Genomic DNA, 288,358 nt, shown 5'->3' on the forward strand with positions numbered 1-288,358 from the left:
GAATGTCTCCTACCTTGAGTTTTTAAATATTTTCTTAGAGCTCAAAAGCTTTAAGATCATTCTCAAAATGACCTCTTATGGGATGCCTGGATGGCTCAAGTCGGTTAAGTGTCCGACTTCAGCTCAGGTCATGATCTCAGAGTTTGTGAGTTTGAGCCCTGCATCAGGCTCTTTGCTTTCAGAACAGAACCCACTTCGGATCCTCTGTCTCCCTCTCTCTCTGCCCTTCCCCCAGTCTCATTCACACGCGCTCTCTCTCTCTCTCTCAAAATGACCTCTTATAGTGTCCAGTCAGCATAATTAATGATGACAGTAATAAGCAACATTTATAAGTGTTATGTGTATGACACTGTGATAGGCAACTCATTGCAACGTCTAATTTAACTATCATATACATCTGTGAAGTAAGTACTAGTATTTCCTCCACCTTGCATGTGAGAGAGTCACTGAGGTTGTGAAGGGTATAGAACGAGTGTCTGCAGGTAAGTGAAAATATTAAGATTAAATTTTTTAAAATACTTTTATTTATTTTTGAGAGAGAGAGAGAGAGAGAGAGAGAGAGAGAGAGAGAGAGAGAGACCGAGTGTGAGCAGGGGAAGGGCAGAGAGAGAGGGAGACACAAAATCCAAAGCAGGCTCCAGGCTCCGAGCTGTCAGCACAGCGCCCGACACAGAGCTCGAACTCATGAACCACAAGATCATAACCTGAGATGAAGTCAGACGCTTAACAGCTTAACCGACTGAGCCACCCAGGCGCCCCTGAAAACAGTAAGATTTAAAAGCAAATCTCTAGGGGCACCTGGGTGGCTCAGTCGGTTGAGCGTCAGACTTCGGTTCAGGTCATGATCTCGCGGTCTGTGAGTTCGAGCCCCGCATCGGGCTCTGTGCTGACAGCTCAGAGCCTGGAGCCTGTTTCGGATTCTAGTGTCTCCCTCACTCTGACCCTCCCGCATTCATGCTCTGTCTCTGTCTCAAAAATAAATAAACCTTAAAAAAATTTTTTTAAAAAGCAGATCTCTAAATGCAGGCTCTTAACCCAAATGCTCTGCTGCCTTCAGGTCACAGATCCCCAAATCTTTTTCAGAATGTCCATCCTGACATTTAGTGCCTTCTACTGTGACACTGGGACATTTCCAGTATTCTTATGATCGCTTCAGGTATGTGCACTAAATACAATGGTTTTACAAAATCTAGGTTCCATAAAGTTTCCAAGATTCGGCAACTCTTTGCAAGTCATGAGACCAGACTGTTTATTTGAAAGTCAAATGATTTGTTTCACCGAGTGGCTCAGCTCCATTGAATTTCACTTCCTCCAGCACTGTCTCTCGAGTGGCATTATCTTCTGCCATGGTTGAAATGCACACTCCTGTACGTGAAGTGTTTTACTTGTGTATATTTGCCTTGGGTAGTTCTTACTACATCAACAACAGCCTAAGCTGAAATTTATACTAAATTCTTTACGGCCTGGTCATTCTTCAAGGATACCATATTAGATTAGCCTTGCAAATAAGGAGGTAGGCAAGGAGAGAGCTTAAAAGTGATGTGTGCTTTGTATTAGGGTGAAATGTTGTTGGCTAATTTCTTCATTACAAAATTACAATCCACACGATGCTCATTAGAAATACTCAGCAAGGATGAGGCAAGCCAGTAGAACCAGGAGAAAAGATTGCTCTCTAATAAATTTAAAATGTGAAAAAAAAATCTATCCGTTTGCTTAACTTCATAAAAATACACAGGTGGTACAGTCCTTTTCATTCTCCTGCTGATTTGGAATAAGTCGTTACTTAGGTAAGCAACTGTTTTAGTAAGTAACCTAAAAACAATTCTGTTCCTCCAAATGTGGGAATAAAAGACTTCTTATTGTACAAACTTTTAATAAAAACTATCCATGACTCAAAGTAAAGGCATACTGAAAACAAACTGGATTTTACATTTGATGAAGGCAATATTTTGAAGGCCCTTTTGAAAATGTAAGCTATTTATTTAGATTCATTTATCACTGTCTGTATTAAATAGTATTTATTACACTTCCTCACACACAAGACTGCACCAGTCTCCACAAGTCATACTAGAATCACACACATACTGCAATAGGAAATATGCCCAGAGTGGGATATAAATACCCAACTGGACCATCTTAAGGCATGACATGTGGATAATTACTGATTATCATGTATCTAGACCTTACTGTCTTGGTATCTGATGGATGACTAGCGACCATACTGTCATCAAGACTTCAGAGGGAGTTACCACTTACACTTTGTTCCCATTTATGTATTTATTTATTTAAAAAAAATTTTTTTTAATGTTTATTTATTTTTGAGAGAGACAGAGACAGAATGCGAGTGGGCCAGGGGCAGAGAGAGAGGGAGACAGAGAATCCGAAGCAGTCTGAGCTGTCAGCACAGAGCCCGACGTGGGGCTCGAACCCGCGAGCGGTGAGATCACGACCTGAGCTGAAGTCGGACGCTCAGCCGACTGAGCCACCCAGGCGCCCCGCTTTGTTCCCATTTAAATCTAGACAAAGCTTTACGGGCAAAAGGCATTTTCAGGAAGATCCCAAGTATCAATGGAGGAAGCTAGGCACAGAGTGAAGAAAAAATACACAGAATTAGTTGAGAGAAACCTTAAAAAGGGTCTCATCTCCTATATGCGAGGTCGGTCTCTACGCTTGCTTACTTGGCCTTTCCGCTCAGGTGCCTAAGAGTTCCCTCAACTGGGCATGTTCAAAATAAGTCTTGATCCCCGCCCTCGTCTGTTACTGTTACTCCCCCAGGGATCCCCTCAGCAAATGGCACCACCATCCAACCACACGAAACTTCTCTGAAATCTGACTCCAAAACAGGTCCAGATCCACTCACTTTCTGTACTCTCACCGCCTGTGGTTGCCACCATCGTCTCGGGCCCAGACTGCTTCAATAGCCTGTCATCAGCCTGTAGTCTCTCGGTAGTCATTACATTTTCCAAATTAACTCAGGATCATAGCACATCTCTACTTAAAATACTCCAATAGCTTTTCATTTCCACTGAAGTAGAACTCAAAACTCCTGAACGAGGCTTCAAGGACTGACACAGTCCGGTTCCTGACTATTTCTTCCACCTCATTTTCTCTTACTCTCCACTTAAAATCCTGCCTCGAAAGCCCTATTTCTTTTTTCACTCCAATTTTTCTTGCTTTAAACTCTTGGCACATAGAGATTTTCTACACCTAGATTCTCTCTCTTGATCTTCACTTGGCTTCCTCCTTTTGTTCATTCGCATGTCACTTTTTCTCGGTATCACTTCCTCTGTGCAACCTTCTCTGACCATCCAATCTAAAGTAGACCCTCCCCATCCCCCCAAGTCCCCTTCTGCAACATCAGCTCATTTTATTTTTTCCCTGGTACTTAATGCTATCCGAAATCACTGTATTTATTTATAACTTGGTAAGTTCATTGTCTGCCCTCACATTATAAGCCACCACAGGGGAGGGTTCTTGAGCCACTGGTTCATGTCTGTAGGACTTGTACACCAAATGGTCCCTAACCCTTGATGGAGCATCAATAAATGGTTGTCTAACACATAAAAGTGCAAGTCATAGAGTCAATGACTTTCCAAGAGTGAACAAAGAAAAAGAAGCTTGCAAAACTTGCTGTTCAATGGTGTGCAGTCTTAAAACATGAAAGAAACATCTGAGACCGTCTGTGCATCCACTGGGGTAAGCGTCCATACTCACTCACTGCCCAGCTTCAATTTACAACCGTCAAAGGAATGCACATAACCAAATGTGTTCTCAATAACATTAATAAAGTGCTAGACATTCTATTTTGCAGAGTAAGGACAAGCAAGAATTCTTGCTTGGATGCTTCTGTTTTCTCGTATAATTTATGAAAGCAGGTAAGGCTGGAGGGTGGCCTGCTACTTAGCCAGGGGACAAACTTATCATTAATTCCTCACTTAAGCAGTGTCTCAAGTCCCATTGTCTTTGCAATTACTTCCGAGATGAGAGATGAGAGCACAAGAATAAACTGTTCAAGTAAGCCAACTACAGCTGGAGACCATTAACAGCAAAATTGGGTGTGCAGAAAAGAGCAGTGGGAGGCTGAAGTTATCTCAACTGGAGAAGCCACATGGAGGTTAAAAAATTGCACTGAATCCTGATCCACAAAGAATACCAACAATGCTTTTGGATGCTAGTCTTTCTGCCTCCAAGCGTCACGTGGTTTTCTGTTTATTATTTCATTTATTCTAACAGTTGTGGGTGTGTGTGTTTGTGTGTAAAGTGGAAAACATTAGGCACAAGAGTGAAGGCCCTTTGAATTGGACACAAGATTTTAAGATACCTCTAAAACCAAAGCCAATGAACTTCAACACGCAGTGGCAAAGATGAGCCTTAGGCAAAGCAACGCAGGGGCTCAGAGGGGGTTTGTGTATGCTTTGCTGGTAGGATGAAGGCATCTCCAACACTTTATCAACACTGGAAGGTTTTGCAATTTCCCTCTAGGAAACACTAAGCGAAAATAAGATGCAACCGAACCCATGTAATGGCTAGCACGAAGATATTTTACGACAGCAACTTTCTGCATGACGTGGCGGGATGGGAGGAAATGAACACATGGGACTAGGTCAGTTTTCCTCTGAAATGGACAGCGACCACGTTACCAGCAGCCAGTCTCACCAGCACACCCTGCCTCCCACAGTACTTGTCTTTTTCTGACTTCTCTCTCTTAGCATCCTATGCTCAAGGTCCATCTGCATTTTCTCAGATGGCAGGATAGCCTTCTTCCACAGGGAAATCACATTATAATACACAAATGCATCAACTCCACATGTTGTACACCTTAAATGTATGCAATGCTATATATCAAATATGGCTCAATTAAATGGAGCTCAAATATGGCTCTTGTGCTGCCCACAAGAGGCAAGCAGGTACACCTACTTCTTAGATGTTAGGGACTAAAATCCTATTCCCTAAAAACAGAGAACTCTATTCCAGTCACTACTACTTGAGATATTCATTTAGGACACACCTTTGATAAAATTACAAGAAGAATGACAATAAAATTCCAAAAAATCTCTGGGGGTTTCAGTGATTTATATTTAATCATGTGTTCCTTTAACAAAACACTAAAACCCTGGACAAAACCATCCATCTCTCCCGTTCTTGGAGAAGACCCACTGACCTTGCTCCTCCTCGGGTGAGTACACCCACAAAACAAAACCCTGAAATGCTGAGTTATGTCAGATTTTTATATCTCCCCCCACACACTTAGAAAACCCAGCTTTCTTGTCACCAGAGGTAACTGAGAACTGAAAATTTTGTTATCGGGTTACAAATCTATCCTTTCCAAGGGTGCTTGGGTGGCTCAGTCAGTAAAGCATCTGACTCTTGGTTTCAGCTCAGGTCATGATCTCATGGTTCGTGAGTCTGAGCCCCTGTCCGGCTCTGTGCTGGCAACACAGAGCCCGCCTGAGATTCTCTCCCTCCCTCTCTCTCTGTCCCACTCTTTCTGCCTCTCAAAATAAACTTAAAAAAAAAAATTTTTTTTTAAAAATCTGTCCTTTCCAAAAAGAATGGCATTAAGAAACGAAAATATAACTGATGTTTTACATGGTCTCATAATAGATAAGTATTATCCAAGTTGGGTAATACTTTACTTATTTCAGTAAAGATTAGAAGAGTTTTTTTCATCAGTAATAACTTCAGCAAAGGAACTTATACTGTTTGGAATTTGGGATGGGGTCTTAGTAAATCAATCACTCCTAGCATCACTTCTTTTTTTTTGCTGTTTTATTTCTTTATTTAAAATTTTTTTAATATAATTTATTGTCAAGTTGGTTAACATACAGTATATATAGTGTGCTCTTGGTTTTGGGGGTAGATTCCCGTGATTCATCACTTACATACAACACCCAGTGCTCCTCCCAACACCCACCACCCATTTTCTCCTCTCCCTTGTCCCTGCATGTTACCCCCATCAACCCCCAGTTTGTTCTCTGTGGTTAACACCTACTGTGCTAGCCTGGGTTGTCTAAAAAGCAGCAGAGCTGGGTACAGCTTTCTAATAAGCTGTTTGCTGTTTTTCCAAGACAAATTCAGGGAGTGGGAGGTTAGCGTTCATTGGAACAATCCTGTCTGTAGAGGTGGAACAGTCAAGAGAGAATTTTTCAGACTGTTCCCTCCTGTCTCCTACTAGCAATCCTTCATTTCCCCTATTTTGATTTCTCATGTTGTTTCTTTTCTTATTGCTGGTCCCATCTTGCCAAAATGTCTGTTTTAATGATATTTTGAAGTCTAGCTTTGGGTTCAGCTGATTACCTCCTCTGTTGCTTTCCTTATAAATGAAGAAAATAGGATCTGTTCAGAGTTTGATTATTTCCCTTCTTGTTCTTTCTTTGGCCTTAGGTTGCTTGTTGTTGGTCCTCATCTTAACCTCTTTGTACGATGCTTAGCTGGCTAATAGTCAATCTTTCTTATTTCCCAAAATATGCATTTATAGTAGGACTTTCACTTCTGCCATCCCCACCATGATATCATTATATGTAACTTAGACTCAACCTCTGCAGAAAGACTCGCCCTTATAATAAAATCATTAGACCATAATGACAGATGAAAACGAGAAAGCTGGAGGAGGAAACAGGTGTTTGAAAGACATTTATGTAGCTCCGTGGAAAGGCCGGTGGCAGCTGCTGTGTTACTAGTAGCTAGAAGATCTTATTATGCCACAAGTTTAATACCTGCCGATATTCTCTTCTACGTGCACCGGAGCGACGTGGGGAAGTAGCCCCTGGCAAGACGAGGGAGTAGGTCCACCTGAAAGGCTGTGTGTGTATTTAGTGGCGTGTGTGTGTACGTATGTGTCTATCTGTCTGCCTGTTTGTGAATAAGTGCTTCTAGCTGAGACCAAGAGGACTCCAAAGCCTGATGGCTGCATGGCCATTAGGCTATATGTTTTATGAGCTGCAGCATTAGCGAACACAGGACATGTATTTTAGTTCCTATCCAGTTGTGTCATTTAGGCTTTAAATCATTTCCTTTACATTTTTATTTGAAAGAAGAGGAGCCTAAGAATAATAATGCATCAATGACTTCACCATGAGACCTCGGGGATTTGGCAGCCATAATGCCCTGTGCCTTTTTCAAATAGCGAAATTATTTGGTTTCTTTTTACTTTGGTAGCTCCATCCAACTGGGGCTGCTTCACTGAAAAGGATTCATTTGTTTTGTTTTGTTTTTAAGAAACATTACTGAGGGACATAAGAATAACACAGTGTGTGGCTGATTTCCCCTAAAGACAGAATGGCAATGAAATGAAAAAGAAACAGGGGTGATGGGGTGTCTAATCCTTCCCGAGAATGAAAAGCTCAAGTTAAAAGGGCAAAACTAGCCCATGCTTCTTAAGAGGCAAGGAGTGGAAAGAGGATTGTTATTTTGACCTAATGGCAACCGCAAAGGGAATAATGAGGTTACCTGACCCCACGCTAGTTTGTAAATGACTACTTTCTCAGTGAACAATTCTATTTCAGCAGCTGCCTACCCAACTGCATTCTCAAAACACACACACACACACACACACACACACACACACACACACACACACGATGGGGGCTGCGTCTCTTCCTTTCTAAATCCCAAAATACTTCATTTCCACCTCAAGTGCTGTTGCAGTGACTTTAGGACACGTTAATTCAAAGTAATCCTATGTTATTCAGCCAGAGGTTTTGCCTTTCCCTTTAATTACGCTTGTGCGAGCTCTTTTTTTTAGGCATGCTTAATATAGGCATTTGTCTTTCCTTTGTGGCTTTATGCAAATTTTTAAAAGACATTTGGGTACTGGAACTGGAGCCTCTACGTGTCTCTTTGGGGACCCACTTGGGGAGAGATGAAGATTGTTCACACATTACGAGCACCCGCCGACACCGATTTTAACTATGCATTCCCTGTCGGAGAGCCCTTCTACTTTTGCAAAGTAAATAGCTTTCTGTCTTGCCTGTCACTGTTTGATCAATGTCTTTATGATAACACAATAGCGTTATAAAAACAGTAGAAGGAAATATGAAGATGATTAACACAAACGAGAGCTCTGGAACCCAAAATAGGCCTGGCAAGCGGGGGAGGGGGGCAGCAGAATGGAGGGGGAAGGAGTAAGACAGGAAACCCAATGGCTGTTACTCCATATGGGCTTTGATTGGCTTTATTGATTCCTTCACCCTCTCATCACTTCTACCTCCAAAACAGGCAGCCAACTCCAGACTTAATTATTTTCTTTCTAAGAAAAAGAGAGCGCAAGAGCAAGAGAAAAGCCAGAATCTGTTCATATAAGGGAAGCAGTCATCACTGCTCATTTTTTTTAAAGCACTTAAGGGTCATTAGTCTAACACTGCAGCAAATGTATTATTCATTTTGCCTTAGCCCAATTTCTCGGCTAAGACTTTTGCAAGAAAACGATACACAGTTCAGTAGGGAGGTGATTGATCAAGCCAGAAGGAACAGAATTTGGGCATCCTGATAAAAATTTTTCTCAGGCTTCTCCGTTAGCATAAATCAATTTTATTTATGTAGTAACACTTGAATACTAACTACCCAATGCCATCCGTCAGAGCAAAATTGATGACTATACCTTTAGGTTAATATTACTTGAACATTTCATTCTGAATAATTTATACACATTTCTGTCTGACTGTCAATTCGAGATTGTTTATTTGGTTTCAGCAAGTGCAGCTGAACCAAGGCTTTTATTAGGAAAAGGTTCTCATCTCTGTTTATTTTGAGCGTTAAGGGTGCTTGTCCTCTTTGGGGGCCTTGCTATTATTCCACAGGAATGGAAACACGGAACCACGGGGTACTCAGTCTAGGGTGGGTTAGGGTATTTTTAAGGGCCTTTTCTCTAAATGCTCTGTATTCTTCTGTGGCAAAAACAACCAGAACTATTTGTGACCAGATAAAAAGGTGGCCAAGTAGAAGTGAGCAGGTACTTAATAACAACACTTCGATGTTGTTTGTGGAGAGGATGTGAATGTATTTCATTAGCAGTCTCGAGTGTCGTGCTCACTCTTCGGCAAATAATCTAATCTGTCCGCCAAGACTTGTGCTAACATTACCCTCTCCTTTGGGGTGACTTTCCATGTGATGACTAATCTTCACCTTATAAAGAACGTGATATATTTCATAATCACTCCATCTGCCTCTTTTTCAGTTTTACGGTAATCCCCTTCCTCTGGGCACATGACATGAAAATATGTGCGTGTTCAGACTCTGTGTCTGAAGTGAGTGGTCAAGTATGAAAGGCTGTTAAGTTTCACAGAGTGAAAAAACAGAAAGGTTTTTTTTTTTTTTTTTTTTTCCAAATCAACTTAATTATTTATGATCTTGACCTAAGTCATCCCTGCGTCAGACTTCGTTTCTTCTTGTCAGAAATGCACCCACGGTATCAGCCAAGGGTGTCTGTAGCTGAGAGGTTTTACCTGTGTATTTTTACACCGAGGAAGAGAGTCTTCCATTTAATTGGAGAAATTCTGTCTCCTAGATAAGATTCTCTCTTCCTCTCCACCCTCTCCCCACTCTCTCTTAGAAACACATTGCTCTACTTTTGGGAAACTTCTTCTCCAACAGTCTGCAGAACTCAGTCTCATGAGAATGTCTGACAACCAATAGGAGGAAACAGCAGCTTATACAAGGTGATGCTTTACACATCAGAGGAAAGACTCAAAACAAGGCATCAATTCCAAATAAATCACTCTCCGGTTGGATTTATAGAAACATTTCTTCTGTGTTCAGAGTCCTCATTAGCAGAAACCAGCAGAGGAGCTGGATTTTATAGAATGTGCAGACATACCATAATTCACTCCCTCTCCCTCTCTCCCTCCCTCCCTCTCTCTCTCTCTCCCTCTCTCTCTCTCCCTCTCTCTCTCTCACACACACACATACACACACACACACAATTGGAAATGAGTCAGGGCTACCATTAGAAAGCATGCCTTCAGATTTGCCTCAGAGGTAATTATGATGTTAAAGGAAGAAAGATAAAATCTACCCATGAAAGACACATGTATTTAGGCACTGATTACAAAGTAGCCTGTACTTACCTCTGCCTTGACCATCACATATACAGCTTCATCTCTTAAAGACTTTGAATTGTTTATTCAACTCAAGAGATATTCATTGAACTCCAATTATTTGGAAGACACTGTTCTATTTTTCTTAAATGTTTTATTTATTTTTGAGAGAGGCAGAGAGACAGAGTGCAAGCTGGGGAGGGGCACAGAGAGGGAGACACAGAATCCGAAGCAGGCTCCAGGCTCTGAGCGGTCAGCACAGAGCCCGACGCGGGGCTCAAACTCACAAACCGTGAGATCATGACCTGAGCCGAAGTCGGACGCTTAACTGACTGAGCCACCCAGAAGCCCCCTTTTTCTTTTTTTAATGTTTTATTTATTTTTGAGAGAGAGACAGAGAGACAGAGTGCAAGCTGGGAGGGGCACAGAGAGGGAAACACAGAATCCGAAGCAGAGAAGACACTGTTCTAGAAACCACAGAGATGCCCAGCTGAGTAAGTCATAATCCTTAAATAACCTTATGGTTAAAAGAGGTTGAGAATACAAGCCATAGAGTAAATATGTTACTATGTACCTATACATACATATGTATAAACAAAGGCAAATTTCATAAAAGCAGCATAAAAATACTTTTGCATTACTAGAGCATGATATATTTTATCGGAGGCATTTACTGTGGTTGTGTTATACCCATTATGTGTTGATTAAAGTTTACATGACAAGGGGTGCCTGCATGGCTCAGTCGGTTGAGCGTCCGACTTCGGCTCAGGTCACGATCTCGTGGTTTGTGGGTTCGAGCTCCGCGTCGGGCTCTGTGCCGACAGCTCAGAGCCTGGAACCTGCTTCCATTCTGTGTCTCCCTCTCTCTCTGCCCCTCCCCTGCTTGTGCTCTGTATCTAAAATAAATAAACATTAAATAAATTTTTTTTAAGTTTACATGACAAGATTTTCATTAGATTTTAATTAAGAATTTTTTTAAGTACTCTGCATGTTGTGCATTGTTACACAAGGATTAGCAGGGAGTTGCATTACAAGAGCCTACTGGCCAAAAGAAGAAAGGTGCTGTGCATTTTTAAGGCTCAACTGTGAGTTCAGACTCCTAAAGCATTATGTTAGAATGGGACCAGCTGTAGGTTACACCCAGTAAGTTTAAACACCCTGATATTATTGTTATAAAGGCCAATCTCATTACTCTGCAGCAAATCCCAAATTATGTAATCATGACATATATAGCTCAAATCTCATCAATATCACAACAGCATGTAACAGTGCATGTCTATTGTCAAAGCAGGAATACCGCTCCATTACATGAATTTGCCTTTAACTTATTAAATATGCCTAAAAACATGCAACTGTTATAAATTAATAGAAATTTAATTATGTATTTATTGCTTGGCTAATTCCACTTTCTTAAGAAATAGCTCCATATATATTACTTAATAAAATTCAATAACCATTCCTAATAATCAATGCTGTTGAAGCAATGTTTAGAGCCCTTGACCATTGAAGTCTCAATTAAATACTCATTTTAGATACTCTGTCTGTGCTACTCATCCACAAGACTTCTGAAATCATTCTAATTCACAATTATTTCTTTCCTCATCTTAAGATTTAGCTTGGGACATATTTTAAAAGCCTATCCAGATGGATCAAAACAACTTGATGAATAATTTTTTTTTTAATGACTTAGGAGACAGAAGGAAATGTGAGAAGTGTTATACCAAGAGAATGCCTGCATTCTTGCCCTTGATGAAACCTTTCTCTTCAAGCTTCCGAGACTTTTTCATTGAGCTAAAGTAATAGGAGTTTATTGAGTTTCTCAGAACTAAAATCTGCTCATACGTCCTTCATGTTTTCAAATGAATCTCAATACTGCAGAGATACATGGGTTTGTTTGTAGGCTGGTGGGCACAGAGATAAACTTATGATACAACCAGTTCAGGCTAATCTTTCCCATGATTATGAGCTGGGGGTGGGCTTGGTGTGGGTCTACGGGAGGGGTGTTTGGCCACTTTGTGTTCTTACAGCCAAAGGAGTGCCAAGAACAAAAGCAATGGGGCGCCTGGGTGGCTCAGTGGGTTAAGCTTCCGACTTTGGCTCAGGTCATGATCTCACGGCTCCTGGGTTCGAGCCCCGCTCTGGGCTTCGTGCTGACAGTTCACCGCCTGGAGCCTGCTTTGGATTCTGTGTCCCCCTCTTTCTCTGCCCCTCCCCCATTCGCCCTCTGTCTCGCTCTCTCTGCCTGTCTCTCCCTCTCTCTCAAAAATAAATAAACAAACAAACAAACAAATAAAACAAGAGCAAAGATCTTAAAAACTAAACTCATGGACCAAGGATCTTTAAAACTCCTTGGGGTTATGTAAATCCTCACAGTAATCCTAGGAGATAATGTGTTACCATCTACCATTATAGGACAGGAAGCTAAAGCTCAGAAGCCATGTACATAGTAAGAGGTAAACCTTGAACAAGAATCTAGAGCACTCAGGGTGCCTGGGTGGCTCAGTCAGTTAAGCGTCCGACTTGAGCTCAGGTCATGATCTCAAGGTTCGTGCGTTCGATCCCTGCGTTGGGCTCTGTGCTTGACCGTTCAGAGCCTGGAGCCTGCTTCAGATTCTGTGTCTCCCTCTCTCTCTGCCCCTCCCCTGCTCACACTCTGTCTCTGTCTCTCAAAAATAAATAAATGTAAAAAAAAATTTTTTTTTAAGAGAATCTAGAGCACTCCAAATGACAGAACTGTTGGTCTATCTGCTACGGAGAGCTTCGCCCTCGCTGAGCAAACAATCCAGGGTTTTTAGGTGGGAGTCTAAGTTCATGACTGTTTCTCTCTCGGCCTATGAGTAGAATGAATCCCCAAAAACCATTCCTAGGGGGCAAAAATATCCGATTTAAAAAAAGCATTCTATGCAGATTTGAATCTAAGAAGCAGTAATTAGCCAACTAGTGATACTATCCATTAAGGGAAGCGGTCACGTGGCCATAAAATGTTAAAGCAGAAGTGATGAGGGATACAAGTAAACTCACCCCCTTTTCAAAATGTTTCCCACGGGTATCTTGAAATAAAACTTAGACATCAGGTTTCTTTGCTTTTCTCCTGCTTCCCTTTGCCAGGGCCAACATAAGTAAGGAAAATACTGTCTTGTTAAATTTTTCAAATGAATAAGAAAACAGACAAACAGAAAATATCTGGTATATTAATCTGGGAGACATTCATAGTGTTAAAATGTGAAATCTACGAAGCATAAAGTAACCCAACAGCTAATTTGGAAGGTATCACAGTTCCTGGCAGTGAGGAGTATTGCCCACCTGGGCTCTTGACTCGAGGTGTGAGGTTTGCTTAACACTTCTCCCTTTGACACACCTGAGTGAAGAAGCAATCTTTAACAATACCTGGAGGGCTTCTTTACATGTGATTTTGAAAGACAATAAGTATGGAATCAACTGTACACAGCTCACCTAACATCGTAAACTATGTCCATTGTTATATATGAGCTAATATGTATGTTTATACACTTACATTCTGCAAATCCATTTTTTAAGGTTCCATTATCCACCTCTCCTCATTTACTCAATTTTTCACTAACATGTATCCAATAAGTATTTGTTGTGCAGCTAGCAGGCACTGGTGGAGATATAGGGTGAATAAGACATCTGATCTGAATTTATTAAAAGTCTACTATCGCAGAGTTTTCGGAATAAGCAGCACCACCAGGTAAAATCTTGAGACTGTTGGAAATACCTCAGACCATAGAACGGGATCACAATTCCTAAGTAAAACATACCTAAGCAATCCTCCCTTGCTAAGAGCTAAGTTGCATCTCTGCAACAGGGAAAACCCTCAAATACCTGAAAAATAGCCCGTATGTGTAGACATCCATGCTTGATATTTTGCTGTGCAAGTCTCTATAACTCAACTGGGCAGAAAACTTCTACTTGGTAACCAATAAGGCAAAAGAAAGTTATCAATGGATGCCAATACAAATTCAGAATTCTGCCCCCAGGGAGTACGCAGAAACATGCAACCTTCAGGGCACCTGGGTGGCTCAGCCGGGGTTGAGCATCCGACTTCAGCTGAGGTCATGATTTCACCATTCCTGAGTTCGAGCCCACATCGGGCTCTGTGCTGATAGCTCAGAACCTGGAGGCTATTGCAGATTCTGTGTCTCCCTCTCTGTCTCTGCCCCTCCCCCACTTGTGCAAGCGCGCGCGCGCGCGCGCGCTCTCTCTCTCTCTCTCTCAAAAATAAACAACCATTAAAAAAAGTTTTAAAAATAAAAATAAAGAAACACACAACCTTCTCCCCCTCCCTCCCTCCACCACCCTGCTGGAAAGGTCTTAGCTTGACTACAGGCTATGGGAAAAATTGGTTTTATGGTAGCTCTAAAGTATAAAGGGCTTTATGAAAAACATTTAGAAAGTTATATAAGGAATAAGTTACAGAAATACCCTCTCACCATGAAAGTTTTGAACATGGAAGCCCCCTCCACACCTCTGCCCATCAAAATGCTGCTTTCAGTTGGCTCCTCTTTTTAGAAGTTTCTTTTGGACAAAATCATTAGGATTTGAAAAAAAAAAAAAAGCTTAAAGAGAATCATGCTGTAGACATTTTCTCAATTAAATTTTAAGGCCTCAGATGTCTTTTCACATCAGCACATAAAGATCAATCTCATTATTTTAATGATGGAGTATTATTTCAAATACAGAAATATAAGAAGGCATTTAATCCCTATTGATGTATTTTTACAGTTTTTCTAATTCTTTGCCAGTCCTTCCTAAGCGATGGTTCTGAAAAGACGAATGATATCATCTGAATAGCTCTGGGAATACATTTATAGGGCGTGGTTTTCCACAGAAGAGCTTGCTAGGAGAATTGTGAGTCACAGCCTCCAACTGTTGACAGACGCTGCTCTGACTTTCTGCAGAATGGCTTTGCCTACCGTATCAATGGTGTTGTAGGGTTGTCTTTTTGTAGTTGGTATTTCTGGAGTTCTATCATATTCCATAACTTAATCCAGGGTCTGTGAACTATGTGGACGTTATTTCTCTCTCCATCTCTCACTTGCCTTTTAGGTTGATGACAGCAGTTTCGGTGAAGAAATTTCGTATTTCTGTCAGGTCAAATCTATCATATTTTCTGATTTTCTGCCTTACTTAGGAAGTTTTTTTTTACCATCTTTTATCAACTCAAGATGATATACATCTCAATATGGTATTTTTTTAATCCTAGTCTTTTATGTTATTTTTTTCATACTTTTCACGCTTTGGTCTTCTATTCATCAGATATTTGCTTGTGTGAAGAGGAAACTAAAGGCCTAATTTTACTATCCACTTGCCATAAATTATGTATTGAGTATTTTATTTGGTCCCCATTGATATGAAATGCTACATTTTTCAAAAATATTATTTCAACACAATCTGCTTCCAGGCTGTTTATTCCATTTACGATCTATATATTTATTCATGTACCAAGATCACACTGTTGTAATTACTCTAATTTTAAAGTATGTTTTGATAGTCGCAAGGACAATTCCTCTACTTTGTATTTTTCTAAATATCATGGACTGTAGGGGGTGGATGAAATGGGCAAAGGTGGTCAAAAGGTACAAAGTTCCACTAATAAGTCACGCGATAGAACGTACAACATGGTGACTATAGTTAATAATGCTGTATATTTGAAAGCTGCTTAGAGAGTCAACCTTAAAATTTTTAATCACAAGAAAAATAATTTGTACTATGAATAGTGATGAAAGTTAACTAGACTACTGTGGTGATCATTCTGCAATAGATACTAACACTGATCATTATACTGTATACCTAAAACTAAGGTTATGTGACAACTGTATCTGAATCTAAAAATGTATCACTGACTGTGTATATTTTCTCTAACATACAAACTCATCAATTTGCCAATATTCATTATCAAAAGTGTTGGGACTTGGATTAGGTTTGCATTACATATACAGAAGTTTATGGGGATTAATATTTAAAAGGAAAAATGTTTCAATCTGTTCAAGTTTTCTTTTAGGCCTTACATTATCATCAGTTCCTGATACTATCCATCAATACAAAGAAGTATAATTTTCCTCACATGTTACACCTTGCTTGTTAGGTTTATTTTCAGATATTTTGTGGGGTTTTTTTGGCTTATTATAAATAGGCTTGTTTTGCAGCACATTTTTAAAGTGACTATTTTTAACAAGCAGGAAAACTGTTGTTTTTGTATATGCATCTTATATCCAGCAACTTACTGACTTCTCTTCCTATCTCTAATGTACTTGTTTCAACCTTATGGATTTTCTAGGTCCAAAATTAATGTCTGCAAATAGTGAGAGTTTATTTTCTTCCTTTCCAACATCATTACCTCAACACTTCTTTCTTATTACAGTGGCTAGGACCTTGAGTACAGTGTTGAAACCAAGGGGGTGATAATAGGTATTTTTCTGTACATCTTGACTTTAGTGGGAAAGCTACTAATGATTTACCATCAAATATTTTTCTTACTATAGGTTTCTAGTAGATACTTGTTGCTACACTTTGGTAATGTGTTTGATTTCCTCCTTAGTAAATATTTTTTAATTAAAAAATGAGAACTAAATTTTATCAAATCAAGTTATTTAGGAATCTATTTCATCAAATGGGTGTTTCCAGTTAATATTCTATTTAATCTATTAATTGATGAATTGCATTTATAGGTTGTCTGATGTTAATCCATTCTTACATTCCTCAAAAACACTTCATTATGAAGTGATTCTTCAATTTGTTAATAATTTATTCAAGTATTTGTATCTTTGTTCTTCAGTGAGATTGGCCTAGAGTGTGTGTGCATGTAATAGTACCCTTACAGAAAGGGTTGAGAAGCTTTTCCTGCAGCTTCCATGCCATGGAAGGTTTTATGTAACAGAGAAACATTCAGAGACTTGACTATTAAATATAACTTGCCTATAACCATTTGAGTTTCATATTTTTTCCTACTGTTGACATCTATATAACCATGGTATATTTGCTGAAGCTAAGAAATTAACTATAAACTAACGCACAGACTTCTTTAATCCATATGTTGAAACAAAATTTACAAATAGCTAGCATTGCTCATATTTATATTATTTCCCCCCCACCTCATTTCAACCACATTTCTTTAGTCCAAGCTAGCCTTCTTCCTAACACACCGCTGCAAAAACTGCAACATAAAGGCAACCCAAATCACTAGTTCTACCTCTCTACTTCTCGGGAAGGACCTCTTCAACCTGAGTGTGCTGTGTGCAGACTCTCTCTCTCTCTGCACTGGGTACTCTCTGTTCTGAAAAGCCAGGAAGTGGTTTGGAGGAGGAAGTAAGAGATAAAAGGAAAAGAATGATTCCAAATCAACCACACTAAATGCAATGTGGGATCCTGGATTGGATCCAGGAATAGAAAAAGGACAGTAGTGGAAAAACAGCTGAAATCCAAATGAAATCCATAGTTTAGTCCACAGCATTGTACCAATATTAACTTCTTCGTCTTAAAAAAATATACTCTGGTTATATAAATGTCAATACTGGGGCAAATGGGTGAAGAATATAAGAGAACTCTTTGTACTATTTCTGCGAGTGTCCCATAAACTAAAATTTTTCCAAAATAAAGTATTTACATAGTTTCAGCCGTAGATTTTGGCGAGAAAACAGCAGCTTTTAAGCTTAATAGAACTGGAAAGAGTTCTAGGGCATAGCAGTCAGTCACTGACGTTGTCAACTTCTCTCTCATCCACCATTCCACATCTTTCCCCACCAAGAGCACAACGCTGTATTATTGACTTCTTTTGTGCCTACGAGGCACGAGTTTTCCACGTTCATGGAAGAGGTTGTGTGTACGTGTGCATTCATATATACATGTATGACTGGTTCTGCAGATACTTGTTGAGAGACAAAGTTGCAGAAATGAGAGTGATGATAAAAGAAGAGAACCAGCTGCCACATACTCTGTATTATTCTCAAGTTCAATGCTGAGAACTTTACATGTATTATCTCATGTCATGCTCACAACTACCCTCTAAGTTGGATTTAGTGGCTTTCTTTAAAAGTGAGGAACCAGGCACAGGAAAATAGGTCATGTACCCAAATTCACAGGGCCAGTAACCTCCACAGTTCAGTGATCTCTCTTTCTGACTTCAGATATCATGTGCTAAAATGCCACTCAATTATATACTTCCTTATGACAACAACAATGTGGTTGAAACTTAATTTTCAAAAACAGAAAAGACCAATGCTCGATTTAATAATCTGGCTATTTCGGGTCATAAAATTCCCATGCCACCATTAACTCACCATAGGACCCTAGGACAGCCACAATTCCTCTACAGCTTTCTTTTTTTTTTTTTTCCCCCCAGATGTAAATAGGCGTAATACCTACAATTTTACAGAATGGTGGGGAAGATTAACTAAGACAATGTAAGTGACTTCAGAGCAGTATCTGCTACATGGCAGGTACTCAACAAACATCAGTTTCTTTCCCATAAATCCATGTTATCATTGCTTTACTGGTATGTCTAGAAAGAGGGGAATTTTCCCATCCTTATATTTGTTTTTAGTTACACTTTAGTAGCTAAGAGAACCTTATATTTCACAGTAACAACAACAACAACAACAACAAAGACTTACATAATACTGATAGAGCACTACACAGTAATATAGAGGCATATAGATAAACATACACATATATGAACACATGTACAATATATGTAAACATTTAACGTGTACTGTCATATAATATATAATATACAGCAAATGTATATAACAATATATATATGTATATATGTGTATATATATTTTTTTTCAGATGATTCTCAGACTAGTTGGATGAGGTAGGTATTTTTTTTTTTTTTTTTTTTTTTTGAGACAGAGAGAGACAGAGCATGAGCAGGGGAGGGGCAGAGAGAGAGGGAGACACAGAATCTGAAGCAGGCTCCAGGACCTGAGCTGTCAGCACAGAGCCCGACACGGGGCTCGAACCCACGGACTGTGAGATCGTGACCTGAGCTGAAGTCGGATGCTTAAGTGACTGAGCCACCCAGGCGCCCCAGATGAGGCAGGTATCATTATCCAATTTTACAAATAAGGAGTCCAGGTACAGAGAATTAAATACCAGGCTCCCAATCAAAAGCTGGGAAGGAGTAGGCCCAGGATTTGAACTCAGTCAGGTTGGCTGCTGAGTCCACGTTAGCAGCTACTACTCACTGGTTTTAAATCTGCTGTCTGATGATAATATTTGGTATGGATTTTAAAAGCCACAGCGTTGCTGCTCCTAAGATACTGCAATATCATGTGACAGAAAAGGAAGTCAGAAACGTAAGCACCAAAATCTTTCAAGCTACATTTCCAGTGAGATGTGTACAGCTTTCTGTTCACCTCAAGCTGAATAACACCTTATTACTTTAAAAACCTGGGACATATTCTTTAATTGATGTGATTAATGTAGGAAGTATTTATGCATGTCTCATAGCTAAACTCTCTGTGTCCTTCTTGACAGAATGCCAATGTAAGTCATTACCGGCTAAAGGAGGGGTAACACTGAGTGATGGTTACAAGACCACATGATGTACCCTAGCCTTGCACTTGATTGAAATGACAGATGTTAAAATGACATTATTCTGATCGTTCTGGGACATGCATCTGAAAGAGGTCGGAAGTGTAGACAATTTTACCTTAAGGTCATCATTAATTCAGGTTCAAAGAGATAGTTCAGACATAATCGAAAGAATCAACATTCTTTAACACTGCCTGAGTTCCCTCAACTTTCTATTATATTCACTTTTTGGGAGGGGGCCTTCTGGCACAAGGGAGGAAAGACAGTGGGGGACAGGAATGGGAAATACGCTCCCAAATTCAGGTATAAAATACTTTATATTTTAGCTAAATCTTTAGCTTGCGAAGTGGCAACCTGCTCTTTGTGGAGTCCAATGTCAGCCCTTGACCCAGACTGTGCTCTAACCATTTTACAGGTTTATCTTTCTAATTTAAGTGCACAGAATGGGTAATTATCATTCCTGATATATTCTTATTGTCCAGCTGGGTACCTGGTTTGTACTTACTTAGTTGATGATTTATTTTAAATCAAAGAAGCACCTGTAACTCCATCATTCAAGGAAAAAAAAACAAAAGCTAAGTTCTTGACAAGCACCAAATACTAGCTATGGGATTTCCCCATCCCATGCCCCTAGCTCCATGAAATGAAAGTAAACGTCACCTTGAATTCCTTGATCACGAGCCCCTCATTCTCCCTTGATAGGATTTTATTCAATATTTATACCTAAAAACAACATTTTCATATTATTGTTTTTCACGTTATGAGACGGTACGGAATTTGTTTCTACTTATTCCATTGCTAAGAAAAGCCTGCATTTTTTTGCATGACACAGCACTGCATTTATTTTGAGTTGCTATAGAGTTCTATATCCAAAGTTTGTTCATCTACTTTTCTTCTAAAGGCAGTGCATTGTTTCCAGGCTATTTTCATCCACTACTGTGAACAGCCATGCCACAAACATTATTTTGCTCTCTATATGCAAAGTTTTCACTGGAATATTGTTCCCAGGCGTGGAATTGCCAGGTCACAAGAAATGAGTGTTTGACTTTAGGAGAAATGCATTTTCCAGAGTGACTGTGCCAATCTTTGTATCCACCCCTAATGCATGAAAGATCCAGGTGTTCTAAACCTCCCCAACACTTGGGATTTGTCGGATACTTTAATTTTTCCAAATGAATGGGTAAAAACTGTCTTTTTCAAACTTAATTTTCCCCCGATTGTTATTAATGATGAACATCTATTCACAAAGGAAGAAGTCACTTCTAAGCGACAGGAGTACTGATTTTAGGAAGTTGATTTTTTTTTTTTTATCTATTTATGGACAGATCTTAGATTAATATGAATTAACCATAAAAGGAAATCTGGTGCCTGAGGCCGGGGTGGGGAGAGGGGAGGATGATTCCTACCTTATTAACAGATCAATCAGAAAATAACTGGAAGGTTCTTAGAAACTTCTCTGCTAGACAAAACTTTTCCTGTCCCTTCTCGTTAACTGGCAGCATAAAAGGTTAGTAGCCTTTTATTCATTTTTTATTTTTCTCTGTATCTAGATTTTACATGTCTTTATGTGAAGAATTCTGAGACAGGTTGAAAATCAGGGTCTCTACAGATGGGTCAAGTCCCCACGCACAGTTCCAAGGCTCTTACATTATTAGATCTGCTGAAGAAACACCACTGTCCTGGGAATTTTAATCTTAAAATGTTTATAAACCACATATTTTCTGGGGTACAGAAGTACTTCATTGTACCGTACTAACTTAGATTAAGGGCCAGCAAAATGTTCTGGAAAACAGTAAACATTTTAGGCTTTGCATACCAGACAGAATCTGTTACAACTCCCCAGCTCTTCCTTTCCACAAGAAAGCGGCCATAGGCAATATATAAATGAATGAATGTGGTGATGTTCCAATGAAACTTTATGAAAACAAGGGGTGGACCAGCTTTGGCCTATGGGCCATAGTTTGCTGACTCCTAGTTTAGTTCCCCAGAGATCTCCATTGCCCTGTAATCACAAGTAATGTTACTAGTCTATCTACTATCAGAGTGGCTAATCATTTAAAATCATCACTACGTATTGAACATACACTTTCTGCTATGATCTGTTACAATATGTCATGTTATTTATATATGTGTATATATATGTGTGTGTGTATATGTATACATTTATATAATTGCATATAATTACATACATATAATTGTAGTATAATATGCATTTACTTTTCAGGTGTTTCTCTTAAGCAAGAAAGTGACATCTCAACTTTTCTGATGCAACTCTGAGTCCCACAAATAAATCAAACCTTAGCAACAACTCAGCAGGGTAGATAAGGTTCTGTCCAATGCACAGGTCAAGGAACTGAGGTTCAGAGAATTTGAATAACTGCCTCACGGTCATACAGGGAATAAACAGCAAAGATTAGTACATGAACTTGGATTTTCCTTGTCCCAATTCTTGCACATTTTCAACTGAAGTGTGCCCCCAGTGTGTCCATATGGAATGAGAAATCAGTGTGGTCTTTATTTGTGGACCCAGACAGTCACCATCGTAGAGTCTACTGGAAGCTTTCTTTTGTTTTGTTTTTTAAATATACTGAACACTGGTCTAATCCCTTTGTGTGCAGTATCTCATGTTATACTTAGTAAAATCATTAATATTAAATTTTTAATATTGATGTTATACTATCCTGTTGTACACATGAAGACACTATGGTTTGGAGAAGTAAAAGAAGTTGCTTAGAGTCACACAGGTAGTAATCTGCTAAATCAAAAACCACACAGGAGCACCAAAGCTGATGCCCTTGGGCACCCAGCCTCACTACCTCCCAAATGACCACATAAACACACAGTTGGTGAGGAACTCTTTCAGGGAAAATGAATGCATTGCCTTAAAAATGCTGGCCATGTAGCTGCCTGGCTGTGAGGTATCATCATATACCTTATCACCATTCATGTTTTCTTACAATGAACACTTTTCCTCCAGAGCCATAAAATATCTCCTGCTCTCATGTCCTTGGTGTCCATAATGCAGGGTACCTCTTTCTCAGGAATATTGCTACTATTTCCGTCAAAGGGCAGAAAGAAGCTGCTTTCTGAGGGATTATAATTTCTGGCATGACTGTCAAAATATTGCTGAAAGGGCTCTACAAAAGTTTGATTTTAGAGGTGTGCTTATTTGCCTAAACGAAGAGACATTCATAACAACTACTTGCCTTCCTGCCTTCTTCTTTTGTCCTTCCTTCATTCCATCCTCCCTTCCTTTCTTCCACTCATCCATCTATCCATCCAGCCATCCACCTATCCCTAGCTCACTCAACCATTCACCATGTGGTTGTTCATACACGCAGTACTTACTGGGTGACAGCTATGTGTAAGGCATTGAACTCAGATTGTGCCATTGTCCTCAGCAATTATACAACAAAGAGAGGTATAAAAATAAGTGAATTAAGTAAAGCCTACTACCCAACATGCAGTTCACCTGGGAGCTTGTTAAAAATTCAGAATGGCAGGCCCCAGCCCAGACTTACTGAATCACAAGCTGCATTTAAGAAATGTGCACATGTGTGCACTTAAAAGCTGGAGAAGCCCTGCAAGACAGTACTGTCACAGATGTGTAGCCAGCCAGTAGTATCATGGGGGACGAGGGTAGCTGAAGAGACTTCTCCCCACTTGAAGTAGGTATTTTAGAAATGTTTCATAGGGGATAATGCCTGAGCTCAGTTCTATGCTAGGTACAGATGTTTGCCAGGGGGACAAGATAAGGTAATCTATGGGGAAGGGAAGCTTGAGCCCAGACCTCGTACAGTTCTGAAACAACTCAGCGCTCTTAGAAACCACACGGAAGTCAGGGTGGATGAGAGATATCCAAAGACGATACTGGAACGTGTGTGTGGGCGCTAGTCTGGCCAACCACTGAGTCGTTCGGGAACTGAGAATCTATTCTATAGGCCTGTGGTTTACTCCCGGCTGCAAATTAGAATCCCTTTGGGAACTTTAACAATACAGATACTGTCCTCGCAGATTGTGATTTAATTGGCCGGGGGTCAGATAATTTTTTTAAGTTCCTTGGATAATTCAGATGCACAGAGGAGGTTTAGACCACTGTTTAGGGAATTGGGAAGGCTGTGACAGGTGTTACGTAGGAGAGCGGGGTCATCTGATCATTCTGTTGGTTTTCAGAAATCACACAGGAGAGACGGAATGGGTGTTACCCAGGGGAAAGCTAAAGGGACTGGGTAGGTGGAGTAACCGCAGACAGTGGGCTGGGGTCACCACGCAAGGAGCGATAGGGCCAGTGGCAAGCAGAAAAGCACACACCAAGGTGAAGACACCTACACACAAATTTGAAACTAAACTTGTCTTTGAGCCAGAACTAGCCAGAGGATCACCAGGTTACAACCCCTGGCATCATAATACTCTAAGGATATTAAAAGGTTAAGGAGACATAATCCATAGACTTCAAAATTACTCTAGTGTAGCAAAGGAAAGAAGGGAAGTAAGTCACATGAATGGTGCTCCCATTCACAAAAACAGGGACCAAAACAAGGAGGGAAAAGTCTGTGGGGGGAGGGGACAATCCAGCTTGGTGAGTTTCAAGTGCTTGTGGGACTTGACAGAGACAGTTAAATATCCACCTTGTGCTGTGCTGGACATGTGGGGTTGGCATTAGAATGAGCAGTTGCCAATGTGCAAGTGTTGGCTGATGCCGTAAGAATGGCTGAGAATCTCTTGAAGGAGCACATACAATCAACAGAGGGAAATACCAGTATTTCAGAGGCCGAAAGAAGCACACCAAAGGCTGAAGGACAAAGGTCAGTGGGTTGCAGAGCAGCAAGGGGACTGTGATGGACGATGGGCCAAGAAGGAAGAGGGAGCCAGGGTCCACTTTACTCCACCTGTGCAAGGGCTTTGTTAGATCTTTTCTTAACATTATTCTTAATATGAGGGATACAGCCTAATAGTTGATTTTAATATCCTCCAATCTGGAATGTTCCAAAACCCTTAGAATTTTATAGTAGTGGAGACCAGAGATTAATCTACCTTGAACTTCTCCAATAGAGTCCCCACACTGATCCTTACAAGTGGACGTCAGATTTTAATTTAACATTGCTGATGACATTTTCCTTCCTTGTAAGAAAGCTCTCTTCTATGATATGAACATGAACACACCTAAAAACTTTCAGTTATTGAACACTAATGGAGATACTACACTAGACTCTGGATAACAGGGCTAGTTTATTTCAACATTTTTTTTTTAATTTTTTTTCAACGTTTTTTATTTATTTTTGGGAGAGAGACAGAGCATGAACGGGGGAGGGGCAGAGAGAGAGGGAGACACAGAATCGGAAACAGGCTCCAGGCTCCGAGCCATCAGCCCAGAGCCTGACGCGGGGCTCGAACTCACGGACCGCGAGATCGTGACCTGGCTGAAGTCGGACGCTTAACCGACTGCGCCACCCAGGCGCCCCTCAACATTTATTTATTAACTCCATGGGGGCATTAGGGATATCAAGAGGAGTGAATCTGGGGTCCAGGTCCTTAAAGAAGGCATAACCTGATGGTGGAGAGAGATGCATCAACCAAATGCCTTCTGTATAATATGTCAAGTGCAGTCAATAGCATGCACTTGTGTGATGAGAGATGCCTGGCCTGACCTGACCTGACCTCACTTGACCTGGCCTGGGTTTCTGGAAGTGGCAAACATCAAAAGCTTTGTGGAAGACATTACAACTGAGTTGAGTGATGAAGGGGAGTTAGAATTCGGCAAAGAAAAGAGGGTAAGAGTCTCCAGGCAGTGGGAATAAGATGAGCAAACTGCTTGACTTAGGGGCTGTGTGGAGAATGAAAGGCAGACTGGTATAATTGGGGGGCTCGGCTGGCCGACCAGAGATGGGAGAAACAGTCCACTGGACCATTTGATGTATCAGCCCAAGAAGCTGGGTTTATCAAATGCCTCGATCTTAGTACCCTTGTTCACACAAAAGCTAATGCAGAAAAACCACCAAGGGAAGCAAAGACAGAACTTTCGAGTAACTGCAATCCACAGTGGAATGTGGACTTCCAGGTTTGACTCAAGCAAATAAATATAATATGAAACACTGCCTAGAGAAACTTCTAAGTTAGTCAGCAAGACAAATGTGCATAGAAAGCATGAAAAGCCATGCACCCCAGGACGAGGGCGACAAGAGTGAGGAAGAGAATTATTTTCCTCCATGGACAAAACAGAAATACACGTGCATTGGCTCAGAAGAGCTGAATGAAAGCAAAAAAGAAAAAAATAACCTCTCACTCAGGGTTCCCTGGTTTTATTTTATAACCATGTAGTTTCAAACTCTACACACTAATGAAGAGGGCGAAATAGGTTCAAAATACTCAGACTGTTGGCTTGAAACTGTCTGTGCAAACTTTCATTTTGATTAATATAATTGAAGTGTTAAATGTGTAGCTGCTAAATTGCAATCAAATCAGTAAAATGTGATTCAATTTTTGAACGAACCTGTCGGAAGATCTACGGGTATGCTGCCCACAGTGAATTGGCTTTACACAGCTTACGTGCAAATACGACTATTTTATAAACAGGTAAACTGAGACATTGAAAATTCAATCTCCTGATGACAGAGAGTCAATAGTTGACTATCAAACAGACCACCAAGGTCCCTAATAAACCAAGCTGATGTTGTCCCCAGTGACTCCTTTGTAAAGTGGAACAGATTTAATTACATTCTAAATCAGCATATTGAGAGGCACCCAGGCAGGTAATAAAAAATTCACTACTTCATTCTATCCTAATTCACCACAAATGTAGATACAGACGCAAAAAATCTTGGGAGTCTCTATAGGGTTCATCTGCAGAATACAAAGTGTAGTTTCCAGCACGGTAAGTTAATTAATAAGGAATTTCTGCCCGTGACCCTATTTTTCTAAGCCAGACATGTCAGTAGTAAATGCCCCAAACCTTTCTCCAATTGTCCTTCCACCAGTTGTTCCTCCTCCCCATCCTATCCACATCTCGACCCCCTCTTCGCTTTCCTCGGCATCCAGTCTTAAAAATATCTGAAGACATGGGGCAGTTCTTTGAGCCCTTGGAGAAAATAGCATTTTAAGTAATTATTCAGCAAGAAACATCAATAAGGAGCCATTTAGTTTCTCCTCCACGGCCAGGAAGATGATGATGAAACATAAAGTCAGTCGGGACCCTCCCTTCATGGAGCTTAGAGCCTCATATGGAAAAACCAATCAGAGTAAATGTATTAAATGCCTTGAAAGGGGGAGTGCAGGCTCCCAGGAAAGCCAACAACAGAGGTGCCTGGCCCGGTCTCACTCGGAGAGGCGTGTGTTTGCAGGAAAAACTTCTGAAAAACAGAGGGTTCCTTCAATCAGGTGGAAAGCAAGAGACACAAAAGAGAATAAACAATCACAAACATATGTGGGAGTGGATTCTAACCCTGGCTGCACTCAAGAAACCTCCTGAAGAGTTTTACAATTTTCAAATGCCCTTTTAAAATGCCATTTCTATCAGAATCCCTGGGGATGAGGCCCAAGCATCACTGTTTTCCAGCAATTCTTTAGGTGATTCCACTGTGCAGCCAAGGTCGGCGTCTACTGATGCACAGACTGAGGCAAAGAAGGATTTCTAAATAAAGTATTGTTACTCACTCACCCTTGATATCAATTTTTCTCTTCAGAATGCTGCTAGAATTCCCTAGAACTTTCAAATCCTTTAGACATTTAGGGGTGCCTGAGCGGCTCAATTAAGCATCCGACCTCGGCTGAGGTCATGATCTCACCATTTCCAAGTTCAAACCCCACGTCAGGCTCTGTGCTGACAGCTCAGAGCCTGGAGCCTGCTTCAGATTCTGTGTCTCCCTCTCTCTCCGCCCCTCCCCTGCTTGTGCTCTCCCTCTCTCTCTCAAAAATAAATACACATTAAAAAAATAAATAAAAATAAATTATTAAAAAAATCCTTTAGACATTTAAAACGAATATACCAACACATAACATCTCTACAGAACACAGAGAGAGAGAACACAAGCCAAGGACTCTACCTTATGCTGATCAACAACTTTTTGTGCCGTTTTTTCATTTTTCAAAGACAGAGACAGAGCGCGAACGGAGGAGGGGAAGAAAGAGAGAGAGAGAGACACAGATGCTGAAGCAGGCTCCAGGTTCTGAGCTGTCAGCCCAGAGCCCGACGCGGGGCTCGAACTCAAAGACCACGAGATCATGACCTGAGCCGGAGTAGGACACTTACCCGATTGAGCCACCCAGGCGCCCGTGAACAACAATTTTAAAGTTCACAAAAAGCTGAATAAAATGGCACTGTTTTAATGAAACAACGCATCTTTTGTTCATTACTCATCCAAGGTTTTTACTCCACTGTCAAGATCAGTTTACATTCCCAGCGTAAGAGACAATGCTAACAAACCTAAAGATATTTTGCACAGATTTGAGGACACACCCCCAAGAGAGGTTTGGGGTTTTGTTGTATAATAACAATTATTATTATTTTAATTAAAGTCTCTTCACAAAAGAACCACAGCATTGGGTGTCAGGAAAGCTATGAAGGAGCTGGTTTGTTCCCTTGGGTGAGAGAAAAAAAAGAAACATCCAAGGAGCACCTACTACGTGTGAGGGCAATTTTTAAAGTGTTAGTGATTTCAGTCCTCACAGCTCTCTGAGGTATATATTATTAATCCCACTTATGGACAAAGAAACCAAGGCTCAGAGAGTAAAGTGACTTGCCCTGTGTCACACAGGAACTCGTTCCCAGGACTGCCAGTTGGCAAAGGCCTTACTACATACCCTGGCCCCAGGGAGCATGATATGGTGGGGTCTTTCTAGTCAGGGTGTTAGAAGGATTTCACACAGGTGGAATTAAGAATTTTTTTAAAGATTATTTCCTTTTGAGAGAGACAGAGAGAGAGAGACAGACAGAGCATGAGCAGGGGAGGGCTGAGAGAGAGGGAGACAGAATCTGAAGCAGGCTCCAGGCTCTGAGCTGTCAGCACAGAGCCCGACGCGGGGCTCGAACTCACGAACAGTAAGATCATGACCTGAGCCGACGTCGGACGCTTAACTGACTGAGCCACCCAGGCACCCCTCACATAGACGGAATTCAGACTAAATTACAACCTTCTCAAAAAACAACTGTGTTGCTGAATATAGTGACTTTTGCATAAGTTAATGTAACTTTTAACTGACAGCTTAAACGAGGTAACAAATGCCTAAAATTTGAAAATAATTATCATCTTGATTTAAGTTGTAGGTTTCTCATGGGGCGGTAAGTGGGGGGGTAAATGGGGGTAAGTGCGGGGGGGGGGAGTGATTACGTGAAAGTGATTCATTTATCAGACTTGCCAAAACCTCACAGAAATCTGATACAACAGACGTGAATGTCTGAATCACCTGAAAGGACACTGGAACAACAAATTTTAATTCAAGATGTTTAAAGCTCCTCCCCCATACTAGCATTAAATCATAAAAAAGTTTCAGCCAGGTGAAGATTACAGAGCTGGAAAATGTTCAGACAATACTGATGGCCAGTAGTTATCAGATACCTAGTAGTAAGGGAAAGGCAAACCAACTGCCCAGTCTATTTAAGAAACATCTATTACTAAAATCTTTAAATTTATTTTGGTAAGTTAATATGCATTTCACACTATGCTTTGTTCCACAAATGACTTGGCGAACTCATGGCTCACTCCTAGTAAATGTAGGATTTCTTGGGAAATCATTTGTGCACTCACTTCATTCCCGTGTACATTTTTCCTTAACCTCATTTTTCTTATTTAAAAATAATGTTATTTTTATGGAGTGTATGCATCCTCTCTGTCACAATGGGAGCATAAAGAAATAACTTTTATATGGATTATCTACCTGGGTGACACAGTAAAGAACACACGATAGCCAAATTTTCGGTAAATACTTTCTAACCAATCAATCCTCAAAAGCCAAATTATTTACTATTAGTGACATGGTAAGAGGGTAGAAGCAGGCTTGGAAAATGGCAGGAACTAAGGTAGCTGTGAAGGACCAAGAGGCAGCAGGCATTGAAATGATCTTTTTTTTTTTTAAGTTTATTTTAATTTTTTTAATGTTTATTTATTTTCGAGAGAGAGAGAGAGAGAGAAGTCAAGGGAGGGGCAGGGAGAGAAGGAGACACAGAATCCAAAGCAGGCTCCAGGCTCTGAGCTGTCAGCAAAGAGCCTGATGCGGGGCTCAAACTCACAAACCACAGATCATGACGTGAGCTAAAGTCTGAGACTTAGCCAACTGAGCCACCCAGGTAACCCCTAAGTTTAATTATTTTGAGAGAGAGAGAGAGAGAGAGAGAGAGCGAGAGAGAGAGCGCACGTGTATGTGTGGGTGTGCAAGCAGGAGGGGGGTGGGGAGAGAGAGGGGAAAAGAGAACCCCAAGCAGGCTCCACACTGTCAGCATAGAGCCCAACATGAAGCTTCATCTCAAGCACCGTAAGATCACAACTTGAGCCCGCAGCACGAGTCAGATGCTTAACCGACAGACCTACCCAGGAACCCCTGAAATGAGCTTTTCAACAAGAACAGTTTGGCCATGCAAACCGACATTGGACACGGTCGGGCGGCTGTAGGATACCAGCCGCTACTCGAGAGTGTCCCCCCGAACACTGACACTATTGCTTGTATGAATTTGAAGCAGCCCTGTGCCTATAATTCACTCAAAACAGAATCCAGCTGGCTGACCAAAGCCACGTATTCACTTTCCAGTTGCCTTAGGGGGGAGAGGTAGGGAGCCCCTGCCCTGAGACAAGACTCCCGCTGGTGAACACCTTGTCACCACCACGGTTTATTCTATCTGGGTGGTGCCAATGCCACATGAGTTGGTTAGCGTTTTGAATGTCAACCATGGAATCCCAGCTCCCTCCTGCTGGATGCAGACTCCTGAATGCCATCAAGACTTACACATGATGACACTGTCCCAAATAGGAAGATGCTAGGCAGCCAAAAAGTTGACAAATATTATAAGACTTGAATGAGATCAGCCAAAGAGTCCTCTCATCTCGTATGTATCTAAGCAGGACGGACAATTATAAACATTACTAGGGAAATATGACGTAATTTGGGGAATAAGAAACACACCTATCCCAGGGGCACCTGGGTGGCTCAGTCGGTTAGGCGGCCGACTTCGGCTCAGGTCATGATCTCACGGTTTGCGAGTTCGAGTCCCGCATCGGGCTCTGTGCTGACAGCGCAGAGCCTGGAGCCTGCTTTGCACGCTGCGTCTCCCTCTCTTTCTGCCCTTCCCCCACTCATGCTCTGTCTCTCTTTGTCTCTCAAAAATAAATAAATCTTAAAAAAAAAAAAAAAAAAAAAAAAGAAACACACCTACCCCAAATAGGAATCAAGGAGTTGGAGGGCCTGTGGCTGAAAATCCTATCAAATAGTTATTAACAGTCATCTCAAAGCTTGGACTAGATCTTTGTGTATTTGAAGGAGACGTCATTATAGTCGAAGTGGCTTAGCCACGGGCCCATTTCTTATACAGGGAATGCCTTTAGTTTAACAATCTGAAAGGAAAGGAAGGGAAGAAAGAGAAATAATTTTGCTGTCCATAATTATGTGAAGTACAGGGGCGCCTGGGTGGCTCAGTCGGTTAAGCATCCGACTTCGGCTCAGGTCATGATCTCGCGATCCGTGAGTTTGAGCCCCGCGTCGGGCTCTGTGCTGACCGCTCAGAGCCTGGAGCCTGTTTCAGATTCTGTGTCTCCCTCTCTCTCTGACCCTCCCCCATTCATGCTCTGTCTCTCTCTGTCTCAAAAATAAATAAATGTTAAAAAAAAAATTATGTGAAGGACCAACTCCACAGTAGGAAAAATCACTTTCACTAAAGGAGTTCAGACTGCAGTGTCTATGGGAATTCACTTTTGCCCTTGGGAGTTCCAGGTATGTATATGTGTGTTGAGTTTAACCGCCCTAATGGTGCCTGGTGTAACAAGAGCAGAGGTATCTAAGCAAGAGTATCTTGGAAAGTTCTGTCTCTTGCAGAGAGCTCTCTTGAACTCTTGTCATTTACCAAGGTATCGTCAACAAATGCACCCGTCATAAAAGGTTCCCATACAGGGACGTCACTGGCAGAAGTTTCCAGGAAACATAAAATATCTCCAGTAACAATCGCTCTAGTTGTGGGATGCCTAGGTGGCCCTGTCGGTTAAGCATCGGACTCTTGATTTCAGCCCAAGTCATAACTTCACAGTTCATGAGCTTAAGTCCCACATTGGGGTGATGGCATGGAGCCTGCTTGGGATTCTCTCTCTTTCTCTCTTGCTGCCCCTCCTCTGCTCTCTCCCTGTCTCTCTCTCAAAAGAAATAAACTTTAAGAAAAAAATTGGTAAGCAACCGTTCAAAGCCCTTCAGAACTCCCTTTTCCTTTGCCTTCCTCTATTGAGCAGGCTCGAGAACTGACATAATCACTTCCCCAGACTCCACCATAGCAAGGGGTGGCCATGAATCACAGCCTTGGCTGGTGTACCTGCAGAGCCCATGGGTGAATGTACCTTATCAAGTAAAATTTGTGCTCAATGACACCGTCTTTTCTCTCACTCGTTTTCTTTGTTCCTACCTGGAACAAGGACTTAATACCTTTAATTGCAGCAGGCATCTTGTATCTTTGGGAACAAAAGTCCCAAGCTGTGCTATGACAGAGTAGGAAGTTAGAAGTCTCATGCTCTGATTCTACTACCACTGACCCACTCCTGGGCTATTTACCCTCAGATGTTCCATGAAGCATATATTGATCCTGATATGTTTTAGCTGCTGAATAGGGGACTGTGTTACTTGCAACGAAATGCAATCCTAACTGTGCAGTGTCTCTAACTTGGGTGATTCTGGTGACAGTCAGGTCCCTGGCAACGCTCAAAAGCACTGTCTTTACAGATTCAATGATCTTGGTCTTATCATGAAAATGACACTCTAACTCACGCATTTAACAAATGCTGTGGGGTAAACTATAAAACACTTTCTTCTGGGGCACCTGGGTGTCTCAGTCGGTTAAGGGTCCGACTATGGCTCAGGTCATGATCTCACGGTTTGTGGGTTCGAGCCCCACGTCAGGCTCTGTGCTGACCGCTCAGAGCCTGGAGTCTGCTTCAGATGCTATGTGTCCCTCGCTCTCTGTCCCTCCCCCACGTGTGCTCACTCTCTCTCTCTCTCTTTCCCTCTCTCTCTCTCAAAAATAAGTTTTTAAAAAATTTTGTTTAATAATTTATTGTCAAGTTGACTAACATACAGTGTATACAGTGTGCTCTTGGTTTGGGGGGGTAGATTCCCGTGATTCATCGCTTACATACAACACCCAGTGCTCATCCCAAGTACCCTCCTCAATGCCCATCACCCATTTTCCCCGCCCCCATCAACCCTCAGTTTGTTCTCTGTATTTAAATGTGTCTTACGGTTTGCCTCCCTCTCTGTTTGTAACTTATTTTTCCTTCCCTTCCCCTATGGTCTGTTAAGTTTCTCATATTCCACATATGAATAAAAACATGTATCTGTCTTTTTCTGACTTATTTCACTTATAAAAAAAAATCTTAAAGCATTCTTCTGTAATGTGGAAGTAATTTGCATGTCTATGCTTCTTTTTCTTCCTAACCATTGGAACTGGTGTTGTGACAGAATCCCAGATTCCAGTACTGTTATTTAATTGTTGTCATTGTTATTTTGTTTTATTTGCCTATAAACTGGAAAACAAGGATTAAGAGAATAAGAGATAATGTTTTCTTTCATTTTTTTGTATTTATACAAATTATTTTTAATTATACAAGTTACACAATTACATGAAACACAGTGATAACTTTAGCTCCATTGATGGCAAACATCTTCCAAATTGTTTTTTTTTTTTTCAAATTGTTTCTCTTCTTAAAGTGAATCATACTCTTAGATTCCAACATATTACTATAAATCAACAAGTTCATTCTTTTCATATTCCACCCTCTTAAGGCCTCTTTTTCTCCCTGAACTTGGTCAAAGTTATGATCAACACTATTGCAGAAATCAGTTTTAACTTTAAAAACAGATTTTTCCCCCAATAGCAGGAAAGGCAGAAAATATAAATTAAGTCCTGTCATTTTGGGGAAAAATGAATACATTTTAGAAACATGTAAGTTTTTCAATTCCTACACTTCCAGCTTCTTTGAACAAAATGACTTCCCTTCTAACACCTTGTAGAGTTTTAATGTCTTCTCCTGTGAAACATGCTTGCGGTGGCTTTTAAATGGGTGAAGTCTGTAGTCTTAGAACCACAAAACACTTCGGGGTGTTGGTCTCAAGACCTAAGGGCAGACTGGCCTCTCTGTCAGAAGGCTGCTGTTCAATACTGAGTAATGGTATACTGGGAGAAAACGTTAAGGAAACGAACTGTCCTTGGCTTTCGTTCTGGTTTTTTTAATGATGTGATTATTTTAGAAGTTTGATTTCACAGAATGGTAAGTCACAGTGTATCATGTGCCTAAATTCGTTACAACTTATAAACAAGCAAGGCCAGATCCAACATACAGGTAGAGTAGTGGATATGTGTACTGGCATAGAAGTTGAACTCTCTTAGACACTCACTGCAAAGAAGACTGAAGCCTCTATTTGGAAGTTGAATTTGGCAGATACATCTGGTGACATTTACAATCAACAAAGGCCCACTGTTAAGTATTAAATTTAAATGGGTCATCCCGAATTTTTATCTCCAGCCGTGCTGATATATAAGCTATTCATTGAATTAGTGCCTTATTTGTTTCGTTGAGGAAAACAGAGAATACGAAATAAATTCCACTTTATATCATAGTGTAGGATTCAGGCGGAATTTCCAAAGTTTGCAAAATTAACTCCACATTATTAATGTCTCCTTCACCTTCTAGAACGCAGAGCTTTCTCACGCTTAGAACACATGGAGGCAACAAAGCAACACGTCTACGCGGAAGACATCCTATGAATAGGACAGATGCACCTCGTAGACCAAGGGCAACAAATATAGCTGCAAATCCTACTTAGGAATGTATTCCAAAAGTGACTTTTCAAATTCCAAAAATATATCTACTCTTAAATCTTCCAAGGTAGTTCACTTATAGAGATTCCATGAGAAAGAGATCCATTTTCCCAATTCTGAAACAGTAATGAGAAATGTCCAAATGTAGTTGGTATGGACTTTCTAGCTTCTCTACATACTTAGTATCCGTAATCAAAAATAAATTAAGAAAGGTCTATCATACAAAAAAAAATGAGAATATTCCTAAGGACAAGAATGGTAATAAAACAAGAAAATATCAAGAATAGAGGCCCAGAAGCAAGATTCCTGGACCCAAATTTAGCTGTAGTATAACGGTTCTAAACTATAGTCAAGATCAAGAGCTTGAGCAACACGAGGGAACATAATTAAAATATGAATTCTCAGGCCCAACCCCAAACCTACTTAATTGGAAACTCTAGGGATGGTGACTAGCCATCTGTTTTAAGAAATTCTTCAGGTGCTTCTGGAGCTTGCTAAGGTTTAAGAAGCACTCACCTAGAACTGGCCACCTATATGATTTGACCATGATAATAATTTTGTGCCTTGTTTTTCTCATTTATAAAACTGGGGGAAGGAGGTGGTGGATAACACTATCTCTCTCTTTCTCTCTGTCTCGAACATTAAGTGGTCAATTAATTTTAGCTCTAGGTAAGTCATTAGAGATTTAAAGATAACGTGTTTTCATTTTAAATGCCTATTTTTAATAGAGCACACAGGAGTGGGGCAGGGGGAGAGAGAGGGAGACAGAGGACCCAAAGTGGACCCTCCATGCTGACAGCAGTGAGCCCAGGGTAGGGCTTGAACTCAGAAACCGTAAGATCATGACCTCAGCCACAGGTGGACACTTAACTGCCTGAGCCACGCCGGATGCTCCAAAGATAACAATGTTTTCAAGTGATTACTTTGTGTAGTTTGGTGTGATAACATATTCCTTTTCTGTACACGAAGTGATTTCACATACGTTATGATTTTTTACCCTCATTTATGCCCCTAAGATGGGAGAGACAGGAATTATAGTCGTCTTTCCCCTTACACCCAAAAAATATGTATTAATTACCGAAGCCACCGTGTGCCCACCCCGGTGCTGGTGGCTGGAACAGAACGGAAACAAGATAAAGAAGGCCCTACCCTCCAAAAGCTAACATTCCGATTTGATTCAACTCAACCAATCAGACACAAAGTTCTGCATAAAATTTGTAACAGCAGTGAGAAGGCTTATTGAAAATACAGATTCTTTGGCTACACTTCCTAGGAATTAGATTCATTTGTATTAAGCTAGAGCCCTGGAATCTAAAGTACTGATAACTTTCCCAGATGATGCCGACACGTGTGGTCCAGGAAAAACATGGAAAAAAGCCAGCCAACCATATGGATCTACGTGTGTAAGAACAAATCCTTACAAAGAAGGATGAGTCTCATAATGGGGGGAACTCAGGATAATATGGAAGACCTTTCCTTGACCAAGGGATCTCAATTAGGCTGATCTCCAAGGACTATAATTCAAGCATTTAAGAACAAAGAAAGAAAGACAAAGTGCTTTTTGGCGTTGTTACTGAGGATTCCTGAGTTATGAAGCAGCCACCATCTTCAATGCTGCCAGCTGCTGTGACAAAAAGAAGAGAAAGTTCTGAGCACTTTGAACCAGCAATTAAAGATATGGGTAGGGAGTAAAGCTTGCCCCTTCCTTTCACAAATCACTATCCAGAATTGGACACGCGAGTCCTCTGACCTACACAGGGGCTAATAAAGGCAATCGTACCCAAAGAACTAGAGAAAAATCAGGAAATCCAGGAACAACAACAATCATCTTGAAATCATTTCAGCAATGATAAAACTGAACTTTAGCAATAAATAACTTCCTCAGAATAACACAGTCACTAAGTACCCCCAAGAAAGATTCATTCTCCAGTTTCTCCTATAGCATCGATTACAACCGAGACTAAAACTCCAGCCCATGTCCAAATACTCTCATAGGAGCCTGAATTAATTCAATACATTTGTTTTTTGTGAACTCTGTTCCAGTTGCAGAGGGTTCCAAGATGAGTAAGACATCAATCCTTTCTCCAAAAGACTCATACTCTACTGGAAGAGACAGTCACAGCACAATGAATATAGGACACCTCAGACTATAAGTAATGGATCAGAGGGATGAATATATGAACTAAGTGACATCCAACCACAACTGGGGAAATTAATTCTGCAGGTGATTAAGCAAAGGGTTACAGAAGATGCCATGTTTGAGGTGAATCTGAAAGAATAATCAAGAGTTTTGGGTTTTGGAAAGGAGAAGATCACTCCAGGCAGAGCTGACACAATGGACATACAGCTAAGGGCCTCATTTTAGGAATGGTGAGGAGCCCAGGCCAGTTTTTTTTCCATAGGGTTCCTAAGGTCAGGAATCAGAAACTTTCTAAGGAGTACTTTGGAATTCAAGAGTGAAGGATGTAGAATGGTATGCCAAGGAATTTTTCCTTTTCTTTTCCCAAGATGAGATACTGTTGAGAATTGTTAAGTAGCATAGAAATATTTGAGTTACAAAGAAAACTGAGGGAATAGGGAAAGAATGAAGCCAGAAAGAATTTAAAATGATGATTCAGGCTAGACCACATAATCACAGCAAAGATGGGGGCCCTGGATATCTGGACCAGTAATGCTAAAATCCTAAAGTCATGATTGATCTTCTGGTAAGGAAATTAGTATCAACCCAAATGGCCACAAACACGGTTGTAAACGACATAAAAGGTCAATCCAACTACCAGGTGCACAAATGTTAGAGGACTAAGGTGATTAGACATGCAGATAAAGGAGGGCATGTAGGATGCTCTCCAGTATCTGTGAGCCCATTAGAATGTTCCAAATAACCTCCATACTTCAGTATGTGAATTGGATAACATCCAGACTAAGGGTCTTTAGAGATCTTTCGAACAAAAACCCATGACGTGACAAAAATGCAAGAGTAGAAACGGTTGTATAAGGACCCCACACAGATTTTAGCAGGCTCCGTTCTAAAATCCAGATCCAACAGTAATTATATCATAAACTGGGTTTGCTTTATGTCAAGGTAAACACTCAAGTACTCTTTACAGCGATGGTTCTTTTTGCCTTTGACCTTCACCCATAAAGAGCTCCCTGTGACCAAAGACACTTTCCCTATTTGCTTCTGGAAAAAATAGTTTATAGGATTCGCATGGGAGCCTCACTTTCCTGTGAGTACGTGTACAGAAGAATGCACTTGTACTGAAAAGTTCAAAGACAGAGTTTTGATGAGTAATGATAAACAAAATCCTTAATATTTGCTTATACTTTCACCTCTTGATTGTCCTGTAATGGATTATCCAATGTTCGTATTATCCATGCTCTCTGTATCTGTTTTTAAAAAGGAGGTTTCTGGGGCGCCTGGGTGGCTCAGTCGGTTGAGTGCCCGACTTCGGCTCAGGTCACGATCTCACGGTTCGTGAGTTTGAGCCCCGCATCGGGCTCTGGGCTGATGGCTCAGAGCCTGGAGCCTGCTTCTGATTCTGTGTCTCCCTCTCTCTGCCCCTCCCCCATTCATGCTCTGTCTCTCTCTGTCTCAAAAATAAATTAAAAAAAATTTTTTTAAATAAATAAATAAAAAGGAGGTTTCAGCAGAGAGGAAAAGAGAAACTTTTTTTTTTTTACAGTCAATTATTCAATTTATTAGCCGCTGTCACATATGCCAGGATCCTGGTATATAACTCATGTCTAAAGTCTTCATTTATTTATTTAAAAAAAAATTTTTTTTTAATGTTTATTTATTTTTGAGACAGAGAGAGACAGAGTATGAACGGGGGAGGGGCAGAGAGAGAGGGAGACAGAGAATCTGAAACAGGCTCCAGGCTCTGAGCGGTCAGCACAGAGCCCGACGCGGGGCTCAAACTCACGGACCGTGAGATCATGACCTGAGCCGAAGTGGGACGCTTAACCAACTGAGCCACCCAGGCGCCCCTGAAGTCTTCATTTAAAGAAATCTAATAGCAGGGGTGGCTCAGGCGGTTAAGTATCCAACTCTTGACTTTGGCTCAGGTCATGATCTCATGGTTTGTGAGACTGAGTCCCATGTCAGGTTCGGTACTGAGCAGGAAGTCTGCTTAGGATTCTTTCTCTCCAGCTCTCTGCCCCTCCCCTCATCATTTTCTCTCACAAAATAAATAAATTAAAACAAATAATCTAATGGCAGCTATGGCATCTGTATGCTTCCTCTTGTTCACCGCAATGGGAGACCAAAGTATAAAAATGGATTTTGATAAAAAATATGAGCAATTTGATACTTTTCTTAAAATACCGATAGGGCATTAAGCTAGCATCATATGGCACCAGTAACTAGAGTAAATGTTAAAATTCAACATGGAAACGTGTCTAACCCATCCAACGACCAATACATTTAAATAGTACGGGTTAACACCTGTTGGTAGTAAACTCTAACAGAAGAATCTTCCTTATCACGCTAGTCTCTTTTCATAGGCAATTTTAGCCACACCACAGCAAGAATTATCACCAATTTATACTTGACTTAAAGTTTTATGCCTCTTTTAAACTTCAGACGTGATCTGCTTTTTGTGAGGAAAATCAGTCTAGATCTAGAATCTGAATCTAAATTAAGGGACACTGCCACCAGCCCTAAGTTCTACAACGACACCTCAGTTTCTTCCAAATGACTGGCTCTTTTCCATTAGGTAAAATCATCACTACCTCTGAACAATGCTTGAGGTAAGCAAGGAAAGACAAAGCGTCGTGTAAGTCAAGTTGAGAGTAGAAGTCTAATAAAAGCTCAGTAGGGAAGGCCAGGATGGGCTTGTACATTAACACACTTCCAAAGAGCTATTTGAAAGGGGAGCTGATATGCATTTGAAAGCATCTAAATTACTGGTCAAATCGTAAGGTTTTTGTCGATTGGAAAATTTTTATCAGCCCAGCAGGTCACATGATGCATAGCTCTGTGTGTTATTGGGACTAACACGCTTCATTATTTTCCAACTGCCCCCTTGGCATCTCTACTCGGATACTCCAGAGCTAGCTATCCATCACATACAAAACCAAAGTCCCGATCTTTCTTTGAAAGCCTATTTTTGCTTTTCTATTGTATCCCATAAAGACACCATAGTTAGAGCTAATCAACCAGAAATCTGAGCACTTTGCCCTGAGATCACACCCTCCTTCCTCCCCCTATTCAATCCATGACCCAGCCCCACCAATATACGTGCCTCCTTCCCAGCTCAGGCTTGAAATTCTTCTAGTACTGTCCCATTGCTGTTACCAGGCCGGTATAGACTCTGCAAGATCTGAACATTGCCTACTGCTCAGGCCTTATCTTTACCCACTCTATTTGAGACCCGTATTCCACAGGGCTTCCTTTTAGTTCTTTCAATATGCCACAGTACTTCCCTCCATGGTTTTTCCACACACGCGTTTGGAATACTTCTATCGAAAGATGGATCTTGCAACACCTAGAAGGAACCTCCAGCTCAGATCTTTATGGACACAGCATCATTAATTAACAGCGATTAGACTGTATCTTGAAAAGAGAGCTAACTGCATCAGTTAACAGACAGGCAATATAAGCATGAACATAGTATACAGCTGTCTAGGGCACAATCACCAATGACATGCAGTAAACTTCCATCCACCAAAAGTGTTACTAGTGGTGGTTTGGAGATCGTGCACTTTTACATTTTATACCAAAAAATTTTAAAGGTGCAGTTTGTCATCCTATTTGCAAACACATTAAAAGTGGTTTAGCCTGCACAGAATACAAAGCCTGAGGGAAGTCTGATAAAAAACAACAGTGTCATTAGTTCCTGAACAACTGAAGGCGAAAGGAAAAGCAAAGAAGACGCACGGGGCTCTGAAGCTGTTAAGTTTTGGAAGTGGACAACTTCCAGGACGTTATGTGTTTCTGTTTTTCCCTTCATCTGCTAACTCTCTAAGAGATCTTGATCTTATCAGGGTGATTCTGCCAACCTGAATACTTTGCAGGAATGTAACTTCTTGAATAGAAGTTATAGCTGAAGGAGCTGGGATACCTTTTCCAAATGTAAGAGCATGCTTTCAAAAACAAGTAACCAAACACAAATATACAGATGCGATATTAAGACTATGAGGAAGGGGCACCTGGGGGGCTCAGTCAGTTGGGAACCCAGCTCTTGATTTCCACTCAGGTCGTGATCCCAAGGTCATGGGATCGAGACCTGCATGGGGCTCTGTGCTGACAGCACAAAGCCTGTTTGGGATTCTCTCTCTCAAAATAAATAAATAAACATAAAAAGAGAGAGAGACTATGACGAAGAAAATATTACATGAAACAATGAAATATACCACTGAAAGCTCCCATCTAAAGGCAATCCAAAGGATGGAGTCTCTATTTATATGCTGGCTTCTCCACAAATATCAACCAACTGATACCGGCCCCTGGCCCCAAAAGCCCTGTCCCTCCATCTCTCCACTGTCCAGTCTGACTCCCCCTTATATTAAGACCAAACTAAGTATCTTCTCCGGTTGCCAAGAGACTTTGGTAACACTTTCTCATTATGGAAAAGACTCTTCCTGCTTTGACTACGGACTATAGGGCTTCTTCCGATTCATCCACTTATCATCAGATTCTGGCCCACACCATTTGCTTTCCATGTACACACTTCGCATTGGAAAGACTTTGACGACAAAGAATCCCCAGTCTCTCCAGGGGCAGTTGTTCTAAACTGACTCAAGGCCATGGTCTCAGGGACTATGCTTTTTAAGTTATGGCTCCTACACAGAATTCTGCAATGAGAGCACTTAAAAAGCTGAGTTTTCATTTATGCTCCTTAAAATTCAGGCTGTGACTCCATGACCTGGGAAATGTCCCTCTCTCTGGTTTGATGTGTTCTGGGCACAGGAGCTCTGAGTGGCACAGGATCCATAAGACAATTTTATATTAAATTCTGGCTTTTAGAGAGGAGTATTAGCTTCCTCGTTGTTTATCCTGAATAAAATGCCCCCAAATCCCAGAATTATGAATTTTGTAATGCTGTTTCCAGTATTTCCTTTTCTACTTACAGCCCCCAGTAACAACCTACAGTTTTAATTTTTTGTTTTTTTAATTACTCAAGCCAGACAGGAACACTGCCACAAATGTCACCGAAATAACTGGATTTCTACAAGGGCAAGTCTACCACTTGCCCTGAAGCCATGCTTCCACCTGTGGCCGTAAGAATCCATAACACATGGGGCGCCTGGGTGGCTCAGTCGGTTAAGCATCCGACTCCGGCTCAGGTCATGATCTCGCGGTCCGTGAGTTCGAGCCCCGCGTCGGTCTCTGTGCTGACAGCTCAGAGCCTGGAGCCTGTTTCCGATTCTGTGTCTCCCTCTCTCTCTGACCCTCCCCCGTCCATGCTCTGTCTCTCCCTGTCTCAAAAATAAATAAACGTTAAAAAAAAAAAAAAACATTAAAAAAAAAAAAAAAAGGATCCGTAACACAGCAGTGGTGAGCATCCCTGTCTCCTTATTTGCACAGATAGCTGAATAATCAGAAATTTCTGGGTAAAAAGTTAGTTTTGTGCTGTGAATTTTGTTTACCTATCCCAGCTCTGCTTCTTAGCATGGATTTCTAAAACCTAGCATCTTTTCTTGGTGGGAGATGTGAAAACTGACAAAGAAAGCAACTGGAGGGGCGCCTGGGTGGCTCAGCCAGTTAAGCGTCTGATTTCGGCTCAGGTCATGATCGAGTGGGTCGTGAGTTTGAGCCCCACACTGGGCTGTCTGCTGTGAGCACAGAGATTGCTCTGGATCCTCTGTCTCCTTCTCTCTCTGCCTCTCCTCTGCTCGTTCTGTCTCAAAAATAAATACATAAAATTAAAAAAAAAAAAACAGTGACAAGTGACTGCAAAAACATTCTTCGTGGCCATTCTCCCCCTAAAATCAATCATTCACATTAAAATTTAAGATGGACAATGCCACGTTAAAAGAAAGCAAGCCAGTTTGGGCCATAGGATTATAAAGATAGACTTAAAAAACTTCTTGCTGTTTAGCTATAATTGGCATTAGCAAATGGTTCCCCCTGTTTTTTTAAGCTTCTCAGATGAAACCCTGTGTGTAAGGAGGCTCCATGCCAACGTGAAGGGCCATTCCCAAAATAAAAATTAAAGCTTTATAACAGCAAGTCAGGAAGATTCCTAATAACAGCCCCAGGAGTTGCTCTGTGACAAATCTGGTCCCAGAAACTAAAAATCAACTTTGCCTCTGGAGTTATGACTGTGACTCACAACCAAGACTATTAGCCCAAGTCTCAGAATATCTTTAGGGGGATCCTAAGATGATGACCGAGTCAAAAGCTTGGGTCATTCTGCAGGAGGCCCTCTGTGTGTTTTCTTGGAATCACTAATACAAGTCAGGGGAAAAATAGACACTAGTACTTTAAGCCTTGTTTGGCCTGAACGGTCACAAAGGACTTTTTGTACTTGGTGTCTAATAGGCTTTGCTCTGAAAATCTTTGACCATGACTGTGCCAAATTCTGGCTCATGCCATATGTCATGCACAGCAATTACGTTAGGTAACAAACTCCACGTCCCCTTGATGTACCCTCCTCTATCCCCAGCTGGTGACACTGCCCTGAGAGAATGGTCTGGGCTCTCCTATTTGTAAAAAGACCCTCTGTTCAGAAAGCAGATGATTCATTTAATTGCAGTAACTCACTACTGCAGCTATATAAACACATGTCTGTGACTTTCCAAAGTAAGCATGGCCTACACTCACCACTTCTATTTTTCCAGGGTAGACAGAGCTGAATGCAAAAAAAGAAAAGGAAAAGGCTAATGACTTTATATGAGCAAATAAAGAGATCTAATAGAGTAAGCGAACATACACACACACATATATAATATATATACATATATTCAGCAATGTGTAAGAAGAAATGTTAGCCCTTCCCCTGTATTTTTTTTTTAAAGTTTATTTATTTGGAGACAGAGACAGCATGAACAGGTGAGGGGCAGAGAGAGAAAGAGGGAGGAGAAGACAGAATCCCAAGTAGGCTCCACACTGTCAGCACAGAGCCCGATGTGGGGCTCAATCTCACAAACCGTGAGATGATGACCTGAGCCGAAACCCAGAGTGGGACGCTAACCAACAGGCACCCAGGTGCCCCAGCCCTTCCGTTTATTTTTCTAAGTTTTTTTTAACGTTGGTTTATTTTTGAGAGAGACAGAATGTAAGCCGGGGGAGGGGCAGACAGAGAGGGAGACACAGAATCCGAAGCAGGCTCCATACTCTGAGCTGCCAGCACAGAGCCCGAGGCAGGGCTTGAACTCACGGACTGTGAGATCATGACCTGAGCTCAAGTCGCACGCTCAACCGATGGAGCCACTCAGGCGCCCCAGCCCTCCCCCTTTAGATGATGGCAATGTAAAATAAAGGAGTCAGAACTGAGTAAAAGTAACTGGGAAAGCTCAAGGGTGTGGAAAGCTCGTACACGAAGCTGCTGGTCCCAGGTGGCCACGCATCCACGGAAGTGAAGGTCCCGTCCACCCACACCAGGCATCTAGGGCTCCTGCATCACCCTCCCCGGCCCGAACGCAGCCTGCCAGGCAGCTCTCCCTGTGACCAACCAGCGCTGGCCTTGCTGCACACTGCAACGTGAAGTGTGCCTTGTGGGTTTTGTGATCCCCTGAGTTTATTCAGGTGTAAGTATAAAACTGATGGCAGTTGGAGAAGGTCAGCATTACATATTCATTTTATTTTAAATAATTGATGATGTTTCCTGTCTCTGCTTACATTAATTGCTCTCAGGTGTTGGAAAATGGCTCGGTGAGTTGCCTTTTAATGTGTTTCTTTAGAAAGACAGCGTGGCTGCTCTTTGGAATACTAAAAGCATCGTGTACTGCACAGGATTTTCTAACTGGAGGTTAATAAAGGGAACATAGGCACGGATGCTCTCTGCCACGTGGAGGAGAGGGATGTATTTAACTATACACCTAAGGATGTGAGCGCTTTCTCCACTATCAGAATAGGACTCCTGTTTACCCAGATTCTCCTGGTCAGATGCGGCAGTAGAAAACCACTCGGTATTCCGTATCTTTGCGAGGTAGTGACAATGACAATGGAGTATGAAATACAGAGTCATTTTTCACGATCCGTCCACAGGGGATGTTTCCTCTCAAGTACAACCCACAAGTATTTTTGCAAAGAGTGCTTAGCCTTCCGAAGGAATGCAATGTTATTTTTTTTAATCTGATCACACATACAAAGGAGTCGGGTTCTTGAAACAATAGTTCTTCTGCCACTTTCAAAAATACGAATCGTCTCACTTCTAGCCATATATAAAAAGGTCTGTTCTTTTTGTCTTAAATATTATTTTTAAGGAAAGGTTGGGCAGACACCACAACTGATTCCGAGGCTCTGCTCAACTTCTCCATTCTGCACTGATGCTTGGAGGAAGTAAATTTATAATGCCTATTAATTTACTGAGAGCAGACCAAGAAACTTAGTTTTAAAAGACTCTTCTGTGATGTGTGCTTCTAGGATGGAACACTAATCAAACCTATATTGAATTAACTCAGAGTCAAGCTGAGTCTCAGAAGCAGAACAGTTAGCTTTCGAGAAAGGGCAGGAGGCTTTGGGGATACCTTCAGGGGGCAGCAGGCTGGACTTGGGGTGACCTCACCCATTCTACGGATGAGCACTTACGAGTGTCCTCAGCAATGTCAGACCGCATCGTGAAGGGAGCACTGTGGGACCATGTGTCTTGCTCTTTGCTTCTCTTTTTGGTTGGGTACGTTACACAGAAAGAAAACCAAGACAGTTCTAATGGACATTCAAATTTAGGGTCTACGCTTCTTGAATGTTCCATCAAACAGCAACAGTAACCCAAAGAGCTCTGTTTTCAGTCCAAATTTTGGTTAAGAGGCAAGATCTTTTCTAACCACTGTGAACCATAACCTAACCGTTTGATTAACTGTGCCAAGTAAATACACAGTACTTTACATCGTATCGACCTACTCGCGCACAAAGTACGTGTGCAACATTCACAGATATCGCTCGGGGTGTGTGGGTGTGTGCGCATGTACACGCACGCTGACAGAGAGCAAGTCAATACAACAGCTGCTCAGCGTTATTTACAATATATTGGCATCACTGCTGACCTAAAGAGCTGAAGAAAATAACAGCCCATATTTTCAGCTTAATAAAATCCTGCAGGAGGGAGCCCTTTATGAACAATTACAAGCATTTGCTGGAAATACATTTGCTGATTTAACAAACTGGGAAGGACAAATGTTTAACATGCTGTCGTAATGATGTTCAGATGCTTTTCTTCGTATCCGTTGATCTGAGATAATGCGTTCTTGCCCAATCATGCTACAAAGAAGCTGCAGAAATAAATAAATAAATACATGTAATGTGATGCGCTCTCACAAGAGCGGAGCTGCTGACTGCCCCTGACAGATGGAAAAAAAAAAAAAAAAAAGTCAATATGATGTCTGAGACAGCCCAGGCTCAGCACCGCAGAATAAATTACATGATTCGCTGAATGCCTGGGCTTCGCTCAGACATACAAAAAAATTGGAAAGATAAAAGCTTGCATTGGCTTCAGATGATATTTACTGCTTGATGGATTTACTAGCAGCCCCAGTACAGTCATACTGTATTGAATTATTGGCCTCTATTTAGCTGTGTGTCCGTCGGAGTTTGAGTGTCCATTTAAGCGTAAGTGAGCTGGAGGCCCGCCAAGGCTCTTGGAGGCTCTGGGTACAGAGGAAGATGCGAGCTAATGGCCACCAGCTTGAAGAACAGGGAGCTTGAGGACACTGGGGTGGGGGGCAGCAACAAAGCCCAGCTACAAAGTACTTTCTTATCAATATTAATGCCAAAATAAATATTAATGGAGGCTGCCCAGCATACCATTTTTGAAGGTGCCTTGTTTTCTTTGTATTTTAACACAAATGGCTGGAAATGACTGTGTGATTTTTCTCTCTCTTTCTTCCGCACTTTCGTTCTTGCTCGGAATCTACGGGGGAATTTGGAAAAGACCATTAGCTTTACTGCTACCCGTTGTCACAGCAGCAGGGTTTCTATAAGGCAAAGGAGGCAAATGAAATGCTGGCTTTAAGACGTATATGGCTTCCAATAAAATATATGATTAGAATAGTAATGTAAAGTACAACCGCTATTGTTATGGATTCTTTATTGCATCGTGCTATGGCGGTGCAATTGAGAAGTAGCATTTCATGTACAATGAGGCCGTGAGCAAAGTTGCATTGTTACCTTAACTTCAAAAAAAGGTGGTATGTGGAGACAATGGGTAGGGGGGAACTCTGTACTTTTTGCTCAGTTTTGCTGTGAACCTAGAACTGCTCTTGAAAAATGAAGTTGATTAATTATATGAAGAGGCACATACACAAAGGAGGTGTGGGTGTGGTGGGGGAAACAAAGGGAACTTCCAGCAGAAGGCACTGGACTGACTGAGCCAGGGCCTCAAATGCGGGTGAACTGGGAACTTTGCACAACGTGTGTCTGACGGGGAACGGAGGGTGACCTGGGGCGATGGTGCAGTTGAAGAGATGGTCTGGCTCTGGCTATTCCAGGTTGATCGCTATTTATAGGAGGGATCAGGAAGATGACTGCAGGGCTCCAGGGTGAGAGCTCTAGGACATCTGTGCAAGGGTTTAGCTTCCATTAGCAGCACAGAGCAACCAAATGCTCTGGGAAGGTGCACATGGGGCATGCCAGAGGACTACACGTGCAAGGTCAGCATCAAGAAGATATCCCTGTTCCACAAGGACACATACCATCTTCAGGGTCAGAAAACGAGCTGCAGGCCAGGTATCCCTGCATTAACATGCACCGTAACCACAAACAAACTGCGCAATTTCTTTTAGTCTCCATTTCTGAGCCTGTGAAACAGATGATAGTATCATTTTACTACTTTACAAGATATTTAGAGGATCAGGTGGAAGAAGAACCATGGAAAGGGTTCACTGTTGCAGCAACATATATTTCACAACACAGCGATATGGGTCGCACGGTACCCATCCTACAGAGAAGAAAGCTGAGGCACAGTTACTTATGCAGGTCACACAACTCTATCACAGAAATGCTGAGACTGGAATCCATGCTCCCCTGGTTCTGGAATACTCTCTGGGCTATTAAGGTGAACAGTGGCTGGCATCCCCCTCTGCAGGTGGCAGGATTAGTTGCGATTGACCTTGTGGATCCAAAAGCACATCACAAACCTGAACTGGATAGCTGTGAAGCCTCTGATAGGGTCCCCAACACCCCTCACCCCTCATTCCAACACAGACCCACTTCTGGTGAGAAGGTGCTGGGGTATTTGAGCTGGGGGACCCTGACACCCGAAACCTCTGGGATGAAATCCCTTGGCTGGCTCTAGGCAGAGCAAGCTCCCAGGATGAAGGGGCGATGGGTGCTGTCGTGGGTCCTACCCATTTTCTGCAGGGTGCTGTACAACACACAAGCAGCAGCACCCCGCCCCCAAGTATCTCAACTTCTCCACATCTGCCAGTGGAACACTCAAATCCATTCTTTGTATAGCCTTTTAAGGACAAAAGGATCCATAAGGCAAATGGGAACAATCACTAGAGCTCAGACTTACACTAATGGAGAGTAATTGTTATTTTCATCTGGGTGCCTGACACACATCATCTCACTACTTTGTCGGAAGAGTGCGGCAAAGTGGCTGGCGGTGTTTCCAGTTTCCAACGAGAAGTAAGTTGAGGTTCCAGGAGGTTAAATCTTTGCTCAGGGTCATACAACTGGGAAGTCAGTAAGCTCAGGTTCAAAGCCCAGGTTCCCCTCTGTGGGTGTGATGCTTTCCCTGGGGGTGACCCTGAGAAGTCTCTGTTTAGGGATGGTATTCATACATTTCAGATCAACTTCTGTGAAATATTCTTTCTTCTTCTAATGACTCTTTTAAAAAGGAAGGAAATTTTACTTGTATTATTACTTGTACTATTATTAGTTGTAACTCATCTGTTCTCATAGGGATTTTTTTTTTTTAACGTTTGTTTATTTTTGAGGGCAAGAGAGAGACGGAGCATGAGTGGGGGAGGGGCAGAGAGAAAGAGGCAGACACAGAATCCAAAGCGGGCTCCAGACTCTAAGCTGTCAGCACAGAGCCTAATGTGGGTGGGGCTTGAACCCACGAACCACAAGATCACGACCTGAGCCGAAGTCAGATGCTCAACCCCCTGAGCCACGCAGGTGCCCCCAGAGGGATTTTTTTTCCTGAAAGCCCCACATGGTTTGGTGGAGTGTCAGATACCTAACACTTAAAATCAGACAGGCTGCAGTTCCAGGTCCAGCCCCAAGGAGGGCGAACTTTTGGACAAGTTATTAAGCCTTCCTGTGCCTCACTGTACTCAACTTCAAGTAAAAAGAATAACTATACTTTGCTGCCACTGCTGCTTATCATTATTAACGTAAGAGCAAACACTACTGACTTTATAGCAGTGTAACTGTAAGACCCTGGCCAACTAGTATCATAAAATGTGCAGATCAAGACACAGAGAGTGCTTTATTACTCCCTATAACTACCGAAATTGATCATGTTAGTAGCTAGAATAATCTGCAGACTATAAATAGGCCAGAGCCGCGCACAGGCACACACAGGGCAGGGATCTTCCTTTAAGATATGCTTCAGAAAGGATGGCAGGGGAGACTTTGAATTTGGCCATCTCTGGCATCTGTCTGAGGAGGTGGGGCTAAGAGACCCTTTGTTTCTTGGCCAAGGTGACACAGTTTGTGATTTGCATCTCTTATCACACTAGGACTCAGCAAGCAGGAGGCTCTCTGCAGGGAAACACTCAGCATTGCCATGACAGGAACCCAACTATGCTTTCCAGTGACAACATAATTTCATGTGACGGCAGAAATGTATATATTATCTCAGGAATTGATGAGGGAAATGCAATTTTAAATTTTTTTATTAACATACATATGTGGCTAGGCTACAGATTTGCATTACGAACAGTAGGGTGTGTGGCTTCTTAAAATGACAAATCGAACCACTTTAATAAACACTGGTAAAAAGTATTACATAGAAGTCCCACATTTTGACTTATCAAAAATAGCAACAACAAATGCTTTAATGCCATGTTCCTGTATCGCTATCATTCACACAGAGTTTTAATCCGTTACTTAAAACCTTCAGCTTTTTGTCAGTAGTCATATGAAAGCCGGCTGTGGATTAGCCCTCAGTATGTGTGACGTATGTCAAACCAAACATACTATCATCTGCCACCAGTCACTTATAGACAGGAGAGCTCAGTTGAAATGTACTAGTAATTAGACTTGACTTTAGTTGTTAATGGAACCCAAGTTAATGGATGTGCTAATTATTCTTCTCTGTAACAGACACTGGCACTTGTTTGGTTTCTACTTGGGACAAAGATAGATCAGTGAATGTGAGGGTAATGAAGTCATCAGTCTGACCCCTGCGTCATACATTATAGGCGTGGTTTCAGACTCTACAAGCCCTAAAAATTGTGGAAGGGTTTGGACAACTGTTCGTAAGAAACACTAACAACATAGGAAAAATAAACTGTTATGGTGTGAATACTGAAAACCTATATATAGAATGACGAGCCGTTAACAGGAGAACACAGAGTAAGGAGAGACGGGTAACTTTAAGACGGAAGTGATCAATAGGCAAGCTCCCTTGGGATCAATCAATACTAGGACTGCAATCCTCTGGTATATTTATTAACAACCTGGAAGATGGATGAGATGAAAAGTAGTTGAATTTGTCAATGACGAAATTGAAAGATTAAGGAAGACAGCGAACTACTATAGGAAAACGTCTAAGGAAACCCAGTATTAAACTACTAAAATGAGCAAGCAATCAAAGAAGAAGCCTGGATGCTCTGAAGTCCCTCAGGGGTGGGGGTGGGGGGGGGGAGATTAGAGAAGCTTCATTATTCAAGAATAAATTTCTTCTGAATATTCCAGAGAAGACTAAACTTGATTAAGGACTGAGATAATTACTGTGAATACTTTTGTTCATAAATAAGCAAAAACAAAACTAGTAGACATTCGTACTGTAGAAGACGCAAGTAAGTCAACTTCAGCCATGTTGTGACTGTTTTTTTAGTGTTTGGTCATCTCTAGTCTTTGAGAACTCTTTCTTAGCTTGCCTACCATGTCAGACTGTTATTTTCCCCCTCCAGCTTTCTTGTGTCCAAATATGATACCTAGAAGCAAACACAGCTAACAATCTTCTGAGGGGTGCCCCTCAGCTATGCAATTCACATGCAAGACACTCTGTAGAAATCTGGATCCAAGAGAACATACCCCATGCTTTCTGAATGATCAACACAGGAATGCATGCATGAAATATTTGGTACACTAGATGGGCCTCTACCTTGCATCTTGAAAATCTGCTTAGGAATCTGAAGTTGTGAATGAATATGGAGCCTCCTTAAATTGCTCATAATCCCAGCAGAATTTGCGAGCGGGGCGGAGTTCTTCCTTCCTTTAACTGTGGTGACCAGTGAGTCTGGAAGCCATCTTTCCTTCTTTGTCCCACTGCTGTCACTGGTAACCATGACCCCAGGGATGGCTCCTGACACAGCACTGTGGGCTCTAACAGCTCTCTTATACTTCTAAAGAATGTGTCAACATGACAAGAGAGACACCGTCATTCCGGAGTGAGTTAGACTCTCCCCAGGTAAACTTGTCCTGATTTGCAAAGAACTGTGGTGCCTCATCAAAGAGTCATTCAATTTTGCCCTACCTCCTTTGCTCCTTCCAATTTAGTGAGCTGGTGCTTCTTCCTCATGTGTTGATGCCCCAGACAGCCTGTTGAGGGAGGGTTTCAACATTTTCTGTAGATTTCTTTGGAAATCTCCTTTCTTTGGATGGGAGTCCAAAAGATTAAGGTCCAGTAAGAAGGAGTCAAAGGAGGATAGAATTTTAATACCTTCCACTACTCATCTTCTGGCAATTACAAATATTTATTTGTGTATGTGGGTGAGCACGTGCACATGTGTGCAGGGCATGAGACCATTCTGATGAGAAAAACCTAAGAAGCAAATTTCTATATATACACAGGATCATGTAAACTTGACTCCGCATGAAGTAAGACTTCTATAATTTAGTTCTACTAAATGTCACCATAGAAAGTAATTAGAGCTGGACTCTAAATTATTACAATAATAATTGGGCTTACAGGAATAATAATGAACCCTGGATGACAATATATAAAACCCATGGCCAAGTTTCAGCACTAAAGGCCATGTGGAAAAACCCTACTGTGCAAGATGTTCAGCTATGTCACCTAGGTGCCTACACTTCCACTAACCTATGTGATATTTTAAGAAAATAAAATGAAATTAACTATGTACTATTAGTCACGGACACCCACATGCTGTTAGGGAAAACAAAATAGACCACAGACCAAAATAGACTAGGAGACTCCCCCCAACTTCACAACATGGTGCCCACAGCCATAATATGCCTATGTGTGTCTACAATTTTTTTTAATTAAAAAATTTTTTTTAACGTGTATTCATTTTTTGAAGGAGAGAGAGAGAGAGAGAGACAGAGCATGAGCGGGGAGGGGCAGAGAGAGAGGGAGACACAGAATCTGAAGCAGGCTTCAAGCTCTGAGCTGTCAGCACAGAGCCTGATGCGGGGCTCAAACCCATGGACCGTGAGATGATGACTTGAGCTGAAGTCAGACGCTCAACCGACTGAGCCACCCTGGTGCCCCGAGTCTGCAATTTTCTTTTTTTAAGTGAGTATCTTCACACATCAGGTAGATGTTTCCTGATACGATCCTAACTGGTTGCCTCCCAATAAGGCAGATTTTTTGAAATTTTAAGTTTATTTATTGAGAGAGATAGAGAGTAAAAACATGAGTGGGGAGGGGCACAGACAGAGGGAGAGAGAGAATCCCAAGCAGGCTCTGCACTGCCAGCACACAGCTGGTGCGGGGCTCGAACTTAGAAACTGTGAGATCATGACCTGGGCAGAAGTCAGATGCTTCACCAACTGAGCCACCCAAGTGCCCCCAGATACAGGCAGATACTAATGCTGAACATTACCTAGGGTGGCTTCACCACCTAACAACTTCTTTGATGTAAGTTATCCAATGTAAATGAACTTGAAATTTCTACCTCTGTTAAATAAGAATTACTTCACAAGATTATCAGGAGACTAAAATGAGAACACACACACAGCAACACTTTGTAAATTCTAGTATCTGACACACACATACTAATGCTACATCTTTGTCAAAAATCTACGTTGCAACAGGGGAAATTCTGTATAAATGTTGCATCCTACTGTGGCAATTTTATCTGAGGAACTGAAGGGATTTCACTAGGAAAAAAAAAAAGTCCTGAGTGGAAGATCGCTATCTTTGAAGAATCTGAAGAGTAACACTAGAACCGTGAGGCTCCAATACAAGAGGGAGATCTCTGATCATGTGTAGGCATGCATATGTTTTAGATGGGATATTGTAAAGGGAGAAATCTCCCTCAGTAGAATCATTCATACTTAAGGAACTAATAAGATAATCTGCCAAAGATAATGAATCCATTAGCTGACAAAAGAAATCAAACTGGAAATCTATATCTTATATTTATACTGTTATACCTAAATATTGAATGAAATATGCACCCAAAAAATACCTCATCTTATCACCCATGTGTCCAACTGAACCATTTCCAAAGTAAATCAAAACTCTCACTGAAATTGTTTCTAGTGTTCATGATCTCACTGGGAAGAGAAAGGATTTTCTTCAATAGTCTGTTGTAATTCTGTCATTATGCTGGAGTGAGGTAATTTGCTAAAACAGCTGCCTCTAATGAGAAAACCTTTCCATCTGGCACATCCAATGGAGACACAAACAACCTCATCAGTTGAAAAAAAAAAAATAAGTAAAGAAGAACTCAACTTCACCAAGAAGAATTCTATTTTAAGAAGTGTCTCTCAGAGCCACACAAAAGCTAAAACGCATCTTGAGGGGATGGTACCTGTGTTTCTCTTGGTGGAACCATTCTATTCGTTCCCAGGTTAAGGGCATAGAAACTTGGCCCAGATTTTTGCCATGTTGATAATGGGTTGCCTTTGGAAGGATTGCAAAATAATTCAGTACATGTTTATAACAGAAATATCCAACCCACCCCCCCCCAACACACACACACACACAACACACAAAATGAGACAAAAGGAAAGGAATGCTGTTCTAACACGTTGACTCTGGACACTGGAATGAGTAGATAAACATGTTTTGTTTTGTTTTTTTTAAATATAACTATTTTGAAACTTCCTTTTTATTCTGAGGAATTGTTATTACGGTCTTAGCGTAACGTGTCATGGTCCATCCAGAATCCTGAACACTTCATGCTGCACTTTGACTAAGAGATATTCAAAGAAAGCTTTGTTATTTGAATAGCTAGCAGAAAACTGCTCATTATTTTGGGTGAGTTCCTATAAAATATTAACTATCTTTCCCTTTACCACGTATCTGTTACTGTTGTTCTGCAAATATCTGGGCTTAGACGTGAGGGTCCAAGTCGCCTATTTTACTTCATTTTGAACTACAGACATGTTGGCTGGTGAATCCATGCACCGCAGGGTGCTCCGTTTTTCTAGCTCATGCAGTTGATTTATTTAGTCTTCATCTTAGAAATCTGGTCATTGCGATTTCTCATTCTCCCAATATTATGATTCCTAGGTTAAAATTACACACCGACCTATGTCGAAGGGTATTAAAAGAAAAATCCTATAGTGTAGGTTACAATCTGATTCTATAGCTCTGATCTTACCGGAAATGTTTTTTTAACCAAAGACTACATAAATGCTCAATAAAATGGAAGCCAGAGAGGTGAATGTGTTCGGGATTTTCAGTCCAAGTGCTGGCATTCTGGTTAATACATCATTATATGATGGATGACACAAGCATCGTCTTGGCATGCCTGCGCCTCCTGCCAGGTTATCAGCCCTTTAGAGGAGCTAATAGCAGGAGCTTTAATTTTCCCCAACTCCTGGGTATAATATAAAATTAATGTGCACCATGTCAAGGTTATGGCAAGGCATTGTTATCTGGAAGAGAAACCGGTTTGCTCTCCACCCTCCGGACTCTCCCACATACGTGATAACACAGTATTCTAAAGCAAATTTCTTTGTCATTGTCAATAATGGCAAGCTGGTAAAGGATATTTTCCTGCACTAATTATGCAGCAGGAAGTTAGCTGACCTGTACAAGTCAGTCCAAAACCAGAGGAAATTATTCGTTCATGAAACAAAAATAGTTCCATCTTATCTAACCTTTATGTCATAAAAGAAAATCCAAACAAGAACATTTATTTGTTCACAACTGTCCTGTGCATACCATTGCTTCCTGTATTAAGGTGCTATAAGGAACAGTATAGAAAGAGCACCTGCCTTCTCAGAATCTGACTTTTATTTTTTTTTAATGTTTATTTATTTTGAGAGAGAGAGAGAGAGAAAGAGAGAGGAAATGACCACTAGCAGGGGCAAAGCAGATAGAGAGGGAGAGAGAGAATCCCAAACAGGCTCCATGCTGCCAGTGCAGAGGCTGATACAGGACTTGATCTCATAAACCATGAGCTCATGACCTGAGCCAAAATCAGGAGTCAGATACTTAACCAAATAAGCCACCCAGGGACCCCAGAATCTAAGTTTTAAATAAGTGCTTCTCGGGGCGCCTCGGTGGCTCAGTCGGTTAAGCGGCCGACTTTGGCTCAGGTCATGATCTCACGGTCCATGAGTTCGAGCCCCGCGTCGGGCTGTGCTGACAGCTCAGAGCCTGGAGCCTGTTTCAGATTCTGTGTCTCCCTCTCTCTGACCCTCCCCTGTTCATGCTCTGTCTCTCCCTGTCTCAAAAATAAATAAAACGTTAAAAAAATAAAATAAAATAAAATAAAATAAATCAGTGCTTCTTAAACTCATGTAACCCAGCAGGCTTCTGAATGGTCCAGAAATCTGTATTTTTATCAAGAACCTCCCAGACAATTTTATAATTAACAGTTGGTACAGAAATACAGTTCTACCTGAAAAAAAATGGGGAAAGCTTAACACCAATAACCTATCTCATATGCCATCAGTGTCCAGCTCTTCCAATAGATCTAGCCTTAGGTACAAACCCAAAGGTGGAGGGAAATCCTTGTATTTGATGGTAGAGTGATGTTTTCTTTTGGGAAGGAATACAGGGTTAACGTATTCCTACTATTAAGTTACGTAAAAAGGCATTTTACCCCCTAAAATAGAAAGAAGGAGCCAAAAGGAAATAATTTTGTGCTGAATAAATTTTAAAAGAACCAGAATTCGATGAAAGAAAGTGAGTTGTAGAGAAAAGGTTAAGGCAAAATAGGTGATACAAAATCATGACCAAACTAATATTTTCCTAGCAGAGATGACCACAAAAGGACTATATGCCTGTTTATCTGACTTAAAATGTTGAAAGGAGAATATGGATCCTTTTCCCTCCAACTTATCAAATGCAAACCCAAGGAGTCCTCCAAAGGTAAACTGATTTTAACTGTGTCCACATTTTCTCTATTTCTCTCTTCAGTAAGTAATAATGCATAGTATTACATGTGGGTCAGGCATAATACGAGAGCTTTGTGCAGAAGACACACCTCTAGGAATTTGACATGTAAAAGCCCGCCTGATGTTTATCTTTTTGGGAAAGCTAGAATAAAAGAAGGAGGTGTAAAATTGAGCTTAAAAAATAGGTACAATGTATTAATATGGAAAAGCCAGGGTAATTTTTTTTTATTCAAGTAGAAATAACATACAGTGTTATATTAGTTTCAGGTATACAACAGAGTGATTCACCAATTCTCTACATGACTCAGGGCTCATCATAAGAACTGTACTCTTAATCCCCTACACCTATTTCACCCATCCCCCCACCCAGGTCCCCTATGGTAACCAACCATCTGTTTGTTCTATATAGTTAAGAATCTGGTTTTTTGTTGGTCTCTTTGATCATTTGCTTCTTAAATCCCACATGTGAGTGAAATCATATGCTATTTGGCTTTCTCTGACTTAATTCACTTAGCATTATACCATCCAGGTGTGCATCTATGTTGCAAATGGCAAGATTTTGTTATTTTCTATGGCTGAGTAATTCCATTGTGTGTGTGTACATACATGTATATACATATATATATACGCTACACACACACGCACGCACGCACACACACACACACACACACATCTTCTTTACCCACTCACCTACGGATAGACACGGGGTGCTTCTGTATCTTGGTTATGGAAATAATGCTGCAACAAACATAAACATGCAAACTGCATATACCTCTCTGAATTAATATTTTCATTTTCTTTCGGTCAACAAACAATGGAATTACTGGACTATCTGATAATTTTATTTTTAATTTCTTAAGGAAGCTGCATGTTGTTATCCACAGTGGCTGCACTAGTTTATGGTCCTGTCACCAGTGCACAAGGGTCTCTTCTTCTCCACATCCTCACCAACATTTATTATTTCTTGTGTTTTTGATTTTAGCATTCTGACAGGTATGAGATGATAGCTCACTGTAGTTTTGATTTGCATTTCCCTGACGAATGATGTTGAGCATCTTTTCATGTGTTTGTTGGCCATCTGTATGTCTTCTTTGGAAAAGTGTCTACTCAGGCCCTCTACTTATTTTTAATTATATTAATAATAGTTACATTTATAATAATAATTATTATTACTATTATTTTGGTGTTGAGTTGGATGGTTAATAGTTTTCTAAGTCAAGGTAATTTTTAAGAGCTACCATAGCTTGCCACATTGATATATGATAGGTACTCAGTCTACAGATTTGGAGGGAGTTGCTTCCAGAGTCATTCTACCTTGCCTCCATATGGTACGAGGGTGTATTAATCTTCATAGGCTGCCATAACCAAAAACCACAAACTGGGTGACTTATATAGGCATTTATTTTCACAGTTTTGGATGTCAAAGTTCATGACCAAGGTACCAGCAAATTACATTTCAGGTAAGGACTTTTTTTCTGGTTTGTAGATGGCTACCTTCTTGCTGTATCCTCACATGGTCATTTGTGTGTGTGTGTGTGTGCTTGGAAAGGGAGCAAGCTCAGATGCCCCATCCTCAGGTTATAAGGGCCCCATCCTTATGGCCTCATTTAATCATTATTACACGTAAGGTCTTACATAAGACCCTGTCTCCAAAGGCAGTCACATTGCAGGTTGGAACTTCAACATATGAATTTTTGGAGGGATGTAATTCAGTTCCCAACACAGGGTTAGGAAACCCTTGGGGCAGGGTCACACATACCCCATAGGATACTTGTGCATGTACTAGAACAAGGCACCCATTCATTTCAGCAGATGTGGTCTCCTAATGCAGTACATCAGGGTGCACAGCCACAAGATTTGTGATGTGGGACACAGACTCAATCGTGGCCCCCAATTACCCTCTTAGTCATGAGTTCTCTGCACGACACAATGGAGACAAGCAAAATGGATATGAAGACTCTAAGGAAGAGCCTGGGACACCTTGGAACATGAGTTATAACAAACAGGGCCTTCAGCAAAGACAATCAGAGCCATCTTTTAACTATGGACACAGTGAAAACCCACCCTAAAATATTTACCTTCCATGTTAGACAACTACTAGATAATGTGGCATGCCAGACACAGAACTCTGATGACATCGGACTCAGGTTTAGATCAGAGTAGGTGCCCAAGCATCCTGATGTATACTTGAAGGAAATGCAAGAGCTTCCATTAATACAGGCAAAGAGTCTACCTGGGATCTGAGCTAAGTACAAAAGTGTCCTGAGATCATGGTGGCACACAGAGTGCCTCCTACTTTAAATTGGCTAGTCCCCAAGAAGCCCTTTGCCGTGAAGACTACTGAAAGTCAGGCTGGACTTCCTGGAGGGATGCTCCTCGAGGAGAGGCAGCAATGTACAATGGATAAGACCACGTATTCTGAGGGCAGGATATGGGATTTGAACCCATGCAGGCTTCATGACCTTGGGCAAGCTACTTAATTCCCTATGCTTCATTTCCCTCATCTGTAAAATGAGTCATTAGTATAATGCCTATTTCAAAGGTAGCCTGCGAGAAGTAAATGAGTTACTACACATATATAACATCTCCTTGCAAATTCTGAAACCAAATAGCTATAAACCTAAAAAAATTACAAACTTATTTGGCAGCAAATCTTGATCGAAACTTAAATTAGGCTATGTATAATCTTTATTTATCCTGAGTGCTAATGTTCATGTTTTTGCTACAGAAATATGAATGTATTTGATTACAGAGTGCTGCCTCAGACTCAATGTGGCAGATAAAGTTATATTTGGTACATACACCTTTTTAAAATAGAAAAATGTAGAATTGGCTCCTAAGAGTTGCATATGAGGGACGGTGGCCTTAGAACAGTAACCAGCACTTATCAAGTGTTGAAGAGTTAGTTTTTAAAAGTCTGTCCTATGATTGTTTGCACATATAAAAAGTGAGAGCAATGACTTTATCTACTCTATAGACTTGAACTCCAAACTACAGAATCATAGGATAAAAGAGCTAGAGGCAGGCTGAAAGATAATTCATTCCAGTCATACACTTTGCGGATGTCATAAACAGATATTGAGCTTCTGGCCATAAAGGAATAACAGGAACCACATTTACCCTCCCACCTGAAATAATGAAAAAAATATATAAAACAAGTTTTCACTAGGACATTAGTCAATGAAAAACAGTGATCCCACAGAGGTGGGGAAAAACAGAAGATGAGCCCTATGATTGCCACAGTTTATTGCCTTGAGAGGGTTTCCAGGCTGCAGTGTAGGGAGGGAAACCCCAGGGAGAACCCAGCAGAATCCCTCAACTGTGGATAGAGAACTGAGAGGTCAGAGAGACCCAGGTGGCTAGAGTTTCCAAGTCAGAGTACCAGACAAAAGAAAGGTACAGAGATATGGAACTCTGGAGAGCAAAAGAGGGTCCCTTGGAGTATTAAAGTGAGTACTATATATGCATCCATGTGAAGAAACTGCCCAAGGCCAGGGAAAGGAACACCCATAAGAGAAATTAGTACCCATCACTTACACAGGACTGGGAATGGTGCCTGTTCCCATGAGCCAGAATGAAAAAAAAAAAAAAATCAAGATTTATGGAGCACTGGGTACACAGATGGGTCTTTCTTCAACACTGGGGGATAATTAGCCTTAGAGTGAGCACCGTTCTGGTCGTGCTTAAAATATCTAAAAAGCAATATCTAAAAGCTGTTTGGATAAAACAGCTAAAGCAGTTTCCAAGTAACTTAAGTGAGTCCCAGAACAAAGTTCAAGAATATCTACAAGAACACAAAATATACAGCAACCAACAAGATGAAAACAGAGTCTGGCACCCAATAAAAAATTGCCAGGTACACACAGAAGCAGAAAAATGTGATCCATAATAATAAGAAAAAGCAATCAATCAAAACAGATGCAGACTTTTGCCTATTTCTCCTCCTGACTACAACTACAAACCCTGGACATTATATATAAAACAAACATAAAAAGACTCTGAAGGCCACAAATAAGACAGCAGACCAGGTGCACAACTTACGAACAATGTAGTGGTAGGTTGCCTATGTTTTCTTTTTGCCTCATATATCCTAGACCTGTTGCTGAACAGTGACAAACCCAACACACCAACATGTGCAAACAAAAAACACTCCTCAACAGAAGTCTCCTCTTTCGAGCCAAAAGATCATGAAAGGGACAGCAGATCAAGACAAAAAACTTTAGACAACAACCTCTCAACTCCAGCCAGACAATACAGATAAAATCCACCAAATCCACACTAGCAAGGGGCCAGTGGAAAGCCTGAGTTTCCATCCTTGTGAGACACCCTTGTTGGGGTCGTATTAGAGAAGGCCAGGAAGAGAGTCAGGTCTTTCATTTCAACAACCAGTAACAAGTCTACCCCCCATGGTGTCACCAGAGACCAAGTGGGAAGCTAAAACAGAGAAAAGAACAAAATGTAAAACAGCTAACTTAAACCCTGACACATCAATAATTACATTAAACTTAAGTGGTATAAATTCATTATCTAAAAGACAGAGATTGACAGAGTAGATTTAAAAAAAAAAAATCAAGAAAATGTCTACAAGAAATCCACTCCAAATATAATGACATAGTCAGACTGATAATAAAAGGATATTAAAAATAAATCATGTAAACATTAATAAAAAGAATGGCTACCTTAACATCAAATAAAGTACCTTTCAAAGCAAAAAAAAATCACCAGCCCCAAGGAGGAATGTTATATAATGATAAAAAGGTCCAAGTACGAAGAAGACAAAGCCATCTCGAGGGTGTATGTGCCAAACAACAGAGCTGCAAAATATATGAAGTAAAACTGATAAAACTAAAAGAGTAGACAAATCCATAATGAATACTACAACACTGCACTCTGAACAACCGATAAAGCAGCTACACAGAAAATTAGCAAGATTACAGAGAAATGTAATGACACCAACAGGATGTAATCACTATTTATAGCCCACTGCACCTAACAAGAGCAGATTACACATGTTTTTTAAGCATCCATGAAATATATGCCAAGATAGACCATAGCCTGGCCCACAAATGTAAAAGAACTGAACTTATGCCAAGTGTATTATCCAACCACGAAGAGCCAAACTAGACATCCCCAACATAAAGATAAGAGAAAAATCTTCCAATGCCTATAAACTAAACAAACTGATTTCTATGTAATCTATGGGTCAAATAGGAAGACTCAAGGGAACTTTTAAAAACCTGGAAATGGACAGACTATATTTTCTTCTTATTTAAATCCTTGCAGCAGATAATCATTTAAACAAAAATAAAAACAATGTAGTGGGGTTTATAACATATGTAAAAGTAAGCTATATTACAAGAACAACCCAAGGGTTGGGATAAGAGAAACCCAAATATCCTCTCGCATACAAGTGATATATATACCAACATGGATGAATTTAGAAATAACTCTGCTGAATAACAGATGGTCAGACAAGGGGCAACTGGGTGCCTCAGTCAATTAAGCATCCAATTCTTGATTTCGGCTCAGGTCATGATTTTGTGATTCTCGAGGTGAAGCTCCACATTAGGCTCTGTGCTGACAGTGTGGGGATTCCCTCTCCCTCTCTCTCTGCCCCGCCCCTGTCTGCATTTGTTCTCTCAAAAATAAACGAACAATAAACAAAAATAGAAGTCAGATAAAAAAAGAGTACATGTTGTATGATTCCACTTACATAAAATTTTAGGTAGGAAATATAAAATATTGTGTAGAAACAGAAGATAAATTAGCAGTTATATGATGATAAACAGAGGACAGGGAGGAGGTGGAGAGATTACAAAAGGACACAAAGAAACTTAGGGAATGGAGGAGTATGTTCATTACTTTAACTGTAGTGGTAATGTCACAAATATACACCTATGCCAACCAACACTTACGCAATTACATACTTTAATTTTGAACAGTTTATTGTATGTCAATTACACAATAGAAAAACTTAAGGAAAATAACAATGAAATACAGGTATTTACATGTATTTGCTTACTCACTGCTTTTAAGTCTGAGTAATTCTAACTTTTGTTCACTTTAAAATATTTCGGTATGAGCAGGCAGAAATTTACACGTTTACGCTTCTCTATCATTAGACTGTAGCGTGTGGCTCCTCGAAGTATGTCCAAAGGATGCAGACATGATAATGGGCCCAGCCAAGACCGAACATAAACAAACAACGCCGCCAGAGAGCAACATTAGCAGCATGTTCTTTGGCTGTTATTTTTAAGCCAATAAAATTAACGGGAATATTGAAGTGTCTCTGTCTTTGAACGTGGATCTCCAATGTGGATGTGAAACATGTATCCAGTGCCAAATAATGAAGTGGAAACTGGCTTCCCAAAGTTGTTTTTACTTGTAAGATTTCAAGCAGATATACTTCCATGGTTGTTAAATATCAGTTTCTGGGCATTCTGCCATAATTTTAAGACTGCTGAGAAAAGTGATTCTTTAAGTGTGGTCCACGGCCTATTGGAAATATTCAAAGGGCTTCTGGTTGGTTCATAAAGTCAATGAAAGGACAAATCACAGGAAATTGTGGGCACTTAAGTGTTTTTCTCAATTGCAAATTTAGATCTGCTTTACAAGTCACAAAGTCAACACACTCTTCCCCTATGGCACTAATTTAATTAAAAAACTGAAATCGGGTAAAAAGGGGCTGATTAGTTACGAGTAGCCACTTTTGTATTTTTTCCTCAAAATATTCTGCAAACCAACTGCACCAAAACCATCTGATTAAGTTGCAAAAACCTAAAATGCAGATTCCTGCTCCCCACCCCAAAATCTACCATATTTGAAATGTTTGGGATGAGGCCAGGAATCTATGTGTTTAATAAACAGTCTACCGATTCTTATGTATACCAAGATTCAAATGCTATAGTTTTCCCCCTATGGATCACACTTGAGCCACAAAATATATTTCATGAAACTAAAAACATACTACTGCACTGTTTGTGGACTGTTTTCTTGACAATAACTTCCTTTATTCTTCTGTTTATCATTGTCAACGGTGAACTGAGCTCCAAGTAGAAGTGTATTTCTATTTAACCATCACCAAGATTTAAATTTAAACATCACCAAGAAAACCAAGAAACTTCTGAAGTATGAAGGATGACTGAGGAAGAATTGAAGAGTGTGTTTTGTCAGTTTTGATGAACCAAAGTATTATTTTTAGAAGGCAATAACAACATTCACTTCTGGTGGTAAAAATAATTATTGAAGGCATTACAGTGGGGGAAAATGGTCATGATTATAAGCCTGAACCCCCATATTTTGTCACCCAAAGTACTGTTTTTATAATGTAATGTTTATTGTGAGAAATTCATTAGCACAATTCTAACAGAACGGATGGTATGGAAAAGTTCTCAAAGAGTACTGAGCCTCTAGAGACTTAAAATGGTGAGGGTCCCAGGGCCAGGAGATGACAGTGACCAAAAGCAAAGGTTCTGGCTGTCACTTTCTAGAATTTACATCAATTTGGAAACCCAGAGTTTCTCATTCATAGCAAATTAAGTTCAGTTAGCACTGTAATAACCTAATGGGTGTTTACAGTTATAGGTTAAATATAAGTGTTGTGCTCCTTGGGCTAAATAAGAGATAATACAGATGCTACAAGCAGACAAAGGGCATGTTTACAAAACAGCTGAATTAAAATACCAATAAGACCTTGGTTTACAAGCATAATTCATTCTGGAAACATGCTTGTAATCCATAGCACTTGTATCAAAGGGAATTTCAAGAACCACTGGCTCAGGGCTGGTCATGTGACATTTGGTGCCACATACTCCTTGTATTGTAAGATGTCGCTTATTCATCAAGTTAAAACGTATTAGAAATGTTCCCTCATCTTCAGGAACACTCGCAGAACAAGTCCCTTGCCATCTAAGGTGTTACTGTACACTGTTATGAATGGAGCACATCCTCAACACATGGACAAAGTGGATAGGGTCCCAGTGGATTCCATGTCCAACACATCTTCATCTGGTGACTCACTAGCAAACCGCAGCCAGTGAGAGGAGGAGAGCTAGTGAATTTGAAGGAAATAATCCCAGATTTGGAAGTTGGGCTGTATCCAGCACAGGTCTCAATGTGTGAGGGTCTCAAGGTGTGAGACTCCAATTCTGGTCACTTCTGTGGTGCCAATAACTGAACTGAAAGTTGCCCTGCCTTGTTGAGTCATGTCTGCAAGAAATGGCAAGCCAGCCCCCGGTAGGAACAAAAGGCCTAATGTATGAGTTGCTAAGGGCAGAATGTTTCTGCATGACACTTAATAAGTGCCTCGCTGCTATTTTGTGTAAGAGAACAGGAGGTTTAGAGACATTAGTAAGCCAAGTAAAACAGAGTGTATTTACTGTGACTTAAAGAAGTCATGGAAAGAAGCCAAGCAGTAGATGTTGGGATTCAAGTCACATAAATAGAAGGTGCTGTTAGGGGAGCCTCCTATGTTAGTCTGGACTCTTACCAATCTGTACGCTACGTGCCCCTTCCTCATCCCCAAAAGGTTTCTGGGGTTCACATGAAAAGCGATCGCATTCATGGGATATCCTCACCACCACTTCTTCCTATGTCAAAATCGTCGTCTACATCAATGTTACTACTTCCTGGAGCCATCCTGCCTTCACTCAATCAGACAAATTACTCTCGCCTCTGCTTTGTTCCTAACAGATCTGGCACCTCTTGTATAGCACACACACATTTCATAATTAATTTATGCCTGTCTGCCCCCCCTTGAGTAAACTCCTAAAGATAAGACCTACGTTTGATGATTTTTGTACTGTCCACAGCACTAAGCACATTATCTTGTACAGAACTGGCCTTTTATTATGTTTACTCAACTGAATTTAAAGGAGTTATAAGATGATCATGGAATTTCCAGAGTAAATGAAGTTAGCCAGATGAAACCATGTGTTTTTAGTCTGGTTTTTTAAAGTCATAGAAATATCCCCAAAAGTAGATACAAGAGTTACCTCAACCTCAGCATGAATCTAGCTACATCAGAGCAGACTGCCGAGTGCTGCTGGTATATTTAAATGAGTTTGTTGGGGCTCCTGAGTGGCTCAGTCGGTTGAGCGACCAACTTTGGCTCAGGTCATGATCTCACGGTTTGTGAGTTCAAGCCCTGCGTCAGGCTCTGAGGAGCCTCCTTCCGATTCTGTGCCTCCCTGTCTCTCTGCCCCTCCCCCCACTCATGCTTTGTCTCAGAAAAAAATAAACATTTAAAAAAAATTTTTTAAATGGGTTTGCAAAGCACGGTTCAAGAGTATCATCCTCTCCACCCTGAGAGTTCAGAATATGTTACTTTATATTTATACACAGAGACCGTAATCTTTTTTACAATCACTGTCTTTTTTTTACTATTCTCCCATTTTGACTCATAGCTACAAAGTGATGGAATAATTTGAGTTTGGATGAACAGTCTTAAGTGATGTTTAATCTCCAAATGATCAGAGATCTATTCAAAGGCCTACTGTTCTGCCCTATTTTATAGTGGGAATGCAGAACCTCACATCTGTCCCTAAGCAGATGCACTAAGTAAACAAAATAGAAATACATATAAATATTTTGGAAACTTGATAAATCTCTATTTATACAAGGAAACATTTGAACAATACCATTAATGTCATCAACTTTACAATGGTCAAATCTTTTGATCCCTTCCAAGTTAGTTAAATACCTAGACCTACATTCAAATATATCCATATTTAGACAGGGTGGTTAGTTTCCATGCTACAGCCATCTGTATATTGTATGTCTATACACGTATATAAAGCACACCAGCCCTGCATATAATCTACCTCTGGGGAAGTCCTATTGATTATTTTTCTCAAATGTAAAGATCAGCTAGACAATTGAGAGGTTAAGAGTGAGCAGTTGGTAATTTAGGAATGATTAACAGTATCTTCAGCTATAATTTCAAACTCTGAAAACTGCTAGGATCTAGGGAGCAGTTTTATTGGCCATTAAAATGTTCCTAAGCTGCGGAATAACACAGAGTCTCCGAGCTGTTAGTGGTCAGCTTTATTTTAAGCAAATTTAAATATATTAATTTTTCCAACAAAGATTTAATTATGTATGCTAATGCCAGTACAGTAATTCTGCAGACTTGAGTTATCTTAAGGTCATCAAAGCCTCAGGGGAAGGGTGGAATTCTGAAGGTGGCTACTTCCCAAAACCGGGAGGTACAACTTACTTTTCATAACAGACAAGGCCTGTCTCTTGCTAGACAAGCCACAGGGTGAATTCAAAAATTTCAGTTCAGTTCAGCAAGTATTCACTAGGTACCTTCTACAAAAGGAGTTAGAGTAACACACTGGTTCACCCAACGGGCCTCAGGAGCTAAATGCCTGGTCAACTCCTCGCTTCACCGCTTTATACCTGGGTGACTGCCATTTGCTAAAGTTACTTCATAGCTCTGTGCCTTGGTTTCCGGACCTGTCAAATGAGGACAATACCCATCTCAAAGAACAAAATTAGTTTAAACAAACAAAAAAATGTGTGTTAAGTTCTTTAAAAGTCTTGATGCATCTGGGTGCCTCAGTCGGTTAAGCATCCGACTTTGGCTTAGGTCATGATCTCGCAGTTGGTGAGTTTGAGCCCCACATCAGGCTCTGTGCTGACACCTCGGAGCCTGGAGCCTGCTTCGGATTCTGCATCTCCCTCTCTCTCTGCCCCTCCCCTGCTTGCACTCTGTCTCTGTCTCCCAAAAATAAATAAAACATTAAATACATAAAGTTTTCATGCCAGAAGTGTTCAATTAATTGTATGGGAGGTCTCCAGAAAAACAGAACTAAAATGATATATACATTATATATAAAATATAATATATACACCCCTATTATAAATTATACAAAAGATATAGTACATATATATCTACATACATATCCACATTTACATGTATATACACATATATATGTAACCTACACATTTATACGTGTTAACATATATACATATTTTATAAATAATATGTATTTTCCTATATATGGTAATTTATGATGAAGAATCAGCTCACAGTATAATGGAGGCTAAGTCTCATTATCTGCCCTCTGCAAGATGGAGACCCAGTAAGCCAAGTGTAATTCAGTAATTCAGTACAAGTTCAAAGGCAGGAGAACCAGGGAAGCCAATGGTATAAATCCCAGGCTGAAGGTACGAGAAGGTAAGATGTCAAGGAGGCAGGCAGGAAAAAAAGGGGCAAATTCCTCCTCCTTCTGCTTTTTGTTTTATGGAGGCTCTCAAGAGACTGAACGATGCCCACACACACTGGGGAGGATAATCTACTTTACAAACTCCATGGATTCAAATGCTAATCTCATCCAGAAACATCTTCACAGACACACCCAGAAATCGCGTTTAATCTGGGCATCCTGTGGCTAGCCAAGTTGACGTATAAAATTAACCATCACGTGAACGTCAGATGTTGTGTGCAAGGAACTGTGTTTGGTGCTAGGATACAGTGTGAATACAACACAACTCTCTCCCATGAAACAAGGCAGCTCTGCAAAATTTGGGCAGGCAGCCATCATGTTGCCCTTTTCCATAATCCCAACTGGGAGTGCTCTATTGTGGACAACTAAGAGGTAACAATGAGAGATGTTCATTGTATACTTCCTACACAGCTCATCTGGATAGTGATAGAGTCATTTAAAAATAGGGAGAGTTTGGTCTCAAGATAGAGCGCATTTGAATGAAAGCCTAAGGAGAAATAATTTCCCTTCTGTCTGTCCCACTAGGTCTCCAGGAAGAGACTCATTCCCCAGGCACTGCCTTTTCTGGTCTGTTGATACAATTGGTTTCCAAGTGTTGTTGATCCCTCACCAGAAAGTGGCTGGAAAACACTAATTCTTTTCTAGTTTCTTTCCACTGGAGATAAAATTTAAATTTCTACATTGAAATTTACAAGACCAATACACAATTTCAGGCTACCATACTCTCTCATTTCAAAAAGGCTACTTTTAAGAAGCAGACAGCTTAGGTGAGTGGACTCTATCATTTCCAGAGGGCTAATGTAGATTTCAATATAGCCATGAGGAGTGGGGGCAGCTGGTGATGGCAGGTGAGGGTAGACGGGGATCATCCACGATTACTTGAGAACTTCTAGAAACTCTGCTTTTTCCCTCCATCACTCAGTAAAGTTTCTTCCCTCAGTAAAAGAAATCCAGGGGCGCCTGTGTGGCTCAGTCAATTAAGCATCCAACTTCAGCTCAGGTCATGATTTCATGGTTCATGAGTTCAAGTACCACATCAGGCTCTGGGCTGACAGCTCGGAGCCTGGAGCCTGCTTTGGATTCTGTGTCTCCCTCTCTCTCTCTGCCCCTCCTCCACTCATCACTCGGTCTCTCTCACTCTCAAAAATAAATATGGGGCGCCTGGGTGGCTCAGTCGGTTAAGCGTCGGACTTCAGCTCAGGTCATGATCTTGCGGTTTGTAAGTTCGAGCCCCGCGTCGGGCTCTGTGCTGACAGCTCGGAGCCTGGATCCTGCTTTGGAATCTGTGACTCCCCTTCTCTCTCTGTCCCCTCCCCAGCTCATGCTCTGTCTCTGTCTCTCAAAAAATAAATGTTAAAATAAAATTTTTTTCATAAACATTAAAAAAATTTAAGAACAGAAATCTAAATGTAGTTGGCTTGAGCAAACAAAAAGAACCTATTGTTTCTCATTAAAGCAAAAAACAAAAGCATCATGATATAAATCGAATTTATTAGAGGTATCCACACCAGAACTCAATAAATATCATTAGAGTTTCATCTTTGCATGTGATGGGCATGATACTCCCTATCAACCCAAGAGTCCCATCCTGCCAGCTATGCAGCCAATGCAGGGAGACAGCATGAGCCCTTCATCACCTGCAACCTCTCTGTCCTACTGGGCCACATGCCTTATCCTCTGAGTACAGAAGGCAGGGATACGGGTCATCTGTCCACATTGAGGGCAACACTGGGGTGTACGAGATAAGAGCACAAGCCTGGAGACACAGGACCCGGGTTTGGATGTCGGTCCCACCCATTGCTAATGTGACATCAGGTAAAGTGTTCAGCCAATCTTTGCCTCCGTTTCCTCATCCCAAGAATGGAGACAATAAATTATACCTAATAAATTATACCTATCTCATCTTTTTGTTGGAGTCACTGAGTTCATACAGGTAAGGCATTTAGAACAGTACCAGCTCCCTAGTAACTACTAGCTCAGCCAACATCAGCAGGGCGGCCTACTAGAAGGAAGAGAAGGACAAGGAAGTAGAAGAGTCGGCAACTGAGAGCCCCACCAGAAGCAGACAAAGGAGAGGAAGGACGGTCTGAAAAAAGAATCGGTTACTGGCAAAATGAAACAACAAAAAATCCCCCCCAAACTAGCAGGTGTCTGTCCCTGGCCCCCACATCAAGCTCTAGCCTCTGCTTTGTTCCCTAATAGACTCGCACATAGTTTGGGTGCTGGAAAGAGAACATGTGTTGTGAGTAAATCTCTATGAATGTCCTGCTTGGTGACATAAATATGAACGTGTTGCTTCTTCTATGCTTTTAAAAAGAAAGCACTCTGATATGGCAAAGGTACGGTTCAAGGCCCCACCAAGCATTTTTCCACTTGTAAATTTTGTGGCTAAGTGTCTGACTACAGCAATAACGCTACATTTGAGTGTGTCGTAGGGTGTGGGGGCGGGGGGGGGACAAGCCTATGTCAAACAGACCTTTTGAAAAATAATGTTACTCCCTAAAACTTCTTTCCTGCAGAAAATGGATCGCTCACGCGTTTGAGGGCAGGCAGCACGGAGGTGGAAGAGGCAAGGAAACGGGAAAGGAAGGGAGGCAGCAAAATAAACCCACTCCGGTGTGGAGGCCTGGAAAGGGCACTCCCCAAGACTTCCTGTTTGGCACAAAGTGCCGGCAGAGGCGGTGTGCGGGGCTGTGGGTGTACTCAGCTGTGCAGCGCTGATTACAGAAGATGAAAGGGCTTGGCAATTTATTTCATCTCACGCTGAAGCACTGCTGACAACCGAAAGTGAGGACAGAAGGATTCATTTGTTCAACTTCTGTTTTAAAAAGCAGACTTCAAATGATACCGCAGAGAAAAAGGAGGAAACGCCGAAGTGTAATAAAAAGACTATTTTTTTTTTTTTTAAATACGCTAGCTGCAGCATTTGTATTTTGTATCTGGGTGTGGAAGGCAAAGGGGTTGGCTTTTCGCGATTGTGATCAATTCCAGAGAACGCGATGTCGGCACGCAGGATCAATTACTCATCAGGTACACCAAACTCACCTCATCTTACCAAAGCGCACACATGCCTTCAACCCGGAGTCCAAAGATCAGTTTGGATGAAAACAAATCCAACCCTACAGTGTTTAAAAACTTCTCAGTACACGGAAAATGGGAAAGATTTCATGCAGGATCTTAACGCTAAAAGGGCATAAGTATACGCTCCGTGACAGAGAATATATTTTAAATTTCATGATCCCGGCCCTTTAAAATTTGAGCTCACAAATTTAGATTTCCTACATGTATCTCTATTACTGACTGCGTTTCAAGTTTTGGAAGAAAATGTTCTACTTCCTTTTAAATAAAATGTGGTATTATTTTTCATTAACATATTTAGTGTTGGAGAATGAGGAATATTTTTCATTTCAAAGACTCACATAAATTATTTTGAAATCCAATGTACCTAGCAAAGTGGTCTTATCCCAAAAGATTTAGAAAGATGGGTAATATCACATATTGGTAGCACATTAGCCATTAATGATTAAACACAAATACATACCCAAATATTAATGACAAAGATAAACAAATACATTCTTCCCATAATCATTAATATTAAACTCAAGTATCAGTAACAGGAGCACATCACTCTTAAGTAATTTGTTTCTTAAGCAATTCAGTTAAATCATTGATTCTTTTCTTTGCAATGTATATTTTCACTGTGTATTCAATGTAGGTTTTTTGTGTTTTTTTTTTTGTTTTGTTTTTTGTTTTTTTTGCAAGCAATCAGCACCGCGATAGAAATGGAAAAGATTACAGCCGAGGAAAATTCACTAGCTCCCTTAGCCTCCTGAAAGCAGAAACTCAAGAGTTTGTTTTTCAGCAAGTATTTCTGGAGCACCTGCTGGGGCCAGGCACTGTTTTAGGGACTAAGAATAACATCACTTAGCAAGAGTGCTGCCTGTTCTGCAGGGCCACGGTAGGGAGCTGTGTTGATTTATCTGACCCTCCTCTGGGGGGCACTGTTCACATAAACCGCAGTGCAAAAGGGCCTTCCCCCTGGATTTGTGAACCAGAACGCACAACCTTGCTTCCAGTTCAATAGAGGGAGACAGAAAATGGACAAGTAAGTAACAGACAAATCAGGTAAGAGTTAAGAGTTTGATGAACATAAAGATACAGGTAATAATACAGGGAACGTTATAAAGAATGACTGGAAATACATACAGGGGCCGCATCACATGGACATTTCAGAGAAGGGGGGGGGGGGTGGGGCCGGAAAGAAGATCCTGCTATTTGCAACAACACGGAAGGACCTGGAAGACATTATGCTAAGTGAAAGAAGCCAGACACAGAAAGGCAAATACTACATCATCTCACTTGTATGTGAAATCTGACCAAGACAAACTCCTAAAAGCGTAGAGTGGCATGGTGGTTGCCAGGGCCTGAGAGGTGGGGGACACAGGGAGTGATTGGTCAGAGTAGAATCTTTCAGTTAGGGAGGGTGAGTAAGTGCTGTGGACCTAACGTACAGCATGGTGACAACAGCTAACAATATTCTACTGTATCCTTGAAATTTGCTAAGAGAATAGATCATCAGTGTTTTCACCACACACACACAAAATGGTACCTACGTACGGTGATGGTTATATTAAATTACTTCGATTGTGGTGCTCATTTCCACAATGTATATGTATTTCCAAACATCGCATTGTACACCTTAAAATTGGTATGTTTTTCAGTTATACTTATATAAAGTGGAGGAAAAAATAAAAAGAAGAAACATTTAAGCTGAGATTCTCTGCAAAGAAAGATCCAGCCCTGTGGATAGGTTATCTGAGGAAGAATGACCTAGGTACCGGATCACAAGAATGAGTCTGTCAGTCCCTGGGGTCAGAGAGAATATCTGAGCAGCCAGACTGGTGAGCAAGGGGAGGCAGAAGCAAAGTCAAGGAACAGAAAGGCCATTCTTCAGAGGAGCTCATAGGCTAAGGAGTTTGAACTATGGAGAGTTCCTTCCATTCAAGACAGTGATGCTGGAGATCCCAGAACCATGAGACTGTCTCAACACATGGGGGTGGGGGTGGGGGGGTGCCCTGGTCCCATCGTGAATGATTCAGAGTGTCAGATGATGGAATTTTGAGCTAAGAAGAGCAGGTATGTTGATAAATGATCACTCAATGGGGATTATTGTACTGAAGTTCTAGCGGTAAAGTAATGATCCAAACCCTACAAGAAGCGAAACTCAAGCCAGGGGTGCTCTAGATCTGTCTGGCTGAGTAATTATTTTTCAAATACACTTGGACACTCAACTGTACATTTTTTGCTCTGTTGTAATGAATGGTATTTAAATGAAACGGAAGACTGAGCAGCATACTGTGAAAAGGGTCTGTTACAAGAGCTGGTCCACGCACCAGCAGGTTCTGATAAAGCCAATGGCCTTTGCTTAAGTTACATATAGCTTAACATTGAACCTAATATTGAGTGATATTAAATATTGTGTATATTCAGTAATATTCCAATACTGAATCCAACTTAATTATCTACAGCCTAACACAGAATCATGTACACCAAACCATATACAAAATATAATTACTTTGCTACTTAAGCTAGAATTTATTATTAGAAAGACCAAAGGTTTTGGGAGAAGGTAAAGCACGTAAAGTCTACTTACTCTAAAATAAAGGTGTTAATAAAGTCTGAATGAAAAAAAGGAATGTCCAAACTTCAATCGCCATTTAATAAAAATATGTATTTAATTGCAATTATCTGACTTGCAAGTTAGTCTGAATGTCTCATCATTTAATGAAATTTAAGTCTTCCTGATGTAAGGGATGCATGATGCTCTATCACATTTTACTGACAAAGAAAAACGTTCCAAAAATGACGCTTTAACCTTTGCAACTCCATTCTAATATATAATATATTGGACATTATCATACAGATACTCAGTTTAGGGCAAAGATTTCATCTCCATAGAGACAGTGTGGGAGGAGTAATGATTCGAGTGTTTTGATAAAGGCTGCCATAAAGTACACTTTTCTTACGTTTGCCTTCGCAAAAGAGTAAAATCACAGGAAAATGCTTTAAAAATATGTCCAGAGACACTACTTCCGGATAACCAGAAACATGAAAAATAAACCACTGACTCAAGCGCACAAGAATATCAAGAGATGAGGGTGACGATTCAGTCACCCTTCCCTGCTTTATTTTTCCCTTCCCTGCCTTTTTCCTTTTCCTGTCATACAAATTACACACGGTGAAGCGCATGTATCTTAAGAACAGTCGAACAGGTTCTGACAAACGTGTACACAATAAAAACAGCACCCACACCCCAGAAACTTGCTTCAAGGCCCTTCCCAATTAATGTCCTCATCCTCCTGCTAGAGGCAATCACTCTTACATCACTGTAGCTTAATTTTACCAGTTTGAGTAAATTCATTCAAGAGAATTCTATTACTTAGCGATGAAAAAGAACTGCTGATAGACAACAACACGGATCAAGCTCCAAAAAATTCTAAGAAGAAAAAGCAAACAGGGGCGTCTGGGGGGCTCAGCCCGTTGAGCGTCCGACTTCGGCTCTGGTCATGATCTCGCGGTTCGTGAGTTCGAGCCCCGCATCGGGCTCTGGGCTGACAGATCAGAGCCAGGAGTCTGCTTCAGATTCTGTGTCCCCCTCTCTCCACGCCTCCCCTGCTTGTGCTCTCTGTCTTTCAAAAATGAGTAAACATAAAAAAAAAATTTTTTTTTTGTAAAGAAAAAGCAAACAGAAAGAAGTACATACAATGTTATTTCATTTATGTGAAACTCTAGAAATGCCAACTCTGTCTTCATGACAGATCGCTGGTTGTCTGGAACAAGGGAGAGGGATCAGCAGGAGGAATTAAACGTGGGCAGAAGTCAGCTGAGGGGGGAGGGTATATTCACATGCCAAAACTCACTGAAATGTACACTGAAAATATGTTTACTTGTCTTGTTCAACTATATCTCAATAAAATTTAAAACCCACCGTCAAATGGTCAGTTTGCAAAGAAAAGTTCACCTTGCAAGTCATACTGAGCTTTGAGGTTCAATAAGCAACGAAGCTTTCCTAATTTATTTGGAAAATGTTTCAACATTTTTTTTCTCCAAATATTTTTCTCTAATGCAAAGTCCGCCCCCCTCTTTGATTCCAGTTCCACATATGTGTGATTTCTTGATATTGTCCTATAATAAACAGGTCAATGAGTCTTCTTTTTTATTATTATTATTTTCACTCTGGGCTTTGGTTTGGCTTATTTATATTGACTTATCTGCAAGTTCACTGATCTCTTCTCATTTTCCAATCTGTTTTTGCAAACTCCAGTGCATTTCTCATCTCAATTCTCAAATTTCCATTTGACCCTTTTGTAGTTCTCATTTCTCTCCTCTGGACCCCAATGTGTTCAAAGATTATACCCATCTTTACCTTCAATTTTTGAAAATATCTGTCATATTTTATTAAATCCATTGGGCTAGAAGGCTCAGGCTACATTTTCTTTTGGTTCAAATTCTAAGGCATTTGTGAATACGTGACATCTTCATCTCAGCAGATGACTGATTTAATGTTTTAGGCATTTTGATATAAACTCAAAGCATAAATACTGTACTCTTTTTTTTTTTAAATTTTTTTCAACGTTTATTTATTTTTGGGACAGAGAGAGACAGAGCATGAACGGGGGAGGGGCAGAGAGAGAGGGAGACACAGAATCGGAAACAGGCTCCAGGCTCCGAGCCATCAGCCCAGAGCCCGACGCGGGGCTCGAACTCCCGGACCGCGAGATCGTGACCTGGCTGAAGTCGGACGCCTAACCGACTGCGCCACCCAGGCGCCCCAATACTGTACTCTTTAAACCTAAACCCTCTCCGTCCCATTTATCCAGTAGTTTGGACACGTAACTAGGAGATGTGCATTGGAACTCAAGTTAGGAGTTTTGGGAAAACCACCATTATTGGAAGAAGAAATTCATAAATCCACTGAATTTTTCAATGGTTTCAACATGTTCACTTATATATTACAAAGTGACCCACTAAAATGACCTAAAGTCCAGCTCTACCTTTGGAATTATTATTCCCCCTTCCCCTCCCCTTCTTTTTTTTAAACAAGTGATAGGTACCTATTATCTTATTATAAAGAAACAAATACATTAATGTCTCAGTCCAGATTCATTTTTAAGTGATGCTGTACCTGTACACCTCCATTTAACTACCACCCACGTTAATATTTGGAACATTTTCATCACCCCCCAATGTCCCTCATCCTTAGTCTGCTTTCCCCTAGAGACAACCAGTTTCCAAGTTCTACTAACAGGAAATAGATGTGCCAAATCTTAGAACTCGTGAAAATGAAGCCACATATAAAATACTCTTGTGCATCCAGACTCATTTACAGAAATAATATTGTTGAGATTTAGCTGTACTGTGTCAGCAATCAAAAGAATATTCCTTTTTGTTTAGTAATATTCCATTATATAAATATACTGTAATTTCTTAATCCCTGTTTGTACTGATTCACCTTTGGACTGTTTTCATGTTTTGCCTACTATAAATAAAGTTTGCTATGAACATCGTATACATGTTCCTAGGGACACGTATTTCCTTTCTCTTGGCTTAATACCTAGAAATGGAATTGCTGTGTCATACGACAGGTTTCCATTTCACATTATCAACAGCTTACTTACACTTAGTATTTTTAAGGCACGTTTTTTTCTACTCTTAAATTCAACTTGTGTTTTTAGATATTACAGATGTATCTTGTATACAACATGCAAATGGGTCTGCTTTTTATCTACTCTTATAATTTCTTTCTAATGAAGTGCTTAATCCATTTATATCTAAAATCAGTATGGCTTTGTTCACATCACTTTAATTCTACTATCCTGCTATTTGTTTTCTATTTATAGCATCTGTTATTTGCTCCAACATTCATTTCTTGAAATTATCTTTTGAGCTTATAAAGTATTTTCTACTATACAATTGTATCTTCTTTCTGATTTTTAGCAATATTTCTTGGTGTGTGTGTGTGTGTGTGTGTGTGTGTGTGTTTTAGTGTTTCACCTGAAGATTGCAATATGCAATCTTTACTTATCACAGTCTCAATTCAAGTATTATACTACGTAAATAACCATATAATGGTATAATTCATTTAATCCCCACTCAATTCCTTGTATTGAACTCATATATTTTAGTTCAACATATTCGATAGACCCCACAATCCATTATTATTATTTTTGCTTCAAACAGGCAATGGTCTTTTAAAGCACTTCAGCAATCTCATGAGTCTAAAAGACTAAAACAGGAGTTCAGGGATCAAGGCTGCAAGGGCCTAAAACACAAAGATTTTAGATAAAAAATTCAAAGAATTCAGCTCAACAGTCTGATCTTCCTTGCCCTTTAAGTCATTTGCTAATGTAAGACAAGAAGGCCAAGAAGTAAAAAAAAAAAGTAGAGAAGAAAGTAACCGCTATGAGTCTGAGAAATTGGACAGGACTTTTATCAGTTTAAGGGTTTTGGGGACATAACAAATGGCATGAAAGGATCACCATTAGGTTAAGGTTCTGATAAAAACCCCAAGTATTCAATTGAACCCCAGAAGGGCTACACTCTAAGAGTGAGGTTAAACTAGACATAGTTCATCCTCATGTTCAACATCACTACTCATCAGGGAAATACCAATTAAAACCACAAGAATATACCACCTTACACCTTTTTAGAATGACCATCATCAAGAAGACAAAATATAACAAAAGCTGGAAGAGATGTGGAGAAAAGGAAACCCTTATACACTGATGGTGGGAATGTAAATTTGTGCAGCCACTATGGGAAACTATATAGAGGATATTCAAAAGGTTAGTAAGAACCACCATTGGTCTAGAAATTACACTTTTGGAAATATGTCCAAAGGAAATGAAACACTAACTCAAAAAGGTATCTTCACCCACATGTTCATAGCAGCATTATTTACAACAGCCAAGACAGTGAAACAACCTGAGTGTCCATCGATGGATGGATGGATAAGTAAGTTGTGATAGACACACACACACAGAATATTATTAACCCCCACACAAAAAAGAGAAATCCTACCGTTTATGACAACATGGACAGATCCTGAAGTCAATAGACTAAGTTAAATAAGTCAGACAGAAAAAGGCAAATATCGTATACGATCTTACTTATATAGAATCTTTAAAAAAAGGAAAAGAAAACTAACACAGAAAAACAGATCAGACTTGGCGTTACCAAAGATGGAGGGCAGGGGGGACTGACTGGAAGGTGGGAAGGTGATCAAAGGTACAAACTTCCAGTTATCAGACAAACAAGTACAATGGATGTAACATAAACATGATCAATGTAGCTAATACTATTGTACGCACGTAGGAAAGCTCTTAAGAGTAAATCTTAACAGCTCCTATCACAAGGAACTCTCTTTTCCTTTTATTGTATTTATAGGAGAAGATGAATATTAGCTGAACCTATTGTGCTAATCATTTCATAATATATGTAAATCAAACCATCAGCTGTATGCCTTAAATTTATGCGGCGATGTAGGTCAATTATTTCTCAATAAAGCTGGGGGGGTGTGCGGGGGGAGGGGAAAATACTAAAAAAAAAAAAAAAAGGAAAAAAGAAATCGACCAGCCTTACAAAGAATGAAACCCAGCTGTGAATCGGCTCAATCTGTTTGGATTAAAGTAATCCATGCCTACTCTAATTGCCTGCCAGAAGCTAAAGAAATCCTCTCTGGAGAAAGGTAACTTTTTTTTTTTTTTTTCCAGGAACCTCTATTATTTTTAAACTTAATTTCCATAATTCAATAAAAAAGTTCTCAGGTATACAAAATAAAAGCTCAGGAAACAAAACAAAAAGGAAACTGATGCACAGGTGATCCAGATACTGGTTTTCAGAAACAGATTTTAACTGTGATTAATGGATCACAAGGGATAACAAGATGGAACAATGAACCAGGAAACGGGACATTTCTATCAAAAGCATCAAATGGAAATTTTCAAACGCAGACTAAAAAACAACACTATCGGAAGTCAGGAATGCAAGAGAGGCCACTTCACACTGGCCAGAAGGGATCAAAGTAAAACTACTCACCGCAGGGGGTTGCTGTGCATTCTGCGGGGAGCTGCTGGCGGTGAACGTGAGGGGCGGCCCCAGGGGGCTGCAGGGTCTGGGTGCACTAGGTTCGCCGCCCGCCCGCCCTGCCGCCGCCGCCGCCACAAGTCCGGCTGTACCAAAGTCCCGGTGGCCTCTGGACTCCACCCGATGGCACCATGCGCTGGCGGGCGGAGGGGCCCAGCTCACGGACGCTCATCCTGCTGGACTCCGAAGGGGACAAACTACTGGACTGCATACTCAAGCCCAAGTTCACTGACTTCACCCTCCCCAGCCAGGAGCAAAGGTTCGAAGGGTCTGGAGGAGGCTGTGCGCGGGCGGGCAACCCCGACAGCAGCTTGGGAAGCACCGACGGCATCCTGCGTCACGGGGTCTGTGGATAACAGCGTAGCCAAACCTCGCCAGTTGCTCACCGAGTTGAACTTTGAATATGTAGATACCTGTGAGGCAAAGGGTCTCCCCGGGCTTGCGCGCAGTTTCTGCAAAATACACAGTACTGTTTGCCTGATTTACTGTAAGAGCAGCAAGAGGAGGGGCTGTAACCCATGTGTAAAAACGCCTCGCAGCCGCAATGTAAATCACTACCTGGGGGCGACTCGACACCAGGTTGGGCAACTCTGACAGACAGTTCTGGAATGTTCTAAGGGTGGCTTGCTCACCGTCTTCCCCCTCGGCTTCAATCCTGCCAGTGTCAACTGGGTCAAAGCGCTGCCGTCCGAACGGCCCAGTCGAAACAGTCTCAACTACACCATCCCGGACCGCTCGGAGCTGAGGCTTCCTGCGCTAACGAGGCAAGATCCCCTTTGAGCAGGAGTAGCTGTGGGCTGAGCACATCACCACCCTGCAGATCAATGCGCCGTGTGGAAGCGCTGGGGCAGGAAAATCCTTCCGCCACCTTGCAGACTTAGAGAAGCCAGGGTTGGGAGGAGCCAGAGAGCGTCGTCCGGCTATAGGAGGACGCCTACCACGACCGGATCCTAGCTGGTCCTCGCATCAAGGTGGAGGCCAACTATGATAAGAAACCGGAAAGAGTCCCAGTGTCAAGATAACATTATGGCAAGGCGGCACGTGGTCCTTAACGAGAACACAATTGCCTACTTTACTCTGCCTAAGACTGAGTATGAGTGCTCTGCTAATGAGGCTTCAGCCAGAATTTGTTTGGGATATGCAGCTTACCCAAGGGGACTAGATATGCCTGCGTACAAAGGAAATGGATTGGGCACCCCCTGTGCAAAGTGATCAGCCACGTCATCGAGATCCCTGTCAATTATGGTGATGAGATCACCACTGAGCTGCAGAGCAGTAATGAACGTGCCTGTGGAGGAAATCATCACTTCCAGGTGGATTTCAGGTGGAAGTCAACCTCGTTCCACAACACGCGGAGCACGCTGAAAATGTTTGCACTGGAGGAGACCTCCATATGGGGTTACATCAGCCACCAGCTGGAGGACATGATCGTCAGATGCCAGCTGCCCCAAAATTTCATGGCAGAAGGACTCCCCAACCTGAACCAGTCTTCAGGTTTACAGATAACGACTGTGCAGTAAAGACCAACAAGCCAGGATGCAGGAACTGTCAGGCACCGGGAAGATGGTCACCTTGGCCCCCATCAGTTACCACCTGGCCGGGGGAAGTGCGCCCCTATTTGTGCTCCAAGTAATATAGGCATCGATCAGCTAACGAGAAGATCCACCAGACAGGGCTGCAAGTCATGCTGTTCTGGATGAGGACTCAGTATCACTTCTGGCCCTGCACAACCAGGTCAAGAGCACGGATAGCCTGCCAAGTTCCAGAAGCTGCACCAACTGAAGGAAGAGACGGGGAGCTGTTATTGGCAGAAGAGAAGCCGCACCTGACCCTGAAGCTCGCCACGGAGAACGAGCTGCTTATGAGCACAGATGTAGGTATGGGTGTGGGCAACGGAGGCCCCTTTTAATTGATGCACGCTCCCATGCCACTGAGCTGGAGGGAATGCATGGTCCTGGGAGCCAAGTAGCTCATCTTCACGGGTGACCAATGCCTGAAGAGGTCCCTCTTCAGAAAGGCATTGCTGCAGCAGATCGTATGAAGAAGGGATTGGATTTCCAGTGACCCCCGACCGGATGTTCTAGGTGGCCCAGAGCCCAGAGGAGATTGCCAGCTGAAGCAGCTTCTGCCTGAATAGGAAGGAGACTGCAAACACGGAGTAGATCGTCCCAAAGCTGCTGAAGGAAGGTGCCAAGCCAGACCAGATCGGCATCATCAGGCCCTTATCCGGGGCTAGCATCCTACCTGATGCAACACGTGCAATTCAGAGGCTCCCTGCATCCCGGGAAGTAGAATTCACTCACATGGACACATTCCAGGGCCAGCAAAAGGACTTTATCTAACGCTCCTGCATATGGGCTACTGAGCAACAAGGCATTGGATTTTTAAACAAGCCCAGACAGCTTAACATGGCCCTGACCAAAGCATGATGTGAGATCCTTGTCATAGGCGACCCAAAGGTCCTGTCCTCACAGCAGCACTGGAAACACCTGCTGAGGCTCCTGAACTGTACCTGTAGTAAAGCTTCCTGCTGCTCAGGAAGCCCAGGGAGCCGGTCAACACCATCTATGCAGGGGTCAGATATGACCCCAGGAGGCTATGACCCCAGGGCCAGGCTATGATCAGAGCAGCCAGAGCTGGCCCTGGAACACGTACTTCCAGACCCATGACCCAGATGGGCATGATCCGTGCCAGGGCCAGCCACACGGCTGCCGTGGACATTCCCCATCCCCTTCAACCTGGTTGTGTGGCCCGTGCTGCCTCGGGGGTATTTTGGACAGGCCGACCCAGGGAATCCCAAAAGGCAAGGCCGATCCTGGAGGATGCTGGATGAACAGCTCTGAGCTTCCTGGGCCCAGCCACAGACACCTCCCTGCCCACCAGGCCAGTCAGGAGGTGGCATTACAGCCGTTCTCACTGGGCGCCCTGGCTCAGAGCTCTGTCTTCAGAAGCCGGCCCTCCAAGGTGAGCCAGGCCGAGCTGTCCCAGGACAGTTACCCTTGGCAATCAGTTTCAGTCACACATCGATTGAGGTGGCAATGTTGCAAGGCTCCTCGCGGAGGCACAGTGCAGTGGTGGGGCTGTCCCAGTACCAGAAGGGGTCTCAGTCCAGCAGCTCTTATTTTGAATAATAAAAAGTAAAATAAATCAATGGATACCTGTTTTCCACTGCTGAAACTGGAGGGCCACTGTTTGCCACAGGAGAGGAGCAACTGAGGGAGAGAAGATCCGAGACAGAACAAGCACCCACCGCTGGCCCACAGGACGAGGAGATGGAAGCCCTCTGCCAGCCCCTGGGCAGGGAGGCCCCATGCCAAAGCAGCCACACTGAGTACCCGGGGCGGAGGGAGGAAGCCCCTGATCTCAGAGTAGGCCTTTCGTCTGTTTGCTCTCTTCTCTTTTATAGAAAGGGGATGGTGTTTTAGAAAGAAGAAAACTTGGGGCGCCTGGGTGGCGCAGTTGGTTAAGCGTCCGACTTCAGCCAGGTCACGATCTCGCGGTCCGTGAGTTCGAGCCCCGCGTCAGGCTCTGGGCTGATGGCTCAGAGCCTGGAGCCTGTTTCCGACTCTGTGTCTCCCTCTCTCTCTGCCCCTCCCCCGTTCATGCTGTGTCTCTCTCTGTCCCAAAAATAAATAAACGTTGAAAAAAAAAAAAAAAAAAAAAAAAAAAAGAAAGAAGAAAACTTCGCCTTTGAGTGCCCCAGCAGGTCCCTGGCAGGTGGCTCCTTGCAGGCGGCCAGGTTCCACACTGGCCCCCTGTCTGTGTTCTCAGAGGGCTGTCATTGAAAGAAAAAAACAGTATTTGCGGGTTTTCTGCATTTTAAAGATTCTTTCAAAGGAGTACTGAAAACTATCTTCGCGCCGAGTTTGTCTCGCACGTGTTAGTGGTGGATGATGGAGATGGGAGATGGTTAGGATCCTCGAGTTTAGGATCAACACCTGTGACGAGATCCGGAGAAACAGTTCTGCTGTCAGTTTTAGCTGCCAATGGCTGTTCCCACATTGAGGGTGGTAAGGGGGCACCGTGCCAGGCCGGACAGCGCCCCGGTTCTCTGCTGCACTCTGAAAATCAAAGCGCTGACCATGTCTGGTGGCCTCGCCCCCTTACTCCAAGGGGTTCTGGCAAGACTGGCCGTGAGGCCAGAGAGCAGGAAGGTGGCTATTCTCAGGCTAATGGCTTCTTCCCAGAGTCCTTCCCAAGGATTTGGTGGAAGACAATGGCCAAGAAGGCCCATCTCCGTGGAGATGCCCACAGTCCCTGTGGCCTGTTAGACAACCTGAGCGCCCCACCCCTCTTTGTTCTCCGAACCACCCCCAGATTTAAAGACCCTCTACCTGTGGGCACAGGTTCAATGAGCAGGGGGTGGTATCAGAAATAAGTTGGTCCTGTGCCAGAGTTTGGAGGAGTCTGTCACATCAGCTAGTGAAGGAGGCATGTACCTGGATGGGGGTTGCAACTGAAAAACATACTGGAGCTTGGAGAACCACCCTTAGGTTCTTGCTCACCGTGGTGACCCCCCAGTGACCACCTAGTTGGGAACCGTGCCTTCCTAGGCAGTAGGGGCCCTGATCTCCCCTTGACACTGGCACTTTTTCGAAGCCTCCAGATTCCAGCTTGTGCACGGGAGAGACAGGGACACCCAGGCCACTTTCCTACTAGCCAGGGCTCTTTATTTATTACCGCTGCTATCGGGTTTCGGTTCCCCCCTTTTTTGGTGGGGTGCATAGACACACAGTATGTGTGAGGCATGACCCACTGTGTGACGCATCCCCTGGTGACTCCCGTGCCCACCAATCCCGTCCCACTGTTCCACTCATTGGAATGCCTTGCCGCCACTTAGTGCGATGTGCTTTGTTCTCTACCTTCCTAGCGGCAGTGATTCTGAGTTTTCCCAAACCAAGGAGCATCTGTACCAAGGCAACTTTGGATTTTTGGTCAATTTGTCTTAAGCTCTTTTAGCGCCAATAAAGTCTTAATGAGCACACAAACCAAAAACTACATACGACAGTAACCATGTTGTAAGGAACCGTGACAAAGTCGAGCAGCCAAAGTTGTTACACGTTGTTACATGGTATACAAAATAATACAAAATCTTTGGGAAAAGATGCGACAGTTTTTAATCAAAGTAAGTAATGTATTTTCCTTATGATCCAGCAATTTCTATGATCTTAGCATTCAAACTAAGACAAACGAGCATACCAAAAAAAAGACCCGAATGAGGGTATTTATAGCAGTTTTGTCATATCTCAAAACTAGAATGAGTTCAGTTGTCCATCTATAGAATAAATTAAAAATAATAGGGGCACCTGGGTGGCTCAGTTGGTTGAGCGTCCAACTTCAGCTCAGGTCATGATCTCCCAGTTTGTGAGTTCGAGCCCCATATGAGGCTCTGTGCTGACAGCTCGGGGCCTGGAGCCTGCTTTGGATTCTGTGTCTCCCTCTCTCTCTGCCCCTTCCCTGCTCATACTGTCTCTCTCTCAAAAATAAATAAACATTAAAAAAATTAAAAAATAAATAAATAAATAAATAAACTGTATAATATTCATACAATGGAATAGTATTCAGCAATAAAAGAGAATGAACTACCAGTATGGATTGAATTGTATCCTCCAAAAAAGAAAGATTGAAGCCTTTACTCCCAATACCTGAGGATTTGACCTTACTTGGAAATGGGATTTTTATAGAAGTAGTCAAGTTAAAATGAGGCTGATGACCAGTAAAACTGGTGTCTTTATAAAAGGGGGGGATTTGGATTCAAAGACTGAAACACAGAGGGAAGATGGTCTGAAGATTCAAAGGGAGAAGACAGTCACGTGACTATGGCGATGCATCTATAAGCCAAGGAATGCCAAAGGTGGCTGCCAGGTAGCAAATGCTAGAAGAAGCAAGGAAGAACTCTGCCCTAGAGCTATCAGAGGGACCACGGCCATTCTAGTGCCTTGATTTCAGACTTCTGGTCTCCAAACTTAGAAAATAAATGTCCATTGTTTGAAGCCGCTCAATTTTTGCTGTTTTTTATGCCCACCCTGGAAATGAATACAACTACTAAAAAAATTTATTCTCAGAAGATGATACAGGTGAATAGATAGATGAATCTCAAAAGCCCTATGTTTGAGTAAAAAAGCTTTATGTGAAAGATGCATACTGTATAATTCACTTTATACGAAGCTCTACGACAGGTAAATCTGTGGTGGAAAAAAATCACAACAGTGCTTGTTTATGAGCGTGGAATTTGGGGTTGATGGGAATGGGTTATGAGAAAATTTTCTGGGGTGATGATAATGTTCTATATCTTGATAAGGGGTTGGTTAACACAAGTGTCTGCGATTATTAAAACTCAGCAAATGAATGTTAGCAATTTGTACATTTCATTGTACGTAAATTCTACCTAAAACAAAACACACCCTATAAACAAATGCTGAACTCTACCTAATGGTGTCTGTGGCATTTGGAAAGGAGGGTACTGATGTCTGAAATTTAATTTCAAATGCATTAACGAGTGAGATGGATTGATGAATGGATACAAAGATGGGTAGGTAGATATGTGATAATGCAACTATAATATACTGTCAATGGTAGAATATAGTTGACGGCTATATGAGTGTTGAATGTAAACTTCTTTCTGTTCTTTTGCGTGTTTGAGTATTTTCATCATAAAATGTTAGAGAAAACAAAAGAGAGTAATGTAGGAGTTAATATCGGAGTTTAACATAGGAGTTTACCAAGAAATTAGACAAAGCTAAAGAGAGGTGTAGTCAGTCTGAAGAATTAAGAAAAGAACTGAAAATATAGAAGGGTGCATCAGTGATACTAGAATCAGTGATTTATAAATACTACATAAATAGAGCTGGAATTATAGAAGGGAAGGAGAAAGAGAATGGGATAGAAGCATTTTTTAAAACATACTAGCTCAGAAGTTTTCCAAGCAGATGAAAGACTTCAAGCCACATATTCAGTTAATGAAATGAGTTACAAGCATTTCCTTGGAGTACAAAGAAAACCACAGCTACATACGTCTAGTCACATTGTTGACAAAAACAGAAAGCTCTCCAGGCATTCAGAGGAGCAACATTCAGACTGAGAGCTCACTTCTCAATGCAATGATATCTTTAAAGTGAGGCACAATGGGGGTACCTGGGTGGCCCAGTCACTTGAGCATCCGACTTCAGCCAAGGTCATGATCAGCCCAGGTCATGAATGACCTAGGTGATAATCTCAGGGTTCGTGGGTCAAGCCCCACGTTGGGCTTTGCTCTGCCAGTGCGAAGCCTGCTTCCATCTCTCTGTCTCCCTCTCTCTCTGCCCCTCACTTGCTTGGGCCTTCTCTCTCCCAAAAATAAACATTAAAATAATTTAAAGTGAGGCACATGGACAGAGCTAGCATTCCTTAGCCTAACCGCTTCACAGACCTTATCCCATTTAATCCTCCTATCTCCCCAGCCCCCAAACTGGGCTGTATTAATGTCCCCATTGTAATAAAATGAAATTGAGGCCTGAAAAAGTTAATGATATACATAAATGTGGACAGCTCACCAGTGGTAAAGATTTCAATTTAGCTGCGACAGACTGCAAATATATTCATCTGATATATTATGCTTCCTCCTATATTATAAATGTTCTGCTTTTTTTCCCTCCCCATCCCTGTCCATCTGCCTAGGCTCTCGATCTTGATATCCGCTGATTCGGCAATCTCCTTGCCAAGTCTTGTAGCAGTTATAACAATATACTTGGGGTTAATAGTGAAAAAGGAGAGAGAGAAAGAGAAAGTGAATGTGCTTGAACACTAGTATCTAATATTGGATAACAAGGATACAGATCACATTATTGTATGGTGCCGGAGCACTGACTGTAGAGAGAATACATTTAATTGGCATCTTTTCTTTGAATACAGTGTATCTAGTCTCCATTTTGACACCCTAGTAGATGACTGAAATGCTACCTTGCATCTTGTTAACACCGGATTGTAAAGTGTATATTATTATAGAAAATTGACAGGGTGATGAGCTGTCACTTTAGCTAAGAGAATATCCTATTTTTAATGAATATTATTTCATAAAGAAATGTGCTGATGACAGCTTATTTCAGTGGAAACTGTTGATGCCTAACCTTTCTGCTAGACAACATCATATCAGTGGTGACTATACCTGAAAAAAATGATACCAGATCCTAGAAATGTGTGAGAATAATTGTTGATAAATGACTACCTAAGAGTAAGCAGGAGTATGTTTAGTATAGTGTGTTAGCATATATGTTATAGGAAGTTTTGGGGGGGATATATTTTTGATAAGATAGTGATGCAGATCCCAATAATATTGTTATTATATTTTTATTTAAGCCCGTGATGAGATGTAAACCTCTGTCTTCAGAATAAGTGTATGTGTGGAGGTGAACTCACAAACGTGCGTACACATCTATATATCTATATAGATATACATATGCATATAGATAAAATTCCAAAGTCAATACCTACATAAATGCATCCAATCTGGCACCTAAACTCCAATCTTCTACTGATCACCGGAATTAGGAGAACCAAGGTCAAGGCCTGGTTCTATACGTTTATTTAGTCATCTTGGGAAAGTCACTTCATCTCTTATTTAAGTTGATTTTACTTCTCAGTTAAAACGAAGACAATAATATTGCCCTACATGCTTCAGAAGGTGGCCAGGAGGCATTTCAAAGAGCTCATATGTATGAAATAAACTTGATATCGCAAAAAGATACCACCATTAGGTATATACTCGTATGTTATTATATTAGGTATTATATATTAAGTATAATTATGAATATAAATACAAATATTATGATACGGGCTAGGAGTCACCAAACTATGAGTTCAAATATGGGCCAATGGTTGTTAACAATAATAATCTAATTTCAACATTCCATTGCCCAGATGCTGATGAAGCCACCTCGAAATCGGACCCAGCTTGTTCTAGGAAACAAGGGGAAGCTTATGGAAGCTTGTGGAAGGTCTTCTCGTGTTCCTGGTTCTGCTCACTAATACTTCCATGAAGCCATCAGAGGTGCCCGTGCCACCTCGTCCCAGCCTACCCGTCCAAAGTGACATCTGCATCCAGATGCCACCTTCACACCCCCAAAGTGGTCGATGATCAAAGGGCCCAGAGTGCCGCTGTGCTCCTGTCCTGCACCCAGAGTGAGACAATGCCCATCACACTGGCACCATATCCAAGTCACTCTTTGTCGCACTGGCAAGAAGCGGTGTTTCTAAGCACCCTCTGTTTCCTCCTGCCACCCTCTCTGCCCACAGGACCCTGTCAGGAGTCCAGGCTTACAGCCCAAAGTCTTGGGCAGACAGTGCAGTTTCTCCCATTCCTTCCAGCCTCTTCCTTTCCTTTCTCCCTGTATGTGAAAACCCCTGGTCTCATTTTCTTCTAACCAGAAAGTATTTTATAAGTGGCATCCTGTCAGGCATATTTCACCAGTTTGGCAGACTTGGCTAGAAATGTCTGACCGAAATCGGATTGGGCACGCTTAGTGTTCAAGTTACTCGTGGCTGTGTAACATACTTTAGTGACCTCAGACAGTAGTGGTGTTTTGTTGTTCGCAATTCTCTACATTGACTGGATGGTTCTTTTGCTGGTCTTCCTGAGCTGGCTCATGGAGAGGAATTCAGTGGAGTTAACTGGCAGCTGGGCTCAGCTAAAACACTGGGATGGCTATGCCCCAAGTATATACCAAATAAAGACAGAAGCTGCCAGTCCTCTTAAAGCTCAGATTCTCAGATGCACAGCACTATTTGCATAGCCTTCTGTGGCTCAAAGGAAGCCACAAGGCCAGCCCAAGTTCAAGGAGATATGGCTTCTACTTCGTGATGGAAAAGGCGCACAAATAGGGAGATGATAGGAATTGCTGGAGTGGCATCTTTGAAGGCAAGCAAGCGACTAGAGCTGAGCCTCTGGAGGCCACAGCGCACAACCCTCGCACCTGCAGAATACACAGTCCCCGTCCCAAGACCCCCACATCTCATCCAATTACAGCATTAGCTCCAAGTCCTGGATTTTATCATTAAATCTGTTCCACATGTAGACAAGTCTCCCCAGATTCAGTTACTCAGATGCACCTGCTCAAGTGTAGCTCTCTTGATGTGTGAATGAAAATGACTGGTTAATCTGCCTCCCCCCTCGCCCCCCACATACATACAAGATGCAATAGAGAGAGGGGGGTGGGGCAGGAAAACTGTAACACGGATTCCTGTTCAAGGAAGGGGACTATGGAAGGTACACAGAGCTACTGCTCCATAGCAATTCTGAAACCTGGCCAGGGACATATTTTTAGGTCCCCTACTATGGGGACAGGGAATGTTACTTGATGAGGGACCAGCTCTGCCCTCTGGGAATAACTCTCCCGACTCGTCGTTCTCTTGGCTCCTGGCTTGTGCAGGAGGCTCTTGGCTCTGTTCTCAGTACAAATAAAGGAATAGCCACCATCGCATAATCAGTGTACCATTTTGGGTCTCTGACAACGCATTCGGCTTGCCAACAGCTGACCAGGATTTCTTAAAAATTCAACAGGGGCTGTGTAACCTTCCCATTCGTGTGAACACATTCAACTGTGCATGTGGCAACGCTCAAGTCACTTGTATAAACTCATCAGAATAATTATGCAACGAATACACGAATAATCTATATAAGTTATGTGCAAAGTTAAAATGTCTTCTACCACACTTAAGCTGTGAAGAAATATTTCTTGTGACCTAGGAACTGCAATAGTGTTTTCATGTCTCTTAAATGTGCTCTTTTTCTTAGTCCTAGAAAGGTAAGGAGGACGTAGCTTCCTCCAGACCCAGAAGTGAAACTCGGTGCTATCGCTGACTTCAGAAGTGCCTCAAAAGAAAAAAAAAAGCAACAAGAGATATTTGCCGGGATCTCTCTCTCTGTCTCCTGGATATCTGTGGTAAAGAAAAGAAACCTTCTAATTGGACACAGTATAGTACCCTTTGGGAATAATAATACTAACAATACTTCAGCTCCCAGGCTCTTCCGTGCTTCTGGGAAACTGTCTCATAAAAGTTTTAGGTGAGAAGTCCAGAATCTGAGAAACAGGTGCATATCAAAAATATTCCTGTGTACCCCAGTAGTCGACCCGCATTAAAATAGATTTCCAGTAGGGGCGCCTGGGTGGCTCAGTTGGTTGAGCGTCCAACTTCAGCTCAGGTCACGATCTCATGGTCCGTGAGTTCGAGCGGGCTCTGGGCTGATGGCTCAGAGCCTGGAGCCTGTTTCAGATTCTGTGTCTCCCTCTCTCTCTGCCCCTCCCCCGTTCATGCTCTGTCTCTCTCTGTCTCAAAAATAAATAAACATTAAAAAAAATTTTTTTAATAGATTTCCAATAATATAAATATTAATTGCAATATTATTGATCCTTTTCACCATCCTTCCTATAATTACTTATATAAGCAAATATATATATGGGGCTCCTGGGTGGCTCAGTCAGTTGAGCATCCAACTCTTGATTTTGACTCAGGTTGTGATCTCACAGTTTGTGGGTTCGAGCCCCACGTCAGACTCTGCCAGTTCAGAGTCTGCTTGGGTTTCTCTCTTTCTCTCTCTCTTTCTCTGCCCCTTCCCTGCTCATACATTCTGTCTCTCTCAAAAATAAATAAGTAAACTTAAAAAAAAAAAAGCATATATTCACTTCCAGACAGACTTGAAAGGGCAGATTATAAGATAAAGGAAGAAGGATTTCATGTTCTTTGGCATTTTTTTTTTTTTCCTGCTCGTCAGATCTAAACCACACAAGTCTTGGCAAAGAAAGGCTTGAAAAGCAGTGGAAGGTTTTGGTACTGTCCGTGTCGGACTGGAAACCCATTTGTCTTTAATATTGGATATATTTTTCGATGTTATATAATAGTGTCTTTCTCCCAGACACTATGCTGGGCACGTACTCTAATTTTTCCCTGGATCTTCCGAGCATCCCTTCAACATTATCATCACTTATAACTGAGCTCAGAGATATGAGATACCTCATGTGAAGTCTTATGCCTGAGCGTGCCATATCTGTCATACTCCAGTGCCATAACCCTGTTCCCCCCGCGTTCCTTACCTTACAGATTTACTACTTTCTCCTAGGGTGTATTTTACACCTTCCTCTACCATGTCCCCCGGCTGAAACCTACTACAAAGTTCTCGCTAAATAAAATGGCGAGTTCTTATCTGAAAGAAGCAAGATTCAGATAACTTGAAGGGGAAAGCTTGCTCGAGGATAACGTATTATTTTAAGGGCATCCCTCAGAGTTATAATGATAAATGAAATTATATTACATACCTCAATAAAGAGGAAACTATCTTCTCCAGAGCACATAAAATTAGTTCCAAAATTAAAAATTCAGAAGTGAGACGTAAATGAAGGCCATCAATTAATTTTTATAAAAGAGCTGGCACCATTTTGAAAAAGTTCAATTGTCTCCTCAATGAAAATTAGATAAATAACTTCATTTTATTGAGAAAAATTATTACGATCTGAGAGAGAGAACTGGAGGCTTTTCGCCTTCAATTAAAAATATCAATCCTCCAGCAGAGTCCCCCCAAATTATTCATCCGCAAATGAGCACACACTCAAAAGAGGATTTCACCTAGAGAGCAAAGGAGCAGGAGCTGACAGAGATGCTTCTTTTTATTTGTGATTCTATTTCATCAGGGATAATGAGATTTTTTTTTAAATACCCTAACAATGGTCGAATAAATACTTAAGTTGTTACAAGCCCCAGGTACTGTCTTATCAGCTGTAACCTACATTCCGAAGGGACCTTAAGACACTGAACGTATTTTCCAAGTACTTGAGGCTTCTCTAGGTTTCAGGGGCATCTTAGGGCCGCTTGAAAAAGTCACTGCCTGTTCGATCCCTGGTAAAGGGAATAAGGAATGGGAAGCTGAGCTCTCTATTACTATGTGGTTGGCAAGAGATCTAGAAAGAAGCTGTGTGGATTCTTTATCACTCAGAACGTGAGTGTCCGCCGCATGATGGGGAAAGACGCAAAACTGTGGCCCTTTATGGGGTGCCTGGGTGGCTCAGTCGGTTAAGCGTCCGACTTCAGCTCAGGTCACGATCTCGTCATCCGTGAGTTTGAGCACCGCGTCTGGCTCTGGGCTGATGGCTCAGAGCCTGGAGCCTGCTTCCGATTCTGTGTCTCCCTCTCTCTCTGTCCCTTCCCCATTCATGCTCTGTCTCTGTCTCAAAAATAAATAAGCCTTAAAAAAAAAATTAAAAAAAAACAAAAAAACAACTGTGTCCCTTTTTATGGCATTCCACATATGCCTCGCCTCCATGTTTCTCGACGTACATAGAAGGAAGAAAACAAGAAGGTATTTCTGTGTCCCTGGTCATCCTGTTTATTGACGCTGTTTTTTCACTACTGGAGAAGGATTTGTCAGCGGGCGCTCAACTAATTGAAGGAACCAGAAACATCTATGAACTCTGCAGAATGTTTCAGGATAGAGCTGTAAGTGACCAGCCCATTTGTTACAATCCTCTCAATGGCACAAATGGCCTGAATTCCAAATATCATAATGTAACTGAAACAAGATAAAATGGACTGTTTTCTGTGTCATACTGCTGTTTCTTTTCTTTTTCTAAAGGCATGGAAGCATTTGCCAAAATGTGATATCTGTCATAACAAGCCACAAGGAAAAGAAAAAAACAAAAAAAAAAAAAAAAAAAAAGCAAAACAGTGACGTATCCTATTACATGTAACCTATCCACACAAATTGGTCCCAGCAGTTTTCTCTTTAATTCGGGATTTATGGAAACATCTGAGATTATAAAATTAACCAAACAAAAACAGATGCTATAATTGTGAGGGGCCCAATTCTTGGATGAATCCCAGAGCTAAACATCAGTATATGGAGTAGAAACATTTTTACTTAAGTTCTTATATCTCAGTTTACAAGCTGATGTGAATATTCCGCATGAAAAGAACTATCTTAAACAGCTTGGAGAAATGAAATTATGTGTACATAAGTGGCCCATTTTTCTCCCTTTCAAAAGGAAGACGAGGGCTATTAAAATGATAATTTTCTCGAGTTTGTTAATTAATAATAAGATCTCCCACCTATATTTACAATTACGAGGGAAGACTGAGAGAGAAGCATGTCTTTGATATAGCTCCCAAATTATGCTTTTAGATTACCCTGGGGTGATATGTGATAACTCCAGTGCCCTCCAGTTTGCTTATTTACCGCAGAAGACCAATTTTGAGCAGTATTTTAGCATTTGGTCAGAGGTTGTATCAACCAAAAGGGAAAAGAACATCTTCACATTTAAATAAAAGTACCTGTGTAAAGGTCATAGAAAATACCCTTCTAGTCTAGGCTACACTTAGACGTTGTCAAAGACGTGGAAATTATCCTCAGGAAAAAAAGATATGAAAAGTGAAGTTTGCTCGTCATATTTCCGTGTAAGGGCTGAGGGTGGTTATAGCAATTGACTCCTTGTGGCTATGCTTTTGCCAAGACTGTTTTTAAGGTAAAAATACGAAGGAAATTAGAGACTTTGGACCAATCAAAAATGTGTTCTTTTTAGGAGTGAAGAGCCTTTAAGTGATCTAAGATACGTGTTCCGTAGTTTCTCTGAATTCAGGAACACTGGGCAAAAGCTATGGTTCTCAAACTGGGTAAAAGGGCTTTATAAACACACTCAGAGAAATGTCAGGATAATACCTCCAGGGGACCTTGGCCAAGATTTGTTGATTGGATTTACACAACTAAACCAATCATGATTAAATCGCCTCAGGGCCAAAGTTCAAAGGGATAACAATCAGAATGCATAAAGAGTAGAGCGACAACTGGCATGTATTAAAATAAATAAGATGTCGACATAAAGGGATGTGTCTTTCAGTGCTTTATAGTACTGCTCAGAGAAGGTCATTAGAAAAGGATTGGACCAGACCATGGCGAATAAAAAAAATCCCACAAACAAGGGCCTTCCACAGAAATCTAATTTCTTCTTGAGTTCTTTATGGATGAAATGTGGTAACTGTTAGCAAGAGCCCTCCGGCTGATTTATATTTCTATGAAGTTGAATAAGCAGTGTTTCCCACAATGTATTCCAGGAAACACAAAACCCATGGAATGTTCATTAGCTAACCATTCTCCTCTGCTACCAAGGTGAGTCATCTAGGAAACATGGGTTTAAATCTGGTTTACCAGATCATCTTCCTAGAATCCAGGTTTCCCAAATTTATTGGACGGCAGAATCCCTTTTGCTGAGGCAAATCTTGCAGGGAGAGTGTTCCTTTGGAATACGCTTTGGGGAACCCAAATCTGCATTAACTATTGTACAAGTTCCGTACATGGTTCAAGGTCCCAAGGTGAAGACAGCTGGTTGGTTGGTCCATTCTGACCTGAAGTCAGCCTTCCTTCACACTCAAGAGCTGCACCTTCATCTTCTCCATCAAATGATGATCTGATTCCCCTTAAACTAAGATAAAAATGCTTTCTAAGAGCCTGTTTTCTTCCACAAATTTTCACCCAGCAGAACTGAAATTGTGACGTGAAAGAACATCATACTTACTCAGATATTTTAGGCAAGCAAGTGAGAGCAATGTTTGGAAGACTCACGGAGGTCTTTACAGGCATCTTGAGACCGTATGCCATAGACAGATAGTCATACCAGACGGTAACCCAGCCCAAGCCACCAAGAGCTTGGAAACCCAAAGCACTTGTTTCTTAAGTTCCCTGCATCTGAGCAGTTAATTCCATGAGCGATCTGATAACAGAGTCACCGCAAGGTGATGCCCTCAACCTCATTTCACCACTGACCTTGGACTAGATATTCCCTACTAGAGAACCTGGCTCAAGAGCCACGTAGCTGGCTAGGGCTCAGCTGACAGTGGATTTGTCTTGGCATCAAGTGTCCTCCACTCTCCAGACCATGTTCACACAAGTTGTTAGCACCACAACTCCATGAAGTAGCAGTTCCCCAAGGTGTCCAGAAAGTCAACATTCAAAACTCCAGGCAGAAAGGCAGTGCGCATCTTGACTCATTTCCCATTACCGGGCTGATTCTTTCACTAAACTGTCACTGAGCCACGTGGTCCTAGGTACTGGAGACAGAATAAAGAACAAGACAAATAAGGCCCAAGAAATTATGTGTCTTACAGTTCAGTTGGGGAAGACAGCCAAGAAACCAACAAAGAAGAAAATATCAAGCAATGCTTAAGTACAACAAAGAAAATACCACTAAGTGACGTGAAGTACAGTCATGGAGCTATTGGACCAATGTTCAAAAAAAAGACTCTGATATCCAGAGGTAACAAAGACAGATGCAAGGCAGGATCTGAGAAGGCACCTGAGACATTGGAAGAAAGGTAGACATACATGTAGGACCTGAGGTATATGACCACAAGTGGGTGAGGGACTCAGGAAGTCAGGCCCAAGAACACGTAACAGAATGAGGGTGTGTAGAGGTACAACATGGCTGCCACTCTTTGAACATTACTGAGTGTGTGATGATTCTAATTCCAATTAAAACATTTAAAGGTCAATAGTGGGACAGCAAATGCCCTGTAAAGAGTAAAAAGAGTCAGCCAACCAAAGTTCTTGCTCCAAAGGGTCACTGTTTGATTTTCTGTTCCAATTACCATAGATCTTGGACCTGGGGTGAACATATCCCTACTGCGTGGGAAGATGAGTGAAGAGCAGGAACCAGATCCTGGCATTTTTACAATGAGCAAATCAAGTGACTTTATCCTAAAGATTCATATATGCAAGACCCGTAGGCCAGGGTGCCTGGGTGGCTCAGTCAGTTGAGTGTCTGACTCTTGATTTCGGCTCAGGTCGTGATTTTATGGGTTCATGGGATGGAGTCCCGCATCGGGCTCACACTGCCCACTTGGAATTCTCTCCCTTTCTCTCTGCCCCTCCTGTGCTTGTGTGCACATACTCTCTCTCTTTCTGAAAATAAATAAATGTAAAAGAGAGAGAGAGAGAGAGAAGAAAGAAAGAAAGAAAGAAAGAAAGAAAGAAAGAAAGAAAAAGACAGACCGACCTGTACTTCACTTGCTTATAGTGATAGCAGCCAGAACTCAGCTGAATTTTCTAACTGCAAATTCAAACCTGGCTTCACACATTTGATTCATTTCCTGGGCTGGTGTGATGGTTCATTTGATGTGTCAACTCAACTGGGCTAAGGGATGCTCAGAGAGCTGGTAAAGACATTTTTTTCTGAATGTGTCTGCAAGGGTATTTCTGGAAGAGGTTAACATTTAAATTGTAGACTGAGCTAAGAAGATCTGCCCTTGCCAACATGAATTGGCATCAGGCAACCCACCGAAGGCCCAAAGAAAACAGGCAGAGGAAGGGCAAATTTGCTCTCTCTGCTTGAGGTGGGACATCTATCTTGTCCTACTCTCAGATACTGTTGTTCCTGCTTCTCAGACATGTGGACTCAGGTACTGGAGTCCCCTCTTTCCCAGGCCCTCACCATTGGTTCCCCTCTTTCCCAGGCCCTCACCATTGGTTCCCCTCTTTCCCAGGACCTCACGTGTGACCTGGAGCCACATCAGCTTTCCTGGTTCTCTAGCTTGGGGGGGGGGGCAGATTAGGAGACTTCTTGGCCTCCGCAACCATATACGCCAACCCCTCATTATAAATCTCTTTATATATTTTCTTATGTATCCTGTTGGTTCTGCTTCTCTGCAGAATGCTACTACATCTGGTATAAGAAATGGTGATTCTCTACATCAGCTACAGAGAGTACCCATATGACCAGGTGGCTGGGCAGGTATTTGACATGACACGCACTCTCTTTAAATGCAAAATCCCTTACTGTTCAATCTGGTTAAGTTAGCAGTCACTGGTAATATTTGCATATAAGCTCTGGACTTCATATCTCCTGTAAAAAAAAAAACAAAAAAAAAACAGATGGTCAAAAATACATTTTCTACATAAAAAGATTTCATTAAAAAAAAAATTCAGTCTATTTATTTCTCTGCCTGGCCATGTAATAAAATGTGGTTCTGAAAATTTTGGGCGTCCTGCCTAAGAAACGGTTTTCAGGGTCAGCTTTTTCAATGTCCTAAAATGAAAGAGAGAGACAAAGAAAGAAAGAAAGAGAGAGAGAGAGACAGGGAGAGACAGACAGATGGGGGGCAGGGAGAAAAGCTACTTTTTTGCTAAATTATAGGAAAAAAATAGAAAACAGATTTGAACTTCACTTACCTAGAAAGTTGATTGAGTTTAATGCTTTACACCAAGAGTTAATGCTGTCGAACATTGATAATTTCAAAATCTGGTCACAGTTTTTCTATTTTTAACAAACATTAAGCAAAAGGCAGTACTTTCTGTTACATTCGGTGACGGGTAAAAAGACAAAACTCATTTCAGCTCTAGAAATGCCCTTTACACATGTTTTATAAGTTGCAAACCCTACAGTTCATACTTGGTGCTCCCAAAGGGTATCATAGGGGCACCTTTAACCTCTACATAACCTTCACTAATTCCAAAATCTGCACTGGAATTCTCAATGTAAGTTAGAGCAGTACGCTTGCTATGCAGTATAGTTTTAATACATTCCCTTCCCTTGCCTTCTCTTCCAGTTTGCTACTTTTAAGCCCCTCCCCGCAGAAATCCTATGCCGTCACACCGCCCCTGTACTGTATAATAGACGAAGAAAGATCAAGCCCTTGTGGGAAGAAAGGGCATGAGTAGAATGTAAGAAAACCTCAGAGAGGAAACGTGATTGAGTGTTACTTAATGGCTCTGTTCAAATCTCCCAAGCGGGGTGAGGGCAGGCCAAGTCCTACCACAGCAAAGGTCTGGTTGGACACTGAAAAGTAAGGGACAGTGTCAAGAAGGATCAGGAAGACCAGTATGACCCCAGGCATAGTGTGAGCCTGGGGGAAACCATTCACAGGTATGTGGTACGGAGCTGTGCTCCAGGGGACCCCCTGAAAGACCGGGGTACCTGGCTGGATAACAATATTGACTGTTCTCTCGGGGGTTTACATCTGAGAAGAACAAAATAAAATTCTTTCTGAATACAAAGTACTCTGTAAAGACTAAACAATGGCAAAGGGCTCTCTAGCTTGTATATATTGGTGAGTGCTTTCTCACTTTGGTATCTTTCCCGTAGGACTGTTCACAGGGACTTGTGAATGTGTGTCTTTTTCTAAGGCTTCATTTGTCTTTCTCTTTGTACCGTAATCAGCCCGTCTCCAGTTCTCACTTCCACTGATACCAGAAAAATGTCTTCCTTTCTGCAGATCTTTGCATCTCTGTTAGTCCATCTTATTTAATTTCAGGCTCTCTACAGCCCTTCCCTTATTCTGTCATAGATCTTACTTTGAAAAATAGATTGTGTTTTTGAGGTTCTCTCCTCAACCCTGCCCTGTCCACCTCTCTGACATCTCATTTCTTTCTCTGCTTTGCCATGTACCTCAGCCTGCCTTTATTTAATACTCTAGAAAGGGTGAAGCGGGAAAGAGCGAGCTTATAAATTACACAAAGAACCAATCTCTCTACTACTAAAATGGTGTTCTACTGATCTAATTTGTCAATAGATTGTTTAGTACCTCACAAAATCGGACATGCACAACTGGTAGTAAAAATTGACCACGTTGCTAGACGTAAATTCCCTCTGATTGCAGGGCCAAGAAGTGGAAATCCATACACGCAAGTAGAGAAATATTGACGCAGCTGCATTCGCTTCAGGGCTTGACACCCTATCACGGACATTTCAGGAAAGTGTTGGGTCCCAACTCCCCAGATGCACTTCGGAGGGCTGAGCAGTGTGAACGTAATGAGAAATGAAGCCTTTAAATATTCCTCCGTATGTGCTTGTCGTCGTGAGTATCTACAGAGTATCATGTGAGCGGGCGAGAGATCACAGACATTCACAAGGACAATATAAGCCAAAAGGATCACCACTTCACGTGCCACAGCACTTCCGACTGAAAAGGAGTATTTGTCAAAAAGACATAGGTGTGTTCCCCAGGAGGTGCTGACCGTACAGCTGCGATGGGTTTGCTGAATGTCTCTCACTGACGCCCCATCCTTCTGAAGAGGCAAATAAGGATCTTTCGCACGCAACATCTCTTAACGAGGGTTTGGGGATGGCAAATGCTTTAACCATAAAAAACAGATCGATGAGGCGTCCTGAAATGTTATGATCAGGAAAATTACCCTAGCTGTAACTTTCAAATAGCCGAATTTTCTTTCTTTCGTTCTTTCTTTCTTTCGTTCTTTCTTTCTTTCGTTCTTTTGTTCTTTCTTTCTTTCGTTCTTTCGTTCTTTCTTTTTTTTTTTTTTTTTTAGGCTTTGATAACCCATACAAACTGGTCTCACCATTTCAAATGACTTTGGGAGCTCTAAGTTATTTATAACCCGTGCCATGCCAACAAAAGCAAACTATTTTACGATGGCTTATGAGTACAGACCTAACCTGTATCTTTCTTCCAGGCTGTCCTTTCCTCCGTATTGCCTCTCTTTTATGTCCTTTCTTCCTCTCACTGTTTTACACCAAGTCTCTTGATAAACTTTAACTGCACGGACTTGATTTATTTGTCACCCAAATTTATAATTCTTAAAGTTTTCTCGGAAGACATTTCAGGGAATTGTGTAAAACAATTGTTTGTGTCTCTATAACACATGCTAATAGTATCTTCTGACTCTGTGTTTATACAAGCTTTCCTTCCATCCATTACAACCAATCAATGGCTTATCAGATGCAGCATGCTTGAAGCGTGAGCTTTCCTGTTTCCACTAAATGCTGAAATACATCCTTTGGAATGATGTCATTTGGTATGTCCCGAGCTACTCAAATTGCTGAAAACCAGAAAAGCCCTCACTATTCAGAAAGATAGGTAGATAAGTGGATGGATGGACGGATTGATGGATGGATAGGTACGTAGGTAGGTATGGAAAATAAACGAGTACTTCTTGGAAAAATGAAGAGACGCAAATATATCATAAAATAAAATATTCTCTCATGTGTTTACGTTGTGTGCGTGTGTAACTTCCTGAGCTTCTAAGCTCTTGAAGACTGAGAATATAAGAAAAAACTGCACGTCAGTAGAGCCAAAATGAAGTGAGGTCACTGGATATTCATGACCTCTGGGTATATTAAGAGCAATTTCTGGGTAAAATGAGGACTGTTATCAGATACAGATGCACATACACAGATAGGAGTATTTATGCAACTGACATAAATACCAATAGGATAGAATAATTTGAGTGGACATAGGAAAAATAAATCAAATTCACTCACACACACACACACATATATATCCACATACATACGTATATCTCACAGGGTGATTCTTAAACACCCTGACTTTTCCACTACTTGATTAAAAGACTAGACATTTCCCCTTGAGATTGGATCTGCCGCCTAATGTGCTGTAATTGCCACAGAGTGCTCGTATGGCACCAATGAGCACTATTCTGTAATAAATTTGGGTCACTGCAGAGTTCATCATGCAGTCCTTGGCAACGGGAGATAAAGCGCTGGTTAGTTCGTCTCTAGCTTTAAGCTGTGGCGTCACTGGTTGTCCGGCTTAATGATATTAATAGAGGTAAATGGACGCCAACTGTCCATGTCCTAGGGCTTTCTCTTCCCACTGCCTACGTAATCTTTCATCCCTAAGAGACGCTCCTCATCGCAGGAATGCAAATCAGAGTGCGCAAATGGGAGCTGCCAAGAAAAAGACAATTCCCCCTTTTCTTTTGCTCATTCTTTTCATTACCCTGTATGTCTTCAAATCAGCATTTTAAAAATCTTTTAGCTCATGTAAGTTGCCTCATCTATTTCTCTGGCAGAAAAACAAATAGAGCTTGGTGCAGGGTTTTCAGAGGTGCTGACTCCAATAGCTAAGTGGTCAAATGAGCTTAGTGAGTGCTTTTCTTTAGAGAAATGTTTTCTTCCCTTGCTTCATTACCCATCCACTTCAGAGATGGCTTATTTACAGATTGCTGACCGCAGGAATGAATTCCTGCCACCTCTAAACACATTTTACAAGACTGCCAGCCAGATTTAACCCTCCACTCCAGCCAGCACCATGTTCTAGTCTCTTTCCGGATTCTTCTACGTCCACACCCACAGCTCGCTCTCTTTCTCCTGCTCCCCCCTCCCCCCCCACCCCGCTCGCTCGCCATGCACTGAAAAATCTAACATCCATTAATTCTCAAATTTTCTTCTGTGAAACTTTCAGAACTCATTATTGTAATACAATACAAGGGGGATTCAATAAAAGGAATTAAAGCAACGGAGCAGAAATCACAACTCCAAGAATTAGAGAGACCACATGGCCACCTTTCAACACCAGCACACATATTTAAATCAGGGAGCCCCATGCAGTGGGCTTCAGAACGAGGGCTGAGACATGCGTTCGGCTTTTGAAGATCTTCGCCTTAAAACACGTTTGAAGCTTTTAATAAGTGAGTTAGGACTGTGTAAATCTTGTTAAAGCGAGGGAACATGAAGTGCACAGTCGAAAAGGCAGCCTGTTAGTGCTCGGAGGGAAATAAGCGTCCTCATTCTGCTCTTATATCAACATCAGTGGGGAAGCAAGAATGTGCCCTTTACCTCTCTTCCCATTGATGAAAATTCTCTCCCTTTTAAAGAGAGAAGAGGTTCTAGCATGAACAGGCACCCGTGCTTGTTTTACTTATCATTATTTATTTTCACGGGAACTTGTTTTTTTCTTCTAAAAAGATTTCTTTAATCCTATGTAAATGTAGGGTATAATCTTCCCCAGCTGTGACCGGTTACAGAGAAAATTCTCACAACTCAGATTTGTCCTGTAACAGTAAATCCCTCAAAATGAAGGAAGAGGCTCAAAAAGGCAAAAGACCACCCCCAAGGGCTTTGTCATCAACAGTAGGCAAGAAAAAAAAAACGTCCCAAGTGTGTGGGTACCCCAAGAAACCAAAGACTAAATGTCTGAGACATATGGAAGTTTTTGTGGGTACGAGAGAACCCAGTTCTCATATGTGCCACCAGATTTTCCCACAGGAAGGAAAAGAAAAAAGAAGAAACAAAGATTCACTTTGTCTTAATTCCCATTGACACGAAATATTCTTAAAGATGCACAAATAAGTAATAATTTTCTAAGGACATACAACCACAATTCTTAATAACCTACCCTAGGTTTTGCAGACAGGAAGTTCTTTTTTTTTTTTTTTTAAAGTTTTATTTATTTTGAGAGAGGGAGGGAGAGAGCAAGAAAGCAGGGGAGGGGCAGAGACAGGGACAGAGAGACAATCCCAGGCAGGCTGTGCACCATCAGGGCAGCAGGACTCGAACTCGCAAACCGTGAGATCATGACCTGAGCCAAAATCAAGAGTCGGACACTTAACCTCCTGAGCCACCCAGGCGCAACAAGAAACTTCTTATTTACAGGTGACCTTGAGCAGCTCACTAACCCTCTCCGGATCTCACTTTCTTCCCCTGGATTGTGGGACAAGGTCTATTCTCGCATGATTGCTGAAAAAATGGGAGGAGCTACTAAAATCCCTACACGTGACACAGGGTACCCACTTAACAAACTTCAAGTCCCTGCTATCCTTGCTCTGAAAGGCAAAAACCATGTCTTGTGATACAGAGAAAATATATTTTAATAATACCGGCAGTGGATTTAGAATTATATGAAAACATAGCCTATGTTCAACCCGCTATAGACTGTTGGGGTGTTTATTTCAGTGAATCTCATTGTGTTTTCTTTCTCATTTTTTTTTCCACCAAAAAGAACGCTGGAGTCATTTATTTCCTTGCAAGAGCACTGTGGACGTCTTTGTAAGTCTGATAGCATTATCTGACAAATAATCAATGTTTGGCTGTAACCCGAGGGCCTCCAAAGCGAGAGGACATTACTCAGCATGGTATCATGGGGAAGGAGGCAAAGCCAGCTCAATTGTTTTCCACATGGAAATTATCATGTGATTTTTGCCAGGGACTCTCCATCATACCACTTCCTATAGGACTGGATCTGGAGCTCGGAATTATTTTGATTATGCATCACGTCTACCTTTGTATCTAGACAACTTTTCTTTCACACGCCTGCTACAGCATGTCGTATGTTTACTGACACGTATTGGTGAAGCGACAGAAAAGCTGTATGTCTTTATGTTCTTCACTTTGCAGAGGTTAAACTGACCTTTTAACAGACCCACAATAAAATTGGAATCTGAAAAGAGTGTAGGGCCCAGGTATAAAACACCCCCCGATGCAACTGACATAAATACTAATAGGATGGAATAATTTGAGTGGACATAGGAAAAATAAATCAAATTCACTCACACTTAAATATAGAAAACTATGGTAGAGACACAGACCATGACTAAAGGTGTGATTTATTTCCGACAAAGCCCAGTAAAATTGAAATACCTAAAACCACATTCCCGACCACCTTGAGAAAAGCACGCATGTTCCGAAATTTTTTGCTTGCGCCCAAAATATGTTCTTTCTCTGTTATCTGCTAATGGAGAAGCATAAAGCATACAGACTGTTATGAAAAATTCCCCCAGGGTATGCTTTTGAACTGTGCGAGGAGCAAGCAAATAATTTCCACATAAGGTCTTGTGTCATAAATACATGATCCTCTCTTGTCTTAACTGCCTGATTTTATATAATATACCGTATAGTGAGATATGGAGTTAGGCAGAAAAATCTTTAAACTCGAACGTGAAAAGGGCATACATAAGCACCGCCTAATGAGTTTTTTAATACCTTGTATATACAAGCAGACAATTGGGAGAATCTGGGGTGTTGTGATGACTAGAGCTACTTTGGTCATGATTTTGCAGGATCGCCCCAAATCAGAGCCATTGCCAAAGTGAGGAGTGAAAAATACAATAGGACACCCCGACGGAGATACAATAGTTAGGGAAGAGCAGAAGAACGGGGACAGAAAAATCCAGGGCAGTCCTGAGAGCGCTGGAGACCCTTGAGACATTGGTAATTATTAAGAATAACCACATCAGGAACGACGGCTGCACTTACCAGAGTATCTCAGACAACAGGCTTTGGAATTTGAGACTTCGACCGACGACAGAGGTCTGTGAAGTGAGCTACCCTTGGAATATGAGCCATATAAACGAGGTTCTGAATTCCTACTCTCTCATTGCGGCCAACCATACAGAGCAGCTGAAGCCCTGAGCATCTGGGCACAGACGCCAGTCGGTAGACTATCACCACGGGGCCTGCATTCATGACTCAAAACAAAGGTGGTTCTCAGCCAGCTTACAGCACCTAAGCTTGGCATTTTAGGGGATGTTTGAAATGTTTTTTAACATTCAAAGTCTTACTGTTTGAACCTAAAAGAGCATTCTGCAGAATATGGCAAGAATGAAACGAGCCGCAGAGCAAATTCTAGGTAATATAAGAGGCTTTTCGAAATGTCTCAAATTCCAATGAGGACTCTCCAAAAAAAAAAAAAAAAAAAAAAAAAAAAAAACCTGCAAAAAAGGGAACATTCCCCTTTTTAATTTACATTTGGGGAAAGGCGAATAGGAAATGTACAAAATAAGTTACATAATATCTCTTAATTTGGGGAACAAATCAAAAAAGGTGATTATTTAACATAGAAGATGGAATTATAAATGACTTCTCTCAAAAAACTCATCTATCAGGGGCACCTGGGTGGCTGAGTCAGTTAAGTGTTCTATTCTGGATTCCCACTCAGGTCACGATCTCACGGCTCATGAGTTTGAGCCCCGAGTCAGCGCTCTGCGCTGACCGAATGGAACCCCTTGGGATTCTCTGCTGTCTCCCTCTCTCTCTCTCTCTCCCTCTCTGCCCTTCCCCAGCAAACATTGTTCTTGTAAGAATCAGCTCAATGGCAGATCAATGACTACATTCAAGAGGGTCTCCCACATGGCTCTTAATGTGAGGTGCATATTTGAATTCATTTTTGGTCTTCTCTATCCACAGCATCTTAGTATGTATTCCACGCCGTCTCTAAAGCAGGCACACAGGTCTTTCGCTGTGCAACTCAGTTCGGCCACTCTGAAAACGTGCCAGGCTGTGTGAGATCCTCCCAGAGGCTCCTGAAATAAGTTGTGCCACACAGCCTATACTTTAATTGGCCGTTCTAAATGTACCTTTCAAATTCAGGAAAACTCCATGTCATGGTTCCAAGTGTTCTATAGCAGGCAACAAAGAGAGAGGAGCTAATAAGTTTTTATATAAAGACCTCCCGTAAAGGGTCATCAGAGTTGACATCTGTTGGCTAGCATGTCTTTCTTCCAAATGCACACCAAAGGAAGGTCAGGAATGTTTTCACAGTGATTCCCGCATTCCTTGACCAGTTGGAAGAATAGGTATAGTATCAACCCAAATATTAGAATTAACTGGGCAATCCTATAAAAGCATAAAAGCCCAGATGCCTTCTCTGGAGATCTGGGCTCACTAGGTTTAGGGGTGAGACCAGGATAGCTGATTTTTTTGTCTATTCACTGGTAACAATGCTGCACAGCCAGGGCTGAGAAACACAGACGGAGAATTCTTAAATTCCATTTAAACTCATCATTCATAGTCCCATGCTGCGTGTGGGCGGGAATCACCGCCACCTAGACAGAAAAGCTTTGATGGAGGGCGGTGAAGAAGGAAAGCGAAGCACACAAAACCTGGAATTTGACCCCAAAGCAGCTGGGGTCCCCATGGGACTCGACAGCCGAGTTCCCTGGGTTTCAGAGGGGTACAAGGAAGTCAAAGCTGCCGTGGATGGACTTAAAAGACAAATCAAAATAAAAGGGTCTAGACGTAGAAGACTTGTCTGCCAATTAATTCTGAACACTCAGCCGTTCTGTTTAGTGCCTGGGTTGCTTACAGAACACTAACATACAGCAGAGCGAGGTTAAAGGCTGTGATGTGGTTGCCCCAAACTGAATCAGCTCTGAGGAAATACCATTCTGCTGCGAACCTTTAGAACATTTCACGTTCTTACGGAAACGACTAAGGACTCGGGAAGCTTCTTGGCAATGGCCATGCTGATTATTTGGCTGTTAGTCGCCACAAGGGCCATGTGTGTTCTGTGTTAAATAACACATAGGCTCAGAGAATGTGACCGCATCTTTCAGTGACAACACTGATGTCCAGGAGCATTTACACCCCACGAGCACACATCAACTTGATGGCAGAGTCAGCACTGGGCCACTGACATCGGGTCCCCATTGGCTGTCACCCAGGGACCACGACTCCATCAAGGTGTGGTAGGCACATTCTGGGGCCAACAATAGTTTCAGGGCCCATGAAGATGCATTAATTTCTTTTAAAATCAGAAAAAGTAATTAAGTCCAAGAAGATGTCAGTATATTCATCTTTATGCCAATGCAGTTGTATAATTTAATTTTTTACATTTTTACAGAGGAAAGGGCTCATAAAGGCAAGAGTGCCTAGGACCTGTGAAAGTCACAAGGCAGACCTGGTTATGTATGATCATGGCCAGCTACATAATTCGCAGGGTCCATATTCAAAACGAAAAACGGCAGGGCACCTGGGTGGGTTGGTCGTTTGAGCATCCGACTTTGGCTAAGTCATGAACTCGCCCTTCCCAAGTTCTAGTCCTGCATTGGGCTCTGTGCTGACAGCTCAGAGACCAGAGCCTGCTTCAGGTTCTGTGTCTCCCTCTCTCTCTCTCTCTCTCTCTCTCTCTCTCTCTCTCGCTCTCTCTCTGCCCCTTCCCCACTCACACTCTCTCTCTTTCTCAAAAATAAACATTAAAAACATTTTTTTTTAAAAATGGCAAGGGCCCATTGTTCAAAATACTGTGGATTTCAACAAAGCATTAATGTAAGCCAGAGTTCAACTGCCCTGGTAAGCTGCCCAAGGGCACTACGATACTGTTAGGAGCTACTATTTCCTGAGTTAAGACCAGAGTCTTCCGCTATGTTTCACCTTATCTTTCCACGTTTCCAATTCTCTTCTTCCTTCACTCGACTCCTTCCACCAGAGGTGGCCAATGAGAAGACGAGAGTGCTGAAGAACTTTACGGCTGCTCTGAGCACTGGGCTGAGAAATTTCCTTCTCTTCATGACTATCATTACTTTGATGATACCGTATGTTCCAGCCTGTCATTGGGCAAAGGCTCTTTTCCCCCTGCTCAACCACCAATGTAACATTTAGTGACCTTGAAAAATAAGCATTAAAGACACCGTACTTTATCTCAGCACATGTCACTGTCACCAGGTAAGGCCTTCCCCTTCCTTTTGCTTTGAAACATACCATGGCTGGGAAAGGAATCTCCGCTGTTAAACCTGCCTCAACACAAAGTCGGCATTATTTATTTATGATGTTACATGAATCATCTGGACTTTCCCTGATAAGCCCTGGGTTGTGTGTCTTTCATTTCAGCTGACATTTCGCTGCCATTTGCCAGGCTAAGTAACTACTGTGCAATCACTCTGAGCTGATGCATGGTCATTGTTTTGTACAAAATGGATTTTTAAGTCAGCTGAAAGGCTTTGCGAAGAATATAATTTGACAAAGTAAATTTTTGCCCATATAACAGAAATCAGCCAGGGCTGCACCAAATGTATTTTTTAAGATAGCTAAAAGGATTTCTGCACAGAGTTTGACAAAGTATTTTACTTTTGTGCACAAAGCAAAAATTGATTAGTTTTGAACAAAAAGGATTTCTCAGGGCGCTGAAAGGCTTTTCTCTGGAATTAAATATATTCTTCTGCTTGCGGGATAAGATATTTGAAAGCAGTGTCTTTGAGAAGACAAATAGCTGTCAGTGGCATTTTTTTTTTTTTTCAGGAACAAGTTAAAAGAATATACAGAAATGACATTTTCAACCACCTAAACCTGGTTTGGCTTCCGATGTCTTACTACTCAGAGAAAGATGACCCATTTTTCAGCGTATGAACCTTATTGCATGATTCATTGGCTTGTTTAATCCTGCCCCTAAATTGACAGAATCCCTGGGTAGACATTTCACTGAACACTTGTCCCCATTTCGTTTAACTACAGAAGACAAGAAATCTGAACAAAGTAGAAGGCATGAGTTTTCACTTAAATTGTTTAGCCGCGGGGAAATTTTGCTGACAACTGTCCCAAGATCCACAGTGCTTCTATCTGAGGAGGGGAGGGGATTTGGAAACGGGCGGCTTGCATAAAAATGGATTCAGTTTTTTCCAGTACCATCGGTCTGCTGTCATGGAGAATTTTCTAGCTGGGAGAGAAGTTCTACGACCTGCTTTTCCAATACACTGTGAGAGTTTTCTGCACATACACGTGTCTGTACATTTGTGTGTGTGTGTGTGTGTGTGTGTGTGCACGTGCGTGTTAGTGCAAATGGAGTAACAGGAAGGACACAGTGTGGCCAGGAAACCAATCAAATTTTTGAGTAGTGACTGTTTCTTAAATCCAAAGAATGTATTTTGGAGTACACCTAAAAGTAGTAATTTGGGGGGGATATACCTTGAATATCCTTTTTATGCTTTTATAATTCACTGGTGTAAATGTGGATCTTTTTTCCAGTTCAGTTTGTAGTCTCTGCATAAGATCACGAGAGGGCAGAGTCAAATTATCTCTGTTCCTCATTTCCCACTTATGCCATTCATATGGAAGCCAAAACTAAATTTTCTTCATTAAGAATGGGGGCACCTGGGTGGCTCTGTCAGTTGAGCGTGGGACTCTTGATTTGGGCTCAGGTCATGATCCCAGGGTCGTGGGATCAAGCCCCACCTTGGCTGAAACTGTTCGGGATTTTCTCTCTCTCTCCCTCTGCCCTTAGCCAGCTCACATGTGGGCGTTCTCTCACGCTCCCTCTCTCTAAAAATTAAAAAAAAAAAAATTTAATTCAAAAAAGAATAAATTGCTGACGCTTTAGAAATTATACCTATTATTATATATGTTATACCTACAAATTTAAGGACAGTTTATTTTCAACAGTTTCATTATTTAACAAGGCCATATCCATATTTATGAAACAGACGTTGATTTGTTTACATTGCCACCAAAGACTATAATATGTAATCCTATTTTTGTCCTCTTTTCTTATTTAAAATCAAGGTAACTTAAAGCAAATAGAATCTTCTTATCAACAAGATGTTCTTTATCATGTTTTCTGAAAGCTATGATATTAAAAAAAAAAAAGAAATGGGAATCAGGGGGTCAGCTTTTTTTTTTTTATTTTATTATTTGTCAAAAGGAGGACCACCCACCCACCCACATGCTCTCATACACGTAATGATGGCTAAATTACTATGAGGGCTAAAGCTTGACAATGAACAGCAAAAGAACAATTTCCTAATGGCCCAAATTATCTGACTTACTATCAAAACAAAACAAAGTATAGCAAACTTACAGGATTTTGACTACCAAACTATTTTTTTAAGTTTGTTTATTTAATTATCTTGAGAGAGAGAGCATGAGTGACGAAGGGGTAGAGACAGAGGGAGAGAGAGAGAGAGAGAGAGAGAGAGAGAGAATGCCAAACAGGCTCCAAACTCTGCACTGAACCCAATGAGGGGCTCACGATGGTGACATCGAGTCAGATGCTAAACCAACTGAGCTACCCAGGCACCCGGACTACCAACCTGTATTTTACAAAAAGACTAACACAACATGGCACATCATGTCCTGTCTTGACTAATGTCACACTGGGCCTTAACTATGTTGACGCACAATGAAGTCTGCAAGAGCAGTAGCTGTAGTCCGGGGCTCACCTTCACAAGGCCATTTCCCACGGACATGAAATCCAGGGTGGCCATTGATGAGTGATTCAGCTTGTAGGGTAACTTTCTTGGTATGTGGTTCCTGGGTGGGTGAGGGTTCGTGACCCTGGGGACAACCACAGAATGACTGTGACATAACCAGCAGGCATAACCAGTTCCCTGAGTTCTGTGGGAGAACTGGTGGGGTAAGCGTCTTGCAAAGCGATACCAAGCAGTTAAAGTTAAATGAGTATTTGACGCTATCCTAATTTTGAGAGGGAGCTGGTAATACTAACCCTTCAAACTGAAAAGGCAGAGAGATCACCAAGTATCTTTAGATGTTTCAGAAACAACAACCTAACAGCAACGTGAAAGTCAAATGAACTCATGAGAGTCAATAAGGAGCTGAACACGGAGAGAAACAGAGGAAAATCTAACTATCCAGGAGGGACTATGTCATGATGACAAATCATAGCATTTTCTTGGGAAATGGAGAATATAAAGCGTCTGAGTTGCCGAGGAATAAACAGTCATGGAAATGCTAGATCATAACCATTGCTCACTCAGAAGTGGCAACTAACGTTAAGACAGTCGTGCTTCCATGGAACCAGGGCCTTCCCCACTCAAACTCACCACCGTAAACCCCTTTAAAAAGTGCAGCTACTTTTAAAGATGCGTTTAGCGAGAGACTTTCTTTATAAGTCAGTCAAGTGAGGGGCGCCTGGGTGGCTCAGTCGGTTAAGCGTCCGACTTTGCTCAGGTCATGATCTCGCGGTCTGTGAGTTCAAGCCCCGCATCGGGCTCTGTGCTGACGGCTCAGAGCCTGGAGCCTGTTTCAGATTCTGTGCCTCCCTCTCTCTCTGCCCCTCCCCTGTTCGTGCTCTCTCTCTGTTTCAAAAATAAATAAACGCTTAAAAAAAAATTTATAAGTCAGTCAAGTGATTTTTCTTTTCAGGGACGATACACTCCAGAGGGAGTGTGCATCACCACCTTCCAAAAACACTGACATTAACTCAGGTTTGCTCAAAGAGAATAGCCCTGATAAGTCTACAAACTCTACATAGCAGGGATGACAGGAAATAAATTTTCTGCCATGTCATCAAAATAGGGGCTAGAATCCAATGTAGCTGGATTTTAGGGAAAAAAAAAAAGTAGTTGGATATTTCCAGCACCTGAGCATCGCTCATGTATACCTATCATACCTACATCTTTAGGTGCCAAGCCCTTGCTGGGCCCCCTGATGAAAAAACCGAGACCCTGAGAAGCTGGTCAGGTAACGTGGCAGAGCCAGGTTTCAACTCCAGGTCTGGCTAACGCCAAAGGCTCCGTTCCTGACGTCTGCATTATAACGTGGCAATCCCATTACTGACACCCATTAGCCGTGTACCCTTAGCCGAGTCATTTTTTTCTTCTCTCTTTTGTGTACACCTCTGTGTATTCATCTAGAAGATGGTAATATTAATTCCACCTACATGGGATTTTGACTTGGAGAATTAAATAAGAAAACGCATGTAAAATATTTAGCCTGGTGCCTCGCACCGTGGAGTGGTGCCTACCTCTTAATTACCCAATTGTCATTTCGTGTCAGGCCAGGGGTCCCTGACCTGGATCCATACGTGAGCGTCAGCATGGCAGAAAAACCCATGAAGCCCAAACGGTTAAGTTGTGTCGATGTACAAATACGCATGCTTACAGTACGGGGCTGGAGCAGGGGGGAGGGGGGAGTGGGGAGGGGGGCGGAGAGGACGGAGACTGACCAAGAAAATGAGAACCCACCCCCACCAGCAAAGGGTGTGATTTCACCGAGAAGAGAAGGCATGCACCCTTTGAGGAGGCCATGACAGTTAAAGAGACCCTCAGATCACTTTAAAACTCTGGTAACACCAAGAAGAACCTTCACAGAGCAACCATTGGTCAATTTCTTCACTTGAAAATCGGACCACTTCAGTTACGAATTAAAGAACCAATCACCTTCAAGACTAATACTTCACATTCCCTACATACAATATTGAGGCTCAGTTGGTGAGATGCTGGATGCCCATTAAGCTTTATGTCTTTCCCAAATGGCCATTTTATAAAACTCCAGTTTTAAAAGGGGAAAAAAATGTTTCAGGAAAACCTCCCGTGCTTTTTCAAAGTTCTAAGAATACTAAATAGAATTGAGCTGTTAGTGGCAGCTTAGGTCACTGATTTTTTTAATTAGTTTTTTTGAAGTTTATGTATTTATTTGAGAGAGAGAGAGAGAGAGAGAGAGAGCACGCGCACAAGGGAGGTGCAGAGAGAGAGGGAGACAGAATCCCGAAGAGGCTCAGCACTGTCAGTGCAGAGCCCGATAAGAGGCTCAAATCCACAAACCGTGAGATCATGATCTGAGCCAAAACTGAGAGTCAGACACTCAAGTGACACCCAGGAGCCCCTAGGCCACTGATTTTTATTGGGAAGTTGCAAAACTGTCACCTACCTTACTTTCCGCCCACACTGTGTTTTTAAAATCTGCAAATGGCACGGAAAACTCCAGATTTCTATCTTGCCTTCAAACACTTGAACATCTGCCAATATGCCAACAACGGGTGGCCCCTTGTCAAGTGGCATTAAACGGTGTGACCTTACTAGGGAGCATGCTTATCAATATATAGACCACAGTCCGCATCATTCTCTTACGGCCAACACTTTCTCATTTACGCCCACTTTCTCATTTACACGGCCTACGTGCCTTTGAGTTTGTGAACCCTAATGCAGAAACGGAGAAAGATTGCAAAAGCAGCCATGCTTTTCCGATGTTGGAGCGTGGTTCATCTATCTACTGCCTCACGAACTGGACTGTCATACACGGAGGTTTAGGTGGCGTTCTGTGGAGGTGATTTAGTGCCCACATCTTGCCAGATTGACAGTGCAGGAAATAAGGCGCAGGATCTATGCGGCAGAAGCAAGACAGGTTAGGGAAGTATTGACAAATGAATTGGTTTTTCCTAGAATCCCCCACCTGTTTACCTAACAGCAATGTAGATGATCATTAGGTAAACATTTCACCACTGACAGTAGAAAATAAATCTTGGACTTAGGTTTTATGTGCTTCCTTCCATAGAACGGGACTCTGATGGCACCGAAGACTGAGCCTTTTCTTCCCAGCTCGTTTATTCACTGAGCTCCCGTAAGTAAGAGGTACTGGTGAGAAAGTAGGAATAGAAAGTAGGAAGAGAAAGCTCGTGGAGCTTTCAGACTAGTGGAGGGGTCAAGGTGTGGTCCATTAGGCGCCTTTAGCCCTGATCAAGACCCCAGATACTACCCAAGCCACGGACATCACCGTTGTCCTTTAGCCCTGATCAAACCCCCAGATACTACCCGTGCCACAGACATCACCATTCTCCAATGTCCAACACCAATTCATGTTACTCACCATCCACGTTAAAAATAACCAGAGTTGTTTTTAAATATGATTTTTCTAAACCACTTTGTTTTTTAAGTCTTTTGTCACAGCCCAGAATGAATCATCCTATCTCGGCCTGAAATGTCCTTCTCTATGAGGCTTCCTAGGTAACCACATCCCCTCAGTCCAATTTGCCACTCCTCTTCTGTATTCTGAAAGCAGTTTGACATGCCAGTTTGCTAGCTTTTACTATACTGTGTACAGTTACTTACTTAAATGTCTCTCCTGCCAGCTGTGTCCAATGTATCTGGAATGTCGAAAGGTAGTGGATTGAATGATGCCTCCCCCTCCCCCCAAAAAAGATATGTCCACGCAGAACCTGTCCATGCGATCTTGTTGGGAGAAAGGGTCTTCGAAGATGCAATTAAGCGAATCTCCAGATGACATCATCCTGGATTACCTGAGGGGGCCCTGAATCAACCGATGTGTTCTTATAAGAGACAAAGGAAGAGAAGACCACGCGAAGATAGAAGAAGAGACTGGAGTGTCATCACCTACAACGCTGGAAGAGGCAAGGAGAGATTCCCCCCTACAGGCTTCAGAAAGTGTGGCTCTGTCCACATCCTCACGTCTCAACTCTGGCCTCCAGACCTGAAAGAGAATACATTTCTGGTGCTGTGAACTGCCCAGTTCGTGGCGATCTGTTATGGCAGCTCTAGGAAACTAACAGAAGGTGGTTCCAATACCTAGGCGCTTAAATCATTATTAATTTGATTAATAACTAATTTAGGGCTAAACTGTTCCCCAGTCCCGTGACTGCAAACCAAGAGAGAAAGCTACCAGCTCCTCAAAAATAAGGATGGCAGGGGCGCCTGGGTGGCTTAGTTGGTTGTGTCTGACTTCGGCTCAGGTCATGATCTTGCCATTCCCGAGTTGGAGCCCCGCATCAGGTTCTGTGCTGACAGCTCAGGGCCTGGAGCCTGCTTCGGATTCTGTGTCTCCCTCTCTCTGCCCCTGCCCCCACTCACGCTCTGCCTCTATCTCTCAAAAACAAATAAACAGTAAAAAAAATACAATAATAAGGATGGCAAAATCTAATGGCTTAACCACAAAATCATAGGCTGTCCCTGAAGTTATTAACAACTGGAATATTCCTTCCTCCAACACCTTACAGAGGTACGGAAATGGAAAGTTGAGTACAATGAAGGGGAGACTCCTGGATTGGCTCTGCCAGTTCTTGGGGTCACTGTGGATTGGCTGGTGCCCCAAAGTTGATCCTCAAACTAGCAGCTACCCCTAATCCCTGAGGGACCCAGGGAAGGTTCTCTTTACTTGCTTATGCCTAAGAAAAACCACACCTGCAGAAACCATAACTACACATTTTGCAATACCTTCTTCTCTGGCAAGGACCTCCTTTACCCCTCACCCCCCAACCCCCACCCTGATGATGAGTCTACCTACTGAAATTAACATCTGGGTTCCAAACACATTTTTCACAAATATGTCACTTAGGAGACTGTGGAATTATTTGGATATTAAGTTAAAGGGAAAAATAAGTTAAAATAGTGTATTCTTCTTAACACCACTTTTAAAAAGTTTAGGATAAAGGTTAGAGAGACATAAGCGATGATTGAAGGATAAAGGAACTGAAATCATAACCATAAATATTTCTAGGTAGTGAGAATGCTGGTTATACGTTTTTTAATGTTTTAATTTTTTTTTAAAGAGAGAGAGTGAAAGGAGGGGAGGGGCAGAGAGAAAGAGGGAGAAAAAGATATGAAGCAGGTTGTGTGCTGATAGCAGACAGCCTGATGTGGGGCTCGAACTCACAAACTCATGAGATTCATGACCTGTGTTGTGTCAAAGTTGGATGCTTTAACCGACTGAGCCACCTGGGTAGCCTACTTTTTTTTAACTGTTCCATTTTTGTACTTTTTTTTAAAATTTTTTAAATGTTTATTTATTTTTGAGAGAGAGAGACAGAATGCAGGTGGGTTAGGGACAGAGAGAGAGGGAGACACAGAATCTGAAGCAGGCTCCAGGCTCTGAGCTGTCAGCACAGAGCCTGACGCGGGGCTCGAACTCACGAGCTGTGAGATCACGACCTGAGCCGAAGTCGGACGCTCAACCAACTGAGCCACCCAGGCACCCCCATTTTTGTACTTTTTAACTGACCACATTTTCTTTATTAGATTTAAAAAAAAACATACACTAGAAAATAATAAAACTGTAATAAAGGTGCTATATCGAGGATAAAATATGTTGAGTATTCAGAAGCAGAGATGAGCACTAATCCAGGAGATTAACATTTGCATGCAGGTTGCCCAGATTTGGATACACAGATTTAGTACAGAGTGTAATATAGTATCAAGCCCATGAGGCAATGGACAGAAAAGGCGAGGCTATGGTTAGAAAATCAGGTTGTGGAAAGCAGACCTGAGCTAGACTTTGTGAAAATTCCCTAACCATTCCAATTAAGTAAGACAGTATACAAAAATCGCTTAGCACAACATCTGATACATCTGATACATAATAAGGGTCAAGGAAGTATCAATAGTCTGTCAATTATCATCATATAGGTTATCAGTAGTTTAGATTGTCATAAAAATTAATTTTCAATGGATATTCCTTCATAGAACTAATCATTCATTTCATACAAAGTTAAACAGAACACAATTGAGAAGCTAAATAATCTGAGGTTAAATATTCCCCTATTATTTCAGGGTAACTCACGCTGTGACTAACTTATATCCTTCAGTTCTTGCGAGTAAATATTTTCCAGCTGACCATATGATTACATGATATTATAATTAATTAATTTTCGTATTTATGAGGAGAGCCTCTGGTTAGTTCTCTTACAATATTTAGCAAAAATTAGAGTTTTTTCACATGTCACGTCCATAGGATTGTTTAGCAAGGGGGAACTTTTGAGACTTTTTAAGGTAATCCATTTTCTAATTATACAAAGGAAGAAATACGACCTGATGTCCCCATAGCCGCCCAGCTAGATAGTGGTATGGAAGTCAGGCCTTGTATTCCCTTGACCAGCGAGATCTTTCCTTGGGCCATTCTAGTTAATCTCTGGCACAGAGGCAATCAATGTATCCATTCTGCTTCCATAATACCAATAGGGTTGGGGAGCTGTCAAAGCAACTTCCTGGGACATGCTCGGACAAGGACATTACCTAAGTCAACCAAGTGAACAAGTGAATGGTGGGCAAGTGAATGGTGAATCCGCGAGAGGATTAGGTGAGTTTTTCTGATGCTTGATTTACTATCACTTGAGAGGATTAAGTGAGATTAAATTATGAAAAGCTTCATGATACCCCTTGCTTTATTTTCATAGCATTGACAAATATGTCCTCCTTAATCACTCACAATATCTCTCCTTTTTTACACCTACGCAGGACATGCTTGCCTATGGAATTTTGAAGATTTGTGAAATATGAATTACCCTGCAGCAATGATGGGGAGAATGGTGATACCATGATACTACCTTTAACCATCCTCCCTCTTCTCCTTAAAATTATTCTTCACAGGGTCAAACACCAAACCCTGGAAAAAAATGTGAAAACAATGGAACTTCATCAAAGGAATCATACCTTTCTAATTCCCAATATAGGTAAGAGAATGTTGGGAAGAATTTTTCCTATTGCCTCATTATCAGGGAGCTGAGACGAGAGCTGAGGTCAAGAGAGCATTAAGAACTCCACATTTTAAGCCTGTTTCTGATTCTGTGTCTCCCTCTCTCTCTGCCCCTCCCCCGTTCATGCTCTGTCTCTCTCTGTCCCAAAATAAATAAACGTTGAAAGAAAAAAAAATTAAAAAAAAAAAAAAAAAAAAAAAAAAAAAAAAAAAAGAACTCCACATTTTAAAGACAGGACCCCCAAAATGCTGCAAGGCAAGTTCTCCGAGGCTTACAAAGAAGGGAGAAAAAGTATTGTTAGTTCTAACAGCTATTACCCCAGTTCCTCACCTTACCTTCCTCTTCCTCAAAAGCTGAGGTGTGAGATGGCAAGATAATTACTGAAGCCTTCAGGGAGAAGGATTGGTGGTAATATCCTACTTTGCTCTTTCTTCCAAAAGGGAACTGTGTGTATATATATCGGAGGGGCGGGGGGGGGGGGCGGGGGGGAGAGGTGGCCTCCAAGGAACTCACTCAGAGAGACCAGGAATGCCAGGGAGAAAGAGAAACCAGCATATTATTCCCGGGTGGATCCCGGAGGAAATGCAAAATTTGCAGATTCACCCACAACCTGAGTAACAAATAGCAAAGTTCATGGATGTACCTGACTCACATCTATGGAATTGAGGCGGTGGGGGCGGGGAGGAAGGAGACCTCTAAGACATACACACGCTTGCTTCTCACTTGAAAATTTCTCAAAGGCAGAAATTGCCAGAGCTGTCTGAGCAGAGCTTGTGTAGAGACCATCCTACTGTGTCTAAGAAGAACATGGGGGAAGATGCCACCACACTAGGGTCCTACAACTCTTGAAGGGTACCATAAATGACCTCAGAGATTCTGGGAATGCCCCTAGATGTGTACATGAGATAAGATGCCATAAGGCTACCCAGGTGGTTTTCAGGTGAATCAGGTAAAGAAAAATAAAGTCCTGCTTGGAGAAAGGTGTGAGGTAGGGAGCACTTAGCAGGGCTAACGCAGTAGAAGGCTGCCTCTCTCTCTGTGAATTCTTGATACCTGAGGGGATCAGATAGAAAGCTGACCCTTTAAGGTAAACAAACACATCCTCGATGCAAAGTCTGCCTCGCCAGCGGAGGACTACTGCAGAGTTGGAACTGAACCAAACCAAATTATGACTGGTCAAACAGGCGACTGAGAGCAACCTCTGCTGCCGCCCTGGAAATGGCTCTCTTTAGAGAGTAGTAGGCAAATGTGTTTTCCAAACAGGAACAATCCAGAGATAACACATTCTAAAGGGAGACGCTTACACCGGAGGTTAGACACTTCCCCCTGATGCTTATTAAAGTTGTGGACCCCAGGCCTGGTGCTCACCACCCCGTGATCCAACTGACCACCTGCACTCCCTCCCCATACTACACAAGACTGAAGAGCAATCAGTCACCACTGAGGACCCCCCATTAAGTCACAAGTCTTACGGGAAGTACTGTGTTCACTTTGATATGCCATTTCTGCTGCGCTTTGCAGCCAAGAAACTGAGGAGGAGACTCCAAGAGTTACTCAGAGAGATTACGGGGACAAGAGGAAGAAGCGACATTCTACTCTTGATTATGTGCTCGGCAATCTAGCCCTTGCTCTATGGGATCACAGAAGACAACTACCGGAAAGAAATGACAGAATGGCGAAGAATTGTCCTATACACATGCCTTTTGCTGAAATGGCAAGAATTCATGTGTTTTCTGGAGCTTTAACTAGACTCTATAGAAGGGGGCTCACCTTTCAGCTTCCTGCCAAGACCCCATATGAGACCTGCCCACTGAGCAAGACACCACAAAAGCAAGAGTCTGCAGTATGGAGACGAGAGATAAAGGAAGGCGTTGTCCAAAGCTGGATCTCCAAGGTCAAGGACAATGCAATGGTGGCACCCCTGGACCCTCCATGGGGTTCATGCATGCACCCCATGAGAGAGCCAGCACTTGAAAGCCTAACAAGAAGAAAAGCAAACGGAGCAGAGAGCTGCAGCGTCAGCCACCGAGCACAGAGACAACTGTCTCCTTTCTCTCTCTGCTCTTTGCCCTGACCCACAAGAGGGGCTAGGCCTTCAAGAGGCAGGAAGGAAGGTGTCTCCACACAAGATCACCCACCTTCTCTCCCTCACCCTACCTATTCAAGACCTCCGGGTCCCACCCTGTGCCTGTTCTAGGGGGAAGACAGAAGAGATCTGTCTACAGTTTCAAGCTGCTCCAGACTTACTGTTCAGTTATGGAATATGACCTTGAGATTGGACACAGTAGTTGAACACAGCGAATGAAGAAAAGTGCTTCCTATTATATGATTCACGGGGTTCGCCTCTTCAGTATGTCACATTTTTCAAAGATAAACTTTATTTTTTAGGACAATCTGGGATTCATAGCAAAATTGAGTGGAAAGTACAGAGAGTTCCCATACACTCCTCCTCTTACCTATGCCCAGCCTCGCCCTATCAGCATCCCACACCAGACTGTACTTGCTAGTCTAAGAACCTGCATTGATGTGCTGTCATCACCCAGAGCTCATAATTTACACTAGGGTTCACTCTTGGTGCTGTATGCTGCATGGGACCTCACAAATGTATAATCTAATCACGTGTACGGACCATTAGAGTCTCATAGAGAACAGTTTTCACTGGCCCCTAAAAATACCCTGGGTTCCACCAATGACATCCGTTTTCTATATGGATTTTCTCTGGAGTAGTAATGGGCTCATTCAAGATGTTCATACCCCAACCTCTTCACAATGGTTAACAATAACCCTCTTTAAGAATATTCTTGGATGTTCGGACATCCGTGTGGCTCAGTCGGTTAAGCATCCTACTTCTGCTCAGGTCATGATCTCACAGCTCCTGAGTTCGAGCCCCGTATCAGGCTCTGTGCTCACATTTCAGGATCTGGAGCCTGATTCAGATTCTGTGTCTCCCTCTCTCGCTGCCCCTCCCCAGTGTGCACTCTGTCTCTCTCTCAAGAATAAACATTAAAAGAAAAAAAAAGAATATTCTTGGGTGTTGCCTAGGTGGCTCAGTCGGTTAGGCATCTGACTGTTGATTTTGGCTCAGGTCATGATCTCGTGATTCGCAGGATCAAGCTCCACGTTGGGCTCTGCACTGATAGCACAGAGCCTGCTTGAGATTCTCTCTCTCCCTCTCTCTCTCTGCCCCTCACCTGTTCACACACTCTCTCTCAAAATAAATATATATTTTTTTAAAGAATATTCTTGGCATTTGGTAGTTGATGAATAAGTGGTGTTTTGTGATTGTTTTTATGACTGTTTATTCTATTTTTTTGGTATGATGTTCCTGTTCCTAGAATACTCTAATATACACGAATGGACCCCATCCGTAACCATTAAAACAAAACCAGAAAGCGTTTGCACATCTTTCCACTGAGGCGTTTACTTACAACTCTGATGTGATCTATCCTGGGAAGAGGGTGACATTATCATCATTTTACAAATGAAGCAAAGAGAATTAACATACCCTGAGCCTTAAAGGCTCCACATTCAGCCAGTGGAAAAACTAAAATGAAGCAAATATAAGAGTCTCACTTAACACAAGTACTTCATCCCTACGAAACAAAGGGACGTTTTCCCTAAAAATGCTGATCAGGAGCCTACTTTCTTTTAATTTAAATGGAAAAGAAATATAATCCATCATACTTTAATACAAAGTCCTCCAGTGATTTCTTAAAAGGTAACTAAAATACAGCAAATTGCCTCCATACTAAGTAACAAATTACCATGTTAGCTTATAATGCACTTAAAATATTACTTCCTGATTACCAAACAATGACTACTGTTAACCAAGAGTTGTCGGTGCAAGGTCGGCATGCTTTCTAAATGCCCTACACGACACTGTGATGCCCTAATACTCAAATATGGAATGTAATTTGAGACTAGTCTAGCGTATCATTTAGTTCAAAATACTGTGCTAAGTTTTAGATCCATAAATATATACATATTTTTAACAAACAGGGGCTGAAATCTTGTTAAAAAACACATAAGTTCTGTGAAGTTTGGATAAAAACAATAAGGCAGAGTACCAGGCGATATGTCCAGACACATTCTGCAAGGTATGCCTGAATGTGCCTCGAAAGCCAAATCTAAAACAGCTCTGGGAAGGGGAAATTGACTTGGTGAACTACCAGGAAAAGCACTTAGAAAAATAACACGCACATTGGATTTCTAACTAAATGGCAATTCCAAGGGAACATATCGCTCTGTGTGCACTTAATTTTTAAGAGCACATCTACCAAGTATGGAAAAGTATATTTATTTTGAAGGCCTTTAAGGAAAGTTAAATGATCAGTTTCCCTACTTCCAGGGACTACTAGCCCTAATTTGGAAAAAGTAGGCAACTAATGTTTAAGAACTGGGGTGAGAAGGAGTCTTGATGACTTCTTTGGGCTTGGTCATGGCCTTGTGGCTATGTGGGGTAATATCCTTTTGATTAGGAAGTACATGTGTATGTATTTAGAGGTGAACTTTCATGATGTCTGCAATGTACAAACAGTTCAATGCAATATATATATATATATATATATATATATATACATACACATGTACACAAGTTCACCTCTAAATACATACCCAACATATACATGCAACACTATATATATATATAGTGTATATATATATATATATATATAGTGTTGCATGTATATGTTGGGTGTAGATACCGTAGAGAAACAGAAAGAGAAAGAAAAGGCAAATGTAGCAAAATAATTGCTAAAGTTATATCAAGAATGACTTGTCAGGGGCGCCTGGGTGGCGCAGTCGGTTAAGCGTCTGACTTCAGCCAGGTCACGATCTCGCGGTCCGTGAGTTCGAGCCCCGCGTCGGGCTCTGGGCTGATGGCTCAGAGCCTGGAGCCTGTTTCCGATTCTGTGTCTCCCTCTCCCTCTGCCCCTCCCCCGTTCATGCTCTGTCTCTCTCTGTCGCAAAAATAAATAAACGTTGAAAAAAAAAAAAAAAATTTAAAAAAAAAAAAAAAAAGAATGACTTGTCAGTGTAGTTTTTGTTCGAGTTCTCTACAGGGTTTGAATGTTTTCAAGCTACAAAATTGTGAAAAATATTTGTTGATGGCAATGCAGTCGAAAATAATGACAAAGAATATTTTTCGTTGTTAGCATTTCACTATTTTACCACAAATACATGGCATATTTGTCTATGCAATGATGAAATACAAAGAAAATAAATAGCTAGAAAATAATCACTTATCCCAAATATAATTTAATCCAAATAGACTCTTTGCCAGTCTTTTGGTTATAACAGTCCAGATTTTTTAAGTAGGTACATCTTTTAAAAAGTGAGATTTTACTCTTGGAGTCTTTTGTTTTCCACTACTTAATATATTAGGAAGCTATTCCATAAAAATAAACACCCATCTACATAATTTTAGTAGCTCTGTAGAAATCCATTATAAGGGTATATTACTATTTGTTTCATCAATACTTGATTTTAGAACATTTGGTCTGTCACCTGTCTTTTACTACTACAAAAAACTTGCAGGGAGCAATACATACAATGATCTATAGCATATTTTTACCATTCATAACACTGTTCTCTTAAAAATACCTCCGGTATTAATTACAATTGACCCTTGAACAATAGAGGTTAGAAGTGCTGACTTCCCTGGAGTTGAAAATCTGAATATGACCTTTGATTCCTCCAAGACTTAACGACTAATAGCCTACTGTTGACCAGCAGCTTTACCAATAACATTTGACTAATGCGTATTTCGTCCTTTATGTACTAGATATTGTATTCTTATAATAAAGTAAGCTAGAGGAAATAAAGGCTATTAAGAAAGACATAAGGAAAATATATTTACAATACTCTTTATTGAAAACAATCCACTTGAGCACTTCAAACCTGTGCTTTACGAGGGTCAAGAGTCTTAGCAAATTTTGCCATATTGCTTCTCAAAAAATCTGTACTTATATAGCAAAATTACCAACAAGGTATGGGAGGTTATTTTTCCCATTTTTTCCCATCTTTGTCAGCTGCATTTCTTGACTGCAGCAAGGTTGATCATTTTTATCATAAGCCGACTGAATAGCTCCTCTGGAATTTTGTCTTTAAAAAATTTTTTCAGTCCAGTTTTCCTTTAGGGGAAAACTTTCCTTTCTTAATTTGTGGGAACTTGTTATATATTAAGAATATCAACACTCTCTGGAATATACGTTGCCAATATTCTCCAAATTTCTTTTTAAACTGAACTGATAATTTTGAGTAGTTTTGGATACAAAACTTTTAAATTTATACATATGACATTTGCCTTTATGATTTCTGTCCTCGGGACAGCCCTTTCCTGCCAAGATTATAGAAATATTCACTGGAATATTTTATAGGTTTTTATAACATATTTTTTTTCTTTTTATATAGCTTATTGTCAAATTGGTTTCCATACAGCACCCAGTGCTCATCCCAACAGGTGCCCTCCTCAATGCCCATCACCTACTTTCCCCTCTCCCCCACCCCCCATCAACCCTCAGTTTGTTCTCAGTATTTAAGAGTCTTTTGTGGTTTGCCTCCTTCCCTCTGTAACTTTTCTTTTTCCCTTTCCTCTCCCCCATGGTCTTCTGTTAAGTTTCTCAGGATCCACGTATGAGTGAAAACATATGGTATCTGCTTTCTCTGCCTGACTTATTTCACTTAGCATAATACCTTCCAGTTGCATCCACTTTGCTACAAATGGCCAGATTTCATTCTTCTCATTGCCCAGTAGTATTGCATTTTGTATATATAAACCACATCTTCTTTATCCATTCATCCATGGATGGACATTTGGGCTCTTTCTATTATTTGGCTAGGGTTGAAAGTGCTGCTATAAACATGGGGGTACAAGTGCCCCTAGGCATCAGCACTCCTGTATCCCTTAGGTAAATTCCTAGCAGTGCTATTGCTGGGTCATAGGGTAGATCTATTTTTAATTTTTTAAGGAATCTCCACACTGTTTTCCAGAGCGGCTGCACCCGTTTGCATTCCCACCAACAGTGCAAGAGGGTTCCCGTTTCTCCACATCCTCTCGAGCATCTATAGTCTCCTGCTTTGTTCATTTTAGCCACTCTGACTGGTGTGAGGTGGTATCTGAGTGTGGCTGTGATTTGTATTTCCCTGATGAGGAGAGGCGTTGAGCATCTTTTCATGTGCCTGTTGGCCATCTGGATGTCTTCTTTAGAGAAGGGTCTATTCATGTCTTCTGCCCATTTCTTCACTGGATTATTTGTTTTTTGGGTGTGGAGTTTGGTGCGTTCTTTATAGATTTTGGATACTGGCCCTTTGTCTGATATGTTATTTGCAAATATTTTCTCCCATTTCGTCAGTTGCCTTTTAGTTTTGTTGATTGTTTCCTTTACAGTGCAGAAGCTTTTTATCTTCATGAGGTCCCAATAGTTCATTTTTGCTTTTAATTCCCTTGCCTTTGGAGATGTGTCAAGTAAGAAATTGCTGCAGCTGAGGTGAGAGAGGTTTTTTCCTGCTTTCGCCTCTAGGGTTTTGATGGTTTCTTGTCTCACCTTCAGGTCCTTTATCCATTTTGAGTTTATTTTTGTGAATGGTGTAAGAAAGTGGTCTAGTTTCATTCTTCTGCATGTTACTGTCCAGTTCTCCCAGCACCATTTGTTAAAGAGACTGTCTTTTTTCCATTGGATGTTCTTTCCTGCTTTGTCAAAGATTAGTTGGCCATACTTTTGTGGGTCTAATTCTGGAGTCTCTATTCTATTCCATTGGTCTATGTGTCTGTTTTGTGCCAATACCATATTTTAACATAAAAATTTTTAATCTAATACAAAATTATTTTGGTGTAAGTTATGAAGTAAGGATATTGAATGATAAATTTCCAAATGATGACTGAATCACCTGTTATTCTTCATTTTGGATAATCCCATTTTCCCTCACCTTATTTGAACCACCTTCCCTTCTTATGATTTGTTTGTTTCATTAGGTCTATTTTGGTATTAAAAAAAATTTTTTTTAACATTTATTCATTTTTTGAGAGAGAGAGAGACAGAGACAGAGCATGAGTGGGGGAGGGGCAGAGAGAGCAGAAGACACAGAATCAGAAGCAGGCTCCAGGCTCTGAACTGATAGCACAGAGCCCAATCTGGGGCTCGAACCAACGGACTGTGAGATCATGACCTGAGCCTAAGTTGGACACTTAACCAACTGAGCCACCCAGGCGCCCCCTATTTTGGGGTTTTTAAAATTTTGTATCATTGATCTAACTTACTATTGCCTGCAAAAGTGCCACCCTCTTCCGTAATTACTATGTCCTCACGATTTATTTATGCAGGTTTTCAAGTTAGCTGCGGTCACTTTCGGTCATTTATATTTTCTCAGGAAATCACTCACACAATTCAAAGATTTTAAGTTTATTGCCCATTGAAGCAGAATCATGGCATTTCCTTTATGTGTATGATTCTATGTATCTTAATGTTCCTCACTCCTTTCACCTTATTTCGTCCAGCCAACAGTTTGGTTCCAATATTAGGCTTTTCAAAGTTCCTCGATTTGCTTCCTAAATCTATCCTTTTCCTTCTTTCCTAATTAACTATTTTAATCTCTTTCTGTTTTCTGTTTACCAGAAATTTAAGTTCCCACAAATGTCATCTCTGTATTTCTACTTACTTTACTGTTCACCATCACTATTTACTCTTTTTCTTGCCTTTACTTATGCCTTTCTCTTGTTTTTGGCTTTAATCGGTGTTGCCGTCTGTCTTATTTCTTGAATCAGTGTCCTGTTGATTTACCTTCATTCCTGTTTAATAATAAAGGCCCTTAATGCTACGAATTTTCTTCTGAATGGAACTGTGGCTCTATCCCAGACTTATTTATGAGCAGTGCTTCAGATGTGTTTATTTATAAATAATCTATTTCAATTATGAGCCACTCTTTCACCTAAAAGTTGCTTAGGAAAGTACTGAATTATAATGAAGGGGGTGGGTTAACCTCTTGCAGATTATAGTAAGAGTTTACTTATGGCCTATCCTGTGGTCAGTCTTTATAACTCCTTCACGAGGGTTGGAAGAAAAAATTATATTCCTGATTTTTTGGATATCCAGTCTTAAAAATTGCTAAAGAAACGAGTTACATTACTTATACCACTTAAAGCTTCAATGTCTTTATTCCTTTTTGATGTCTCAAAGACCAAGAGTAATTTATCAAAGATTCCCCATACTATTATTATACTATTACTGTTACTTCTTCTTAAGAAGAACTTAAGAGATGAAGGTAAAAACAAGAGCAGAGAAAATTTAAAGTGCTAGAAAATATTACTGGAAAATATTTCTACAATTGTCATCAAGGAAATGTTTCACAATCAACACACCAAGTTCAAAGACCATTAAGAAGAGATTAACGTAGGGGTGCCTGGGTGGCACAGTTGGTTAAGCGTCCAACTTCAGCCAGGTCACGATCTCGCGGTCCGTGAGTTCGAGCCCCGCGTCAGGCTCTGGGCTGATGGCTCGGAGCCTGGAGCCTGTTTCCGATTCTGTGCCTCCCTCTCTCTCTGCCCCTCCCCCGTTCATGCTCTGTCTTTCTCTGTCCCAAAAATAAATAAAAAACGTTGAAAAAAAAAATTAAAAAAAAAAAAAAGAAGAGATTAACGCAGTTAAATGCAGAATTGTAACAACTTTTGGGTAAGGGACACCATCGCCAACATTTTTAAAGATCGCAAACATTTGCAACAAATAAGGCAACATTCCTAAGTTGTTGTTCTCTCTCATCGTCTTTTGAAAATTCAGAAGGGATAACATATAAAGAACCTAAAATGTTTCTAGAAATAAATATCAGCACCCTAAACTTCATTCTTCATCTCTTTTACCCGTGTTTATGAGTAGGCAGCCTGTAGAGCACTGAGACGGCCATGTCCTGAAGCCACTTCTGGGCTGGGTGATGAAAGGCTATTTCCTTCCATCGGCTTTCATTCCTTGTCTACTATCTCCTGCAATTCTCTCCACAACTCAGTGTAATAACAATCAATGTCTAATGCAAAAAGACCCCACAAAAAAAACAGCAAGAGTAGGCCAGTGAAGTAGTTCCACGTGAGAACTTTTCCCAGTAGATACTTCTTACACCCATTAGTGACTACTCGATCTGACTAGCCAACCCAATTCCCCTCTCTTAGGGGGTTAAAACTCAGATGTAAGAGACAGACAATCAACATTAGAGAAAAGCAAAAGACAAGAGCCACATGCAGAGAAGTCAGCAAGTAGAAACCAGTCGGTTGGAGAGGCCATAGATCAAAAGAAACCAGGAAGTGAGGAGGTGAGTGAAAAGAGACAGAAATGATAGGAGGAAGAAAAATGTAATACTGTTGCGGTAGAAGAGAGGGAGAGAGAACTCAGTAATGAGTACAGCCGAATAGATAAAGTAGGACACAGATGTCCTCTGAGATGACAAGAGCTCTTCTTTCCCCTGGACGGGACGAGTGAGGTTATACTTCTCAGGGGTCTGACTTTTCATCTGGAGAACAGGATCTCACGTTCCCTGTGTTTCAGGTGTCATTTGGACTGCATCAGTGGTATTGAGATAGCCTAAGCCATTTCTCCATCCTTGTAAGATCCTAACTAAAACAATTTCTCAGTATCCTTGCGGTTGGTGCCGTCCCCACCTCTTAGTACATTTCTCACGAATTATCTGAGCTTGTCGAGCATCTCTTCTCCACAGGCATACTCACCCTGCCACTGAATGTGCCAAATAATTGATGACTTCTTTATTCCAGAACTGTTAGCGTTCTCTGTAATCATCAGTATAAATACTTTATTAATAATTTGTATTTATAGAACATCTGCCTCCCAAAGAGCTCAGAGCTGTTGACAAACATCATCTCATTAATCCTGATAGCAGCCCCTTTATTTTTCATAAGGTAGAAATGTGTAACAGCTAATGGGTACTGTCACCTCCATTTGACTCATAGGAAAACTGAAATCCAGACAAGACTTACCTTTCCAAGTTCAACCAGAAATCGGAGAAATAGCCCAGCAATATAATCCAGAACTTCTGCCTTCTTATGCTCTATGTTCTCTCCTTAACACCTCACATTTCAGGTCACGCACATATTCGTTAGAATGTACTAGTATAAATTTTTAAAGACAGCTTCTTCCATGAAGGGTAAAAAAAAAATCCCATAAACTCAAGATGAAAACTTAGTGGACTTTGACTTGACTTTTCAAGAGGTTATCACTACAGCCAGACTCATGAAGAATGATTAAGTTCTAGAACTTAGTATTTTTACCAGCATTTTTAAGCTACCAAAATGGCTTCCAGATGTGATTTTCCTTCATCCTGGGAATAGGAGAAACAACTTCAGGATAACTAAAGTGAAAGTAATAAGGCTTTTTGAGAAGGACACAAGCAATGGCACCTCAAAAAAACATTATATATCGAATAAGGGCAGCATGCTAGATATATCCATGCCCTATGTCATTGCAACCCTGTGAAACTGGCATCGTTATCTTTATTTTATCGGTGAGGAAACTGAGGATCAATGCAGTAAAATAAGCTGAGCTTTAACCCCCTTGACTCTGCCTCTCTTAGAAGCAGAAAGACTCTGTGCTTTCAGCAAACACCACCCAACTACTACAAATAATGGTAATCGCTGTTGCTGCTACTTTTGTTGTTTTGAATAACAGAATCCTGGAATCAGAGAGCCAGCCGACTATAGCGTGGTACAGCCACCACAGTTGATGCTTTATGTCAGTTACAGGAAAAAAAAAATCTAAGGAAAGTAATTAAACAATACTTTTTGATGCTGGAAATCCTTCAACACGATTTGCAAGCGAGACCCTGAAATAAAATGTAGCCGCGTAAAAAAGCCCACCTCAAGACAACTCTGCACAAAGATGGGATGGTAGTAAAATCAGGACAAATTGGAAACTTTTTCATACTGATTCCTAATGGAGTACAATTGGGCCCAACGTTTCCCGTGAGCACACAGATCCAGAAGAAAATTCCACTAGACACCTAGGGCATGTTAACGGGCTGCATTTGTACAGACCTCTACAAAATTTTCCAACGGAGCAAGCTACCCACAGCTCAGACAGAGGAAGCAAATTAGCTCTGCCTCCACTTTTTCCTTCTCTTCAGCCTTCCTCACATAGGGCGATGCCCACCCACATTGCTGACGGCCATCTTTGCTAAGTCTACCAATTCAAGTGCTCATCTCTTTTGGAAACACCCTCACAAATACACCGCTAAATAATATTTCGCCATCTCTCTGGGCTCGCCTTAGCTCAGTGAAGTTGACACATCAAATTAACCACCACATTTAATTTTTTGAAGCACCACCAAACTTGGTTTTCCCAGCAGCTGTACCGCTGCACATTACTGCCAACAACACACAAGGGTTCCGTGTTCTCCGCATCTTCGCCAATGTTTCCGGTTTGGGTTTTTTATACCAACCCAGTTCGATCTGATTCATTCATTTTACCCACTGTACACCATTTCCTTCTACGAATATACCATAACTCATTATCCGTCCCCTAAGGGAAGCCTTTAGGTTGTTTCTGATTCGGTTGCTATTATAATCACCCTCAGCTTGAGCATTTCTAGGTATCTCTCTGCTTGCAGAGGTGAGAGTTTCTCTGGGCTACATACGTGGAGTGGAATTTCTGTATCACGGGCAGATATATTCAAACCTTAATATAATATTGCCAAAATTCTCTTCAAAGAGGTATTTTCACTATATTTATACTCCCACCAGCTGAATGTGAGGGTGCCTGTTACTCCATACCCTGGAAAATAATTGCTATTCTCATAATAGACATAGCATCTCCCAGAAGTTAGAACAAGAAGGATTTCCGTGTCTGCTCTGTCCACAAAGGTACAGATGTTCTGTTAGTGCTTTGTCGTCCTCATTTTCTCTCTTCCCTGCCCCACCTACACCCTATACCTGGAGATTCCCTTTTTCCCCTTCTAATGCCAAGTTTATTATGACACTAATCTTAGATCTTTTCCCCCACTTGTGAACCTGTCAGAAGCCCAGCCAATCATCTCCCTCTTTATCGGAACTATGAAGTGAAATGCCTTACAGACCTCGTGGAATTTTCCAGGTAGTGAACTAACACCCACATGCTTCCCAACCATCAGAATCAGCCTCTAAGCCATTCTTTGGCTAAATTCTGGGGGCATAACCCCACGGGTTGTGGGAGCAGAAAAAGAGTGCCCAGGTATGACTGGAAAAACCTTGCCCACACATTCAGAACTGGGACCAGGGTAAGGCGTGTGAGGCACTCAGGCACAAAACTCAAGGGACACAAAAAACTCAATGATCAAGAAAAATGGTACATTAATTAAATAGTTTTAAAAGGGAAATTAAAGGGGGGGGGGCACCTGGCTGTCTCAGTTGGTTAAGTATTTGACTCTTGATTTCAGCTCAGGTTGTGATCTCACTGTTGTACGATAAAGACCCACGTGGGGCTCCATGTTGGGCATGAAGCCTGCTTGGAATTCTCTCTCTCCCTCTCTCTCTGCCCTTCCCTCACTCATGCTCGTTCTCTCTGTCTCTCTCTATCTTCACAGAAAAAGGGGGGGAAAAAGGAAAATTGATGCAAAACTTCCATGATGAACAAAATGTCAAAATTATAAACACAGGATGAGTATTATTATTGCATCTCTATTGACTATAGCCTTTTCAGTCTAATCTAATAGATCCCATCTTTGTATTGAGTGCTTTCGACACTTAATACAAGTGTATTACCAGTTGTTAACAAGAATCAATTAAGGAAAAATAAAAGTCACTCATATGCCTCATTTAGAAAATTCAAAATGAAATAGCTTGATAAATTCTCTTGAATACAGGACTGTCAAAGAGAAAATTAGTTCATATTTTTAGCTTAAATGATAGAAAAGTGTATTTTCACACAGTTCAAAAGGCTAGAAGTACAAGAGCAAAGTGCCAGCCGAGTTGACTTCCTCTGAGACCCCTCTCTTGGGCTTGAACACGGCCATCCTCTTGCTGACCCTTTACATGGTCTTTCCACTGTGTGGGCACATCTTTAGTGTCTCTGTCCTTATAAGGACACCAGTCATACTGGATTAGTCTTTCAAGGACACCCTAATAGCCTCATTTTAATGGAATCACCTTTTCAAAGTCTCTGTCTCCAAATATGGTCACATTGTGAGTTCCGGGGGGGGGGGGGGGGGGGGGGTTAAGACTTCAATATGTGAACGGTGGGAGAGAACACAATTCAGCCAAAACAGAGAAACTAAGACACTCACCATTCATCTAAAATAGAAATCTCCTCAATTCTTCAAGCTATCCGGACGGCCTCACATAGCAGCACACTGTGGTTCAAAACGAACAGACTGAAGCCAGGAGAACTTCAAAGACCTTTGGAGCTACCCACTGTGACCTTCTCCAGTTCCTCAGGTAACCCATAAACCCTACCAAATAGCATTAAGGAGTAGGATACGATCACCGAGGGCAAATTCATACACATCCAGGCAGTCTACCAAACGCTACAGTGTTACTTAACATCACAACTCCGTTGCAAGTGAGAGGTTCAGCAGGGCATCCTATAGCTGGAGTGAAAGAATCCAGGCAAACATGGAACCAAAGCCTGGAGTGAGGCAGCCCGTTTGTAAATAGCCAGGGAAATCCGATACGTAACCGGAGATTTTGGCTTTCTACGTGAAAATTCTCCTTTTGAGTACAAGTGGCATGCTTGTGGTGAATCTAAGAGGTAGCATCGGAAATACTGGGGGACCTTTCATCTAGCCAACTGATCTAGGACCCAAAAGAGGGTGTATATCTTATTTAAACAGCATTGCCTGAAGGAAACAAAACAATACTGCAATTGCTTCCCAAACTCCCCAAATGTAACAGAACAAGTAGTTGTTTGAGGATTCCTTATTCCTGGGCTCTTCTCGAAGAAGCCATATAACCTTTATATTCTTGCGCCACCACACTTAAGTAAATAAGGAGTCAGACATCAGGGATAATGACGAAATGTGTGGGTGGACTGCTCTTTTGGAAACTTCTTGGATGCCTCAGAAGAAAAGGATTCTGTAAATCTCAAGTTATAGTTGTAACAGTTCCCTTTAAATGGTAATATGTCTTAGAAAGGCAATTGCAGAAGGTTCCTGTTAACAAAAGCCACCGTCCATTGTTATGTCTGCTTCCTGTAAGGTACTCGAATCCTGAAGTCCAAGTTTATGGGGCTTGAATGTAGTCTTTGGGGGAGGAGGATGTTGACTGATTGTTGTTCCTAAAATAATAATATTTCTCTTTTACGCAGCGGCTGGCATCTTAATAAATGTGAACATGGCTTAATCAGGCTGCAAATCCCTTCTAATGTCAGCATCTGGGGGATCGAAGTTACAGAAAACTGCTTTTCTTATGACCATTCCTGCTTAATGCTTGGGAAAAACAAAAAAACAAAACAAAACAAAGTCCCAAACCTGGCATAATACTCCCTACTCATCTCACCTACTTGTTAATCTGGAGTCAGTTAAAGGAAGCATATTGTGGAAAGCATATTGTAATGGGTGAATAGCTGTTTTAAAAAAAGAAAAAAAAAAAAAGAATCGGGGAAGAAAAGGCATGACATTAAACAGTGTACAAATGATCCAGGCTTTTGCTCTACCAAACCTCGGGGCAATGTCTTTTCAATGTCATTCTTTAGAAAACGTCTTTGAGACCATGCGTGTCTTTTTAAACAAGGCAGGCCAGGGGAAAAAAAGAAGAAGAAAAGAAAGAAAGAAAAAAAAAAAGGTAAGGAAAGAAAGAAAAAAATAGGGTAAAAAAAAAAAGCTTTTATTTTAAAAGCAAACAGCTAAGTGATTTGCTGCACACTTGCCATGAATAATAACGAGATTTGTAGTGTGTTCCTCTTTTTAATTAGCACGTTGCCTTCTGCAGCAGCACCCTGTCTTATTACAGAGCTCCTGGAGAGCCCCACTTGAAGTCTTGCACAAAACAAGATGGCCAGAGAGGCCCCAGTGAGCGGCGTTGGAGTAGATCTAGAAAACTTCCATTTTTTTTTTTTTTTCCCTCCCGGCCTCCGCAGCTTGGTGTCCTTTTTGTTGGTGGTGATGGTTTGTTTTGTGTTGTTTTGTTTTTTTCTGTTGAGAGGAAGTACTCACCAGCGTCTAACAGAGTCCTGGCTAGATTCTTCATTTTGTTCTGCATAGAAAACACCGCAGAAATGCACGACGCTTTCCTCCTTGGCTGATCTCTGAATTATGTCTTTGCCATTCAAGGCATAGAACTAAACCAGTTGTAATGGGGGCAAGATCAGAGATGGGCGTCAGGCTATCAAGATCACAGGTGGGGCAGAGCCAGCCACACCATCTGCACTCAATAAAACAGTGTTCAGATGTTAACACAGGCACTTGGGCACCCAAGCAACCGAGCTTATAAAGGCCCGTATACTGCACATCTATCTGGAAAAGATTCAGTGGTCTAAATTAGGCATCCAGGTACCAGTGGCAAGAAAGGAATTTGGCTACTTTGGACAACTTTATTTTTTAAAAAAAGACTTTTTTAAAATATTTATTTTTTTCAGAGACAGAGAGAGACAGAGCATGAATGGGGGAGGGGCAGAGAGAGAGGGAGTCACGGAATCCCAAGCAGGCTCCAAGCTCTGAGCTGTGGGCACAGAGCCCAAGGCTGGGTCCAAACACAGGAACTGTGAGATCATGACCTGAACCAAAGTCAGACGCTTAACCGACTGAGCCACCTACTTTGTGCCCCTACTTTGGACAACTATTTTATAATCTCTTACAAGGGGAAGTTCAAAGGCAATGTGTCGGGGCACAAAAAAGCACTCGGGAAAAGGCAAACCAATCTTACAGATCATACTTGTGTCCGTAATTAAAAAGCATTTAGCAACATCCCTGTCGGCAAGCCCTAAAACGCAAGTAAAAATACCAACCGGCGCAGGCGCAGCTGTAGGGTTCCGCGTGCACCCACACCTATCCGGTGCAGAATGTTAATTTGTTTTCCATCACCGGGAATGTTGAGCATGCTGACACAGCTAGGTGAGGCAATCTAAAATTGTTCCAGGATTTGATTTTCATGTGAATGCAGCCTACAGCTGCATTTGATAGTGCACCACATTGATATGACACCTTTTCTACAAGGTCTTTGGTGGAATACATCTGCTGAACAGAACTGAAACAAAATATGTGCCTTGACTCAAACTTGTGGCGGAGAGCTATCAAAGTGGAAACTTGCTCAAACCTATTTGCATAATATGCAGATGCAAATCTAATGAGAAAGGTATATTGACAGCCCTTGCCTTGTTATCTGGCAATGCTGTGCATAACAGTATGTGGTACCCAGACATAATCTCCTGTAATGTTATTTTGCAATTTAAATGTTTTCTTTTTTTTTTTTTTTTTTTTTTCCCTCCTGCAAAAGAAGACACGCGTCAATAAGTGTCAGGCATCAATAACCGACATTTGAGATCGAATAAACGGCACCGGCCCATTCAGACGGAACCTGCCCTGTTTATTTTGGGACACAGGTCTTCACACCGTGAGCTCGTTATTGGTGGAAGAACAGGGAAGAGGCGATAGTCCCAAACGAACACTGATGCCTCATTTTCACTTCTGTTCCAAAGGCTGCTCTTTCAGCCCTGGTGCCAGTTCTGAGTATATTTCAAGGAACATTACTGAGAACAAAATCGAAGGCCATCAATATTAATGATCTGAACCAGGAAGATAGCTTTTAGTGTGCAAATTAATTACCCTAATCACAGGGTTTTTTGTATCCATTTTAATGAAATAACTATTTATTTCATTGAATCCTGGGCTTTTCTTTTGCAAATAAGGCACATTTACATGATAAATACATGAAATTTAAAAGGATGACTAAATTAAATTGGGAAAAAAAAGACCTTTTTAAATACAATTTTCTTAGGAAAAACAGCTAGATTAATGGGTTGGTTAGCTGACTGGCATCTGTGATTAAATCTTTTTTAATGTACGTCAAATAGAATTTAATGGACCTTGAGAAATGTCTACACAGTCAGTAATATTCAGGGACTGGGGGAGATTCCAGTTGTCTCCTGTCATTTGTTGGTGAGCTCCTGAAGCCTTGGCCTTGGGATTCTGCTTGACACATGGAATTCGCACTTTGAGTCCCTGCTTTATCCCGGGGTTTTCCTCTTTGCTTGAGCGTATCCTCCTCTTTAGAGGAGGGGGGTCTTGAACAAGGTAACCAACACATTCGCTTAACAACAGTGTGCGCCCCAAATCACCATGCTATCAATGAAAGCATGAAAGGAGTTGAACTGGGTCTCATATTTAATCATCTAATTCACATTTGTTGCAAACTGAGCTGGCCTGGGTAACGAGAGAGGGAGAGCGATGGGGGCGGGGGAGGGGTAGGGGGAGAAAGGAAGGAGAGAGGCTGCTTAATTCAGAGGAATTTTCAATGAATCTTTCAGAGTCTATGGGTTTTGAAAACTTTATTTATTGTGGGTAAGCTTTGAAGCACATTCAACAGAAGAGAGATTTGAAACACGCTCCGGCTCGTTTTTTTTTTTGATAACAGACCCAAAGAACAGAGCATCTTTCTCTGCTAGCTTCCCCCACCCCCCTTGGTGGAGCCACCAGAGATGTCTCCCTCTGCCTTTGATTTGGAATGATCAATTACAGCTGTGGCAGCCGGGCAGGTGGCCCCAGGCATCCGGGACAGGAGCCCTCTCCCCGCACATTAGGATTTACATTTCAATGGCTGCCACCATTTTAAAGATAATTATAACCTTTTCCGATTAATAATTTTCGGTGGCTTCTCTAATATTGTAACAACGTAAATATTAATTTAGCCGGTTTAAAGGAAATCTCCCTCGCGCTCCCCTGGCTCCCCCCACCCACCCACCCCCTTCACTACCTCAGAAAATGTAGAACAAAGGGCTTCAACCCCCATCTGTCTGGGACAGAATGGAGTTGGGGAGGTAGGATGCTGAATCAACACACAGAGATTAAATACCCAGATCCTAACCTGCCCACCAGCACCCCCCCCACACACACCCCGATCTTAGCGTTTTGCAGCAACGCAAACACAGCAGGCAGACGGCAGGAGCAAGAGACAATGAGGCGACTTTCTGCCTGGGTAATATTTCTAAAGCCATGATTTGTAAGAAGTAAATTGTTTTTGGTTTTCGCCAACGCAGAAAGTCGACCCGCAAAAGCTGGCAGATGGGATTCACGTTCCTTCAGTCGTATTCCAAGCGTGGCGGGAGATCTCACAAGGATGAAACTGTCTTGATGAACTCAATATTCTTGAAGAGAACAAGGGAAATTGCCCACAAAAGATATTGAGACTATAAAGGGGCTTATATTTCACTGTTACGGCAAACTTCTTTTCTGCTTATTATCATTCCAACACTTTATGTCCCATCAGCTGATGCAGCTGGGAAAAACATCACATTGCACACACAGATGTAAGACTCACTCAGATTGCCTGACCATGCTCCGCGGACTGTGATCTATTTTTTGCCGCCCCACAAGTATTTGAGCATGTTAGAGGCACGAGGACAGGATTTTTTTTTTTTCTTTTTATCTTCATTAGGTTGCTACAAGTATCCTGTTTAGGGCCGGTTGCCTCACATCACTCAGAATCATTCCAATAATTTAAATCAGGCAAATAACCCAAGCAACATGTCTCCCACCTCCAGAGATAAAGAAGAGGAACCGAGGGGGGTGGGAGGGAGGGGAGGGTGGGCGATGGGCATCGAGGAGGGCACCTGTGGGGATGAGCACTGGGTGTTGTATGGAAACCAACTGGACAATAAATTTCATCTTAACCGCGTATATGAAGAAAATTGGTAATGGTGCTGGTCAGATGTTGCGGGCACCGCATTCAGCTGCTCCCCTTGATAAAGTGCAGAGCCACAATAATTGCTCTGAGATCTCTTTACGGACAAGACCTTTATTTCCTAGGCACCAAAGCCACGGGATTGAGCATTGCTTGAAAGTGACTTGGGGAATAAAAGTGCTCATGAAATATGCATGACTAACACATAGGCCTGCCAGGGGAACTTAGTGTATTATGTATGACCCTTCTGTAATTGTAAGGAAATGATATTCATTTAAGTGGATGTTTATCACAGTTAAAGGTGCACCTAATGAAACAAAGGTCGTAAGCCTAAAAACATAAGGTTATAACCCCTTTATTGTACCGTTTTTCTCTCTCTGTTTGAAAAGAGCTGGCCTTTATGAACAGCCGTTTTTTTTCCTAACACCTGTGTGCTCTGTTTATGCAGCCTTAAAGAGTTCCTGTCACCCATATTTAAATGCCAAAAGGACTATTACATTAAATGTTCTTCTAATATTATATCCACACATCTGGGACATATCCGACAGCAGGCTGCAATATATATCAATTCAGGCTAGAGTTTTTAGCTACTGACATTTGCTTGGCTGAGAGCATTTCTCCCCCCACCGTTTCTCTCTATGGGAAATGGCTACCAGTACGCTCAGGCAAGAACTGGGCTTTTATTCCGAGATCAGCACTGAGGCCAACCTCCTGGACTTGCCCTGGGTCTGACGCCAAGCTACAAAAGGCCACAGTTCAGAGCAGACAGATGGCAGGACTCTCAGGAGTAAAAGTCCCCAGACTGGAATCCAGCTCCGGTCCCCACGAGTCCTGTGACCTTGGGCAAGTGACTTCACTGCTCTGTGCTTCTGAACAAATTGTCGTCTATAAAATGAGACCCATAGCCCGTTGTGACCTCGCGGGATAAATGAGTTAATATTTCAAAAGCACTTAGAATAGTTGCTGGCGTGTAGTTAAGTCCTATGTGTTTGTTAAGTGAATAAGAGGGACGGTTGACAAAGTCGGTTTGTTCTGCTGTTTCCTTCCCCCAAACTGGCATTTTCTTTTGCACGTAATTCACTTCCTCAAGCCCGTGTTCACCTTTGGGTTTTTTTTGGATGGCCGTACCACACCTCAGCCGTCGAAGCTTCTAGCCGAGGCCAACCGTGTGCAATGGCAGGCCTTAGTGAGGGTGGCAATGAGCCATTTGGTGGAGGTTCACCAGCTTATAAACCATAAGCACCTTTGGACTTTACCTGTCTCACGGACATTTAGCGGGGAAGTGCAGAGAGCACTGGAGAGCAGGTGAAAAAAAAAATCACTCTAGAAAAACGTGCAGTGGAGAAAACCCCAAGAGTCTTCATGAGCCAGATCCAAATTAATAATGACTCTCCAAATTACCTTAATGTCATCTTGTTTTGCTTCAGGTTGTGAGGCACAAAAAGAAGAAAAAACAGAGATGCCACCTTATGTGAGGAAGCATGCATTAACTCGAAAGACTTTTAAGGGTTTCGTGATGCTTTCGTTATTTCCTTCTGATCTCAGAGTGGCCATTTGTGATGGACAGGGTGGTGCTCACCACGCCTGCAAGGTTTCCGCTAGTTTGCAATCCCCTGACTTCCCCTTCCAAGATGTAACTTCTTACGATGACCAAAGTGGTCTGACCTAAGATTAAATAGAAACCATCAAGTCCGTGAAGAGTATAGGATTTTTACATGGGCCAATAGAAGATAGCTGTAAAATAATAATAATAATAATCTGATAAATAAAATAATAAAAATGGTTTTCTGAGATTTTAGAGAAAAATCGCTGTCATCCGATCGCAAATAGCAAAAGGGTTCTGGAACTGGGCTATGTTTGAACCCCGGTGCTAGGCCTTACTGTGTGACCTAGGGGAAGTTACTTAACCTCTCTGTAAGTGGGCTAAGCAGGCCTCAGTTTCATCTCCTAAACAGGGATAATAGTAAAACCAGGCCGTCGGGGTGTTGTGCCTTATACACAAGAGAATGTCTATGAGGATCTGGAGTATAAGAACTCTGGTATTGTAAGTTACCGTAGTAGTATTATTTTTAGAATGAAACCAGCGTTTTACGAAGTTTTTGGCATCATCATACCGTTGCCAGTGTTTTACGCAGAGGGATTTGTTCACAACACCAGACGGGGTATCTAAATATGCCCACAAACTCTGTGACATTCCTACCTTTAAACAGGAAAACGTCTTTCTCCTCCCCGTGACTGCACCAGTGACTCACTTCTAATGATTGGAACGTAATTGAATTGACGGCAGGTGAATTCCAAAGCCAGCTCATAAAAGCCACTTCCATTCCTGCCATGTTTGCCCTCGGATTACTTGCTCTGGGAGGAGGTGCAGTGAGGATATTCAACCCCATGGAGAGCAGTGTAATGGGGAGCCCATGAGACTGAGCCATCTTGGAGGAAGGACGCCCTTCAGCTCTTAGGTGGTTTCAAACCTCAAGACTTGGAGTCTTCCAGATGAGGCCCGGGCATGTGGAGCAGACAGAAGCCATCCCTACCATGCCTTGTCTGAATTCCCAACCCAAAGGAAACCAGAAGAAATGATTGTTGTGGTTTGGGGGTCATCTGTTACGCAGTGATAGAGAACTAATACAGCATGCTTCAATATAACGAGGAAAGTTTCACTTGTTAGGCTGAGGAAGTGTTTATAGAGATGGGGAGCAGAGCAGTGTGGTAAATGAGGTCAGGCAGAGCCTACAAGGTACATTAGTCAACTGGTTTTTATATCTCAAATATATTACTTTGCTTTTACGTACCTATAACATGGGAATCTTTTGTTCAGAGGTAAATAATCCTATCCAATGTGTAGTTCTTATTTCTATGATAGCCAACCCCCCCCCCCCCGCAAAAAAAAACCCAAAGCCCAGTCGGTCTGGGACTCTTTTTGCAATAAAATTCCCATGTCCCAAGAAATCTCTCAGTTCTGGGTCAACCAAGGTCACTGGCCCCTACTTGTATCTTAGATTGAATGATTACCAATATCTCACCTGAGCTAGTCATAGGCATATAAGGGGTTCCCCATAGAAATTTTTGTGTTTTTAGAGTAAAGGAAATGCATCCCCAACAGCCCCCATCTTGCCATATTCCTCCATGTTTCTCCGTATTTCCAAACAATCTCTGAGTCCTTCTGTTGGGGAAGAATAGGTGGGAAAGGAAGATATCACTGGTCTCAGCTCACAACCCCTGAATGTGTCACGGGCTCTAGAGATGCAGGGTAGACAGTGTTGGTGGTTGTTGACAGATGAGAAGGTGCCACAGGAGCTAAAGTGGGGTTTTAGGAGAGTTCTGTGGCACTTAGCTCAAACTCTATTAACAGAACACGGAAGAAAATGCTCAACATCAATTTCCTTCCCCTCTGCCCTTCAGTTACTGTCTGCTTTGTTTTATGATAAGGGATGTTATTTTTTTTTTTATTTAATCAGAACTTTAAATCTGGAAAAGATGAAAAAATGTATTACTTAAAAGTAGACCCCAGAACCAAAGACTGAGCTGCAGCCCTACCCTTTTCCCTGCCTTGTCAATAACCAAAAATAGCACAGAAGCACAGATACTTCTTGCAAAAGTGTCATGTAAGCAGAGGAGAACCAGACAGAGTGCTTATTGTTCAGAGTCTATGATGCAGAGACTAGCCACACCCAGATTAACAAATTTCATCTACTTAATTCCATGGTGGACACAGAAGAACAGCTTTACTCTAAAATATTTGTTCAAACGGAAATTCACCTGGGTTATGACCATGGAAATTTACAGGCAAATTAAGTGTCAGTAAAGGAAATGTTAGCTTCCATAAATGAATGACATTTCCACCAAGCAATACGTGCATCAATCACAAATTGTTCTTATCCATTTGTTAATGCATTCTTTTCTCTGTGTCAGAAAGTCTATTCTCTAACATTAGAAGTAACAAGAAGTAACAATAATACTCATATGTAACAGTTAGTGAGCAGTTATTGCCTGACAAGTAAGCAAGAGCTAAACACCCGCTCACTGGATTTGTGCAACAAGCTTAATGAGGCAGAGGCTACCAGGTCCCTATTTTACAGATAAGGAAACTGAGGCACAGCGTGGCAGAATACCATCTCCAAAGTCACATCACAAAGAAATCCAAGGCAAAAGCTGAAAGCAGGAAGGTGAACCTTAAAGAGACAGGACAGAGTAATGGAGAAAGACAAGGGGAAGAGAGAAGAGAGAAGGAGAACGAAGGAAAGGAGGGCTGGCAGGGTCCAAGTGGAGAAAACGTATACACAAGCAAGCGTTCCCAGAGCAGATGTCCCCACTATTCCATACCTAGTAACTGATTCAAGTCTCAAATAAGGTCATGATTGAAGACTTTATAGTAAGATTTTTTTCCTTTAAAAAATTCATTGAAGGTGGGGAGGGGGGGGTTCCTGGGTGACTCAGTCAGCTGAGCAACCCAGTTCTCATTTCGGCTCAGGTCATGATCCCAGAGTTGTGGGATCAAGCCCTGGGTTGGGCTCTGGGCTGAACACGAGCCTGCTTGGGATTCTCTCTCCCTCTCTCCCTCTGCCCCACTCACTCATGTATGCTCTCTCTCTCTCAAAAAAAAAAAAAAAAAAAAAGTCATTAAAGGTAAAAGGGGAGGGTGTATAATTTGCACCAGAAGAAAAAAATTTTCCTGTTCCACGATTTTGTCTGAGGCAGGTCAAGCTTCTCCCAGCAGAAGGCAAGCCACAGGAAACAAGGAACGTCTACAAAGCACACAGCAACGCGGGGAGAGGCAGAAGGTATATTCCTGAGGAGATTCTACCAAAGTCATGGCTTTCCAAATAAATTTCAAGGAAATGTATTGCCATTACAGTTGTTAAGATAACGATGAAAATAAACACCGTGGTTTTGAACTCTGGTGATATCTTAGAATCTCTCTGGGGAGCCTACCCCTCATCCCCCCACCGCCAGTCTAATTATGGCAGAATTCTTAAAGGGGGGCCAAGTGTGGGGGAGGAGGGAGAGCTGGTTGGACGTTAGAATTTATCAACAATTCTCTAAGATAAGCCACTCCAAGAAATTCCAGGTTAAAGAAAGAGCAGCAAGTTATTTGTGGATATCAACAAACTGATCTAAAGTTGATAAGGAAAGGCAAACACCCAGAATAGGCAATAAAATAGTGAAGGAAAAGATCAAAGTTGGAGGAATGACATTACCTGATTTTAAGACTTACTGTAAAGTTACAATAATCAAGATAGTTCCCTGGGAAAACCCAGAGAACCTGCAGGGAGACCCCTGTGAATACAGTTAACTGATCTTCGATAAAAGGGCAAAGGCAATATAATGGAGGAAAGATAATCGTTTCAACAAATGATGATGGGACAACTGGACATCCACATGTCAAAAAAAAAAAATGGCTCTAGACATAAATCTTACACTCATCACAAAAATTAACTCAAAATGGATCACAGACCAAAAGGTCAAACGCAAAATTTTAAAATTCCTGGAACATAGCATAGGAGAAAGCCAAGATGATGTTGGGTGTAGAGAGTACTTTTTAGATAGGACACCAAAGACAATAATCGCTTAGCTGAATTTGATTCGAATTAAAAATTCCTGCTCTGAGCAAGGCATTGTCAAGAGAATAAGAACATCATCCACACAGTGGGAGAAAATACTGCAAAAAAAAGTAGCAGGGGGGTGCCTGGGTCACTCGGTTGTTTGAGTGTCCAGCTTCGGCTCAGGTCATGATCTCTCAGTCTGTGAGTTCGAGCCCTGCGTCGGGCTCTGTGCTGACAGCTCAGAGCCTGGAGCCTGCTTTGGATTCTCTCTCTCTCTCTCTCTCTCTCAATCTCTCTCTCTGCCCCTCCCCACTTGCACCTCTGTCTCTCTCTGTCTCTCTCTCTCTCTCTCTCAAAAATAAATAACCATTAAAAAACATTTTTTTTAAGTAGCAGGGATGAAAGAAGGATGGGAACATTTTGCAGTGAATTTCATTACAAATAAAATGCACTCCACTCCTAAGGTTATCTGGGCAGGAAGGTGTGGAGACGGGGATGGATGGGGGCGGGGGGTCTTCTGTTGTTTGGAGATGGCAATATTTTTTTTTTAAGCTTTATTTACTTTTGAGAGAGTGAGACAGAGAACATGAGTGGGGGAAGGGCAGAGAGCGAGAGGGAGACACAGAATCTGAAGCAGGCTCCAGGCTCTGAGCTGTGAGCACAGAGCCCGACCTGACCCGACCCGGGGCTTGAACTCACAAGCCACGAGATCATGACCTGAGCCAAAGTCGGATGCTTAACCAACTGAGCCACCCAGGGGCCCCAAGGGGATGGCAACATTTCATAGTTGCCGTCACTAGGTATTCTGGTTTCCTTCTCCGACGCTGAGTCTGAAGAGCCTCTCGATTCCTAACAGAACAGAACAGCACATCCGGTCAATGGATGTAGCGTGGGCATCTGAGTCACAGGTGCGGGCGTGGCTACAACTCCTTTGCTCTTCGTGTTGCTTTGGCTACTTTGGAGCTTGCTTGCAGTTTTCTGCAGGAAAGCTACTTAAGGGAACACTGCTCAAACTCCAGCACATTCCCCTCCTCACAGCCTCCCTGAAAAGCTCCTCAGCAGAAGCTCGGCTCCTATAAAAAAAAAAAAAAAAAAGCAAGTCCACCCCATCCACCCTGGTCATTTCCATTTTTCATACATCTGCTTTGGCGGGTGTGCCGCATGCAAGCGACGCCTCCGTGCAGTTGCCCCTCGTTTGCCCACTGCCATGGGCTACGGTGTGGAACAAAGTTCGCTTTCAAATTCAATCTCCCGCACAATGAAAAAGCAAGAAAGTCATGAAAGGGAAAGCTGGCCACAGCCATTAATATGGATCTGACTGCCAGATTCTTCTGGTTTATCCATCAAATGTGAGGCAGAGGAATCTGCTCCCGCGAGCAGCTGTTGAAGCTCTGACCCCAGTTATGAGGTGCCGTCAATCAGAGGACCGGCTCCTATGACAGCCCAGAGAGAGTTCTGGTGCCAGCTGCAGACGGCCAGACACGCTATTGAATAACGCCCTGAATGGCGCTGGACCCCTTTCTCTGATAACAGTAGCAGTCCCTGGAGCCTCTCAACAACATAGTGGATCCCTCCGAAATTTATTTCAGACACCAAGTTTAGGATTAGAGGACCAGAGGAAATGGCAGGGTTTCCAGAGGGAAAGGACGCATTTGCTTCAAAAAACAAAAAGCGTTTTACAACCCGCACTGCCTTCCTTCACATTTCTGCTTCAAACCAAGTGGCCAGCTCGCGATTCATTAAATACATCAGTGGGTCCTGCTGAATTATACATGCGGTTGGAATTAGAGAGGCCTGTGTCCTACAATTGGGTTTATTCCGACTTGCTGGGTTATCTTGGAGAAATCAGTAATTCCAACCCAAAATGGAATTGAGGTCTGGCCATGTGCACGCGCGCGCACACACACACACACACACACACACACGCCATGGGGCAAGGTTAAAGCTTCCCTGTAGGGAGGTGGAATAAAGAAGACATAAAACTGTCCCATAATTTTATCGCGAGTAGTCCTAGAATGAACTTGGTAGAAATCCTTCAGAGTGGACCCAGAAATGAGCCAGCACCGTTTCTAGAAAATCAGGCAACGGTGCACTTTATTAGTTCAACAACTTGCTCCCTCAGTTTGAAATGCTACGTGCTGGATATACTCAGAGAATGACTGAGCCTTCTAGATAGTGAAGAGTCCTAGTCTTCTATTTGTTTCCTACCGAAATTCTCTTTCCTTCCTGTCTGGGTAAGTGAATCGTAAGAGAGCAGGACAACGGTACCGCCTCTGATTTTGTGGACACGCATGATAGGTGCCAACGGGCAGCCTCTCTTCCAGGAATCCTACGTGATTGATCATCTTTAAATAAACCTGGCTAGCGAACAAATAGCTTTCCTTTGCCAGCATTTTCTCAATATGGTCTCCAGACTCTTTATGGTTTAAAAAAAAAAAATTACCAAATAAAATTCATGAAAAGGCAACAAGAAACATATCTCGCAAAATTTCTGTACGGAATTCAAACATTGTTCTCGTGCCAGAAACACACAGCTGTGGGCCTGACGCGGCAGAACCATCTGCTATACGCTCCACAGTGTCGCTGCTTCAAAGAGGGAGTGCTGGGTAGGTGCGTCCTTTGTTGGAAACACACGAACACCGTGGCTGTGGGGCTTTCCTGTTTCTCCCCCCCCCCTTCATTGCCGTCTGTCCATTTGGAAGGAGCTGTCACTAGAGTTCTATATATGCAGCCAATGTTGGCAAAATACAATTGCTTAAAGCAAACGGATATTTGTACCCTCGCGCCTTAGGATTCCTGATTTCAAGTGGGTATGGGATCATTATCCCTTCTCTGAACAAGGGAATGCTCAGAACAGGAGTTTGAGCCCATTGTTGGGCTCTGTGCTGAGAGGGTGCCAACTTGGTGAATGCTTAAGGCATCCCTGACTCAGAGCAGGTGTCATGAATGTCATTTCTATACATTTGTTTCCTCTAGGAATGCAATTATCAGCGTAATACTATTTTATATTAACAGGTTTTAATTTTCTAGAGGAATCTCATCAATCTGTCTTACCACCAAGGCGTATTAATAACGCTAAGACAGACGCCCAATGCGACAGGAAGAAGGGACTCCTTCCTTCAAATGCTGCTTGTAAGATTTGGGCCCCAGGCTGCCTGGAGGATGCCTGCCTCTGTCACCTCAAGGAAGACATACAGGAAGCTTGAAGAGTGTCCTCAGATGCGGTGGACTCCCATGCCCCTCAGACCAAGTGGGTTGTTTTATAATAAATCTGTTTTTTTTTATTTTTTAATTTTTATATTTTGAGGGGGGGGCAGAGCATGAGTAGGGAGTGGAGCAGAGAGAGAGAGGTAGACACAGAATACAAACAGGTTCCAGGCTCTGAGCTGTCAGCACAGAGCCCGATGCGGGGCTCGAACTCAAGAGCCATGAGATCATGACCTGAGCCGAAGTTGAATGCTTGACTGACCAAGCCACCCAGGCGCCCGCCAAGTGGGTTGTTTTAGACAGAATGTTCTTTCTGTGTCTAAGGTAGGGAATCTCAGCTGGAGAAGTCTGGGAACCCCTTCTCATCATAATGTGCTTATGTGCATAAGACAAAATTCAGAGGAATACAAAGGAAATCATGTATATTCAAAAATACTTATCAAAATGTCTAAACACATTCAGTGACAGACATTTGTGACATAATAATCCATGTGCTTAGTTACTAACTCATCAAATAACAGAACTGGGCAGAGGGTCAAATACACATCATCATTTTGAGGTAAGTGATCAGGATCAAGTTTTCTGCAGAAACTCTAACGTGATACAAAAGCATCCGTGAGTCTCACCGGTGACAAAGTCACAGGTGTCTATCATCCTAGTTACTACTGAGGTCTTGCCTACACTCATAATTGAAAGAAACATCCCCTTTAGTTACAGATTAGTCAAAATAAAGGATTTTTTTCCTCCATCCAAGTTCATGGGCCTCTGATTTCTAACCACAGATCATTTATGAATCCTGGGTTCAGATCCCTATTTTTGTTCTGCTTTGCCTTTCAGACAACCAAAGCTCGGGACAAGGTGAAAGAGATCTTACTGTCTAGGTGGTAAGCAAACATGTTAGATGACTATGGAAGATAATGTGCTTTCGGATTCGTGGATCTTGGGATTTTTTGGTCAAAGACAATCAGTATACTGCTGTTTAAACATCCCAGGGTTGGCCTTTTTAAAGTCGTTTGAGTTTGGGGCGCCTGGGTGGCTCAGTTGGTAGAGCATCCGACTCTTGATTTCGCCTCAGATCGCGAACCCAAGCTTCGTGAGTGTGAGCCCCACGTGAGGCTCCACGCTGACAGTGCAGAGCCTACTTGGGATTCTCTCAAAATAAATAAACTTAAAAAAAAAAGTCACTTGAGTTTCTCTTCCCTACTGAAGAGAAACTTCAGTTTCTTATTCCATCTTCTTCTGCCCCTGCCATTGTTCCATCCAGAGGTAATGTCTACCTCTGTGTGTCCTTCCTTATTTCATGCATCCTTGGATTTCTCTCCTGTCTGGCTTCTCCATCCACCCTAACTGCGTTCAGATCCTTTATCACCAACAAATACAGTGATCTCCATTATTTATCCAACAGTCGCATCATACTTCTCAGATGGTGGTCTAAGAACTTCTCAAGACCCCCTGCTCCCTGTTCTCAACCACAATCCCCCCAGCGCTCCTGAACCTACAGCCATGAGAATTCACCGGAGAACCCCCAGCAAACATCATTAACTGCTTTCCGAACATATTCTCAGGGAGATTAAAAAGCCTGCTCTTTCCTCTTGAGAGCTCTGGCAAACTGTAAATTATCAGAACCCTGCTCCCTTCTCATTAAATATAAGTGCTACATGCAGGAAGGGAATCAGGTACTAGGTGGGCAGTTGAATGAAATGACCTTGTGGGTCTTGCCTACCTTTGGAATTCTAAGATCCTTGGGGTAATTGCATCTGAGCAACTCAAAATTTCATACCCAGATCCTGTACATGCAAATTGATTCTGACTGATACCTTCCCAGACTTTACAATGACGTACGCATGAGAGATTAGGGAAACACTGACTATCCCTATTGTCGAGCGCATGAGTTTCATTTATAGTTGCTTGTCAGTGTCTTTTATATTCCTGCTTTATTGTGCTATGGAGAGGTAGGGTTAAGGTTCATCCAAATGACTGTCTGGTGTCTAAAAATGCCTCAGTCACCAATAATACACTTTGTAAATGCTTTCTGATTCTGCTGAAGAAGATGAAATTGCAAAGCTTCTCAATGAAAAACCAAGAGAAGACATCTTTTATCAAAATGAAGTTAGCTTTGCTTTCTCTTGCTACTAAATAGGAGATTTTCTCACTCTGAGAAATTTTTAAATTACACACACACACACACACACACACACACACACACACACACGAAAAAAAAGAAAAAGGTTTCCAGCTATACTGGCATATGATTGACATACAACATTGTATACATTTAAGGTATAGAGTGTAATCTGTGATAGATGTGTATATTGCAAAATCATTACCACAGTAAGGTTACTTAATGTATCTATCACCTCACCTAGTTATGACTGGGAAAAAAAAATTTTATTCACATAAAAATCTACCACCCAGAGATGACCAGAGTTAATTTATAAATAACCCTCTAGACATCTGTCTACACATATAAATATATATGGATATAAAAAGCTATAATTTTACCTAAGTGGAATAATTTTATACATGTTATTGTGTCATGAGCATCTTTCCAGGTCAATAAATACAGTGCTACATCATCCTTTCTAGCAGGCTCTTGGGAGTCCATTGAATAAAGGTACTAGAATTTATTTAGCCAGTTCTTCTGTTATTACTCATAATACACTTTCCGAAAAACCCAAGTTCATAGATGCAGAGAACAAACTGGTGGTTGTCAGGGGTGGGGGGTGATGGAGGGAGGTGAAATGGGTCCGGGGGATCAAAAGACACAAAGTTCCAGTTATAGGATAAATGTCATAGAGGGGCACCTGGGGGGCTCAATTGGTTGAGCATCTGACTCTTGATTTCAGCTCAGGTCATGACCCCTGGGTCATAAAATTGAGCCCCACGTTGGGCTCCAAGCTGAGCATGGAGACTGCTTGAGATTCTCTCTCTCTCTCTCTCTCTCTCTCTCTCTCTCTCTCTCTGCCCCTTCCCTACACTCATATTTTCTCTCTCTCAGAAAAAAAAAAAGAATAAATATCATGGGGATGTAATATACAGCATGACGACTATAGTTAATAATACTCTACTGCATATTTGACAATTGCTAAAGAGAGTAGATCTTAAAAGCCTTCATCACGGAAGAAAACATGTTCTATAACTCCGTAGGGTGACAGACGTTAACTAGATTTATTGTGGTGACCATTTTGCAACAGATACAAATGTCAAATCGTGCTGTATACCTGAACCTAACATAGTGTTAGTATGTCAATGGTACCTCAATTAAAAACAATTTCCTTTCAGAAGCTCATTTACTACTTAGTGGTAACTGCGATGCTACCTCGGCAGGCTCTGAGGTAATCCTGCCCTGCTTCACCCCAGACTATGTCAACATGGGCCTTGGAGTCACTCAATAAAAGAAGTAGATAGTTACCAGGCCACACTCTCACACACCACAGTCCACATATTAAAGACCAAACCAAATGCGCACAGAGAGCTGAAAAGAATCACAAAGGCAGGAGCGCCTGGGAGGCTTAGTCGGTTGAACCTCCCTGACTCTTGATTTCAGCTCAGGTCACGATCTCACAGTTCATGAGATTGAGCCCCGCATTGGGCTCTTTGCTGACAGTGCAGTGCCTGCTTGGGTTCCTCTCTCTCTCCCTCTCTCTCTGCCCCTTCCCTGTTCTCTCTCTCTCAAAATTAAATAAACTTAAAAAAAAAAAAAAGAATCACAAAGGCGTTAATCAAAGACGAAGCTCCCCTTTTAGACTTACTAAAGTCAACATACCTGTCCCCTTGTCCTTCCCCTGGGGGGAAGAGAACCTCTGACTGAACCAGCAGGCTGTGGGCTGGTAGCCCTGCTCAGTACCACAAGGAGAGGTGAGCCAGCCCTCAGGCACACATGGTCAGCGGCTGGCACATGGGGAAGGACAGACCCTCTTCCCAGATGGCACTTTCCATCCCTTCACGTGGCCAAAGCAGGAAGTGGTGATGTGGGCATTGGCAAGAACGTCAAGTGGTTGGCTCCGAGAACCAGAACAGTCTCAGAGTTGGAAGGTTTATCATTTTCACGTAATCGGTATCCCTTATATGGAAAAAGAAACCGGGACCACAGGTTGAGGAAACTAGGACACACAGTCTCACAGAATGTGCCCCAGAAGAAGGCTAGATAAGAACACCTCAAGTCCGTGAGGAAAAGATCTAAAACTTGGAGAGAGTCTGACTGGATACACAGGTGGAGTGAGAGAAAAGAAGCAACAAAAATTGCCGAGCTGACAGAGATCATTTCAGCCTTAGGAAAGCCTGAGGAGACACGTGGCTTTTGACACACCAAGAACAACACAATTCTACTCATATGCCTCTCTTTGAACTCTTGCTTCCGCTAAAAATTAATGAGTGCTCTGATGAAGGGAAAGACCAGCTTAGTGGGGAAGCTTCTGGAACCACTATGACTATGGGTGTGTCCCCGGAGCGCCCACATAGACTGAGATAAGAATAATGACCCTATCTCGTAAGACCGGTGTGAAAGTTAGTTCACTTTTGAAAGGGTTAAAAAGACATAAAAATGCAAATTTTTCCCTACTCCCTTTATGACAAACTTTGAGACGAAACTATTGCCCAGATAAGACCTGTGGGCAAATATGGCAGCCACCACCACCTACGAGAAATAACTTGCTCCAGATCACACACAGGTATGCACTTCAAAAAAAGGTCCACAAATCAGATACTCCCTTGAACATACCTATTCAAGCAGAGGTAAATATGGAGATTTCTTTGAACTCTGTCACCTCCCGAGAAATGGGAGATGCTGATTTAAATTGTCAAGAAACCCCAAATCATAAGGGCCTGGGGTATCATCTTTCCCTGACGGTGAACTCAACCCGACAGCCAGAGAGTCATGTCGAGTGAGGGTGTGGGGGGGAGGGAGGGGTGGCGGGCGGTATAAATTCAATTTTGCAGGGAGATAATGTTAGTTCTTAACAAGTGTCCCTTTAAATATCCACACGGACTAGAGAGGAATCTGATCTGTTTATTCCACTCTACGCAGACCCTGGCATCCTGTCGCCAAAACTACCCTCGCCTCCCCCCTCCTGCCTTCCTGGCATTGTCTGCAGGTGCCTTCGCCCTGAAAATGAAGTCCTCTGCACGAGGCTGGGACTGGCTCCCTGTGTTTGGCAGTGACTGTGGCTTGGCCCATTTTGCACATGCATTTGGGAGATTTCCAAACAGATGCATATGCATCTTCACTTTCTTGGCAGGAGGGCTGAGAATTAAAGAATTCTTGCGGGGAATTTACACCGCTCTGAAACCTTAACCCATCGTGGAAGCGACATAAAAGAGCGCCTATAAAAGACATGACCTTTTGCCTCCTTTTGGACTCTATTGCTTGGTCTCCCGTGTCTTTGTTGCCTTTCATGAAAGCTTTGGCGACTTTCTTTGTGAATGGGTGATTTTCACTGTCCTGAGCTCTCTAGGGTCTATTTTCTTTCCGACAATGATTTCCATTTCATCTGAATCTATTGTCGTGGCCAAAGATGTGTTTCTTTATTCAGAAAGTCCCATCAGTAGGGATGGAAAAAAAAAATGTCTCTTGAAAGCCATTTGGGGGCAATTAAAAAAAGAAAAACGGGGGCAGATACATTGGAGTAACCTATCATTTTATTATCTGGAGCTACATGCTAACGAGGGCAAAACCAGAAGTCCCAACAATAACTTGGGTGAACCTGAGGTGGATCGGTGGCCTGATTGGCAAATGCTCAACAATAACTCGTATTCCTCTGAGGCATTTAATCCCCAAATGATCAGAGAGAACAAAGGAAGCCCTGCAAATCAGGAAGATTTTATAATTTCATATCTGCCTGTATTTGTCTGGGCTAAATACAGCCAAGAGCTTTTTAATATTCTCCCCAAAGGATACTTTGAAAACTCACCAAACAGGAATTACCCTGTAAAAAGGCAGAAATACAATGCTCTGCAAACAATATTTTCTCAGGCTGCGTAAACTGCAAATAAAACAAACACACAGCGAAAATTAAACACTAGTTGAAAAGAATAAGAAAGTAACCCAGCCTCCTTTATTTGACATTGCGGATGATTTAAGTCCTGTTTTGCCCCAGCCTTCTTTGATACATACAGGGAGGGAATGAAGGGTTATTATGATTATTTTTTTTTTTTATGTCTGCCTAGATGTCCTGGGTCTTGTTTTAAATTTGCTCCGTGGGTTGTGAAGTGAGCCGCCGCACCCCGCTCCCCCTCTCCCCTCCCCCCGCCCCGCCCCGCAATTCCTTCCCATCTTTCCTCCCTCTTACCTGTGTGACCTGATTATACCCTGACACGGATACCTCCCAGGGCCGCCTCCCACCGCTCAGACACTGGGAGTACAGCGGCAGGCATTTATACATCTGCACTGACTCACTGAATCTATTCTTCCGCTCAGTAGGACGCCCTGAAGAAAGGTTCTCAAGCAGGGTCTAACAGGATCTTTATGAGCTGGGAGTTTATTTTCCCCTCTTCAGGGGAATCGCTTTGCTAGGAGATAACAGAGATGCCGAGACCCCGCATCAACCTCCCTCCCGGCACCCACCACTAGGGATTTCTGATCAGCCAGGACCGGGGAGCGCCCCCACCGAGGACAACGGCTCACGAGGCCTTGCAAAACAAAGGAAGTTTCTTCAAGCAGCTTATCTGCATTAGCGGCACTTGATTCTAGATAGGCTAGTGCACCAACAATTCCTCCTAGAAGAATAACAGTGGCTGAGGAGAACACACTTCCAACTGTGAAGCAATTAGAGAGCTGTTGAATGGCTGATTGCTTGCGTGTGGTCCCCTTAGTTCCCTGGTGGAGCGTGCTTAGAGTTCTGCAATTGGATAAAATGGATTGGAATGAGCGCTGTCATATAGAACTGCCAGCTGTTCTACTGTTAATAAAGACACTATTTAGCTATTAATACATCCCATTCTTCCATGTTGTGCCCATTCAGACAAAATATCTTTGTTTGTGGAGGGGGTGTGGCTGCACCTGTTCTCGATTCGGGAATCTGCGGCCCATGGAGGACCCCGTGGTACTCTGGGCACCAACTGTGGTTACCAGGCAGGGTCTGCTTATGAAAGAAACAGGGCGATCAGACAGTGGGACGAAAACAAGAAAAAAAGCAAAGCTCTGGGTTCAACGGAGCGGCCATTTCCTCAATAGTGGCTATGTAACAGACAACCTGGTTTGCCTCCCCCCCCCAAGTTAAAATCCACTTATAAGCAAATGCCATGTGACTCGCGATCCCCTCCCTTTTGTGGGGGACTTAATACGTTTTAAATATTCCTGGGTGTGAAGCAGGATTCTCAACAGTGATACGGGCAGGTGATGAATGCAGCCTATGGCAGAGGAACAGGAGATACCACTTCTCGGAGAGGCAAAACAGCAAAGCTCTTTGTCCCTACCAAGCACTATCCCAGGCTGTTAGGAGCCCAGGCTTCGAGGAATTGACAACGGGAACGGAGAGGTAAGACTTACACACCCAGGGAGAAGTGACTCACGGGACACAAGGTTCGTTGCTTCCGTTTCTATGTGGACAGACGGGGAACGCAAGAGGATGCCGAGGAGGATCTATCCAAAAACGGCAGTCAAGGCCCAAGGTAGTCCCGTTACCCACGCTCACTCAGAGCAAATTTCCCTGGGGTTCATGAAGACCTTGCTCTGGCACTGATACAACTACACCACCGCGGCTGTCACCACCCGAGTCCGTGTAAACAAAGGAGAAGAGAGAATGGAGAAGCAGGATTTAAAATAGTCACTACCAACCCGTGGGCATTATACATCTGTATGGGTATACATCATGTATACATATGTATACATTATACAGCTGTATGGGTCTCGAGCCACCGGAGCAAAATACCACAGACCGGGTGACTTCGACAACACAAATTTCTTGTTGAAATTCCTAGTGCTGAGCTGGGAGGTCCGAGATTAAGGTGCCAACAAGGTCGTCTCATTTTGAGGCCTTTTCTCTTGGCCTGTAGGTGGCTGCCATCTTGTTGACTGCTCACATGGCATTTCTCTGTGGGCATTGGGTAAGGAGGGAAGGAGTCTCTTCTTACAAGGACACTAACCCTATCATACTATCATATCAGGCCCCGCCCTTAAGACCTCATTTAACCTCATTCGCCTGCTTATAGGTCCTATTGCCAAATACAGTCACATTAGGGGTTGAGGCCTCAACATAGGAATATGGGGAAGGGGACACAATTCAGTCTATAGCATTAGGTGACGATTTTCCTTTTGTTCCTCGTGAGGGGTGAGAGGTGAAATGTACTGCTCAATCTTGCAAAAATAATGAGGGTGATTTCAAACAGGGGAGATAGTCTATGGAAGCCTCTGTCTCCCTGGGTGGACTTTACCTGGGGCACAGAACCCACAAGCTATCCGCTCTCCTCGGGGCTGCTTTCTAAGAGGGGAATGATGGGAAGGAGTTCGAAAAACAATCTGACGGTCTTCTGAAGCATAGGAAATGGACCTAGACGTAGAGACTGTGCCTTTTCTGGTCTAGAGACTTGGAAGGACTGGCTGGAAGGGTATAAAGGGGCCACAGGGTGAACGGCTATTAATCGTGTCATTTTTTTTTTTTTCAATTTTCTGTACTGTATGATGTTTTCACATCTTAAAAATCTTGCTGGCCAGGGAAAGACTACCCCTCTGAGAGCGAGCCGATTCTTAAAAGAGAGCAAAGGGCTAGGGCTAGGGCTAGGGCTGGGAACACAGCTTTCCTGTGTAAACTACCCAGTTCCAAGCCCCAAGTGCCAAACCACCTCATTTCTCTAACTCACACACCAAGCCAGTCTGTCTCCTGCTCTCAGTCAACCCACGGCCAAGGACCAGATGCCTAAGAATCTACCCAAGGCCGAAACTGCCAGCCCTATTCTGCCTTTTCTTTCCCACAGAAACACCAGTGAAGCGTCTTTCCCAGGTTTTCCCTTCACTTGGGCTTGTGCCTCGTGGTCAAGACCCATTAGGCCTGGCAAGGAATGGCGTACCCCCTTCTCTTAAGAAATAAAAGCAACAAATTCTTCTTTCAATGACACTGATCTCTCTGTTTCCACTCAGTCACCGATATCAACGGGAACCCTGCCGTTCTTTTCAAGACAGGGTGCCATAAAGCGCCTTTGCCACGCAGAGAAGAAGATCTCAGTGGTCCTTGTGGCTCCAGCCAAGGGATGGAGGAGGGCAAAAGGGAGTTGAGTCAGGAGGCCACAGAAGCTTAGCCGTGCCTCTCTGAGGTGCCTTTGGTGACTGGGGTGGCTGGATCTGAGCACGGCCCTAAGGCAACTGTATTCACATACTCAAGACCACAATTTCAGCAGAGGCTACCAAGAGCACCTGGGACTAGGTAAAATGAGAGATCTGCAAGCCAGGGGCACCTCTGGCCACGATGTTGTAACAGACCAGTAACAGAAGGCCATCTTTGCCTTGCCGGAGGAGGAAAGAGGAGCAGAAATGAGAGAGAAGGGAAGAGGGATGGATGTACCAGACCTATTTTTCCTCTTGTCTTCCTCATTCTGACTCCTTCTGACTTGGCATCCCAACTGTCCAGGAGATATTTAAGGCGGAGACTAGAGAATTAAACTTGCTGATAGGAGTTGGAATTTACAGAGTGGAGTTACAAACCGATTGGCCTATATTGTCATAACCAAAAGGATACGGAGGTTACAGAGTCCGTCCGATATAAAGAAGAGAATTGGATAGAGTTAAAAACAGGAGCAGGAAAGACCGGTTTAAACTTATGCAATCTTATATTTTACTTATCTTTATTAGCAGTCCTATTTCTTTATGACAGAGAAGGTGTATAACTAAACAACTTGGGAATGATTAAGAAACAAATTACCTAATAGAGTACCTACCACAAAATAGGCCCTCGATATAAATTTGTTGAACAATCACTAAAAGCTCCCTTTTTCTCTTCAGGAATTACTACAAAGGATCAGGGGAGTATGTGTCTTTATAGACTGTTCACCCACAAGTCCCAAACCACTAAATATACAGAAAAGATGGCAAAGCAAAGAATTTGATAGCAGGTCTTTAGAGCAATTCTCTAACATGACATCAGTTTACAGCATTTTGTCCGCTCTCAACCTTGCCATCTGATGCTCTGGCCCCATGGCAGTTTTCTTGTACAGATTAATTTTGGAGGACAACTGAGCACCTGACTTCTCCACAGAGGCACTTCCTTTCAGGTTTAACTCAGTTTCCTGCTTCATCAAGCTTCTCAGTGAGGACCTCTTTCCTGGTATTTGTTGGTCTTGATGTATACAGCCTTCCCTTTTCTCAGAGTTATTCTTCACGTCCAACCCCACTCTTCTGGATACTTCTTTCATATCAATTCACGTGGGCTCTTCACAACAGGGAGGCATGATTTGTCTTTTGAGACATATGTCAGGGGCATCTGGGTGGCTCAACTGGTGAGGTGTCCAACTCTTGTTTTCAGCTCAGGTCATGATCTCACAGTTTGTGAGTATGAGCCCCACGTTGGGCTCTGCGCTGATAAATAAATAATATAAACTAACTAATTAACTAACTAAATAAATAAACGAATGAACGAACGAAGGAATACACATGTTGGACCAGGAATCGGGATCAGAATAGGTCCCAGTCCTTCCAGGACCATGGGTAATACCACTTTTTCGGCCCTCAGTCTCTGCACTGCATCCCAGGTCAAACCTTTCCTGATCCTTGGGTAGAAGCATAGCTTCCCCTTCCTTCTATTTTATTATCTCTCCCTCTGCATTTATATCTACTTATCTATTCCCTCTCTTGAGATGTGAGCTACACACAATGAGGGTCCTATGTATGGTTAGGTTCCCAGGCTGTGCTATTAGGGGTCCGGTGAATTCCTTGAAATAAGGAAGGGATGATCAATCCTGGATACAGGGTATTTGATCTAATTCTTACTCTCCTAGCTCCTACTGTCACCGTGACAACATTGTGCTCAGTAGAATGACATGCACTCGGCTTTCCTGGGTCTACGACCACTATCACCAATGGATGAACTTGGCCTCTGGCTTTAGTACTTTCCCACAGCAAGTTTCATCTTTTATTCCATCTCTCCCCTACTTTCCACTGTGACAGCTGGGCCTCACCGGATGCAAAGAGACAGTATTAAGAGAAGAAGGATGATCCACACCAAATCTCTTTACTCTGACAAGATAAAATGCTTTGGCTCTCCTAGGGATCAGTGAATCAAAGGAGGCCTTAAGAGTGGCCTTGGATTTGGTCCTAGACATCTTTTGATCCAAATGGGGTGCCATTCTTCTCAAATATATGGGGTCTAACCCAGAAGGTCAGGGTAACCTGATGATCTCAGCACCCACAGCCACAATGGGACCCACAACAGAACAAAATGTCCAGCTAAAAAGAGGTGTGGAAGTGGGGTAAATAAATGGAATTTGTAGACCAAAAAATAAAGGTATAGCTTCTTGCAATGAGAGATTTTGCTTCTTTGTATTCTTTGATACATATAGATTTTTGAAATGTAGTAGGTATTCAATATATTCTTACTGAAAGGAGGAAGGATGTACCATGGAGAATACTTTCCATAGCAAGCAACTGAAAAGCCACATTACATTGGCTTACGTATTAATTTATTGGACCACATAAATGAAAAATCCAAAAGTTAAGAACTTCAAAGGGTTTCATCAGTTCTACCTCTGTTTTTCTGAGATTCTCTTGGCTCTGGCTTCTTCTACAGTAGTTTTATCTTTGAGTTGGCTTTCTTCTTGGAGTAAAATAGCTTCCACAGTGTCAGACATTCTATTTGCACAATGTCACCACCCAGGGGGTGTGAAAAGCCCACCTAAGCTTAGGTGATTGCCTCCTGTTTATGAACTATTGGTCGGGAAACGGGGGATAAGATTATAACGACCAGCTTAAGCTAATCAAGATCCATGTCTGGATCAGGAGGTGGCGTCACCCCCAACCTAACAACCGATAGGGTAATATCTAGAAGTTGAAAGTAGAGAATGGATACTGATGAGGTATCCAGAAAATTCTACAAAAGGGAGAAAGTAGAGAAGGAAGGAAGGAAGGAAGGAAGGAAGGAAGGAAGGAAGGAAGGAAGGAAGGAAGGAAGGAATAAGGGAAAGAAGAAAGGAGGGAAAGAAAGAATGAAAGAACAAGGGAGAGACAGGGAGAGAACAAGGGAGAGACAGGGAGAGAACAAGGGAGGGGTTGAAAATAGAAACAAAACTGTTCTTATACCCAGTCTCCAGGTTATTCATAGCAGAGAGGATGCAAGTCTATACTGGGGATGGTGGCGGAGGGGGTGGGGGACGCAAGGAATGAAGCATTAATTCAACTATCCTGGGGGAGACTCTGATATTCTGTATGATTGTACCCTTCTGCTCATTCTAAGCTCAATTAACATAAAACTAGTCTGACATTTCCACGAGCCAGCTGATTGACGATGATCTACCCAGAGACATAAAACACAGATCTTCTCCCCAGTCTGAGTCTCTCTTCCCACGTCTTGATCACATACAAATCTGACTCCGGTGATATCAAAGTCAAAAGGAGGGGGAGAGTGCGTCAAAAACGTTAAGTGTCTGCTAAAAGATCCAAGTTCAAATCTGGTCTTCCATATGTTGTATAAAGCTGATCAAGTTACATAGTTTCTCTGAGTTTTAACACCTGTATCAATAGAATGGAAATAATATCTACCTTACAGTGTTATCCTGAGGAGTACATAAAGTAATGTACATATAAAGCAACCACAGTGGGTATTTTTTTTTTCAACGTTTATTTATTTTTGGGACAGAGAGAGACAGAGCATGAACGGGGGAGGGACAGAGAGAGAGGGAGACACAGAATCGGAAACAGGCTCCAGGCTCTGAGCCATCAGCCCAGAGCCTGACGCGGGGCTCGAACTCACGGACCGCGAGATCGTGACCTGGCTGAAGTCGGACGCTTAACCGACTGCGCCACCCAGGCGCCCCCACAGTGGGTATTTTATAACCATCTGATCATTTCCCTTAGCAATTTCTTCTGAAAATTGATTTTTTTAAAAACCAGTTTTAGGACATTCAGGTATAATTAGTTTCAGATATGGCATTACTCGATCAGTTCCTAAAGGCTCTTAACCCTTTATTCGGAGCTTTTACAACGGCAGGAGAACGTCTATTAATTCTCATGACAAACTGCTGTCTAATGTACTGTCCTTCCCCAAAGCTTAGTTTCCCACAGCAAACATTTTTTCAACGTTTCTAAACAGCAATTGCCTGCAATGAACTCGATGGAAGAGAGAGGGGAAGAGGAGAAACAGAGGAAAAGAGAGAGGAAGGGTGTGTGAGTTCAATTATTTACAGTTTAGCAGATCAATCACCATTTTATCCTTGTATAGACGTTTCTCAACAAAATATACAAAAGGTAGCCTTGCCCTTGCTTTTTTCTCTCTTTTCCCAAACTTCAGGTTTTTCATTGTTGAAATCCCAACAAAATGTACCAACGTGGATGAACAATAAAGATTCCATGGGGCACCAGGGTGGCCCAGTTGGTTAAGCGTCCAACTTCAGCTCAGGTCATGATCTCATAGTCCATGGGTTCAAAGCCCGAGTTGGGCTCTGTGCTGACAGCATAGAGCCTGGAGTCTGCTTCAGATTCTATGTTTCCCTCTCTCTCTCTCTGCCCCTGCTCTGCTTATGCTCTCACTTCCTCCTTCCTCCCTCCCTCTCTCTCTCTCTTAAAAATAAAGAGACATATTAAAAAAAAAAAAAATCCAGGCACACAAGTCACTGTGCTTCCAGAATATTCCAGAGTCACTTTTAGAAATAGTAACAGTTCCCAATTTGAAATTCTTTCAATTTTACCAGCACAGACTGCATTTTATGGACTGGTAAGGTGAATGGATAATCTTACCATTTACCTAATACTTCATTTTTTCGCATCTTTTCACATGCCTCAATGAACATGCAGCTCTTGATTTTCACCATTCCTTCCTCAGCTCTTCAGTTTTTGTCATTTCCCTTAGTAAGGCTGAATCCAGTCACTTTGTACTGGTACATTAGCAATATACAAAAAGTTACACAAAGGCCTTCCTAAATTTCCAAGATGCAAAAAGTACGCTATTTGTTTAGTTCACTTACTCATTAATCCATTTCTAAGGATATGATGGATAAATATGCTTCCTGATCTAAATTCAAGAAGGAAATGCAGTAGCAGACAAAAAGTTCAGGGCTCAGTTGTAATTTTCTCACTGAGGAAAAGAAACACTGGAACGTGTCTGTCTGACCCCGGATTTATGAGTAAGATGATATCTTGTGTAAGTCTTAAATTATTGATAAACTTGGTAACTCAAAGAAGGTTATTCCAAGACAAATAGTACTCAAAACATTTGCTAATCTTAAAATAATGGCAAAAAAAACCCCCAAAGCTTGCTTCTCATCTCCAGCAAATGAATCATAAACCAAAAGTTCATAAAATGCTTTTCTTGGATTGCCTCATTGAGAAGGTAAAGGAGAGGAAATAAATATGCAAAATGCCTCAATTTCTTATTCTGGGGATTTAAAGTGACTCCTAACAGATAGGACATTTGCAAATATCTTCTCCAAAATCTGTACATCGCCTTTTAGGTTTGTTGATTTTTTCCTTAGCTGTGCAGAACCTTTGTATCTCGATGAAGTCCCAATCATTCACTTTTGCTTTTGTTTCCTGTGCCTCCGGAGATGTGTCTAGTAAGAAGTTTCTCCGGTTGAGGTCAAAGAGGTTACTAGCCGTGTTCTCCTTGAGGATTTTGAGGGTTTCCTGTCTCACATTAAGATCTTTCATCCGTTTAGAATTTATTTTTGTGCGTCGTGTAAGAAAGTGGTCCAGTTTCATTCTTCTGCATGTTGTGGTCCAGTTGAAGAGACTGTTTTTTCCATTGGATACTCTTTCCTGCTTTGTGAAAGATAAGTTGACCATAGAGTTGCAGGTCCTTTCTGGGTTTTCCATTCTGTTCTATTGATCTATGTGTCTGTTTTTGTGCCAGGACCATACTATCTTGATGACTATAGCTTTGTAATATAACTTGAAGTCCAGAATTGTGATGTCTCCAGCTTTGCTTTGCTTTTTCAGAATGGCTTTGGCTATTTGGGGTTTTTTGTGCTTCCATACACATTTTAGGATTGTTCTAGCTCTGTGAAAAATTCTGGTGGTATTCTGATAAGGGTTGCATTAAATGTGTACATTGATTGGGTAGGATAGACATTTTAACAATGTGTGTTCTTCCAATCTATGGGCATGGAATGTTTTTCCATTGACTTGTGTCCTCTTCAATTTCTTGCATTAAGTGTTCTATAGTTTTCAGCGTACAGATCTTTCACCTCTTTGGTTACATTGATTTGTAGTGAACCACTCTCGCAGTCCAGGAATAAGTCCCACTCGGTCATGGTGAATAATTCTTTTAATGTACTATTGGATTTGATTTACTAGTATCCTGTTGAGAATTTTTGCTTCCATGTTCATAAGGAATACTGGCCTGTAATTCTCCTTTTTAGCGGGGTCTTTGTCTGGCTTTGGAGGAAGGTGATGCTGGCATTGTGGAATAAGTTTGGACGTTTTTCTTCCATTTCTATTTTTTGGAATAGTTTGAGAAAAATAGGTATTAACTCTTCTTTGAATGTTTGGTAGAATTCCCCTGGGAAGCCATCTAGCCCTGGAGTTTTGTTTGTTGGGAGGTTTTTGATTAAATGGGTGGTAGTTATTGTGAGGATCACTGAGTATTGTATGTAAATGACAGAAATTAAATAAAAACTTGAAACATTAAACAAATTACTACTCTGGAGCACCTGGATGGATCAGTTGGGTAAGCGTCCAACTTCAGCTCAAGTCATGATCTCACAGTTCATGAGTTTGAGCCCCGCATTGGGCTCTATGCTGTCAGCACAGAGAAATCCTGCAGTTACAACGAACAGATAAAAGTGGCTGATTTTCTTTTTATTTCCTCTATTGAATAATTTTTTCTGGTAACACTTGTTAACATTCAACTCTTGGGAAATACTTCATTGAGAACATCCTTCTTTTCCATGAGACATCCAGGAACTTTAGCAACAAAATGACATGTCTTGTGAAGGCATAACAAAAAATGAGCATCCTTATTGTCTCGACTAGATCCAAATAAATATTTGTAAATCTCACCCCCTTATAGAAAGGTGATATAATCTTGCTTGTTTATTACATCAACCATATTCTTAACCACTACTTCTAGAATACTACCTTGCACGTAATGAACTTTCAATAAAAAGTGAGTTAGTGGGAAATACTTCTGAAATTCTAGGAAGATTCCATTTTTATATCTCACATACAAAAACCAATTTTTCCATGTTTATCCCAATTCAGGTCAGTGGTCAGATAACTGGAAAAGTTATATGGAATGAAGCAAGAACCAAGGAAAAGTTTGAGAAAAGTATGGCAAATGTTGAAGAGATATGCTGTCTTGGTGACATCTCAATAGTGTCCTTCAAAACACAAAGAATGATTACATGATAAATATGGCAATGACATACTAAAATATTTGCCAATTCTCTAGTAAATATGATCTCTCTCCTTTGCAGTTCATGCTATCCTTTTCACCTAAGACACACTACCTGTATCATAATTATTGCACCTGAATGCAGTAGAATATCCTGAAATTTCACACTGTGCTGAGTGCCACTATAGGTGGGACGCTAAGCTGAAAAGTTGAAAGCACAGTGTCCAATTTCCGAAAAGGGAGAGAAAGACACATATAGGGAAGACTCTGTGCCAGAGTGGTTGGCGGTGGAATCAGATGGCCTGAACTTGAATTCTGGCTTTGTTAGAGATACAAGATCTTGCACAGTGTACTCAACTCTTTAACATTACGCCTCCCCGTCTGTAAACAGAACTACTAATAAAATGTGCTTTGCACAGAGTTTATGGGAAAGTTAAATGGCAGTGTACAAATACCTACACTGTGTTACGCGCTTCGCATGGCCAACAAATATTTGCGATGTTCATTAGGTGTTAAATGACTGGAAACAATAGCATATAATAGCGTGAGAGTAGAGGTGTGAACAAATTTCTATGTGAGTGCAGCTGAAAGGCCAATTTATTCTGCCTGGAGGGTACACACTCAGGGAAAGTGTCCCTCACGGTCTTTGCTAGGCCACGAAGTCAACAGGGAGAGGTCGGGGGTGAGACATCGCAGATCAAGGTGACGGCATGAGCAAGACCAGAGGACATGAGGTAGCATGACACATTCAAGAAAAAAACAAGTCAGGTGGTGCATTAATTTCCTAAGACAGCTGGAATGAAGTACGACAAACTGGGTGACTTAAAGCAACTGAAATTTATTGCCGTACAACACGGAAGGCTGCAAGTCCAAAACCAAGATGTCAGCAAGAAGGGCCATGCTCCCTCCGAGACCTGTAGAGGAACCACTCCCTTGCCTCTTCCTATCTGCTGGTGGTTTGTGGCAAGCTTTGCCATTTCTTCACTTTTATTTTTTTTTTATCTATTTTTTTAGAGAAAGAGAGAGAGAGAGAAGAAAGCATGCACAAGTGGGGACAGGACATACACACACACACACACACACACACACACACACACACACACACAGAAAGAGAGAATCTTAAGCAGGCTCCACGCTCACTGTGGGGTCCAACACAGGGCTCGATCCCATGACCCTGGGATCACGACCAGAGCCAAAATCAAGAGTTGAACCCTCAACCGACTGAGCCACTCAGGAACCCCTACCATCCCTTCACTTTTAGATGATTCACCACAAATGGACATCTTCCCATGATATTCTCCCTGTGTCTCTCTACATCACCTTCCTCCTATGCATGTCTGTCTCTATGTCCAAATTTCCCCTTTTTATAGGAGCATCAGTAGCATCTTTAACAGGAGCATCTGGAAGACCAATTCTAACAGACCTAATTTTATTTGTAAAGAATCTGTTTTCAGATAGGGTCACACTCTCAGATGTTGGGTTAGGACTCCTTTAATTCAATCCATAACAGGTGGTAGTGCCTGAGTGTAGGATTCATACAGAAAGAGGAATACGTAGCAAGCCGGCAGAAGTCATCAACCAAATCCTGTGACGCCGTGGAGATTGCACTTTGTTTTAGAGGAAACAAATAAACACTAATGGGTTTTACCCGGAGGAGCATTTTGATAAGGCCCACGTTTTAAAAATTATCTCGGTTGGCAGTGGTAAGGATGGATGGGACCATGGGATACCTGGGAAGAAGCGTATCATGGGTGGGTATGACACCGTTCAATATGACATGGGCATTTATACTCATGTGGGGTCCATCCTGGAGTGGAACTCGTGGCTGAAACACGACGGAGCAGACACAGGAGAGATTTGGGCAACAAAGCAGAACAGACCAAGCACCATTGTGCATTCTTCCATCTTCTCTGGAGAGAGGTCCTTGAGGGCACAATCCACACCTTACTCATTTTGAACCCTTTCACCATGTCTAAACCGTGCCGTTTATTTTCATTGGCTCATGTTGCCACACACTGTGGGGCTTAGGTGACAGAAACTTATATTCTCATTATTCTCATAGTTCTGGAAGCTAGAAGTCCAAGATCTGGGTGCCAACATGACTAGTTTCTATCCTGTAGGGCTCTTCTCTTGGCTTACAGGTGGCCAACATCTTGTGTGCTCGTGTGACCTTTCCTTTGTGGTGCGGTGAGGGAGGAAGAGAGGGAGGCAATGAGAGACAGCATGTGCACAAGCTCTCTGGTGTCTCTTTTTACAAGAGTATTAATCCCATAGTGGGGTCTCATTCTCATGATTTCACCTACCCCTCATCATCTCTCAAAAGCTCCGTCTCCAAATACCGTCACATTGGGTGTTAGGGCTTTACTACACAAATTGGGGGTGGGGGTTACATAGACATTAAATCCATAATACCATGTACCTAACACTTCGTAGGGGATTCAAAAAAACGAACAAGACGAAAGAATGCTCTCGTGGCATTGGGATTTAGGTTGCCATATTAAGTACAGGGCACTCCATTAAATCTGAATTTCAAATAACCAATAAATTTTAGTGTAACAATGTCTAATAACTAGAAGTTATTTGTTATTTCTATAAAATTCAAGTTTAACTGGGGATCCTATATTTTTATTTGCTAAATCTGGCAACCCACATATATAGATATTTATTTTAAAGGCATATTTCCTAATGCAGTAAGACGTGTATACATTTGAGACATGCAACATTTGGAACACATTTGTACTAAAAAACGTTCATTGTTTATATGAAATTGAAATGTAACTGGCCCTGTATTTTTATTTACTAAATCTGACAACCCTCATTGGGATGATTTGCTGATCAGTAGGGTTGGAAGTAATAAAAAATAATAAAGAAAACTTCCAAAGGACATAAGCCAAAAAAAAAAAAAAAAAAAAAAAGAATTCACTTTCATATGCCAATAAAAACTGCAGGCTGTCTATTCCAGTCCCTGTCGCTACAAATGGTATCTTGCCCTCTTCCCACAGTATCTATAAAAGCGTTTGATAAACATCATCAAATAAACATTTATTGGATTTCCAATGGACTCTGCATTACGATAAGTTCCAACAGATATGAAGAGAATCGCATCACTACTCAACTCCAACTTTCCAGGTTCTAGCAGACTCCAGACCTGCAGTCCACATTTAGCCCAAAGGGCCTGGACGTTTGGGAACAAACACTGAAACACAGAGATCTTGAACCCTGGAAGCTCTCAGCCAGGTCCGGTAGCCTATTGAGGCCACAATCTGGAGCATGCGCCTTGTGGGAGGCTGCATGTGCCTGCCACATGCTCTTGGCACACGTGGTTTGCTGTGGTGGGCAAGGTGGACCTTTGACTCTCTACGTCTTCACAGAACCTCCTGTCCCATTTTGTTCTTGCCTGTGCTCTGGCCCAGGTCTCCTGCTGTGCACTGGGATAGGTTTGTTCCTGTTGCCTACCTTGCACACAGGAAACTCCTGATGGGAAGCACCACCAAGAGATTTCCTGCACCTCCAGCTGAAGAGCCAGGGCTCTGCTGCGGGTCCGCAGTTTCTTTCTCTACCTTCTCCGGGTTGACTCTTCTTCTCTGAGCCCTGCAACATTTTCATTTGACACATTTGCAACTTACTCTTAAGCCTCTGAGATCTCCAGTCAGATGCTAATCCTAGAGCTTAATGCCTTCGATGCAATGTTTATTTTGGACAAGATTCGAGATTTGCGTTGAAACCTCAAAAAAGCCAACAGAAACCTTTCCTTGCCCATTGTTTACTTAAAGTGATCCTACCTGCCTCGAGATTTCCCACATTAAGATAAGTATGGCTGAGGCCTCTAGGACATAGCTCTTAAAGCATTCAGGCCCAGGAAAATCTCCCGGTTGACCTGGATTTCTCGTCTACCTACTCCCACACCTACAAACACAGGATGGTGAGGAGGTTCTCGCAGGAACCGTGCCCACTGCATCATGTGGTTTCTTGACTGCTGAGTGTTCTCCCTTCTCCCTCTAGGCTAGTATTTTTTAAGTGCTGCGCTTTCTAAATACCTGCCACATAGTAGATTTCCAGTTTTTGTGTCCTTCCTGGTAAGTGGTCCCTGATGAGACATATATTCAGCTTTCAAGTGAGTGTAAGCTGAGTTTCAAAATGAGGAGTCTCCGAGAAGGGCTGACAGGGCTTCTCCTTCTACATTTCCTGTAAGTTCTGAGACGTATTTTCTGAGTAGAAGGATAGGCCCCTAAAGTGAGAGCATTGCCCAGTGAACATGATGCACTGTATCCAAAGAGGACAGCCCAGTGGTCAATACAGTTTTAGAATGTACTCGAACAATGTCGGTATACTCCCTAACTCTACCAAGAGCGACCTTCAAATCGGAATTGTGAAAATATACATCTAATTTCCTTAATGGATGGGGGGGGGGGGGGAAGGTAACAGACTAAATCACTATGGGAACAGTAGTAGATTTCCCTCCTTGAGTTTGGATCTTTTTCATTGGGCTACTCCTCTAAAGAGAAATCTTTAGGAGCGCCCTTCTTAAAACCAGAATAATACATGTAATGACCTTTTGAGCACTTCTCCCAGGATCCTATGAAACTTTTCTATTCTTACATTCAACTCCTTCAAACTTCCTCCTTACCACTGAGATTTATTTTTAATCTCATCAGACCCAAATCACCTCTGTTGGTAAATTATTCATGTAAGGCAAAAGCTTTTCAAGAGCTCTGACAAGACAACTTCTTAAGCAAAGTCATTAAGATAAGAGACCTCAGCGGGGTTGGACAGTTCCTCAGATCAGACACAAAGCCTCCCTGTGTGAGCCATACTTTTTCTCCTCTCTTTCTCTCCCTTTCTACCTCACTTTTTTTTTTTTTTTTTGTATCTTTAACTAAATGTCAAGCAGTGTAACAGATCACCACTTTACGACAAGTAATGTAGATTTCTGGCGTTGTGCAAAACCATTTCACTTGTAGTATTATCAAATATTGAACTTGGAAATACAGCTCAAAGAAAAGTAATTCATTCGAAGTTCAGAGGGGGGTCTTAAAGACAGCGAATATTAAATAGAACCTCTTTGTGGACACCTGCGTGAAAACAGGAATGGAAGGGTTAAGACTGGTTACAGTATGTATGCTTGCCCAAGATGAACACATGAGTGACATTCTCTAAAAGCACATATGTGCTTATTTAGACAATATTTCATGGCTGCAGAATTTTCCTGCTAACAGAAGACATATGTTCAAACTTGAGTTTACCAGTTGATGACCTCAAAACCCAGTGTCGGCCTGAACCCAGAAACATCAACATAGTTGATCACGTGGGGCTTTTAGGCAATGAAGTTTAAGGGACAATCTGAGTCAGGAGGCAAGTGTATCAGCCAAATTATGATATTATTCAGGAAGCAGAACACAAAAGTGATCTGAAAGCTTCAAAGTTTCTGCCCAGCTGTTCAGAGCTTCTTCTCCATATATAATTAATTAATTCAACTCCACACATAATTAGAGGCAATTTGCATTCAACCTGGTGCTAATGATTCAACAATGCTGACTGTACAACTTTGCCCTCTCAATTTTGTTGATTAAACTGGAAAAGGAATCCAGGTTTGGGAAAAGACCTCGTTTGTTCCGGACTCATCCGTTGTATTGTTATAGTCTCTTACGTACTCTCGCGTGTCAAAAACTGTCTTAGTCACCTTACAAAAAAAAAAAAAAAAAGATTCAGGGTATGGAAAACGAAGGGAGTTTTTCCTGGATGACACGGTTCTCCTGTTTCAGTAAGATCCCCTTGTGAGGTGATCTTGTGCTGAGGACAAATGTTATAGACCCAGGTAGTGGGCAAAACACGACCAGAAAGATGATGCAAAGGACCAACCAAGGCCAAGAGCCAGGGAGGCCCTCAATGGATCGTTAAATGTTCTTCTGGTGGTTTCAGGTTGCCATTGCCCACAAGGAGAGTAGGCATTACAGTACGTGAAAGATGACATAACTATTATTTCTCCCGTCTGACATTTTCCACCTAGGAAGCATTTTAAATACTCTTTATCCCAAGGTCACAAAAAGTCCACAAGCTAAACCTTACCTCAGATATATTTGGTTGAGGTCATCAAACTATTCTTTAGTATGTATTAATAATTGTACATTTTATTTTTTTAGTGTTTATTCATTTATTTTGAGAGACAGAGAGAGTGAGCAGGGGAGGGACAGAGAGAGAGAGGGAGGGCTTTGCCAGCACGGAGCCCTATGTGGAGCTCAAACCCACGAACCTTTGAGATCATGATCTGAGCTTAAATCAGGAGCCAGGTGCTTAACCGACTGAGCCACCCAAACGCCCCTAATGGTAAATCTTTAAAATGATGACATTCCATATATAAACATCTGTGTCTGATTCCCTTTGGATATCTGGAGGTAGGAGCAACATTTGAGGCGAAGTTTTTGTATCCCCTTTAGATCCACTGTATCGCTTTAGTGAAGTTTCAATCCAGCCTGCAAGCTGATTTTCTGCTCGAGCCCACACCACTAATTTTTCAGAGGAAAGCGCCAAGGTTCAGAGAAGGTGATTTGTTCAGAAATCAAGAGCCAATACCAGAGCCATGCCTGGAGCCTGGTTGTTTCCACTGTACCTCTGTACCTGTCCTTTTTCATATCCTACCTAATCATGAGTCCAGAATACGGAATGCAATGGCACATGGCAATTACAATAACCCTAACTATGAAATACGCCTTTCGCAACGGACGAACTCGAAGGGTTATAATGAGATCTACAAACGTAGGATATAAATAAGCCTCGAAATCGGTGACACTTATCAACTGGTGATTTTTAGGATTTTCACAGTATTTTTAAGCAACACCGTCCACGGATTAAGGCCATATTTGGGGCCAAGATAGGTAGGAGAATGTAGCCACCAAATTATGATATCCTTTAGTAAGTAAGACTCAAAAGAAAACCGGGAATGTCAATCTTCCGCCCAGCTGTTCAGAGCTTCCTCCCTCTATATAAGTGTGCTCATTAGAATTTGAAAGATGTGGAAACTAGTTTTTGGTTTGAGTCCAGTTTGCTTTGGGCACATAGGAGAGATCATGCCTCTGTCACACTTTTGGACTGGTTCCTGGGAACAGGAGGTATTAACCCAGAAGATGGTGAGAAATCTCTGATTCTTTGATCTTTGAATCTGATTTAATTTTTATTAAGACCACTGGAGTTGTTAGCTGTAGATCACTGTTTCCAATGGACTTTTAAGGGATCCTTCGCAAAGCTGTGAATCCCTGGTTAAGACATCCCCACTGCACCTGCACGCCTCAATACTTTCACAGTCAGAGGTAACCACAGATGGAATCTAAGCAGCCTGCTAGGTCTCTGAAGCCCAAGCCAATCAGATGGGAGCGGGCACATTAGGTGGTATGGCCGTAAACCAAGCCGGTCAATAATTACTGAATCCTCCCAACGCTGAGAAGCCCCATTCTGCCGCACAGTGAATCACCACAGCGGGGTCACCACGGGCAATGAGTGACCCACCGATGGTACAAAGGCTCTAAGGCTCTTGGCATTCAAAGCCAACGACCCACATTATAGAAGTATCTCCTGCTCTCTTCTGGCACAGAGTCCCAAACTGTAAGGGATGTAGTGAGGGCACTAAAATGTTGTCATGAAGTTCATGTTTTACTGCCTGCTTCCACTTGCCAAGTCTTGGGGTCATGCCCCCTTCTCTGGGTTGTCAATAGGGAATAATGGAATGCAGGGGGAATGGTAGGGATATAGAGACAGAGATTCACAGGGAACCAGGAGGTTGGCACATAGGCACAGATTTCGGCTTCCCAGGTCCGACCATCACAATGACATGCACACAACCACACCTTTCTGCTAACTCAGAATCCACACTCTTGCTTTGGAAATCATGAAGGTGCTACAGCCCATGATTCTGTAAATGATATATCATAGTTTTCTCATTTATTTATTTTTTAAACATTTTTAATGCTTATTTTTGAGAGAGAGCGAGCGAGCATAAGCACGCATGAGAGGGGAGAGGCAGAGAGAAAGGGGGACAGAGGATCCAAACCAAGTTCTGTGCTGACAGCAGAGAGCCCAACGTGGGGCTCAAACTCATGAAGGGCCAGATCACGCCTGAGAGGAAGTCGGAGGCTTAACCGACTGGGCCACCCAGGTGCCCCAGTTTTCTCATTTATAACATGAGGGAGTTTGGACTAATCTCTAAGATCAAAAGGCAAAAGTTCTAACATCTTTTATTAGTTCTAAAGATTATTATTAGTTCCTTAGTGAAATCCTACTAATTCAGAAATACAACACCTTGACATTGCATAGAAGATACCACGGTGTGGTTAATACTCACCTGAAGAAAGGCTATCGTTTCTTGTCCTGGCAGTGGGTCTCAGAGATCATAGCGCATTTTCAGATTAGCTCAACAAACACTTCTTTAGCTATGTTAGGCATGGGGCCACAAATAGGCAATCGACCGTGCCACAAATATTTGAAGAGATAACATTGAACAGACACACCAATATCATGCCTAGGCAGAGAAAAGAGCAAATGTAAGGACCCCAAGACTTAAGTTTGGCACGTTGGAAGAATGTGAAGAACATCAATAAAGCCAATATTTGCAGGGAAGCATGGGGGGAGATGAGGGCCACAGGAGGACGGGTCAGAGCATAGAGTCCAGGGAAAGACTAGATTTCATTCTGCTTGCAACTTAGATTTTATTCTATGCGCTGCTGGGGAGCTTGGAAGAGTAGCATCTAACTCAATAAGATGGGTGGGGTGAAGTAACTCAAAGGTACTGCAAAGCGTGTAGGTAAGCCGGGTCTTACACCTTGGATTAACAAGTTTGGGCAGGAGAAAGGAGAGTAGGGAGGGGAAAAAAAAGGCTACAAAGGAAAAGAGAAATAGACAAGAGAGAGAAGGCATTTGAGGTGGAAGAAACACCATGAATAAAGGCAGGCGATTTTCATGGCTTCTGCAGAAGCCATGGGGGGTGAGGGTTGCCAGAGGCTAAAACAAGAGAGAGGACAGGGAGCAATGGAGACAGAGAAAACGCGCAAGTGCCAGAAATGTTGCTATTACAATCACGACTACCCAGATCTATAAGACACATCTGCATTATGTACACTAAGAGTCTGTATTTTATTAGACTACACTTAAGGCCAAGAGCTTATATTCTTAGGCAACTTGCTTTCCACCTCAGCATCTAGATATCCAATAAATACCTGTGGCTTGAGGACCATTAAGCAAGCCTCACTGACAGGTTCTGCTCGTTGCTGCCAAATGTATCACCAGGGTTTTCACCAAATCAGGTAGATGAAGAAAACATGCGCCCTGATAATTGCTGCTTAGAATTCACAGCGAAACAATGTTCTAAGGGGCCCATCACCTCCCTTATTTCTGGCCTATGAAATTAACAACGCATCCAATTTGTTACAATGACTTGTCTGGCTGGACCATGCTTTATCACCTCACCTAAAGTGTGAAGCACTTCCTTAGGGAGGCAGATTTCAGAGGAAATAATAATTATGGACATCTCAGAGCTTTATAGTTTTCAAGATGCTTTTATATATATATATAACGTTTTACCCTCCTAGCAGCTCTTTGAGTTAGGCAAGATAAGACATCACGATTTTTACTTAACTTTGATGGAAAGCGAGGCCCAGAGAGGTCACACAGCTAACGGAATGAAGCCAGGGTTAGAACCGAGGTCTTTGGTGCCCATATTTTGTATCACCAGGTGCTTTCCATCAACTGACAAATGCATCGCGATGTTATTATGTAGGCAGAACAGGGGCAAGGAGTTTGCTATAGGCTAATCTTTGGTTATATAGGCATAGAAAGAGCAAATGTAAGGACCCCTAGCTGTAAGGAACAGCTAGCTCTGTTCCTTTATCCCTTTTCTGAATAAATATTACTCCAGTGCCTATTAAGTACTGCTGGTCACCAGGGCTATGACAAAACCAAAACTCCCTGACCTCGTGTGTTTCCATTCCAGCGGGAGAAAGACAATAATCAAGTAAATTACACAGAATGTCAGATGATGACGAGTGTCGCAGTGACTAATAAAGCGGGGAAAGGAGATGGAAAGGGTAGGCTGGGAGGGGGTAGTTCTTAATAGAATGGTCTGGCATTGCTTAGACAGGGGCATTCAAGCAAAGGTCCGAGGACGGTAATTCAGGGAGCCAAGTGGAGAGCCGGGGAAGGAGTTGCCAAACCCTGATGTGATAGAATGTCTGGCTTCGTGGAGAATCACAAGGGGTTCCACACGGCTGGAGCAGCGGGGAGATAAACTACCAGGCGGTGCTGGGAGAGTCGGTGACGCGTATGTTGGGGCTGAGGAACGCACTGGAAGCTATAGAGAAGAGTTACATCATCTGTCTTACCTCCAATTTTTTAATTATTTTTTTAAGTTTATTCATTGATTTTGAGAGAGAGAGAGAAAGGCAGGGAGGGGCAGAAAGAGAGGGAGAGAGAGAGACAGAGAGAATCCCAAGCCAGCTCCGCAGGGTCAACGCAGAGCCCGACGCAGGTCTGGAACTCACAAACCATGAGATTATGACTTGAGCGGAAACCAAGAGTTGGACACTTAACCGACTGAGCCACCCAGGTGCCTCCATCTGTTTTATTTTTTCAAAGGATGATTCTACTTGCTATGGGAAAGAAAACATTTACGGAGAAGGTGGTAGTAACAGACAGAGCAAGGCTCATATAGAGATGGTTGTAACACCCCAGGCAAGAAATGAATCAGCTGAGTCCAGGGTACAAGCAGCAGAGGTGAGGAGTGGTTGGGTTGAGACAGATTTTGAAAGTGGGGCCACAAGGACTTGACAGAGGATTAAACGTAGGTTGTGAGAGACGAACATTTTTATCGAGTCCCCACTCTGTGCCAGGAACTTGGCTAAACAACGATACACGTCTGTGGACAGACACGGTTCCTGCCTTGCTGAGGATTCAGTGGCCACACCAATCACAATGGCCTCCTTGGTTTCAAGGCTTCCTGCCCACCGCATTCGTCCCCATCACCTGTCATGCCAGGTCTGAGGTCAGCTATTTTCACTGGGCCTCAATTTCCTCATAGGGGGTTGATAAAACAAAAAATAAACGAGGTGCTTTTTAGCCTCATTACTCTAAGAGGGAGTGCATCAAAAGAAAAGGGGAGAGAGGTCTATGTTTCATTTCCTTCTAGGAGAAGGGACTGCATTCCTTAGAGAACACCGAATGTCTCCCCAGATTGGAAATACTGGGACCAGGGGATATGAGGAAGGCTCACCTACATCTGCGCCCTCCCCCGAGAGCATGTGATGGCCAACGCGTGTCACAGACTCTGAGCTGCAGTCAACAACCTACTAAAGCGCTCCCTCCGACGTCCAGAAAAATGAGATCCAAGAGTCTTCTGCCTTGGGGGAATGCCCTGCCTGCTTCTTCCTGATGCCAAGGAGAGCCCCGAAGCGGGATGCCCGGCTCTGCCGTTCTCCAGCCGAGGCATGGAGAGCCAGGTGTATGGTCCAAGCCCAAACTCAACCTGTGTCCTAGCGTGATCCCTCCAAGCTGGCAAAAGGCCTTGTTTAATTCTCCATGTCTCAATATTTACCAGTGCACCTGCTTTACCTCTGGGTCCCCAGTGGAGAAAGCTATACAAACTTGAGCGGATGCACAGCGAATACTGCAACCGCTCATTCCCTCTTGTCACTGCGGCGGTCCGATAGGGGAAACAGGAACAGAACAATGGCCCAGGTGGAGCCCAAGGGACGACAGTGACTCCCTGACTTCCTCTCACAGAGGAGGACTCTGCCCAAGGACATGCGTGGGAACTGAATGGCTTCCTCCACTCCTACTTTGCTCCCCCGCCCCACTGAGGTCTCTCACTGCCTTACTTAGTAAAGCTGTGACCTGTCACTCAGGCCGCTCCCTTCTCTCTCAGGGGTCATGGAGCAATTGACGTAAGGTAGATTCCTGAAGTCCTTAGGGCTGAGTGTGCAGAAGTTAAGTCTGTGTGACTTGCTTAGAGCTTTGAAGGCTCTTGGTCTAGTTCTAATGGAAACTTCTAATCCAAAATGGATAGTATTTCCTTTCTCCAAGATCGGAGCTAACCCTCAGCTAACCCTGTCAGCAAATGGAGCTTTTCTCTGCTCATCCTCTCGCCGAACGGCCCTCAGACACAGGACCTAGAAGAGAGGCAGAGCTTTAAAAAAAAAAAACAAAACCAAACCAAAACCAAAACGAAAACAAAAACAAAACATGATGCTTTGGGAAATTTCTATACAGAATCCTATGACACTTCCACCCCAGTTGGGTTTCTGGAAGATTCTTTTCTATGGGAAAAATCTGTCCCAGGGTACAACAAATCCCTGGGCCAAGAGCAGACTCAGCACCGTTGCACACGCATCCACTGTGTCTCTGGACTGCGGTTTTTTTTTATCCCATTCCTTCGGCCTTTGTCTTCTGTGGTCGCTGTCCCTATTTTCAGGCATCCAGGCACATTTTTTCCTCTTTCCTCTCCCCTACAGGTTCATAACTACTTTGAATTTACACCTGGATCTCTTCCTGTAGGTTCTGGGCTTCAAACGTGTAGATTATTAGACGGAGAGCCACAGTTACTTTCTGTACTGTCCTGTATTTCTTCCAGCGACTAGGAGGGTTTTTCTGGATAGGCTTATACATGTTTGTTTGTGTGTGGGACGAAGTTGTTATTACTTTTAAAGCAAAAATCTTCTGCAGCACTCTATAGCCCTTGCCAGAGGAAGTCACAATCTGGCTCTCTCTTCTGGGTGGGGTGGGGGGGGGGGGAGTGGGGAGGAACCTCTACCCAGCCATTCCTTGAGCTGTGCCCAGAGTCAGCATGTGGCGGTGGCCTGAGGCCAACAGGGCTCCCGCTATTGGCAAGGAGGTGGTGACAGGCTGAGGGGGGTCAGAATTCTCTCATCACCCTTTCTCAGGGAATCTAGTCCAAGTTCATTTGCCTGGTTCATACCCTCCATTAGCGCCCATGCCAGCAAGTGCGACGTAAAATGGAGATTTGTAAATACACTAAGACCACAGGGTTGTTTTCTCACGATGGGGTTCAGTAAATTACAGGGGAGGAAAGGACCTGGGAGCTTTTCTTGTACACAGAAAGCTTTGAGATTAGGGGATAAAATGAATGCCGGTAACGTGTTCTCCAGGTAGAGGCAGAGAAAGAGAGAGGCTTTAGGAGGTCCTTCGTCGAATAGTGGCTGTGACCTGCCGAGTTCTTCTTACAGGGACGCCTGCTTTCCTGGGAAGGTCCAGGATCCAACGGGCACCAGCCAGCTATGAAGACAACCCTTCAACCTGTCCACGGCCCCTCCTGCGGCTGGGAAGTGCCATGGCTCGTCCGTCCACCTGGCTGTGTGCAAACAAAGAGGTCCTTCTCTGTGCCTGGAGCTTCATGGGTTGGCAGCTCGGAAAAAGCCTCCCTTTGATCTTAAGCTTCTGAAGGGATCAAACAAGCTGCTTTAATGGGTGGGAATGCGGCTCTGAAAATCTACCTTTTGTCAGTAAAGTATTCCTCCTTCTCCTCCCGGGGCAGGTGCAATGACAAGATCCAGTCTGCTTTCCAGGCTCTGAGCCAGATGTTCCTTCTTGCGACAAGTAGAACAAAGAAGTAAAAGTGAGATCAGGCGGCAAATGACAAGGCCTTGTCCACAAATGAGCTCTGCTGGGTTTGGGAGTTAGTTCTTGATGTGCCCCTTCCTGAAACCCGCTTTAGGTCCGCCGCGTTTTACAAAGGCCAGAAATGAGCTACTCTGGTGTTAACTGTGCCAATCGCGACTTCTCAGAGCTTTCAGATCACGTTTGGAAGAGGGCTCACCTTTAAGCAATGCGATTTGGGCTAACGTCCTTTGATTTACGGGATGTGTTTCAAACCCGTTTCAACCTAGGATTCCACGCTCCTTCCGAATGCCAAAACAGCCTTTAAATAACCACTTTTATTCCCTCAGCCTACGCTAGTCCTGTGACAGCAGAAAGAGAGAAAAAAAAAAATGGATCATGGTTTATTTCTTGAGGACCATTCCAGCATGGACTGTAAGGACATGCTCTTAAAAATCTCCCATCAGAGAGATATTTAATCCATTTCTCAAGTTCACTGGAAACAAGCGAATTCAGCCCACTCTCTAATTTCTGGATAAATGCGTCACCGTTTCCTTAGAAATGTTTTCCAGAAATCGCCTTAAAGTACCTTTAGGGATGAGACACTGGTGATTATGCCTCCAAATGATTCCAGAACTGTTCAGGCTGTTCAGGCTGGCAGTGGAAGTTTTCTTGGTGATGCTTTTATTTCATTAAGCACCCTTTGGATCTGGATCTCCCAGGGTATGCCCTGCAAGCTCCTCATCCCCAGAGATGCCCCTTGAAGAGAGGGATCCATAGCCCAAGGACTTAGGCAAGCATATGAGTATCAGTTTCTCCTTGAAATCCTCACTCTGCATCAAATTTGGAGTCTCTTAGAAGAAACTGGTTAAATATCTTATAATCCATATGTCTCTCAATCATCTGACCTGGGGAAATATTTTCCATAGAATGATTACATTTAAAAAAAAATTTTTTAGGGGCGCCTGGGTGGCGCAGTCGGTTGAGCGTCAGACTTCAGCCAGGTCACGATCTCGCGGTCCGGGAGCTCGAGCCCCGCGTCGGGCTCTGGGCTGATGGCTCAGAGCCTGGAGCCTGTTTCCGATTCTGTGTCTCCCTCTCTCTCTGCCCCTCCCCCGTTCATGCTCTGTCTCTCTCTGTCCCAAAAATAAATAAACATTGAAAAAAAAATTAAAAAAAAGTTTTTTTTTATTATTTTTATTTGAGAGAGAGAGCATGAGCAGGGGAGAGGGGTCCATATACTGATTAATATCTCATGAAACTAACACAGATGGGATATTCTGCCTTAGATCATGATCACGGGATATACACATTTCCAAGATCTTCCTCAGGGATCTGAGTAAATAGATCTGGAGTAGGGACCTGGGAAGCTAATTTTTAACAAGGACTCTAGGTGATTCTAATTGACGAGGTAAGTTATAGCAATCGTGGTTTCCTGTATATCTACCCTTTCAACTCTCTGCCCACCCCATATACACACAAATATATGTGAGTTATGGAAGCACACCATAAATTATACAAGACCCTGAAGGTAACAGCGCTGATTTCTTCTTGGAATACCAAGGCAGACATAATGTAGGCTGTGGCATTCTAGCTCAAGTTGAGGCACACAACGTAAGTCTATCTTTTTACTGCCAGACCTCTAAGACCACATCATCCTAAGGGTGCAGGAGGTTAAGCAGGCAGCTGTGGAACGCAGCCACCCGGTTTGGGATCCTTGCTCTACCGCCCTGCATTTTCCAAGCCTCAAATTCTCACCTATAAAATCAGAGATGATAGAAACTAGAGTAGTCCCCAATATAAAGTGTTGCACAGAAATAAATGAGACAACACGCTATAAATCACTTAACATAATACCTGGCATGCTTCTTAAGCGCTTGATAAATAGCTATTCTTTTTAAGCAAAGATCTTAGAAGTCATGAAAATACATGGAAGGAGGGAGAAGAGAGAGTGGAAAGAAGGCCTGTCTTTGGATCCCTGGAGAATCGGCCCAGCAGAAGGCTCTTGGGAGTACAACACAGTACAGGACATGGTGAGTTTGCCTGTCATCTCACCTGCCCTGCTCTCCGCAGCTCCCAGGCTCCTGTGGACAGAGTAGGTTAGCATTTCTGGGCGCCTCCCCCGTTCCCGGTGCTTTGAAACCTTCCAAGTTCCCGGCCACCGGCACCCAGGACAGGGTGAACACCTTCACTTTCTCAGCGAACAAACGCAAGGCAGCACCCAAAGGGTTACCGCCGTGTTTCTAAACAAATAGGAATTGCCAAGGCTTGGTGCTGATATGAAATTATAATCAACGCATTCACGGATTGGTAGTATTTATCATGCTGTTAGCATTGTAAATTTGTACCATTGTAGATAGGAGTCACACAGCTTGGGGCCCTGTACCTTCACCTATTGTTTTCTCTGTGTTATGATAAATTTCCAGCAACACTTGATTAAAACTGCCAATTTGTTGGGAATAAAAAGAATCTCTCGACACCACCAGGACTAATTACGTTGTCCTTGCCAAAGGGGTAGTTGAATAATTGCATGCCATTATTGCACAGGCATGGCGCTTTTCACGTCAGTAGCAAAGCAATGAAGATTGATTCCCTTTAATTAATCATTCAAAAATAGCCGCCTTGTATCACTCCCCAAATAGGAGGGAGCATGTTCCTACAACTTGCTTCCAAAAGGCGCCGGGATGCAATTGGTTCCCTGATGAGATATCAAAGTGTGTGTGCCTGTCCGAGATAGGAGGACCTTCTCTGTAATTGATTGTGGATCCCATTCTCCCAATTTTTTATCCCCAGTCCCGAACTCTCTTTGTAATCTTAACAGCCTGGAGCACATTTACATAGCTTTCATTAATTGTACTCTGGCTTCCCATTAGAAAGGGAGGCAACAACTCTTAACTGATCCAATCTCGGCTTTATTTTTGCATTTCCACTAACATGATACATTGGGCTTAAGTATTCCTTAGCGTTTGGTGTGGAGGGTCAAAGTCACCATAGGACAATATCTTATTAGAAAGCCTTGAAACACACTCTTATATATTATTTGCAGTATCTGTTTCTTGCTTTTTTGACAATGTTCAATATCAGCCTTATCTATGCTTTGAAGACACTGATGTCTACTCCCTGGATTCAACCCTTTCAATTTTAAGACACAGTAAATCAGCAACTTCAAATGTCGCTCTTTTTTTTTTTCTTTTTTTTCATGTACTCTTGTGATTAATGTGACTCACAGTCTTTGCTCTGAAAAAAGATTCAAACAGAAGTATTTGCTGATGATCATCTGTAAGAACTGCACTTGATGCTTTGATGCGATGTCACAGGAGGAGGACTGCCCTGGTTCCTGACTGGGAAGCAAAACTGTGAAACGGGAAATGTCCAGTTTGGGCACAGCTCTACTTCCCACATCCTGCTCTCACCAACTGTTCCTTTCTCTTCCATTTCCAAAAAATACTAGATTAATAACTTCTTAAATATATAATCTAGTTTTCAACTTTTTTTAAAACAATTTTTTTTTTTTTTTTGAGAGAGAGAGAGAGAGAGAGAGAGAGAGAGAGAGGGGGACACAGAATCCGAAGCAGGCTCCAGGCTCGGAACTGTCAGCACAGAGCCCGACACGGGGCTCGAACTCGCGAACCGTGAGATTGTGACCTGAGACAAAGTCGGACCCTTAACCTACTGATCCACCCAGGCGCCCCTAGTTTTCAACTTGTAAGTCACTAGAGGAATAAGAAAGGTGCCCATCTTGCGAAGCTGTCTCCTCTGTTTTTGTTCTGAACCTTCCTCTCCAAAGCTCCTTTTCCTTTCCCACCTCTACCCTGCCACGTCGGCACTGTGCCCCAAAGCCCTTTCCCTGTCATCTTTCAAGGCTTAGCCCATCCAGTAGGGACAAAGGATGAAAAGAAAAGGGATCCTGGGGGATCACGGATCATGGCGGGCTTTGTTATGTGCGTAGTGTATCTGCATGCCCATTACAGTTACTTTTCTTTCTTTACATTTAAAGATGTGGGGTTTTTTGGGGCGCCTGGGTGGCGCAGTCGGTTAAGCGTCCGACTTCAGCCAGGTCACGATCTCGCGGTCCGTGGGTTCGAGCCCCGCGTCGGGCTCTGGGCTGATGGCTCAGAGCCTGGAGCCTGTTTCCGATTCTGTGTCTCCCTCTCTCTCTGCCCCTCCCCCGTTCATGCTCTGTCTCTCTCTGTCCCAAAAATAAAAAAAAAAATAATAATAATAAAAAAAAATAAAGATGTGGGGTTTTTTTAATAAGAAATTTATTGTCAAATTTGTTTCCATATAACACCCAGTGCTCATCCCAACAGATGCCCTCCTAATACCCATCACCCCCCCCCCACTCCCCATCAACCCTCAGTTTATTCTGTTTTAAAGAGTCTCTTATGATTTGCCTCCTTCCCTCTCTGTAACATTTTTCCCCCCTTCTCCTCCCCGCTGGTCTTCTGTTGAGTTTCTCAGGATTCACATAGGAGTGAAAACATATGGTATGTGTCTTTCTCTGCCTCACTTATTTCACTTAGCATAATGCTCTCCAGTTCCATCCACGTTGCTACAAAGGGCCATATTTCATTCTTTCTCATTGCTAAGTAGTATTCCATTGTGTATATAAACTACAATTTCTTTATCCATTCATCAGTTGATGGACATTTAGGCTCTTTCCATAATTTGGCTATTGTTGAAAGTGCTATCAACATTGGGGTACAAGTGCCCCTAGGCATCAGCCCTCCTGTGTCCCTTGGGTAAATTCCTAGCAGTGCTATTTCTGGGTCATAGGGTAGATCTATGTTTAATTTTTTGAGGAACCTCCACACTGTTTTCCAGAGCGGCTGCACCAATTTGCATTCCCACCAACAGTGCAAGAGGGTTCCCGTTTCTCCACATCCTTTCCAGCATCTATAGTCTCCTGATGTGTTCATTTTAGCCACTCTGGCGTGAGGTGGTATCATAATAACACTGAATGTAAATGGACTAAATGCTCCAACCAAAAGACATAGTGTATCAGAATGGATAAAAAACAAGACCCATCTATTTGCTGTCTATAAGCGACTCATTTTAGACCTGAAGACACCTTTCAAATTGAAAGTGAGGGGATGGCGAACTATCTAACATGCTACTGGAAGTCAAAAGAAAGCTAGAGTAGCCATACTTATATCAGACAAACTAGACTCTAAATTAAAGGCTGTAACAAGAGATGAAGAAGGGCATTCTATAATAATGGTCATTCATCAGGAAGAGCTAACAATTATAAATGTCTATGCGCCGAATACAGAAGCCCCCAAATATATAAAACAATTACTCACAAACATAAGCAACCTTATTGATAAGAATGTGGTAATTGCAGGAGACTTTAATACCCCACTTACAACAATGGATAGATCATCTAGACACAGGATCAATAAAGAAACAAGGGGCCTGAATGATACATTGGATCAGATGGACTTGACAGATATAGTTAGAACTCTGCATCCCAAAACAATGGAACATGCTTTCTTCTCGAGTGCACATGGAACATTCTCCAAGACAGATCACACAGTGGGTCGCAAAACAGCCCTTCATAATTATAAAAGAACTGAGATCAGACCATGCACACTTTCAGAGCACAATGCTATGAAACTTGATATCAACCACCGGAAAAAGTCTGGAAAACCTCCAAAAGCATGGAGGTTAAAGAACACCCTACTAAAGAATGAATGGGCCGACCAGGCAATTAGAGAAGAAATTTAAAAATATATGGAAACAAATGAAAATGAAAATACAACAATCCAAACGCTTTGGGATGCAGCAAAGGCAGCCCTGAGAAGAAAATACAATGCAATCCAGGCCTATCTCAAGAAAGAAGAAAAATACCAAATACAAAATCTAATAGCACACCTAAAGGAAATAGAACAGCAAAGACACCCCAAACCCAGAAGAAGAAGAGAAATAATAAAGATCAGAGCAGAAATAAACAATATAGAATCTAAAGATGTGGTTTTTTGAACAAACTGTAAGACTTAAGTGGTTGTGGGATGCCTGGGTGGCTCAGTAGGTTAAGCATCCAACTCTTGATTTCAGCTCAGATCATAATCTCTGGGTTTGGAGATCAAGCCCCACATTGGGCTCTGTACTGATAAAGCAGAGCCTGCTTGGGATTCTCTCTCTCCTTCTCTTTCTCTCACTCTATCTCTAAATAAATAAATAAACTAAAAAAAAAAAAAAAAAGACTTAAGCACCTGTATGTGGCTTGTGTGGGGCTGCCTTTTTCGTAAATTATAGAAACATGGAGTTTGATAGTATCTCAAAGAGAATCCATTCCAACAGGTATGGATGAGAAAACTGGGTTTCTGAAAGATGTGGTTCTTACTGTGAGTGCTCAGCAGGGCAGTATGAAAGGACAGAGGGCAGAAGAGGGAAGAAGCACGGCAAATGGGCAGAAACATAGCCCAAAGTAGGCACTAAAGTCTTTGGAGCGGGCTATTACCATCCCAACCCTGGAACTGTCCAGGCTAGCCCTTGAACTTCAGGGTCCCCACTGGACATGCAAAAATGATTACTATAGGGTTGCCGTAAGCATACGAAGTCATACAGGTGAAGCAATGGACACGAAAGAGATTCTTGTTTAAAGACAGTGAAAATGATAATGGTGACAACAAAGTGCACCCCCTGCCACCATGTTTTCCAGGCCTCAGTGTTTTGAGGTTTGTTTGTTTGTTTTAAGTTTATTTCAAGAGACAGACAGTACGACTAGGGGAACGGCAAACAGAAAGGGAGAGAGAGAATCCCAACCAGGCTTCACACCGTCAGCACAGAGTCCAACGTGGGCCTCGGACCCATGAAACTGTGAGCTCAAGACCTGAACTGAAACCGAGTGTCAGATGCTTAACCAACTGAGCCACCCAGGCACCTCAAACTTTTCGAGTTTTGAAAAGAGCTTCATTAATCAAATGTTCTTCTGAGGAGTTGATTTTTCCTCTGAGGTCTGTCAGGAATAAAATAACATAAGAAAAGCATCATCTGTGGCTCCAAGCTTCTCCTCCATCACTCACTACCCTCTCATATCCCACTACTCGATCCAGAGAGCAAAGGTAGATGAGGAGATGCACACGGGTAACCTTGAACAACGCAGGGGCTAGCGTGCTACCCTCCCATGTGGTCAAAAACCTGCATGCAACTTTTGACTCACTCCAAAAACCTAACTAGTAATAGCCTACTGTTGCCCAGAAACGTTACCAATAACATAGTCGATGAACACCTATTTCGTGTGTTATATGTATTCTATACTGTATTTGTACAATAAAGCAAGCTAGAGAAAAGAAGATGTTAAGAAAATTAGAAGGAAAATACATTTACAGTACTGGACTATAGTTATTAAAAAAAAACACTTACAAGTGGATTCATCCAGTTCATATATATCTATGTCGTTCAAGGATCAACTGAGTGTAGAATGGATAGCTGGGAGCTGGTAAATTTCAGTTTCTGGGGCTCTGAGCTCATAGGAGGATGGATGGATCACTAGAACACTCAAAAAGCTCCTGGAAGGAAGCTTCTGTTGACCTAGTCCGTCTTGGAGAAACCCGTTAGTGACAAAACGAAGCTTAAAAGATCTTCCCCAGCTCTGGAACCCTGTACCTTAGGTGGGATTGAGCTTCACCAACTGCCCTGTGAGACCACTCTACTCATCGTCTCCCCATGTTGGATCCTTCTCTTGGCAGAGGTATCTTGTCGATACTATACATTAGTAAGGATCAAATTGTAATCTGTATTACTTGGAGATGCCGCTAAAATGCAAATTCCAGTTCAGGAGATCTGCAGTAGGGTCCAAGATACTGCATTGCTAACGAACTTCAAAGGGCTGCCGCTGCTGCTGATCTGTGACAAAACACGCGTGGCCGGGGTGTCTGTACATCACCACCCCCTGGGTGCTGCGTCAACGTCCAGCTTCAATCTCAGTCTCACGACACTTTTAGCCAAGTGATCTCTCCAGCCTCTGAATGGGTTTACAAGAGTGAACATACATTCTCCTGTGAAACACGTAGTTACCGTGCATGGTGATCCATTTATAACACCAACAGTCCTCGATTTTATTCTCTCACGCAATCCACACTCATAACCACCATGCAGGAGATGGGACCGGCGGAAGCAGATATGGCTCAGAAGGCAGTGAATAATTTCTCCTTCTCTTCCCTAGCACCTTCCCCAGCAATCACTTCGATCTCACTGCTCGTAAGGCTCCTCCTGTTCCTCAACCAGTGTCTTCTCGCTATTGTCCAACTGTATTGCAGGTTAAAAAAAAAAAAGTCTTTAAAACTGTAATGGCAGTAGAGACATAAAGGAGGGCTTGGATAGGAGAGTCACAGGAGAAGGTCAAACACCATACAAAATAATTTTAATTCAACTGATATATTCTTGAAACTCATTGTAATAGTTTGCTAGGGCCGCCATAACAACGTACCAGAGACGCGGTGGACCAAACAAAAGACAAGTATTTTCTCACAGTTCTGGAAGCCAGAAATCAATGATGAAGGTGTCAGGAAGACTAGCTCCTTCTGAGGCCTCTCTCCTTGGCTTGTACATGGCTGTCTTCTTCTGGTGGTCCTTCCTCCATGTCTATGTATGCCCTGATTTCTTCTTCTTCTAAGGACGTCAGCCATATTGGATTAAGGCCCACCCATACAACCTCATTTTATCTTAATTACTTCTTTAAAGGCCTCATCTCCAAAAATAGCCACACACACCCGCAAACAGCCTCTAGGTAACTACCAGCATGTGCCTGACTGCATTACCATGTTTTTAAGTCCTGAGGTGGCAACAGCTGATAACCAACATTCTAGGTGTAATCTCCAATTCTGTGCTGTTTTCCAAAAGAGCGTCAGCCTTCAAGGTTCGCATGAGGCAGTGTAAAGTTTCTTTTGATTTGTCAGTCACTATCACCCCTAGGTCTCCTCCTGCCTCTCTGCTTCCGATGTTTCTCCCACCTCCAAGGTCTGGACGATGCTATGTCATGCTATAAAGAAAAAGAAAGTACTTTCCAGCTTCCCAAATTGTCTCTTCTGGGAGCCTATTTATCAGGAGGCGCAATACAAAAGAGAGGAAGTGCTGTAGGTAGATATTGTAAATTCCACTGGGGTTTCAGACGTTGAACCATCTATTTTATTCTAGCAGGGGATGTTTTCTCTATATCTGCTGATTGCAAATTCATTCTTTAATCTCTATACATGAAAAGCTAAAAGCAGAAAGCCGCGGACTAAAATTTTCTCTGGAAATTGTTGAACATTTGCAACAGATAGAGAAAATCACAGTGTGAAAGCTGTGAGAGCTGTGGAAAAATAAATTGGAGGCACCACAGGAAATGAAGGTTTTACATAAGGACAAGGAGCCAGCCAGAGTTTTCAAGTCCATTTTGTAATAAAGGAAATTATGAGCCCCATAAAGCCCTCTTTGGGAAATTTACATTTTGATGGATAATACGCTTAGAACAATTAGTATGAAATGTTTCTGGTTTACCTACGACATGTTTCTAATAGATAGTCCACATGCGTCTTTAGCAGAATGTAACTGCTAATATTTGAAGTGCAGGTAATTCCTTGGTTCTCATTTAAAATACCATAATGCTCTCCTTGCTCGAGGCAGGTGAAAATAAAATCTCAATTAAAATAAAAGCAGGCCTGGTTCCAGTTAAGCAATGATCATTTAGAGAATTAATGCAATAAAGCTTTTTCCATAAAGTGCATAGTCAGCATGGCGCGGGAGCCATCACGCCAGATTGGGATTCCAGTCCCCCGGATCCAGAAACGTTTCACTTTTACCAGGTTGTTTAATTTCCAATACTTCACTTCACCTCTCTGGGCAGCGGCTTCCTCATGAGAAAATGAAATGGGTGTGCCTATCATCTCTGGGGGCTCATGCAGCTTAGAAACCCTGGGCTCTAGGATGCAAGCAACCTGTTGAAATCCTTGCCACACCGAGAAATGAAAGCCCTTGGAGGGGCTTGGTTTCACCATCAGCTAAACGCACGGATTACAAAAAATACCACAGCGGCCAGGTACAGGGATCACAGCCTGGCCGCTCTGGGCCAAACTTGGTCTTCGGCACTTTTGCCCAACGTAGCATTTTAGTAAAAACTAAAAGGCAAGAAATAAAAAACACCTACGAGTCACCTTTTTGAGGTCCGCAGGGTCCTGCTTCCCTATCATCCTCCCTCCTGCCTGACCACTCCTGCCCCCGGGGCCGGGGTGGGGGCGGAGGGGGGGGGGGGATCTGACTTTAGGACTTGGACCCGATGTTCATTCATTCATTAAACAGATCTTTTGCAGAGCTCCAGTTCGGTGTGAAGCACTATTCTAAGTACTGGGATCATGGCACTAAATAATACAGACAAAATAACTGGGCACCGACATCTAGTTCGATCATAGACTCTGACTATTCATCTTATTTGGAAGTTGAAGCAGACAGATAAAACTTTTCCAAGGCTACCTTCATTTCTCACATACAGAGTGTAGATGATTCAAGACACTGTACCGGGGGCACCTGGCTGGCTCAGCGGGTTAAGCATCCGACTTCGGCTTAGGTCATGATCTTGAGGTTCGTGGGTTCGAGCCCCGCGTCGGACTCTGTGCTGACAGCTCAGAGCCTGGAGCCTGCTTCGATTTCTGTGCCTCCCTCTCTGTCTGCACATCCCCCACTCATACTCTGCCTCTCCCTCTCTCTGAAAAATAAATAAACATTAAAAAAAAAAAAAGGCACTATACCAACTGTCACGGTGCCTCAGAAAATGCACAGCAGCGTTGCTATCATCATCAACTTTATCAGGCACCTGAGCTTCATACATCATTGCCACCGCCTCCTTCTGCTTCTGGCAAACATTTCCCTCCTCCCACATCTCTGGGGTTTCAGAGGGCTTCATCGCACTGGCAACGAGCAAGAAATTCTAAGGCAGAAGGAAGCGGATCCTTCTGGTATATGTTCCACCCCGCTGTCACCTTGTCCCCATGTCTTGTTCTGTTTCTTCCTTCACCCATCTGTTTTCCATCCCGCGTTTCCTTTCAATCCACTGCCAATCCCTGAGAGAGAGAAAGGCAAGGTACAGCCTCAACTATCAATGAAAAAGCACCGTAAATATTTAACTTTTTAGGTCTGTCTGCTTGCCTTTGCGGGTCGGGAAAAGGATAGGGAGGGGACTATTAACGCAAAGCATTGACACGATCGTTACAACAAGGAAAGAAACTAAGGAAAGAATCCATGTAATCATGAAACCGACTGCCCATCGGTGTGAGGGGAAAAGAAGACCTTGCAAACTAGAGAAGCTGGCCTCGGTTCTTCCTGCCCGCGATCTCCCAACAAGAAAAGCCCAAGTGTAGGAAAAAGCAGACTGGACCAACTAACGGACTCCTGAGCATTTATCTAAACTCCCATGTCCTGAGTCCTCGGCCAGCCTCAGCTTCTATTTCTAGAAATGAAAACAGTTGGATGACACTGGTTTTCAACCGAGGTTGCACAGGAGAAGGACCTAAGGAATTTCTTTTTCTTTTTTTATTTTATTTTTTTATTTTTTAATTTTTTTTTAATGTTTTTATTTATTTTTGAGACAGAGAGAGACAGAGCATGAATGGGGGAGGGGCAGAGAGAGAGGGAGACACAGAATCGGAAGCAGGCTCTAGGCTCTGAGCCGTCAGCCCAGAGCCCGACGCGGGGCTCGAACTCACGGACCGCGAGATCGTGACCTGAGCTGAAGTCGGACGCCCAACCGACTGAGCCACCCAGGCGCCCCTTTCTTTTTCTTTTTTAAGGCTGATGCGTCCACTTGACCCAGACCGATGAAATAAAAATCGTTGGAGGGAGGGCCTAGACCACAGAAAATGGACTGCTCCCCAAAAGATTCTCACATCGGGCCAAAGCTGAGAATGAGTGGCTTCAAAGATCCATCAGAAAAACCACCTGGGTAGCCGACTCTAATGTTGATTAAACCAAACAAAGGAGCTCAAAGTTTCTAACTCCAAAACTTTACCATTCTTAGTATCCTTTCTAGTAATTTTATGTGGCCGTAAAACTTACTGTAGCTAAAATGGCTTGTCAGTTTTCCCTAAAACTTTAGAGTTTCAGCGGAACCGAAAGCAAACCCAAACCAACCAAAACAAAATGGACATTACTCTCTGATTACAGGATATGAGAGTGTCATTCTAAGCAAATGAATAAATAAAGCCTAAGAAAAATCTAGAATATATGCTCGGAGATCTGAATACAAAACTCTAATGACTTTGCGTATCAGAAAATCAAAAGTGTCAGTACTAAACTGGCAAAAATATGTGTACATGCATGAGATATAGAGGGTTGAGGTCCTTATTACATACAATATTTTTACAAATTAATAAGTAAAATATAAATAACCTAACAGACAAATTGAAGAAGGACGTGAATAAACAGCACATGATAGAAGTGAAGAGCAGATAAAAGCTAGCTTAAACCTGGCAATCATTCTATTTTGTTAGAGAACCTTTTTTAAAGAAACATAATGTGTATTAATAGACAGTATTTTAATCTAACAAATATGACAAATTAAATTCTTTTTATCTTCCAAGAAATAATCAAACACCACATTAAACTGCCAGGGCTCCTATCTTTGTCTTCTGATCAGGACAATGTTCTTGTTAAAATAATCACTCCCCCCATTTGCAAATATACAATATGTGCACGTTTGCTTCTTAAAAGCCTTTAAGAACCTCAAAAATATTCTCCACGTGAATATCACCCATGTCATTTATTTTTCAAGTAAGTAGGAAAATAATCGAAGGTTGGGGCGCCTGGGTGGCTCAGTGGGTTGAGAGTCCAACTCTTGGTTTCAGCTCAGGTTTCAAGAGTTCAAGCCCCACATAGGGCTCTGCATTGTCTGGGTAGCCTGCTTGAGATTCTCTGTCTCCTCTCTCTCTCTGCCCCTCCCCGACTCGTGCTGTCTCTGTGTCCCTCTCCAAATAAATAAACTTTAAAAAAAAACAAACAAAAAAAGAATTGAAAGTTGAAGGCTTCACTCCGAGAATAGATAAAGCAAGTGGATAGAAATGAAGCCAGAGCACAGAATTACACATTTGCTGGTAGAGAGATCAAACCCGTGGATTGAGGGGAAGGAAGAGTGAGGGGACGGGATGGGGGGGTTTGAGAAATACCTACAGGGTGTAAGGGAAGATACATAACAATCACCAACGCTTCCACCATTTGCAAATCTTTCTGGATTAGGAGTGCCTTGTGGCCCCCAGAACACAAGAACCAAGAAATGTAAATGACAAAATTACAATGGTACCAAATGTGTTTATGAAAAAATGAGTCACGGGAGGGAAAACCCTCCTCTCGTATACACTGCCTGCAAAAAAGAAAATGTATTTACAGGGGCACCTGCATGGCTCAGTCGGTTAAGCATCTGACTTCAGCTCAGGTCATGTTCTCACAGTTCATGAGTTCGAGCCCCACATCGGGCTCTGGGCTGACAGCTCAGAGCCTGGAGCCTGCTTCGGATTCTGTGTTTCCCTCTCTCTCTGCCCCTCCCCTGCTCACTCTCTCTCTCTCTCTCTCTCACACACACACACACGCACAAATAAACATTAAAAAATTTTTTTTAAACATTAAAAAAAAAAAAGGAAACGTATTTGCAAACAGCTCATTGAAGCTGCAAGGGAAAAAAATGCATCCACTGCATTAAGTTTCAGTTAAAGTTAATAACTTTGGTTTCTTCTTAATATTGTTTACCTGTTGTTTTGTTCTGTTGGATATGTAAGCAGTTTACTTACATTTTTTTTTTCTCCTTGAAAGGTTTTAGACTTTCCAGCCAAGGAGTTTTCTACTCAACAGGCTTTCTTACCCAGCCTGCAAGACAGGCAAACCTTCTCCCGCAAGTTTACCGATCTCGCACTGATGGGGTTTTGGAGTGCTGGGGGTTCGGAGCTGGCGGCCAACAAAGAATTCTGGAAGGTGTCTTTGGTGCAAAAAAGGTGGCTTTATTAAAAGCACGGGGACAGGACCCGTGGGCAGAAAGAGCCGCAGTGGGGTTGTGAAGAGTGACTGCTTATATACTGTGGAGTTGGGGGAGGTAAAGTCAAGAGGAAGTTTCTAAAGAAGACTCAGATTACTGGAGGTCTAACTGTTGCCAACTAACACTGTTTTTCCCTCTAGCAAAGCATTATTCTTAAGACTGGAGGAAGCTCCTGGAGATGAGGCTGTTGATAAGATTGCCCCTTTCTTGTAATACACCAAGAGATCTGTAAACTGCTGGAGACTCTACCCATTTAACCATTTGTTTTCTGTCCTTTGTTTTGCCCTTGGGCAGCCAGGAATGCCTGAGGAAAGTCACACACATCCCACCTGGGAGGTGGGGGGCGGGGGGGATGTCAGCTTGTGCTTTGCCTTATGCTCTGGCATCAACACAGCTTCAGGGTCCATTCCAGGGCTTGGATTTCTGTCCTGAAGAGGAGACACCCTTTCTCCATCTTCCAGAGCTACCCAGTCCCATTTATTCATACCATACATTTTTCCCCTGGCCACAAAATAATATTAGCCCAACAGAGGCCAGAATTCTACCTAAAGATACTGACTGAGAGGTAGAGTAGCAGTGCCAAAGGATCCTCTCCACAGAGTTTAAAAATATTGGGAGTTTTTGGTTTAAAAAATGGTTAGGTAATTAATCCGAGAGAGAGAATGCTGAGTGTTGCCCCCCCAGTTATCACCCACAAACCCTGCTGATGAGACAGGACTCAGTCTATTACTTATCACAACAATGGAGAACACTGCCTTCACAGAATTTTGGTCATAACTCAGAGGCAGAAAGTAGATCAGAAGCCACTCAGAACTGGAAGTTTGCATGAAATTAGGTCTTTCGATGGGTAGACTCCATAGGATAGGGTGAGGACCATGATGTAACAATTAGGACAAGTGATTAAGGGAGGAAATATCTTTCCCTCTCCTCTCTTAAGCTTAGTGATGGGGGCCCGTGAACGAAACTGACAAAAGATTCCCAGGAGGAAAACATTTATTTGTTTGCACATGGCAGCCAGCAATAGAGGTCATAGACTCACTGAATAATTACAGGTCTACAAACCTAACTTAGGGGAAAGGGAGATGGGGAGAAAGGCTTCTGACAGAAAAAACAAATAGGTTTCTTTAAGAAAGCCATGTGGGTTTTTAGGAAAACAATTGGGAGATACAAAAGTCTGTGATAATGGTTATCTATACACTATGAGAGGTCTTTCCTTCTCTTTCAGGGCCATAAAATTCCCCCAGAGAAAGGATTTCAATATATTTTATTCACTTTTTTTTTTTTTCTGCGAGTAAATCTGCCTAAAAGAAGGAATTTGGGGCAGCCTTATTTTCCAGAACTTGCTCTTTTTTTCCAGAAGTTTAGATATGGGAAGCTTCGAGATGGCTTCTCCCTGCCTCTGTTGATTCTCAATTATCTTCACACAGAAAAATCCTTATGCGAAACGTGGCATATTTAGGGTGGCATGTTCTTTTTAAAAATTTTTTTTAACATTTATTTATTTTTGAGACAGAGAGAGACAGAGCATGAATGGGGGAGGGTCAGAGAGAGAGGGAGACACAGAATCTGAAACAGGCTCCAGGCTCTGAGCCATCAGCTCAGAGCCCGACGCGGGGCTCCAACTCACGGACCGCGAGATCGTGACCTGAGTTGAAGTCAGGCGCCCAACCGACTGAGCCACCCAGGCGCCCCTAGGGTGGCATGTTCTGATCTCCTTCAAGTGGAAAGAGCAAGGCAAGGATCTCTGAGGGTAGGAATTCAAAGAATCTTGGGGTTTAGTAAACTGTTGATACTTTCCACTGAAGAATTGATGAGTCTTCCTGGAAAGTTCCTATAATGAACAATCAAGTTATCTGCTTGTCCAAGATTCTCCTGGAATGGTAGCTATGTCATTAAAGACAACAGAAAAGTAAAGTCCTATTAATGCAAGCTCTATGGAGTTGGGTAGTTTAAGTCTTTAGGGTGCGTGTGTGTGTGTGTGTGTGTGTGTGTGTGTGTGTAGCTGAGATGAAGGGGGCACTCAACGAATGTTATTTCTTCTCCAGTCTGTAAACAGTGCAGAAAACATAATAATTGCCTACTATTGTACATTAATCTTGATAAAGTTCAAAATGCTGAGACTGCGTTCAAGACTTTTAACCTTGTCTAAGCTACGACCTACCAGAATTTTCTGCCAACCTGGAACACTCAAGTTCCCCCTCCCCCCACTTTTCTCTGTTTCATCTTAAATTACCTTTTCTTTATGTGTGTAGTTTTTTTTTTTTTTTTTTTTTTGCTGGTTAAATATCAACCAAAATTATCGTTAAACCAGTATGGGCAAGGCTGAGTAAGGTGCTGGTTAGGAAATGCCTTTACTAAAGGAGTTCTCGAGGTCTTTTGTGATCTTTTTCAGAGATAGGTTTATAGTTCAACATAGTCACCAAATTTCTTTGTATTCACTCACATCAGGAAGAAAAATTAACCTTCTTGGCCCCTAATGAGTACTTTGGGTATTCTACACCAGAACACACAGAGAACAATCAGAAAGGTCTAGGCATTCCACAAGCTCTTGAATGAGTGACTGATGCTACTAGAATATGTGGGGAGAACCACACAAGTGGAGTCTACTAACTGCTTGGGTGAGGTCACCAGTACTGACTGAGCTTGCAGATACAGCAAGCCCAACAGCCATCAGATCAACGTCAACTGTCCCGAAAATGAAAGCACATTGACACATCAAGAAGTCAAGTGTCAGCCACAAATACCCACCTATTTGTGGGTATTTCATAGGCAGCCTATAAAATGACCGATCTATCATCTTCAAAAATGATTAAGATCATGACAATCAAAGACATACTGACGAACTGTTTCACATCGAAGCGACAACTGGGACCAAGCCACGACCCTGGACTGGATCCTTTGCTATGACGACGTTGCCAGAAAAAATGACGGAGTTTGAATCCAGTCCCTGGGCAAAGGGTGTAGAGAAGTTACTTGCAACTTCTCTGTCGTTTTGAAACGTGTTCCTTTTCTCCCCTGAATTCGAGTTTATTTACATGTTGTCTTCCTGTCTAGTTCATCTGCTGTTTGACTTCAGGATCCACAACCGGTTCAGTCTCCTCAGTGCCTGGAGCCTCGTAAACCTTTATAATTGTTTGCAGAAGACAGGCGGAGAGGGAGAGGGAGAGGGAGGGCAGGGAGAGGGAGGGGAGAGAGAGGGAAGCCAAAAGTAGACATGTCACCCCCTCTGCCAGACAGTTCAGTTGGGCTAGGTTCCTAGATGACACTGGGCTGGATAATGATTGTGGAAAATTCTATCCTTGCTTTACTTAAAGTGTCTCTGGAGGAAAGAAAAATCATTGAAGTGTGTTTTTGGACCAGCTTGTCATTAAGCTGGAAAAAGCTATTTTGTTGCCTTAATTAGTTTTATTGTTTTGACATTTTAGCTTTTTAAAGGCTTTCTGCTGGAATTCAAGTGCAGGATTTCATTGCCACCGAGCCTATTTTAATGAGTGATTATTATACAAATGAACCTGCTAATAGGATCCTTTTTTTTCCCCCCCAGAAAACAAACAAAACCCACATGGAAAGGCTCAAGGGCACCCACTTTATATTAAACCTGTTTGTTGCTGCCTTCCTTAAAAAACAAACCCCCCCCAAAAAAACACCCCAAAACAAGACCAAAACAAACAAGAAAAAACACCAAACCTTAGTTCTGCTAGAAAAATCTAAATGGAAGTTACGGTAACTCAACACATTAGTAATGCAGAGTACTTACTGAGGAGGACCCGTCTACCTGATTTTTTTCTCCCATTAGAAGAACAGTACAATAATGCTGGTAAAATAATGCATTCCTGGAGGGTCCTCAGTTTGTGCAGAGCTACCTTTTAAGGACACGGATTCTCTGCCTCTCCTTTTCTTAAAACCTAGCCTTTTCCGTGTGAATCTGTCACCTGTCCTCAGTGGCCATGCCTCCGATAAGCCGCCGGCCACGCAAAACACAAGATCGCGCTCCTGAAAGAAATGCCCCACCCATCAGCCCATAAACAATGACAGCATTTGAGGGAGCTAACCCTCCCCCAGATTTCAATGAATTACCATTACCACTTCCTAGGGGACGCCTGGGCATATCACCCAGCAGGATTCCAGTTACGAGAGCACGGTAAACAATTAGACCTCATTTACATGTTACAATTAGGTTTCACTTACATTTGACTGTGATTTTTACACGCATCAAAGGCTTTATTCCACATCTTTACTAAATCCACAAACCATGAATTTAAGCATCCCGTATTTTTGACATGTTATTCCACACGCTAACCGTCGGTCGTCTCCATTTGGTTGAACAAAGGCTAAGAATTATACAAGAGTGTGCCCAATGACTCTGAAATCTAAAAGCTAAGCTAAATCATTTACAGTGGCTTCGTCAAAGCCTGAGAGATGAAATGCAAATTTCCTCTGGTGTTAAATAAAATATGTTTAACTCATGTCATGGATTCTAAAGGTCTCCCTGGATAGATTTCTGAAGGTCTGTCAGTTTATTAGGGCACAGATGATATCCATCAACTGGAAATCAATACTTACTGCTGAGTTCTAATTATAAATTATTGGGAAAATGCAGGTGGTAAATAGGCCGGGCATTTCTTGCTAATAGTTTGAAATCAACTTGGTTTGATTTCTAGCATGTGAGCTGAGAGAGAATTTTTTTGTTCATATGTATATAAAATGGGTTTGATTTCCAGTATGCGAGCTGAGAAAGAATTTTTTTGTTCCTATGTATTTGCTTTTAATCCCGATTTTTTTTTTCAAGGCTTGGCTGCCAGGGGAACAATTTCTCTCTATGGATTGTTGCATTTTAAACTCTGGGAAACAGTGCTCTACAAATCCAATATGATGATGTTCATAGAGAAATAACATGCATTTACATTTTATTGGTACAAATACGAAGGAGTTTTTCTGTCTCTTTTCTTTCCTTTTCATGGTCACTTTACTGCCAGATATACAACAGTATGCATGCATTAGCCTTTTAAAACATTTTCTATACCGAATTTCAATTGCTTTGCTTTTTCAAAGTTCCTCATCCTGCATTTATGCCTATATAATAAAGCCAGACTCCTTCCTTCTCGTCGAAGTATATAAAAGAATTTTACACTCAGCAAAATAAGCTGAAACTTCAGATAGAAAAAGAGGTTCTTTTTCACATGGGCTGTCTCACTTCTCCACTAAATTCTGCCACTAATGTTATTTACAAGGTTGTTATTCAAAAAATTGGCTTTGTTTGCCTCGTCAGCAGGGGAGAAGGAGTCCATTTCCAGGACTAATTCTTTATACTCAGCATTTGCATTAGATCCTGGGAGCTTTCCCCAGTTACCTGCTATTGATTCATTTGTGCCTTCAGGCCAGTATTTAGTGGGTGGCCATGTACCGGGCACCAAGCACAAATAAGACAGCCTCATTTGCGCTGTCTTGGTACCCAGAGTCTAGTAGTAAAACACGACAACATAGAATGACACTCACTGTGGCAGTCGAAAAGAGGTACTTGGCAAGTACCATGGGAATGTCATACAGGATGCATGCTACTGGAGGGATGTCTATAGCCTTTCCACTACGGGCACTGGGAAAATCAGGGGAGGGGGAGAATTCCAGACCATCTCCAATCCTACTTCCCCGATGGCTTATTAAAAAGGGGAAGGGGTGCCTCGGTGGCTCAGTTTGTGAAGCGTCTGGCTCCTGATTTTGACCCAGGGCATGACCTCACAGGTTGTGGGATCAAGTCCCACGTCGGGCTCTGTGCTCCGGGCTGATAGCATGGAACCTGCTTAGGAGTCTCATTCTCCCTCTCTCTCTGCCCCTCCCCAGCTCATGCTCATGCATGCTCTCTCTCTCTTTCTCAAAACAAATAGGCATTATTTCAAAAGCGGTGAAGACCAAACAAACAAATAAAAGCACACAAACAAGAAAACCCAGAGACTACAGGGACAGTTACATACCAGCTCATGAGAATGGAGGACACAGGGCTATACCTGTGACTCAAGCTCCGTCAATCTACAATCCTCACATCGGTGATTAGGCCAGAACTGGCATATCCTCAGACACGAGTAAATTACCTAAGATCCTACCTCTTCTTTTTGGCAAAGACTTCAAAGGAGACTGTATGCCTCAGGAAGTTATTAATAATTTACTTTTAGTCATGCGAAAATGGTAATTCTACTCACAGAGTCAAATATCATAGAGAGGTTGCACATGCAAGAATAAAAATACCAGAACAGTTCAGGCCATCAGTTTACAGTGCTAATCAAACATTCTATCATATAGCATAAAATCTCCCCGCATACACATACATGCACTACATACACATGCCTATGTGTGCACATCAAACATACAGACCTATACACATGGGAATTATATGCATGGCAACACGGAGAGATGCAAACCCAAATATACCTACGCAGAATATCATTTAAAAACAGCATGATGGGTATAACGTAACAAAAAAATACGCACTAGCTACTCGAATTTCAATACAGTTTCACAAACATTGTTGCCATGGATCTTTACCAACTTCCCTCTTGGTTGATGTCCTCCATATTGGTGATAACCCAAACATGGTGCCTACATCCCCAAAGCCCACGTAGGCTTTCTAACTCCTACGTCTGCTCTATACAGTTGGGTGATACTCGCTCACTATGACCTGTACCAAAAAGCAGATTAGGTAGGAAATGCAAGTTGAGGGACAGGGAAAGGAATGCTACAAATGCATCTTGGAACCATCTTGGAACCATTTTAGACACACTTATTCTCCTGATAACCACTGAAAGGTCCATTTGAGCCAACTTTAGTGACTGGACCATCTCAGCTACCTCTGTAGGTCAAGAGCAGGGAAGCTTCATCCTCAAAACCCTTTTATGAATTCCATGAAGCTCTATTTAGGATTTTGTCTGTGTACAAAGTAAAAAAAACATGAAATGAGAAAACTTAGTATCAATCCCAGACCCATTTCTTCCTGGCTGTGAAATACTATATATGAATCTTAACTCAGTCTCAGTTTCTTCCTATATAAATAGCACGTCAAACCACCTTTGAGTTTTGTAGTGTGTGTGTGTGCGTGCGTGTGTGTGTATACGTTAAGAAAATAATAGACTGATCACTTTGTAGGGGAGGGAAAACATCTTTCCCTCTACCCATGTTAGGTTCTCTGGCAGAGGCCCCCATAAGTGAGAGTGATAAAAGACAGATTAACACCGGAGAAGGAAACAGAAGTTTATTGACATGTGCATCGCGCACACACGAGAATACCTCATGATGAATCGATCAAAGGGGTTGCTAACACTTGGGTTCATACAGCATCGTGACAAAAGAACAATAAACTTTTAGTGTATTAACAAGAAAAGGGAAAAGGGCTTTGAGCCCTCACAGTGAACAAATTCTAGGAAGGCAATATATTGGGGAAACCAATGGTAGTTATAGGCCAGTTTAAGCAAGGTCTGTTATGTAGCTTCCTGTGACTCTGTTCCAGGCTGATGAGGGTCTAGAGTTGTCTCTGATGGTTAAGTTCTGTCCTTCCTGGTAGAGGAGAACCCTTTACAAACGCATATTCTGCTTTTAGCCAAATAGAGGGAGGGCAGAGAGGTTTTCTTTCATCTGCTTCTTCTCAATTGCCTTCAGCTCAAAATAGTCAGGCTAAACTGACATATTTTGGGTTGGCATATTGTGCTACACTTCAACTCCATTGGCTATAAGGTACTAGAAAAATTCAAAATGTTATTATTGCTACCCCAATCATATTATCATCACACAGTAAACACAGTGCCTAAATATGGATGAGTCGATGCCAGATCTAAACAGATAGAGATGCACAGAGATGATCTCACCCTGTGCAGATTTACATTCTAAAATATTTATCCTTTGACCAGATTAATTCTCTCACCCATAATGTATTTTACCTCTCCTTGACCCACTATTTCAGCATAGCCTTGAAAACTCATTTATCAAACAGTTTAGGGGTATAGCAATGTTGCAAAGCTGAGATGTACTTTCTACGGCACGCCCAGTTTTATGAAAACATAGCTTTTATATGTTTACATGAATACACATTAACCACGTCTGGCAAGAGGCCAATTGTGTTGTGAGCTTACGCACCCTGCTTTTTTTCGTCCTCCATAAGTTCATCATCCATGGATCATCACATGGTTCTTTCCATTCGTGGTCACAAGAATAATGATTTTTTTTTTTCCTCTCTGATCAGATACTCAAGCTTACAAATTGGATATGGTGGCAGTTTTCCTCCATCTGGCATGTAAGCAAGAGACTTGGCAAGCGCAGGTTTTATATTATTCAGTGGTGAGATTGACAGTCTTGCGGCGTCAGAAATGGATACAGTAGATTCAGCTGCCATGTCGAATCAGATGGAAAGTCTATCCTTGTTTGTGATCTGATGAGGACGGAGGAGTCAGCATTGTGGTATTACATTCTCCCGTTGAAATCAAGTGATAGAAATTTATAACTTTCCCAAGGTATCATTTATCTAGCTGTGGGGTTATCCATGGAAAGAGTTACTCAGCCTTAAAGAGTTGCATTTCTACAACGCCTAAAGCAATGAATCTCTAATCACGGTAACCACAACTCTACAAGGCTTCACATGGACCAACAGATCGGCTCTGTGCCTCACGTGTGTGGTTGATCAAGTTGAAAGAATGAGTTTTGTAAATTACGTAATGTGCGTTTGATACATTCACTGGTGAATTATATGAAGTGAGAAGAAGAATTTGTCCATGAGGGGCTCCACCTGTGGAACATACTGAGTATACTCATCTGATAGCACTATCTTCCCCCAAAGAGAGGCATAAGTTAAGAAAAAAAAAAAAAGATCTTCAGGATAATCATTAAAATACAATCAGAAATGTGAACAGTGTTCTTAGTTCAAAGATCTCCATCACAGATCAATTACAACAAAAAAAGAACAAGTAAATGTCCGACAACATAGGAATGAATAAATGCATCCTGGTCTACAAGTATGGTGAAATATAATGGTGCTATTAAAATGACTATAATTTTGATGAAAAATGCCTATCACTAAATTAAATAAGTCAGGGTATAAAGCTATATGTACATTACAGCTTTAACTATGGGAGAAATGTGTATGTGTGGACCAAAAATGGTCACAAAATACAACTAAATATGTTTTAGAGTTATTACTGGTAACAGAAATATCAGTGCTTCTTTCTTTCCTTCCATGATTTTTTTTCATTTTTCCATTTTTTTCTCCAGTGGAAATGCATTCCTTCTTTTTAATTTTTTTTTCTTTTCACATTTATTGATTTTTGAGAGAGAGAGAGAGAGAGAGAGAGAGCGTGATCAGGGGTGGGGCAGAGAGAGAGGGAGACACAGAATCCGAAGCAGGCTCCAGGCTCTGAGCTGTCAGCACAGAGCCTGACGCGGGGCTGGAACCCACGAACTGTAAGATTATGACCTGAGCCGACGTCAGACACTCAGCTGACTGAGCCACCCAGGCGCCCCTGGCTTCTTTCACTTAGCCACACATTTCCAGATTTCATCCATGGTGTAGCATGTATTGGCACCTCTTTTTTTCAAACGTTTTATTTATTTTTGAGAGAGACAGATCATGAGTGGGGGAGGGGCAGACAGCGAATGGGACACAGGATGCACCAGGCTCTACATTCTGAGCTCTCAGCACAGAGCCGGATGCAGGGCTTGAACTCCCAAACCATGAGATCAATGAGATCATGAGCTGAGCCAAAGTCGGATGTGCAACCCACTGAGCCACCCAGGCACCCCGGAAATGCATTACTTCTATATTCAGGGGGTGGGGGGGGGGAATGAGCGGAATTAAAATAAAGCCCTTGACACTGACCTATTGTGGTGATTGGCTGGGAGGACCTTGCATATAAACTTGCGCGTTGTTATTTACCCTTTTCAAAAACACCCTTCTGTGAATTTTAAAAAGGTAACATGCTCTTTGAGGCATTTCTTTAATGTATAAAAATAAATAGGACATGCGCAAAAGATGCACGCATGCCTACGCATGCCTACTTCTGCCAGTTTTAAGGGCCAAAAAACGACTTTCCCTTGCAATGGCCCATATTTCCCTCTCCGCCATGGGTCTCTGGAAGGGGCTCTGGCCTGGCCCCCAGGCAGCAGGCAATCCCGCCGGGTACTGACTGACCCTCCTACCCTGTGACCTGAGGCAGCTAGGGAATTTCTGACCTGTTCTGTTCATTTTATCAATCATCAACACTTCGGCTGTATGACATGTTGCTGTTGAAATAATTTCACCTATGGGGTTCATTTGGCTTTAATCATTCACTTCAGCTTTCAATCCCTTTCTCTCTATCCCCATCAGAAAACTTCTCAAGCCTCCAGCCTGGCATGGAGATTAGAGTTGAGGGCTGTGGGTTCCATCAGCCTCTAGGCTTCATTATGATCCATGACGTGATGACAGTATGTGATTTGCCCCAGCGCACTCTGAAGTGACTTGCTGTTGTGGTTGGGGACGGCAGCAAGAATTTCTGAGAAGCTGCATTCCTGTTGCGAGCGCACCTTTTACAACACCAGATTTCTCACCGCTTTGGTCGAAAATTCAGTTTATATACAACGAGCTCCACCATGAGACCAACCTACACCACTGTGTACAGGGTCACGCTGTCTTAAAATGAAAATCTTAATTATCCTTTGATTTTGTAGGACTTGCTTAACAAAGTTTTGGATATATTTTTATTTGGCTCAATAGTGTGTGTGTGTGTGTGTGCACGCGCGTGTGCACGCAGATATCGAAGATGAAGACAAAAGATGGAAAAATAATTTTGCAAGAGAACGCTGAAACGTACGAACGGTATTCGTTGCTTTCTACTTTTTGTTGTACACATGGGGCTACCTGACACACTGAATTCCTTTGCAGGAATCAGATATATGCCTTCCGCGTTTAAGGTAAGACCACAGAATCTCACCTTCAGTTTTTGTTTCCATTGGGCACCTACAGGCAGGGAAAGCACGCTATGTTTTCAGCCCATTTACCTTAATTTCCCAGAGATCCAGTCATGACCTCCAGACGGGTCTTGGAAAGAGGGGACTGTACTCAAGCTCAAGGATATGCCGCCCTTTATTGGACTTTCTCTTGGATCTACTGGCACAAAGCTCTCTTCACACCCAGCTCCGGAAACGAATGTCACAGAATTTCGCAGGACACCAGACCACTACTCTTCAGTTCATTGCCTTCTTTTCTTCTAGACTACCACTTCAAATCCAAGCAGCTTTTCCTGAGTTGTTTTCTTGACTTAATCGTGTATTTTGCATAAGCAGTCACTGGCCAAACATAGTCGTAAGAACATACAGACTGATTACTCTTGTTTCTGTGATGGCTTGTTCTTCATTCCTCATCTTAACCTTCTAACTTAAAGCGGGGTCCTCTCTGAATTAAAATTATTGGAGAAACATAAAAAATCATGTCGTCATCTTTTCTGCCTTGGTAACACAGGACTCCTAGCATTGAAAAACGCTAGAAAACAGCTCACCGTTTCGAACAACAACTTTTCTGTAGACATAGCAAGCATGATATCCTTGTTGAAATTTAGTAGCGTGCAAGTGTTGAACCTGGTTTTGGCCACGAGCAGGTTTCTTGTATCCTGTCCCATCCCAATTCGTCACCAAGAAGACTGGCGTACTTAGGGTTGCTACTAGACTTAAGGCTGGTAATGAAGAAGGATAAGATATGTGGACCGTGGACCAGCCCATCCACTATCTGCCCACCAACAGAGCCAACTTTTGGATTAAGAAAAAAAAAAATTTATAGTAGGTGGAGTTGGAATTCAATTCTACTGCAAAACTTAGACCAAATGCATTATCTAAACTGTTCTGAAAGATGCACTACTTAATTCTAAATCAATTCAATTGAAAAGTTTCACGGAGCTAGATGTAAGGCATGTGAAATCGATGCTAAGCAAAATGGGCCTTTAGAAAGTAACTAAAGCTTGGAAAAGGAGAAAATCTGATGAAATGCCTAAGAATCAATGCATAGCTCTTGAGAACAGTCACCCAGTTTAGTGTTTGCGGCAGAGTTTAAAGCAGCGTTCTGGAGCTCACTGCTTGGGTTCAGATATTGTCTGTCTCCTGCTCCAAGAATCCGGATAACTGATTTAATCTCTCAGCCTCAGGGCATCATTGGGAGAATGGGACCAATCATCTCTCTGACCTCCTAGGGCGATACAGATTAAATGAACACAGGTAAAGTACCTAGACAATGACCTAATACGCGGTAAGTACCTCATAAATATCATCAACTATTCCAGACTGGATAAAATTCCATGACTACAGCAGGTAATTGGTTTTGATGTTAGTGGAAAAAAATAAATCATATGACTATTTTGATTTATAGCAAGTGTTGTTCTCCGCTTAACAAAATGGGAGAACCAAGTGATTTTTATTGGATGTATTTTTCTGTTGTTAAGAGACACAGTCATTTTGACCTCTGTCAGCGAAGCCTCTTCCAAAGCAGGTGAGTCTTAAGATACTACTATGAGAAGCCAAAGGTACAAGTGATACTAAATCTGTAACTTAAATTTTCAACAGTAGACTAGTATCTCCCTCTAATTGGCAGACAATAGATATAAGCTTTTATTTCTGGCTACGAATACTAGTTTGCTGGTAGACTGAGATTTGTGTACCCCAAAAGGAAACTCTTGTGGGGCAGTCGAAAGGGAGTATAACCAAGGAAATTATCAGGAGCAACTTAGAAAAGTCTAGTGACCGGGGTCATTCAGCCCCAAAGCAAAGAAACACAATTATTGTAAATAAATGCACGCAAGAATAAAAGGCCTTTCTTTTACCAGAAAAGGTACTAAGGAAGATGCCGAAAAGATACTTCTGAGAGTAATTTGCCTCTACTAATAATTCGGGGTAAATTGTAGAGTGCCTAGGTCATGGGTATTCTTTGACCTGTGCAAGCTCATGGGTACTCTTCACCGTGAAAAATTGTGTAACCAAAAATAAATACCTTTAAAACTCATGACCCATGAGAAATAATAATGATGGAAGAGTGCCACTGGGGTTTAAACCAACCCAAGAGACATTAGGAAATGGTAGCCTCTATTCATAAAAGGCTGTGTATATTGGAATACATAACATGAGTGGAGGGATTGTTGAAAGGCCAAGCGCTCAGAGGCAAGAGAACAGGAAAGTTACAAGATGATGGCGGCAGATGCAGAGGATCTAGCCCCCAAGACTTCTGTAGGTTGATGGCCCTTAAGCTTTCCTTTCTTGGTAGAGAAAAGGGAAGTCAACTACTTCAGGTGGATTGTCTTCTACTGGTGAATCTCACCTAGGATCAGGCACATTGTAAGGGAGTTGTGTAGATTAAAAGGGATAACGCACATGAAGTGCTTGGAGCAGCGTCTGATGTAAAGTAACCATAATCAAAGTTTACTGTTAGTATTATTTTGGAAGCACAAAAGACACACTGTGACTCAGGGAAAGTGCACCTCCTTGTCTGGATAACATCACTTGAGGTCAGAACTGCAGGGGATGTGTTAATGGCAAACCAATCACCTCTTCCGATAGGTTCACAAGTGATGAGTTAGTGTCACAAGGTATAAGCCAAAATGAGGTCATCTTGATGTTCATGAACTTCTATCTTTTCCAGCATGGCAACAAGAAAAGTAGCTTTAGAAAGGATGGAATTTTTCAATGACTTACGTCATTCTCAAGAGTGAAGTTAGAAAGATACCGTAATAGTAATTGCTTATATTCATTTACAGCTTTCAATTTTATAAAGCATGCCCACTCGTTTCCTCGGGGTGCTGAAACAAAGCACCACCAACTGGGCAGCTTAGAACAACAGAACTTTTTTCCTTCACAGTTCAGGAAGACAGACATCCAAGATCAGGGTATTGGTGAGGTTGGTTCCGTCTGGGAGCCGCGAGGAAGAATCTGTCCATACCTCTTTCCTCCTTCTAACGATGACAGATGATAGTTGGCATTCCTCAGCTGGCGAATAAATCCCTCCAATCTCTGCCTCATGTTCACAATCGTTTTCTCTGTATTTTTATCCCTTTACATTCCCATCCCCTTATAAGAAGGCCACTCTCATCAGATGAGGGGACCAGCCTACTCCACTATGATGTCATCTGAACTTATTATATCTACAGGGACCCTGTATCCAAATAAAGTCACGTTCTAAGCTACTGGGGGCTCAGACTTCAACCTATCTTTCTGGGGGAGACACAATTCAACCCCTAAGAGCAGCTTTAATAGCATTCATAAAGTAACAACCATTATTCTCACTTTATATATAAAGAACTAAGGGCTTTACTAATGTGTCTTGTACTGGACGACACAGCTATTTCTTGGGTTAACCTCAGGTCTTAGGATTCCGTGTGTAATGTCTTTTTGCAAATACATCACCATCCCACAAGAGCTTTCCATTATTGTTCACCTGTTCTTTATTATGAGCTTTATATACAGGTTAATAGGTTTCGGTTTGTGAATAACAACAAAAACCAACCAACTAACCCTCATATTGGCTTAAACTACAAAGATCAATTGGCTATTAAAAGTGAAAATCAATGGGTATAGTGGGTATAGGTTTGACTCTCCCTCCTCCTCTTCTTCCTTATCATCTTCCCTTTTCTTTCTTGTTCCTTTCCTTCCTTTCCTTTCCTTTATGCTCTTAAACAATTCTGTCTAAAAGTCAACAGGTGTCGCCTGAGCAAAGTAGGCATTGGTGTAGGGAGGGGAAGATGGGAGCTGTGGCTGCCCAGAGCAGAGTGTCAAAGCCTGAGCAGGGTCATGAGGGTGTTGACGGTAGGGGATTGAGTGACCGGATGTCATGTGTGGAACCTGATGGAGGTGAGGGGGACATCCATGCAGACATCGTGCACCACTCACGGGCTGCATCAACTTCTGTGATATTCTTGCCAACGATGCGTAACCTCAAATTAACCATGAGCAAACAGGGAACAAACTCAAATGGAGGGGTATTTCACAAAATAACTGCCGTGGAAGGAAGGACTGAAGGACTGTTCTAGATCGAAAGAGGCAGAAAGACGTGAAAACGAAAAGCATGGCCACATCTGGATTGGACTATTATGCTTAGAAGTCACTCATTGGACAACTGACAAAACTTGAATGTGATTTGAGAAAAAGATGAAAGCAATGAGTAAACGTCAATATCCTAATTTTCAGAGTTCCATTTTGCTTTTTCAGGACAATACCCTCACACACACAAAAATATATCCTCATTCGCAAAAAAATAAGTTCTAAAGTATAAAGTTGCCGTGCACACGAACTCCACATGAAGAAGGTTTAAATAACTGAATGAAAATCTGGGTGGTTATGCAAAGCTGAGAATGGGCAGACAATTACAATACCCATACCGATGGTCAATATACCCTTGTCACTAAGAGCCTGGGTTGTGCGGCCAGACTATTTAGGAAAAATCTTGGTTTTGTTCATTTCTAGCTCTATGATTTTGGGCAATTTCTTGATTCTATTTTTGCCCACATGTGCACAGCTATGAGATGAAAGATAAGCTCACCTCCCACGCAGAATGATTGGGAGAAATCAATGAATCAGCACATTTGAAGCACTCAGAAGAGGGCCTAGAGCACCAAGAGCATTCAAAAACCATTCACTATGATTATTATTATCTCACTTAATTTTTACAAAATCCTGTTTTACGGATACACGGATTCAAAAGGTCATTACTGGGTGCTTCCTATACGCACGGCACGCTCTTTTCTGCACAGTGAGAATATAGTAATGATCCAGACAGACCAGCTCTTTCTAAGGGGCGGTTACAAACACAGCTTGTTTAGGATTAAACAGTAACTGTCAGAGCTTGGACTTGAGGTCAGGTTTCTTACATGCTCACTTTCCCCTTCAAGGACCTGCTGCTGTTTAAGTAGAGGGGGCCAGACTATATACTGAAACCAGGCAGGATGTTCCAAAAACGATCATGCGTGAGGTGGCGTTTTTTCCCCTCCAAATTTCACACGCTATCGCATGCATTTGTGAACTCTGTGACTTGCTACGACTGTGAGGGACAGTAAAAGACTACACCGGAAAAGGAGAGTTTGATTTTGTTTTTCCCTAACACTTACTGAGCACTCACTATGCATCACACACTGTGTATCATCTCATTCCGTTTTCAGGACAAGCCTGTAGAGTCCATGATAATATTTTTCCTCCCATTCTAGATGAAGAAAGGAGGCTCCTAGAAGGCATTTGCCCAAAGTTACAGAGCAGTGGCTAATGGGCCAACAATTCAAATCCAAGTAAGCCCAACTATTTAATTTTCTCCTCCTGCTCACTATGGCAGACAAAGCAGCAGCAAATAGTAGATGCTTCATTCACTAGCATGTTCTGAGTTAACTACTATTTCCCGGAAACTATCTTAAATACTACGGGTGAGAGAAAGCTCCACGATTCCTACCTTCAGAGCAGTCCCCTGCTGGTCTAGTGCATGCAGTATACATATGGAGTCTTCCTGAAACCTAGTCATGATGAAGAATACAGCCGGTCGGACGTGAGTTTTCAGTGGGAAACAAAGTCTCTCACGGCTGCTACCACGCCACAGCATCGAAGGGGAGGCTTAGCCCGCATGCCAAATGTAAGTGAATGTTGATTTTTAACATGTAGTGAAATTCTATGTATATACTCCAAGGACAATGGCAAGAGAGGCAATAATTTAAACGAGGGCAGCAGAGAAAGTGAAACAGACATAATAGTGGAATTCTCTGGGTTTATCGCATCTCCCCAGGAGGCTCTCGGGCACAGGAGGAAAATGGTCTTTAGAGAACGTAGCAAGTATTTGAGCTATGCATCTACTCCCGCCTTACATGCCTCCTGTCATGCTTTTTCTCTCGCTCGCTTTCTCTTTTTCTGTGCTCTTCCACATCGCCCTCCTCCCTCTGCTTTCTCCTTACCTTTCTGTACCTTTACAATTGTGCTCTGCCCTTGCCTTAAACCTGGTAGTGGCCCTTGAGGGCTCTGCCTGTCCTGCTGCTGACATCTAGGGCAGCGTGTTTGCTAAACCTGTGTTCTGGGTGATAGGGCATCAAATGGAATCCCTGACTCGTGAGAACTATTAAGGATCCCGTGGAACTTCTCACCGTGGCGTTAACTGAACGATCTGGCCCCGTGCCCTCTGAGCGATTGCTCTGGCCTCCTGCAGACCCCTGTCTGAAGTTTCAATTGAAGAGTTATCTCTCACATCTTCAAAGACTCCTCCACTGATTTGCCACAGTCAAGGCCATCTCTAGGCACAAATATCCCATTGGCTGTTGGCCTCTGGAGTCTGTCTCCCCAACCACAGCTATTTCCTGCATTGCCCCAGTGAACTCACGCGATTCCCTGGGCCGCCCAAGCCCCGAACTCTAGAGGTGCACCCAAGCCTGTCTTCTGAATGACATCACGTGCTCTGAACCCGTCTTTTACTCTGCTCCCCTCCTCCTGCCCAAACGGGCTAGGCCTACATCCTCTTCTCCTGGAGCCTGTTGGAGACCCATTATCTAGGCTGAGAAACTCATCTGTGTTCAAGGGGTAATACCTGCAAATGATCGAGAGTTTGCCTCCCATCCCTCCAAAAATCCTCAATTCTCTCCCCCAAATTTTACTTCGGAATCTCAGATAATAATCCGCTATGGAGAAATTAGCCTGGGTTGAGCACTTAGAGAGGGGTTTTCCATTTGGCTTATTTGATATTTGTAACAAATCTGTAAGAGCTGTGGGTGCTGTGCGTAGCAGCCCCATTTTACAGACCAAGAAAGCGAGGCAAAAGGAGGTTAACTCATCCAAAGTCACCCAGAGAAGAAATGGCAGAGCCAGGATTTGCTTCCAGGCATTTGGGTCCTTGAGTGCCTCCTCTTTCCAACGCCCACGCTTCCTGGCCAGCCTACCCCCCCCCCTCCTTGCTCTGCTATTTCCCCTCAAAACGCCCTTCAAGGTTACATGATGAAGCTGGAACCCACTAGAAAGCAAACAAGCCCCGCTTGGTCTCACCCTCACACTACCTTCCAGAAATTAATCTCTATTTCTCTGCCCCACTTGCTGACGCTTGGAATGGCTATCCCCTTCATAGACTGCACACTCTTGTAAGTCTGCCTTCAGGCATGAGCCTCTGTGTGAATGCCTTTTCCCATGCTTCCTGACTGGAAACCTCTTTCTCCTGCTTCTAAACCCATCTCAAAAGCCTGGTCCCCTTTGAAGCCGACCTCCAGGCAGGTAATTAAGAATTGATACTTTTTTGCTCCCAACTGCTTTGCAATGTAGGCGTAGGCGACAGCGTGCAGACCAGCTTGGTGGGGGTAGGGTGGGGGAAGGCGGCTTTACATATCCTGGGGCTCCAAATATATAAGCAGGGTCCTCGGTTCCCTCTCTGTCTCTTCACTCCCCATGAAAGACTCTGTGTGTGACAGGTCAGTGGCTAAGAGCGGCCCGAGACTCACAGCCTCTTGGTTTAGTGATGCTAGTAAAGACAAGGCTTTTTCTCCAAGACCATTAACAGAAGTGTCACAGAGAGGTCTCTAATGAGCCTAGCTTAGACCACCTGTCCAATCCTAAACCAGTCACTGTAACTAGGGAGGGGAGAATTTAGTTTTTAACTGCCTTTTACATGACCATCCTATTCGTAGAAAGGGTAGCAGGACAGGATACAATGGTCCACGGATACTAAATGAAGGAAAAGTTTAAACTATAGAAAACTGGGTTCTTTCTTTAAAAAAGCATTAAAAGATGATGGGAAGACCAAAGATTTCTGTTATATTCTACCCAGAGCCTGGCTAACATTCATACTACTCTTTTTTTTTTTTCGCACATAGTATTTCCAGAACACTGTCGCTACCAGCTCTTCCACTAACGATCGAAAGCACATGATTCAAAACTGACAATCAAAAAGTTTACCCAATGGCCAGGCCTACCTCCTGGTTCAGGACCTCCTCTCTCAGTCCAAGCAAGTAAGGCTTGTACTGCTAGGAGCCTGTAAAATTAACCACCCAACACACTCCACATACAGTGGTGGAGTAAAATTAAGTTAAATAGGCCAAGAACAGCCACTGAAAAACCACCAGCGATGGGTACTGCTCTCCAGCACATATCATATTCTGCCAGACGGGGATTGCAGACGTTCCCTACCCAGCAGTAAAGTGGCTTTTCTAAATTAGTGAATAAGACCTTCCCGGTTCTTCCTCTGGAAAAAGACCATCCATGTCTGCTGTTCTTCAAAATCACGTATGGGAGAAAACTGAAGAATAGTCTTTCCCTGGCGACGTAACTGCCAGAGTACCCCAATGTTTTTGTCCCTGAAGTTTTAGGGGCTAAGAAATTGCAGACCCAGACCTTGCAAAATGAGTACCTTAAAAATTCACTTGGCTACTGCACAGTTAACTTTCTAGAAAATCTAGAGATGAATCACTGAAGTCAGAGAATTTGTCAAGGCATGGTCTCTGGATCTGGGTTAGGGTTAGGGTTACCCTTTGTGTATCTGTCTCTTCGTGAGAGGTCCCCTCATGGCCCTCAACTTTTAAATTGTTCTCATGGCAGAGCCCTCTCCTCTGTGCTGAGACGACCTAGCTTATATCCGAGTGAGCACCTTTCTTACAACATCTTTCTGAGAACTTCGCGAAGTGATCAAGAGGGGGAGGTTGTAGGTGTGTAGGGGTAAGGAGTATATGGGAACTCTCTGTGCCTTCCGTTCAATTTTGCTTCGAGCCTAAAACTTCTTTAAAAATTAAATTAAGCCTATTATTTTCTTTCTTTTAAACTTTATTTATTTATTTTGAGAGAGAGAGAGCAGGAAAGAGGCAGAGAAGGAGGTAGAAAGAACATCCTAAGCAGGGTCTGCACCAGCAGCATGGAGCCCGACGCAGGGCTCGAACTCACGAACCCTGGGATCACGACCTGAGCTGAAACCAAGCATCAAATGCCTAACTGACCGAACCACCCAGGTGCCCCATGCTTATTAATTTTTTTTTAAGTCGAAAATTCCAAGATGCCGGCATGTGTTCACAAAACCCTCCAAAGTTACATTGTGTTGCAGGCATAGATCTGTATCAAAAAAACAACCAGAAACGACACCATCAGGAGGTGCTCCGCTGTCACTTAACAAGCATTGTTGACTTCTCTGTCAGAGGTGGGAGGATCTTCACTGTCCCACACTCTGCCATGACTCAACCAATTCCATCTTTTAGCTTTGGTTGTCCACTACAAGCCATTCCTGCCACCAATTTGTGGATTATCCACGGTCTTACAATGGCAACAAAAGCAGTCTCTTGCTAATAACAAGAAAAGACAACAGCAACAACAACACAAGATACAATTATACAAGAGAAATCCATTGATGAGCTCTAAGTCTCTCAAAGACTTACAAGAGGACCATCAGGCCCCAGGAAGCAGAGGAAGAGGGTAGTTCTAGGACTCTGGGTGGTGGGGAATAACGGGCCATCTCTCCAGAGTGGTACCCTCAGGGGGACACAAGTCCTGTTTTCTCTCCTGTGCCATTATGCTCACGACTCAAACCTCTGGCAAAGAACATGAGTCACGGGAGTCACATGCTCATTCCTGAAGGAATCCAGGAGGAGGCAAGAGATGAAGAGATGGGATACTTTCTCTCTGATTGGCTACGTCTCATTGTTGGGCCCATATGTGAGGTTGATAAAACTCAGGGTCACAGTCAGAATCCGTTTCGTACCACAAAGAGAATTTGTAATGCCAGAGAAAAGGTAAAGGGTGATGGGAAGGCCAGCTTTATAAATCTCCCCTATACTATCAAGCATGGTACTTACTTCTCGGCCTTTTCTTCTGTTGTTTATGTGTCCATCACTCTTACAGGACTTGGTGCTGTGTTCGACAGCACCCCCGTATCTATTTGAAAACTAGACACGTAGAGTTTTCTCCATATGCGTTTTCTAACCACTGGCTTCAAGTGTTATTCATGTAAGATATGCTAACAGGGATCTTTTAGGAACAGTGTGCCCCACTCCCCACCGCTTTTAAGAGATGACATAAATGTCAGGTACCACTTTCGGGTCAGTTGTTCATCTAAGCACAAATCATTCCCACTGGTAACTCTGTTGAGGGGGGGAGGCATATTCAGAATTGAGCTTCCAGGCCCTCTCCTCATCTTCACATCCATCCCAGCCCACCCCGCACGTGTCACAGTGAGAAAAGGACTTTTCCACAATCTACAGCAGAACAGCTGGATAGCCTAGCCATTCAGAAGACGGGCTGTGGAATCATAAAACCCAGGCCTACCTATGGACTACAGTCCGTAGGTGAAATGGGGATAATATCATCGACTTCATGTTTGCCACGAAGACTAAATCCAATAGTGCTAATAAGTCTTAGCACCATTTACCGCGTATGGTAAAACTCAATAAATAGTATAGCTTTTATTAAATCCGACCTGCCATTATATTTGATAGGTGAATATTTCCAGGGGATTTTTTTTGTTACAATAAACACAGGTTATAAATTACCTAACAGAATAATCACGTTGGAATCTTTGCCACGTTGCTAGCTCTGATCCCATTAATAATGCGTTATCGGTCTTATTAATGATCATCGTGCTATCCCTTACACAAATATTAAGTTTTGCCTTTTAGCCCTAGGCCCTTTATTCCTGTGCTCATTAACTTTGTACCATTATAAAGTCATTCTCTGTCACTCTTTATATTTGTTCCTCTAGGTGATTTTATACTAATAAGAACTCCTTGCATGTAGCAACCTTGCCACAAATATCACTGTACCTTCTATCACAGACTGGACAGGCTACTGCTCATTAACCTTGGAGATCAAGCTCAAGATTGAAAACATACAGTTTGCAGAGACCCCACAATCACTACATTTATCTTCGCTCCCCTTCTATTTTTCTCTTTTCCTTTCCCATTCTCTCTGTTCCTCACATACCTGAGGGAGAAACCGGACATCATGGCCATACAGGGTTGGTTCGCTGAGTCTCTCGATCCTGGCAGTAGAGAACCAGAAGGCTGGCACCTGCCGTGACCCTCCCTGAGTTATGTCGATGTGCGACTAATATGGAGCCCTCTGTAGACATTTGTAAGCATGCCGGGACCACATATTATTTAATCTCCTCCTTCTATTAGGCCAGGCCTGTCCGGGAATGTTCTAAAACTCTCTGATGAAAGGATGAAGTTGAAACATAACTTCTCTTACCTCTTTGACTGCTAAGTGCATGTTTTATTATTATCGTTAGTTGAAGATTGCTAGCATTGAAAATATCATGCACGTTCTTCTTCCAAACTTTAAAAAATACTCGCTTCTCTATTCAACCAGCACTGACTAAGCCTCTCCTTAGTTCAACTGTCCTAAACAATAGAGACCTAGTAGTGAGCAATGCAGATTATGGTCTGTACCCTTATGCCCATACAATCTGGTGTGGAAGACCAGGAATTAAATAAACAATTATAAAAGAAAGTAGAAAGCACTGCCAGGAAAGACTGTCAAGGTGGCCCTTCAGAAGCAAACAGCAGGAACCTTTAACGGGAAAGATATCAGAGGAAACCTCCCAGGGAAAGTCCAGGGTAATGGGTGAGATTTAGCTACATTAAAAGGAAGATGGACAAGACAAAGAGTGAAGACAGAGTAAAGGCAGACCTACAAGTGGTTCTCCTGCATGGTGCTTAGCACCTAGTAAATGCTCAGTAAACTCTTGTTGACTGAAAGAGACAGGAAAAGGATGACATATCAGTGGAAAGGAAGTAAGTTTACTACACCAAAGAGTAAAAGCAACGAAAAGAGGCAAGATGAAGTAGAATGGATAAGTAGAGGCGACATCATGTAATTCACTTAAAAAGCGTGAAAGTATTGTGTGTGTGTGTGTGTGTGTGTGTGTGTGTTTACACAATACCAAGCCACTGAGAAACGTAAAACAAGAGAAGGACTTGGATAGGTTTTTGTTTTAGGAATATCACTTTGGCTGCAGTATAGAAAGGAGACTGGGAACAATACAGGGGCTAGACAAGTTAGAAGTACATGGAGTAACCCAAGCAAGAGAGGACAGCGGCTGGGACTAAGGTATGTAGAAAATTGGATGGATTTGAAAAATAATTAGGGTTGTGTGAAGATGTCTTCAAGGCATTGAATGAGAAGCATCGGTTAGGGAGAAAAGATTGAGGAGAAATCTCAAGTTAGTAGCCTGAGCTGCAGCGTTATTTGCTTACGCAAACACATGGGAGAAAGAGCGGGTTTGAGACAAAAGATAATTTGTTCTGTACTGAGTTGGAGATGCCTGTAGAACATCCAAGCAGAGATGTCTAGTAGGTGACTGAATGAGTGGGTCTGAAGTCCAGTAAAGACACATGTGTTGGAAATAAAGATTGGGGACTTGTGAGAATATGGCTGAAAAATTAAACATAGTGAAACGGAAGGGGTCATATGGTCTGGGGAGAGTCTACCGGGGGCCGATACTAAAGACCTAAGCAGATAAACGATGAAAACGCAAAACAAAAAAAAAATCCAAGAGGAAGTGGTCAGAGAATAATAGGGAAACCAGGAGTCTCTGATGTCATATATGTCAATGAGAAAAGTGTTTTCAGATAAATGAAATTATCAGTTTCAAATGCTGCCCATGAGTTAAATATGAGTATTCCTAGAAAGTGTATATCCAAGGAATTTTGCAAAAAGCCCATCTCTTGTGACCCACAAGAGTAGATTCAGAAGAGTAGTGGGAGGAAAACCCAGATTACTTTGGGTTGAAGGATAAGGGCAGGTAAAGAAGAAAAAAAGGAAACAGCAGTGTAGGCTTCTTATTTCAAGAAGATTAGCTGTTAAGAAAAAGGAAAAGTCAGTAGTCAGAGGAAGATACGAGATCAGTGGGGGGGAGGCTCAAGCATAGATTGGAAAGAAATCACCAAATGGAACAAAGTGAAAGATATAAGGAGAGAAGAAGCACAACGAATAGATGAAGAGGAGTCCAGTAGGGAGGGGACATCTATTTGGAAGAAGGGACACGCATTTCACAGAAATATAAGGAGAACAAAATGGGCAGAGATGCAAGTGTGGGCACAGAGATGGGAGTTTGTAGGAAACCTGGTTGATGGCTTCCAATTTTCTCTGTACAAGATCCAGAAAGGTCCTCCAACGAGTGTTCCCAGGAAGGGAGGGGGACAGGAAGTTGAAGAACGGAAGTGTAAGGAAAAAGAGCCCAAAGGAACACAGAGAAGGATAACAAGAGGACACTAAAAGCCCAGGAGGATGTATCGTAACAGTCTTCCTACCGTCCGGCACTTTTCCCTACCCATACTGAAAGGACAGGCACAGACGGGAGCTTAGGATGGGCCTCCTTGGATTACTCTGCCAGCTTCAAGAGTCAAATAGCTAGCCCTCTTCTGGGCTTACAGGAAGGAGTCGAATCTAGGAATTTAGAGAGATTCATGCAAAATAGACATAGTGCTTACCATTACTGTGGCCCCAACGCCGTGAGATAAGGAAAAGGGGAAGCAACAACACTTGGGTTAACAGTTGAGACCTGAGTTCTAACAGTAACTCTGCCCAAACAGCTGTGCTGCCTTCATCCGGTCCACTGGGTCTCAGTTTCCTAATCTATAAAATGAAAGCATTAGGGGCACCTGGGTGGCTCATTCAGTTGGACATCTGCCTCTTGATTCTGCCTCAGGTCACGATCCCAGGGTCATTGGGGTTGAGCCCTGCGTAGGGCTCTGCACTGAGCATGGAACCTGCTTAGCATTCTCTCTCTCTCTCTCTCTCTCTCTCTCTCCCTCCCTCCCTCCCTCCCTCCCTCCCTTGCTTGTGCGTGCTCTCTCTAAAGTGGAAAAAAAAAAATGAAAGGATTGTATGAGATGTTATCCTCCAAGTAAGTCATCTAGGTTTCTGGGAAAACAATGGGGTTCACCTACATCGGGTGGGAGGGTATCTCCACAATATCACCATAAAATGCCCATTTCACAAACAGCCAAACCGAGAAACCTCTAGAAACTCTCCTCTACAAGACAATAGAGATCCCCTGACTATCTCCAAACCCATATTTCATCCGTAACCAAAAACAGAATGAAAGGTCTACAGGATCTGTGGAATTATCCAGAAAACAGTTCGATTTGTTAGCATATCCTAGACAGAATCTCTGAGATTCTCAGAGAATCGCACAGTATCTCCCACACAGTGTGAAGTCACTGATCTGGGAATGTCACTTCCCAGACCCACAACAGCAATCTTGGTCGGACAGGGAAAGAGGAGGGGACACAATGAACAAACCTTTGGGTCACCCCAAAATCGGCACACAGTTTAAAGTCACATTAAAAAAAAAAAAAAACAACTTTTTAAAAAATAAGTTTCCTAAAAGCTCAGGCCAGAGAGCAGAAGAAGGATTTTTCTTTCATTTTCTTTCCCTGCCAGATGAGTAATTTCAGAACAACTGCTGAGTGTTCAACAATGAGACACTCAAGGACCAAAACGAGAGAGTCATTTTTTTCACAACACCCTCGGGTGGCTGTTCACTGTCTCTGGCAGACAAAATTATTTTCCAGCCGGCTCCTGGAGGACCATCTATAAACAAATTAGAAATTTCAAAGGGTTTGTTTTCTGCCTTCTGGCTGCCAGTATGGGCCGTTCCCTTTGTGTCCTTCATATGAAAAAGTAATTTAACAAAGAATAAAGAGAGAGTGCACCTCAGTTCAAAACAGACAAGCGTGTACATTCTCTTCCCCCTCCCTTCCGTCATCTCCCTCTGTCCATTGTCATGTCTGGTCAGTTTTCTGTCAAAACAACTTTTATTGTATGCAGCTTGCAGTTCTGCAGGGCTCCAGGAGCTTGCGAGACAAGCCGGGTTCCTACAGCCCTTCCATCAATAAGAAGAAAATGGAAAATGAGCCCTGATTTATGGCTGATTCTCCTTAACAAATGGCAGCAACAAACGCCCACCTGGCTAAGAAGGGAGGCAAAGTGGAAAAGGGTGTCCATTCGCCACCCAGCTCGGATTCAGACCCGAGAAAAGGACAGCCTCGAAGTAAGAGAGACCTCTAAACGTTTTACAACAGCTTGTCAAGCAAGGCACCCAGGACATATTTCAACGGGAAGGAAAAAATCTATCAAGTCGGCCTCACACCAGCTCAGAAGAGGAGTCGAGCTGAGTATCTTGTTCTCCTAAAAAGCCTTTCCTTGCAAAATATCCCAGCCGATGGAAAGCACCAGACATTCAGGTGGAAGAAGCCCATTATACTCCCCGGGAGAAAGCCAACAAAATCGGCCCCCAGGTGACTAGCCAGGAAATCGACCTCGGGAGAACGGAGGCTATGGGTACAGGGACCCGGCACGCTGTCCTGGAGACACAGGGCCGGTAGGCCAAGGTCACTGTTCCTTGTTTGACCCTGCTGGCAGTCACCCTATGGAGAGCACGATGCTTTCCTGAGTTTCGGCATGCGAGCTCCATTGTCTCATCATTATCTGAGTTTTCATTCTTTGGGATTGATTTGGGGCTTGGCTGGCAGTCAAGAGCTGAGGACCAGGAGGTTCACACACGCAGCTATTTCTAGCCTGCCGATATGCCCTACTAATCGTGGTTTAAGTGGCATGCCAAATCTAGACTGCTTTCTAGAGCCCCACTCGGAGGTTTGCCCTTTAAGGTGAAGAGGTCTTAAAAGCCTTCCTAGCGCAGCACATTTCATGCGAGGAAATTCTTGGCTCAGGAAAATCAATTTCAAACTATTGGGAGTAGGCCAACAGCAAGAAGAATACCGTGGGGCTTAATGCGATTCTGGGCATTTTTTTTTTCTTTATTTCGCACACCTTTATTTTAATTCCACGTCTGCAGAGTCTCCGGATTCTGCAGGTAGATTTCCAGCAGCAATTCCAGTCTTGGGGGCAGAGAAGGAAGGGAAACTGGCTTGTGGAGCAAAGGTTCCGAGCAGCCGGACCTCAAGTCTGAAGCGCGTGCGTGTGCGCGTGCGTGCGTGTGTGTGTGTGTGTGGACGCGCGGGCTCACAGCGCCAGGAGGCAGAGGTGAGTGTGCAGAGCGCGAGTGAATGAAATGGAAATGCAGGAAGGAATGTGCCACCCCACCTGGGCTGAGACTCCAATGCCACCCCATAGCTTTGAATAAGCAAAATTCTCAGAACAACCGTCAGGCTGTGAGTAACAACGCCCACACACCGTCCGCGGACGTCGCCTTCCCCGGCCCTCCAATCTGACCTTTCCACGCACACCCCCAAATGCATGTGTGGGTGCCTCTTCAGCAACGACCACCGTTTCTCCTTCGTTTGCTCTGGGAAATCACGCACCCACGAGATGCATTCCTGGTGTGGTTCCCTTGAGGGACAGGGAGCCATCCCTTTCTGCACATGTTAAAGAACAGCATCATCTGGGGAAGTACAGAAAAGGAGTCAGATTTCAACGGGACTGTTGGTAATACCCGGACTGAGAAGACTGACCTAGGTTCACATGACTAATAGAGAACAGACAAATATTCCTTCCCTTCCCCCAGTTACATGAAGGAATACAGTATTGTGCGGAAGACAAGATTTAATGAGGCTAAGCACACGTCATCTAAGGAAGATGAGATATAAACCAGAGGGAGCCTAGGTAGTATATTCAATACCATATGGCAGTTTTAGAAATTGTTTATTTCCTTTACCAGACGGGCCTTTTTAAATGTCCTCTCTGCGTACCTTAGTTCTCATAGCAAACCCACCTGAGTGGCCTTGGTACCTCACGGCCCACCCCCCGGGTCTCGGCCAGACAAAGCAAATGCAGGGTTAATACTCGCCTCGAGCAGCCCTTTGCCCTGAGTCAGGTTATTAAACCGGCACATTTGACTCATAATTTGTTCTCCTCGTGTTAAGTAGATTGCAATAACTCAACTGTCCAGGATCTGTTTATCAATGCTCTGTGGCTTTCAGCAGCAAATATTTTATAACCACTAAGTGGATATTCAGACCACTCATCAAATGAAAATCTCCTGTACTCAGAGCTGGTTTTATCATCACAACCCACCAAATGGAAAGCCCTGGAGAGGTAGTAACCCTGCCCCAGAGCCTATCAGGCTTAGCCAGATCCTAGTCCTGGGGAATTCTTTTCCACTAAACGAGTTTAATAGAAACGGGCCCAGCCCCACAAGAGGCTATAACATTTGAGGAATTCTTCACTGGCCTATCCTGTCCTAGCAAATTGTCATTTTATTTGGCTTTACTGTCTCCTTGCTAGGAATTCGAATGAAAGTGAGTTTACTTTATGTAATAAAGAGGGACGGAAATAAGAAAAGAAGTGGCTAAGAAGAAAGCAAAGGAGAGAAAGGAATAAGAGAGAGAAAAGAGAGAGGAGATCAAGAGGGGAGAAGTGAGAAAAAGAGAAAGGCAGTTAAACAGATCCCACTGCAGTCTGCATTAAGTTGACACTGGCTCCGTAAAACTACACCATTTGAAACTAATGAAAGAAATGATTATTGCCACCAATACGCTCTCTTCATAATAATCTGGTTTTTACTAATGAGGTGCAATGGTTCCGGTATTTCTCATTTAGCATATATTATCTGCAGTATGAAGGTATACAGCAGTTCAACTGTAGGATATTGGCCAATTGCTAAGGAATTAGTAATGAAGCCAGATCCATTGACCTATCACAGCTATAAGGAACCTATGAGATGATATAATGTCTCAACCAGTGTAAGGACAGAAAGCCAACATGCTTCATTGCCATTACTCTATGAAATGAAGCACGTGGAAAAAAAAAAAAAAGGCTTGTGAGTCGATTTTTGAAGCACGCTCTTTATACTTCCCAGTTACATAAACGAATGAATTCCCGTATCGGTTAAGCTTCTTGAACTTGAGATACTGTTGCTTGCAACTGAGGAGTACTGAGCAATATCGGTATCAAACTAGGAGTAGGGTACTACGGTTGGTTCAGCCTAGCTCACTCCCCCACTGAGAAGAGGAGAGAGGTACAGCTCAGAGTCGCTGCAGAATCACAGCCTCCTAAGACTACACACAACGTGGGGGGATCATTTCTCCAAAGAAACGGGAGTGACTGATAGAACATAACAGAAAAAAATCCAAGGCAGACAAAACACAGGTAACTATTATCCTGAAAATCTTTCTTCCTCCACCCCATCCCTATTTTCCATGGGGAGCAATAGCCACATTAACTACAGAGTATTAATCCCATCACTATGACAACTACTGAGAACTTCACAGAGAAAAAGATTTACAATCAGAAGAGAAAGACAAAGATGAGGAGAGAGGTCTCTCATGAGGAAATGATTTTTAAGCTGAAACCTGAAAGGTAAACAGGTAGAAGACAATTGCAAGAGCAAAGGTCTTTGAGGGGGAAGGAACCCTACTTGTGAAGTCTCTTATTTCTAAAGAATTTGGAAAAGACTGCTCTGATTCATACACAGAAAGGAACAAGAGGCAGCAACTGCCACCCTAACGACAACAAAAGGTTGGAAAAGCTACAGAATCCGAGAAAAAAACAAACGGACCAACGTGAGAGGAGGACACAGTGAAACCCGAATGGACTCACATTCAGAGTAATGAACCTTTTGTAGGAGAAGAAAGGCTTAGCATTGCTCCCCTACCTGGCAGAATCACAGCCTGAGGAGGACGCCACTTAGAGACTTCGTAGCCAAAACTCTAAAGACCTTTTAAGAGCCTCACGTGAGAAGCAGGACAGGTGGCAACCCAAAGGAGCTTCAATAAGTCACAAAGCAGGTGTCCAACCACTCACCATGTCTTTTCCATGTGTCTTCACTGAGGGCTTGGGAGTAGTGGACCTAAAGAGTAAGGGTAGAGAAGTAGATCAAAAAGAGAGATCTATCTATCCACTAGAGATATGTGTGTATAGACACACAAATGTATTTGTTTTATATAATATGTACTGTGCACATATATATGATTATATATTAAATTATATAATATATGTACACATACGCAAATACAAATACATGATGTCTTTAAAATTTTGTTATGTTTATTAGCAAAAATTCTAACAATGGCTAAGGTATACACAACGAAAGAACACAGTGTGGGATGGAATCAAGGGAATTACTTTATTTTAAAGTTCTTAGGCTGCTCATTGAAGTAGATGACAATTTAATAATTCATATTATACCCTCTAAAGCAATTACTAAAAGCAAATTTAACATAAGAGATTATATAGACAACACCTCACGCAAAATGAATATGATGAATGCAATTCACTCAAGAGGAGACAGAAAAGGAGGAAGATCAGAACAAAGAACAAATGGATTAAATATAAAACAAACATTCACATGGGAGATTTAAATCCAACTATACCAATAATTATATTAAATGTAAACGAACTAAACACACTTATTAAAAGGCAGGAATTATTAGGTAAAAAAAAAAAAAAAAATCAAGACCCAACTTTAAAATGTTTCTTATAAACTACATCATCACAAAGCACAGACAGGTTGGAAGTAAAATGGTGGAAAAAGGTTTAACATGTAGGGGAGAAAGTCTCCAGAGATGGCTGCCATCAATCCTACCTTGCCTAGACAAGCATGCTGTTCCTCACATCATAAGATGCAATCTAATTTCCCTCCCCATGGAATCTAGGCTGGCTTTAGTGACTTGTTTAATGAATATAATATAACAGACATGACATTCTGGGACCTCTGAGGCTACTTTATCATAAACCTTGCAGCTCCTGCCTGAGGTTCTTGGAATGCTTACTTTTTGAATGTTCCCTTTGAGAAACGAAGCACCACACAGTAAGAAACCTGGGTCCTCTTCTGTGGAATGAGCCAAAGGGGTGCGAGGGGGGCAGGGATTATACTACTGGAGATCTCCCCTACATGGACAGAAACATCTGGAATGGGAAAGAAAGATTTCTCCAAAAGTCCCTCACCAGTGGAATTTTTCCTTAATACATTGTGCTTAACTATGACATGTATGATAGGTGAAGGCAGGGGAGACAGATGAGGGACTATCATGCTGGGGTGAAAACAGGTGTATATCATAGCACCAGAATGACCCTCGTGAGGTCACTTTCCCGGTACCATTCACATTTGGGTAACCTCCTTGGATCACTGGGACCAACACTGACCTCACCCCCCCGAACCCCCATCCCTGCCACACACCCACCCAAGAACACTTTAAAATAAGTTTCAATAATGTAGTAATTAAATTATTTTCAAAGCTCTTCTGCATTCAAAGCTGAAAACCTATTCACAGTTCTATTTCTCACTCTAAATAATGTCCAGACACACTGTCTGACATAACGTATGAGAGTTAGTAATAAGATCAAGCGATAACATGAAAATATCCAATAAAAAATGTATAAAGATACTCCAATAATAAAATGTCAACAATGTAGAGATAACTCAGATTTTAATATATATATACCCTCCCATTATCACATTACAATTCAAAAGCATTACAATGCAAATATATGAAAGTCCAAATCAAGTCATTTTACCTTTGTGAGTAAAAATTTGGGGCAGGGTGAAGTCCAAAGGCATTAAGGTTAAAAATCCATTTTTCTAGACCTAGTGAGTTAATAACGGTCCCACGTCTGAAATTCTTCAAGTTCCAATTTCATCCTCCCTAATTCAGGATTCTTTCATCTTTCAGGTATTGGAGTTCTTGATGCCTGAGGAAAGTCATTCCTTCACCGGCTGCATCTTGGGATGTTTCTCTTTGTATTGAATACAGTTTCTTCCATACATCAAAAGTGGTATTAGTTCAACTTTCTGACTCCATCCCACAGCTTCTGAACCCAATTCTGTTATACAGAGGGCACCAGCTGGGTGTCCTGCAATTCAACTCAGTTCTGATACCATCTATCAAGAGACAGCATCAGATTCCACGGGGCTCACAAGACCACTCTCCACTTCAGAAGCCAACACCAAGTCCAGGTTGTGACATGTACTTCTGACCCGCTATAAGTGTTTTTTTTGAGAGAGAGTGAGAGAGAAAGGAAGCATGAGTGGAAGGGCAGCGGGGGGGGGGGGGGGGTAATAGAATCCAAAGCAGGCTCCATACCCAGTGTGGAGCCCCGCATGGGGCCCGATCTCACTACTGTGAGACCATGACCTGAGCCGAAATCAAGAGCCCGAATGAACCACCCAAGTATCCCCTGATTGACCAGCTATAAATCACAGCTTCCAAAGGCCTCTCCTTGGGTTCAAGGCATTTACTAGAGCAGCTCACGGAACTCAGGAAATTCATTTACCCACTAGAATACCAATTGATTGCAAAAAGATATTAGAGGGTTTAACTCAGGAACAGCCAGATAGAAGAGACGGATATAGCAAAGTGTGCGCAAGGGCACAGCATTTCCATGGCTTTGGTAAGCATGACACTCTCCCCACATCTCTACATGTTCACCAACCTGGAAGCCCTCCCAGCCCCGACCTTTTGGGTTTTTTATGGAGGCTTCATAACAAAGGCAAGATTGATTAAATCACTGCCTATTGGCAATCGATTCAACCTCTAGCCCCCCTTCCCTCCCCAGAAGTCAGGGGATGGGACTCAAAGTTCCAACCCTCTAATCACATGGTCGGATCCAATGGCAAACAGCCCTCAGACTTAGGTGCCTTCAAAAAGTCATCTCATTAATATAACAAAGGGCAAGTTTATTGCTCTCATTACTTAGAAAATGCCAAGAGTTTTATGAGCTCTGTGCCAAAACTGGGGATGAAGGTCAGATATATATTTCCTATTATAAATTGAAGGACCGCAATCCCTTCCCTAAGATTCTGAACATTGAATGTGGTACACAAGATAATTATAGCCCTGGCTCCACAACCATCGGAGTGAGAAAACAAGATAACCTCTGGCCTTCTAGAACTGTTACTGCAGGCAAAAGTATAGTCTGACAGTCCATCGTAAGAGTTACTGAACAACAGAAAGCAAACATTCGATGATGTCTGAGAGGAGAGTGGAGAGACGAGCCTTGGTTCAGCATCACCACATGCTCTCAGGTGATGCCTGCTATCCCGAACCCAAAAACTGCAAACTTAAAACCAATAGGGTAAAATCTCCCAGCAAAATATTCACGTCTGTGGTGATCTTTCTCAACTTACTATCTCATTTCTCAGAGTACAATTGAGATACTGTGGCTTTACTTAAAAAGTTTAGGAATTTGAAGTGATGGGCACCCAATCACCAGGTATTAATTTAGGTGTCAATCTTTTCCACCCATAGTATCTAACTCCTTAGTTTCACTTGAGCTTTTGTTGTCTGCCTGAGGGTGAGGTCTGTCCAGTCATACAGACCCCCATTTCCTTATTAGAAAGCACTTCTAAGCTTAGGCTCCTCCCTTCACCTCTTGTAGTAGAATTTCTTAGGGAAGAATTTCACCTCCCCATGGAATATATTCAGCCAGAAAAACACTCTCGACTGGATATCTGGTTGTAAAATAATCAAGTCGGCCAACTTACCTCCTACCCTATACATATGTTAAGTCAAAATGGATCAAAGATCTAAATGTAAGAGCTAAAAGTCTGTGCCAAATGAAAGATGCCAAAGAAGTCCTATTATATAAAATGTCCAGAAGAGACAAATTCATAGTGACCAGTAGTAGATGAGTGGTTCCTAGAGATTGAGGTGAGAGAGGAATAGAGAGGGATTGCCAATAGGTGTAGGGTTTCTTTTAGGGGCGATTAAAATGCTCTCAAATTAGATAGTGGTGATGGTTGCACAACCCTGTGAATGTACTAAAATCCACTGCATTTTACACTTTAAACTGGTAAATTTTATGTTATGTGAATTATGTTATTAAAAACACAACAAACCAACTTTCAACATGTTCTTGAACCAAAGCTGCTTCTCATACCTCAGAGTCCTCAGCTTCTAGAGCCTACTGAGCACCAACACCATAACCACATGTTCGGGATGCTATCTTTCCACCTCCCATAAATTCACCTGGCACCTTCTCCTGAAACCAATTCTATGTGAACTCTGAGAGTTTTTATAACAACTCTCAAACTAGATACTTGAAATGGCGACTATTTGTTTAGCTCAAGTTTCTGCAAGTTGGCAAGATGAACTAGGCTTAGCTGAGTTCTTCTGGTCCTGGATGGTTTCATGCACCTGTGCTCAATTTCTGGGTCACCTATAAGACTACCTACTCTACTGGGGCGCCTGGGTGGCGCAGTCGGTTAAGCGTCCGACTTCAGCCAGGTCACGATCTCGCGGTCCATGAGTTCGAGCCCCGCGTCGGGCTCTGGGCTGATGGCTCAGAGCCTGGAGCCTGTTTCCGATTCTGTGTCTCCCTCTCTCTCTGCCCCTCCCCCGTTCATGCTCTGTCTCTCTCTGTCCCAAAAAAATAAATAAACGTTGAACAAAAAAAATTAAAAAAAAATAAAAAATAAAATAAAAAAAAAAAGACTACCTACTCTAGAACTGCCTCAACAAGGTAGATCATCTTTGTCCACAGGGTGGCGCATTTTCCAGGTAGGCTGGGATTTTGTCATGGAGGCAGCAGAATTCCAAGAGGGAGGGACGACAGCCGAGATTCAAGGGAAGGGACGTAACTGTCCCTGCTGGATGGGAGAAGGTGCAAAGACACAGGGTAAAGTAGGAAAGGGTAAACGATACTGGGTAGTTTTGTAATTTATCATTTCCTAGAACACAAGTTCCAGGACAACAGCTGTGCAATGGGTCTAGAAAACAACCAGTACACATCATGGAAGGATAACCGAGGGTCCCAGGAGGGAATTTCTAAGAGGAAAAATAAAGGAATTGAGAGACAATTTCATGTGTTCGAGTAGATTGAAAGGAGTTTTAGAATTCTTTCAGAAAGTCCTAGTAGGGATTATAGGACCACAAAAAAACAATTTCTTCAAGGATTAATTAGGCAGGTAATACAATTGTGCGGGGTGGCCAAAGATAAGGAAGCAAAGAATGGGCTGTAGAGTACGTTGAAATGATCATTTTAGGAAAAATAAAAAGGACTTCAAAAGTATTCAATGTAGGGGCGCCTGGGTGGCGCAGTCGGTTAAGCGTCCGACTTCAGCCAGGGCACGATCTCGCGGTCCGTGAGTTCGAGCCCCGCGTCAGGCTCTGGGCTGATGGCTCGGAGCCTGGAGCCTGTTTCCGATTCTGTGTCTCCCTCTCTCTCTGCCCCTCCCCCGTTCATGCTCTGTCTCTCTCTGTCCCAAAAATAAATAAACGTTGAAAAAAAAAAAAAAAAGTATTCAATGTAATAGAGAAGGCATTGTATGTATGGTCGTATTTACATATTTACCTACTTTCAGATTTACGTGGTTATAATAATCCAAACACTGGATATTAATCTAACCACCAAAAAATGTAATGAAAGTAAAATGAGAGAAGAGGTGCAGAGAGGTGTAGGTTTTGGGGTGGGAAATGAGGTGAACGTTGGGGAATCAAAACCCACGGATCCATAGAAAACGCAGAACATCTCAACTACTGCTGGAAGAAACAGAGACATGGCTCTGAATCGCTGAGAAAGTCCTCCGAGGCAAGCTGAAAAGGAGCTATGTAAAACTAAGCAGCACATGTAAGAAACTTAGATTGTCTTATATATTGGTATACTACATAGGTCTAAGAATAAGTTTCTTTGAAGAATTCTGGGCAAAGTAGTACAAAGTTTAATTCAAAACAGGTGCTAATTACATTTAAATAAACACAGGGAAAGCGGTTTTCAGATTTTCAATTATACATGGTCAATCTTTGCGGCTACCCTTAAAAATAGTAGTTAATGTAGGCCACAGAACGATAATAAATGCTGTTGAAATGCCAAAGAGGGCTGGAAAGTCTTTCCCAACTCATCAGGGTTTGCTTGAAATGACCGTACCCATAAGCATGAGTTTAAAATCATTACGGGATGATTATCCCTCTCCTCCTTGAAGATAAATTTGGTAACTTCATATTAAGCAGGGCTTTCTAATTTAAGGACAACCTTGGACTTCATACTGAGAAAATTAGCGTGTATAAATCCATACAAAGTCTAAAGCAGCAGAACATGAAGGGAAACAAATTCCTGGATGATGAAATAATCTCTTCCTCCTCTAGTTTTGGTCCAGCACTTATTTTTAGTTCAAAGGCTTCATAATTTTTATAAAATAAGATCACCCATAAATCTTCCCTGTCAGAAAACCAACAGTAATTGACAGAGCTTTTGGGATCTTGGCTTCCTTGAAGCAATTCTCTTTCATTTTCTGAAAACCACATACCAAGGCCAGTTAGATTGATGTACTGGCTGGTGGTGATGGGGAGGCCCCAGAACAAGGAACTGGCCAGAGCCACTGTTCCCAGAGGCTTACTCATGAGCCACACCTGAGTTCAATACGCAGTTTTGCTGTGTAATACTCTTAAAGAGAGCTTGTGGATAATAAACAAAATGCATTTCAGGGGCGAAACCACTGTGTCCTGTTGAACAGAACCCATCCTCAGAGCTACTGGGAAACCGAACATCTCTTCTGTGATTTTTGAGGCCAAGAAAAAGGAATCAGACCAATCTATAATTTCTGGCCTTCATGTCTCATTGGTCACTTCAAATATCTAGATGGGCAGTGGAGGGGCGGGCAATAATTTTAACCAAACCATTTTAATAGTTTTAAATTACCTTCATATGGATATATGTCTATAGAAATACAATTTGAAGAAAACCCATTTGAAGATTAAAGGCAAGTATTTAATTTCTTTCATTTAACTGACAGGACATCTATAGTGTTTCTAATTTGTGAAGAGACCTGGACAAAATGGTGGATGGGGGAGAGGGGAAAGTGGGTGATAGGCATTGAGGAGGGCACCTGTTGGGATGAGTGCTGGGTGTTGTATGGAAACAAATTTGACAATAAATTATATATATATATATATATATATATATATACACACACACACACACATATATATACACACATGTATATATACACGTATATATGTATATATATATACGTGTATATATACATGTGTGTGTATATACATATATATATATATATATATGTATATACACACACACACACACACACACACACATATATATAGATTTTAAAAAAGATACCGTAGCAAACTCACGTCCTGAAGGCAAATTTGGTCTATAGCCCTGCTGGGTTTGCTTGTTATGTTGAGTTCTAATTTGAATGTTTCAAGCCCAGCATCCACTGGCCAGCTCAGTCTCTGCTGATTTACATTTGGCTTCTCCACACAATTGTATTTATTACCCATCTAACCCCCCGAAGAACTTGGCTTCGCAGCTGTGATGTAAAAACTCAGTGTACTATATAGGAAATGAAGTTAACTGGGGAAAAAATGCGTTGTGGAGAGAAACAGACTTTTCATCTGCAACAGATTCATGTGTGACTGCTGGTTCTGATACTCAGTATCTATGTGATCTTAAGCCAACTGTAATACCTCCTTGATCCTTAGTTTTCTTTCCCGCAAAGGGAGCTACAAGTACCATCTCACAACGTGGTCGTGAAGATTAAACAAGTATTATTTCTTATTGACACAAGATTGGCCAGGTTGCAAAGTCTCTGCATAATTTGGGACCCATTCTTCCCCTCCCCCACTCCCCCCGTGGTATTTCCATCAATTCTGGCTGGGCGCCTGGACACGCTTCACAAAAGCAATTGGTCACTTGAACGCGGCCATGAAGGATGGAAAGGAGATCATCTACATAGGGTAAGACGAGAACTCTGGAGTACAAAGCGCTGCCCATCACTTACAATCACATGTTCCTATCATATGGTACAACGCAATGCTGGCTATATTTTTACAGCCCTGTCTGGAATGGAACAGAAATTCCCAGGTTCCTGGAGCTGAGATCTGGAGTGTGAGAGCTTATAAGACCACTCATGACAGTCATGAAAGGAAACCTTAGGACTACAGGATTGGTCGCTAGAACCTGAGTGTGCATGGATACTTCTTGAGAACAAACTCAGATGCCCCCTCTTATTCAAATGACTTCTCCTAGGGCTCAGGGACAGGTGCATTATATTTTACATGGTTCTTAGGATGACTAGAATATGTCACCCAAGTCCTCCTGAGGAGGACTTCTACAGCTAATTACACGAGGTGAGAGAAGAGCTCATTGTGATTATATTGTGGGTGGATGAGTGGGGAGGTTTTTCTATGCAGACTGTGTAGTATCCAAAGAAATCATGACTTGTGCAGGTTAAGTAGGACTAGGCCATTTCTATCTAGTCCATTGTTGCATCAGGCTATCAGTCTGGAGCAGGCAATGATAAACACGTTTGTGGACATGAAGGTATGTGAACACTGTTTTCAACACCCAAGACAGAAAGGCAGAATAAGTATCCGAGACCAAGAAGCCTGGTGCTTCAAGGAGATTAAAACTCTCCTTCGTAACAAGGGCTGCGAAAGTTATCACAAACATGGGGAGAAGGGAGGAATGGCCAAGTTCAGAGTATGAAGCGTGTGATTTAAGAAAGTGCACACATCACCATGACTACAGGGGGAGAAAAGATGTGAGATCCAATATAAAGTCCATCGTGAGAGCTCTCAAAGGAGTACAGGGGTTAGGAGGATGAAGTTCCCCCACCAGCAGTCTTGGTCCTTTTTCCCATGGCCTACAAGCTCTTGGAGAATGCTGATCCAAGCACTAGGTACCTGGCCTTACCACTCCCTGGCACTTTTGCCTGTGCCTCGTGATCCATGCTGTTTTCAAGTACTCACAGGAGACCGAGCAAGCAGCTCTTTGTATGGGCACATCATTTGTCCCCACTTCAAGGGGAAGATTAGGTGGCTTGGTGTGAGTTTTGGCCAAGCTCTCGCCCTTTTGGAAGCCTCTGAATTCCAAGAAACTGGAAGATTCTAATACTCACCATGCAATTTTCTAACACATGTTCCAATTCTCTAGTCAAGGTGCTGACCCATTCTACTCAGGTGACCCCATAAGAATGCAGAATTCAGGGGGCGCCTGGGTGGCTCAGTCGGTTAAGCGTCCGACTTCAGCTCAGGTCACGATCTCGCGGTCCGTGAGTTAGAGCCCCGCGTCAGGCTCTGGGCTGATGGCTCGGAGCCTGGAGCCTGCTTCCGATTCTGTGTCTCCCTCTCTCTCTGCCCCTCCCCCGTTCATGCTCTGTCTCTGTCTCAAAAACAAATAAAACGTTAAAAAAAATTAAAAAAAAAAAAGAATGCAGAATTCAGGGCAGAAAACTCCTCATAACCTACTCCTTCAAGAGTTAATTCACATCCCAGCTGATAAAGCTGTCAAATAGGAATATCCTGTGTTCAGGAATCTGGGGTCAGCCCTGCATCCAGGGTCACCCTGTTAGAAGCTGCAAATCACCCATCACTCCACTTCAGAAAAACAGCATTTTGTTGTATTCTCCCTTGGTCACTAAACCATGGGTCTCCACAGGTAGCTATTTTTGCCATCATATGTTGGGAAAATTGATGGACTCCCCCAAATCTCTCAGGAAACAGGAGTGTGAGTAAGGTCAGCTTCCAACATTTGCAAATCATCAGATGGCCATGCTGTTTACCATAGGGCTGTATTTCCTACATGTACCACATGGAATGTGGCCACTGATCCCCACTGAATAATGAGTGACTGGATCCGGAACCTTATGTTAGCACAAATTGTTCTCTTCAGGAGATCCCTGATATGCCCATCAGGGATCCCGTTGGACTAAAACTGTCAGAGAGATTCTAACACAAGTGGATCCTGGACACATGATCAACTCACATGGTTGTTGGTGGGTTTCAGGAAACAGACATCTAAAAACAAAGGATTCAAAGTCCCACATGACAACAATCCACAGAACCTGAATTAACTTGACACTGGCATGTTCTCTCTGATCACCCGATCTTCTTCATTCCCTGTTTGTCATATAGACTGCTTCCCTCATTGACATTGACATTGGCATATACTAATTTAAAGGCAGCATGATAAAAGGAATGGAGATATGAAGGATGAATTACTTAAAAGGATATATATACTAAGCTGTGTGGATAGAAATATAGGTTGGGATTATGATGGAATGGGCTATAAAACCATCCTAAACTATTGACCTTATTCTACAGGTCATGTTAAGACACTGAAGGCTTTTAACAAAATGTAAACTACTTTAGAAAGATAACTTGAGAAGGAGTGTGGAGAATACCATGTAAAATTTAAAGACAAGAAGCAAGCAAGTGATCCCAGACGAGTACATATAAATTTAAAAATTTTTTCAAAAATGGAAGCATGACCCATGGCCTTGCCCAGAGCAATGGAGAGGAGCAAAGAAATACTAGAGATAATTCAGAGATGTAATTTACAGAATTTGGTAGGCAAATGGCTGGGTAAAAGTGATGAAAATAAGGAGAAGTATGATGATTTTAGCCTAGGGTCTTCGAGGAGAACATTAACCCAGGACAGAGTTCAAGGAGAATCCAACTGGGAAAAAGAGGAGTTCTATGTGAATGTGTTAAAACTAAGGGAGGGGCAGGTCATTTAATATGGACACATCAAGCCAACGGAGCTTGGGAGAAAAGGAGACAGGGGGACATGGAAACTATCAATACAGCCACAATATAATACTTCCAGCTTCGTCACCTACCAAGAAGTAGGTGAGGTTGTCTAGAACAAGGAGAAGAGGGGCGTACAGAGCCTTCAGGAACATTATACTTAATAGACACGGTGATGGAAGAAGGGCTGATAAGCGATCCTAAGAAGAAAACAAACGATAGATGGGGTTGTAGTGGGTACTTTCTGTTTGCCCTTCCAAATCCACTTTCCACCCTGCTCCATGCCAGGAGGCTGACCTATGCGAGCTGTCTCCATGGTCTCCCTTGTCCAGTGACAGTCAGGCTCACTGGGCCACTGGTAAGCACTGGCAGAAATCAGAGTTAGGGAGAGAGTGAAGTTGGAGTATTTATTCCCCTAGCCCTCTCCCTACTAGATTGCCCTAGATGAGCTCTCTCTCTCTCACAAGTGCACAGCTTCTGTTGGGGTTTCTCTCCATGTGGCAGTTGAGCTAACTGCTCCTGCCTCTGAGCCCTACGGGTGCTCACAGCTCCTCTGTCTATATCCCCAGCAAATTGCCCCAACCTTGCAGGCTTCCCCGACCTTTGTCAAGAGCCCCTCGATCACACTCCCTTCAATTTCTCAGTATGAACGTGCCGTCTGTTTCCTGATGGTATCCAGGCTGATTCAAGGGGTCAGTCCAGGAGGGTGCAATACCCTGGAAGCCACGGTAGAAGAGTTTACGTAAACGCTCCAGACCACCTCATGAGATAAGGACTAAAAAGCAGCAGAGTTGGACATCTGTGCTCAGAAGACTGAAACGGTGCGGGCAGGAGTCAGGATGCAAGCTTTGGTGAAAGAAATGAAAGGTGAGAGAAAATAGAGGCATTCGAAATAGAAAATAGTGCTTCAAAAAAGCTGGTGGGCTAGGGAGGAGACAGGGAACAGGACCTGTCTGAAACAGAACTAATCTATGCCTTTGAAGTTACGGTGAGATGGAAATAGCACCAGGAAACTGCTTTTTCTTTTCTTTCTTTCTTTTCTCTTTTTTTTTTTTTTTTTTTTTTTTTTTTGTCACTTGCTTCATCGTCACATGATTCAAATGGCCTCCTTAAATTAACAAATCACCTTCTCTCTGGGATTTTAATTTGCCAGCCAGCTTTCAGATATGACCAAAGAGACACCTGGAAAGGAAAAACCTAGTTCAGGCTTACCTCTCTGAGTCCTTGCAATCATTAATCCTTTATGGGACACCGTAAACCACCTCTAGGAAAATGACAGTTCTTTATGGCTTGTTAAAAATATTTACATTTTCCTCTCCCAGCCGTATATAAGGAATTGATATTTTCTGAATTGCTAAGTCAGTAACGTCTTCCTCGAGCCATCAAAGGATTTGACAAACCAGCAAAACATGAGAGGTTCTGTTGCAAATAAGGGGGCGGCACTCAGGCCGTCAGGCAATTAAGTGGACCTGAATAAGCTGATGTAATTAAGCCTCTTACTGCATAATTATCTTTATTTTAAATGTGTCTTTTGATGAAACATCTGTTCCCTGCTCCAGATATGAAAAGAGGGACCCACGCTCATGAAGAAAACAGAGCTTGCGAGGCCCTCACACATGCTGCCTGGGCTGCTCAGATCCAAGGCAACAAATGTTGTCATTTGTCCCATCTTTGCATGCAAGAGGCAGGTGTCTTCCTGTCCTCAACCCACATTCGCCTGACCTCCGGGCTCACAGCAGCTGCCTAGGGCCCCGTTACACAAAGCAGTCCCCGGGTGCGGAGGGGACGCTCAGAAGCAAGGAGGCAATTAGCCGTAAGGGCAAGCACTTTGACCATCTGCAAAGGGGGACAGTCAGACGCGTTCGCCAAGTAAAGGTGGGGTAGTGGTCAGCAGGATCCCTGTGGGTGCCCATCCCCCAGCAGCAGCGCATGACCCCCTCCCCTAAGTCAAAGGTAAATACGACGAGTCAAACCTGACTAACGTGGGGCCACAGTCCCTGCGTGTATTTTGTACGGCACCTTCGTCTGTGGTCACTTCTGCAGGCCCCAGACTCCAGAGGGTCAGTTCCCCATGTTTGTCTGAATCGAGGATTTCGAAGTCACAAGCTTCAGCAGGAAACAGACCTGGTTTTATATTCTGGGGCCGCTCCTTGTGGGCCGGGTGACCAACCGCTTATTCTCTTGCAGCCTCAGTTGACTCAACTCCCGATCGAAAATAATTATACCTATCTTGCCACATGAGTGCGAGAATTAAGAGGTGGGCAGAGGGCCTAATGTAGTGCATTGAATACAGCAGCCACTCTCCTTACTAGAATAAACATTAGCTCCCCTCGCTTTGTCTAACTCCCCTCCTCCCCCTGGCCACGCAGAAGCCCAAACGTTCACTTCCTACTGATGAGAAACCCACTGTCAAGACCCTGCCCGTGGTTCCTGTTTACGACGGTGACATAGAAAGATCTGAAAGTCACCTCCGCCCCTGAACACTCTGAATCTATAGCTATTTATGGAACAGTTTGCTCAGGAAAGAATAGCAAAACCTGAGTGGGTGACTTGAACCTATCAGGCAAGTGAGAGAGTGGGGAGGAGAGGCTGGCCCAGGGTCTCGCCCGAAAGCCCATCCACGGTGCAGTCGCCCACACTTAGGAGGAAACTCCAAACCCCGAGCTTCTCACCGAGGAGGAAAGGGTGTGAAACCCACATCAGGCTCCCCAGCATTTGACATTTGCACCTCAGAGGTAAGCCTTTAGAGCTATTTCTCTCCTTGAGTATCTTAATATTTGTACCACTTGAGCTTTTAGTATGCCCTGCTCTCTCTTCTTCTCGTAAGAGCTCCACTAAAACATAATTCACATATCATACAATTTAGTCCTTCAAAATAATACAATTCAAGGGCTTTGGCTACACTCACAGACTTGTGCGTCCAGCACCGCCGTGAATTACAGAACACGTTTACCGGCCCCCAAAGAAACCCTACTCCTCCCTAGTCATCACCTCCCAACCACTCTGCCCCTCACCACAGTCCAAGGAAATAATTAATCTACTTTGCAGCTCTATGAATTGATCTATCCTGGCCTTTTCAGACAAATGGAATCATACAATAAAGGGCCTTTATATCTGTCATCTTTCACTTAGCACAATGTCACTAAGGTTCACCCACGTGGTAGCCTATTAGTATTTCAAATATTTTTTTTTACTGCCAAATAATATCCCATTATACGGATGACCACATTTTATTCATCCATGCATCAGTTGATGGACAGACTCTTTCCATTTTCCCCCTATTGTGACGAATGCTGCCACGAAGCTTAATGTGTAACATTTGACATAAACAGGTAATATCAATTCCAGAAGTCACATTGTTGGGTCACATAGTAACTATTTTTAGATTTCTGAGCAACTCCCAGCTTTTCTGAGGTGGCTACACCGTTTTAAATTCCCACCAGCAGTGTACGAGAGTTCTTGTTTTTCCACATCTCATCAAAATGTTTATTATTTGTCCTTTTGATTAGAGCCACCATAACGGGTGCGAAATGGTAGCTCCTTGAGGTTGTGGTTGTTTTTTTGTTTTTTGTTTTTAACCTTTACGGTTTTGATTCACACTCCCTTGACGGCTTCGGTCTCTCTTGCAGAAAACATTCCGGCGACACCCACTGTAAGCCACTGACTCTTGGGAATATTCTGCCCCGATTCTTCTGTACTTCCTAGAGGACTACCAGCCAATATGCTTCGCCACAGGAAGACAGCCGCCTAAGAAGGTGCTAGACCTTTGTGACGATTGGTACCACATCTTTCTGCCCTGGGAAGGGACATGAGAGGTACATTAGGAGTAACTCAAACCAAGGACATTAGCAAATTATTAGACGTCATGTTAATTAACAGTACACTGAGGGAGCATCTCAGAGGCTAAGCCAAGAGGGCAAGTTGAAATCAGATTATTAATTCACTATTTACAGCCAAGCTTTAATACCCTTTCACTAGTGATACCTGTGATATCATGTATTTATAGGTCACTTACACAGAAGCAGAACACAGAAATTTAAAATGGCATCCAAAGAGCAGGTTATGAACCCTGAGTGTAACGTCAGATTCCAAAGATTTTAAGCAAGATACTAACTTCCGGTAACATTATTCCATATTCTATACGGTGGAAAACATAATTTGCCCAAGGGGTTATTTTGAGATTTAATTAAGATAAAGTTATTGGGCCTGCTTTATAAACTGTAAAATGCTATGTGGATAATTATTAGCTAATAATTATCGACAGCATAGTTCACATTTTCTGAAAATTTATTTTGTGACAGGGCTGTCCTTCAAAGGCAACTAATACCATGTTTTAATGGGACTGAGAAAAGAGAACCCCAAGCTCACGTGACATCTTTTTTTCCCTCTGTATGTGATCACACCATCTGTATAACCATCAGTGGCCAGCAGCTTTGGCTGAAATCCTAAGGGAAGCGAAACCCTCACGCATAACCCACCAAGTCACAATGAGTAGTGGTTCTCGTATCTGGTGTCCCCAGTTGTATGGACGGGACAGGAGAGGTATGGGACCTCTGAATGCAGCAGGGGGGCAAAAGAAACAGCCTCAGGGAAAACCCTAGGTGGCGTGGGGGCATGACCTCACAAACATCTGCATGCCAAGACAGCGGGTGTGCGCCCTCCCAAGGGTGAGCATGACCGTGTGGCAGGCATGAATTTATCCTCTGGGTCTTCACGTGTGGCTGCCTTCAGCCGGGGGCTCCCCTGGACGGGAAGACCTGAGATGGCCTCCCTCACGTTCCTGGCAGCTTGGCAGCCTGTGGGCTCAGGCAGATTATTTCTCCGGTGTGGGGCCCTGCATCCTTCTGTAAGCTCCCTCAGCATCCTTTCAGGGGAGTTTCAGGGCCGCACTCCAAGAGGGCAAAGACAGAAACTGCATGGTCTCTGGAAGCCCATATCCCAGAACTCAGACATCACTCCATTCAAAGTCAAAGCTGAGTCACAAGGCCAGCCCACAGGCAATGGGGTGAGGGAACAGGATCTACCTCTTGATGTTGGAGAACGTCCTGTTTCTTCACTTTTTTTTCCAGCCCTATTGAGGTATAATTGACTATGAAAACTTTAATACATTTATTTATTTTTTAACCATGAAATTTATTGTCAAATTGGTTTCCATACAACACCCAGGGCTCATCCCAACAGGTGTCCTCCTCAATGCCCATCGTCCACCCTCCCCCCTCCCACCCCCCATCAACCCTCAGTTTGTTCTCAGTTTTTAAGAGTCTCTTATGGGGCGCCTGGGTGGCTCAGTTGGTTAAGCATCCGACCCTGGCTCAGGTCATGATCTCGCTCATGGTTCATGAGTTCGAGCCCCACGTCAGGCTCTGTGCTGACAGCTCAGAGCCTGGAGCCTGCTTCAGATTCTGTGTCTACCTCTCTCTCTGCCCCTCTCCTGCTCACGGTCCGTCTCTCAATAATAAATAAAGGTTAAAAAAATTTTTAATAAAAAAATCAGAGTCTCTTATGGTTTGGCTCCCTAAGTTTTTTTCCCTCCTTCCCTTCCCCCATGGTCTCCTGCTAAGTTTCTGAAGATCCGCATATGAGTGAAAACATATGGGATCTGTCTTCCTCTGCCTGACTTACTTCACGTAGCATAATACCGTCCAGTTCCATCCACGTTGCTACAAGTGGCCAGATTTCACTCTTCCTCATTGCCACATAGTATTCCGTTGTATATATAAACCACACTGTAATACATTTAAAGCATACAGTCTGATGATATATATGTCTACACTGTGGAAGGATTCCCACTATCAAGTTAATCAACACGTTCATCTCAAGCATTTCCTTTGTGTGAGAGAGAGAACTCAGTTTCTACCCTCGTAGCACATTTCACTCAGACAACACAGTCTCAGTAACTACAACCGCCATGTTATACGTGAGATCATCAGATCTTATAACTGAACGTTTCTACCCTTTTACCAGACTCTATCTGTCCCACTCCTGAGTCCCTGACAACCACATTTTATCCTGTGTCTAGGAGTTCACTTTTTTTTTTTCTTCCTAAGATTCCACATACAAGGGACACTATGCAAGCCGTGTTTTTCTGTCTGGATCATTTCGTTTAACATAATGTCCCCCAGGTTCATCCATGTTGTCACAAATGTCAAGGTTGCCTTCTTTTGAAAGGCCAAGTAAGATCCATTGTATGTACATATATGTATGCATGTGTGTATACACACACACACACACACACACACACCACTGCTTCTGTACCCATTCATTTGCTCATGGACGCTTAGATTGTTTCCAGACCTTGGCTGTTGTGAATATTGTTCGAATGACTATGGGAATACAGAGATCTCTTCAAGATAGTAATTTTGTGTTCTCTGTATGTATACCCAAAAATGGGATTGCTGGATCATATGGTAGTTCTATTTTTAATTTTTTGAGGAATCTCCATATTGTTTTTCATCGGGGCTGTACCAGTTTGCATTCCCCCCAACAGTGCACAGGGATCCCCCTGCCCTTTATGTTTTATTTTTTATTATCTTTTCATTTAAAATTTTTTTAATGTTTATTTATTTTTGAGAGAGAGAGACAGAGACAGAGACAGAGAGAGACAGAGCCCAAGTAGGGAAGGGGCAGAGAGAGAGGGAGACGCACAACTTGAAGCAGGCTCCAGGCTCCAAGCCGTCGGCACAGAGCCTGACACGGGGCTCGAACTCACAAACCGTGAGATCATGACCCGAGCTGAAATCGGACACTTCACTGAATCAGCCACCCAGGCGCCTCTATTTTTTTATTTATTTTTTTTACGTCTCGACAGCATTTGTAATGTCCTCTCTTTTCAGTAATAGGCATCCTAAGGGGCGTGGGTTAACATCTCATTGTGATGTTAACTTGCATTGCTCTGATGATTAGTGATGTTTTGAGCGCTGATCCAGGTTACTGTTTTTATGTCAATACTGTACTGTTTTGATTACCACAGCTTTGCAATATCGTTTAAAATCAGGGTGAATTATGCCCCCCGCTTCATTCTTCTATTTCAAAATTGCTTTGGCTATTCAAGGTCTTTTTGGTCCCATTCAAATTTTAGGATTGTTTGATGCTCTGGTAAAAGGGGTCGTTTGCTTCATTTCTCTTTCCAGTAGTTTGCTGTTAGAGAACCAAAAATGTAACTGGTTTTTGCCAGGAGCTTACTCTTACTTCAGGGCCGAGGTCAATTTTTGCTTTACCTCTTTTTTTTAGAGAAAGAAATTGAGACCTAAGCTTGTGTGACACATCCAGGTTTGAGGCCCAGTGTGTCTGATACATATTACTGACCTGGAGAAGAGGAATCTTGCTTGCTGTGACCAGAACCTTTATGGAAAATTTCTCTCCACCTCTCAGTCTGTCAGGACTGAAAGAATGGTTTTCTTTAAATATTTCATCCAAGAGATTCATCTTCCCCTTTAGAAAACTTGAATCCTCTTTCCCTGATCTTTAATTTTGGCCTTCTCTTTTTAAAAAAAATTTTTTAAGTTTATTTATTTTGAGGAGACAGCACAAGAAGGGATGAGACAGAGAGAGAGGAAGAGAGAGAGAGAGAGAGAGAGAGAGAGAGAGAGGATTCCCAGCAAGCTCCATGCAGTTGGCTCAGAGCCCGAAGTGGGGCTTGAACCTACGAACCATGAGATCATGACCTGAGACAAAATCAAGAGTCAGATGTCCAACTGAATGAGCCACCCAGGCATCCCCAATTTTGCCCTTCGCTTAATGTCCATTGCCCTGTTACAGAAATGAGTTCTAAGCCAGGCCAAATTCAGTCCCAGAATCATGATGTAAACTTCGGAGAAAACATTAATTTTTCCTACTTCAAGAGATGATTTAACCAGTTTTGGCTAATGGAGTCGATACACAAGTAGAAGTTCTATATGCTGGGTAATGATTTGGCCTGGGTTTTGATTTTCAAAGTCCTTCGCCTGATATTCAGATACGTTTTGGTCACTAAATGCAAGTATTTATCCAAAGCCGTCTTTTAGAGGGGAGGACAAAGACCATAGAGAGAGCATAACACCACCGTTACGGAAAAGTAGAATGAAGGGCAAATAGAGATTGTAAGATGACGAGTTCTGCAAATGACTAGCCGTTTGATCTTGGGTAAGCCACTTCACCATGTTAGGCCCCCATTTTCTCATCATTTAAATAAGAGGGTTGGGGCGCCTGGGTGGCGCAGTCGGTTAAGCGTCCGACTTCAGCCAGGGCACGATCTCGCGGTCCGGGAGTTCGAGCCCCGCGTCGGGCTCTGGGCTGATGGCTCGGAGCCTGGAGCCTTTTTCCGATTCTGTGTCTCCCTCTCTCTCTGCCCCTCCCCCGTTCATGCTCTGTCTCTCTCTGTCTTAAAAATAAATAAACGTTGGAAAAAAAAAATTAAAAAAAAAAAATAAAATAAAATAAAAAATAAATAAGAGGGTTAAGCTGGATGCTCTCTCAGCTTTTTCAGCTCTGACATTATTCGGATCTAGGACCAGCGCATAATTTCATGATATACTGTGCACATTTTTACTCCGAAACACATTCACATCATGTTAAATTAGACTGACTCACGTTCCCCCATGTAAACAGTTGTGGCTACTGCCAAAATTTTGCTAACAAACAGAAAACAGACGTGGAGGGCTTCAAATTCTTTCTCCTTTAACGCTCTGAGCATTTTCGATGTGTTGAGAAACTGCAAGGTGTTTCTGTATGCTGTTCTTTATTTGACTCATTAGATCACACCAAAAATATTTCGGAGAGCCTCTTTCCTACCTTTTCTGGAACATCATTCTAAGTTGAGCGAACTTATTTGAACAAGTTGTCTTGATTTAAAAAAAAAAAAACCACGTCTGTGTCAGAGAATAAAGCAAATGCACAAACTAGATGTTAATCTTTCTGTTTGATCAACCAAAATGTATTGATAAGTCCCTGCCAAACAGCTGAGATGTATTAAAAAAAAAAAAACAACAAACCAACAACAGCCTGATTGAAATTGTGAAATGTTTTGGAAAGCAAGGACTGCAAGTATCATCTTCCCAGAAGATGTGATTATTCTCATGTGTTCCCATTTCACAGCAAACACGGACCCAATTGACATTTGGGGAGGGAGTCTCCCGGACAAACCACTTGTGGCATCCTTGGAAGTATGTCTGGATGACTATGCATTATGGGAAGGCCTGCTATTGTCCTAAACTGGAGATCCCATCCACTGAGCGTTCTGATTAAAAGCAACCTCAAGCAAGGACATAGCTCAGATTCGAAGCTACACCATTTGCTGGCCCCCGGATCGGTAACTCCTTGACCTTTCCAAGGAATCCTGACTCGGGGCAGCTTAACCTAATGCACAGTGGGCTTAGGGAGCCCTGGTCTGCTTCTCTTCTCCTCGAATGCCCTTCGGGGCTCATCTAACGCGGCATCTTCTTCGCAACCGACTTGGTATTTGTGATCAGCTTAGAAGGCCAAGGAACACTAGACTAAACCAAGTTTTCCATGTCCTAACCTTGTCTCCACTCAAACGCCACAACGCTTGTCTTAGGATGAGAAGAGGAGAAGGACAAACGTGTATTTCTTCACTAGAATTTTGTCCTGGCCCCAACTCGGTGGCGTCAGAGACCATCCTGGACACATGCTTTTTCTACTATCTACCAGGCTTTTATTTCAAATGCACTTATCTTTCCGCAGACCTGTCCTTCTTACCGCCAGCTCAGGCACCATGATTTTCCTGTACCCGATTATACTAATCTACGTACTTGTGGGGATCGGCGGAAAAATAAGCTTTCCATCGCCGTGTGAAGAATGTAGGCAAATCCAGTGAAAAGAAGGGAAAGGACTCAGATAGGGGCAGAAGGAAAAGAGCAAGAAAACACACAGCTCTTGCCTCAGTGAACTGGCCTGTTACATTTCCCTGCCTACGTTCCCTGTCCTTATTTGAACTGCCCTCATTTTCTCTGACTTGATTCTCATTCACACTGAAAGTACTCTCCCATCCGAAAGAGTGATTACATGTACTAGTTGAAGCACAACATCCCTGTACTTCCCTGTGAGCCTTTAAGAAAGATCATCCACGTGGTGTAGTGACTAGCGCCCTGGGATGGGGAGGGAGAGGGACCTCCTTTACCCCCAGGACAAGGGCTCACACATCAGGAGAAAGGAGGAATCCAGGCACAAGGTATGAATGAGACAAGAAATCCCCTGGATGCAGGCACCAGATTCACAGCCAGACCTTGATGGATTTGGAGGACAGAAAAATTCCCTCTTTGACCTGTACGTGCAAAGAATAAACTATGGCCACGTCATCAGTTTGGCAAGCGCTTTAGCACTTTAAATGAAGGATAATGGACAGTGCATGTCTTCAGGGAAAAGCCCCCTGATTTACAGCACGTACCCAGACAGGGTCCAACTTCAGGCAGAGGACAAAGAAGGCGAGGTCCAGACAAGTTAGACCATCTAGATTTCAACAGCGTTACAGTGGGCGGTAACATCAACAACCCCAAAACAGGACTCTTCTTTAGGCTAAGCCACATCTCAGATTTCTCTTCTGCCTGAGGCTGTGGTAATCACAATTCACTCTTGGGTCTGAGCAATCATTACTGTTCTTGGAAGGTTGTCAGGTGAAACCCAGGAAGAAGAAAAAAAAAAAAAAAAAGATCATCCCCCAGTGCACGGAACAGGGGCTCAGAGTCAATGACTTTGAATGTGTAAATTTTATATCCCACACCGGGGACGTAAGCACCGCCGAGTTTTCACTGTGGATTTTGAGATTGTCCAGTATCCGTTCATTTTCTAACAGGACTCTTGATTTCTTCTGGGAAATGGCTTCTCCACTGGACATAGTCTGCTGGGACAATAATCGGGCGCCAAGCCCTTCCCGAGCCCAAGGGATCAGACCACAATACAGACTGAGACAAATTGAGGTCCTTTCCCCAGCATTTAAATCTGAGCATAAGGTCAAAGGTCCTGGAAACGACTAAATCTCCCCTCCATCCCCAGGGACGGTTCCTGCAGGGAATTCTAGAGCATCGTGCTTCTTCGCCTCTAGTGCTGCCCTATTTCCTGCCACATCCCAGCATGGTCTTCTAGACTTCTGGTAATTCTGTGTGCCTCTGATATCCTTCCAATAAATTCCTTCCAACTTGAGTCAGCCAAGAGTCATTGCTAGGGCTTACAGCCAAGGACATGTAACCAGTAAATACCAACACTCATACGAGGGTCACGGTACACAACCCATTCGTGCATTTCGCACCCACCTTACTTTCACAACACTGTGACACAGCTAGAGAAGATATTATTGATTCTCACTCGGCACATGAAAGAAACCACGAAGACACCAAGGGCTTCGGCAATTTGCCCGTGGTCTCACAGCGAAACAGTGTCCCCAAACCCAAGACTTTTGACCTCACGCCCATTGTCGTTCACACCACGTGGCAGGGAGGTCTCAGCTCCTTACCTGTTCCCCATAAAGCAGCAGAAGGAAAACAGGTTTAATTGGACATAGCCACATTCCTCCATTAGCATTCATGTGACCACCGTCAGGGGACTCATCTTCAATTCTCTTTCAACGCACAAGGATCTAGACGGAAAAACATCCTTTAATATACCGCTACAGTAGGAGTGGAGCCAGACCACCACAGGATGACTTATCTACCTTTGGCAACAGTGAAAATGATGACAAAGTGGCTCTAATGTCCCCTATAATTGTTGCCTTTTAGGAGAGAGGTACCGAGGTCCATCATCACAGTCAAGAATCAAATGTCTCCCTGGAAACCAAAACAAACTTGCCTATTTCCCCAAAGGGCACCAGCACCAGTCAAGAAGGCTCTGAAAATGAGCCATGCGTCGCCAATAACTATTCCTCTGACCGAAGAGAATTCCAGACTCTTTTCTTGAGCCATAGGACTAAATTTAAAGTATCGGTGGAACTTCGCCGATCACTGCAATGTTTGTCTAAAGCCAGTAACATTCTTCTGCAATATAAAAAACACTGTATAATTTGCATGAGGTCACATTTCAGGTCTTTGGCAATGTTGGCAACAGAGGTAAATAGTTCAGTCTAGCGTTACGGCTCTGCAAAATCACCCCAAAGCATTGGCCTGAGGCCCCTTCATCAGACACCATAACGAGGATGTAAACTTAAGAGTTTCTACATCCAGCATCACTATTCGGCTCCCGTCTTGGAGCAAGGTTTCTCAGAGCAAAGAAAAAACTCAGTGCCTGTTCTCACCTCCTTTACAATCCTGTAATATTTGCCGATTTAGAAGACAGAACCCTCCAAAACAAGGCTTGCAATATAAGCACTAAAGAAACAAACATGACAGGAACGAGTTCGTGTACATGTTCAACTCATGCAGCCCTTACAATTTTTTAGTTGTATTAAAAAATTCTGCTTCTCACCATCTGCTTCCCGTCAACGTCTGTTTTAGACCCTTTTATTTTAAAAGATAACGCCATCTAGATAAAATATATTTTATAAATTATAACAATTTCATGACCTTCCATGAAAAATCTGCAAAGTTTTTCTTCAAAATCTTCAAGTATGAAAATCAGATATTCTTTTACAGCAGGGTTATCGTGGGGGAAAAAAAAACCTATTTCCTCCTAATACATATATATGCACAAATTAGGGCACTTAACCCTGCTGGTATCACTCAAGCTTGAGTTTGTACTAACTGACTCCACATTTATTCTACTGGTTTGATTGGATTTGCTACTTAATTTTTACAAAACCGATTTATTGAACTGAAACTAAAATCTTTATGGCCCTAAAATAGAAGTCAAAGTCTAAAAGTGACCAATAAGCGAAAGAAACACATAAAGCGGTAAAGAATAAAAGAATTTACATAACTGCCAATAATCACATAATTATGACCTGCCAATAAGAATGTCTCTGAACAACTATGGGAAGAGATTCGTGAAACATGTTTTCATTTCCAGGTAAAAGGCACATCTAAAATGGACAGAGGTGAGTGAGAGTTGAGTAGCACTACGGTCAACGTGAGGGCTGCGAGGCAAATTTGAGTGCCTCTCTCAACTCTGCCTTCCTCTACTGACTGTTTTTCTTCCAGCTTGGTGATCCCTTAGTCATTTTATTCTCTTTTCTTTTCTTTTCTTTTAATATACTGCTCCCTTTTGCAGGTCAAACCCATGGCTAATATATTTCTGTGACCAACAACTACTCTTAATGTCTACATCAGCTATGGGCAAAAGCGAATCACATGTTGAGGACAACCAAGAAATAATTCATAAGGTGTGATTTTGGAAAAGGGAGGTGGAGAGCGCTACTGATATTGTTTGTTTTTACCTTGAGAGGGGGGAAAAAAGTCTTCCGCAATTAAAACGTTAGATTACTGCAAAGAATAAAAATTCTTTTGCAGCCTTTCCATTCTGTCTTGACTGCATGAAAACAATTTTTTTTTACATGTAATTACTTATAGAGTACAGAAAAATGCCTTTGGAGTCTAAGGGAAGCCTACTTGATTTGGTGGGGAAGGGAGGGGGAGAGTTAGTTTCCACAACGTGCTTGCTTTCTTTGACCTTTTCTACAGCTGTCTGTTGTCTACACATCTGACAGGCTCTGCCTAAGACGCCCAAGTAGATCAAATTTCCTTTTTCCTTTCCCCAGGTTAATGACATTTGCTGTGAAGGCCAGGTGATTACTACAGAATTTGGAACTGGAGACAAGGAGCCAGAGGGCTGTATCTCAAGAATAATATCCTCCATTTATCTGATGAGAGTATTGTCAAAGTTCCCAAGTTATTCATCTATATAAATAACATTGCCACCCACCAGCCATTTCCTCAGAGAGCAGGGGGGCCCTCTGATACTCATTCTCTAGTTTCTATAGAGAACAAACTCAAGTCCCATTTTGAGTCACCTTGAGGTGTTAAATACTTTACGTATTCCAAAATGTACATTGCCAAAAGAAAAAAAAAGATTTACGATCATTTGTGTTTTGTTATTTCTCTAAATATGCTATTTCTCAGCTTCATCACCCACTTGCTTATTTATCAGGCTTGCCTCCAAATACATTTTGACGGTCTTCCAAATCCAAATACCCTCCAAGGATGAAAAATCACTGGTAACACTATTTGGGGTATTCAGAGACTGAGGAAATATGCCTGATAAAGCTGCCCTAACAGTGAGGCCTTGGATGCTGGTGCCGGCTTTTGCCAGAATGATATTGATAATCCAAGAAGGACACTTGAGAGCTAATCAAGACACCTTCTCTTCTGCGTGTGTGCGCGCGCACGCGCGCACACACACACACACACACACACACACACACACACACACACCTTTCAATCAAGGTAAATGGTGTCCTAAGGTAGAAACATGGAGAAGAAAAAAATAATCCTTAAAATCATTTGGTTTGGGAAACACTACTAAATCTCCTACTCACATTTCCCAGTGGCTACGACGCAGAGCCTCACTAAGAGTAAAGGGGTACGTGCCTTCCATTTGTGTTGTATTCCTGGATCTTTATGCCTACCAGCCATACATACGATGAGCAATCCCTATCCAGAGACCTTTCTAATTTCCTCTTTGTGCCTGGTGTTATTTCAGGTACCAAAGCGTGAGGAATACCCATGCTTCTTCAACACAGTAAAGTTTCATACCGTTTCCCTTATGGATGCCACAACACATACGTGAATTAGTGCCGAATGGGTGGGTTTTCACTCCCCTTAAGCAGCTCTAAGACATTGCCCTGTGGATTCTTCAGCATGTGGGGTCACAGAAGTCCAAAGGGAAAATAAAGGGCAGAACATACGATCCTTGACTCTTGAATGAGCCGGGGTGCCAGGAGTCACTGACACCCTAGAACGTGGATTGAACACTAGTATTTCTTAGGTAATTATGATCTCAGCTAGTTCTAATGGAGCAGTAATAGTTTGGCAGATCCAGTGGGGGGTATGCGTTTCAGATCCCGCCCAAGTTCCAGGGAAGAAAGTTATTCTTTCACCTCAGGAAAAAAAGAATAATTGACCTATTGGGACAAAAGAGAAAATTGACTACAGTTCCTTTGGCACTAGGGTCCCTTGTCATTTAGAAAATGGTGATTGGATTACAGAGTGGATTAGCATAACTTAGTAGCAAAAGCACTTGTAACTATTTATCTTCAGGACAAATGGCTACTGAACCTTGTTTCTTCCATTCCTTCTCTTCTACGTATCTCGTTTGGTAGAACAAAAAAGCGATGTGGCACAGTCCATGCCCACTGTGAGGAAGGTAAGTACTGCCTAATAGAGTATTAGCAGAAGCAAAAAAGAAAAGTACCCTCTAGATCTGTAGGGTTCACAGGGCTAAGGGTGGTCATTTGGAATAATTCTGATTCTCTGCATTGACTCATCAATGATTTATCTTAGAGTTTTCTGAGTCACCTTTTAAAAACGAAAGTAAGACATACATTTTTTTTTTTAAGTAGCACAGAAGTCATTTTAAATTCTAAAAGGTTGACCTTATCTGGGGCGTCTGGGTGGCTCTGTTGGTTAAGCATCCGATTTCAGCTCAGGTCATGACATCCCAGTTTGTGGGTTCAAGCCCTGCGTTGGGCTCCATACTGACAGCTCAGAGCTTGGAGCCTGCTTTGGATTCTGTGTCTCCCTCTCTCTCTGCCCCTCCGCTGCTTGCGCTCTGTCTCCATCTCTCTCTCAAAAATATGAATAAACATTGAAAAAACATTTTTCTGTCTTCATTCCTCTCCACCTCCACAGTGGTGCTTCCCAGAGACAACTACCTTAATCTCAATGTTTCTAGTTATTTAGTTAACGCTAAATGTTTACTGAAATTGCTGATTTTCTTTGGGCATTCTTTTTTAACTTGAAGATGAGGATTTAGCAAGGTAAAGACTGAACCAATCCAAGTGTTTGGATTAATCTGACATGTAAAATAGTGTTGACTACAAAGCTCAGAAGGGTGCCAGGATTATATTTCTTTATTCGCAGGCCCAAAGTCATAAACTGTGTACCATTTAAAAGCAAAGGATCAAGAGATCTAAGGACTCAAATGAATGACTCTTTCTTAAAAGTCATTAATTACAAGAAATCGTTTCATATTTGGGTTTGTTCCATTTTTCAACCATTATTCCCTTGCAACATTTGTGTTGTGTTTGTTTTGCTTTATTCTTCCCCGGGTTTTGTAATTGCCTTTTTCTTAAAGGGAAAACAAAAAAATTCATATACTTGTTATCCATAAAACATCACTTTCAATGAAAAGTCTCCTTCAATTCTCACTGAGAGGTCAGTCATTCCCACCTTTTAGCTCCTATGGCACGCATTTTGCCTATAGTTCTCGTTTAGTATAAGACCAACTAGAGACAGCATTCTACGGCACTAAAACTGCACGGTGAGGTCTATGTCTACCGAAGTAGACTACGAGTTCTTTAAAAAGAAAAAAAAATCCTGTCTTTCCATACCCTACCTCACACACATGGCCCCGTATATAGTTAATGTTCATTATTTTTGTTGTATGAATAAACAAACACAACCTGTATGCAGCTATCTCCCAAAGGACTAAAGCTCACTCACTCATGCCAACCTCTCACCTCCACCCTGCTTTTTTCTAGGTTCACCTGGGAACATCTCAAATTAGAGACTGTAAGTGTTAAGCTGTTTTCTTAAAAATTCTAGGAGAATATACACCCATGTGTTATCCTCTGACCTTGAAAATAAAAAAAGTATCAGCACAAAGGTGGTGGCATTCTCCCATTTGCCCTCCGTGTATCAGATATTTTATGATGAACTTGAAGATAGAAAATATCTGATAGACTTGAGTTCATTAACACTATTTTCTATTTCCTTTAAACCCCATTTAAAACTAAACACAGAATAGACATATAATCATATGAAATGCATACACTTAAACCCTGGAATAGGATTTTGAAGAAAAAAAAATAACTAAATAAAAAAAAAAAAAGACCTGGAATAGGTAAAGATAAAGACACACATCAACCCCTACATGAGACAAATGAGATCGACTCCCTCTCTGCCGCCATGATCAGATTTTTCTCCAAGTAACCTTTGACGACAAGTGTTTGGGGGGACTTTCCAAGGTCTGGTTTATTTCATGTAATCACATTATTTCCTGTTACAGCAGGGCATTTTAGGGTAATACTTATAAAACTTGTAGGACAGAGGCTTTAAAAACGCACTCACATTTATTGGAAGTGGTTTGGTGTTAGTTTCAGGCTAAATGTCAGTTTAGGGGAACAGATCTTTTGTGACCCACTATCCATCATTATGGTTGGAGTTCGTGTGACGACAGCAAAGTCATAGTAACTTCAGCTCCCCAAAATTAAAGATCAAAAAAGATCCCCTTAGCTGAACCATGACCCTGACAGAGAGGGTTTCCTCATCCCCAGTGATAAATTTCACCAACTCCCTACCGTGGCCCCTTCAAATCTTCTCCAGACCACCAGAGTATGTGCTATCCTTGATTATGCCAAATTTTTGCTGGGCGTGTCTTTATCATTCTGTTGCAGACATGACTGTGCGTTTCTATCACAGCACCACCATAGCTTAGGCCTTAAACGCGTGTTTGCAGAAAAAATGTAGCAATCTTTTATATGGCAATCTTCTTCTAAAACAATTACCAAAAAACTCCTTATATAAACATTTCGAAATTAGTACTGTGGGCCTTAATCCTTTGCCTCTGATGAAACAATTTTATTAATAATTATATTTTCTAACAGCTCACAGCGGGAGATTTCAGGGAACTGGAGAGATGACGAGGCTTGAGAGGACACCACTGTCTAGTATTGCCATTCAGGCATGTCTGGAATTGTTTGATGAATTAGTAAAACAGAGGCATATTTTCATGGAGCGGGGTTGCTCTGAGGGAAACAAAATGGTCCCAAGAGAAAAACTTAGCCTCCTAGAAATGTGTTTCCTTTAAGAAGAGAGAGACTGTTAGATCAACAGTGAAAAAAAAAAAAAAAACACATCTCTAAATTTTTGAAGACGCAGGATGTGGGAGACACTGCCATGAGAATCCTCTAACAAATGAGGCAGATGGAGTGATCTGCTCCTCTTCTCAGACCACCACACAGTTAGCGCATCCACTCAGGCAGTCCCTGTGGTCCATCGTGCCACTGGGAGGGAACCGTGTGCTTGGGAGAGGAGCAGGAAACACCATAGGGTCTGAGTTGAGGGTAACACCAAGTGGCAGTGTGAGCACTGGAAGTTCTGACTCAACTAGTCTGTTTGTGATCATGTGTGAAATGGACCCAGATGTACTTGAGAGTTAATTTTAAGAAGTTCCAGGAACTAGAGAAGTAGGTGGAGTCAGAAGTCAGTGACATTTGGTTTATCTGTTCCATCATTATTTATTTAGTTCTGACTATGTTCTAGTCATTGTGCTAGACATGGGTAATTGCAGTTGAAGTGACCCCAGCTGTACCCCCAGATGGGATGGCCAGGGAAAATCCTGGCTGTAATAAAATTTAGAGCAGCTGCTCACAACAGCAAAATATAAAAATAAAATTCAAACGGGGAAAACATGACCACTGTTTAAACAATGGGATGTCAAGTTTTCTCTCATCCAGTTGGCAAAAATTTTCAACATCAATAACATCAAGAGTTGACAAGACAAAGGGAAATATGTACTCTCACACGATACGGATTTGAAATGGAAATGAGAGCAACGTTTTGAAAGCAACTCGGCAATATGTATCAAGGCAGAAATCCCCACTTCTCTTCTGTCATTGAGAAAAACACCCATGTATGTTCATGAATATACGAATACAAGACTTTGCAGTAGATATTTATGGTGAAAAGCTGGTAGCAACCGAAAATTTGCCAACGGGGAATGGCTAAACAGAATGTGGCTGATCCCTGAAATGAAGAACTAGGTGACCATTTAGAAGAATAGAGTAATTCAGAATTCATTGATACAGAAGAAAACTCCCGGACACATTGTTGCTGGTACAGAGGAAAAACGAGCACAGAGGTTTCAGGTACTGACCTGGATGTGAATCCTGCCTACTTGCAGACTGTACAATCCCAAGCAAGTTACTTAATCTCTCTGGGCTCCTAGTTTTCTTCTAAGTAAAATGTGGACACAAATAATACTAACCCTCATAGTATTGTCGGGAGGATAAAACGTAGCGTGTTTACAGCAGCGCCTAGAACGTAAGTACTCAAGAACTATTAGCTATCATTACTATTATTTTTCAGAATTCACCAACTGAATACCTCTTTGCGCACACACTATCACACATCTACACACACATATATATGCAGTGAAAGTGATCCGGGGGCATCCGGCTGGCTTAGTTGGTAGAGCATTCGACTCTCGATCTTGAGGTTATGAGTTCAAGCCCAAGTTAAATGCAGAGATCACTTTAAAAAGTAAAAACCTTTAAAAAAAATTTTTTTAATGTTTATTTTTGAAAGAGATTTTTTTAACGTTTTTATTCATTTTTGAGACAGAGAGAGAGCGTGAGCAGGGGAGGGGCAGAGAGAGAGGGAGACACAAAATCCAAAGCAGGCTCTAGACTCCGAGCTGTCAGCACAGAGCCCAACGCGGGGCTCGAACTCGCGGACCTCGAGATCATGACCTGAGATGAAGTCAGACGCTTAACTGACTGAGCCACCCAGGCGGATCCAAAAACTAAAAATCTTTTAAAAAGGAAAAGGAAAAGAAAGTGATCCTCAAGGATATACACACCAGTCAAGAAAAAGCACTGATAAATTCAGAGGAAATTTGGCTTAGAGATGACTCAGGGGAATTTTTACTTCCATTAGTAATCTTCCCATCCCAATTTTTTGGTATTATTATGATTTTAAATATTAAAATACATTCAGCAAAAAGAAACAAACCACCTAAGGAGGAGGAAGAGAAAGAAAAAAAGGAAAAAGAGAAGAAGGATAAAGACCCAGGGCCCCAAGGAGAGGCAGCCTGTTGAACATTAAGGGCAGCAAAATGTTCCTGGGTATAAGAATTTGAGGGTGTTGTTTTGGGAAAGAGGAGAAGACAGAAAAGCAGAGTAGAAGTTGCCCTGTTACAAGGGACATTTGCATTTATAAAAGAAACACCCATTTGCAAGGAATAAGAGGATTGTAAATCAGAAAAATCTGGTCTATGTTGAATACATCTAAACCTGCATAACAAACCCTATCCTTGCCTTTCTTGACGATGTTGTGTAACTGCTACTGCCCATACACACATACACACGCATACACACATCTTTTGGGGGAACTTTAACGATGGTACAGAATCTGGTGGCTTAGGCTGCCTCACAGTTATTAATTCTTCCCTGGCTATCGCCCCTAACTTTATGATGTACACATGTTAATAATAAATCATCTGTTTGTTTGTATCTTGTTAATCTGTCTTTTATTACAAAGGCTCAGCCAGGAACTCAGAAGAACAGAAGAAAACGTTTTTTTCCCTCCCCTCCAAACATAATAATAAAATCTATGGCCAAAGCCCCTAAGTGTCATTACCTGGACTCGATAAAACATTATTGAATAATGTTACTTCTGGAATAATGGAAGTAATGATTTTTGAATAAAAAAAAAGAAACACTAAGAATATGTGCCAGTAATTTCTCAGCGGTTATCTAGAAAGTCCTTATTCAAAAAGAAGAAGAAAGAGTCTTCATTCCTGTGTGTGTGTGTGTGTGTGTGTGTGTGTGTGTAGCATTATACGTTTTATGCGACTTCCTACCATTCCATGCCCGTTCCAATGCGCTTTTGTTTTCTTTTGCTTTCTTTCCCTTTTCTTTCTGTTAGACTGTTTTGAGCTTTGTAAAGCTCTGTGTAAATATTAAACATTAAACACTAATTACAAGCTTATAAACTTAGTTTTTGTTGCAAGAGTGATAGTAACTCCACGCTGTCAACTCAGGGCTTGACAACAAAATGCCTCGGTGAAAAGAGCCAAGCCTCTAGAAAGAAAGGCAGCTTTGGGTGCCAAGAAGTTAGCACCAACTGCCTCCACGAGGCTCAGGCAAGCTGCTTAAGAAGCAGCCATCAATGGAACTGCAAAACCCAAACTTAAGAAAATGCATGCTTGAACGGATGGCAAGCCCAGGGAGTGCTGGAGCCCGCTCACTTAATCCCCGTCAGAGATGAGCAGAGGCGAGACCAGGGTGAAACAGAGCGGCTGCACCGTCATCCATCAGGAAACCCCCTTCTTCACCCTGTGCTGCTTATTCTGTTCACTCACCTCCTGGCTGGCTCTACCCCGTTCTCAACGTACCCCACAAGCCCTTTGAGCCCCATCAGGGAAGGCAAACAAGCTTGCCCACAAAAGACCTCCCCGTTTCAATACAGAGGAGAGAGAACACGGTCTATGAGCAGACACTGCAGATTTACGGGCACGAAAACCTGGACAACGTTTGGGCAGAATTTCAGACGCGTTGAGACCCAGGAGCGGAACAGAGAACAATTACAGGGTTCTTTCCTGAGATGACCTCCTGCAGGACTATGTGGAACTTCTAAATTAATCTTAGAGGCATGTATTTACAGTTCTGAGCATACAAAGAACCCACCACCTTCCATTGTGAAATCAAAAAGTCTAAGCCTATATAAAAACAGTGCCTATGATGGGTTCAAGGAGACACCCTGAGGAGGAGAGGGTGGGGAGAGCTAGCTGCCTCCCTCCCCTGCGTGAAACACAGCGTGATCATCTTACCTTACAATTTGAAAGCTTACCTCATCACACAAAGGGAAAATCTGATTCATGTGTCAAAACCTTAGATGATTCACTATTTGGGGGCCTCTCTTGTCAAACGCAATTTCAGGGCTTTGTCTGGAATATCAAACAAAATCTTGCCTTTGGGGCTGGTAAGATGAGAATTGTCTTCGTTCTTTTTGTGGATTTGAAGCAGGCAAAGAAATGAAGTTTCTATCTGGGCTACCTTGGAGAGGGGGTCATCTGCTTCAAGGTCAAACCCCTGGCTCCAGAGAGGCTCACAAAAACCCTGTCTGCCCACTGCATTGTGGGGTTTGGAAGGGTGGGGGCTGGGACAGGCCCAGGCTCACTGGAGGACGTTCCCTCTCCTGACTCCTCCTTCCACGACTCACCCCCTCCTCATTTTAAATCTGCCACAGAGCCCTCCTCCATTGTCTTCGCTGCTTCAACTTTCCACCCCTATCAAAACAAAGCAGAGGTTCTGGGTTTTAAATGAATCCGTCTTAAGGACAAACCCTAATAAAGCAACTCATTCTTGGAGAACGTGCTAATAACAGTCAATTTAACCCTGGCATTCCTAACCATTTATTCAAATCCCCATTTAGTACGCCAAAAAAAAAAAAAAAAAAAAAAAAAAAAAAAAAGCTTTGCTGCCAAGCTCAGAGACTGTCAGAGAAAGCAGCTCCCAAATATTTGGGGTTTATCACGGGCTTCAAAGCCAAACCCCCCACACTTGGTCCACCACATCCTTCCCACCAACACACGCAATATCCCTTTGTTCTGTTCTGTTGAGGGGCGTGTTTTCAAAATCTCGCTTTGCCCCATCCGGACAGCATTATCCTTTGTGATTCAGGGCAGACCCATAATGACCGGACTTGTGACAAGCAGATCACTGGATAAACCAATGCCTGGTTTATCCAGGCATTGTGTTTCTGCAGCTCCTTCGGCAGCCAGAGTGCCCACGGCAGTGGGGGGAACGCTAAGGGCTCATGTGCGGCAGTGACCTTTTCAACTGGACAGCGCCTCAGACCTGGTCCCACGGTGATGTGTCTCTTCTTTAATTACAGCGTGCGGCAGGGAAAGAAGCTTCCAGCAGCACTAGTATCCAGCGTCGGGACCTGTCTCATCTACTTCTTCAATCAAGAACTGAGCGACCGAAGGATCTGCTTCATCCAATTGCGTTTTCACACTTGGATTTTGCCAGGAATTTACGCCACCAGGATCAGAAGAGCGTTAGGAAATAATGTCAAGACGTTTAGCGGGGGGATCATTCGTTTTCCAAAGAAAACTGGACAAATTGCCACCGGGCAACAGGCGAAAGAGATTCAGAGAGATCTGTTTTCATACTGAATCCCCAGACCTTGGAGTTTGGGTTGAGGTCCTCGTCTGTGGCTGTATCCTTTCTGATCGCATCCCAGCAAACAATCTGTATTCATTTGCTCACTGTCGTTGGTGCATGAAAACCCACTACATCATTTACCTGATATAGAGAAGATGGACCCCGTCACGTCAACAACATTTTCTGGCGAGGTTAGTGGATGGTTGGCACTTTGACAAAAGACTTTGCAAGACCAGAATGAGCGTAACAAAAGGAAAGATAAAAATCTGAGTGGAAAGTCTAGTCGATCGAACTCGCGTCCAAATCCTGCGAAACCATCTGAACGGGGAGGAAAAGGGATGCCCAGAGCATATAAGAGCCTAGAAGTATATAAGGCCAGAGATATATAAGGCCAGAGCCTATAAGGTACCCAGAGCGGGCACCTCAAAACGTGCTGCCCAAGAGTGTGGCAGACTGGAGAGGAGAGGAACCACTTATCTGTGCCCATCCTCCAACCAAATCCTGAAGGAAAATTCACTGAACATTTAGGTGTTGGGGAAAGAAAATATACCAAGGGGAGAAGTAAAAGAATTCGAAGAAGAAATTCTCAGACCTGAAACACGCAGTAACAAGTTCTTGCCCCTTTCCATCCTATCTTTGATCAATCAACACGATGGTCTCAAAAGATCTAAATAACGTGCTTCTTCAAGGTATAAATGTGTCGGACCTCGTGGCGCTTCAATATATATGTAGGGAACATGCATGTAACATACATAATGTATATAATAAACACACGTATTACATATATCTAACTCCGCTCATCTTCAAGAGCTCTCAGAAGAAAACTATGGAAATTTAAAGAGACACCTGACTTTAAAAAAATCACTGTGGGGGCGCCTGGGTGGCGCAGTCGGTTATGCGTCCGACTTCGGCTCAGGTCACGATCTCGCGGTCCGTGAGTTCGAGCCCCGCGTCGGGCTCTGGGCTGATGGCTCAGAGCCTGGAGCCTGTTTCCGATTCTGTGTCTCCCTCTCTCTCTGCCCCTCCCCCGTTCATGCTCTGTCTCTCTCTGTCCCAAAAATAAATAAACATTGAAAAAAAATTAAAAAAAAAAATCACTGTACTTTGAGAACAAGCAACGACTTTCACTAAAATTACGTGTCTAAAGCTGGCACCCCCATGATCGGAAGGAGGCTATGGGGCCTGTGTGTCAGGAGAAGGAGAAAGGAAGAGTTTTGCCCATCTTTAGACCACCTATTAGGAGCCTGGGTCTGGCTCTGGCTCTCTCCTGTGCCTCTTCCTGTGACCGTTCTAGCTTTCTCTTTCCTTCATGGGAGTAACATTTGAGTTCCAGGCACCATGTTCATCACCATGTTAACTCTCTGCAAAAATGCTCAAAGAATTAAGTAAAGGATATAATTTTTAATTCCCCATTGGGTACTTCATGCTGCTCTCAAAGAGCCAGAACTCGGTGATAGAATGAGGTTCTTAATAGACTTTTAAGGAAGAAAAGAAAGGCAATTTTCCCTGTGGAATTCTATGAATAAGCCAGTTAAATCCATCCTCGGAAACAAATCGGTGGCTACCATGATATCAAGTAATGTGATGATGCACTTATAAGAGAAATTGTGCAATTTCCATAATTTCTTATACATGTCACTAAAATGTGCTCTGAATTGCTCAGCTAAACATGAATTCCATTGTCTTTACTTACAGGGGCATATTTTATCCCCATTCTCAGTCTAAACCCCCCCACTGACTTCAGAGGCAGATTTTCCTGACTAAAGATGACAGGATACAATTCCATGTAGGCTGAGTGACTGTCTGTCATTTTTATTACTTGGGGCTGAAAATGTTTTCCAGCAGTACAAACCCCAAGGGGCTGCATGGTGCCTAAATGATCCATCTGTACTGCTGTTCGGATCCTTGTCCATCTGCCTCCACGAGGGACCCGAATCACTCACCTGCCACAAAGCACAGAAGCATCCTTTCTGTGCTTTACCTTGTTGACCACGGGATGCATTTTCCAGCTGTGCAAAGTCTAAACACGAAGGTCCTGTTCGGCAGCAGAAGAAACACTGGTATCCAGGTAGAGCTAAGTGATCCTTACCAAGGCAGAGCGTCTATCTACGCAACTTGAACTACACAGAGATATAACCCACTGTGTGGTGAACTCAAAAGATCTTTCTAGTGCCCGTGTCAATGGCTGGCTGGGGGCTAGCGACAGGTGAGAAATGAAGATGGAGTGGTGAACCTCATTTTGTCACTATCCTGGCTCTTCTTGAAATATCCAACTCTTTCATGTACACGGTTTTATTAAACCAAGTACTTAGCATATTCCCGAATATTCCACATGTAACAATTTCTGAGATGGTATCATGACACCATATGCTGGCTACGGTACTTCACAGAATCCGAGGAACGAAATAAGTCAACATTTTTCAGTAACTAGGATTTGGCGTCTCTAGAGTCTCCTCACTGAGAAACTTGAAAATCAGAGCAACAGAAATTCTTTTGTCTCCGGTGAAATAGATCGTCAAAACGTAAAAGCACGTTCTGGGGGAGAATGGTGACCAAAGAGCCAACTAGGAGACAACCATAACATATTCTTTTTTTTTTCCTTTTTTCCTAACATTGATTTGGTTCTTCTTCTTTATGTACTCACAGAAACATGACAGAGAAACAAATGTCCTTCTATTGTTTACAGGTGAGGTTTACAGAGAGAGCAATCAGCAGATTTTCTGTAAGATCCATCTATCTGTCACTGTGTTTTATTGGATACGGCTGCGGCTGAATCTAAAAGGGGAAAAAGAGAAGAAGTGAAAGTGACAAAGATGGTTATAAAAATAGAAACAAGGAGTGAAATTCCCTGGAGTTTAAGAGTGGCCCAAATGCAGCTGTGAGCAATATTCCCTCTGCTTTTGTAAAGTGTGAGCATGTGCCCTTGTCACATGAAAAACAAATCGCGAAGACCAAGCATGAAAGAGCACATCCTGGTACTGTATTCAGATGGGAATCACGGTCAAGTTTACGGGACGTATTTCACATTATGCACAATTGTAACTGTGCCACAGCAATTAGGTAAGTATCGCCATCCTCCCTCCAACACAGGCGCATATGCCAAACTGTCAATCAGGTCTCTTTGTCCACAGATCAAAGTCAAACTTCAGTCTTCCATTTAAAAACCCCTATAATCTGGCCCCAACTTTTTTCTGTTACCTAAATTCTCCGTGTTCTATAAATGCCCCAACCGAAGGCATTCCCCTGCTGCTGACTTCCATTTTCTTCTGCCGTCCCATCTGCCCATGGGATTCCAATATCCCATTTCTACCATCCTCCACTTCTCTTTCAAAAATCTTCTTACCACTTAGACAACACCAACCTCAATTCACTGTCCGTAGTTTTATCTCAAACTTAAATATCACCACCCGAAGCTGGCATGAGAACACAAAATATCATTAGCCAGGAAGCAATAAAATACTTGTAAGCAGTCACTTACTGGCTTCAAAGAAGAACAATTGTTTGATCTTTTCTCGTGGGGTCTGTGGGTCAAGAATTCAACTGATTAGCTCTGACTCATGGTCTCTCGTTTGGTGCATTTGGACCAATGAAAGGCTGGGCTACCCAGTGTCTGAGAGCCTTTCCGTGTACTCTAGCTGGACAGGTTTGGAATTTCTCAGAGTAGTGCTGTTCACTTAGAGGCTAAAAACGTGAAGAGTAACTACTAAACAGTAAAATATTCCAGAATTCCAGCAAGGCCGACGTGAAATTGTCTCAGATTCATGTAGAACCACTCCCACCATACTCCACTGGTCCAGTCATCAAAGCCTGCCTGATGCCAAGGGGAAGCAACGTAGACCTCAAGTTCTGTTGGAAAAAAATTTCAAAGTCACATTGCAGGAAAAGCATATGCGATGTGAAATGCATTTGTAGCCATCTTCAAAAAACTACAATGGTCAAAAGAGTAGATTAATTTTTTTGACGGGGAAAAGAACAAATTTCCAGATCCTGCCATTTTCTCTATCAAATAAAACAGAGTTCCGAATAGCTACTCAACTATTGTGTTTTTATACAATTTTTTCATTAGCGATGTTTTTAAAAAGTAATCGTTTTAAAATAATATTTTTATATAGAAACCATCAACAAAACAAAAAGGCAACCTACTGGGTGGGCGAAGATAGGTGCAAATGATGTATCCAACAAGGGTTTAGTATCTAGACTATATAAAGAACTTATACAACCCCACACCAAAAAAAAAAATAAAGAAAGAAAAAAAAAAAAAAACAGCCGAATAATCCAATTAAAGATGGGAAGAACTGAATAGACATTTTTCCAAAGACACGGATGGCCAACAGACTCATTACCACTCATTAAAGAAATGCAAACCAAAACCATAGTGAGGTATGACTTTACACCTGTCAAAATGGCTAAAATCAAAATCACAAGAAATAGCAAGGGTTGGGAAGAATGTTCAGAAAAAGGCACCCTCCTGTGCTACTGGTGGGAATGCAAACTCGTACAACAGCAATGGAAGACATTCCAGAGGTTCCTCAAAAAATTAAAAATAAAACTACTGTACGACCCACTAATTCCACTGCTGGGTATTTACCCCAAGAAAACAACAACACTAATTCCAAAAGATATACCTAGCCCTAAGTTTATTGCAGCAGTATTTACGTAAGATATAGAAGCAACCCAACATCTATGAACAAATGAGTGGATAAAGGAGAATGGCTAAAGAAGAAATGGTAGCTATGTATGTACCCATGTGTGTGCATGCAATGGAATATTACTCAGCCATAAACAAGATTCTTGCCATTTGCCAAAACACGAATGGACCTACAGGGTATTATGCTAAATGAATTCAGTCAGGGAAAGACAAATACCATAGGATTTCACTTACATGTGGAGCTTAAAACAAACAAAACAAAGGAGCAAATGGGGCTGCCTAGGTGGTTTAACTGATTAAGGGTCTGATTCATGATTTCAACTCAAGTCATGATCTCATGGTTCATGGGATTGATCCCCACCTTGGGCTCCACACTGACCATACAGAGCCTGCGTGGGACTCTCTGTCTCTCTCTCTCTCTCTACAGCACCCCCTCTTAGGCACTCTCTCTCTCAAAATAAATAAATATTTTCTAGAAAAGGAAAAAAATGAACAAAGGAGAGACAAACAAGCAAACAAACACACACTCTTTTTTTTTTTTTTAAATTTTTTTTTTCAATGTTTATTTATTTTTGGGACAGAGAGAGACAGAGCATGAACGGGGGAGGGACAGAGAGAGAGGGAGACACAGAATCGGAAACAGGCTCCAGGCTCCGAGCCATCAGCCCGGAGCCTGACGCGGGGCTCGAACTCACGGACCGTGAGATCGTGACCTGGCTGAAGTCGGACGCTTAACCGACTGCGCCACCCAGGCGCCCCCAAACACACACTCTTAAGGACAGAGAACAAATTGGTGGTTGCCAGAGGGGAGGCGGATGGGAGGGTGGGTGAATTAAAGGGAATTAAGAGGATGCTTATCTTGATGAGCACTGAGAAATGCATGGAATTGCTGAATCACTACTTTGTACACCTCAAACATATAACTGTACGTCAACTATGCTTCAGTAACAAAACATTCAAATGCACAGTCCCATGTTCAATCATGGGTGTTTACAGGCTGGAAAATCGTCAGTATACATACTCAATATGAGTATTTCTTTCCTTAATCGTTCTTTCAAGGTTAGGTGTTAAACGCAGTCTCCATGTCACCATGGCATTTTTCTAGTACAGAAAAAATGTCCACAATTCGAATGTAATTAATGGGTAAGCACTGAGACACAGGGCAGTATGTGTCCCAGATGCATCCGATAACCTGGGAAGTTCTTGAGATCTGATCCAGGGGGCGTGGGATGAGCCCAAGACCTTGCATTCCCAACGAGCTGCAAAGAACGTCAAGTCTCCTGGTCTGGAAACCACACTTAGAGGAGCAAGGGCCTTTATTTATGTTACTGTCCGCTGTTATTTACATTCACAATTGCTATCTCTGAACGGCTTCCAGTTTTCTGAAGATTTTGGAATGTAGAGGGAGAGGAAGAGAGGCCAAAAGGAAAATCCAGCGACCTCAGCTGGCAGAAGCCATGTGCCTGGTGGCACCAGATGAGAGAGGTGATAGATCAGCACCAGGCTGGGGAGGACCAGGCGGGGCTGGGCAGGCAGCAGATGGAATGTCCTTCCCTGGGGCTCCAGACTCACCACTGACCTGCCCATGCCGCTGCATGCTTCTTCCTCCGCGTCTTGAATCTCACATCTCAGCGGAGTCCCTCTGCGTGTCACTATCCGCTCCAAGGTGAATTAGGACTTAAATGGCTGAGCAGAGATGAAAGCAGCAGGTTGATAAGAGAAACCAAACAGATGCCAAGGGGGTGGATGAAAGGTGTGTGTGTTTATCTGGGAGGCGGGGAGCCAGGGGAGGGCAGGGTGCTGATGGCATTGTTAAGAAGGAAGGTCAAAAGCACCCACAGTGAAACCTGTAAGACCCAAACACCAAACTTCCCTGATTTGGCTCAGGGCTGGGCTCCTGGTACATTTTTTTTTCTTTTATAATCAACTATAGTGGGAGGAACCTAAGACGTGTATTTAAATCCCAGTGACCCGTGTTAGTCCGTTTATTTAGGTTTTACTTATTTTCCCAGATTAGATCATTTCCTTTTCACAACGGTATGTGAACTCCGGGGTAGGAGAGCCTTTATCTGATGGCTATGAAGGACACCAGTGTAAGGAGAATTTTGTTTTTCAAAACTCACAAGGACTATTGAGTCGTCCGATTAAACAATGGGAACCTTCTGGTGTGATTAAAGAGAAACCCACATAGTCACCATCAACCTCTAAAGCCACTGCGGTTTCTGAGCTTCTTTGTCTGAGCCTCAGAAAAACTCTGCGTCCCTAAGCCACTAGAGAATGTCAACACAATAGAGGTGCTTATCTGATTTCTCCCAGCCCACAGTTAGGTTCATCATTGTCCCCAGTGGCCCTTCTGGGCAAGGGATGAATGGATTGCAACAGAACCTTCTGTGGACTTGGGAGGAGGTGACTGGCTCCTGGCTCGAATGCTCTTCGCACGTGGTTGTAGAACACTGTGACCAGATGACCCAGCATTGCCAGTCACAGACCCTCCCGGTACCATGATGAGTCTCGAGCCAAGAGCACTGCCCTGGCCACCTGGTGTCTTGAGACTAGTGGACCAACAGTATTTTCTAGTGCAACCGACTCAGTCACTCGTGGCTCAGAGCCCACAGTAAAATTATAGTAGCCATTTACAAACATTAAAACGTTCTTCCTTTCCAAATAGAGCCTGACAAAAACAAGGCTAACCGCGACAACGACCTGAAGTATAGACATTCTTTGGCATTCATCTCCCTCATGGCATTGAGATCCATGTCAGGAAACCCTGTGACTCTGCTGTGCATGGGTCTAATTGTAATAATAAGGCCAAACATGGGTATTCGTCCTACATGAGGTGATTTTTCATGAAAGAGCTTTAAGGTAAAAAGTAGGTCTTATTTTGGGTTGTTACTGTAATTTAACCACTTTTCAAAGACTAGTGCTTCTTATATCCTTCTGTGATTCCCATTCCTGCATTTAGATATGTTTTTATCATGTTTTTAATATTTATTTATTTTTGAGACAGAGACAGAGCACAAGCAGGCAAGGGGCAAAGAGAGAGGGAGACACAGAATCCGAAGCAGGCTCCAGGCTCCGAGCTGTCAGCACAGAGCCCGACGTGGGGCTCGAACCCACAAACCGCGCCGAAGTCAGACCCTTAACTGACTGAGCCACCCAGGCATCCCAATTTGTGTTTTTATTTTTTAAGGAAAGAAAACACTTCAGTTAGATCAAGTATTTTAGTTTTCACTCATCAACAAGTGTCTATTTATGTAATATCCATGCTTATTTCCATAGGCAGTTGGCCTATATGATTTCACTGTTAACTTCAAAATGCACACATCAGAGCTCTGTAAAAAAGGTATTTACAACAGGAAAGAAAATGACCACCATGCGAACATTCACTCTATTTCCGTCTCCTTCCCACTTTTCCACCAGCACCCCCACAAACGGACCCTGGATTTTAAAGGGGATGAATTTTTGCATCCTGGCTCACTAACTAGACTAGTTACTTCATTTGGAAAAACGAAGACCATAAATAAAAAGCAAAGACAATTAAACACATCACAGTCAACAGTATTATAAGAGCATCGTTTGGTGTCAGATGTTACCTACGTTTGCAGTGACCACAGCGTAAGGGATAGAGTTGCTGAATCACTGTGTTGTACACCTGAAACTTTGTGTATCCATGATACTTCTCTTAAAAGTAAAACAAAGTGAGAGGTGCCTGAGTGGCTCAGTTGATTAAGCGACGGACTCTTGGTTTCAGCTCAGGTCACGATCTCACGGTTTCATGAGTTCGAGCCCCGCATTGGGCTCCATGCCAATGGCACAGAGCCTGCATGGGATTCTCTGTTTCCCTCTCTCTCTGCCCCTCCCCTACTCAAACTCTGTCCCTCTCAAAATGAATAAACTTTATTTAAAAAAAAAAAAAAGTATAAATAAAACAAAGGGAGGGGTTCCTGGGTGGCTCAGTCTGTTAAGCATTTGAATCTTGACTTCAGCTCAGGTCCTGATCTCATGGTTCACGAGTTCAAGCCCCACATCAGGCTCTGTACTGACAGCACAGAACCTGCTTAGGATTCTCTTTGTCTGCCTCCCTCTGGCCTTCCCCTGCTCTCTTTCTCAAAATAAAAAAAAAGAAACATTAAAAAAAATAAAACATATTAAACAAAACACACATGCACAGAGCCCTTCCATCATGGCTTGGTCCCTATGACAAGATTCAGTTTTGTTTTCTAATAGTGATGACGATTATCATTGTTCTTTGTTTGTTTACTAAAAAATAAGTTCCCCAAAATGGAAGACTTTGGTATCTAATTGCCTCTGTACTCCAGCACCCGGCCCAGAGTAAATGACCACCCTTTCTAATGTAGGGGTATGCTAACTGGTCACAGAACCTCACATCCTATCCTACCCTCATTCCAGTCTGTTCTTAGCCCAGAAACTTCTGGGCCAGTTAAGAGTCCACTGCCAAGAGGCCAACAGTGCGCATTTCACAACAACACGGAGCGTTGCTATGCCTGATGGTCCACACTGTCGGAGAAAGTTTGGAGTTAAGTACTACAATATCGTCTTGTAGTACTAAATTAATGTGTCAGCTTATGAAGCATTTTAGCAGCTTCATTAAAAATGTGACAAGGAATTATATGCAATTAGTCAAGCACATCTGAAAATTACTTTTATTTAAAGTAGAATTGAAGGGGCGCCAGGGTGGCTCAGTTGGCTGAAGATCTGACTCTTCATTTTGGCTCAGGTCATGATTTCACACTTCCTGAGGTCGAGCCCTGGGTCAGGCTTTGTGCTAAGCATGGCACCTGCTTGGGATCGCTCTCTCTCTCTCTCTCTCTCTATCCTTCTGTCTCTCCCCTGCTCATGCAAGAATGTGCTCTCTTTCCTTCTCAAATAAATAAATAAATAAATAAAGGTGAATTTAAGAGTTTTTTAAAAAGTTTATTTATTTTGAGAAAGACAGAGACAAGGTGAGTGGGGGAGGGTCAGAGAGAGAGGAGATGGAGCCCCAAGCAGGCTCTCCACTGCCAGCCCAGAGTCCGATTCGGGCTCAAAGTCACACCTTGTGAGATTATGACCTGAGCCTAAAGCAAGCGTCAGATGCTTAACTGACTGAGCCACCCAGGTGCCCCGAATTTAAGCTTTTTTTTTTTTTTTTTAACCTGACAGAACTAATCCTGATGACATATCTAAGGCAAGTTAACTTTCAAAGCCAACATTCTACTTTTTTTTCAGTATCATGACACTTATTACAAGCTAACATATTTAAAAGAAATACAGACAATAACTTATTTATTTTTATTTATTTTGAGAGGGAAAGAGATGGCACAAGGAAGCAGAGACAAAGAGAGAGAGAGAGAGAGACAGAGAAAAAGAGAGAATCCCAAGCAGACTGTGTGCTGGCAGCACGGGGCTCAGTCTCACCAAACTGTGAGATCATGACCTGAGCTGAAACCAAAAGTCAGATGTTTAACCTACTGGACCACACAGCTGCTCCTAGAAAACCTTTAAAACAACCTAGATTGATTGATTGATACTTTTTCCCAAACTCTTTCATTTAGAAGTAAAATGAGATGTCTTCATAATTGAAATTAATAAAGATTTTGCCCACACAAAAAAAAATAGTTTGAATTTTACCATAACACAACAGTTGGAATAACTTCCGTTGAACCATTTCTTTTTCTTTCTTCTTTTTTTTTTTTAAGTAATCTCTGTGCCTCATGTGGGACTTGAACTCACGACTCCAAGGTCGAGACTCACATGCTCCACTGACTAAGCCAGCCAGGAACCCCTGTGCTGAACAGTTTTAAAGGTTACTAAAACAAATGGGTACAGGTTCCCTCAAACAAATATAAGCAAAATCTCTTCATCACAAATGCCGGAGTCTTTTTTGTTGTTGTTAACAACATTAAATTATCATTGAGGTTTGTGTGTAGCTAGAAATGATACAACAAAGAGGCAGATTGGAGGTTTACATACCTCCTTGGAGTGGATTTTGAAATTAAAGGTCTCCTCCTCCCAAATAGTCATCTTCTCCTCAAATCCTCCCCAAACCTCCTATTTGTATGTTTTAGTAGGTGAGAAGGGTGCCTACCTAGAGTAGGGAAGAAGATACAACTGGGCCTTCCTAGGTGGGAAAGATAATTAAGTGGAGATTGGCAAAGAGAATTTTTAGCATGAAAAGAGAAAATTCAAGAACATTCCTCCCTTAATGGAAGAAGGAGGTAGTCAAAAAACTTTTGATCATTTTTCTTCTGCATGCTTGCAAATACATATGCAATCAAGTAATGACTTTCTGGCAATGGAAACAGGAAACCCCTGATACACAAGGTTCTCTGTTCTACAAATCATATTGTCAGGAACAGAGCTGAATTAAGGGCAGGCCAGGCACACTTGCCTAGGACACTGTTCTCTAGGAGGTACTAAGAGAGTCACAGAAACATCACAAGATGGAGCAACTTGGGTTTCCCATTCCCTGGTTACAGATAAAGTATTGTCTTTGGACAAAACACACAGGAAGGGGGGGCTGAGTCACTCCGCTGCCCCCAACTTACAAGAAGGGTTGGCCAGGCAGCTGCCTGCTGGGTTCTACTGAGCAGAGTATTCAAGGCTAGCAGAGCTGACTGGCTTGAGACAGAAAATGAGACCTCCCCCTCCACTTGTCTCCTACACAGAGCTCGGACTCGTCAAAGTAAATGCGGAAGTTTGTCAAGAGTATGATTTCTAAAGGACCAGATCATGAGCAAGTCAAGATGCCCACAGTCCCTGTCTTACTTAATCCATTTGGGCTGCTCTAACCCAACAGCACACACTGGGTGGTTAATCAACAACAGAAATTTATCTCTCGCAGCTCTACAGGTTGGCAAGTCTGACAACAATGTGGCAGCTTGGTCACATGTGGGGAGGGACCTCTTCCTGCGTCTTAGCCAGCACCTTCTCTCTGTGTTCTGATATGGGGGATGGGGCTAGGGATCTCTCTGGAGTCCCTTTCCTGAGGCACTAAATCCTGCTCAGGAGAGCTCCACGCTCATGGCCTAAGCACCCCCCAACCCCAGGACCACACTTTCGAACACCATCACACAGGGCCTTACAATTTCTCTGTGAGTTTGGGGGACACACGTATTCAGACTATGGCAGTTTCCATCTGGGCCTGGTCACAAAATCACGCTAAGAGCAAAGCTGTGTTCTCCCGCCAACCATCCTCACAAATGTCTGAGCCTTTAGGAGCTTTGTCCTCATGGTACCCATGGGAATGGAATGTTGGATGTATGTCCCAATCTTTAGAGGTAAAAGGTATAACTAAGCTTTCTTCCACGTGTGAACTGGTTGTTAGCAAAGGAGAAAGGGCTTTCAATTCAGTAGTCTCCTTCCCTCAGTGTCCATCTTGTTGATTCTCAGCGTGTCTTTCATGGCTAGGCTGGCCTCAACTTCCCCGGGAAAGAATGAGGGTGCCCACCAAGTTCTCCAGTCTGGAGGGGCTTGCCCCACCTTCCATATTTTGTCCACTAGGAAAAGGAGAATCCACACATTTGACTTTGAGGCTCCAAGTTGAGAACCGTTTTTTAATCACCTCTTGGTCACAAGAATGACCATCTGAACATCCCTCTATTTGTTTCTGACCATTCCAAACGTGATCCTAACAGGAGCATAGCAGAAAATGCAGGGACATGCAAATCAGCCATTTCTGTTTCCTCCTTTGTGAAATCCAAGTAATGATAAAGACCAGACTTATGCTCAGAGTTGAATGAGGTAACATGATAGCTCACTCTTAAGAGTTCCAGCTGTGACACAAGAATGGGTTAAATTCTTTTAGATCGTCTTCTTGGATTTCAGGAAAAACTCGCCAAGTTCCGTGATAAAATCATGCTATTAAAGGATTGCTCTGATATGATCAAACATATTAAAATCACATATTTCATAATGTCTTTATGTTTGGTCTTTAATCTATCATGATGAGCTCATTGGGTCTAATGGTTCAGCTTTTTGAGTTTTGTGAATTAGAGCTAGGCTTTTACTGACCCTAATTTTTTAGGTTAATAGTACTTTTTATGAAAGCTGGTCATCTGACACATTGCGGGGATAAATGAATGCACTCATTTTACATTCTGCCGGTCGGCACCAGTAACTCTTTACAAAGGATCATTTTCATGATTCCTCCAACAGGATGTATGAGCCCTAACTCTAAATCTGTATGTATCTAATATCCATACATGCAGTTTTAGTATATACACTTAATATGAACATATATTTTCTTTTTGCCTTAAAAATGAGTACTTTCATCTTTGCAATAGCTACCTAAATGTTTCTTATACCAGCAGAATTCTTTTGTTGAGACAGAGCATCGGCTTTAATGCACCTTCCCTGGATTATTTTAAAAACACTAAATCACAAAATACTAAAGCAGGTTTCATTCCAACATGTTTCATGGTGGCTGTCTGTCTTAGTACTTTCATAAGGCTCCTTCAATCAATGAGAAGAGGTGAAGATAGCCATTAACTTGTTATTCCTAGCTATGACTATGCCCTCAATTCTTCAAGATTCCACAGGCAAAACGTTTATTCATCAATAAATTTTGGTACCATTCATTCTCTTGTAACAAGCTCCACATTTTTTTTATACAATAGTAAATATTTATTTAACTGCTAGTATAGGGGCACCTGGGTGGCTCAGGTGCTTCGTTAGGCAGGCTGACCTTGGCATTGGGGTTATTATCCAAGAACTTGAACGTATAGATGGATTTGGCATCTCCAGCTTTGTTATAGAAGCCCTGAAAATAACCCTAATCACCTAGAGCCCGAAGGGTCTTTGGTACATGCTATATCCTCATTTCTTGTTGAGTTCGCCATTTATTCAACTTCATGGATATTAATTATTTTTTGGCAGACAAGAAATTGCAACTCTTGATCTCACCTCAGGTCTTGATCTTGGGGTTTGGAGTTTAAGCTCCACATTGGGCTCCAGGCTGGGAACGGAGCCTACTTTGAATGAGTGAATGAATGCATACATACATGCTAATGTAGATTCACAAAAGATTTTCTCTAATGATAAACCTCCTAACATCATGTATTAATTTGGTCCAGCTTTACTTCACACCATCCTCCTAGTTATTTTTGCCTCTGGAATCACGATTCAAAAGGCCAAACATAAATATTAACAAACGATCGTGAATTCATGTCACTCAATCAAGTGATAAGAATTTACTGAGCACCTACCATGTACAAGGCACTTAAAGAATATTGTGAAATATAAAGCAATTCGTTTATGAGAACATCAAGATATATTTGCAGTTCCTTGTCTGCCCAAAATAGTTAACATCCATGAAGTTGAATAAATGGCAAACTCAATAAGAAATGAGGATATAACATGTATCAAAGACCCTTTGGGCTCTAGGTGATTAGGGTTATTTTCAGGGCTTCTATCACAAAGCTGGATATGCCAAATCCATCTGTAGATTCAGGTTCTTGGAAGCAACCCCAGTGCCAAGGTCAGCTTGACTAGCAAAGCACCAGGATTCTGCACAGGAATGAACATGTTCTAATACTGAGGGGAATAAACCTGGAAGGGTAACCAGATGATGGAATGATAATAAGACTAATATAATTTTAAGAAATAGGCACTTAAGGGGCACCTGGACGTCTGACTTTTGATTTCAGCTCAGGTTATGAGCTCACGACTGGGGAAAGCAAGGCCTGCATCGTGCTCTGTGCTCAGGAGATTCTTTCTCTCTCCCTCTCTCTCTCTCCCTCTGCCCCTCCGCACCTCTCAAAATAAATAAAGATGCATTTTATAACTAAAAAAAAAAAAAGAAATATGTACTCAAAAAATGCAAGACTGCAGGTGGTTTCTATCTCACGGTGGTTCATCTAAAATCTACCCCTAGTAGCATTGGGGCTCTCTGGTGGCTCAGTCGGCTAAGCGTCTGACTCTTGGTTTTGGCTCAGTTCATGATCTCATGGTTTTGTGAATTCGAGCCCTGCATCGGACTCTGTGTTGATAGCGCAAAGCCTGCTTAGGATTCTCTCTCTCCCTCTCTCTGGGTCCCTCCCCCTGCTCCCACTGTCTCCGTCTCACTCAAAAATAAATAACCTTAAATTTTTTTTTTAATTAAAATAAAAAACAAATTAAATCGATCTCTAGTAGTGTCAACAACCACTGAGGTGGCAGGGATGATGACAAGATGATTTCACTAAGCCAGTCACGTTGGTGGGGTGGAGAAGAGGAGCTAACACCCCTGTCCCTGATGCCCTGTCCAGCTCCTTCCCCTCCAGAGCTATGAGGTGCTGTGGGGCCAGGTGGAGAATCCTGAGGGGTGCAGTGAACTCAGTTATTAAAGCTTTTGGAGAAGCAGAAAAAGGGAGTGATGAAGATTAGGCAGTAATGACCTACTTTTCACGCCAGCCATGAGGGCTCCTCAGTAGATTGTGAGCCCTGCACAGTAGAACGCTTTAGAACAAAGAGCGTGCAACGTGAATCTTGCACACAGAGAGGCATTGGAAGCTTTAAAAATACCCAAATATACAATGGCCTCTTGTTTAATTATAGTAATTATTCATCAGGCTCCAGATGTTGCGAAAGAAAAAAAACTTTATCTTTTATGATCAGAAGCATGAATCCTTTCAAATGTGTGTGTCACCGAAATGGAATGTATCTCATCATCAACTTGCCGCTGAGAGAGTGCTGAATAAATAAGTGAAGCCAATCCAGATCCTTATTAAAAGGATTTGCTTCCAAAGGGAGAGAGAAATACCTTCCATTCGGAAGAAATCGGCCCTTAATTTCAGCCCTACCAAAAAGTCAGCAGTACATGGGGCATTCTGGCTGCATCAGGACTGGTTTTACAATGTTTAATCAAATTCTTGTCCAGAAGCCATGGATGGCTGTGCATTAATGGCGTGGCTGCTGCATTCTTCCCACTGTAATTGAGAGGCCCAGGAACCAAGGCCACCACTAAGTAGGTATGCTTGGAATGGGGGGGACGGGTTCTAAAAAGGGCAAGACAGCCTCCCAGAAAGCCAAGCCTGGAATTCTAGAGCTGAGGACTAATGCCTCAGACCCCACCAAACCCCACAGGATTCAAGTAAAGGCAACAAACTTTTTTCTACCAGGGGCCCAAGACATAGAATAATTGGACGTCAGCAACGGGAGCGTGGTAGGCAGCTTCCAACAGGGCGCCCGTGATTTTCACTTCCCAGTATTCAAGTTCCTGGGTAGTCTCTCTCCACTCTGCATAGGGCCCCCTCGCTCTGGTGGAAGCCAGCCACAGTGTCAATAAATTCTGGATGTGTCTGGGACGCCTGGGTGGCTCAGTTGGTTGAGCATCTGACTCTTCCTATCAGCTCAGGTTGCGATCCTGAGGTCATGAGATTGAGCCCCAGGTTAGGTTCTGTGCTGAGTATGGAACCTGTTGGGGACACTCTCTCCTTCTCTCTCTGCCCCTCCCTCACTCACATTCTCTCTCCCACTCTCTCTCTCAAAATAAACAAACCTTTGAAAAACACACAACACTGATGTGTCCAGTGGAGAAGACCATGTAGGGGGGAACTGAGGATATCTGCCCAGAGTGAGCACTCATTTGCCACAGGACTATGGATCCTTGTATCTCTCTAGTCTGAGTCTTGTCTTTGCTGACTACAACCTCAGCCACTGTTGAACCCAAGGTCGTAACAGAATCTGAGCAAGAAGCACCCAGAAGGGCCACTCCCCTTTCCTGGCCCATAGAAGCTATGTGAGACGATGGTGATTGTTTTCCGCCAGGGAGTTTGGGGTTAACTGGTGACCTAGCAAGAGGAAACTATTGCATAATGTTATCTTCAACGGCTTGACTTTTACCTTGAAGCCTCTCTGTAAACAAAGCTATGCATTTCATTTCAGGCTCAGCTACAGGGTGTGCGTGTGTGTGTGCGTGCGTGTGTGTGTGTGTGTGTGTGTTTGTATTGGTGGAATCCATTCAGCTATTAGTCTCCTCTAACCCACAAGGCAGAATTCAGCCCAAGGATGCCAAGGCATGTTGTATTTCCCCATTTCATGGGCTCTCACATTATCATATATACATCATATTTTATGTACTTTTTCTATCTGCGTTTTGAAAGAAAATGATAGCTTCACCAAAGAGGGAATTTCACTTATAAGATAGCTTTAGACTACCACCATGTTCAAGGTAATGTACCAAACTGTAGTTTATGTTCATAGATATGGAGCACTCCTAGACCCTAACCTTGAAGAGCTTCCATTAGTGGAGATAAAAGTACATAAGGGTCCGTAAAACTAAAGTTTCATTAAGAACATATAATAAATGTGGACTCCTGGATGGCTCAGTTGGCTAAGCATCCGACTCTTGACTTGGGCTCCGGTCATGATCTTGCAATTCGTGAGTTTGAATCCACAGTGTGTTCTATGCTGACAGCATACAGCCTACTTGGGATTCTGTCTCCCACTCTCTCTGTCCCTCCCCTGCTCCAGTGTGCGGTCACTTGCTCTCTCTCTCTCTAAAGAGGAATGGAGAGAGTCAGCTCAGAAGGAGCAGCAGCATGAACCCGGGTAGCCCCCAGGAACTGTAGACAAGGAAACCTCACAGTGTACGAAGCATGGACCGTAGTCTTGGATGCTGGGACGAGGCCCTGATATTTAACTGAGTTACCAGCAAGAGACACTAAAGCACTGGGCAGACTGGAGTGGTTCATATCACAAACTGCACTTCAAGAAAATAGTTGAATCTATGGGGAACAAGTTTTGAGAAGGAGAGTCTGAAAGCAACCCAGCCAGGAGGCGCTGGTCATAGTCTAGGCACAAGGCACGAGGCACAAGTGAGGGAGGGGCTGTGAGAAAGCCGAAGATGGGCACATGTGAAATGGTGGAATTTTGAAGACCTTACATGTGGTCACTAACAGGGTGACGGTGGAGCATGGAAAGGGAGAGGCCAGGGCAGAAAAGGAGACAGAGGTGCTTCAGCCTGGGATAGGAACTGGGTTTTTAAGAGAGTCAGGGACTAAGAGAAACACTGAAAGCCTTCCAGTGAGACATCACACACCAAAAACAAAAGGAAAAAAGCAACTTGCCTTGCTTTTTTTTTTTTTTTTTTTGTTGATAAATGAGCTTTCTACATAACCCCAATCTGACATCCCCAACTTACTTTTCAAGAGGTTTTTAAACAAACTCTTTGCCTGGCCATACCTCCATGAAATGGCTCAAGAAAATCATTCCCTAACCTAGTATTCTGACCCCACCTTCCAGGAACTCAGAGAGGGAAAATTCAAACCTATCCAACTCAGGGCATCTGGGTGGCTGAGTTGGTTAAGCCGTCAACTCATGGTTTCCACTGAGATCATGATCTCACGGTTTCGTGGGTTCAGGCCCCGCATCAGGCTCCGGAATGACGGTGCCAGAGCCTGCTTGGGATTCGCGGTCTCCCTCTCTGCCCCTCCCCTACTCACGCTGTCTCTGTCTCTATCGAAATAAAGAAATAAACTTAAAAAAAAAACGAAACAAAACTGTCGAACTCACTGGAAATCAGCTACTTGTGCTCCCTCTGATTTCAGTACGGTGCTTCCCTTGTGCACCCTCAAAGCTGAGTGTTGAGCTTTGAACATTTCTCCACATCTCAAAGACAGAGTTCTTGTATCAAGGCCGAGGCCTTTACGCAAAGGTAGAGTGTGAATCCAGGTCTTCTAGTTAGACAAATGCAAAACCCAGCAGCCCATGTATACAGAAGCCAAATGTTTACTAAACATGATTTTTTTTGCAGATTATGAATGGCACCAGCTACAGCAGCATAGAAAAATAATGGTAAATAGCAACAAGGGACTGTGTGGCACCATTTTCAGCACCGTAGACACATTACCTCACTTGATTCTTACAGTAACACTGGGAGGGGTGGAAATCAACATCTCAAGAGCCAAGATTTTTTTTGTTTTAATGCTTTCTTTACCTTTGAGAGAGAGAGAAAGAGACATTGCACGAGCTGGCAAGGGCACAAAGGGAGGGAGGCAGAGAATCTGAAGCAGGCTCCAGGCTCTGAGCTGTCAGCACAGAGCCCTCTGTGGGGCTCGAACCCACAAACCACGAGATCATGACCTGAACCCGACTCAAGAGACGGACGCTTAACCGACTGAGCCACCCGGGTGCCCCTCAAGAGCCAAGACTTGTTATCAGGCAGCCTCAGAGCCTGGGCTTGTGAGCAGGGAGTCTCAACAGTTTTCCATAGACATCTCTGCAGTCATCACTCTATCTGCTTCCATTGCCGCTGTAACATATGACCACAAACCGAGCTGTTGACATGACACAACACCCTATCTCTCTGAGCCTTCTCCCCTAGTGACATTTCCCCGTGACTCTGATCTCTTCTGCCTCCCCCTCTGCGTTTAAGGACCCCTGCGATATTAGGCCCACCAGGGACATCCAGCATCCTCTCATCCGAAGGTCAGCTGCTTAGCAGCCTTAATTCCCCTCTGCATTCACCTGATACATTCACAGGTCCCAGGGATCGTGAGGACATCAACAACTTGCGGGGGGGGGGGGGGGGGGGCGGGGGGGGTATTTTTCTATCTACTATACCCACTAATGCTCTAAATAAGGAATCTAAGAACTCAAGCATATTTAAAATGCTGGAAATCAGAACGATAAAACATAGAGAGGTGAGTGGGTGGATGAGAAGGGATTGTAGACAGAATGTGCCCGGTGCCGATGAGCAAAGGTAGACTCTTGAGATCCGCCTCCCCGTTCCAGACATTTGCCGACTCGCCCTACAACATCATCGTTCTTTCGAGGAGAGTCAACACAAATTAGCTTTCTCATACCACCTGCCTGGCAGCGCAGCTAGGAAAACTCAAAACCTGTACTACTCTTACCGTCCTCACTCACCGTCATTTTGGTAGCTTGCACGCAGCACACGTAACCCTTCCCAGAGCGTGCTCTCTGGGGCCATCCCAGCCAGGGGCCACTCCACAGGCACCCAGCCACGAGGACAGAAGGGTGCACAGAGCACCCAGTGCACAGAGTGCAGGCAGGGAGACCATGATGGCGTCCAGAGGGTAGAGCAGGTGGGGTCACCCAGGCCAGGAAGGAAAGACTGCGCGGATGGAGAAGAGGAAGCAAGGCCCCGGGACCCATAGGTGGAAATGAACATGAGCTGTTCATGAGCTGCTGTTGAGTTTCTCTCAACGGCAGAGTCCAAGAGGCTGGAGCAGGGAAGGGTAAGAGGTCAGGCCCTAGAGGCCAGTGAGGTTGGGTCTCAAGGCCTGGCAGGGTGGCAGGTGTAGGTGGAAAGCCTGAATTCAATGTCGAACTCCCAAGGAGCTAGTGGACGCTCTTGAGGAGGAGCTGGAATAAAGGCGCTGTTGACCGAGTATGAATGTGTATGTCAGGCTTCTCTACCGTGACATGGACAGAGTACCCACCCCGTAGGATGAAAAGGAGTAAAGAGCGAAGGAGCCAACAACTTAGCAAAGTGGTTAATACGTGGTCAGTGCTCAGGAAGTAAGACAGTGTGTAGGTACCAGAAACGCCAGTGATCCAAAGTACTTCATGCCCCCAAGTCCATTGTCTGGAGGTCCAAGTCATCTGGAAGGCTTCTGCAAACGGCCACAGCAGACTTGTCTCCAGGCCTGTGCTGCCTCTAGAGCTTTGCTGGGTGTGTGTAGATCCCACAGAGAGGCTCAGACCCCCTCGCACGAGGCGGTGGGGAGCCTCTGTGGTGGGGAGGGAGGCAAGGCCCCTGGAGAAACCGAAGATGGGGCAGCTGACAGGCTCCACGTGGAGCCAGGGCATCGGTGTCCTCATGCTGAGTGGGTGCCCCCACACCAGGCTTTCCACTGACTGCTGTTCTCACCTTGCTCTCCCCCAGCCCCCCTCGTGTTCACTCCCCACCCGTCTCCCTTGAAGTGAAACCCATCAGTTGTGCCTCTTGTATGCACCTCTTCTTCTCCCTTCCTCTAACATTGCAGTGCAGGTTTATCGAGGGGTCTCACGAAGGCCACCAGGAGGGACTCTGCCGTCAGCGATGGAAGTGGTTCAGTATTTTCACTATCTGGGTAGAGATGTGAAGGGCATGTTCAGCTAATCTTGGGATATTAGACCTTTTGCATTGCACTGATATGGGAGGAACTAGCAACCCTCCCCTGGCAACTCTACCTAGAAAAGGAGCCGGAAGGCCCTTGAGAGAAAAGGGACCGGAACGTGTCTCCTCTTCCATAGAAGTGCAAAGGTACCAACACTGACCCTGCCTGAATTTCACCAAAGTGTGTAAGACACAGGGCACAGCCTCTACCCGGGACCACCCTCACTTCTGACACCAACCACAAGTTCGGGAGATTCCCCTAATGGCCCTCATGGTGGATCATTCACTGGAAGGACTCAGAGAACTCACTGAGGGCTGCGATACCCACCGTGACAAAGTATTACAGGCAAAGGAAGCAGGTCAAAATCTTCCAAAAGATGAAGCACACGGCACAGAGTGGGTCGAAGGGAGAGGGGTCTCAAACATGAAGCTTCTGCTGTCCCTTCCGTGTGGAGACAGGGGGCATTACCTGCCCACCGTCAACATGTGACAGTGAGCACAGAGTAATGCCAACCAGGCAAAGTCAGGAAAACGTCCCCCCAGCCTTGCTGATCACGGTTTTCCCTGAGGCTCCATTATGCAAGCTTGACTGTTTGACTACTTGCCCCCACAGCGGACCTCCTTCACCAGGCTGATGGCCAACTAATACCACGTGACGGGAAGCCCCCACCCTAAGCCACATGGCTGGTCTGGCTGGTATGGCCAGCCACCCACCTTACCTCGACTCTGAGGCTAGTCCCCCTCCGAGATCCGATGAGTCAGTTCCTGCCCTAACCAGAGTCACTCCTACCACGTATGATATAGATTGCCTCCCAGAAACTGAGGGCAAAGGCCAGACCTCTCTTTGGACAAAGTCAGGTCCTTTACCATTTCAGAGGCCATGAGATTCACAAAAGCCTCATTTGTAAGAACGAAGGAGCTCCCTGTATTTCTTGTTGTCACTCCAGGAGGGATGCAGGTGGGCGGACTATTTCGATCCCCTGAAGAGAAGACCAAAGTCGTCCGAGGGCAGGCCTGAGCAGCTCCCAGCCCGCACACCATCACCCCACCCCCAAAGCATACTGTCAGGAAAGCCAGGGGCCAGGAATCTGAGACACATTCTCTAGAGGCTCAGAGTACAGCAGAGTTGTCTCATGGTAGGGGGAATGCCAGAGCACAGGGGAGACACAAGGGGAAAACAGAGGGCTCATATACAAATTGGGAACAGTTCCTGTCTAAGCAGTGCCAACCAGGAGGGGGATGAAACACATAAATCCTAGAGGATACCGGATCAGGGAGGGTGAGTGCAGTGCATCTTGGATGGGCAGGCACTTCTGGGTGTGAACGGAGATCCTATTTATCACTGTGCCAGGACAACAAGCGTAAATCAGATTATCCTAGACAACTTAGCGTGTTTGCCCAGTGTTAGGTGATGCCTCAGGATGCTAGTAAGAGGCTGGCGAGCCACAGTCTACACTCGGCACACCATTCATTCTGGTCCCACACTTGTCCTTCATCCTGAGCTGCATTTGGTCTCATCTCAGTAACAGCTGCAGTCAGACTGGGTGGAAGGGCCCAGCAGCTGTCCAAAAGTGAATGTCAATGAGGGCCAGGGCCTCAGGAGGGGTTGAGCAGAACGCGCACATCGGAGCGAAAGGTCTTTGTTGAAAGCAGCGAGCCCTGACCTGTGTGGGAATCTGCCCCAAAACAAAAAGGGCTGATCTTCAGCCCTCATCCTGTATATAACCTTTCAGAATTACGAATTTAAGTTTGCCTATTTTTTTTTTTTAACATTTATTTATTTTTGAGACAGAGAGAGACAGAGCATGGACGGAGGAGGGTCAGAGAGAGGGAGACACAGAATCTGAAACAGGCTCCAGGCTCTGAGCTGTCAGCACAGAGCCCGACGCGGGGCTCGAACTCACTGACGGTGAGATCATGACCTGAGCCGAAGTCGGACGCTTAACCGACTGAGCCACCCAGGCGCCCCTAAGTTTGCCTATTTTGAGTGAGGTCCCCTGGACCATCAGCGTGGCTGACTGCACCCTCCAAGTGTTTGATGGGCCTAAGGCACCTCTGTAGGGCAGGCATAAACTGAATTGAAGAGAGCAATAGAAGACACAGGCACGTAAACACAGCCAGGAAAATGCGTATGGGGCTACATACGCAGCCTTAATGGGAAAAAAATGCTCTTTAACCACATTTACAAAATCTTACGGAAAAGGCAGGCAAACTGGATAGATTTGGAAAATGAGAGAGTTGCAGCACAAACCTTGGATAGGAGTTGGATTTTAGTGCTGGTTATGGCCCTAGATTGTCCAGGCACTAACCCGGATTTTAGTCTTGGTTAATTTGCCAGGAGACATAGAAAACTCTAATAACAACAAACATTAGTGAGCGCTTACTATTAACCCATTTAATTCTCCACACAAACCTAGAAGTCAATCTTTTTGACTCCCATTTTACCAAAGAGGAAGCTGACACAGAGAGGTTGAGTAATCTGCCCAAGGTCACATAGCAATTTTATGTCAGAAGGTAAACTCAGCTCCTGAGCTTCGACTCTTAACTTTAGCATGTTTGTTTGTAAAATCAGGCAATTAGAGTAAATTATGTCCAGGCCCTTTTAGTTTGTTACAGCCTATGACTCTCTGGATTTAAGTTTAAGTAAAAAAAAAAAAAAAAATTAGGTATACATAAAGGATCTAGTCTTCAGAGCCTTATATGCATGTAATACTTAACACAAAAACTGGATCTACCGCATATATATTGCTCAACATTCCTTTTACAAAAGGTTAAACAAGGCCAAGAAGATGATACTAAAATCTGTATGAAACCAAAGACCCCACATAGCCAAAACAATCTTGAGCAAGACAAACAAAGCTGGGGGATATCACAGTCCCAGATTTCAAGATATATTACAAAGCTGTAGTAATTAACGCAACACGGTACCGGCACAAAAACAGACACAGAGATCAATGAAACAGAATACAGCCCAGAAATGAACTCACATGGTCAAATAAGCTATGACAAAGGAGGCAAAAATATACAACGGGAAGACAGTCTCGTCAACAAATTGTGCCGGAAAAACTGGACAGCAACATGCAAAGGAGTGACACTGAACCAATTTTTTTGTATACCATACACAAAAAATCAACTCCAAATGGATTAAAGACCTCAACGTGCATCTGAAATCATAAAAATCCTCGAAGAGAGCACAGGCGGAAATTTCTGTGGCATCTGGCATAGCAATATTTTTCTGGATAGATCTTCTGAGGCAAGGGAAAGTAAAGCCAAAATGAAGTATTGGGACTACATCAAAAGAGAAGCTTCTGCACCACCAAAGCAGCAATCAACAAAACAAAAAGCCTACTGAATGCGAGGAGATATTTGCAAATAATCTGGTAAGGGGTTAATATCCAAAATAAGTAAAGAACTTATACAACTCAACACCAAAAAACGAAAGAGACTAATGTTAAAGCGGGCAGAGAACCTGAACAGACATTTTTCCAAAGAAGATAGAAGGCCAACAGACTCATGAAAAGATACTCATTATCACTCATCATGAGGGAAATACAAAAAGAAACCACCACGAGAGATCACCTTACACATGTAAGAATGGCAAGAATGAAAAAGACAAGAAACAGTAAGTATTGGTAACAATGTGGGGAGAAAGGAACTCTCATGCATTGGTGATTACCATGCACATTGGTCTAGCCACTGTGACAGTTTGGAATTTCCTCCAAAAGTTAAAATTATAGGGGTGCCTGCGCGGCTCAATGGCCCACTTCAGCTCAGATCATGATGTCATGGTTCGTGAGTTCGAGCCCCAAGTCAGGCTTTGGGCTGACAGAGGGAGCTTGCTTGGGATTCTCTGTTTCCCTCTCTTTCTGCCTCTCCCCTGCTCGCATGCACCCTTTCTGTCTCACAAATAAACTAACATTAAAGTTAAAAATATCATTACTGTATGGATCAGTAATTCTACTACTGGGTATTTACCCCCAAAACACAAAAACACTCGTTTGAAAACATGTACGCCCTCCCCTGTTTATCGCAGCATTATCTGCATAAGTCAAGATATGGAAGCCACTCAAATGCTCATCCACGGATGAATCGACATAGTCATAAAAAAGGCTATGATCTTGCCATTCGCAACACAATGGATGAATCTAGAGGGTATAATGTTAAGTGAAATAATTCAAACAGAGAAAGACAAATACCCTATCATTTCATTCATACATGGAATTTAAGAAACAAAAGAAAAAAGACACACACAAAAATAGGCTGTCAGGTACAGAGAACAAATGGGTGGTTTCCAGAAAAGAAAGAGGTGGAAAAGAGAAATAAAGGAGTACAGTTACCGTGATGAGCGGGACGAAATGTACAGAATTGTTGAATTGCTATACTGTACGCCTGAAACTAACACTGTAAGTAATTACACTTCAATTAAAAAAATGTCTTTAAAAAATTTCTTAAAAATAAATACAGTGAAAAAGGCAAGAAGGTTAGCTATTGAAAAGTGTCATTTTTATTAGTCTGTAATGGCAGTTCTCTAGAGTCAAGTGGACAAAGACAGGGACATTCTTGTGCTATGGAGCCTTAAAACAAAGACACACACCTTCCAGAACATTAAAAACTTCAGGTTAATGTAAACCTGTAGTTCAGGCAAGACTACACCTTTTCCAAACAAAAGGTAACTGATTGTAATATCTTGGTTTCCATTTGGCCCCCTTCCTTCAAATGGAAGGGAGAGAAAGGAATAGGTCCCACAACACCTGCACAGAATAGGCCAAGTGGGGATCCTTCAGGCCCAAGTTCCTCCTGGGGCTCTTTTCTCTCCGTAAGGCCCAGGGCCTCATCATGGGTGCCGGCCCCAACACCCTCTGCATGCACTCCTCACTACTCTTGCGATGCTGTCCTTTCCTCTTACGGGGAAAAACATCACCTGAAATGCACCAAGCATCACCACCAGGCAATGTTCCTGCCAGAACCACAACCCTAGGCTAAGAAGGGCTTTCACCCATCACGTCAGTGACCTAGAGATGCACAGAGTATCACGGGATACTAGAAAAGGGGATCCTAAGCCTCTCTGGGGAAGTAAGGATCCAGAATAGGCTCCAAGGACAAGGTGACTTCCAAACCTAAAAGGGTTAGATGAGTCGATTCTCACTGAGGTGCTTCCGAGTGATCCTGACAGGAGACATGGCTCACAGGCGGAGTGGAGACAGAACACAGGGATCGTTTGCCTTTGTCCCGTGGGACACAGGGAGTTACTGAGGGATTTTGTGGGAAACGGCCAACATCAAGTTTGTGTTTACAGAGGCTGCCTGGCTGATACACGGACCTGACAGTTCCCAGACCAGAAGCTAGCTAAGAGACACTGGCTAAGAGGGCACAGAATGTATAAATATTCAGAATATAACATAAGGAGTATGTGTGATGTGGAAGGTGCAAATGGCAAAAACCAACCAACCAACCAACCAACAAACCCAAGGATGCCCCTGGAGCTCTATCTTGGGTGACAAGATCATCAGATACTTATGTAGACCTCCAGCCTTCTGGAGTGTCCCTAATGCCCCCGTTCATGACTCCTTACCTCCGCAGAGGCTCCCATGTGCTAAGGTCTGACCCTACAGCATCTAGATGTCTACCTAGGTCTAGATTTACATTTCATTAGTCTGTATTTTTTTATTGCTTTAATAAAGCAATAAAGTAATCCAACCCAAGTGGATTACTCTGTAATTTTAAAAAATACACGTACATGGACGGGCACCTGCGTGGCTCAGTCGGTTTAGCGTCTGACTTCGGTTCCAGTCATCATCTCATGGTTCATGAGTTCGAGCCCCGCATCAGGCTTTGGGCCGGCAGCTCAGAGCCTGGAGCCTGCTTCCATTTCTGCGTCTCCCTCTCTCTCTGCCCCTCCCCTGCTCACACTCTGTCTCTCAAAAATAAAAATTAGGGGCGCCTGGGTGGCGCAGTCGGTTAAGCGTCCGACTTCAGCCAGGACACGATCTCGCGGTCCGTGAGTTCGAGCCCCGCGTCAGGCTCTGGGCTGATGGCTCAGAGCCTGGAGCCTGTTTCCGATTCTGTGTCTCCCTCTCTCTCTGCCCCTCCCCCGTTCATGCTCTGTCTCTCTCTGTCCCAAAAATAAATAAACGTTGAAAAAAAAATTTTTTTAAATAAAAATTTAAAAAAAAGTTTTTAGTAACAAATTAAAAAAATAGACATATGTTGAAAATACATTTACGAAAGCTGTCTGAGGAGAATCCCGGTCTTCGCAGCTACTGCCACAGCCATCTACAGATGACGTAAACTAAATTTTGATGCAATTTTTCTTAGCACTCAGGATATCTTGAATAGAAAAGTCAGTTTGGAGACATTTGAGTTATCCAACAAGTATTTCTGGACCATTCTGGAGAAGGAGGCAAACTGTCAGCACCGGAACCAGGCATTTGTCATGTGGCCATTGGGAGATACGTGGCTTACAATAGAATACACTGTATTTGGTAATTAAGATGATGTGCATTGACTCCTACCACTTATCTCTTTGGAAACATCCTCCTAAGAAAGATCAGAAAAATCACAGGGCCGGGGCACCTGGGTGGCGCAGTCGGTTAAGCGTCCGACTTCAGCCAGGTCACGATCTCGCGGTCCGTGAGTTCCAGCCCCGCGTCGGGCTCTGGGCTGATGGCTCAGAGCCTGGAGCCTGTTTCCGATTCTGTGTCTCCCTCTCTCTCTGCCCCTCCCCCGTTCATGCTCTGTCTCTCTCTGTCCCAAAAATAAATAAACGTTGAAAAAAAAATTTAAAAAAAAAAAAAAAAAAAGAAAAATCACAGGGCCGAGCTGTCAAAAGGGGAGGGGGGGGCTGGGAGGAAGGACAGCAGGATGCAAGGGGAGAGGTGGGTTTTTTTTAATGCTGTTAAAATTAATAGCACTATTTTCAAACTTGTAAGGTAGACAGAGTGATTATAGTACAAGCAAGGTTTCTGCCTCTCCCCAGAGACCCTGGCTTTGACAGCAACTGGTCAAATGCAAAGGTATAAACAATCCCCGTTTCGTCTTGTAGAAGAATAAGTAAACAGCCTTTTCCAGAATGACAGTGGCCTGATGAATGAATGGAGGTCTGCTCTGTTTGTGAGAAATCTCAGGTGCAGAGAGGAGCATGCCCGTGCAGAGATGGGCTCCCAGCAGTCCCGAATATGGCTTGGGCCCCAGACAACAGTTTTCCGGGTGCCTCTCACGTGGACCCTGATGATGCTGGTTCAGGGCAGTGCCCGGTGACAGTGGAGACAAGGGGGTGGACTTTTTCCATTATCTCTTTAATCCCCAGCATCTATACTATTGCAGTGTTCAAGTCACTGCAAGGAGAATTTGGGGTCCTGTTTAAATTAGGGCTTGGGACTCTTTTTAAGAAAAAAAAAAAAAGACAAGACTGAGGTTCTTATGGAAACGTTGCTTTTAACCCAACACAGTTCCCAGCCAGGGGTAAAAGGAGATTATGTCTGATTCCTGAGTCCAGAAATCCAAGCCCATTTATGTTTACGTTTAAAATATGGGTGCAAAACACCCAGAAAATCAATGTTTTTCAATCTAAGGTGGAGGGAAAAATGGAATTTGTTTGAGGAGGGTAGCAGTAACACCCACCCCCAAAAGCCAGGGACCAGAGCATTACAGCAGAAGTCATCCAATAAATACCTTGCAATGCAAATACAGTGACCTGAATGCCAGCAACTGTTTTGTGACTCTCCTGCCATGGCTACTCTGTAATTACTTATCCTTATAGAGTATACAGTCTTAAAGTAATTGAGAAAAATATGCAGAGAAGTCAAGGTAACACAGTGACATTGTGTCAGATCAATGGAGCAAGGAGTCAGTGTCCTAAATGAATTAAAATTAACTAAATTCAAAATCAAATTGGAACTCAGAGGAACGTTCATTTTCCCCACCTTCGTAATGCCTTCCTATAAGCAGGTGTAGTTTTCATTCAGGTGGTTGATGTAGGACCAAAAAACTGTTAATTTCAGCCGCCTAAGGAGAATAAACCGATCTTTTTTGCCCTCCTTCCTAAACAAGATCATCTTTTTGAATGGCGTTTTCCACATGGGTTGGCTCCTGGGATGGGAAAAGAATTGGAAAATCCTTCGATTTCTGGTCAAGCAAAAGTATGCAATAAAAACCAAAAAAGCAGGAAGAGACTACCTTTTGCACCTGGGTTAGTAAGAGAAACCGATGTGACTGTTCCGTGTGCCCAGGTGGCTGAGAGACTTCCCTCTGTCAGGGGCCTCGAAGACTTCCTGTGGCCCCAGCAATCAGATGGAACGAAGGTTGGGGACCCTGGTAAACACAGTGTAGCCAAGGGTCTTGGACTATTGACTGTGCATCCCAAGGAAGGTAAATGTGACTGACGCTCTCCCACGGGTGTAACCGGCCACCATCAGGCAGCCCAGCTGTGGAAGGTCTGACCAGCCAGAACAAGGGTGACCTCCCAAGATGCCATCTGAGCCACATACAGAGAAGAGTCTGTCTATCATGTGAACACAGAGGGCATTGAGCCCAAAGCCTCACAGAGATTAAAAATAGCAGAGATTTTTATCTTCCATGAATATTTAATTCTCCTGAAAGCTCACCATCTGCATATCACAATGCCTCAACGCATGTGTGTGATTTTCTCTGTTGTCTTTCAAAAGAAAACAGACCATTTTGCTCTTCCTGTGATGCCTTGAAACTTGCTTGAATGTGCATTGATCCCTTTGATCTCACGAGTGTGTGTATTTTAAAACAAAGTCAGCATGGCTGCTCTAATCTATTGGAGGTGTGGAGGGGGGGAGTTGCAGAACAATGGGGGGAAACCGAGTCGGTTTCCATTGTTTTCCTGGTGGCCTGTATCACTATTCACCGACACTGTGAATGCTGTTTAATTTTTGCTGGTGTCTTTTTATCTTAAGCGTCATGTGAATTTAAAAAGCCTTCCATTGATATACAACCTACTGTGTATTACAATATCCCACCCGCCCTGTTGCACTGGAGAAGCCTACAGCTGCTGAAAGCTTAATTATGCATGCATGCATGCAAAGCCCAGATGTAGGACCGAGGGTGCCTCAATTGGCTTCAGTTCTCACTTGTTTCCGCGTACGCTGTGATTGGGCAGATCTCGATTTCTCAACCCATCTTGCAACTTGACCATACACCTCTCTGCCTCGGTTTCCACCTCCATTTCACTCAGCTTCTTCAAGAAGGGGACCCTTGCCCATCTGAAGGACCTTGGAGACCTGAGAAGGGTCACGCTTGGCTTTAACACATCTTTTTACGTACGTGGCAATTTTTAGAGACACAAAAATGACCTTATTCCCGATCAGATTTCCTTCAGGTGGTTGGAAGCTTGGGGGAAAAAAAAAAAAAAAACAAGAAAGAAGAGTTAACCAGAACTGGGTGGAAACAAAGAAGGCTTAGAGCCAGGCTGCACAATGGAAAGGAATCTTAGGCATAAAGCTCACACCTGCTGAAAGAAGGTAAGGGAGACTAGCAAAAGGAGGTCTGTGAAGCATGCACCATCTATTCAGAGCCTTTTGTGAAGGGTTTTTCAGCCTACCTAAGTAATCTCAACCTTGAAGAACAAAGCCTCATCTCAGAGCATGGAACTGGATACCGCATTGCACTAAAAGTAACCAAATTCGCCTTACCCCAAGCTCCTCTTCAATAAGAGATGGGCAGATAGAGTAACCCCCTCCTAGAGAATGGCCGCTGCTGGTTATACCCATGTGTGACGAACGGGGAGAAACACCAAGATTGTTTTTTAAATGGAACCTAAAACTAAATAATCAGATTCATCTCATTGGAGGCCATGAGCTAGTTTGTGCTCCTAAAGCTTTAAAAAAAAAAAAAAAAAAAAAAAAAGTTCTAGAAATATACGGAAACTTCATGACTAAGCAAGAATCCATGATGGGATCATTAACCGTGACACCTTTAAGTAATAAAAACCTTTGGGTGGGGCGCCTGGGTGGCTCAGTCGGTTAAGCGGCCGACTTCGGCTCAGGTCATGATCTCGAGGTCCATGGGTTCGAGCCCCACGTCGGGCTCTGTGCTGACAGCTCAGAGCCTGGAGCCTGTTTCAGATTCTGTGTCTCCCTCTCTCTGACCCTCCCCCGTTCATGCTCTGTCTCTCTCTGTCTCAAAAAATAAATAAACATTAAAAAAATTTAAAAAAAAGAAAAAAAAAACCTTTGGGTGAGCATCGGGCATTCCATTAGATGATTTCCGTTTGAAGCGTAGTTCTTAACATCTACTGTTTGCATCAGACACTCTACTCAGCAGGCCCCTTCTCCATTACTTGAGGTAGATTCTATTACTATTCCCATTCTACAGATGAGGACAGTGAGACCTAGGGAAGGAAACTTTCCCTAGACCAATGGCTTCCATGCGGCAGAGCTCGGATTTGAAGGCAGTTGTCTCAGTCCAAAACTCATACACCTAAACAGCTACTGTATTTTGCCAACTTAAGAACATCGACTCAAATATTCGCCCCAGCGTGTCCCTCAGATATAACACTAATGACCTACATTGCCTGTATACCAGGCACCCAACACTGTTATAAACTTATCACCATTACCCGGCGAGGGAGGTGTATTTTTTTTTCTTTTTGTGGCCGATTTTCCAGATGAGGATGCCACACTTAGCCACTCAGCTAAGGAGTTCTCAAAACCCTACAAGCTCCAGAATCACCTGGGAGGCTTGTGCAAACACGAATTGCTGACCGCTACCCACGATGTTTCCGACTCAGAAGGTCTGGGTCGGGACCGAAGAATTTGCCTTTCTAACATGTGAGGCCGAGGGTGGTGGTCTGGGCATGATATGCTGAGAACCACGAAACTAGGCTGTACTACTTACTATTACTTATAAATAAGAGGTAGAATCTATCACCCCAGATCCTTCCCGTGTATGTTACATTTTCCAACCCTCCGCAGCAGAGGTTATCCCCATTTCACAGCCGAGTAAAACTTGCTTTTGAAAAATTAGTTAACTTGCACAGGATCACACCAACGGTCGGCAGCACAGCCAGGTTCAAATTGAGAGCTGAGCCTCAATGCTCAAGTCTTTCTCCCCACAATGTGCCTTATGCTCAACGCCAATGACCATTAACAATTACGATTCCCTGGAACAGGCCCAACGGTGCCAGTGTCTTAATACGGAGCTTAGGAAAGAAAATTACTCGGTTCACGTTGGCAGTATTAAGAAAAACATTTAAGTCAAAATGTTAGAAACATTGTTTACTAGTGAAAAGTGACAGGGAGAAAAGATGGGTGGGGACTCAAATTTACGACTGTATAGACTTGTCACTTTAACTTTCTAAATTGGATAGATCTCATCATTAGAATGGATTAAAAGATCACACGCTTGCTCACCTCTTAGGATCAAGTTAGCAGCAGCATCTAAATTATTAGTATCGGGGCGCCTGGGTGGCTCGGTCAGTTAGGCGTCTGACTTTGGCTCAGGTCATGATCTCGCGGTTCATGAGTTCGAGCCCCAAGTCCGGCTCTGGGTGACAGCTCAGACCCTGGAGCTTGCTTCGGGTTCTGTGTCTCCCTCTCTCTCTGCCCCTCCCCCACTCACACTCTCTCTCTCCCTCTAAAACAAACATTAAAAAAATTAAAAATAATTAGTATTAATGCACCCGAAGATGAGCGTGTGGCCACAGCCCAAAGAGCGCTAAAAAGTCCACGTGCAAGTCCAATGCTTTGTGTTTTATGCTGAAAAAGACAAGAAAAACAAACTGCCCAGGAGAGATTTTTATCTACCGTGTCACTAACATCTTCCCCCCCCCCCCCCCCCCCCCCCCCCCGCCAACTGTAAATTACACTCATCAGCGTTACTTTTTATTTGCCTCCAGTGTGTCAGCATAACATGAATGGTAAGTCATGATTCACTAATATTTGAAGCAAAACTGCATTTTTGAAAATGCCATTTTATGTCACTTTGCAGAAAAGAACGACCAGATGAACATCCGGTTCATGGAAAGGGTTTGATTTTGGCTTCAAACCAACCGGCAAAGGAATTCCTACTCAGTCTCCCCCTCCTTGAAAATGTTATTGAACCTCTCTCTGAAGGTCAGCATCTCTCTGGAAAAGATCATGGCAATGCTCATGCCTACCACTTTGTACATTCTTTTATAGCATGTTTATATATTCAATAAATATATATGGACGGATGGGTGTGAGATATTGGATACAGGATACGGATATAGAGTTGTAACCCTTATTTTCTTACTGCATCATGTTTTACACTTTTTCCCTTAATACTTCTTCCATATACATTTCTCTCCCTCATTATTTGCCTGGTCAATAACCATCTAATATAGGATTATGTTATTAGAAAATCACATACTTTTAATTTCCCCCTACTGGGCAGATTTGGGTTTTCCGTATAGGAAAACTGAAGAATGTCCTTTGTTTTTATAGAGTACATTTTTCTCATGTCTTTGGATCCCTTCCCTGTCTGGAAAGTAGCGGCAGTCATAGACCATATCCAAGAGAAGCATGGGAAGGAGAAATAAATTCTCAAATCCAAGTGAGACATACTTTGGAATATCAGAGCTTCCGTACAAGCTATGACATGGAGGACGAGGTCCTGTTTTGTGAACTCACGGGTGATTATTCTCTATCTACCTTGCCATTCTTCTCCAAGAAGGGTTTCTCTAAACCGGCCACAGGCTCGGTTCACATCGGATGCTGTTCTCTTTGAGGGCAGATGCTACTCCAAATCAGGAAGTCACTCAGAATTAACCCGGTCAGACACCAGCCTGACTAAAAGAGACACTGCTTGAAAAGATACAGCCACTACACTATCCATTCTACTGTACCTTGACCCTCATGTATCCTAGGCTGTCGGACACTATTAATAGAAGGTGTGGAACAGAACCTAAAAAAAAATGGCAAGCGCTGGGCTCCACAGTGGTTGGTAAGCTCTTGGTTGGATGCCCTTGAAGTGAGGACGGTCTACTTTTGTCAAAACCAAATTCATTGCTCCTGGAATGAGTATCTCCTAGCAGATGTCCAAGACTGACAAAGATGCCCCGGTAAGAGATCCACTTTAAGAGAAGAGGATGCCTAACACCCTCATGAGGAGGTAAAGCCCAGCATGAAAAGGCATCCACTGTTTGCTCATTGTGGGGATAATGGGTCATAAGCTGTTGCTTATTGAGAAGTCAATGCAAATCAAATCTATACAAACTAGTAATGCACTCATTTAACAATTACTTGTTGGGGGCTTACTAGAGGCTTACACCGTTCTGGGGGATATAAACTGGGAATATAGCCACGAATGAAATACCAAGATATATACCTTCATGAAGCTTATATTCTGCTGAGGTTTTAGGGACGTTTGGAGGAACCAAGGAAAAACATTTTCAGTTCTTGAGAAGAAAATCTCCAATGTTTTCAACTCTAAGTAACTGACACTTTTCTTCATGTCCGACCTCATCAGCCACACAAATGATGGCCTCCCCAAGTCTCACCTGATGCCAATCACCCAGCCCTTTCCAAGGACCACAAGCTTCCTACTTCCCAGAGCAGCCCATTGCATTTTTGTATATGCCAAAGCCATTAGAAATTCCATTTTAAAAACTGATCAAAACTGTCCTTCGCCCCGGGATTTCCCTCTGTACCTACGTAGTACCGTCCAATGATGAAAGGTGGAGATGTCCTCCCTGAGTTCCCGGTGCGTGGTAAGCCTCACCCGGAGAGCCCGGCTTCATTCCCGGGGCAGGAAAAGAGAGAAGCCTATCTTTCTACAGTTCGGGGGGCAGCACCGGGGCTCCCAGGGCTGCTACATCCTACAGGCGGTACTCGTTCATTTTAAGTTTGATTCCTAAGAATCCTAATCCTGCCAACAAAAGCACTTTTTGTCTTGCGCCAATTTCAGAGACTTTAAACCACGATGAAGAGCGGTAGGGTAGGTACCCTCCTCGTGTAGGTAGTTGCCACAGTGTCTTTTTATGGTATCTAAGAGAATCATTTTTTATTGTGTAATGTACTTCGTGACAGTTTTGAAATGTGACCATTCAACGCTTCTATTTTAGGAGGGTGTACGGTAACCATAAAGAAACACACACACCCCCGTGCACACACATCATACAGACAGGGTCGATCAAGATTGAATCTCCCCCCTAGGATGAAAGGGAGAGATTTGTGTGGAAACAGGCAGGTCCCTGCCCCTAACGACTCCACAGTTGGAAGACTAAGCTTTATCTTTGCTTCAAAAGGCTGCAGTTCATTACTCGATCCATGTCAGAGACCAATAAAAAAGCACCAGGGAGAGTGATTTTGTGCTCCTCAAACACAAACAAATTTGTTTTCCACTCAGGATGAACACAAAGCTCCGTATCCACTAAATTAAGCACATTAACTATGACCCTTTCTCGGGCCCCGTTTTACGAATACGAGACAGACAAGCAATTACAGACACACAACCGACGTATAATATACATATAATCATTATTAGCCACCACACAGGAAGGTTAATTGTTGCCTCTCTGAACACTTCATCTGCGAGCGGTTGATAAATCCCACCCTGAATAGAAGTGGCTCGTATTTAGGTCACACAAAGTCATTGCCGTTTTTTAATTTAAACTGCGCACTAGATTAAAACACTAGAGTATTTCAGGGGGACACTTCTGAAGGAACAGCAATAGGCTGTCACTTGGCATAAAAAGTTTCCACAGCGCACCCCAGGGACATGTTAATCAAAGCTTTTTAATGGATTCAGTCTGATCTGTGACAGGCTTTGTTCCAGAGATGGCATTTGCTGGATCGAGCTCCGAGTTATCAATAAGACATAGTAATTGCGGGGAGTGATTGAGCCACATTTCTGGGCCCTCATGCCACCCCGCCCTTGTTTATTATCAGTTGAGGCGTAAGCATCTCCCAGCAGAAACAGGACTAGTTTGTTCCTGTCATCTCCCAACACAGAAGGAAATTAAGCAACATCCATTTATTTAAAAACAACAAGGGGCACCTGGGTGGCTCAGTCGGTTAAGCGTCCGACTTCGGCTCAGGTCATGATCTTGAGGTTCGTGAGTTTGAGCCCGGCGTCGGGCTCTGTGCTGACAGCTGGCTCAGAGCCCGCTTCGGATTCTGTGTCTCCCCCTCTCTCTGCCCCTCCCCTGCTCACACCCTGTCTCTCTCCCCCTCTCAAAAATAAGTAAACATTTTTTAAAAAATTAAAAACAACACACACCACCTGCTCCTGTTTCTCCTTAAGTCTTTGTCTTAGACTTTTAAACCAGGGCTGGGCAGCACACCTTGAACCCGATCAAATAAATCCATTTTAACCAGAGGCAGGTGTGGGCCCCTCCTCTGCGGGCTTGGGCCGGTTCTGCTGTAGCTTCTCCACGAAGTTCTTTATTATCACTCTAAAATCAAAGCCGCCACAGGCTAAACTAATGACAGAGGCTCACGCTGATCACCTACAGGGATAGCCAGCTTTTCAGCCACTTACGAGGGTTAACGCACGCCATCTGATGGGAAATATCTTGGTGCCTGTTCAAAACCAGTCGTGTAACAGGGGCCTAACAGTTGTTTTCCTTAATAAGTCACAGTCCTCACTCCGGAAGATCAAAATCATTCCCTAGTAAGAGA

Source organism: Lynx canadensis, chromosome A1, assembly GCF_007474595.2.
Source record: "Lynx canadensis isolate LIC74 chromosome A1, mLynCan4.pri.v2, whole genome shotgun sequence".
Taxonomy (NCBI): Eukaryota; Metazoa; Chordata; class Mammalia; order Carnivora; family Felidae; genus Lynx; species Lynx canadensis.